Source organism: Schistocerca gregaria, chromosome 5 (assembly GCF_023897955.1).
Source record: "Schistocerca gregaria isolate iqSchGreg1 chromosome 5, iqSchGreg1.2, whole genome shotgun sequence".
Taxonomy (NCBI): Eukaryota; Metazoa; Arthropoda; class Insecta; order Orthoptera; family Acrididae; genus Schistocerca; species Schistocerca gregaria.
In genome coordinates this window covers 37,158,666-37,423,142 of record NC_064924.1, presented here as the reverse complement: position 1 = coordinate 37,423,142, position 264,477 = coordinate 37,158,666, and the positions used below count along the sequence as shown (strand labels likewise).

Genomic DNA, 264,477 nt, shown 5'->3' with positions numbered 1-264,477 from the left:
GCATTAACTGTATGGGTGAACACGCTGTTTCGTCTAGAGATTGCCCCATTTTCAAAGACGATCAGCTTATTCAGGAAATCAGAGTGAAGAAAAAGGTGTCAACCTTTGCTGCTCGAAAGTTATTCGCCAGTCGAAAGCCCACTGTGCCTCACGCAGGAAATACAACACTGTCCTTGCCTCTCCTCGGCCTACAAAGGAGGCAGCCACGCAGACATGTGATCTCACCTTTAGTGCCACGGTCGTCAGATTGGCCAGCACAAAGATTGCCCATTCAACCTCCCCACTGTCACCTGCTCACTCTATGGCTCACCTTTCATTAGGGTCTGCTAAAATCAAGAGCCCCAAAATCAGACTCGGACTTACAAAAAGAGCCTACTCGTGAAGATTTTTTATGCACCCTGACTTCACAACCATCGATTCCTCCCTCATCTCAGTGTCCTATTTCCAAGAAGACTAATAAGAAATCCAGTTTCCTCTCCTTCTCTGCCACGGCGTGTCTCATCTACGGCACCACCTGGCGGTAGCCGCACTCGGCCGTCTTCTGTGTCGCCGAGGCACACTGCTGGCGGCCGATCACTGGTAGCAGGAGCTGCTCCCGAACAACCTATGGATCAGGATCTTCTGCCTTCATCTGAATGCCGTTCCATGCTGTCGGCCGCCGGCTCTGAGCAGTAGTTGAGTTGAGGGCAAACTTGTTCACATTCTTCCCTTTTCTGTCCACCCTATGTCCATTATCCATTGGAATATCCGCGGCATTCGAGCCAATCGGAATGAATTGTCGATCCTCTTACGATCCTGCTAGCCAGTCGTCTTCTGTCTTTAGGGAACAAAGCTGCATCCCCACGATCGCTTTGTTTTCCCTCATTTTCAGTCAGTCCGATTTAATCTCCCCTCTGTTGATGGCACTCCAGCACATGGAGGACTCATGATTCTTCTCCATGATACTGTCTATTATCACCCAATCCCCTTAAACAGTTCCTTTCAAGGTGTTGCTGTCTGTCTTTCCCTTTCTGGATACACCTTCTCTTTTTGTACTGTATACATTCCATTATCAACACCAATGGCAAGAGCTAATCTCCTTCATCTTCTTGGTCAGCTTCCGCCCCCTATTTGCTGGTTGGGGACTTCAATGCCCACCACCCGCTTTGGGGATCTCCTTGTCCTTGTCCGCACGGCTCACTATTGCTAGACGTCTTCCACCAAGCAGATCTTGTTTGCCTCAACACTGGGGACTGTTCTTTTTTTGTGTGCCTCCATGACAAATTTCTCTCATTTGGACCTTTCAGTCGATACTGTTTCGCTAGCTCGGCGCTTTGAATAGTTCGCTCTTGCTGATACACACTCGAGTGACCATTTCCCATGTGTCCTTAGATTGCAACCACAACTGCCATATATGCGCCTGAGACGCTGGAAGTTTGCCCAAGCCGATTGGACACTTTTTTCATCTCCAGCGACATTCAATGACAGTCACTTTCCTAGTGTCGACGATGAGGTCACTGATACTACAGAAGTTATTCTTACAGCTGCGGAATATTCAATACCTCGCACCTCAGATTTGCCCCAGTGCCCCCAGTTCCTTGGAGGAACGAGGCATGCCATAACGCAATACGTGAGCGGTGACGTGCTCTCCGCGTTTTCTGCCACCATCCTACTTTGGCCAACTGTATCCGCTATAAGCACTTCCGTGCGCGATGCCGTTGCGTCATCCGCTATACCAAGAAGGCAAGCTGGGACTTCTTTACTAGCTCATTTAACACCTTCACTTCCTCCTCGGAAGTTTGGAGTCAGATTCAATGGTTATTTGGAGCGCCTAGTTTCTCCCCGATCTCTGGGCTCACTGTCACGCATGATACCTTAGTGGACCCCGTTGCAATTTCTAACTCATTGGGTCAACACTTTGCTGAGATTTCGAGCTCTTCAAATTCCCCACCAGCTTTTCTCCCGAAGAAACATGCAGTCGAAGTGCGACCTCTTGCTTTCTCCTGTCAAAATTTCGAAAGCTATAATACATATATAAAACAAAGATGCTGTAACTTACCAAACGAGAAAGCGCTGGTATGTTGATACACAATAAAAACCACACAAACACACACACACAAATTTCAAGCTTTCGCAACTCAAGGTTGCTTCGTCAGGAAAGAGGAAGGAGAGGGAAAGACGAAAGGATGTGGGTTTTAAGAGAGAGGGTAAGGAGTCATTCCAATGCCGGGAGTGGAAAGACTTACCTTAGGGGGCAAAAGGACAGGTATACATTTGCGCACCCACACACACACACACACACACACACACACACACACACACACACACACACACACACACATCCATCCATCTGCACATATACAGACACAGGCAGCTATAATACTGTTTTCTCCATGCGGGAACTCCAACACGCAGTGTCTTCTTCTCGCTCTTCCGTCCCAGGACCGGATGGTATCCACATCCAAATGTTGCTGCATATATCATACCATAGTCTGCGCTCACCTTTATAACTGAATTTGGACCGACAGTACTTTTCCCAGAAGATGGCTGGAAGCTATCATCGTTCCTGTTTCGAAACCTGGAAAAGACATGCATCTCCCTTGTAGCTATCGCCCCATTTCTCTCACAAGTAGTGTATGTAAGATTTTGGAGCGTATTGCCATTTAACCTGGTGGCTGGAGTCCCGAAGTCTTTTAACACCTGCCCAATGCGGTTTCCGTAAGCATCGTTCTGCCGTTAACCATCTTGTTCTCTCCACTTATATCATGGACAATTTTCTCAGGAAACGCCAAACAGTAGCAATATTTTTTGATCTGGAGAGAGCATACAATACCTGTTGGAGGACAGGCATCCTCTGACACTGTTCTCTTGGGGCTTTCAAGGTCGGCTGCCCCTTTTTCTTCATGAATTTATGGCAGAGCGCACATTTAAAGTGCGGGTGAACACTACTTTCTCCTGTACCTTCTCCCAAGAAAACGGGGTACCCCAGGGCTCCATGCTAAGCGTTGTACTGTTTGCCATTGCCATAAATCCAATTATGGATTGTCTCATTCGCAATGCCTTGGGCTCCCTCTTTGTGGATGATTTTGCGACCTACTGCAGCTCTCAACGGACCAACCTTCTTGAACGACGTCTTCAAGGATGTCTCGATCGCCTCCACTCCTGGAGCATCGAAACTGGCTTCCACTTTTCTCCCAGTAAGACCGTTTGTGTCAGTTTTTGGCGTCGTACGGAGTTTCTTCTGCCTTCCTTACATCTAGGCCCTGTCAACCTTCCGTTGGGGGATGTCACTAAATTCTTGGGTCTTATGTTTGACAGAAAACTGTGCTGGTCCTCCCACATTTCCTATCTTTCGGCTCACTGTGTGCGATCTCTTAACACCCTCCATGTCCTGAATGGTACCTCCTGGGGAGCAGACCGAGTGGTCCTTCTCTGCCTCTATTGCACCTTAGTGCACTCGAAATTGGACTATGGAAGCATAGTTTACTCCTCTGCTCGGCCGTCTGTTCTTCGGCGTCTCGACTCTCTTCACCACTGTGGATTACGTTTAGCGTCTGGCACTTTTTACACCAGCGCTGTGGAAAGCCTTTATGCTGAGACTGCTGAACCTCCGCTGTCCAATCGGCGAACTGTCCTTCTGAGTCGTTATGCTAGCCATCTGTCTTCCATGCCCGCTAATCCGGCCCATGAGATTTTTTTCGGCGCCTCCTTGGATTTAGGGTATGCAGGCCACCCTTCCTCTCTACTACCACCGGGAGTCCGCTTCCGTCAACTGCTACATTCTCTTTCCTTCCACTGTCCTAAAACTTTCTTGACAACTTGGGGTACAGCACCACCTTGGCTCCGGCTGCGGACCTGCCTGCTCCATGACCTTTGTCAGTTTCCCAAGGATGGAACCCCTTCTCTTGTTTATCGTTGGGCATTTGCTGCTCTATGCACACAAATGAAAGATGCCACATTTATTTACACTGATGGCTCAATACCATCATTTGGTGTTGGGAGTGCATACATTGTTGGTGACACCCCTAATCGATTTTGGCTTCCTGACCAGTGTTTGGTTTTTACTGCGCAGCTTTACGCTGTTCTCCAGGCTGTCCAATACATCTGTCGCCATCAGCGGATATATTATATTATATGCTCAGATTCGCTCAGCTCTCTCCTCAGTCTCCAAGCTCTCTACCCTGAACATCCTCTGGTGCACCGGATTGAGGACTGCCTCCACTTGCTCCACTTAGTGGCGTCACTGTGGCATTCCTCTGGATCCCAGGACATGTTGGTATCTGTGGAAACGAGGCGGCCGATATAGCGACCAAGGCTGCAGTCTCTCTTCTTCAGCCTGTTGTTGGCATGGTTCCCTTCGCTATCTACGGAGTGTTTTATGTCATCGTATTGCTCTTTTATGGCACGCACATTGGCCGACAATTCCCAATAATAAATTGCGGGACGTGAAAGCTCTTCCCTGTGCTTGGACCTCTTCCTCCCGTCCTTGTTGTCGGGAGGAGGTAATTTTAACTAGACTCCGGATAAGGCACTGTCTTTTTAGCCATCAGCATCTTTTAAGTGGCGATGATCCCCCGCTTTGTCCCCACTGCTCTCAACTGTGGACGGTGAGACACTTTTTACTTGAGTGCCCCTATTTTACTCCGTTATGCGCCCATCTACAGCTGTCTCTTGATATATCTTCCATTTTAGCAGATGACACTCGCTCAGCCGATTGCGTTCTCGAGTTTATTAGTGTCAGTGAGATGACATCAGTCATTTGAAGTTCTTTTTGGGGACAAACAACCCCCCTTGTATAATGGTTTCTTAAGCTTTTTTCTGTTTTTAGTTTCCCCACTTTTTTGAGTTTCACTCCCATTGCTGCTTGTTTCCAGTTTGTTTTTTTACCTTTTCCTAAGTCACAGACCGGGCGCTAATAACTGTAGCAGTTTTGTGCCCTAAAAACATAACATAAAAAAAAAACCACTCCAGACCATTATGGAAGTGGAATGCTTCACACATTGCTGCACACACTTAGCTTTGAACTGTTCTCCAGGCCTGCAACGAACATACTGGCTGCTTTCTTCCATCACAGTGAATACTGATTCATCAGTGAAGCATACCTGAAGCATGTGCACAAAATTGCAGGTTAGAAAAGCTGTAAATTGTAGCACAGGAGACCTCAGCAGTCCCAAAATTCAAGTGACATTTCTTCAGTATCAATAAAACATCACTGTTTCAAGCCAAAACTCCTAACCTTAAGAGATCAGACCCACTTAATTTACCATATCACCATGTTTACCTTAGCCCAGTCCTCACTTATCCACTCCTGAAGTTGTTTAGCTCACTGCAGTCTTTTGGTTTTCATGGCAGGTGTGATTTTCTGTTCTTTCCTTGGTCGACATGCGTTTAAACCACATTCAAACAGCCTCCTCCTCACTGTCTCAGGTGAAACTTCAACACTCAAACCTCACAGATGTTGGTTCATGTCTGTAGAAGTAAGTTTACAGTTCATTGTTGCCATGTTTTTAAGTCTTCTCATTGTTCTAGGACTGATTTTTCTTTTATGTCTGCATTTTCCTTCCCTGTTTGGCTTGTATTCACCACTTTCCTGCACTGAAAGTTTTATTCTGCTGTCAGTTTTCTGTGATATTCTCATTCTGTAAGTAATTTCTTGCTGTGTGTAATGATTTTCAGCAAGAAGTGCTACCACAGGGGAAACTTTCTGAGATGAAATGTCTTTTGTCTTCCCAATGATCCCAATTTGTTTGGAAACTCCACGATTTGGTCCTATAGCTAAAATCATGCAAGTCCACAAGCTATATAATGTATTGTTAATGTAGCAAGAAGTTGATAGAATAAATAACAAGTTGAAGTACACCACAGAAACATAAACCTTTACGAAAACTTCAGTGATCTGCAAGTTGCTTGGAAGGGAAATTTCGTGGAATCAATCAAACTATTAAAACAAATCAGTTATTACACTTTTCTCTCCTGTTTTTACACCAGAAAACTTTCGAGTATCAAAAGTAATCGTTTAGTCTAATAATTTGAACACATCTGTATTATTACTATATACAGATTATAAACAGTATATCGTGTAATAGTTAACTTCTTTTTAAATTTAGGTACTCCATTACCTTGTAAAAAGTTTTATTTTGTAAATAATCTTTCAGTTTAATTTTTAAAGAGTAGATATTATCTTTATCTTCCATGTGTTGTGGTAATTTATTATGTAACATGATGGCATTGTACAATAAATTCTGCTGAGTTTTAACTTTATTTTTTCCATCCGGATACAAATTGTAGCAGTTTCTGGTTTTATAATCGTGTACTAAACAGTATTTAACATAGTGGTCAATATACAGGGTGTTTAAAAAATGACCGGTATATTTAAAACGGCAATAAAAACTAAACGAGCAGCGATAGAAATACACCATTTGTTACAATATGCTTGGGACAACAGTACATTTTCAGGCGGACAAACTTTCGAAATTACAGTAGTTACAATTTTCAATAACAGATGGCGCTGCAAGTGATGTGAAACATATAGAAGACAACGCAGTCTGTGAGGGCGCCATTTTGTACGTCGTCTTTCTGCTGTAAGCGTGTGCTGTTCATAACATGCAAGTGTGCTGTGGACAACATGGTTTATTCCTTAGAACTGAGGATTTTTCTGGTGTTGGAATTCCACCGCCTAGAACACAGTGTTGTTGCAACAAGACGAAGTTTTCAACGGAGGTTTAATGTAACCAAAGGGCTGAAAAGCGATACAATAAAGGATCTGTTTGAAAAATTTCAACGGACTGGGAACGTGACGGATGAATGTTCTGGAAAGGTAGGGCGACTGCATACGGCAACCACAGAGGGGAACGTGCAGCTAGTGCAGCCGGTGATCCAACAGCGGCTTCGGGTTTCCATTCGCCGTGTTGCAGCTGCGGTCCAAATGACGCCAACGTCCACGTATCGTCTCATGCGACAGAGTTTACACCTCTGTCCATACAAAATTCAAACGTGGCAACCCCTCAGCGCCGCTACAATTGCTGCATGAGAGACATTCGCTAACGATATAGTGCACAGGATTGATGACGGCGATATGCATCTGGGCAGCATTTGGTTTACTGACGAAGCTTATTCTTACCTGGACGGCTTCCTCAATAAACAGAACTGGCGCATATGGGGAACCGAAAAGCCCCATGTTGCAGTCCCATCGTCCCTGCATTCCCAAAAAGTACTGGTCTGGGCCGCCATTTCTTCCAAAGGAATCATTGGCCCACTTTTCAGATCCGAAACGATTACTGCATCACGCTATCTGGACATTCTTCGTGAACTTGTGGCGGTACAAACTGCCTTAGACGACACTGCGAACACCTCGTGGTTTATGCAAGATGGTGCCCGGCCACATCGCACGGCCGACGTCTTTAATTTCCTGAATGAATATTTCGATGATCGTGTGATTGCTTTGGGCTAACCGAAACATACAGGAGGCGGCATGGATTGGCCTCCCTATTCGCCAGACATGAACCCCTGTGACTTCTGGGGACACTTGAAAGACCAGGTGTACCGCCAGAATCCATAAACAGTTGAACAGCTGAAGCAGTACATCTCATCTGCATGTGAAGCCATTCCGCCAGACACGTTGTCAAAGGTTTCGGGTAATTTCATTCAGAGACTACGCCATATTATTGCTACGCATGGTGGATATGTGGAAAATATCGTACTATAGTGTTTCCCAGACGCAGCGCCATCTGTTGTTGACAATTGTAACTACTGTAATTTCGAAAGTTTGTCTGCCTGAAGATGTACTGTTGTCCCAAGCATATTGCAACAAACGGTGTATTTCTATCGCTGCTCGTTTAGTTTGTATTGCCGTTTCAAATATACCGGTCATTTTTCAAACACCCTGTATGTATTTTTTAAAGATATATAACACCCCAAAAAATATACTCATAAGATACAGTTAATATTTCTAGCGTTTTAAAAAGTGAGGAATTTAGCTGTTTTTCCACTTTTAGTCATTATACTTTTACTTCTCTCTCTCTCTCTCTCTCTCTCTCTCTCTCTCTCTCTCTCTCTCTCTCTCTCTCTGTCTCTCTCTTTTTTTTCAGTCTGAATACAGCTTGAATGTTTTTCTTATTCACTCCCCACAAATTTATGCCATAGGTAATAACAGAATGAATATAAACAAAATACACTGATCTGATACATGAAATATCACATACTGATGTAAGAGTACAGAGTACAGAGGGCATAGCATGCTGTAGAGATTATATTACTAAATATTTTTACAGGCTCTCTCCATGCTAACTGGTAGGCAACATGCATGCCCAGAAAGTTTTTGTTTTCTGCACATTGTAGAACTTAATTATTTATTTTCAGATTGTTGTAGTCTGGCGTTTTGTTTACGTACAAGTTCATAGCGATTGTTTTCTTTAGATTGCGAGTGACTTTATTGTCCGTTCATATACACTGCTAAGTGTTTCTTCAGCTTTCTCTCTTAGTACTTCTAGTGATTTGTCAGTGATCATTACATTAATCATCTGCAGACATATCAAAAGTCGTCTGCAAATACATTTAACAGTATTTTGTGGTCAGCTGTGTTGAAAGGTTTAGTTAGATTGAGGAAGATACCTTTTATATACGAAATTCCTTTAACCAATGTATGTAGGACATATTTTGTTAAATATTTGGTTGCCGATTCAGTACTTTTCCCTGATTTGAAACTGAATTGATAATAGGAAACGAGGTTGTAATTATTTAAATAGTTCATAAGTCTATCTTTTACCACAGTTCTGTTATTTTCCTAAAGCAAGAGATCAGTGAGAGTGTCCTATAATTTTCTATGTTTCCAGTTTCACCTTTTTTTGAAGGGAAGCAGTAATTTTGTGTATCTTAAGTAGTAAGGAAAGCAACCCTGTTTGAATGATTGATTTATAATGTCAACTAATGGTGATGTTCAGCTCTCTATACAGTCCTTAATCAGGCAAGTTGGTACTTCATCCAGACCTGCTGAAATTTTGTTTTTAAGTTTGCAAATTGCTTTATAGAGTTTCACCTCTGTTGAAGGCATTAATACCATTGAAAGTGGTACACATTTGTTTAGCTTTTTGACATAAGGGGCTGTTTGAATTTTTGCCTATAATTTTGTTCCTATAATGCTAAAGTAGTTATTTATGCTATGTGATCAAAAGTATCCAGACACCTGACTGAAAATGACTTAAAAGTTCGAGGTGCCCTCCATCGGTAATGTCGGAATTCAGTACGGTGTTGCCCACCCTTACTCTTGATGACAGTTTCCACTCTTGCAGGCATACATTCAATCAGGTGCTGGAAGGTTTCTTGGGGAATGGCAGACCATTCTTCAGAGTGCTGCACTAGGGAGAGGTATCAATGTTGGTTGGTGGGGCTTGCCAGGAAGTTGGTGTTCCAAAAGGTGTTCTGTGGGATCCAGGTCAGGGCTCTGTGCAGACCAGTCCATTATAGGGAAGTTGTTGTCCTGAAACCACTCTGCTACAGGCTGTGCATTATGAACAAGTGCTTGATCGTGCTAAAAGATGCAGTCGCCATCCCCAAATTTCTCTTCAACAGTGGGAAGCAAGACGGTGCTTAAAACATCAATGTAGACCTGTGCTGTGGTAGTGCGTTACAAAACAACAAGGAGTGCAAGCCCCCTCCATGAAAAACGCGGCTACACCATGACACCACAGCCTCCGAATTTTACTTTTGGCACCAAAGACGCTGGCAGATGATCACCAGGCATTCGCCATACCCATGCCCTGCCATTGGATCACCATATTATGCACCGTGACTCATCACACCACACAATGTTTTTCCACTGTTCAATTTTCCAGTGTTTACACTCTTTACACCAAGCGAGGCATCTTTTGGCATTTATTGACGTGATGTGTGGCTTATGAGCAGCCGCTTGACCAGGAAATCCAAATTTTCTCACCTCCTGCGTAACTGTCGTAGTACTTGCAGTGGATCCTGAAGCAGTTTGGAATCCCTGTGTGATGGTCTGGATAGATGTCTGCCTATTACACATTACGACCTTCTTGAACTGTTGGCGGTCTCTGTCAGTTGGCCTGTTTGCTTTTGTGCTGTACATGTCCCTTTATGTTTCCACTTCAGTGTCACATTAGAAACAGTGGACCTAGGGATGTTTAGGAGTGTGTATGACACAAGTGACACACAAACACCTGACCACGTTCGAAGTCTGCAAGTCTCATGATGTCTAATGACTACTGATATGGAGTACCTGGCAGTAAGTTGCAGCACAATGCACCTAATATGAAAAATGTATGTTTTTGGTGGTGTCCGGATACTTTTGATCACATAGTGTATATAGTGTGCCAAATCTTTTGGATGCTTTATTAGAGTCCTTTTCTCTTTGATTTTAATGGGGTCTACAACTTTGCTTTCACCATTATGCAATAGACAGCAGTAGCGATAAGTGAGATTCAGGTGGTTGGTCATAGGGGTAATACAATAAGCTTAGGCATCTTTAAACATAATGCTATAAAAATATTAGTCAATTTGTGATTGTATCATAAGGTTATTCTTGATTAAATACATCAACTTACATACCCATTTCTCACCATTTGCAGGAAGTTTTAATTTTCTACTTTAACACAAAGAAATCTGTGGCTGTATCTCTTAAAATTCTGGGTAAGACCAATGGTGAGGGAACTCTTAGTGGAAGAATGTGCAGAGAATGTTTTCACTGCCTTAAGAATAGTGATTTTGGTGTCGAAGACCATTGTGACGGTGGAAGACAGAATGTTTTCGTAGCTACTGAAACAAACAAAGATAGTCACAGGACATCATTTTTTCACAATAAAGCCCTGAATTTCAAGAAAAAACGGCGAAAGCAAAGTTGTAGATCTAGTATGTTTGCTTTATTCATCATCGTGGTACCTGTTTCCTGCTTTACAATCCTTCATATTGCTTTTTGTTTTCAGTAGTGAGTATCAGCCTTTTTTTGCTACAAGTAGCACTTTCTTGTTATGTTTGCTTATGCTGTTGTCTTCAGTCCAGAGACTGGTTTGATGCAGCTCTCCATGCTACTCTGTCCTGTGCAAGCTTCTTCATCTCCCAGTACCTACTGCAACCTATGTCCTGAATCTGCTTAGTGTATTCATCTCTTGGTCTTCCTCTATGATTTTCCCCCTCCCCGCTGCCTTCCAATGCTAAATTGGTGGGCCTTCTTCTAGTCAAGCTGTGCCACAAGCTTCTCTTCTCCCCAATTCTATTCATTACCTCCTCATTAGTTATGTGGTCTATCCATCTAATCTTCAGCATTCTTCTGTAGCACCACACTTCGAAAGCTTCTATTCTCTTCTTGTCCAAACTATTTATAGTCCATTTTTCACTTCCATACATGGCTACACTCCATACAGATACGTTCAGAAACGTCTTCCTGACACTTAAATCTATACTCGATGTTAACAAATTTCTCTTCTTAGGAAACTCTTTCCTTGCCATTGCCAGTCTAAATTTTATATCCTCTCTACTTTGACCATCATCAGTTATTTTGCTCCCCAAATAGCAAAACTCCTTTATTACTTCAAGTGTCTCATTTCCTAATCTATTTCCATCAGCATCACCTAATTCGACTACATTCAGCTGCTCTTCCAGGTCCTTTGCTGTCTGTGACAGAATTACAATTTCGTCGGTGAATCTCAAAGTTTTTATTTCTTCTCCATGGATTTTAATTCCTAGTCTGAATTTTTCTTTTGTTTTCTTTACTGCTTGCTCTATACACAGATTGAACAACATCGGGGATACGCTATAACCCTGTCTCACTCCCTTCCCAACCACTGCTTCCCTTTCATGTCCCTCGACTCTTATAACTGCCATCTGGTTTCTGTACAAATTGTAAATAGCCTTTTGCTCCCTGTATTTTACCCCTGTCATCTTCAGAATTTGAAAGAGAGTATTCCAGTTAACATTGTCAAAAGCTTTCTCTAGGTCTACGAATGCTAGAAATGTGGGTTTGCCTTTCCTTAATCTATCTTCTAAGATAAGTCGTAGTGTCAGTATTGCCTCACATGTTCCAATATTTCTATGGAATTCAAACTGAGGGAGAGCAGGTAGGTTGGATAAGGTTGAAAAGGGCAGATCACTCAGTCCATGGTGAAAAGGTACCACCTGTGGTGAGGATGAGGCTATGCAGTGTGTCAGCACCTTAGGAAACCAATGAAATTGCTAAAAGTGAGGAAACCTCTAGGGCCTGATGTGATCTGAATCCCTACAGACTCTATATATAAATTGTGGATGAGTAAGCCCATATTTAAACTATAATATTCTACAGCTGCCTGAAACAAAAAGCTGCTCTGAGTCGTTGGAGGAAGGCACAAGTCACAACAATCTACAAGAAGGTTTGCACAAAAACTATTGCAAAAAATCTTTCACAGTAGAACCTTGGAAAATATTGTGAGCCGAAATGTAATGAGGTACAATGATCTCCCCTGCACCAAGGAGCACAGTTTTTGGTAACATGGATTGTGCAAAACCTGGCTTGTACTTTACCCACATTACATCATGAAAGCCATGGATCAAGGCAGTTAGAAGTAAAATGTAAAAGGTTATTCATCCAGCATAGTGTTAAGTTGAAATGGGCAGCTGTGTTGGCATATCTGAATTACCATCTCTGAATTGATACAATTTTTTGAACACCCAGCAGGGTTCTTCTTCTTCTTCTTCTTCTTCTTCTTCTCCATCAGTGTGTGATGATCTGTGTCCATTACTTGCTTGAAATTTATTCCAGCACTCAAATTAAGTTTGGTACTCACTGATGAATTAATTGCAAATGCCGCAGTATGTTTTCCTGTGACTGTGCCCCTTCTTCGATGTATTTTCTTCACTTTATGGACTAAAATTCTATCTGCAGTGTGATATTCTGTCAAACCTTGGTTTGCAGTGTATGTTAAATCATGCTCCTTATACACATCATTAAGTAGATTAATCCCCTTACACTTTCTCAGCTTCGTTCCACGTGCACAGAAATAGTGCCTGGGATGGGGAAGTAAAACTGGCAGTTTATGGAGAATGGTACCACCACACCACTTCCTGGCACTCATTTATGCTACTATACTGACTGTGGTTTGTGTATCCTGTTGTGCAGCAAATCACTAGCACTCACACAGTTGTTTTGTGATGCTGGAAGGCCAAGTCATTTCACAGAAGCCCTGATCTTTCAAAACCTCATGACATGCTATACAAGAAACACATCCAGTTCAGAAGTTTTCTGTAATTCCTCTGTTTTTAAACTCCTTGCGAGTTCTTCACCATTGCCTTTAAGATGTAAGTTCTCGGGTTTGTCCTCTGTACTTTAGCCACCATAAATATCTCAGTTGACCCGTTAGGAAGGTAAGACTTCTCAAACACAATTCTCCTACTTTGTACTTCTGTTTTGTGGCTCCACCATTTTAATGCAATTTCATGCTGTATTCTGACTCCCATTGTTACATACATCAATCAATCTCATCTTAATTCTGTGACGATAAGTTTGATTATACTTACCAATTTTATCTTGGAGAATGTCTAGGTATTGTGAGTACCATGTAGATTAAATTGCATGTACATACGAATTTTAACGGTTCTGTTCAGATGTTCCACAATACTTGCTTTCATGTGGGATAGTGTCGAGTTGTGGTTTCTTATGTATGGCTCCATTACTGACAAAATATTAAGTGTAAAATTTGCCTCAGTGGTCAGTCTGCAGGTTGTCAGGACATTGATTTGTACCAGTCTGCAACAGTTGTTCAGACACCTGTGCCAGATATCTCTCAGTCTTTGCCTTCACATGAAGGACCCAGACAAATTTGGAGTATATATCTAGGATCATTAAAATGTACTTGAATCCTTTATTTGATCATGATTATTCTCTCATACCCACAAGACTGGCATGTCATAAATAATTCAAACATGTATTATGACTTGTCTGCTCTGGAACATTTAATGAGGAGTTCACAGACCCCTGTCTTCATTATTATTCAGGAATGCACTCTTTTGAAGCTTCGAGAAGACTGATATAATTTCTTTTGTGTAGCGGACTCCTGTGATGATATAAGTGAGGTATCGGACTATGACGAAATTAATCGAATGATTATTAATGTGGGAGTAGAATCTTTTGCCGAGTCAGACAAAGCTAATGTTCCTAATGTATCTGACTATGGAACAGAAAGTAAGGAAAACATATCTAATGATACGACTTCCGATAATAAGGGTAAAGTCGACAATGAATGCATGATGAATGTTAAACCAATGAGGTCAGGAAATATAGATGTCCTTAGTGCCATTTTGGAAAAATTGAAGATGTTGGGTGATTTAAATGTTAAGTTCTCTGACATCGACAGTAAGTTCATTGAACAGCAAGTGACTTTAAATGTTAAGTTCTCTGAACAGCAGGTGACATTGGAGAATAGATTCTCTGGTATAGATGCAAGGTTAACCAAACAGCAAGCTAAATTCGTTGATCAACAACAGGCTTTAGAAATTAAGTTTGCTGAACAACAGGTCAGTTTAACAGCAATTTGGGAGGCCAAGCTAGCCGAACAACAGGCTAAAGTTGATGTTAAGTTTGACAATATAGAGTCTAAATTAGCAGACTGAGAAAAAGATGGTGTTAAGGTTATTGATGGTGTGAATAAAATTGATGAAAAGGTCAATACATTGTCAGAACAATTAGGGGGTATATCTTAAAAGGTAGGTGCCTTATTTGAATATAATATTTGTCACAGAAAAAGTAGAGGAATTGTCATATCATATAAATAATTCGGAGAAAAATTCATTGCGTAAAGTGAATACGTATATGTTAGATCAGACTAAGAAGCTGGAGGAATATTTATACGGTTCCCTGGTCAAAAGGAGAAGCCATGGCCAGAGAAATAAAAAAGATGAAAGATTGGAGAATAATTGAAACTTCAACTTCTGAATACTCAAGTCCATTATTAGCAGTAACTAAACCGAACAGTGATATTTGGATAGTTCTGGATGATTGTGACAGTAATAAAATTATAAAACCTGCAAGAACTCGCCCTAAAAACTTAGAGGAACTGTTTCTAAAATTTCATGGGATGAAATTTTTGACCTCCCTCGAACTCCAAAGTTCCTGCTGGCGAACTAAATTATCAAAAGAATCGAGAAAATATACGGTATTCATTTTCATGGGACGGAGTTACCATTTCAAATTAATGCCTTTTGGTCTCAATATTAGTGGGGTGTTTTAACTGCTTTGGATACAGTGCTAGCACCCGATTTGTTAGAGCATTTCACTGTATATGTAGATGATCTCCTGATTGCCACTGAGAACTGTTAATTCATTGAGTGTTTTGTAAATTTCTTGAATATGGAGTCACAGTCAGTTTAGCAGTATCTAAATTTGGTAGGAATCTGATACAATTTTTAGGACATATCGTGACGCCAGAAGGGATTGTGCCAAACCCTAAAAAGTTGGATACCATTAAAAATTGTCCATATCCACAAAATAAAATACAATTAGTCATTTTTGGGGCTCGCTTCTTACTTTAGAAAGTTTGTCACACAGCAGTTGTTAAATAAAGACTGTCCGTTACTTTCGTTATGGAAAAAACATTACATGGCACTGGACGGAAGCGTGTAGCAAAGCTTTCGATGATATTCGAAATGCTTTGATAAATACTCCATTATTACATCATCCCCAAATGAATAAAGACTTCTATGTAGCGATGGTTGCAGTTGAAACAGGATTAGGTGGTACACTATTCCAAATGAAAGATGGGAGTAATATAGAACTAAGCCTGCCCGGTTGGCCGTGCGGTCTAACGCACGGCTTTCTGGGCGGGAAGGAGTGCCTGGTCCCCAGCACGAATGCGCCCGGCGGATTCGTGTCGAGGTCCGGTGAACCAGCCAGTCTGTGGATGGTTTATAGGTGGTTTTCCATCTGCCTCAGCAAATGTGGGCTGGTTCCCCTTATTCCGCCTCAATTACACTATGTCGGTGATTGCTGCTCAAACAAGTTCTCCATGTATGCGTACATTACCATTACTCTACCACACTCTACACAGGGGTTACACTCATCTGGTGTAAGACGTTCCCTGGGTAGGGGGGGGGGGGGGGTGGGTAATTCGCACAATAACCCTGGGTTCGGTGTGGGGCAATGGAGGGGTGAAGTGGACTGTGGTAGCCGTCATGGGGTTGTGGGCCACTGCGGCTGTGGTGGGGACGGAGCCTTTCCGTCGTTTTTAGGTCCCCGGTTAACATACGATACAATATAGAACTAATAAAAATCATCGCTTTTCCTAGCAGAACCTTATCCGGCTGCGAGAGATCGTACAGCACGACTGAGCTGGAAATGCTGACAATTATTTGGGTGCTTGAAAAGTTTCGGTATTTTGTGTGTGCGAAACAAACTACAGTTTATTGTGGCCATAGAGCAGCAACCTTTCTAATGACCAGTAGGATGCTGCATGGCTGATTAACACGTTGGGCATTGTTGCTACAGGTGTATAATATAACCATTAAGCATGTCAGGGGAAGGGATTATGTTGTCGCAGCCACCTTGTCAAGACTGCCAACTGAAAAAGTAGATGAGATCAAAGAAGGAAGGGTAACTGACTTTAAAGTAATAAATGTTTGAAACACTTCCGTATAGGAAAGAATTTAAGGAAATGTGTTCGCGAATAAGTGCAAAAATTTGATGCTAAATGGAGAAAAATTAGAAGCAAATTAGGAGGAGGACATCATTGTAATGTTAGTGACCATTACCAGTTACAATCAGATGTACTATTTTATTGAAAGAATGAGGGTGATGATTGGAAGATATGCATTTCCTCACAATGTATTGAGACATTACTGTTCGTCATGCATGCTAAGTGGGGGCATTTTGGAGCCCACAAATGCGTGATGAAATTACAGCAACAATGTTTTATGTGGGTTTATTAAGAAGAGCTCAGGAGATAATTAGAAGATGTAAAATTTGTCAAAAAGCAAAGCCTGTTAATTATTATATTAAGGGTGTATTGCATCCCATTATACCGACAAAACCACTGAGTATAGTCTTGTGTGATACGTGTGGACCATTTCCCATAGCCAAAGGAAATTTTAAATGAATATTCATGATGTATGACCTATTATCGAAATATGTGAAAATTTATGCTTTGTGAATGACCAATGTGAAACCATTGTTGAGAAAGATTACCGATGATTATTTGGTTAATGTAGGGAAACCAGGAATGTTTGTTTCAGATAACGCCTCATGTTTTCAGAGTAAAGTATGGAAAGAAACAATGAAGGCACATGGACTTCCTCATGTATTCATTGCATGCTTTAATCTGTCAGGAAACCCAATAGAAAGAGTATTTTGAGAAGTAAATAGATTTGTAAGAACTTATATACCGAATCAACACCATAGGTGGATCGAATTAATTGTAGATTTTGAAAAGATTTACAACGATTTACCCCATCCGTCTACTGGGTATCCGCCCAATGAAATTCTATTTAATAAGCAGGACAGTGACAATTGGCTTGGTAATTTACCATGTACGCAAAATGACCCAAAGGATCGTGATGAAATTATAAAGAAGGTATACCTGGATGTACAACATAAAGCAAGGATTCGTAAATGTCAATTTGATAAAAAGATAGGCTTAGGAATCACTTATAAGGTTGGTGATTGAAGAATCATCCCAAGCCTCCAAAGATAAGAAAAATCAATCAAAAATCAAACAATCTTTATAAAGGACTGTATAAAATCATTAAGATACCACATGAAGGAAGCTACCTATTAGAAGATCAAGAAACCAAGAGGATAAAAGGGGTGTACCGTCATACTGAGTTAAAGAGATATTTTAGTTAATTGAAGATTTAGCTTTTAATTATGCAAAGTAGGAGGAGATATGCAAACATATGTTACAATAATGTCTGTGAATTTTATTTTATATGTGGAATTAGTGGACAGTGTATTATTTTTAAGTAGTTTTTGCTACGAAAAGGGTTATATCTAATTAATTTCATTAAGATATCTAAAAACAAAGATGATGTGACTTACCAAGCAAAAGCGCTGGCAGGTCGATAGACACACAAACATACACACAAAATTCGAGCTTTCGCAACCGGCGGTTGCTTCATCAGGAAAGAGGGAAGGAGAGGGAAAGATGAAAGGATGTGGGTTTTAAGGGAGAGGGTAAGGAGTCATTCCAATCTCGGGAGCGGAAAGACTTACCTTACCTTGGTCTTTACAAATGTCTGCTTGTGTCTGTGTATGTGCGGATGGACATGTGTGTGTGAATGGTTAACCATCATTTGATCTGGTTGGTAGAAACCAAGCAACTTCTCAGCTGCTCTCAGTGTGGATTCTGGATATTTTGGTCCACTGTCAACAACCTGTTCCTGCTAGAGGCAGCTATTTAACGGTCTTCGCATTTTGAGTTGACTTTACTGCACACTACCAACAGGAAGACACTGCAAGGCAACTTCTTTCTGATTTGATGGAGATGCATTTAAAAAGAAAATCTGACAAAGACAATTCATTTTCCTTAGCTCACCAGCTTTTAGAAAGTGCTAGGTTTGAATAATTCACTGTGGTCTGGCAAGAATTACAATGATAGTTTCGTAAGGGTTTTGAGGACATCGTTAGTGTTATATCTGTTTTTGAGCTGTTTTGGAGACTATTAGACATTTCAGTTGAAAGTGCTCGTGCGCATGAGCAGGTTGGTTTGGTTTGGTTGGTTGCACGGAGGGGACCAAACGGCAAGGTCACTGGTCCAATCGGATGAGGGAAGGATGGGGAAGGAGATGGGCCATGGCCTTTCAAAGGATCCATCGCGCCATTTGTCTGAAGTGATTCCGGTTACATTGCTTTTCTCAGGTAGATTTTCCCAGGTCTCCATAATGAGACTGTGAAGTGCTACAATATTTTGATCGACATACTTGTATGAAAGACACTTTTTTGATTATGAAACTAAATAAGTCACAATTATGTGGCGCCTTGTGTTGAAAACTCTCTTAAATTGTCTTTGTCAGTATGCCGATAGTTTGTACCAGATAAAATTTATATTTTGTCTTCAGCACACCAAAAACAATAATTGATACTGAAAACTTAATTTGTTTGTAATCTATGTTGCTGAGAAATGCAAAATACAAAACCCAGTCATATGCAATACGACTGTACTGCCACATAAATGTGATGTGTTCGCTGTTTTCCCCTCTTTCGTCTTCTCGCAATCAATCAATCAGACAGCGCAGCGTGGTAGTGGACGAAGTGTGAAATGTGGCTGAGCATTTTGACACTCAGGCCCGGACATGGCCCGATTCTTTCTTGTGCCTGGGGCACTGGCTGGTCCCTGCAGTTACTGGCACTATGAAGATCAGATCTCGAACAAGGGGGGACTTGAACTGCAAGATTCATAACATAATGAAGGGGGGGGGGGGTGGAAGAGCTCGATTTCTATTAATCCATTGACTTTCTAGCCATTTTATTGTGCTCCCATTGGCTGAGGGGAAGTGGTTTCCTGTCATTTCTATCTCATGTGATGACTGTCACAAAATTTGTGAAGGATTGTGGGGATTCCCCTGTGTGACCTTGATGAATTTTCGATGGTTCCCTAGGGTGGAGGGAGTGGAGGGTGGCTTTGAATATAAGTTGGGCAAGTGAGTAACCTGAAACTGGATTTGAAGCTGGCTGACTATACAGCGAGACAAGAAGATATACCAATCTCTTCAACTCTCTGCCTTGACAAAATCGTTAGCGATAGCACTCAGAAAAATACCGACAGAACAAGTACTTTCAGGCAGACGCCAGTGACATGTCTAACGACAAAACAGCCATTTTGCTAGCGGGCCTGCAGGAACGTAGTTCTGGATGAGTCTGCTGCTGCCATGAGACCAGCTCTGGTGCTCAGCAAGGCTTTCGCATCTTACCTGAATTTAACTCAATATCATAAAATCTGAAGGATAAAACGAAACGAAACCTCAAAAAACATAATCGGGACAAGCAGACCATAAAATATATCATAATTTAGATATGAAGATTCAATACATTGAGGTGAGCTTGAATGAATGCTAGAGTCCTCTCAGCTTCTCCTCTTTCGAGATGCATTCTCCAACAAGCAGAAGAGAAAGTGAGAGACTAGAACCTCACTGATAAGTGACTCCTGTACTGCAGTGGAATTTGTTCAGAATGCATGTGGAGGAATTGAACCTGTTAGCACAGGGAAGACCCCTGTGACTGTGTCTACAAGAGACGCACTATAGACCTGCAAACACCCCTGAGCTCCGAGGGTACAACCTCCGTCAAGATGATGACCCTAGTGGGAACAGGACTAAAGGTGGTGTAGCCATCTGTGTGGCTGACATGAGCCACTCCACTTACGTCACTTTCTAAACAGCAGTTCAGCTAGGTGCTACAAAAATGCATATTCCATACAAAGTTACACTGCGTAACTTATGGTATGTGGCGGTGGGTACTTTTGGTTCCAGTCTTGTATCCATTGTGTAAACTAGCACATTAATATGGAAGCTAGCTTTCTCCCCCCCTCAGATATAATTTCAGTGTTCCACAGCCATGCCACGCTGCATTATGATATTGAATTATCAAGCCCAAATTTTTAATTTAAAGTCAAGATATTTATTGATCATTATTCTTTAACATAGAATTATACACATTATACAAATAAGACAGGAACTTTGAAGAAACACTATTTTCCAGTTGTCCTTAACGTCTTCACAACCCAGCTTCATTACTTCTCTCTTAAAGCCTCCTGATTCATACCATGACAACACCTTAGCACAGAAAGTGTGGAAAGTCAAAGGTCGTGCCTAAATTTATCGACCACTCACAGAGATTATACCAAACCCTCAGCATAGTTACTACATACAAAGATCGTTAATGGAGGCAGCTGCCTGCAGTGTTTCAGTGCAGACTCGGAATTTCAACAGTAAACCTCTGTGTAATGCGCAATACTCTCTTGTAGCACCTGCTGCTGGAGTTTGTCCAGCCTCTTAATGCTCTCAAGCTGATAAAACGATCTAGTGGCAAAACTCTTCTTTGCATCTTGTCCATCTCTTCTATTAATCCAGCCTGGTAAGGATGACAGACCCATGAGCAATACCCAAGATCAGTCGAAGCTGTGATTTGTAAGCCACTTCTTTCACTGGTGAACATTTTCTTAAGATACATCCATAGAATGTCAACCTGGCATCTGTTTTTACTACAATCACTTTTCTGTGGTCATTCCCCTTTAGGCCAGTTACTACTCGGTATTTTATCGCTGTTGCTGTTTCCATTGATTTGTCAGCAATAGCAAACTCTAACAGTACTGGGGGTCATCGCCTATTTACGTGCAACACATTATATTTATTGCCATTTAGGGCCACCCACCTGCCCCTGCAGCAATAAACGATCCTGCACAAGACTTGGTTCATGCCACTGCACACTCCTGGCCTTGTAGCCTCCCTATGAGCAGCTGTTGATTTCTATCTGTTAAGATGTACTGAACACAGTCACAAACCTATCTCGACTATTCCTAATCTGGTATTCTATTTGGAGGCTACACCAGATGCCTTAGGGAATTCAAGGAACAAGGTATCAACCTGGGTACCTTTGCTTCTGCACTATGGATCTTGTGGACAAACAGAGCAAGTTATGTTTTGCAATATCTCTGTTTAAGAATACATGTTCATGTGGGTCAACATGTCAGTTAGAGCAGTCTCTGAAACGAGGCATTCACAATCCTCTGATCATTTCTCCTTTTAGGAGGTTTCAATACACATAATCAGCTATGGGGATATACAACGGGCTGAATCACTGACATAAGAGCTATATCTTATAAACACTGGTAATAGCTGGCACTTTAGCCCTGCAGCAGAGTCATCCTCCACAATGGCCCCCACGGTCTAGTCTCCTGCCCTCACAGAGCCTCAATGGGAAGTAGTTGATGAGCTACACTCAAGCAACCACTTCCCCAGTCTGGATCCGCCTCTCAGTCAGGGTGGTCCCCAAACAGGATATTATCAAAGCAAACTGGACACAGTGCAGCCAACTGGCTGATTTTGAATACCAAGACTGCATCGAGAACTAGGCGGATTACATTACAAGCATGATCTATGATGCCGTTGATGGGACTAGCCAAAGAACTCAGGCTGACTTCAGATGCAACATGTCCCAAGGTGAAACTATGACTGTCGCTCCACAATTAGGGTCAGAGAGGTGGCTTTGACATTGCACAAATATCATCAATATACTGAGAATTTCACTGCTTGCTGGTCGCAGGGGCAGAGGTATGAACACCAGTCAAAGAGAGCAAGAGGAGATCATTGTAGCTGTTTATGGACTCGATAAAACTTTCCGTTGTGACTTCAAAAATATGTAAAGGAATAACGATGGTATCTTACAAAGTTTGCAGATCGCCCAAAACTGCTGTAGTGACGTAGGTGTACCCAATCTTCACTTGGGGGCATCATATATATTATGACAGAGTACTGGAGTTTGATCACTACCACTGAAAATCAGGATCTAACTTTCCGCTGTCATTAGACATTAATGGAGTGAGAAAGACAGAATTCCCATTCCAACAGCACCAAGGACTACAAGCGATACTTTTGTACGTGGAACATGGTTTGTGTATCATCTCAGACCAAGGAGACTGTATCAGGCTATGTTCATGCCCATTACAGCACATTATGTAAACCAAAAAAGAATGCAAAGGAAGTTATCCGATGTCATCTTAATAAAATCTGGTTCATTGGATGCTTTCGTGACTCGTGATTGGAGGCAATTTCGGTACCATTCCTCCAATATCGAAGAAGCACTACAACTTTCCCAGTTGTTATAGTTTATCTGTCACTAGTTGTGTATGAATCATGCAGGAATGCATGGTGATAAAGTTACAGTACAAAGGTCGCATTACCACACCAAACTTGCTGGCGCAAGATATTAGGGAGAGCTACTGCAGTCGGGAACAACATTTGGGAGCTGCTCCTGAAGACCGTGCCTCTCTTCTCAGCCTAGCAGAGGCCACACACTGAGGGCATCATGGATCATTTTGCATGCTTGATCATGATGTGGAATGAGTCATTTTACATTCACATTGTAAATTAGTTTATATGTATGGCTACATTGTGAATATGTCAAAGGACTTTTTCTTACAGAAAGAAAATAGATATACAGATGTGAGTTAGTAATTTCTACCCACCACCTTTTACACTTTACAGTAGTAGAAATTCTTTGATGCAATAAAAGGATTTGTCCAGGAGAAACTTTCTCCGTTTATTATCAAATTTTGCTATCTGTCAGATATTTTATATCATTGAGTAAGTGATCAAATTTTTTTTTTTTGCTGAACTGTGCAGCCATTTTTGTGCTAAAGGCAATCGTAATGTGTTGTTCCGTCTGCTATTGTAGTTATGTACCTCATTGTTTCTTTTGAACTGTAGTGGTTTATTTACAACAAACTTCATGAGGGAATAAATATACTATAAAGCAGTAGTCAGAATGCCCAACTCCTTAAACAGATCTCTACAAGATGATCATGAGTAAGCACCACATTTTATTTGTACAGCTCGTTTTTATGCAATGAATACTTTCTTTCTTAAAGATGAGCTATCCCAGAATATTATTCCATATGATATTATTGAATGAAAATATGCTGGGTTAATTATTTGTCTCTCCCCAAGATTTGTAATAATTCTAAGTGCAAATGTGGCTGAAATAAGTTGTTTTAGGAGTTCCAAAATATATTTTTTTTTCAGTTTAAATTTTCATCAATATGGACCCCCTAAGAACTTTGAAGTTTCCACCTTATTTACTATTTCTTCACAATGTATTGTACCTGTCATTGGTGTAGTTCCTCTAGACGTGCAGAACTGAATATGTTGTGCCTTTTTAAAATTAAGGGTGATGCTATTCGCAGAAAACCAGTCAATGATACTTTTAAGAACTTTGTTTACCATTTATTCTAGTTCCGTGTATATGCTTGGAAGAATTACAATTCCGCTTGTTGCATGCTAGATGAAAGATTGTTTACTAGTATGAGAAACAGTAGTGTATCTAAGATTGAACCTTGGGGAACCCCATACATGATTTCTCCCCAGTCAGAATTATGTCCCTGGACTATATTCCTTGGATTACTAAGTGCAACTTTGTGCATTTTCTGGCTAGCTATGGCATTCTGAATTGGTTGACTACATCTAAAACGTCAATTTATGTAGGAGAACAATGAAAATTACACAGTCAAATGCCTTAGAGAGATTGCAGAAAATATCAGTCTATGCTATTTTATTATTTAATGTTCATAAAATGTGGTGAGTGAACGAGTAAATGGCATTCTCAGTAGAGCAACGTTTCTGAAAACTGTGATTTGCAAAGGATACTATTGTTGTTAAGGCGAGATACTATTCTGGAATACATGACCTCAAAAATTTTGGAAAACGATGTCAGCAGTGAAACAAGTCAGTAGTTATTGACATCTCTAACTACCTTTCTTAAAGAGGAGTTTAGCAATGACATATTTTTGATTCTCTGTAAAAATGCTTTGAGTCAGTGATGCATTACATATTTCAGATAAGACTTGACATGTTACATGGTAAGAAATTTTTTAGTACTCTATTGGAAACATCATCAAAACCAGATGAGCTTTTATTTTTGAGAAAATGCATGATGTTTTCAATTTAGGGGGGAGAAGTTGGTTATACATTCATATGCCTGAATTTTGTGAAACTTACATTTTCAGCATACTGCCATGATTTTTCTCTTGAAATGTTTTGTTCCTATGATTTTTACTGTAGTTAATAAATGATTATTAAATGTATTTGCTGCCTGTGATTCATCAATTATAGCCCTTACATTCAGTTCAATAGTGATGCTGTCTTGTTTTGTGGCTGGTTGTGCTTTCATTTCACTACATTCCATAAAGCTCTAAGTCTGTTGCTGAAAGTAGTGATTTCTGACATCATGTGCATGTTCCTTGATATTTTAATAATCTTTCTTGGTAACTTTGAGTAGTTTTTGTAGTGCGCAACTTCTGCAGGGTCTCTACTTGTCCTGGCCGAAAGATACATTTCCCTTTTCCTTTCACAAATACTTTAATCCCTGTAGTTATACATGGATTTTACAAAGTTGATTAGTGTTCTTTCTGATTAACTTATATGGAAAGCTATTTTCAAATAATGATATGAATTTATTATGGAATAGGTTAAATTTTATATTAGCATTTAGTTCATTATAAATTACATCTCATGTCATCTCCTGTAAACTATTCTTAAAAACGTTTGTCCTGGAGATCTTAATTATCCTAAATGATTTCCATTGAGTAGTACCCTTACTGTAAGGCACTTCGTTATTTATTCTAATGAACTGTGCATCATGATCAGAGAGAGCGTCTGTTACTGGATAAACAATTATTCATCAAAGAAAACATCATCAATTATGATATGAACGTCTTTACACACACACACACACACACACACACACACACACACACACACACACACACACACACACACACCAAAAGTAGTTTTGTGTCTCCTCAGTTCTGAGAGTTCCGGAACCTGTACAGAAAATTGTAATAGAGTTCAACATAAACATCGTTTCCGCCCCCTCGTATTGCTTATGAAAACCACACATTGCATGCTGTACCACCATACAGCGAGACCTTCAGAGGTGGTGGTCCAGATTGCTGTACACATTGGTACATCTAATATCCAGTAGCATGTCCTCTTGCATTGTTGCATGCTTGTATTCGTCATGGCATACTATCCACAAGTTCATCAAGGCACTGTTGGTCCAGATTGTCCCACTCCTCAATGGCGATTCGGCATTGATCCCTTAGATGGTTGGTGGGTCACATCGTCCATAAACAGCCCTCTTCAATCTATCTCAGGCATGTTTTGTAAGGTTCATGTCTGGAGAACATTATGGCTAGTCTAGTCGAGTCATTTCATTATCCTGAAGGAAGTCATTCACAAGATGTGCACGATGGGGTCGCGAATTGTCGTCTATGAAGACGAATGCCTCACCAATATGCTGCTGATATGGTTGCTCTATCGGTCGGAGGATAGCATTCACGTATCGTACAGCCATTACAGCGCTTTCCATGACCACCAGCGGCATACGTCGATCCCACAAAATGCGACCCCAAACCAGCAGGGAACGTCCACCTTGCTGCACTCGCTGGACAGAGTCTCTTCTGCTACTTCTTTCAAACTGGGGTGCCTGAATCCTAACCTAACCTAAAAATGGGATCTTGCTATGTGTGTGCTGGTGGCCCCCATATATTATATGCAAGAAGCTCAGGCAACCTACCTTTCCCTCTCCTATTCAGGTGTAAGCCATGATGTCTAGCGCTGCACTCATATGAGATTTTCATTTCAGCAGTGTGTTCAAATCAGTGTTCACATGGCTCATAGCCGTGTTAACCCACGGCTGGTTGTGACGCTGCAGGATCTCCAGGAAACTCAAATTTGTGTGTGTAGTTTCTACTCCAGTTTCATCCAGGTCACCCAAAATGCTATAATTACTGTAACAGCTAGGCTGTTCCCTGCTCCACCAACTATAATAACCTGATCCTCTTTTCGAAAATCTTTCCATATATTCCCTGTGTTCTCTGTTACCTGACTAAGGCTAGCATTTAGTTTCACAATACTAGTGACCTGGTACAAAGTCTCTAATTTATCCTGTATCATCTGGCGTACAACTCTTACATAATTACTACCTACCAGCAACACTCTTTTCTTCCTGCCCTCTTTTGATACCGACCTACACTGAATTTCTTTGCTAGAAGCCCTGCTGCACCTTTCTGTCACCTACAGAATGAGGCTCTTTCCCTCCTACTTCAGGTAACAAGTAAAATTTATTTGACACTCTTAGCTGAAATATAGTTGAAGTTAAAGAGCTGTTCTCGTTTCGCCTATTACTTGTTACCTTTACCCAGTTCCCAAGATCCTTTTCCTCGTTCAACCTGTCTAGTTCAAATTTCACCTCCAGGGGGCTCGCTGCTCTGTGGTGGGTTCATGCTTTGCCACCAAGGGGCCTCAGCTTTTGCATCATGTTTTCCCTTCTGTGCTGTATGTGTATCCTCTTGCTATTCTTTCTTCCCTTCACTGGGGAGCATGTGTGAAATGTGGTTGGAAATTTATTCTGCATATTCAGATGCCGATATCAGAACATCCTCTCCACGGTTTTTTGTTCATTTTTTTTCTTTTTTCGTTCCTATTCTCCTATCCTTCCTCTGCTTCGGCATTTAAGATTCCTCTTCTTCTTCCTCCATGCGCACTTATGAAAGCCAGCCCATGCATCTGACACTTAACAGATGACTGGCTAATGTGTAATTCCAGCCTTTGGTTGACAGGTAGGGTTTGCATATATCCCCTGGTAAAGGCCAGCTCATGGAGGGGTGATTGCCTGAGCCACTACCTTACACAATTGCTGATTGGTCCCTCTGTCAGATGTTAGGGTCATGTGGCAATAAGTGTGAACAGTACTCTAGGACGGGTGTGTCCCCTTCTAAGGGGGCCTCCAGTTGGAAGGGGCGAGCATCAGAGATGCTAGCAATCATGGGGGATTTTCTCATAATGAGTCAAACATCTTCTTCTCAGTCTATGTCTACTAAACGTAAACGGAATGAGGCTAATGATTCAAAGACCCTCCCAGCTGCACCACGATCCTCATTTATTCACGTACTGAAGATCATCAGTCCTCTGCTACAGTAAATCCGTTCATTATTTAGAGAGGTGTTGATGAAGTTGCTGGCCCTGTGAAATCCTGCTCTCATGTACGAAATGGCTTATGGAGACTACTTTTGATTCAAAGCACAACAACTACTTCAGCTTCACACCTCCATGGCTATCCTGTTCGTGTCGAGGCCCATCCCACGCTGAATTCTTTCTGTGGTGTTATTTACACTAGGCTGCTCGATGGTTTGACTGAGGCAGAAATCCAAATGTACCTCTCTGGTCAGGATTTCATTGCTGTCCATCAGATGATGAAAAAAGTAGATGCCTCCTTAGTGTCCACATGCACTCTGTTTCTCACTTTTGATAGAGTGATGCTTCTGTCAAAGACCAAAGCAGCCTTTGAAGTTATAACAGTCCGACCATTCATTCTGAATCTGATGCACTGCTACCAGTATCATCTTTACAATCACACTCGAATTTCCTGTCGACAACCAGCCAAATGTGTAACCTGTGATACAGATGCTCATGAGGCCGATTGTCTGCTTCCTTTTCTCCACTGCATCTACTGCAACCTTGACCATGCCACCCTCTCCCGAGATTGTCCTGTGTATCTCATACCCCATTCCATTAAGGAATTCTTAAAACGCCATGTTTTCAAGGTGTGTGTGGGTTCTGCTTTGTCGGACATCTTTGTGCATGAAAAAGATGTGCAGCAGCTTTCTGTTCTGAGGGCCGTCCTCTTTGTATCACCATTATACCTATTATGGCCTGTCTCCTACTGGGCATTTCCAGCTGCCCTTTTTGTTGATGATTTTGATGTCTATTGCAGTTCTCCATGGATTTGTCTCCTTGAGCAGTGTTCGAGTCCTCCCTCGGGCATGGGTGTGTGTGTTTGTCCTTAGGATAATTTAGGTTAAGTAGGGTGTAAGCTTAAGGACTGATGACCTTAGCAGTTAAGTCCCATTATATTTCACACAATTTTGAACAAATGTAGAAACACGCGAGGCCACACTGACCCTACGATTCATTTTAGAAGATAGGTTAAGGAAAAGCAAACCTACGTTTCTAGCATTTGTAGACTTAGAGGAAGTTTTTGACAGTGTTGACTAGAATACTCTCTTTCAAATTCTGAAGGTGGCAGGGGTCAAATACAAGGAGCGAAAGGCTATTTACGGTTTGTAGAGAAACCAGCTGGCAGTTGTAAGAGTCGAGGGGCACAAAATGGATGCATTGGTTGAGAATGGACTGAGACAGGTTTGTAGCCTATCCCCGATATTATTCAATCTGTATATTGAGCAAGTAGTAAAAATTTTGAGTAGGAATTGAAATCCAGGGAGAAGAAATAAAAATCTTGAGGTTTTCGAATGACATTGTAATTCTGTCCGAGACAGCAAAGGACTTGGAACAGCAACTGAACGGGATGGACAGTATCTTGAAATGAAGATGTAAGATGAATATCAACAAAAGCAAAATGACGATAATAGAATGTAATCGAATTAAATCAGGTGATGCTGAGGGAATTAAATTAGGAAATGAGACACTAAAGTTGTAGATGAGTTTTCCTGCTTGGGCAGCAAAATAACTGACGATGGTGATCGAAGTAGAGAGCATATAAAATGTAGACTGGCGATAGCAAAGAAAGCGTTTCTGAAGAAGAGAAGTTTGTTAACATGGAGTATAGCTTTTAGTGTCAGGAAGCCTGCTTAGAATGTATTTTCATGTAGTTTGACCATGTATGGAAGTGAAACATGAACGATAAACTGTTTAGTCAAAGAGAGTGCAGAAGCTTTTGAAATAAGGTGCTGCAGAAGAATACTGAAGATTAGGTGGAGGAGATACCGAATAGAACTGGGGAGAAGAGATATTTGTGGCACAACTTGACTAGAAGAAGGGATCAGTTGGTAGGACACGTTCCGAGGCATCAAGGGATCACTAATTTAATATTGGAGGGTGGAGGGTGAAAATGACAAAGGAAGACCAAGAGATGAATACAGTAACCAGATTGAGAAAGATGTAGGTTGCAGTCTTTATTTGCAGATGAAAAGGCTTGCCCAGGACAGAGTAGCGTGGAGAGCTGGAGACCGCAAGAACAGCTTTAAAAATACTCTAATATACTTCAATAATGATTTATTTACAAAAAAATCTTTCACTCACCCCCTTAGGGGTTAAATTTCCAAAAATTCTGAAACGCGCATATCTTTACTGCTGACCGAGAAACCAAATACCAATCTTCGTAGATCTGGCTTCAAAATTGCCTCAATAGCGACATATTTTCAGAACCCATTACACCCACTATTTCAACCCATTAGTGGTCGAATTTTCACTCACCCCCTTAGGGGTTAAATTTCCAAAAATTCTGAAACGCGCATATCTTTACTGCTGACCGAGAAACCAAATACCAATCTTCGTAGATCTGGCTTCAAAATTGCCTCAATAGCGACATATTTTCAGAACCCATTACACCCACTATTTCAACCCATTAGTGGTCGAATTTCGAAAAACCCCTCCTTAAACGACTCCTGCAATATAATCAACACCCTCTGCAAATATCGGCTTCCTGTCGTTAGTGGTTTGTTCTAAGTGACGATGAGTCAGTTGGGACTCTGCCTTTTACACACAGAGATTAAAACTTTTAGTTTGGCTACTATAATTTTCTGATATCTACAGTCATGCTCAGAAGTATCCGAACGACCTGAATTGCATTTCGCCTGATTAGCATGTAACCCGCATCACGCAGCTGTCTAGCAGGACTAATCGCTCTTCGGTACAGTCATTTGACTATTGAAAATGGTTTCAACAACTCACCACTAGGAAACACTGCTCTGTATCCCGTTAACTCAAGATGTAAAGTAATACAACGATACTACAAATATCAGGTAACACCTTATCACATATAATACTGTCCTTAAGGCTTGTAAGCTCACATTTATTACCATGGGCGTACCTAGCGAGGGGCAGGGGGATCAGCTGCGCCCCCTCCCCGCCCCCCCCTCCTCTAGAAAATATTCGAACTCGTTCGCGCAGATCCGGGAGTAATTTTTTTTGTCTTCGGCACGTTACTGTCGCCAGGGAAGTTTATAGAAATAATAAATTTAGGGATAAGCAATCAGCTGTATTATTCGCAGGCATGTTACGTCGCCAAGGAACAGCGTATTCGCTAGTTGGCAGTAAAGGAACATGACTATATGAAGTTTCTAACGAACAACATCGTTTCTCTTATCATATTTAAATGTGAAATGCTTTTCTGCTCCTAACCTATTAATGACGCTAACTGTAGATTAATAGCAGTTGACGTGCAGCTTATGACAAGCAGTAGATGGCGAGGCATTTAGTGCAAGTGATGGTGTACAAGGTAATTAGGAATACTGTTGCCACTGTGAAAGACACTATAAACATTTTTTAGAGAATCGAGTACACGTCGGAAATACGCTCCCAATTTAACATGAATGTTTGAGACGAGATGGTCTGAAAAATATAAATCCATCAGACTATTTTCTCAAAATTTCCCAGAGGTTGTGAGAGCTCTAGAAAAAAATTGTCCACTGAGAGAAATTAAGCAACGAGGAAATCTGCGTATCAGTTGCATTCAGCCATTACCAAACCAGTGTTCATCTTATCTTTACAAAAAAAATGGTTCAAATGTCTCTGAGCACTATGGGACTTAACATCTGTGGTCATCAGTCCCCTAGAACTTATAACTACTAAAATCTAACCAACCTAAGGACATCACACACATCCATGCCCGAGGCAGGATTCGAACCTGCGACCGTAGCGGTCACGCAGTTCTAGACTGAAGCGCCTAGAGCTGCACGGGCACACCGGCCGGCTTCATCTTTCCAAACAATAGCCAAATACTCAGCAGTTTTTGAACTAGTAGCTGATGTCCTGCAGTCCAAGTCTGTAGATATGATCGCTGTGAGGGAACAAACGAGGAATCCTTGACGTGCTCAGTAATGATTGAAAGGAAGCAGACGGAGTAACTAGCGAATTACTTGCAAAAGCACAAGTTATAGCAAAGGAACTGGAAATCGAAATTACTGCTCCACATTTTGCTTGCAATCAAAAATTCAGAAACAATCCACCATCCCAAAATGACACCGAATACTGGCGACGTTAGCTGGTAATACCATACATCGAATCATTCATGTCATTAAATATACGATTTTCACCAGAAAATACACCAGCTGTTGCTCTAAGTAAGCTACCTCCCTTGAATATGAGCAAATCTAGTGTAACAGACTTCCTTAAAAGCGCAGAATTGTTTAAAACATTTTATGGATTGGACAATATTGCCGGAGAACTGGAACTATGGTACAATTTGTGGAGGAAAAATAATATAGCTGAAGCTATATTAAATGATATGGAAGTCGTTGACCTGTTTAACGAAAATTTTTTTCCCTAGCATGAAAAAAGCACTAAAAATTTTGAGCACTATTCCATGCACAAGAGCGACCGTGGAAAGATCCTTCAGACCACTTCGAAGAGTGAAGACGTGGCTCAGAACCACCATGGAAGAAGAAAGGCTCACAGGATTGTGCCTGATGTGCGTACACCGCAATTATGTAAAAGAAAACTGCGATGTTAGAGAAGAAAGTAATTGAGAAATTTTCGGCAAATCCTAGAAGATTATTACTGAATTAAAAAGTTGTATTTTTGAACAAGTGCATTCTTATATTTAAAATGTTTATTGAAAGCAGTTTTTCACTAGTTTACTGTTTTATTTAATAAGAAATGCTGTATGTTGTCTCGAGTCCTTGTTTCATGAGATGTGTACCACCCCCCCCCCCCCCAGTTCAGATCCTGGGTACCCCCTTGTTTATTACAATAAACGATATACCTGAAATGTTACCACTCTCATTATTACGTCAGATAGGTTAATGCACGTATTAATTTCGTCATATTCATGATTTCCTCTTCAAAGTGACATACCGTACTTATTATTTAACACAAAATGACATTAAAAATTTAAGTTATTCACGGGAAACAAGATGAGAATATGTATGAACTTCAAATGACACGACGAACCCTCTCGTTCTGCATATGGATTCAAACGCAGATCATGCAGTTAAGCAAATATTTCGTGACTGACAGAAAGTAACAGTCATTCCTGACTAGGCATACAGAGAGTGATATACCTCGATTTTAGACAGTATTAGTTAGCAAATATCAACTTTAAACAACATAACGTAAACATTTTTGACGAACGCGAATTCCTACCCAGCATCTATTGTCCCTGTTAACGAACTACGAGAGATGTTAAATATTGCTTCTTCACAAGTACCTCTCTTGAAATGCCGTGAGGTAAGGCTTTGTGTTGGTCAGGGATTCGAACCCAGAACCTAATTGGATTGTTATGGAAGCACAATCAATGTGACATATCGGATTTTCTCTGCAGTAACTAGATGTTTTAACTGAAATGACGAGACGAAACATTAATTTCTTCCTTCCCAGGACTTCAACCCGGCACCTATCGCTGTTATATCCTAGAGAAAACGAACTTTAAATATGGGTTTGTTACACCAGCAGCGACATGTGAGCATGTTTGAATTAGAAATAATATGATGAAGAGTTCAGTGCTGACTGGGAATCGAACCTCACTCATATCGTTGTTCACTACACACAAAAAGACTTCAGCTAGCGAATTTTTCTCCACCAACAGCGGGCCAGGATTCGAACCCATTCATGCGTAATATGTCGAGATGTTGAGGAACTGCAATTTTGAACAAACAACAAATTGTAATGGAGCTGTATTTTCACGAAGGGATCAAATTCCGCATTATGGGCGGTCTGAGTTGCATTCCCAGTTCAGAACGAATTTTATCGACATACAGAAGCCCAAATAAAAGATGAAATAAGTGTCCTGTGACCCTACATAGCGATTGTTTCGCCACTAGAAATAAATAACTAGTATAAGAAAGGTTACTGGTGATAGTGTCCCTACATGTCGCCAGTGCTATCTCTATTGTGGTTCAACCTAATGTCTACGTGGTAGAGAAGGAATATCATGTTTAATGTGATTTTCCGACCATAATGCCATTGTACCTTCTTCACTTGGTGTAGCCCGAATAGAATAGAATCTCTCTCTCCCTATCACACCATACGTATATCAACCTATCATCTATCCAACAGACCAACAAAACCTCTTCTCTGTGACTCATTTTTCTATCGTAACGCCATCGTGCCACACTGGGTGAGAAATCTGAGAAAGTGGCTCCCTGTAGTGTTTTGCAGCATGTTCAGTACATTCATTTACTTGGTTGACCAAATCGCCATGCCATAGGTGCCTCAGCTACCCAGTGCATACATTCGACTCTATTTCGTAATCACCGAAATAAAATCACGTAACTGCCACCTACACAGAACTGCCAACAGTGTAGGATGCAGAAATTTAAATAGAAAGTGTTCCTTTCCACTTGAGCTACTGTTTTGCGCTATCTGTTTGTTGAAAACGTCGTGCAGTGCAAAAGAAAAGCTGTAATTGTCTGTCTCTCAGAAGTCTAAATCCGGCCATATGCAATATCTCACAGCACAGTGGAATGCGGAAGTTCTGGAGGAATTGTTGTTGACTTGTGGAGCTACGTGTGAGCTAGTCACATTTAGAAAAATGGCTAACTTCTGCGACATTTTGTAGTTTTCAGGTTTAATAGACGGCCAGGCAGCAGCTGCATCTCGAAACTTTTGTATTATGTATGGGGAGAGCGATTCGTGCCAAAATACGTCAGAAAAGTAGTTTCTACATTATCTGTCATGTGGTAGTGGCATTTTATTCTTCTTAAAACCTTGTAGTTTCGCCTTCCCTTCAGCCTTTCCCAGTATGAGCACAGCAATGCTGTTTCGGTTGATGTTGAAAGGCTAGTTGAATCAATCACCCAGATTGTGGCCCCTGAAACTACTGAAATGGCTGCTACATCTATGAAAATTGGTATGTGACTTCTCGGTTACAAATAAAAAAATACCTATTGGAGGGCATTTGGAAAATGAATAGGGAGGAATAGGAGACAAAATGTCTTCTGAAATATTTCATTATAAACGCGTTTCAAAGATAAATCTATGAAAATTTCCATTTGGTTTTTAGGCCTAAGTAAAAAACGTGTGCCATTGGTTTTGGAAATTCAGTATCTGTGGGGGTGAAATAGGGAATGAAATTCTTTGTGGAAATTTTTCATTATGCAAGTATTTTTGAGGCTAAATCTAGGAAAATTTGTACCTGGCTTCTTTGTTAGAAACAAAAAAAATGTTCTTTTTGGAAATTCAGCCCCCCCCATATGGCCCAATTCGATCCTCATCAGGAACACTGCTGACAATTCCATCATTTTAACTGAGAATGAAAAATTCTTAGAACGTGTACCCCAGTACATCCTTAACTCTTTTTACACTCATCCTCTTAATTTGGGAAATTCAAGGAGTATCTGATGGCTTTAAGAATGCTACTATCATAACCGTCTTCAAGAAAGCGACAGTAGTGTATGTGGGGAATTACCATGATATTTTACTGTTGTCGGTTACAGATAAAATTCTCACAAGGATTCTATTAAATTGGATCCAAATTATTTTAGAGAAGATTTTGCCTGAATCTCAGTGCGGTTTCCAAACCTCCAGAAGCTCAACAGACAAAAAAATGGTTCAAATGGCGCTGAGCACTATGCGACTTAACTTCTGAGGTCATCAGTCCCCTAGAACTTAGAACTACTTAAACCTAACTAACCTAAGGACATCACACACATCCATGTCCGAGGCAGGATTCGAACCTGCGACCGTAGCAGTCGTGCGGTTCCAGACTGTAGCGCCTAGAACCGCTCGGCCACTCAGACAACTGCAGAGAAAGTGCAGAAAGCAGCAGAGTCCTTTATAATTAGTTTTCTGTGACCTGGAAAAAAACATTTGATTAAATACCTTAATCTGCCACTTTGGATATCCTAAACACTATGTGGATGTGGTGCAAGTTTTGCATAATGGCATGTTTCAGTAGGTTCTTCATGATGACTCTGCATCAGGTTCGTTTCCACACAGACAGCTACGTGCTTGCTCACTGTACTTGTACTGTACATGGCTACCATGTCGTAGGAATCATCGACAAACAGCCAAGGCATGGAGCTCAAATTTCGTTGTGATGAAGCTCTCTTCAATCTAGCAAGACTGCATCGCAAAACCGTACCCAGGTTACCCGAATGACAGAACTACAGTATGCCGAAGACACTGCATCTCCTGCTCCAACACAGGCAGAGGTACAACTGTCAGTCACCTGCTTGAAAATTACTTGTGATCGCTTTGGTCTTACCATCAGTGTGGGAAAAACGAAGGTACTCCCACAACCTTTCCCAGGTTAAACACTCACTGAGTTGAATATCTCTGTCCTAAACACAACACTGGAGCACGTTGATGACTTTTCGCATCTCGTAAGCATCTCGTCTAAACGGTGTACCTGCAAACAAAATGTTGATAAAAGAATTGGGGTGCCCTTGCAGCATTTGGACGATTAATACAGTCTTCATGACCTAAAGCTACACACCAAACTCATAGTGTACAGAGCTGTTGTCATTTCTATACTCCTGTATGGCTGTGAAACTTGGACACTCAATTCCCGGGATATCAAGAAACTTGAACGCTACTATCAACAAAAAGTCGGGTAAATCTTCAACATTAAGTGTCCAGGACCATGTGCCTAGTAGGGTGTGGGGGCTCTGACACCCCAGTTCTTATATAAAATTGATTTGCAAATTAATTTAATTGATCAGTTACTCCATCCCGAATGATGTTGTGTGTTTCCCCCAGTCAACACGTGGCTTCCCTCCTCCCCAACAATCCCCCTCCCCCTCCTCCTCTCCGCACCTTCCCAACCACCACCTACTATATTGGTGGGAATTTCGAATTTTGGCGGGAAATAAAAAATATGGGAATTTAAAAAATGACAAGAATTTTTCTGTCCAAAGGCTTTGCTGACGTCCCACCCAACCTCCTGTCTCCGTCCCACCTGGAAATTCACAGCACATTTAAAATGGTGTGGTACCCTTTCTGGGACCTGAGCCTCAGACCGTCTGGGCAGAAAGCCCAAGTGGACCCCCCAACACATAGAAACTGTCCACATGCAGGAGAGAAAGGATAGTTTTGCCTTTTTTGTTTATTTTGGTTGGGAAGCCGAAGTAAAGGTCAGCCCTAATTCCGTAATTAATCTTAAAGGTTTGTCGCGAAATTTCCTGGCAGATTAAAACTGTCTGCCGGACCGAGACTCGAACTTGGGACCTTTGCCTTCCGCGGGAAAGTGCTCTACCAACTGAGCTACCCAAGCACGACTCACGACCCGTCCTAATAGTTTTATTTCTGCCAGTACCTCGTCTCCTACCTTCCAAACTTAACAGAAGCTCTCCTGCGAACCATGCAGAACTAGCACTCCTGTAAGAACGGATATTACGGAGACATGGCTTAGCCACAGCCTAGGAGATGTTTCCAGTATGATATTTTCACTCTGCAGCGGAGTGTGCGCTGATATGAAACTTCCTGGCCGATTAAATCTGTGTGCCGGACCGAGACTCGATCTCGGGACCTTTGCGTTACGCGGGCAACTGCTGTACCAACTGAGCTACCCAAGCACGACTCACGACCCGTTCCCCATGCAAAGGTCCCGAGTTTGAGTCTCGATCTGGCACACAGTTTTAATCCGCCAGGAAGTTTCATATCAGCGCACACTCCGCTGCTGAGTGAAAATCTCATTCAAGATTAGTCCTAATTACACATCTATATGCATAACGCTACACAAGGAGCACCTAAAATCGCAATATAGCTAAAAAATTGATAATTTCATACAACTGGTGTTTGTCATCTTGCTAGGAAAAAATTTCACAGTACCACTGGAAACTAGTGGCAGATACTCAAGCTCTACATAGGGCGATAGCTCCCCCTAGAAGCTGGCGTGGAAAACGCTGGAATGAAAGCTACCATCTTTATTGGTGGTGGGAATTATTTTCAGGTGACGAGATGCTGTTGTTGGATAGAGAGGAGTTTAATATTACATGTAAGATTGTATGTATCACAGTTCGCTACCTTGCCAGACAATCATCCTGCAGCCTCTCGACCTCATTCTAGTTGGTTTACAAGCAGCTCAAGTGGCAGATATACACCGACATGCCTTGTTAGTGAGGAGCAGCTCGGGTACTTCTTACGTCACCAGATTATTGTAGAAGGCAGTAGTTTTATCATTTTAAAGTTTATCACTGTAGTGATTGGGGTAGAAAACTTGCAGGGTGGTTGTACATCAGATGTTGGACACATGTGTCCTGCATTATAGTAGTAAGAGCGTTGCGTTCTGCGCGATTAATACTTTAGAAATCATATGGCTTTAATACTGTAGTGCTTTTAGGTGCAGAACCTTGTAGCCGTAGGCATGTGTGTTTATGCTCAATGATGATTTCTCTCGTGCCAGTATCTTCTTGGTACTGGCTCCAGACACTGGAATAATGCTCCAGAATTGATAGCGTGGTTAATTTACGTAAAATGTTTCAAACTCCATCTGTCTCGAGTTCCATCAAGTGTAAACCACAAGTTTCTTCTTAACCGTGTGTTATAGCACCAGAACACTGTCATGTCTACTATACACTGATAAGTGATGCTAACCTCCTCGACGTGCTCGCATCTGGAGAGATCTTGTGCACTTGGGCAGATACTGAACAGCAGTTATGGTCACAGCTTGCTCTGATCCTTCTTGACACATGGAATGTAACGTTTATAGTACTCTCCTACTTCTGGCCAGTTGTAGATTAAATTGGCGACCGTGTGGCAAGGAGAGTTGGTCACAGACAGTGTTGGAGGATCTGTCAATCTCTGACTTTACCCCATCAATGTGAGAATACTCTGTGACTTCCCTTTACGCAGGGATTGATGGCCAGTCGTTATCTTAAAATCCACACTATGATCAATGTGCTAGAAATACGTAGATAACCTGACTGCATCAGTATAGGACACTGTGTAGTAAACTTTGATGTAGATGACTGTATGGAAATACTGTTAAGTCATCTGTCTGGATTTGCAGTCTAGTATATAGTACTTGCAGAGTATTGGAGGGGTGGTTTAGCGATGATACAGAAATGGGAAGTATTCTGCCGTGTCATTGGATGTTGCCAGATAATGAGTGACTTACACCCCTTGTTTGAGACAGAGAGGACCTTGGCGAAATACTCGACACCTGCTACTTGTCACTGTGGGACATGGGATTAAATGTGGAGGTCGTCACTTTCAGACAGTTGTTTGGAAGCAATTCCTCAATGCTGCAGACTCGTATTATTTCCATATGCTGCCATGCACCTCACTTTTTTTGTTTTACCAATAAGATAACAGTATTTCTTTTTATTTCTATTATCCTGTGCATGTTGTAAACAGCACTGTCTGGCGATGATCAAGGCAAGAACCGTGATTATGTAAATGACTCCAAACTAAGGAAACAATGCTCTTTGAAACGGAACACGGAGACATATGCTGCCCGCTATCCTGTCACTGTGAAAGATGAGGTTACTTGTGTAGGTCATCACTTTTGGACAACTGTCTGGTAACGCTCTACTCTTCCAGTTTCCATACATTGCGATGTGTTCCACATTTTTGTCAATAAGCAACATCGCCTTTGTGTTTTATTTCTACCACCCTGTATGTTGTGGGAGCAGCATAGTTTACACTATGCAATGTCCAGAGTCGGAAAAGTGTTAAGGTTTGTTTCGCACCTGGCACGGACCTCGAAGTCGTGGTAGAAAAACAAAATGTCTGTAGGTGTACAAAGCTGTAGTCTTCCAGTACAGGCGACAAAACTTTACACAAGTTTGTGCAATGCAACTTCTATCTCTGGGCACCTGCTCCAGTGGAGCAGTATGTGTATGTATAATACGCTCGATGTCAAAACGCAGACAGTATTTGTTTTTCAATATACTCGGAAAGAGAGATGCGGTAAAATCTTATTGGTGGTGCTATTACAAGGAGTGGTATGGCTGATTAAAGTTTGGAAACAGATAGTTCATAGTTTTTTACAAAATAATGATGAGCACTCTCGAATATACTAAATGACTGTATAGATGGTGAGCTGTGTTGGTATTTCATATGTCTGAAATGAATGTAATGCCATTGTGCATGACCATTTTTTATCTGAACGTGCGGAACGCTCTCAAACTACACCGATTTCGCTTATAAATCTAATAGAAATCGACTGTATCTATTTTTGTGGAATCATGAAAGGTATTATTATTACTTCGTAACCTCTAATTACAAAGTAGTCAACAGTAATTATAACTCGTTGACGCACCTAGAAATGAGTGTTCTTACCGACATGAGTGGATTGCGTGAAATAGGGTGTTCTGTAATGACCAAATTGTTTACGAAACTACGATACAAGAATCTGCTAGTATTGCGAATGATTGCTGGGTGACAGAAACTTTACACACAGGTCGCTAGAGGTGAGCTATGGAGCAAAAAATTTCGGATTTCAGCATGCATGCGGTATATGGTTCGATGTAGGGTAGAATCTTATAGTGTCCTCTACTAGGTCACATTACGAGTTTCTGTTAGAAGGCATGCTCTCACGTTTTGTTCTTTCATGTTCCGTAAACGCCAGTGCGATGTATCAATGCAATGGTAAAACGGGACCTGCCGTAGTGTACCGAACACCAACGTCCTCTTGTATTATAGCTTGTGGTTGTAGAACATAAAGCGATTGTTTTTTTCCGACATGTGAGCAAATGACGTGAAAGGCTGTATTCCGTGATGTTATTGCACCTCTCTGAAATGTTTGTAGTACACATGTCCATGATATTTATTTATAGATACTGATTTGAACGTGAGGGACACTTTTGAGCCATGTAATTTTGTCCATCAAGCTGAAACAGGTCGGTCGCTTAATGTAGATGATTTTTCTTCAGTATTTAAATTATCGCTTTTTCTTTACTCCACTGACAGTTCTGAAATCATGTGGACATTCTAAAGTGGTTGGTAGTTTTCGCGACAAAATGGTGGAAGTTTTCTCGATTCGCTGCGAAGTGGGCATATACAGATGTGAGATAAGTTAATACATCTGTGACATGTATGGGACTGACCTCTGCAGTTAGGTCATCTGTAATCGGCCGCAGAACTGGAGGTTTTCTTTTTTTCACTTGGTTGGATGTCGTAAAATAACGGGCGATGGGGGGAAAGAGAGATTCGAGTTGTACCCTGCAGTCAAATGAGAAGAATGGCTGTATAGATGCCGACATACATTGGTAATTCGACTGTCTCAAAAGAGTGTAATGCCCTTGTGCAAGACAATTTATGATTAGAACATAATGAAGTTCCATGTCTCAACCATTGGTTTGACTAGAGATTGAGCGACACGGTTCGTAACCACAGATTAGCTAGTTGGCCGTAGTGAGAGGGGTATTTTGACCTAGCGAAGAAGTTAGAATCTCTGGTGCGAAGGTAGAAAAAAGCTGACAGATGAATTAAGTACTCTCCAGAAATGTTCAACTATCTCAAGAATGAATTCCTTACTGCTCTGGCTGAGACGCTTCGAAAGAGCGGCCAGGTCTGGTACAGAGGTGGCGTAAGGCAACCGCCGCTCCGCCTGCTCTTCGAATGCGACCCACACGCCTAGCTGAGTCCCACAACCGCTGCCTGTCTGGCCATTAGCTTCGGCTGCTAACTCCGTAACGAGCCCTGGCTCTCCACGCAGCGTCCCGCGTCAGACTTACTGCCTGCTTACTTACTGCCTACACTCTTCTGTCTGCCCTCGGAGTGTCTTGCTGCCGAGTTTTGAACACTTTTTCCCTTCGACCCCGCCGGCTCTTGCCATGACGTAATGTCGAGGGCTACTTGCGTCCTTGTTGTCTGTTATTGAGCACTGCCCTTCAGTGGTTCTTCAGAGGCTGTGTGGAGGGGTAGAGACGCCTCTCTTAATATGGTCACACACTGCGTCTTAAGCCCTTTATTGGCTTCTCATGAGGTCTCAGTTTGGTCTTTTCCACACCTTTCATAAATCACCACATCTTCAGTCTCTCTATTGAGTTGTCTCCTAGTCAAACTGGTTTCTGGATACTGGTTCACAGTAGTATTTCGTATACATACATTGACAGAATACAGAATAATCGTTGTCTTCAAAATATTTCCATATACTTTTAAAAGAGTCTTTACAACATCTACGTTATTTGCAACAACATGTTAGTATAATTAGGCTTTTTAATACTACAGTTACATACATAATTACTGAATAATGTGTAGGATACCGGGAATTTTGCAGCCTTTCCTCCTGTATCTCTGCCATTCTCTGGACATCGTCCAATCGTTTTCCTGCGAAGTACATGATCTAAAGTTAAAACTGAAATGTTTCTTTTTTCTTCATTCACAACACAACAATCAAATTCTAAATTTATCTATGGTATTATATCTTTTCTTGTTATGTTACTATGGTTTACTCGTTCCATAGCCATTGCACTTGCTGTAAATTTTTTTATACATATGCCTTTCATTATTAGGTCCTTAGGAATTTCCTCTCGCATAAAACTTTTAGTCCTTCCTCTGTTGCAGCTACGTATAACCATTCATTACTAGTTAGATGTACCCAAATACTTTGATTCAGTGCGACTATTCATCGCACGCAATCTTCCGGAATTTCTCTCACTGGTTGCGACAATTTGGCTTCACACTCTTCGTGATCAAATGTTGACAACAGTGCAAATGAGTGTCTGCACAGCCGTCTATTCTTACTTAGTTGTTTGCAGGTTAGCTGCTCCACGGAAAGTTTCGCATATTGCCTTTTGGACTCATCTATTAGCAACAATTCCTTATCTGGCTGTATAAACGTATACTTTTCTTTCATTTCCACGCTCTCTTTCGGTCGTAGAAGTACTGTATACAAATCAAAATCATTGTTATCTATCAAAGGGATGTTAATTACATATCCAAACGTACTACCCGAAATGAAGATATCCAAGTCAATTACTCCTGTAGCAAATAACCTGAGAATTTAATGAGAGGAACAGGAAACTTAACAACCTTTAGCTTATCACGTATTAAGCTTAAACACTTTACGATTTGGTCAGGGTTGATAATGTGAGGCTGCAGTATTCCTTTTTCTGCAGTCACAATAGCATTGACCATCTGCTCGTATTCTTCTTCAGGCTGGCCAAATACTGCTGATAACTGTAATACCTGTTCTGTTATTGCGGCGAAGGACGCTACACGTTTAAATTCCATGTTAGTTTATTTCACATACTCTTTCATGAAACGTTCTGATCTTTGCATGCCTGTCTTCAAAACATGCTCATTTGACTCTGATGTATGAACAGTCCTATTCACTCCTGCTAACGTGGCCGTTGCCACTGCCACTTGTTTTCTTGTCTATCTTAGTAGCTCTTCTTAGTTCCTTTCCATAACATCTATTCTTCTGTGTAATATGTTGCGTCAGCGTCATGTAATGTGCCGAACGGTGTTTCACTCACCTGGACTACAAAGTTAAAGACTCCTCTTTTCCTTCTGGTCTCATGTTTTGTCAGCTGCTGTACTAGTCGCTGCAGACCTGTGATTTTCTCTACCTGATGTGTCACCTGTTGATCTAGGAAACGGCACTCTGTTAACCCTACATTTAGTTGTTGTTGTGTGTCTCGGCGCTGCTTTACCATATCTTTCTGCCTTTTGAAATCTTTCTGTTAGAGCATCTAAATTGACATAAGCAACAGTTCTCGAAGTAGTGCTGTATATTTTTACTTGTCCTACATTATCATAATACAATCCTGAAGAACTCGGAAACTGTCACGAGAAAGTCATTCGATGCATACTCTGACGCAGTTGTGTTGTATGTTGCTATCACTATGAGGAGTTGGACAATTCTCCACTTGAGTGCCATGCCTGAAATTTAAAAGAACTGTTTCAGTCTGTTTGCATGTACCTTTATTTCTTTTAATCTTTATGACTTCGTTTGGAGTATCCACTTTTACTACTTCATATGGCCCTCGCCATTGTGAATCTAGTTTTCTAGATCTACCCTGTCTTACTGATTCATCGTGTAACAACACTTTATCTCCCACCTTGAATTCTTTTACAATTTATTTCCTATCATACTGTTCCTTGCTAGCTTTCTTATGTGTCGCTATTGACTCTCTCTGGCTATTCTGTGAGCTTCTTGAATTCTCACTTTTAACATGTTAACATACGATTCGTAATCACAGCTTACCTGCGTTGATTCCTGTTGCAGTACTCCTGGTGTATTTAAGTTCAGTAATCCAGATGGAGTGTACTGCTGTGTGATGTGCTGTTAAATACGAAAATTACGTATGGTATCCATTGACTCATGAACTTCGATCTCCTGTTACGAAGTGTCTTCAGCATTCAACAAGTGTTCTGTGACTTCTTTCCAGCGCACCGTTAGATTCTGATTGGTGAGCTGTAGTCTACATCCGTTTAATCCTCAACAATATCCACACTCTCTCAAACACATCACTTAAGAAATTTGATCTTTGGTCAGTTAAAAGGAATGATGGAATTCAACATCACAATATTAATATGTTCCAAAAATGCTTCAGCTACTGTTTCGGCGTCTCGGCTTTCAATTGGAATTGCTAGTGTAAACTTACGTAAATCGCCTTGGAAGGTGTACGTCTTACCTGTACTTGATACATCTAGAGGACCTACAATGTCCATAGACAATTTCTTAAATACTGTCTCCACTGTGTGTGTGATTTCTAAAGGCATTCTTGTTTTCAGTTGTGTGTGTTTATTTTCCTGACATGACGGACACTTCCGAAAGTAATCTTCAATATCACGCTTCATTCCGCGTCACCGCTTGTACGCCTGTATTCTTTCTAATGTCCCATGCATTCCTCGGTGTCCTCCCCAAGGGTTATAATGCATTTCCTTCAGTATGTTCTCCTTCTCCTCAAGATTGACTTCCTCTTCGCTATCTGTTTCCTATTCTATTTCTGGTGACACTTATACTTGTCGTACATTTACAGGATACGTTTCACACTCGCTTCTGCTCCAGAGATATCCTCTGTCTCCACATTCTATTTCGCATCCATCTCTTCCTTCTCTTCAGGCCGTATTCTGCTCAGAGCATCTGCGTTACTGTTTAACTTCCCTGGTTTGTATACGATCTCGTAATAGTATTATTCGAGTTTCAACCTCCATTTCAGGAGTCTCGATCTCGGGTTCTTGACACTAAATATCCACGTTAATGGCTTATGGTTTGTTACCAGTGTAAATCTTCGGCCATACACGTACGGTCAGAACTGCTTCTCCGCATACACTATAGCTAACAATTCCTTTCCCGTTGTGCTATAGTTAAGTTCCGCCTTATTCAGTGCCCTGGATGCATACGCAATGGGCAAGTCTTCGCCAACCTTCGTTCCTTGGGACAACACAACACCTAATGCTGCATTGCTAGCATCAGTTGTGATAATAAACGGTTTCGTGAAATCCGGGTACTGAAGCAGCGGGTAATTTACAATTTCTCCTTCGTCTCTTCGAATGCATTGTTCTGTCGTTCGCCCCATTGGCACTCCACTCCTTTCTTTAATACCTCATGCAGCGGCTTCGCAATTTTCCTAAAGTTTGCAATAAATCTTCGGCAGTACCCTATAAACCTTAGAAATTCTTTCAGCTGTTTCGTTGTTCTTGGCTGTGGGAAGAACTTTACCGCCGGCCGGTGTGGCCGAGCGGTTCTAGACGCTTCATTCTGGAACCGCGCGACCGCTACGGTCGCAGGTTCAAATCCTGCCTCGGGTATGTATGTGTGTGATGTCCTTAGGTTAGTTAGGTTTAAGTAATTCTAAGTTCTAGGGGACTGATGACCTCAGATTCTATGTCCCATAGTGCTCAGAGCCATTTGAACCATTTTGAATAACTTTACCTTCTCCATATTTGCCATGTCTGGTGAGATACACTTGTCAGTAATACAATGACGTAGGAAAATGACTTCCTTCCTCAGATAGACACTTATCTGGTTGCAGTCTCAAGTTATGCTCTCGCAATCTGTCAAAGATTTCATGGAACTTCTCATTATGCTCCTGCAGATTTCTTCCATAGCACACTATGTCGTCTAGGTAGAAAAGCATTTTACGCCTTGCAAATCTGCTAAGACTGTATGCATCTGTCGCTGGAAAAATCCTGGGGCTCTCTTCGGTCCTATCGGCATTCTCGTATCCGTAATGCTGATAATTCGAGCTGAACGACGTTTTTTCTTTGTCCTTTTCATCCGTCAACATTTGATGGTATCTGTTTGTAAGATCAAGCGTCGAGAAGTATTGTGCTTGTCCTAATTGATCCAAAGTGTCTGAGATACTCGGTAGTGGAAATGCATCGCGTATAGTAATATATAACTGTCTGTAGTCCACTACTTCTATCCATTTTTGTCTCCCGTTGACGTCTACCTTTTTCGGAATTAACAGCAATATTGCATTCAACGGATTCTTACCCCCGACAGTTATGTCATCCTTCAGCATTTGTTCAATTTGCTCTTTTAAAACTTCTTTTTGAGCTTCAGGGACTCAATACGGTCTTGCATTCACGATCTACCTTTCGTGTTCCGGCGCTATCGGAATATTGTGCTGCACTGCGGTTGTATATGTCCCCTGGTAGATGGAACACGTCTCCACACTCAGTACACCCTTCCACTAATGCGCTTCTTTCCTCAGCATTTAAATGCACTAATCTCAGCTGTTTCCATAAGGTTCTCTCACGACTTTCGATTTTGCTCGTGGCTTCCTTGCTGCTTTTTACCTCGCGTATTTTTACTAATGATTCCAGTTTCTTTGTCAGTAATCTGACATCTGCAGCTGATCTCTGTTTTCTGACGCATTCAACGCTCTCACTATGCATTTACCCTTTTTAACCATCACTACCTATTCTGGTACATGCACTCCGTGTGCAATTTCCTGTCTTGGGATAACCATTTCCTTTTCACTCTGTCCTGGCACCTTGCCTTCCACTCTTAACAACATTACTTTTCCCCATCGAATTCTTGATCCGTTTCGAACTTGTAACATTCCGGTTCTTCCCCTACTATTAGGGGTATGTCTTGCCCCTGTATTCTTACAACGTCCCCCGCATAGTCTAACTTGACCTGCTCCGTTAGGAAATTTCTACGTATTGATCCATCGTAGGGAATGCCTAGTCCTCTCCCAAACACATGGAATTTCTGTCCAACTTTTCCTGCGCCGTCCACACTTAAGGGGAGTTGGAACGCCCTATCCCGATAAAGTTAAATTTGTTGAATTGTCTTCCCTGTATTTCAGGAACCACTGTAGCCATTGACATGAGACTTTTGCGGGACATTAAACTGTATGTTCTGAGTCTACTGAACTTATTCTCGAATCAGAAACATACAAATTTACAGTAGCCATACACATCAATAAATATGTACATATATATACACAAATTGTATTTATATTACATGTGCCCAGTACTTTGCAACCTCCAAGGCGCTTGGAGTGTCTTGCAGGAGATCAATCTTCGTGCAGGATGTAGGGCACAAAAGGCACTAGAGCATGTGGCTCGTGGTTTGTTTTTGTCCACAACCACAAGATGTATCTTCTGTTATGAAGCCCCATCTCTTCAGGTTGTCTCTGGATCGTCCAACTTCTGATCGTAATCTGTTCAAAGATTTCCACACCAGCCAGCTCTCGTTGTGTCCAGGTGGCAGTTCTTCAGCTTCTGGCGTCTGCAGGTGAGGCGTCGACTTCTTCCATAACTCCAGCCTTGCCTTCTCTGGTGAAATGGTGAGATTCTCGGATGTTCTCAGGAAGCTCTTTCGCATTCTCAGCCGTTGCTGTGGTGGACTATGTCCGTGCAGTGGATGGGCACTGTCCTGTTCCACTTTCAGTCTCTCCGTGTTGGCAGACACTATTCTGCGTATCCATGGTGGCGCTATTCCAGCCAGGCAGTAGAGCTTATCAGCTGGGGTAGGTCTTAAGCAACCTGTGATCAACCTGCAGGTTTCGTTGAGAGCAATGTCTACTTGTCTGGCATGAGATGACCTGTACCAGACTGGAGAAGCATATTCAGCAGGAGAAAAGCGCAGTGCCATTGCAGAACAGGGAATAGATTGTGGATGTGATCCCCACTGTGTCCCCGCTAGTTTGCGAATTAGGTTGTTTCGAGCGGAGATTTTCATTTTGGTGTTCTTGCAGTGAGTGTTGAATGTCAGAGTTCTATCGAGAGTGACTCCCAAGTATTTAGGTGCGTGATGATGCTGGAGTTGGATGCCAGACCATGCAATATGTAGTTCACGATTAGCTTCCCTGTTCCTTAAATGAAAGGCACACACTTGTGTCTTCGAATGGTTTGATCTGAGTTGGTTCCGATTGTAGTAGCTTGAGAGTGTTCTAAGTGCTGTTGTCAGGTTTCTTTCCACTCTTTCAAAGCATGAGCTCTGCGTAGCAAGGGCTAGGTCATCTGCATATAAGAATCTCCTTGTGCCTGGGGTCAATGGCTGGTCGTTGGTATAGATGTTGACGAGAAGTCGAGCCAAGACGCTTCCCTGAGGTGGACCATTTTTCTGCGCTCTCCAGCGGCTGCGTTGTCCTTGAAATTCAACAAAAAACCTGCGGTTTTGGAGGAAGGTGCTGAGTAGTCTAACGAGGTGGGCGTTGTTGATCATATTGTATAGTTTTGCATGGAGTAACCGATGATGGACAGTATCATACGCTGCTGTGAGATCCACGAAGACCACGCCCGTTACTCGACGAGTTTCAAAACCATCCTCTATAAACTGAGTGAGATTCAAAAGTTGCCCTGTACTGCTTCTGTTTGGTCGAAATCCTGCTTTGTTCGGGTATGAGGAGAAGGTCTATTACTGGTAGGATTCTATTCAGAATCATACGTTCGAACAGTTTATAAAGGTGACTCAAAAGGCTAACTGGTCTGAAATTCTTGGGATGATTTGCTTCCTTTCCAGGTTTAAGAAGAGCTATCACCCTGCTCTTTCACCAGATCTTTGGTATTTGGCATTGATTCATGCAGTTGTTGAAAAGCTGCAGAATCCACTTTCTTGTTTCTGGGCCGAAATTCTTGATTTGCTCCACACGGATGTCATCTAGACTGGATTCTTTACCAGTTTTGCTCTCCTTAATATCCTTGTTTAATTCGGATATCACGAATGGGAGAGTCAGATCCCTCGTTTGTTCTTGGGGCTCTTGCTGTACTTTCGGAACTTTTATTCTATGTCTTCGTTTCCCATTCATGAGCAGTTGGTGTGCTATCTGATCCGCAGTAATGTTGGAGTGTGCTGTGGATCTGGTTGGGTCATTATTGAGACGTCTCAGTAATCTCCACGCTTTATGACTGTTTCGGACGAGATCAAGTTCTTCCATAGTTTTAACCAAAGAATTCCTTTTGGATTCTTTCAGAAACGCAGTAAGTTTAATCCCAGCCGATAGCGTTGTCTCTCTCTTCTTCGAATAGTACCTTATACTCTGTAAATTGAGCACTGAGTTCTGAAGTTAGACCAGGAATGTATGATGTTCGACAGCCCCGAGGAATTGCAATTCTGGAGCACCTCTTTACAGCCCTCACAAAAGTATCATACGAGCCAGGTGAAGGTTCAATATTGGGAACTGCAGCATCCAGCGTTTCTGTAAACTTCGGCCAGTTGGCTTTCCTGAAGTTAAATCTCCTTCTGAACGGAACTGTCTGTGGTCTAACTGCTGCGTAAATTTCGCACATGATCGGTCTGCGCTGTGTATTTGGAATAGGGTTGCAGACAGTTTTTATGCACTGTTGTGAGATGTTCTCGTTGCAAAATATCAAATCGGGGTTGTATCCGCGTTTCCATCTGCCACTGTTGAAAGATGCAGGTTGCTTAGGGTCATGTATAAGGCTCAGATGGTTGCCTTCCGCCCATTCTTGTAATGCTGTACCATTCTCATCATGCTCACAGCCCCACGTGGTGCTGTGACAGTTGAAGTCACCAGTCACTATCTGTGTGTGTTGACTATAAAAGTTATCAGGTAGGTCGATTTTGAAATCAAAGTCCGGTGGTTTGTATACGGATGTGACTGTACAGCCTTTGATTTCCAAAGTTAAGATTTAAATATCATTTGCTTCAGTAAAGGCTGATGATATCTGTATATCTGGTTGGACAAATATGGCACTTCCGTATTTTGGGTGGGGCCTTTCCGTAGCCAGTCGCATTACGTTTATTTTTGGTCTGCGCATTTCACAGCTCCTGTGGATCTCCTGTATGCAGAGTACATCGCACTTGGTTTGTCTGCACAGCTCTTGAAACAGTTCTTCTTTTGGTGATGACGTACCTTCTATATTCATCGATATAATGGTCAACTGTGGTCCTGAAAAGGACCAAGATGACGTTTCTGGTGTGAAAGGATCAGCCGCCAGAGAAACCTGACGCCCAGGGTACGCCAGATTGCAAGTCTTATCTTGGTCGGAAATCGTTGCAATCTTCGTGGAGGCTCCTTTCGTGTATCCCAGTCTACTGAACTGCAGTAATTGTATTTCAGCCTTTGCTTTCGGAAATACAATTTTTTAATTACACTGTTAAAATTTTGTATACTTTTTTGTACGTTATCCTAAATAATTTTAATTATACATAACATTATGTTCTTCTTTTAGTTCAGTAGACTCAGGATATGTATGTTATTACTCCCTGAAAATTTGAATACTCTACTCGAAGTGGTTTCTGAGATTTAGAGAAAAATGCAACAGAGATGTGAATTTTCAGGAAACGCTTCTGAAGTTTCAAAAATATTGTAATTCACTTAATATATGCTTAATTCTTTTGTTTTTAGTCACTCAGAAGCACCCTGCACCGTACTGTATATCATCCTCTTGATCTTTTTCCAAGGTTTTTCTTCTTATTTCTGGACTCTTCACTGGCAGCTATGCTGCACACTCTGCTTTATCAATGCGAATCTTGTCCATCCGCTCAAGTTCTCTGATGCAGTTTACTTACTGCTGCGTTGGCCACACAAACTGCAGTCAGTCTTTGGCCTCACCAGTCAGCCTCCTCCAGCATCCTCGGTCCATGTGTTCTTCTTCAGACAGCCCCAGCGTACTCATATCCTCTCTAGCCTGATCAGTCCAGAGGAGTCTTGGTCTTCCCCGCGGTCTTTTGCCTCTAATATCTTCCTCCACTACCTGCCTGATGATCTGGCCCTCTCGTCGCATTACGTGCCCATACCACTTCAGTCTTCTTTCTTTGATCACTGCCACGAAGTCCATTGACTTGTACAGCCCCTGCAATTCACAGATCTTTCTTTACCTCTATTCATCTCCATCCCTCACTGGCCCAAAAATCTGAGGATGGCATTTTTCTTTCCACATTTTGATTGATGGTCCAGGTCTGTACTCAATATAAGGCTACAGGTTATATTATTGTCTTGTAGATCTTGGTCTTTGAGGATCTCGATGGAAGCCGGGACTTTAACAGTTTTCCCAGAGCAAACCTTGACCTGTTTCCTGCTTGTATTCGTGCGGTAATTTCCTCGTCTATCTCGTTCCTTTCTTTGAGTATAGACCCAAGATATTTAAAGTATTTTACCGTTTCAAAGACTTTGTCCTCCACCTTCAGGGGCCTGTCATCATTTTCTCTGCTAACTACGAGGTATTTTGTCTTGTTCATATTCAACTTCAGGCCTGATCTCATTGCCTTTTCCATTAATGTCCTTGTCACCTGAACGAGATCTTGCTCTTTGTCTGCTATTAAAACTACATCATACGCATAGGCCAGGGTGTTGATCCTTCTTGCCAGCTGTATTCCTGTATCTAAGCTTGCTACCTTTCTCAGGGCTCTCTCCGGTACCAGGTTAAACAGGAGAGGAGAAAAGCAGTCTCCTTGTCGCACTCCAGTCCTCACCTTGAATTTCTTTGATATGTTTCCATTTACTTTCAACATGCATGTTGTCTCCTGGGTGCATATCTGTGTCAGTTTTATGAGTTTTCTGGGAACTTGAGCCCTTTCGAGTTCTTGCCATATTGCTTGTCTATTCACACTATCATATGCTTTTTGGAAGTCCACAAAAAGGCAGTGAACATTTTTGTGGAATTCCCAGCTCTTTGCTAGCACTTGTTGTATGGTATGTAAATGGTCTACAATTGACTTCCCTTTCTGAAACCTACTTGTGGGAATCCCAGTACTTTCTCGACATGTGGTGTTAGTCGCTTCAGTCAAAACATGCTCAGGATCTTATAAGCTGTACATAATAGTGTGATTGCTCTATATTTGCTACATTTCATTCGGTCTCCTTTCTTTAGTATATTGCAAATGACAGACTCCTTCCATTCTTCTGGGATACTTTCCTTCTTCCAAATTAAGCAGATTAAGTGGTATAGTCTTGCTTGTAGAGTAGCTCTTCCCTCTTTCAGCATCTCTGCGAGGATTCCATCTATCCCTGGTGCCTTCCTCCTCTTCAGATGTTTTATGGTCGCTCTTACTTCTTCCACGCTTGGTAGTTCATACTCCCCCAGTGGTACAGTATCTCTGTTTTCTATGTGATTCTTCTTCTTCTTCATTTTCTGTTGTAGCGCTCATGGTGTTTACATCCACTTTCAGAAGGTTTTCGAAGTAGTTTTTCCATTCCTCCATAGCTTTCATTTCATGTGTGATTATATGTCCTTCTAGACCTCTGATCACGTCAATCCTTGAATTGTATCCCTTCTTGAAGAACCGGACTGTCCTGTAAAAGTCTCTTGTATTTCCTACTGTCCAGTCGTCTTCTGTCAGTTTTATTTTACTGAACTCTCGCTTTTCTGTTTGAAGGACTTGTCTTCCTTCTTTAGCCTCTTCCATGTATCCCAACCTTGTTCTTCCATCCTGTTCGTTTGTCAGCCATAACAGTTTCGCTGCTTTTCTCTTGGTGACTGCGTCTCTACACCTATCATTAAACCATCCTCTGCTCTTCCTCCTTTTCTCATTGTTTCAGCACCTCACTTGTAGCATCTATTAAACCTGTCTTGATTTTCGACCATAACTTTTCAGTATCATCTTCATCTTCTATGGCAGCAAACCTGTTTCCAATTTGAAGTGCATATCTTTCCTTAATGTGGTCCTCTTTTAATAAGTCTGCATTTAATTTCTGGTCTGCTTCTCTTCTCCCGCCTTTCTGTCCTCTCCTGTATGGTTGTCACCACAAGGTAATCGTCTGATCCTATTTCTGCACCTCTTTGAGATAGCACTTCTGTGTCTGTCATCCACAACTATGCGGTCTATTTGGTTCTGAGTCTCTTGTTCAGGTGACTTCCATGTTATCTTGTGGATGTCTTTGCGATAGATGTAGGTATTCATAATTCTTAAGTTTTTTGAAGCTGCCAGATTGCCTAATCTCATTCCGTTGTTGTTAGAGGAATCGTGCAGACCGTGAAGGCCATCGCAAGGTCTCAAAATATCTTCTCTTCCTACTTTAGTATTGGCATCACCAAGGAAAACCTTCACATCGTATGATGGTGCATCTTCATACACTGATTCTAGGTCTTCGTAGAAACTGTCTTTTTCACTGTCATATTTATCTTCTGTACGTGTATGGAATGAAACCAGAGTTACGTTGTAGAATTTTCCTTTTATTCTTATCCAGCATATTCTTTCATTAACAGCCATGAAGTCCATGATATTTCTCCCTACTCTGTTGGCTACTGCAAAGTCCACTCCGGACTGATGTTTACCTTCTTTATTTCCACTGTAGAACTAGCTATATTACTTTTCTTTATGCATTCCTTCTCCAGGTCACCTCATTTCTTGCAGTGCCACTATGTCTGTCCTGTACCTATTCAGTTCTTCATCAAGGACCTTCACCTTTCTAGGTGAGAATAGTAATGTAATGAGAGTTTTCACTCTGTTGCGAAAAGTGCGCTGATATGAAACTTCCTGGTAGATTAAAACTGTGTGCCGGACCGAGACTCGAACTTGGGGCCTTTGCCTTTCGCGGGCAAATGCGCTACCAACTGAGCTACCCAAGCATGACTCTCGACCCGTCCTCACAGCTTTACTTCTGCCAGTACCTAGTCTCCTACCTTCCAAACTTAACAGAAGCTCTCCTGCGAACCTGCAGAACTATCACTCCTGAAAGAAAAGATATTGCGGAGACATGGCTTAGCCACATGAGAGCTTCATTCCAACAAAAACATTTTTTGGTAAGCGAGTCCATATAAGATTATTGAAGGGCTCATTGGGATTTTGAGTCTGGCCATGCAGGCACTTCTTCAGTAATTCAGGATTTGCCCGGTCTCTATAAATATGTTTTATGGTATCCATGACTGCTGCTGGGGTTTATGGCTGTACGAACTGTTGCGGTAACTACACCATGAATCAGGTCCAGGAGGGCATAGGTGGTGTACCGGTTTTTCATCAGTTGATAGTCTCTGGAAGAATGCAGCCCGTACTGCCTGCTTCATTTGCAACAAATCCTCAGTATTATTTCTAATGGCTATCCCATAATACTGCTGTAGTTCATCAATCATGTTGTCTGTCTGTCGTGCCTCTTACGGTTTTACCAACAGAAAGTTTCAACTTCCTCAACCTGATGCCCATCCTCTTCTGGCCATGAACTTTATATAACACAGCAATCCACAGCCTTGTATATAAAAATTACAGATTTTATTAGATCTTGAAATAATTCACGTAAAAATTTTAACATTTTCAACCAGTGTAGATTACATTAAAAAAATACTTCCCTTGTGAGTTTATAAGTGATATAATTGTAAAATTTAAAAAGAGATAAAAATCCGAAAATTTGAAAAAAAATCCGTTCTAACTCCCCTTAAGTGTATTTCTACGGTACCTATTGTACTTACTACTTTGGTGCTTGTTATGCCTTTCAATCGAAGCTTTTCTGCTTCATTTATTCTAATTGCACTCTTCATCGGGGTACGTGTTCTCCTGAGTAAGCACAACTGTACTCCTGTATCTATTAATAACTGTAAGTACCCTTTTAATTATATACAATATAACATCATTGTCCGTTGCACAGTCGATTTTGCTAGTTGCGGGCTTACCTACTGCGATAATGCCCGACTGTTTGGCCTTGCCACCGCTTATTTTTCCTGTACTACTTTGCCCGTTTTACTCGATACTGCACCCTGTCCTTTCCCCGGGCGTGCCAGGGCCCTTCGTGACAATCCTTAGCGTAATGGCCCTGCTGCTGACACTTAAGCAGACTACGTCTTTTACTCTTGTACACGGGACGCCACAGTTACCTGGTAGGTTGCATTGTGGACATCTCAATTCCCGTAAACCTTCATCGTTTTGTCTCTGATTCCCTGACATCTATAGGATGTACTTTCCTTAGTCTTACACAACATTTGGCATCGGTGTGAACCGGCTTGTCACAACCGTAACAAAAGTTAGAGAGCTCTTTACTGGCCATTGACCGTACTGTGTCCGCTAGCTTGTTCTTTCTGCATTTGCGTGCAGTATGATCTCTCAGGCCGTATGTAAAACATTTTAAATCCTTAATCCCTTTTGCGCTCTTCGTCGTTTCCCTTCCACAGTTAAATGTGGCCAGTCCTCGCTCTTTCATGGATAATATCGGTCTTTCCTCTTATAGTGCTATCTCTACTGCTGCTGCCAAGCCGATATCATCACCTCGACTTCTGACAATCGTCTGAATCCTGTCGTTGCTTAAACCATGAATGAAACAAGGTATCGACCAATTCTATGGCACCTTTTACGTTTTCCCGACTTGTGACTCGACTTACGGCTTCCCAGCAATCTCTCTGTATTTCGTCGATTCTGCTTGGCCACAACGAGATAGGCTCACTTTGTCCTTTCCTTGCCTGAAATATTCTGCGCGCGTAGTAGTCTGAAGTGCGTTTGCTCGCTTAATTTTCTTCTAGAGCGCGCTTCACTTCTTCCCATGTAGCCATCCGTTCGCATACTTGCAGTGCCGACCTGGCCTCACCCGTTATTTTAGCTTTCGCGTTTCGTGTTCCTCTGACTTGACTTATTCGAATGCCGCATCGATAAACTCTCTGAGATGTCTTTTGTTCCCTTCAAACACTTTTGCAACACTACACAACGCTTTCTTAACAGATATTCTGCTACTACTGAAGGACCATGGAACTTTGTTAGTTTGGGGCAGCTTACCAGTTTTAACACTGTTAACACTCTGAGGATACAATGTACTCAAAAGAAGCTCTACAAGTAACGCTTCTTGTGGTGCGTCCTCTGTAGCTTGCGTGCCGCCCGTGTGTCTACGCTGTCGCGACCCCTGGGCTGCTTAGGCTCCCCTTGCTGCTCTGCACCGTGCTGTCGTAGCCCTACGTTGTCCCGCACGCGCTCGGACTCTGCTGTCGTGGGACGATTGCCAACTTGCGCTGAACGTTGCGAGTCGCCACAACTGTCTGCAGGTTGCAACACTCGCTGTAGCAACGGCTACTGGCTGCCATCACTACTCTGGCTGAAACGTTTCCAGTGCGGTGGTACAGGGTGGCGTAAGACAACCGCCGCTCCGCCTGCTCTTCGAATGCGGCCCACCCGCCCAGCTCAGAGTGCCACAGCCGCCGCCTGTCTGATCTTCAGCTCCGGCTGCTGACTCCGCTGGCTCTCCACGCAGCGTCCCTCGTCAGACTTTCTGCCTGCTTACTTACCGCCTACCCGACTGCCCTGGACTCTCCTGGGAACGTCTTGTTGCCGAGTTTTGAACACTTTTTCCGACCCCGCCGGCTTTTGCCATGACGTAATGTCGAGGGCAACTTGCCTCCTTGTTGTCTGTCGTTGTGCACTGTCCTTCAGTGGTTCTTCAGAGGCTGCGTGGAGGGGTAGAGACGCCTCTCTTAATATGGTCACACACTGCGTCCTAAGCCCTGTATTGGCTTCTCATGGGGTAGTGCTGTCCCCAGCACAAGTCCATCTCTCTTTCTCCTTCTCGTCCCACACTCTGACCAGTAGTGCTGTTTGCCTATTAACTTAAATTCCAATCCTTATCAAGCACCCCGTTGTCAAAAGCTCGCATAGCCCTCCTTGTGCTTTACGGCTTATAGCTTTTAGCTCGTTACCAGACACGGCTGCCCATCGGCCTGGCGTCGACCAGCTAGTCCGCTTCTGTGTCTGCGGCTCCTCTCGCCACGCCTGAATACCTTACTGTTGCTTCTTTATAGTTTCCCATTTTGTTATTAACAATGCCTTAACAATTCCCCGTTTTGTTATTAATAATGAAATTCACACTTGGTTTTACTCTTGGATATAACAGAATGCTCTGAAACTATAGGGATTTTGCTCTAAAACTAAAAGAAAACGGACTACGCCTATATCTCGGAAACAAGACATTTATTAAAATCGCGGATATTTTTTTTTCTTTTTAATAGATGCTTGCTTATAAGAGCTCCAATACAATTGTTACAGTGAAGTGTTTTCTTTCGTATAATGGAAGACACTTGCGGCGGAGGTATGCTGGAGTCATGGCGGTGTGTTCCATAGGAGGTCGCAGTTTAGACAAAAAGCTCACAGTCGAAGTAGCTGTCATTTATCTCGCTTTGTTCTGCGACCTAACTGACCACCTGCACCACACAGCCACATGCTCTGCTGGGGGCGGACTGAACTGAAGACTCTGCTCCTGGGTATGACGGGGGCTGTGTAGCAGTAACTGCCTGTTCCGCAAGGAGCGGACGTTTTTTCCTGTCTCTCCGAGAACTATGTTTAACAGATTGCAGGAAACATCCATCTTTGACTGACTTCTGCTTTCCGGAGGCAGTACATCACTGCCACCAGATGGATATCTTTGTGGACCAGGACTGACAAGATAGAACAAGGGAGAGGGAATAATGAGGGGTGGTAGGGGGAGGTAAGACCGGCTCCTAGTTGGTTAGTCCGTGACCGAACATCGAGGAGACTACTCTTGCAACTGCCGCCCCTCTCTCCTGGCGCAATATTTTTGGGTCGGTTTTTTGCGGTAGTTGTGTTATTACGCCGATTTTCCCCAATTCACACCACAGCTGTTGCATTATGACCTATTGATTACGAGTGCCGGTTTTTTTGACGACAATTTTCATGTGTAATTAGAACAGTGAAGCAGTTGTGGTAGCGTGTATTGGGATTCTTGAATTTCGATTACGTGGGTTGCAGGGTGATTGTTGGGCAAGGTAGCGAACTCTGATGTCAAACTGCGATGGATACAATCGTCAGCTGTATGCTTACATGTAATACTTGTTAAACTCCTCTCCATCCAGCAACAGAATCTCGTCAGCTGTACATAATTCCCACCACCAATAAAGGTGGTACCTTTCACTCCAGAATTTTCCCCGCCAGCTTTTACGGGGATCTACCGTCCTATGTAGATTTTGAGTACATCTGCCACTAGTTTCCAGTGATACTGTGAAATTTTTTCGTGGCAAGATAACACCAGTTGTATGAGATCGTCAATTTATGAGCTGTATTGCGATTTTAGGTGCATATAAATGTATAATTAGGGGTAATCTTTATGATTAACTACGGAATTTGGACTGATTTTTACTTCAGTTTCCCAACCAAAGTAAACAAAGTACCCTAACCGAACATTTCTCCATTTCTCTCCTGCATCTGGACAGTTTCTATGTATTGGGGGTTGCAATTGGCTTTTTTGCGCCAAATGACCATTGTTCCTGCCCCAGAAAGGAATAATCGAAGGAAGTGGAGAAGCCTTCCACATATTTTACCAATCCATTCTACTGGTCACCACGCTACTTCTGAGATGTCTTTGAGTGCCAACCATGGCTTAACATCATCCTGAATATGTCATCAGTTCTGTCAAAATGTTTTATGATCAACGTTTGAGATATTTCAGTCAGACATTATGTTCGAAAGTAAGCGAGTGGCATGCAGACAAAGCAAAGTGGGCGTGTGTGAGCTGAACAGACCACGAAAGCAGTGTGTAGCCGATCGCTGAACGGGACAGTACTCACTGAGATAAAACTTGCACAGATGTGAGCATTAAGTGTGTGTGTGTGTGTGTGTGTGTGTGTGTGTGTGTGTGTGTGTGTGTGTGCGTGTGCGCGCGTGTGTGTGCGTGTGCGTGTGGCTGTGTGAGTGTGTGTTTAAGATTTATAAGCGCTCAACAACGAGATTATCAGCGCCCTTACAATCAATAGAGAGCTCATAATGCGAAGGACATTTCATAAATAGTGCACAGATGTGTGGATTGTTTGATGCAACAACAATGAAAATTACGTCAAATGTAGCTGGGAGCTCGAGGAGGAAGGGCGTGTTTTTGTTTTCTCACCGTATACTCTAACATAAAACTGGCGAGAGACAGAAGTGAACCTTGCGGGAGTCCCGGGTACTGTGACTGTTGAAGACCAGCGGCCGTACACCGAGATCGAATCCTTACGCGGCAAAAGCCCGACAGATGTCCACAGTGCGTTAAGTGAAGTTTGTGGTGTGTTTGAAGTGGACAGCAGTACAGTTTCACGATGCGTTAATCGTTTTTGTCGTGGTCGAATGAGCATAGATGTTTATCAAAGATCGAGAAGGCAAAAAACATATGAACTCAGTGTGAAACTTGTGGCAGATGCTCTTGGAGAATATACAGTGCAATTTGTGAGGAACTATCTGAAGCAACGGGAATTCCTCCAAGATCAGTGTTCCGTATTCTGTCAAATGATCTGCAGAAGAGAAAAAATTCTACGAGATTGGTCTCTCACTCTTTGAGTGCTGAAGAGAAGAAGAGACGAGTGGACATTGCAACCTTGCTCAAACAATGGTGACCGTGAAGATCTAGGATTCTTACGTCTATGATAATATATGGATTGCAGACGTAAATCGGAGTTGAAATCACAGTCTAATGAGTGCATAGCTTCAGAGTCTTCACGTCCAAAAAAGTTTCAACACCCAAAATCAAAGCGCAAGCAAACGATGATCTCTGCGTACGATCATCAAGAAATCATCATGTAAGGTAGAATCTCATGTGGGGCAAGTGTCACAGGATTGCACTATCGTAAATTCATGCAAAACCTGCGCAGAAAAATGCACAAAACCCGACTTCAGTTGTTCGAGGCTGGGCGACTCCTTGTCAACGACAATGCTCGCCCGCGCGTCAACAGTGGTGTGACCCACAAACTGCGCGAATACGGATGTGAAGTGTTGCCGCATCCTCCCTATAGCCCGGATGTGAGTCCACCAGATTTAGGCTTGTTGCCAAAGTTGAAAAAACCTACCCTCGGACGTCGTTATCCTTCTCTAGAAGAGTTTTGTACCACCTTTACCCGAACCTTTCGACAGATGAACAGAAGTGCTGTCGTGGATGGAGTAACAAAAATCCGAGCCGTTAGGATTCAGTCACAGAGAAGCAGGGAGACTATATTGAAGGACTGTGAAAATATACCAGAAAAAAGCACACGTAAGCAAAAAAAAAAAGTGTGCACTACTTTTAAATGTCCGTCGTAAGGCTGCTAGATAGAAAGGGCGGCTTTCAGCGACATTCAGATGCAACGATTGTGATTTGAATACGAAACTTCCTGGCAGATTAAAACTGTGTGCCGGACAGAGACTCGAACTCGGGACCTTTGCCTTTCGCGGGCAAGCGCTCTACCAAGTCTGCCAGGAAGTTTCATATCAGCGCACACTCCGCTGCAGAGTGAAAATCTCATTCTGTGATTTGAATATGACAGTCATTGTAGTTATGGGACAGTTTGTGTATGACAATCTACATGTTGATGCAAAAAAAGATGAGATTGTTGTAACATTTATTAACAAAACTTCGAGCCCATATTACATTCAATGTGGACACTACGCTGGCAGCTGACCGCGGGCGCCTAGCGCCTCTTCTCGAAGCGCAGCTGTATGCCGGTGGTGGGCAGCAGCAGCACGCCGCGGCCGTTGAAGGCGAGCCGGCGCGGCGTGGCGGCGGTGGGGCGGACGCTGAAGCGCGACAGCACGCTCGCCAGGCCCACCTTGGACTGCAGCTGGCCCAGCCGCATCCCTGCAACACGCCGACAAGCACCACGTACTCGGTTCCTAGTTCTAAGCAGACAGTATGCTAGTGGCCCAGTGAATCTCACACTGATCAGTCAGAACATTATTACTGCCGATACAAACCCGTCCAGGCGACAGCAGCGTCGTCTGGCGAGGCGTGACTGCTAGTCAGGTAGTACCAGTGGGCGTGTAGGATGTGGAAGGCACGTGAGCTATCTCAGATAGTGATGGTCCGCAAGCTCGGCACGAGCGTTTCGGAAATAGCGCGACTTGTCGGGTGTTATAGCATTGCTGTCGTAAGTGTCTTGAACACATTAGTTAGTTAGTTAGTTTGTTGCATGTTCCATTGATCAATCGCACGGTACGGTAACCGTTATCATGTGGAAAGTGTCAAGTGCACAAGAAATGCACACACACACACACACACACACGCACACACACACGCACACACACACACACACACACACACACACACACACACACACACACACACACACACACACATAGGGTTGTTACAAAAAGGAACGGCCAAACTTTCAGGAAACATTTCTTACATACAAATAAAGAAAAGATGTTATGTCGACATGTGTCCGGAAACGCTTAATTCCCATCTTACAGCTCATTTTAGTCTTAGGGAGCACGGAACATTCCAGCCTATGACTCGCGACTGGGGAAGACCTAGAACGACGACGACACCTGCAATGGACGAGGCAATTCTTTGCTCAGTTGACGATAACCCTAATGTCAGCGTCAGAGAACTTGCTGCTGCACAAGGTAACGAAGTGTTCGTATGCTTCTCGACAACAGATTCGGTGACCGATGGATTGGTAGAGGCGGACCAATTCCATGGCCTCCCCCTTGACTTTCATTAATGGGGGCATTTGAAATCTCTTGTCTACGCAACCCCGGTACCAAATGTAGAGACTCTTCGTGCTCGTATTCTGGACGGCTGTGATGCAATACGCCATTCTCCAGAGCTGCCTGAGCGCATCAGGGATTCCATGCGACGGAGGGCATGTATCCTCGCTAACTGAGGACATTTGGAACATTTCCCGTAACAAAGTGTTTGAAGTCACGCTGGTACGTTCTGTTGCTGTGTGTTTCCATTCCATGATTAATGTGATTTGAAGAGAAGTAATAAAATGAACTCTAACATGGAAAGTAAGCGTTTCTGGACACATGTCCACATAACATATTTTCTTTCTTTGTGTGTGAGGAATGTTTTCTGAAAGTTTGGCCGTACCTTTTTGTAACACCCCTACAATACAGAGTTAAGCAATAATATTTCTGTTATTTATCCCATTACCTTAATTGGCACAATATGTATATACTATATTTATAGATTTATTCATTCCTATTCAAGACTTCATCTATGGTCTAGAAGGAGTTGTCAAGGAGATATGATTTCAATTTATTTTTGAAGCTATATGGTAATTTGTCGAAAATTTTTATAGCAGCATATTTTACCCCTTTCTGTGCCAAAGATAGGTTGAGTAAAGGATAGTGTAAGTATTTCTTTTTTATGGTATTATAATAATGAATGTCACTGTTGTTTTTAAATTGGTCTGTGTTTTTGAGAACAAATTTCATTAGTGAGTAAATGTAGGCCTATTGTGAGGCTGTTAAAGAATTCCCAATCTTTTAAAAAGATGCCTACAAGATGTGCGACTATGAACCCCACACATTATTCTAAGCAGTTTCATTTGAGCACTGAATATTTTTTGTCTAAATGTTGACGTACCCCAAATAATTATTCCGTATGACATCAGAGAGTGAAAGTATGCAAAGCATTTTCTATATCCTCTATTTTCATCTATGTGTACACCCAAAAACTTAGTATGCTCTGCCCTGTCTATAGACTGACTTCTGTTGATGTGTTATATTTATTGAAGGATCTGTACTTTTTGTAGCAGAAAATTGGATATACTGTGGTTTTTCAAAGTTTAGAGCAAGCCCATTTGCAGAAAACCAATTACTCACTTTTTCAAAGACCTTATTTGTATCTATTTCAATTGGAGTTTCTCTTACCGGGTTAATAATGATGCTGTATCATCAGCAAACAGTGTCAGTTCAGCTTCCTGTTTCAGATAGGAAGGGAGGTCGTTCACATATATCAAGAACAGAAGGGGACCTATGACTGATCCCTGTGGAAGACCTAATGTAATTTCACCCCTGTTAGATTAATTGGCAAACTTATTTAAATCACTTGGCCCATATAAGGAAACTTTTTGCTTCCTGTTCTGTAGGTACGACTTAAACCACTCATATGCTATTCCATTTATACCACAGAACTGTAATTTCTGTAACATAATGTCATGGTTCACACAGTCAAATGCTTTGGACAAGTCACAGAAAATTCCTAGTGGTGACATTTTACTATTAAAAGACACTGTTACGTGGACGCTGAAATTGTATATTGTTGTCTCAGTGGAACATCATTTTTGAAATCCGAACTGTGATTTCCTAAGTATCCCATTACTGTTGAGATGGTTAACCACTCTTGAGTACATTACTTTCTCAAAGATTTCTGAAAATACTGTAAGCAAGGGTACTGGCCGATGATTATTAACATCTGTGGCGTCCGCCTTTTCGTAGAGCGGCCTGACAATGGCATATTTTAACCTGTCTGGGAAAATACCTTGAGTTAATGATGCATTATATATGTGACTCAAAACATCAGCTGTAATTGCTCCACATTGTTTTAACATCTTATTAGAGATGTTATCTGCTCCAACAGAACATTTATTTTTAAAAGATTTAATAATTTTACTTTATATATATATATATATATATATATATATATATATATATATATATATATATATTACAATACAGAGTTAAACAATAATATTTCTATTATTTGCCCCATTACCTTAATTGGCACAATATGCATATACTATATTTATAGATTTATTCATTCCTATTCAAGACATCATGCCGATCATGCATGTGCTAATGTTAATACATGACATGCGCAACTACTACTGAAATGGCCTAGAACCACTCGGCCACCCCGGCCGGCCTCATGACGATAGGAGTGGCATTTTTCGACTCCGTGTCACGAGGCCAGGAGTATGATCGAGTAGTTCGAGGAACACAGTGGCGAGTCAGAACTGATGTGCTGGTCCCCAGCTCGCCAGATCTGAACCCGATCGGACACATCTGGCATGTCACTGAAAGTGGCGTTAGAGGTCATCGCCCCCTCCCCGGAATTCACGGGAATTAGGTGACTTGTGTCTGCAGATGTGGTGCCTATTCCCTCCATTAACCTACCAAGGCCTCATTACCTTCATGCCACTTCACATCGCCGCTGTTATCTGCGCCCAACGTGGACATACCAGCTGTTAGTTGGGCGGTCATGATGGTCTGGTAAATCAGTCTATGCGTATTTAAGGCCAGTTTGTAATTATGTGCAATGAAGTGAGCGTGTTAGCACGTTTGAACTTTAATGACAGCTTTATCATCCACAAAAATTTCAATATATACACTAATGGCCATTAAAATTGCTAGACCAAGAAGAAATGCAGATGATAAACAGGTATTCATTGGACAAATATAATACACTAGAACTGACATGTGATTACATTTTCACGCAATTTTGGTGCATAGATCCTGAGAAATCAGTACCCAGAACAACGGCCTTGATACACCTGGGCATTGAGTTAAACAGAGCTTGGATGGCGTGTACAGGTACACCTGCCCATGCAGCTTCAACACGATACCACAATTCATCAAGAGTAGTGACTGGCGTATTGTGATGAGCCAGTTGCTCGGCCACCATTGACGAGACGTTTTCAGTTGGTGAGACATCTGGAGAATGTGCTGGCCAGGGCAACAGTCGAACATTTTCTGTATCCAGAAAGGCCCGTACAGGACCTGGTCGTGCATTATCCTGTGGAAAGTAGGGTTTCGCAGGGATGGAATGAACGGTGGAGCCACGGATCGTAACACATCTGAAATGTAACGTCCGCTGTTCAAAGTGCCGTCACTGCGAACAAGAGGTGACCGAGACGCGTAACCAATGCCATCCCATACCGTCACGCCAGGTGATACGCCAGTATGGCGATGTCGAATACACACTTCCAAAGTGCGTTCACCGCGATGTCGGCAAACACAGATGCGACCGTCATGATGCTGTAAACAGGACGTAGATTCATCCGCAAAAATGGCGTTTTGCCATTCGTGCACCCAGGTTCGTCGTTGAGTACACCATAGCAGGCGCTCCTATCTGTGATGCAGTATCAAGGATAAGCGCAGCCATGGTCGCCGAGCTGATAGTCCATGCTGCTGCAAACATCGTCGAACTGTTCGTGCACATGGTTGCTGTCTTGCAAGCGTCCCCATCTCTTGACTCAGGGATCGAGACGTGGCTGCACGATCCGTTACAGCCTTGCGAATAAGAGGCCTATCATCTCGACTACTCATGATTCGAGGCCGTTGGGATGCAGCACGGCGTTCCGTATTACCCTCCTGAACCCACTGATTCCATATTCTGCTAACAGTCATCGGATCTCGACCAGCGCGAGCAGCAATGTCGCGATACGATAAACCGCAATCACGATAGGCTACAATCAGATCTTTATCAAAGTCGGAAACGTGATGGTACGCATTTCTCCTCCTTACACGAGACATCACAACAACGTTTCATCAGGCAACGCCGGTCAACTGCTGTTTGTGTATGAGAAATCGGTTGGAAACTTTCCTCATGTCAGCACGTTATAGGTGTCACCAACCTTGTGAGAATGCTCTGGAAAGCAAATCATTTGCATATCACAGCATCTTCTTCCTGTCGGTTAAATTTCGCGTCTGTAGCACATAATCTTCGTGGTGTAGCAATTTTAATGGCCATTAGTGTAGTTATTCTTTTGCTCTGTCGAAACATTATTGCGATTAGTAGATTATCTGATCGTTTGCGTTGGTATTTGAATTGCAAGATAGGATGCTTTCGTGTCTTATAGAGGAAAAATTATTAGAATAAAGCAGTAACTAGGACATTTCTTGCCAATAAAGTATATCTCTCAGGTTTACAAAATTTCAGATGAGCACTTTATGACATATAAGTCAGTTTGTTCGAGAAAACAGTATAAGATTCAGATATCGATTCCCTTTTAGAAAAACCGTAATTGCTTTCATACACTAGGGTGCAGCAGTTAAACATAGTTAAAATATATAATCATGTTTTCGAAACACCACGACGGAAGATTTCAGAATGCGGTACGGTAATGCCAGAACGTTTGGCGTACAAGAGAGCAATATGTAAGATGTGCATCTGAAGAAAAGTGACAAAATGGAAAAATAGTTGAGGCGCGATATTGTTACAGGTTCCATATTTGCTAACGAAGCAGATGACGTGTCAACAGTCGGTTCAAGAACTATAATGGAAGACATTACCGACAAATAACGAGGTAGAAGCACCAGGGAATAAACGTCCCAGTGAGTAAGGATCCCTCGTTCACACATCATTGCGAAGAGTACAAGATATGAATCAAGGATGGCGCTGTCAACTAAAGAGAACCTAGTCACATAAACGGTGAACACTTGGCAAGTATGCAGCAGACGATAACTTCAGGATCATCGTTTCTTTTTGGGTCATCACCCATCTGAGAAAGTAGTTTTGCGGCACTATTCGTGAATAAAAGCTTCACTGGTTTTTCGCAACGTCAGGTTTGTATGTTATCTCTAAGTTTCGAAGACTTCTTCTGTCCTATCCGTCAGGAGTTTTACGCAAGTCGTGTGGTGCATTCTTTCATTGGCCGAATTACACGATCCTGTCATATTAATGTGACCTCCGGCTATGTTCAGTGTCAGTGTGCAACAATCACACACACGCGATGGGTGTTGGCGCTAGGAGTGGAGGGCACACACAGGCGAAGCGTGTCCGGTGGACGCAGATAAAAGTCAGTCGTTGTCGTAATACGGAAAGCGAGCGATTTATCTAACTTCCAAATGGGCATGGTTGTTAGCTTCCGGGCCACGGGTGGAAGCATTTTCGAAACGGGTGAAGTGCTGCTACGGTTACAGTAGTACACCGCGCATGGCAATGACGCTATCCAAACCAGCGCTTAGGCAACTATGGCACACAACGGGCCGGTGGTGAACGACGGCTGTTTGGGTGAGAACGTTGTTGCATACGGGCCTCCGCAGCAGGTACCTGGTTCACGCACACACACACTGACTGCTGTTAGTCGCAGTGAAGGTTGGAATTTGGACGTCCACTGAGTAGCGAAGGGAAGTCTTATCAGATGAACAACCATAACTTAAGTAACGTATTATCAACTTTTCGTTTCACCACATAACTATTTTAATCTCCACTTGTTTTCTAATTCTGTTATTATTTGGATCAACTTCTTGTTTCTCCACATAACTATTTTTATCTCTACTTATTTTCTCATGTAATTTTGTTAATTATTTCATAATTTAGTCGCACTTCCATTTTTAATTAGCAACCCACTATCATACTTTAGTTGTTATCCTCATGAGTACCATTAATATTGTCAAGTAGAAGAAGGTGAAATTAGATGAATGCCGAACACCAACTTCACTTAACGAAGGTTTATTCAGCACTTGTACATACAAGAGCGCGGAGCGAACTGCCTCCAACTAGAACACATACGGTATATATACAGTTACAGAACATTCCACTACAATGATTCTTGGCATTTGTGGATACTTCTAGAATGTATGCGAACCGAATATAGAAATTAAAATTTTACAGTTCAGGTGTGTTTTGAACTCATGAACCTCCATGCAACAGCTTAGCAGCATAACCGCAACACAACGGTGAGTGTGCTTCGCAGCTTCTTCTGCGACATTGCTCATTCCTTAAATGAACAGCGTCTCGGTGTTACGTCCTAGTCCGGGAACGAGTCATCAGTCCAGCATACTCTGGCTCCCAATGACTGATGTTGGCCCTGGCGGTGATCATCTTAGAACTTCCTTTGCCGCTACGCTCTACGTCACCTTTCCGCTTGTTGCCTGTCGCTGGAGCTCCGAATTTACCCTGGGTTGCAGGATCCTTATAGGGCTTCATTCGAAGGACGTGGACCGTATCTCTGATCTTTCGTGGTCTTGTGTCGGGGTAGAAATCTTCAACTTCGTAAGTAACATCAGACAACTGTCTTACAACCTTATAATGTCCAAAGTAGCGCCTGAGAAGCTTCTGAGAGAGACTAACTTTCCGAACAGGAGTGAAGATCCAGACGAGGTCACTGGGCTGGTAGACACCAGGGCGGTGGATCGCGCCATACCTTCGGCGATCGTTTTCTTGAGCCTGCAGCGTGAGGAGTCGAGCTAACTGGTTAACACCTGGCCGATGTGGTTGTCGTCCACGTCATCAGGACGTAACGGAAACACCGTGTCCATCGTCGTAGTCGCCTCACGCCCATGCACCAGGAAAAATGGCGTAAATCCTGCGGTGTCTTGTTTGGCGGTGTTGTAGGCAAACGTCATGAAAGGTAGCACCTCAGCCCAATTGCTCTGCTCAAAATTGACGAACATTGATAGCATGTAGGCCAAGGTCTTATTACGGCGTTCAGTAAGCCCGTTAGTTTGCGGACTGTAGGCAGTCGTCATGTGATGAGTAATGTTCCACCGACAGTTTATCTATGTCACAAGATTCGATTGAAAAACTTTCCCGCGAGCCGTAATCAACGACTTTGGGGCACCGTGTTTTAATACAATGTCTTCCACGACGAATTTGGCTACCTCGATTGCTTCGGTTGTTTCCACGGCTTTTGTAATGGTATAGCGTGTCAGATAATCAGTGCAAACAATAATCCATCTATTGCCACTAACAGACGTCGCAAATCGTCTGAGGAGGTCAATTCCGACACGCTGGAAAGGCGTTTCAGCTGGTGGAATTGGCATGAATCGGCCAGGTGGTTTCTGAGGAACTACCTTTCTCCTCCGGCACTCTCGACAGTGCGACACTCCTAAATAAACCTCGCCAGAAAAATCTCTTGCGGATCCTATTGTATGTCTTAAGAAATCCTTAATGTCCGGTCTCAAGTGTGTCAAGGAATTTCTGTAGAACATCTAAGCGCGTGCGTATAGGAATCGCTGGTAGCCACCTCATTCCAAACGGATCAAAGTTTTTCTTGCAAAGCAATCCATTAACTACCTTAAATTGTCCATCCACATCCTCTGACCGATTTAAGGTAAACATAATTTTAGATATCTTGGTGTCGTTCTGTTTATCAGAGAGATCCTGGAGTGCAGCGAGACAGTCACTATCTTCATCGCCGGTCGGAGTGGCCGAGCGGTTCTAGGCGCTACAGTCTGGAGCCGAGCGACCGCTACGATCGCAGGTTAGAATCCTGCCTCGGTCATGAATGTGTGTGATGTCCTGAGGTTAGTTAGGTTTAAGTAGTTCTAAGTCCTAGACGACTGATGACCTCAGAAGTTAAGTCCCATAGCGGTCAGAGCCACTATCTTCATCCTGGTCATGCAATGTGCAGACATGCCTGTGGAGTGTGCCTTTTGCACAAAATGGTCAGCACTGCGTCTGTGTGACTAACAACCCTAACGCAGGTAATGCATACGGACAGAATATACGTAAATTTCAGCAAACTGTTCTGTACAGCTAGACGGGAAAATTGATTCTCAGTCATCCGGGAAAGGTAACTTCCCCCACCATAAGCGCTTCTCGACTTTCAGTTTACAGACAGACAATACCTGTTTTGTCCAGTTCTGTTATGTGAGTGGAAAACATAACTTCACTGAGCTCGTGTTTATATGGCGCGATTATTTTCAGTTTATTGAATGACTACCTATATGCTTTTGTAAGTGAGATATTATGTGAGAAAGCTCAACAACCGGAGCTGTCAGCTGCCCACCACAGTGAACAGCCCTTCCCACGTGTAAAACGCTGTCAGTATGTGTTCGACAATGCTGGTCCACTGGCTTTTCGCAGCATGAGGCATAGCAAACGCATCACCCCAGCCTCAGCACTCCCAAAATCTGAAGAGGACCAGTAGCTTCAATCGTCTCTCTCTGCAGAACAATTAGGTCACGACAATGTCATAGAACTTCATACACAGGATGACAATTATTGAACTGTATGAATAAAATGTAAACTACGGCGTGCACACTCTTTGTTCAACATACAAACATCACTACAGGTATTCGCATTTAGGTTATGACATGTTCGATATGCCTGCCATCATTGGCGATGATGTGGCGCAGACGAATAGCGAAATTCTGGATGACCAGCGGAAGTGTAGGAACACTGATGCTATCGATGACCTCCTGAATGGATGTTTTCTACTCAGCAATGGTTTTGGGGTTATTGCAGTCGCCTGTGATCAGATCCGGAGAATGTGGCCTCAGGGTACCCCAGAGCCAGAATGCGGCCCCCAAAGTGCTCCTCCAGGACATCAAACACTTTCCTGCTTCGACAGGGTCGTGCACCGTCTTGCATGAAACACACCTTGTCGAAATCAGGGTCACTTTGGGTAATGGGGATGAAATCATCTTCCAAAACGTTCACGTACCGTTCGGTAGTTACCGTGTCATCAAGGAATTTCGTGACTGGACATTGCACACCATGCACTTACCCGTAGAGGGCGAAGAGACTTCTCGATTGCGAAATGCAGATTCTCGGTCGCCCAAATGTAGAAATTTTGCTTATTGACGAACCCATCCAAATGAAAGCGGGCTTCGCCGCTAAAACCAAATCAAAACGCGCATACTAACTCCCATCATGGCCCGCTGCCAACCGTGCAGTTTGAACGTCTAACGCAAACCACTTAGAAGTTATGATGAGTTTATTTCATATAGTCAATAACTGGCACCCTGTTTTTAACATAAGTCAAGCAACGCATTACAGCAGATTACTGTTCCAGACTTGAATGTGACCAGTCCCATTCCATCAGAAATGTTGACACCCCCTAGCAACTCACTATATAAGCTCCAGCATTTCTTGAGTGGAAAAGATTTATGCAGTCCACAATTAATAGTAAAAGAAGTACTGTAGCTTTGTGCTCATTCATTAACTCACCAACAATGACTAAAACACAGTTACATGGCTTTACAATACCCTGACAACAATAGACAGTAGCAAGGTGCCAAATACTTCAATCCCATCTCTTTGAGCAGACATTCAATAAACTGAAAATAGCTACACTATATAAGCTCGTGACCAGTGAAGTTATACCGTCTATTTACATAAGACAAATGGAGGAAATGCTGGAGAGGAATAGTTTATCTGCAAACTGAAAATCGAGAAGACTTCGTGGTAGTGAAGTCAACTTTCCCAGACGAACGCCACAGCTATCGTACCGGGTGACTAAGAATCAATTTACCCTCAAGGAGTATAGAACAGTGTGCAGGTATTTACACGGATTCTGTGCACATGCGATAGTATTATTGCTAACTCATATTTGATTTCCTTGTACCTTTAACGCACCGCCTGGGCATGTCTGCAGACTGTGCCGCCAATTTTTCATAAGGGGGGACCACTTGCTCGACCTTCAGTTTGCAGGCCTGTGAAGAACGGAAGCGCAATGCGGCGACCTTACTTCCCCCGCACTTCTAGCCCACAGATCCTCACTCCCCACCAACCAGTTTCACCCACGGAACACGATCTGTCCCTTAATACAACTCTACTACACTTAGATGTGGTACACATATTTGATATTTGTTTTTAATCCACTTCATTTAAAGATTAGGAAATGTTTTTAATAATCTCCGATTTTTTCGTCCCCAGTAATTTGGAAATTGTTGGTCCTAGGAAAAAAATAAGACCGTATTTTAAGAAATTTATTGCAGTTTAATTTTGTATTGGAAAATATTTTCGGTAAAAGCCGCGGTTTCAGAGTTATTCAAGAAAAACATAAAAAATGACCTTCAAACGCCTCCCACTCCAATGCTTACGCCCCACTGGTCAGGACTTTTAGTGTGTTATTCATGACTCTCCCTCCTAGCAATGAGCAAAATTTTGCGACTACTCATTTTTACCCCTAATGGATCTTTTTTGGGCTTCGTTGACTTGGCTGTGGTTATTTTTGTTGATATCAAGGAAGTTTTTCTAATTAGTTATGTTTTTGTGTTACAGACTAGCCAACTACCAGGCGTTCAGCAGGTATGTATTTATTCTAATCGTATGCGTCTCTCAGTCCACCTCAACCATCCAATCTTCTCCTACCACTCTCTCTATCCACCTGTTGCTCCTCCCTCTCTGTCCATTTGCTGCTCAGCACCGTGTCCGTCTGCTCCTTCGCTTCTGTCCATCTCCCCCCCCCCCCCTCCCTCTAAATCCATCTCCTCCTGTCCCCCACATCTCCTCCTGAGCCTCTCTATCTCCTCCTCCCCCCATGTCAATCCCCTCCTCCCTCTGTCCACGTCGTTCTCCTCCTCCCTTCTGTCCATCTTCTGCTCTCCATCTCCTCTTTTTCCGCCCATTTCTTTCTCTCCATCTCTCTGCCCACCTACTCCTCCCCTCTATTTCTCTGTCTCCCTCTTCACCTATATCTGTGTCTATTTCCTCCTTCCCTCTCCTATCTGTCCATCTCTCCTCACTCCATTGTCTCTCCGCGATATCATCCCCACCTCAAGAGGAGGTTGCTGCCTCTTAGCACCACAACATTTCTTTCCACTTAGTAAGTAGCGTGAATATCAAGTTTGGATGAAATTGATCCAGGAGTTTAGAAGGAGTTTTATATCCTCCGCTTTGCTTGCTTTCGCGCATCTCATATACATTTTACATATATTTAACATATTTCGCACATATTTGTACCAAAATTTCTCTTGTATCTTTACGAATTGCGCCTTGCAGTTTCGTTTTAACGTAGCTGAATGTTTATGGCGTCACATTTCCTGAACTTCGTGCCATACAGTGATATAAATTTCCAGATATATTCAGCGGCATATATAGATACTATCTTCGAAATTTTGTTCCGAATAGAGTCAGTAGCAGAGAAGTAATAAATTTTAACGCCATCCCTGATGCAGTTGTTTTTCACACATCCCAGTGTTTATGACGTCATAACTCCTGAACTATGAGTCGTACAATGTTGTACTTTATGTGGTACATTCTTTGATATATGTAAATAATGTCTGTAGAGCTCGTCTTGAATACAGTTTGTAGTAAACAAGTAATAAATGGAAACGTCATGCCTGATGCCGCAGTTTTATCGTATGAACAGCGAAAATGCATTAAGTGATAAACGTTTTTCCCTTTCACCATTTTTTGGGGTTCGTTAGCGACAAAAAGTTTCTTTAGGGTTTGAAATTATATGAAAAGTTTGTTGCAAGTAACTGAGTGCTCTCATTCCCAAGTACTGTTTGAATAGCATCTGACAATTCGCGTGTCGTGAGCGCACTCCGTTTTCACCTCCCATCCCTTTGATAGGCAGGTCGTTCCCATCCCAACAGCGATTCTTTCCAGACCATAAATGATACGTGTACCAAGTTTCGCTTAAATCTGTCCAGTGGTTTAGAAGGAGATGTAAAACACAGGCATATACATACATGCGTACATCCATTTTTTTAAATGTATAGGTTTTTAATTTGGAATATAGTACATTTTAGGGAATATTTTGTATCAACATTTCATAATCCATCGGTTACGCTGGGTACGATCATATGACGATATTATTTCAGACTGTTGAATAAAAAAGATAGCATTCATATTGATACGAAAAGATTGCTTACGGTAACGAGATACACATAAGAGTTAGGCATCAAAGTAATCTGCCTCAAACGTACGAACCATATACAATTATTTTTGTATGCTTCCCCTCAAAATTAGTGCTTGGGGCGCTACACGCTTTCAAACTCATACTGTCAGTTGTATAATAAATGGCAATTTTAGAATTTCATCCCGCTTGGGTAAAATTTCCGTGGACGACCAGGCAAGTGACTGATTACTTACGAAACGGTTACGTACAGGATGTGTCAGTCCGGTTCTCGAAAATACCACAGCACAAGCATCACTACAGTCACTGACCATGATCGCTTGTAGGCGTCACATCTGCTGCGACAAATGTCTATTTGGTCACGTCCGTGTTTCATACGATCAAGGTTGCTCGAAGACAAATTACGTGACCACCATATGGCTATGTCTACTTTATCGGCTCTTCAGTGTGCATGTGATCTTGTAAGTTGCGTCAGGAATCGTGCCCTTGCTACCTAATCATAATCACAACTCATCTCCTCGAATTCCTAGTAGCTTAGCAGTGTCCATTCATCAAAGAGACGCATCCGTGCATTACTTTTCTGTTGCTGCTATCCGCGTCTGCAACAAGCTTCTGTGCAGTCTGGACACAGTTCAGTGGTCTGTTATATATTTAAGAAAACCTAAAGCACTTCCCTTTGTCACTTCACAACGTTTCCCTACTAGACTGCCCGTCTGACCGCTCCTGCTGCCCCCCCCCCCCCCCCCCCCCCCCGCCCCATGCGACTGGACTAGTCCACACCACAAGGGGCCTTCTGTCCCCTTCCTCTGGCTGCTCTCCCTCGCCTTCTCTCACCTCCAGTGCTGCCATTGGCTGCCTGTAATTTGTCTTTGTTGTTCTACTTTTTGTAAATGAAAATTAAGTTGTTTTTTGCTGTGGCTACTACTGTTTTAAATACACTGTGTAAAAGAACTAAAGGATCTTCCTGTTTGGCTCAAAGGTACCTGCAACCCTCCTCTGTCAAGGTGAAGAGCAAACAGCAAAGTGACGACGCGTGTGAAACAACAGCCAGGGCTCAGGAGCTTATGTGACGCGTTAGGCGGGCCAGTTGACGTCACTCTGGGACGAAATTTCGTCACAATTCTGACTGCCGGCACTGTGGACGTGCTGTCGTCCTGTCCGCATCTCACTCTCTTGCACTAATAAAGTGACAGAGGGTGCCGCTAACTTTCCGCACTTTGGCAACATCCTCGGTGTCACCTGCACACTTTTGTTGAGCACTTTAAAAATGTGCCTGCACAGGGATAAACCTACGCACCTGTGGGCAGGAAAATCCTTGGACACCCCTGAAATTCTGCGTACCCGCAATCAGGCATGAGAACAGCAGTGTAGTGCCACTCAGCTGAAGGGTCGCCCGCACGCTGTCGCCTAAGAATCGGTCGAGGGTTCTCCCTCTACAGCTACATTTTTAAAGAGCTCAGCAGAGATGTGTGAGTGGCACTGAGGCTGTTGGCGAACTGGGTGATCTTAGACAGACCCTATTCCGTTTCGTCCGTGCATTTCTCAATGTCTCACCTACCCGCGATCAAGCCACAAGAGGGTGCAAAGCAGAAGGACTGAAACAGCATAAAGACCCTTTGCTGCTTCGGATCGTGGTCAAATTTCGTCGAATCTTTTTGAATGGTCCCTTGCACCTTGCAGTTTCACCTGGTATACCAGAGCAAAACTGCAGTCGAACTACACTGCAAAGAGGTAAAATCACGTTTAATAATATTGCAGCCTCACGATACCCTTAGAGAAGGGTTGAATCTTCCCAAAGCGCGCGCAGAGTCAAAGGCTGTCAAGAACGTCGTTCTCTTGCACATCGTACGGCCAGCTGTCATTTAGAATGCGAAATATGTGCAAATGAACACCTGAAGGGAAGAGGTGGTTTCATTGACGGCCTTTACGCTACCACCTGAGGCCATGTCGTGTCTATTCTGCGGGAGGGGGGAGGGGGGGGGGGCGTATGTCTGACGTAGTTTCCTCGGCTACCCGTGAGAAAACATCTGGGTGTCGTGATTCTGACATATCACAGAAGCATCAGGAGAAAGGGTGAGATGTGGGCAAGATAGGTGTGACGACTTTGCATCGTGTAACACGCCCACAGTAGCGTCGGGGAGAACTGTCGAGAAATTTGGTACCAATGTGACATCATTAATCCACGATACAAATGAATATCTGAGCTCCGCCCTTTTTTTGCATTTGCCGACTCCTCGCTGTTTGAATGGAGTCTGCGACAGAGAGTGACGCTGAAGGGCGACACGCTTTTCCACAGTTACAGAGAAAGACTGTAGTCACGTTTGAGCCGAATTTCTAACTTCTACATCTAGATCTATACTCCGCAAGCCACCCAATGGTGTGTGGCGGAGGGCAATTTACGTGCCACTGTCATTACCTCCCTTACCTGTTCCAATCGCGTATGGTTCGCGGGAAGAACGACTGCCGGAAAGCCTCCGTGCGCGCTCGAATCTCGCTAATTTTACATCTCCTCTGGAGATATAAATAGGGGGAAGCAATATATTCGATACCTCATTCAGAAACGCATCCTCTCGAAACCTGGACAGCAAGCTACGCCGCGATGCAGAGTGCCTGTCTTGCAGAGTCTGCCACTTCAGTTTGCTGAACATCTCCGTAACGCTATCACGCTTACCAAATAACCCTGCGACGAAACGCACCGCTCTTCTTTGGATCTTCTCTGTCTCCTCTGTCAACCCGACCTGGTACGGATGCCACACTGATGAGCAATACTCAAGTATAGGTCGAACGAGTGTTTTGTAAGCCACCTCCTTTTTACCAGTGTTTTTTCCACCATCATATAATCATACAATAAAGGATCCTTCTTTCTATGTATTCGCAATACATTACATTTGTCTATGTTAAGGGTCAGTTGCCACTCCCTGCACCAAGTGCCTATCCGCTGCAGATCTTCCTGCATTTCGCTGCACACTACTGCATCATCCCCGAAAAGCCGCATGGAACTTCCGACACTATCTACTAGGTCATTTATATATATTGTCAAAACCAATGGTCCCATAACACTCCCCTGTGGCACGCCAGAGGTTACTTTAACGTCTGTAGACGTCTCTCCATTGAGAACAACATGCTGTGTTCTGTTTGCTAAAAACTCTTCAATCCAGCCACACAGCTGGTCTGATATTCCGCAGGCTCTTACTTTGTTTATCAGGCGACAGTGCGGAACTGTATCGAACGCCTTCCGTCGCGTTGGGGCACTGACGGGATTTCGAGTAAGTGATCCTCAAATTCTTTTGCGTGCTGCATTTACGATTTGTGCCGCCGTTATTCCCAGTGTTGGATCCCAAATGAGGTGCAATGCTTATCGTAACATGAGCGTTGCAGTGAATTTATTGGAAAGCATGTAGAATCCGTTTTTAGTAGTTGTAAAGTGCCTATGGCACTCACCTTCCTTGAAAAAAATACAAAATGCAATAAATAGGCGAATCGCGCACAAAAAAACCTGAGGAATGTATTCTGTGGATGATCCTCGCTAGAAGAAAGGACACATAGTGAAACATGTGCTACAACTTTCAGGACTAGTTTATTTCATGTTGGAAGGAGCAGTATAGGAAAAAAAAAACTAGTAAGGACACACGAAAATTATATGCAAATTAGATTACAGTACAGTAGTTACGTATAGATGAAAAGGTTAGCACAATGTAGGAAAGAATGGAAGCTAGTTTTGTAGTAGTCCGAAGTCTGATGGCATAAAGAAAACACAGCTGCAACATATGGTGAAAGACATGAACGTAGTTGGAGGCGCAGCAGACTAGATACAGTCAGAGGAGTTGCGGCCTAAATATAGTGAAAGAGAGAGTGGCATGGATATAGTAGAGGAGCAGTAGCTCTGCTATAGTGAGAGCAGTAGCAGCCTTGCTATAGTGGGAGGAGCTGTGGACTGGATATAGTAAGAGGAGCAGTGGTCTGGATATAGTGAGAGCAGCAGCGGTTAGAATATAGTGAGAAGAGCAGAGAATATGATATAGTGACAGAAGTAGGGGCCTGGCTATAGTGGTAGGAGCAGTGGTATGGATGTAGAGAGAGTGGCAGTGAACTGGATATAGTGAGATGAGCACTGGCTGGGATACAGTGAGAAGACAAGAGAACTTAACATAGCGGCAGCCTGGATATGTGTAGTGAGAGGAGCAGCGGCTTGGATATAGGGAGAGAAGCAGTGTCCTGGATAGAGTGAGAGGATCAGTAGCCTGGATGGAATGAGGGGAGCAGCAACACAAATTTTGTGAAATGAATAGCAGTCTGGAGCAACCGAGCTCTGAACAGTCAGACTGATTGATTACTGCTTGATTGATTGACCAATTGATATCCTTCTTGGCTATGAATCAGCTGCTGCTAGATGTAACATTGTCAGCGAGTTATTACTATTATGGCGCAGCACCTTGACAGTGAAAAGAATGTTGAACAAGAGAAAAATACGATACCAAAACATATTTGCACTAACACCAGCAAACTACCAACCTATGCAGATGCGAGGGCCGTCTCCAAACGGCAGGTAGACGTAGGGGTGCCTCTTGGCTTTCTCCTCCTCCGAAAACCTCTCGGGGTCGAAGCGCTCAGGATCTGGGAACACCTCTGGGTCATAGTGGAGCCCCAGTAGACTGATGATGATTCCCGTTCCTTTCTCGATGACGACGTCGCTGTCTGGTATCTTGTAATCTTCCATGCAGTCACGGTTCAGAATGGGCAATGGTGGGTACTTCCTCAGCGTCTCTGTTAAGAAGCATAATAGTAGAAATATAGAACGAAAATTTAACAAGAAGATGTTGGACAACTTTGTATGTAATATGTTAGCTTAGCGTAAATACTTACTTGTGTGGATTAATATATAATAGGCAACACACAACACGTGTTAAATATTTGTTCACGCAATGGGGACTGGTTGTGGCAAAATGCACAGCCTATGGAAACCCAGGAAAAGACCCTTTTCTGTATATCCTCGATACTCCAGTCTTCCTGTAAGTGTACCTGACATAGTGAGTCGTCACATTGACTCAGAAAGGTTAATCATGGGCTGTAGCTGAACAGAAGAGGTCCTACCACAATCGCAGAATTTGATAGAGCCCAAATTTAATTCAAGAACCGAAACGTGTTGGGTACTTTTACTTAATCAAATAAATTTTGGTACTTAAATCAGCAGAAAAGGATATTCATGAGCAGTGTTCACGTAATGAGAAAGATATTAATCAAGAAAATGTAACGGAACTGAGCCGTGTCACGGCTCAGCATTTTGATTTACCCGCGAGATTATTTCACTTGTTTTCACCGCAGTGATAGGAGGCTTGATCGCTGAGCGCTGGTGCGCGAAACAAGAGTTTTTTGGAGGACGGCTCGGTCGGTGTATGGCGACAGGACGGAAGCGGCGGGGAGTCAACTGTGCCTGCCGATTAAGGACTGCGATGAGTGCGGCTGTTTGCGAGCATGTGGGGAGGACGGAATGCTCGCTTTCTTAGCGTGGTTCTCCATGACCAGCTGTTGTTTGTTGGGCCTAGCACTCGAGTGTAACAGGAAACTGCACTGGTGTGGTTCTAGTCACCTGGCTAAGGCCGAAATTTTTATATACTTTTACTATATTTCATGATCATTACTTTATTATGGGGTGGTACTTGTAGCCAACATTTTGTGATTTGAAACACTTCAGACAATATCATGTACCAGGTGTCTACTGTGAATAATTCTTAATTTGTTTCATAGTGTATGGAACGGTATCCACTATCATCGATCATTTTGTGAAAGACCTGACTAAATTATTATTAAATTAGACTTTGTTAAAATTGGTGCGTTTAAATTTCAAATTTCCTAATTCTACTAATATTGCTTGGGATAAACCCATCTATTTCTTGACATTGCCGTATTTGTGTACTAAGTTGTGTTTCTTCTCGAGACTGAATTTATTTTGGTGAAAATTTGCTAGGTAACACAACCGTCGTGAAATTGAAAACTTGACAGCGTTTACTTATGTCACCAGTCGTTAATGTTATTTCTGTCTTGTAGCTTACTTAACTGATATAAAATAATTTAGACATTTTGTGTATTTGTCACGAAAGGTGAACGGATGTCACATGACGTTGACATTTGTGTCATGGCCACATTTTTTTTTAGCAAGCAGTAGGGAATTTGTTGCACTCTTGCCAAATTGGATCATAAGTTCAATATTTTTCTGGTGTAATAGTTAATCTTTGTACATGTTGCACTGTTGTACGATATAATATATTTTTTACTAACAGTACCTTTATGTAATGTTTCATAATGGGGCTGCATGTTAGTCTAAAGAATATTTAAAAAAAAATTATTGCTAAAATTTCCTTTTACACTGTTAATTTATTAACTTGGATTTATAACCAATTATTGTTAAATAAATTTGTGTCAACAAGTCTTGGACCAAATGAATGTCCCTAAACCTTCCCCATCCTGGCTCTGCTACCGTCTGTACATAACAGGAATAATGTCCTTCTGTTGTTGAGAAAGGATCAATATGGTTGACAGAACCAAAAGACAGGGATATATATATATATATATATATATATATATATATATATATATATATATATATATATATATATATATATATATAGAGAGAGAGAGAGAGGGGGGGGGGTGGAGAGAGAGTGGGCAACACCTCGACTTGTTGCTGCAGACTGAGTCTGGCTCTTCTTGACACGATCGCGTAAATTGTGAGAGAAATGTACACCTTGCGAACTGTAGGGGTCATGAGCTGTCAGAGCAGTGTGTGAGGTCTCCCTGCCTTCCAACAAACTGGTGCCCAGGTGCCCTCCCTGCCATAAGAGGCCTACTGCGCTGGGCACTGACTACGCGACGTGGACGCCACTTGTTGGCATCCGTCTGCTGGAATCCCGCAGCAGGTCGCACGCCCTGTGTCGAGGCTGCTCCGGGAGCCTGTCCACGTTGGCCCTGAGCTGAGGCCATGTTGCCCTCCGGCTGCCCATCACCCACGGCTCCACTAAAGCCCCTCGCGGTCGCTGTCATCAACACTTTGGCGACTGTCTGCACTGCTCAACGCCACTTACCATCATCCACTACATTTACATCTACATCACTACTCTGCAGTTCACAACTGAGTGCCTGGCAGAGGGTTCATCCAACCACTTTCACACTGTCTCCCTGCCGTTCCACTCTCCAACAGCAAGGGGGAAAATCGAACACTTAAATCCTTCCTTGCGAAGTCTGTTTCTCTTATTTTATTACAATATTCATTTCTCCCTTTGCAGATAGGTACCAACAAAATATTTCCGCATTCGGAGGAGAACGTTGGAGGGTGAAAATTCGCGAAAAGATCTCTCTCAAATGAAAAAAAACGTCTTTCTTTTAACAATACCCAACATCACTCGAATATTATATCCGTGACACTGTGTCCTGTTTCGTGATAATACAAAACAAACTACTCTTCTTTGAACTTTTCGGATATCCTTTGTCAATCCAATCTGGTAAGGATCCCATACAGCACAACAGGACTCTAGCAGAGAAAGGATAAGCGTAATGTAGGCAGCCTCTTTAGTAGACCTGTTACATTTTTTAGCTTTCTGTCAATAAAACATAGTCTTTGGTTTGCCTTCCCCACAACAGTATCTATATGATGGTTCCAATTTAAGTTGCTAGCAATTTAAGCTCCTAGGTATTTAGTTGAATTGACAGCGTTTTGATTTGAGTGATATGTCACCTAAATCGTTATGCAATTTGTTTTTATCCATTGATGGCTTTACTAGATGGTAAACGGCAGCATCATCTGCAAGCAGTCTAAGATTGCTCAGAGTGCCTCATAATCGTTTATACAGGGTGAGTCAGGAGGAAAGGTACATGCTTTAAGATGTGATAGTATTAGTGATTCTGAACAAAACACTTCATGTGGACATGTGCCCGTTTATCACTTTTGAGCGTTCTTCTTTAATAGCTCGAAACCCGCACACTCTAGCGAAAAAGTGTCTCAGTATACAATCAAACTAAATTCGCTACAAAAAAGGTCCTATTTATTTTCTGTCTAGGACTAACAATTTCCCCGGAAAGGTCGCGAGAATATTGAAAACCTCGCGCGACGCGCGTGCGCTGTAGCTGAGGTGTTTCTTGTAGGCCAGTTTGAGGTAGTTTTCCGGCTCGATAGACCACAAACATCCCCTATCAAAATGTTCGTCTCAACTTCCTCTGTATGTTAATGTGGTACGTTGTAAACAATGTAATGAATAATGCAGAAAATAAATAGAAATGTACATTAAAAGTGTTGTATCTCGGAAACAATTCGGAATAGGTCATATATCGACATCAAGTTTTTTATTCATAATCACTAATGCTATTAACCGCCAAAACATGTACCTTTCCTCCTGCCTCACCCTGTATAAATCAGGAGCTGCAGAAGGCCTCTATTACTTCCTTGAAGTATCATATCTATTTTACACGATGACTTTCTGTTAGTTACCACGAACTGTTTATCTTTTCAACAGGAAATCTCGAATCCACTTGCACAGCTGAGACGATACTCCAAAGCCATGCAACTTGATTACAAGTGCCTTGTGAGGGACGGTATAAAAAATCCGCCTGGAAGTCTACATATATGGAATCAATTTGATATCCTTTGTCGGTAGCACTTATTACTTCCACATTGCCTAAAATTCCGCCGGTCGGGTGGCCTAGCGGTTCTAGGCGCTACAGTCTGGAACCGTCGCAGGTTCGAATCCTGCCTCGGGCGTGGACGTATGTGATGTCGTTAGGTTAGTTAGGTTTAAGTACTTCTAAGTTCTAGGGTGTTCATGGTGTGGGTTCCTGTAGTCATGTCCTAGTTCATGAACCAAGGGCAACGTATGAATGGCCAAGTAAGTGGTCCCGACAGTCGGGATACCAGTTACTTTGGAATAAGGCTGGGCATCTCGGACATACTCTGAGTCGTGGTCACCTCTGTGCTCATACGGCAAAGACTACCAAATACACCGGTTAGTCCCTCAACTGTTAGGGGTGAAACTCAATGGGACTCGGGGCAAGTAATGCTAGCAACCTGCTTCCCTAGTACTTTAAATATGATGCTGGCAACAATCAGAGCAAAATGCCTCGGACCTTTGGTGACGGAGTCCCACCTCTAACTGACAAACCAGGGACTCCTAAGATACGACTTGGCAAACAAATGGTAATGAGATGGGGAGCTATTAATATCAATGGGGGCTACTCTGGGAAGACGGTAGAGCTGAACAGGCTGCAAGTAAGATGGGGCTGGACGTTTTAGCTGTTAGTGACACTCGGGTAAGGCGTGAGAAAGAAGAGGAAGTGGGAGAATACAAGGTCTACCTGTCAGGAGTCAAAGCAGGAATAGCACAATGGGGTGTAGGGCTTTACATCAGGAAAGAAATGGAACCCAGCGTAGTTGCAATAAGGTATGTAAACGAACGACTGGTGTGGATAGATTTGACAGTGTCTAGCAAGAAAATTAGGATTGTGTCAGTATATTCGCATTGTGAAAGGACAGATCAAGATAAGATGGATAGTTTTTATGATGCACTCAGTGATGTAGTTGCTAGAGTAAAGGACAAGGACAGTGTTGTGCTCATGGGTGATTTTAATGCCAGGATTGGAAATCGAACATAAGGTTAAATTTGGTGATGATATGGAGCCAACATGAAAGGGAAACAACTCTTGGATTTCTGTGCCAGTATGGGCTTAGTAATCACAAACTCCTTTTTTAAACATTAGAACATTCACAGGTATACTTGGGAAGGCAGGGGAACCAGATCTGTCATTGACTATATAATAACAGATCAGGAATTCAGAAAGGCTGTGAAGGACACACGTGTATTCAGGGGTTTCTTTAATGAAACTGATCATTATTTAATCTGCAGTGAAACTGGTACTGTGAGGCCGAAAGTGCAGGAGATCAAGTCCATATGTAGGAGGATAAGAGTGGAGAAACTTCAGGATAAGGAAATCAGGCACAAGTACAAAACAGTGATCTCAGAAAGGTACCAGTTAGTTGAATGTAGTCAAATACAGTCATTGGAAAAGGAATAGACAAGGTACAGGAACACAGTACTAGAAGTGGCTAAAGAATGTCTTGGAACAGAAGCGTGAAAAGGTAGGATGAAGCAAACAGCTTGGTGGAATGACACAGTCAAGGCAGCATGTAAAAGGAAAAAGGAGGCGTATCAAAAATGGCTACATACTCAGGTAGACAGAGAATGTTATGTTGAAGAAAGAAACAAAGCCAAACAGATAGTTGCAGCATCCAAGAAGAAATATTGGGAAGACTTTGGAAACTGCTGGTGAATCCTGTGGATGCCTTGGGCAGATGGAGGGAATATTTTGAAGAGTTGCTCAATGTAGAAGAAAATACGATCAGTAATTTGTCAGATTTCGATGTACAATGGGATAGGAATGATGATGGAAATAGGATCACATTTGAGGGAGTGGAGAAAATGGTCAATAGATTGCAGAGCAATAAAGCAGCTGGAGTGGATGAAATTAAGTCGGAACTCATCAAATACAGTGGAATGGCAGGTCTTAAATGGCTACACAGGATAATTGAAATGGCCTGGGAGTCGGGACAGGTTCCTTCAAGACTGGACAAAAGCAGTAATCACACCAATCCTTAAACATGGAAACAGAAAGGTTGTAACAACTACAGAGGTATCTCTTTAATCAGCGTTGTGGGTATAATCTTCTCAGGTATTGTTGAATGGAATGTGCGAGTATTAGTTGAGGACCAGTTCGATGAAAATCAGTGTGGATTTAGGCCTCTTAGAGGATGTCAGGACCAGATCTTTAGCTTATGGCAAATAATGGAGAAGTGTTATGATTGCAACACGGAACTGTATCTATGCTTTATAGATCTAGAAACCTGGGAATGAACTCTATAGATGTAGCAGTCAGGGCGAATAGGCTTAGATGGTGGGGTCATGTTACATGCATGGGATAACCAAGGTTACCCAAGAGACTCATGGGTTCAGCAGTAGAGGGTAGGAGGAGTCGGGGCAGACCAAGAAGAAGGTACCTGGATTCGGTTAAGAATGATTTTGAAGTAATAGGCTTAACATCAGAAGAGGCACCAATGTTAGCACTGAATAGGGGATCATGGAGGAATTTTATAAGGGGGACTATGCTCCAGACTGAACGCTGAAAGGCATAATTAGTCTTAAATGATAATGATGATCAGTTCTAGGGGACTGATGACCTCAGAAGTTAAGTCCCATAGTGCTCAGAGCCATTTGAACCATTTTGAACCCAAAATTCCCTCTCCAACCAGAACAACAATTAATATATATCCACCCCTTCCAACATCGTCCTACCAGTTTTCTTTCTGCCATCGATCGCCAGCCACAAAATCAAACATTGCACCAAGAACTACAACTGTCCAAGCAATAGTAGAAATTTCCCAATATCCCATCAACAAGCTACAGCGTCATGATCCAGACATGCCAAGCTGAAGGGTTAGCACCAACCACTCCCTTTCCCAACGACATCATTTTCAAATGGTTCAAATGGCTCTGAGCACTATGGGACTTAACATCTGAGGTCATCAGTCGATTAGAACTTAGAACTACTTAAACCTTACTAACCTAAGGACATACAAACATCCATGCCTGAGGCCGGATTGGAACCTGCGACCGCAGTAGTCGCAATGTCATTTTCCACAACCGCCCAACCCACAATCATATTTCCATCCAGTAGTGAATATGAAACCACCAAAACATCAAAACCCTGAAACTGCAGTCAATTCTGTATCCAAACAATCTCAAAATCAGACAGACAAAACTGTGTACATGAGCAGAACTTCTCTCTGTACAAAATCCTCCACTGTCATTAACAACTTTGCCCTCTCTTATGCAGACACAAAATTTCTAAAACCTTAAAACTTCCAAAATACTTCCCAACCATCCTAAATAAGCTGTAGGAGAAACTCAGTCCTAGTAATAGCCCAAAACCCAACTAGCACTTGGGCCAGACAACCCCACCCTCCCCACCATTCTCCCAACCTCCCTGCTGTGAGCATGAAGTTCGACCCCAAGATCACAGATTGGTAAGTGGAATCCCAATTTTGCTCCCACCCCAGTGTAGAAATTCGAAATCCCTTCCACATCAACAACGATGACATCCCCACTTAGCACACCGTATATCTATCGACTCTGCCTCCACACTATACCATTTATTCAACAAGGGAGCCATGATATATCACTGATACCCAACAGATCAACATTTACATCTCATCCCTTGTCAAAAGTGTGTCCACTATAGTGATCATCTCACAGCTGATTACTTCCCCTCCCACCTGCAACACCTGCAACAGCTCCAATCCCATCTAATGCGCCAAATGGAATGCAAAGACTCCATTTATCCCAAGACCAGTTGATAACCTAGCAACAACCTCCCTCTACCAACCTAGTACAGCTGTGTTGTTATAAGATTCATGAGGATCATATTCCAAGATATCCATCCTTTCCAACGAGTAAACACTGTCTAACAAATCCTCCTAGCTTTCTCTGCCATATTCCACCTACACTACGAAGTTCATTGTTCCCATAACCAACTTTACTTCGTCTTTGGTCGATTTGACACTTGTCCTCTCTAGTCCTCACCCACACAAACCAATTCCAAAATCTCATCATGGTGCGACAGCAATACAATGTCATATTCAACGACATATGCTATCTTTCAACAAATAAACCATTATTTATGCATATCAGGCCTCAACACAATACCCATACCTCCACTTTAAACGAGACCTTCCTCCAAACCTGTCACAGTATTCAAGCTTCCCCCTCTATTCTAAGCTGTACAGATAATCCCGCTTCCCATTGCTAGAGATAGAGATGGAGTAACAATCAGCCACGAGAGGAACCTCTCAGTTGGCCACAATACATGTGTGATACTCCTACTGGACACCTTATCTTCAGCCTGTATTTGCAACGCCGTAAACTTCACCTTTGCCATCACATAAAACAGACCCTGTTCCTTACGATTTCCTAACCCAGCAGACTGTATGTTTTCCACCTGTAAAATTCCCATTAAGCTAAACATCGGTAGTAGGTACCACTCAGAACTCCAGTGGTGCCCCTGTTCGCTCAGTCCTTACAAGATAAAATGGCCCCAATCCACAGCACCCATCCTAAAAGTAATATAATTATGAACATAGTTCTGGCATCTCTTAACCTTGTTTGATGCATCACTGCACCGACTTCTGGATCAAACTGGAAGTGACTACCTCTACTTCTCACCATCCCCACTCACTACCACAATCTTTGTATAGTATGTCCCAATATCTCCCTGAACCAACTGGAATGCCTTTTGGGCATCCATAGGCACTCATATTAGATGCGATTCACAAACTTGTCAGTACCATGATGATGTCCCTGAAGCAGAATACGTGCTTCATTGGGCTTTCCTTGGCTGCATATACGCCCACATCTTACCAAGTCCATTTATCCTAACCAGCCCAGCACCCTTACACAATATGTACTCCTACTACATAGTGAGTCGTGCCATTTACACCAATCATTGCTGCAGATTCGGAACTGGAATACACTCACATATGACCAGAAATTATATTGACATCCCAGAAACTTACTAAATGCTGAACTGGCAGGTTTGGCACAAAATCCTGCACACTTCCCATGGACTTTTCCAAGTATTGGAAAGCTTTCCACTCACACACAGGCAGAAAACCTATTTTTCTTCAGCTAAACCTCCCACCTGATGAGATGATCAATACTGATCACTTGGAATCCTATATCTTCGACATCCTCACAATTTCTGATGACCCTCATGTCGGCAACTCCTTCCCCTACAGTCCATGAACATATAGATTCCACTGTCCCATCACTTGATCCCAGCTCTTACTACTTGGTCAATCTACCACAGAAAAAGCTGAACTCACTCTTCACAGTACATGACAGAAAACGAGTATTATAACGAAAATTATCTACAGACACCTAACAGCTTGTTCTCATTCATGCCTAGTATCCTTTGCAACTTTTTATCATAAGATGATTTCCATAGGCTACTACCCTGAGATGTGGAATGCCTCGAAAAGCTTACTTTTCCTCACACTAACCATCTAGTGATATGATCATAGAATGAAGGCTTTCACGGCAGGTGTTGTGATCACTTAACATTTTCGGGCTGAGATGCCGTGGTCCATACATAAGCTCTCCCCTGACGTTTCGCCTTCAACTGCAGAAGGCATCCTCATCTAGTGATACTTCCTCGACCCATCAGCTTTATCTCAGTATTTAGCGAGGTCTTCAAATCCATCCTCTCCTAATACATTAATAAATACTTGAACCTGCACCTAGCTTTTCCTGTTAACCATTCTGGCTTTTGTCCCAACACCTCCCTTGATGAATAACTTCTGTATTCACACATCTTGTATCCCATCAGTTTAACAAAAGGAAATCCGTAATTTTCGTACACCTTGATCTACATACAGTTGGCCATGGGCTCTAAATTCGTTATGTACGCACTTCTAGTTAATCATGTCCATCTTATTGGTTCCACCATATCTAGTTGTTCATTTTTTGTTGCTATTAACGATACCAATCTCCGTATGTTTTATCCAGCTGTATGTGTATCTCCTGCATGTATATCTCCTGCACTGCCGATATGCCCAAAATACCTCCATCTGTCCATCTCCTTCAGTACACTCATAGCGATGTTTTACTAACTCTTTATCCTGCACTACAGAAATCTCAACACTCTTTGCTCTGTCTCTTAGTTTGATTAAGCCAATCTCCAGGCAGTAATTATAGGATGAATCACTGCCGCTGATGCCCCCATGACTTCAGTGTATATAGGGTGATCCTATACAACCAGCCAACACAATAAAATATCTGAAAGTAACACCCAACTTCACACAGCATGCACGCCCCTCATACTAATCATCTGACAGAGCGAAACCACTAACTGGCCAAACAATGGGGCTGTGCTTCTGCAATGTGCTCCACGCCTATAAAAACTTGATCAAACGTATTGTCTCTGTCATTTTTACATGGTTATCCGTTCTATCAGCCCTCAATATACTTTAACACCTGATTTTTTGCGTCAGTTTATCATTACGCTTATAGTTCCTTTCCGTCTCATCAAATTACCGACTCTGCCACACACACAAAACATCTCCACACATGTTACACCATTCACAAACACTACTTCAGCAATTGTATAGTTCTTCTCCCCAGCTTCCAATCCTGGTACACTGCCGTGCCTCTACCGGGCACATTCCACCGATTCCCTCTCCCAGATGACGAAATTCACCTCAGTATTTATGCATTCTCTTCACTATAACTCTTCAACTAACTATAGCTCTTCACCAAGTATCCCATCCCACATCAGGGATCCCCCTTCCCTCTTCCCCATATTTAGCTATCCTTGCCCTCTTCATACTCTACAGTCCTGGCCCCATACCATAACCCTTTTCCCTTTCTGTGTTTCCATCACCTGCCCCAACACCGAACTTCATAGATATTATCTAATGGACCCTTATGATAACTATCAATGCTCCAAAGCATCCAACGTTTCTCTTCCCTAAAAACATTTTCCTTAGTGCAAGTCCATCACCTTGTCAGTGAAAGGGCAGTTCTCCTTTCTAAGAAAATAACCGTTTTCTGCCATATGATCTACCAGCACATATTCAAAAAAATATCGTAGTTGTCAAACAGATGACTCATTATTAACACGTTTCTAGATTCTCAGAATACTTTTTACAGCATTTCTCATCAGCAGCTTCTAAAGAAATTGCGTGCCTACGGAATATCGCCTCAATTGAGGCACTTGATTCATGACTTCCGGAAGTCATTGGGTGAGACAGAGGTCATCCCTGGATTTTCCCCTAGCACAGTAATGTGCTGTTCCTGTTCTACACAGACGTTGTGGGAGACAAATGTAAGCAGTTATGTCAATTGACTACTGATGTTACTGTCTTTTTTTTAAGAATTGTATTGACCAACTAGAATCACGTTAACAACTTCATTTCCTCTTCTTCCTTTGTTGTTGTTTCCTATTTTTCCAGTATTCCCTCATTTTCTCCCCATGAAGTCTCTTCCTTTCTTCTATCCATGTTGTTCCCGATTTTTTATTTCTTCTGCTTTGAAAGCCTTCCAAATTTAGTATTTTGTTTTTAAAACGGTTTCTTTCTGCTATTTCTGATTCTTTGATGTTGTTTCTTTCAAGATCTTTTCTCACTTCTGTAATCCATGGAATTATCGATTTCTTCTTCCAGAAATATAGAAATATTTGTTTTGTTAGTCTATTTCTAACCATTCGGTAGAGATGTCCAAAAAAGGCTAATCTTCGTTTGGCCATTTCTTCAGACATTTTCTCTATATTTTTGTAGACCTCCTCATTACTTCTTATTTTCCAACCATCTGCAGTTTTCATTGCACCCATTATTTTTCTAATAATCCTTCTTTCCAGTACCTTTAGTTTGTCCATCTTATAGTTCATCGTTAGGCATTCAGATCGATATAAACATTCTGGTCGTACCACTGTGGTGTAGTGTTTTAGTTTTGTTTTTCTAGATATACATTTCTTGTTGTAAATATTTTTGGTCAAACCACATGCTCTCTCCATTTTGTTAATTATTACATCATACTTTCGTTTACTATATACCCTCTAATAAATCATTAGAAAATCAAAACAAATTACATCATGATTTGGAAACGATATCTTTATGGTGTAAAAGTAGCCATTTACTCTGATGTCCTTGAAAGGGACTTGTATGGACGTCGTGGTCTGATGATGTGGGGTGTGATTATAACTGGTGCGCGTACACCCCTTGACAGAGGAACTAACAGGTCAGGTGTATCGGGACGTCATTTTGCACCAGTATGTTCACCTTTTTAGGGGTGCAGTGGGTCCCACCTTCCTCCTGATGGATGATAACGCACGGTCCCACCGAGGTGCCATCGTAGAGGAGTACCTTGTGTGGAGTGGCCTGCCTGTTCTGCAGACCTAAACCCATCGAGCATGTCCGGGATGCTCTCGGTTGACGTATCGCTGCACGTCTTCACACCCCTAGGTCACTTCAGAAGCTCCGACAGACACTGGTGCAAGAATGAGAGGCTCTACCCCAGCAGTTGCTCGACCACCTGATCCAGAGTATGCCAACCCGTTGTGCGGCCTGTGTACGTGTGCACGGTGATCATTTCCCATATTGATGTCGGGGTACATGCGCAAGAAACAGTGGTATCCAAGTTCAGATCCCTGCTGTTTGTAGTACATGTGTTTCGGGACGGTTTTCGCAACTTATCATCAATACTGTGGACTTACAAAACTGTGTGGTGTGTGGTCCCTTTGTGCCTGTGATATTAGCCCCAGTTTTGTGTAGTGCCACGTTGTGTGGCACAACATTCTGCAATTGCCCTTAATTTATGAGCATGAGTGTGGTAACCACGTCGTTGTAAGTGTTTTATGTGGTAAGTTGCGGTACAGCTTCACCGCTTGAAGCGGTCTAACTGTCTTGGTGGAGAAGTAAGATCTTCCTACATTACAATGACATCAATTTAATAACATCATTGCACTGCATGTTGAAAGTGTGGCAGTGGGACACAACTACATTGATAGTTCTAGTGATGACCGTTACAAGGATTGCACAGAATGAGCGGCTGTATCAAAATTGTCACATTATAAGTGGTTGTACCAGGGTTATCGTTAGCCAAGGTCTGAATCCGGAGCATCGAGGATGGTAAGAGGAAGAAGGTGGCGGTGCCAGTGCTGGGGAGTCTTGGTGCCACTGACTGTGTCACTCAGGGTATCCACTTTCTCTCGAATGGTCGTTTTTAGAGGGACTATGTTTGTCTCCTGATGCAAGGTAACAATAATCGTGAGTGGAGGTACCTTATGTTGCAGGCATGGAGGGTCTACATCCTGGAGGCTCTAGTCGTGGCCCACACTGTGGAACCATAGGTGAGGAGGGGTGGAATCCCATACAGTACAGTCGGCGGGTGGTATCCAAGTTCAGATCCCTGCTGTTGAAGGGTAAGTACAATGCTTTTATTAGCTTCAGTTCCTTTTCGGTGACGTACTCCGCATGTCGGTGGACGAGCAGTTTGTTATCCATCCAGACTCCTAGATGTTTGGTATCTTGGGAGAATGTGATCTGCGTGCCTCCGATAGTGATGTTGTGGCGGAGGATAGGTTGTGGTTTGGTGAAGTACTGCACCGTAGTTTTGGCGGCATTGAGGACAACCTTGTTGAACGAGACTGGGTGACTGTTGCGTCCACCTGCCCATGCGGACGAGGAACGAGACGGTCGGTGTTGGGGCTGGTCGTATAGAGCGCAATGGCGTCGGCGTACTGCGCCAGGTGGCAGTGTGGGCTGACTGGCGTATTGCTAACATAAGAGTTAAAGAGGATGGGAGGCAGCACATGAGCATGTGTCATATGCTGCAGCGTTTTCTTTGACGAGTAACCAGGAAGGACCTGTCTTGGAGGAAATCATCCCTGATCTTAACATAGATATCGTCTTTATCAGCATTTTGTGCACGAGATTGTCCTGCCAAATCCTGTCGCAAGCGTTTTGCAGGTCCAAGAAAACCGCTTCCGTCGACATGGTGGAGTTAAAGCCCTTGATGGAGTGTTCTTTGGCACTGAGAATTTCCTAGAAATGAATATTGATTCTCAGCTGAACATAGAAACATACTTGCAAGCAGAATGTCACCAGCATTTTGTGACCTTCGAGTAATCTCGTCAGTGTGTAACAACCAGAGTCTTTGAGTTACATACTTCTCATATTTAACATCAATTATTAGCTACAGAGTTCTTCCCTGGGAAACAAATATGAAACGACAGAAAACGGCCTTAAATTTATATGCAAGGCTAGTAAAAATCTATTGAAAACATTGGGAATATTATATGCAACATAGGAGAACATTTATCAGTTATTCTCGTCAAATATTACGTCGGTAATTACTGCACGAACGCATTCTCCACGTTCTTGGATCAACATACAGGATGAATTGACGTTTTCGAGAAAGATTGAACATAAAACTGTAAGCATTATTTTTTGGTAAGGAATAAAATTGTGGAATAACTTTCCCAGGAAGGTTAAGCAGACGAGTAAAACAAACTACTTAAAAATGTACAGCTAAAAAGTACCTGTTAAACAGTGCATTGTATACAGGGAAGGATTATTAGATAAAAGAAAAGATTTTTTTAATCTAGCGCATATAAGCAATAATAGTAAAATCCCTCTTTCTCCTCGCACAACACTTCCGTACAACGATTTTCTTTTTTCTTTTCTGGAAAACCTGACCCCTAAAGTTCTGGAATCTATCATACTTAAATTTTATCGTCTTTCTGAGCTCAAGATCTCACTCACTATGGGAAGATCCTGATTAAATATTTCAGGCAAGTAGATGGGAAGTTGCGGTGCACAAAATGGCAACCAATCACTGTCGCTATGTTCGTGATGTCAACTGATAGTGCGTGTTGAATTACATTACGAAATAAAGTTTCTGTAATGTGTCTTGTGTGAAGAGACTGGTAGTGAGAGTTGAATAGGCAGTATATCACTGGCTTTTTACATTATTAAATAACTTATCAACAAGACAGTATTGCACACCAGGAATAAACAGAGTGAGGTTGCGTTGTTGTCAGACGGCCTCCTGTTGTAGTAGAGAAAGGAGGCTTCACTCCGCCACGCAGGCATTCTGACTTAGGTTTTCCGTGGTCTCCTTAAATCACTTGACGCAAATGCAGGGACAGTTCCTACTGTTATTCCACGGCCGACTATGTGTCCCATACTTGTCAAACTAGGCCTGTAAGTGTGTAATGCCTAGTTGTATGAAATACACGGACGAGCCAAAACATTATAACCTCCTGCTTAATAGCTTCTTTGTAATGAAGTGTATAACCGATACTGTGTATCATCGATTCTACAGTTCGTTGCTAGGTTTGTGGAGAAATTTGGCAAAAGGTGTCTACCGACAAGTCATGTAATTTCCGTAAATAACCGTGTTCTGATTTGTGTACGCGGTGACTGCGCTCGATAGCAACCAAAATTGGTATCATCAGATTCACATCAGGTGATTTTGGTGGCCAAGACATTAACGTGATTTCACGGCCATGTTCCTCGAACAAATGTAGCACGATTATGGCTTCAAGACACGGACAATTATAGTACTGCAGGATGACACTGCCGTCAGGGAAGACATCAAGCATGACGGATTGCAAGCGGTCCGCAGCTGGTCTTGTGTCTTCGATTACTACCACAGGTCGCATGTGAACACACAGGAGTGTGGAGCACTTTGTTCAGTCTGCAGTGAATGGTGTGCTCCGAAACACATGTGCGTCCACCAGCATCGTCATCTTTCGCCAGAGGTGCCACTACTTTACATAGCAGACAACAAAGTCCACGTTCTGTGAAGAGTCGTGGACGTCCAACCACTTAGCGCCCAGCTGTAGTTCCACTGTCCTTCTACCACTTTCCGTAGATGCCCACGACAGTGGCACGTGAACATTCGACTAGCTTTGCCGTTTTCGAGATACTCGTTCACAGGCTCTGCGTATTCATAATCTGCCCTTTGGCAAAGTCGCTTGTAGTGGACAGTGGTCATCGTGTTTTGGCTTATTAGTGTATGTTCACTCTGTTTGTAATACCGTGACATGTCCGACATCCTTGTATGAGCGATTCACCGATGAATAAATCTACTGCTGCCACCACCACTAGCCCCATTCTGCAATTGTACTTGGTACAACATCGCCTGGGAATTAAAGAACAGGAGACATTATGGCACTGAAGACACGGGCAGTTGCACCGGGCCTGCACTCACCAGCGAGCACCTGGTCGAGGTAGGGCATCTGGGCGATGGCGTCGTACGAGGCGTCGCCACCGTGGCGCTCCAGCACGGCGTCGATCTCGCTCTGGAGCCGCTGCTGGACGTCGGGGTTGAGGGCGAGCTCCAGCAGGGCGCAGCTCATCGTCGTCGTCGACGTCTCGAAGCCTGCGATGAAGAAGGCGAACGACTCCGCCGCCAGGTCGTCCATCGTCAGCTCTGTGGAGGAGAGTGTCAGATAGTCCGAGTGCGAGGTTTGGGAAGTGATTCCATTACAGTGGTGACACTGGTGACGACTTGTCGCCTTTCTTTAATTGCAGCAACTCGAACATTCTTCCGTTGCAACCCACGCAGCGAATAGCACACAGGCACATTGTTATAAACGTAAATTGATTGACAGAGAAGGAGGCAAGGTGAGACATCGGCTGCCAGCCGGTCAGCACGCGACGTAGTGCTCCTGGTCTGCTCCTCGCAGCCACCGAGGCTCAAATCGCGCTGCATAACTTACAGCAATATCAAACACATATATCGTGACGCTCTAACATCTGAGTGCTGGGAAAGGTCGTGGTATCAGGTAATCAGAGATCCCATAATTCGTGGCAAAATCCGTGAACTTACTAGTAAACTCACTGCCCTCTATGACAGACACGCTCTTATACTTACAATCCATGTCAGTAAGAAAACCTATGCTCTGGCTCATAAATGAATTACACTGGACAGCCAGAACATTTTGACCACTTACCTTGTAACTGAGCTCTTTAGGTTTTTATGTTGGTAACGGCACATAGCGTTCTGTATGATAATCACTGGCTGTGCTGTGTGCAGTCTGTGGCTGGTTGGCATTGTTGGAATATGCACTAGTATAGTGTTGGGCAGTTGGATGGGAACAGCGCGTAGCGTTACGCAGTTGGAGGTGAGCCGCCAGCAGTGGTGGATGTGGGGAGAGAGATGGCAGAGTTTTGAGAGCGGACGATCTGGATGTGTTTCCGTCAGAAAAAGGAAGTTTGTAAGACTGGATGTCATGAACTGATATATATATATATATATATATATATATATATATATATATATATATATATATATATATATATATATATTATGACTTCTGAACACTATTAATGTAGATACAGTGTTTGTTCTCTATCAAAATCTTTCAATTGCTAACTATGCCTATCAGTAGTTAGTGCCCTCAGTAGTTAGAATCTTTCATTTAGCTGGCAGTGTTGGCTCTCGCTGTATTGCAGTAGTTCGGGTAACGAAGATTTTTGTGAAGTAAGTGATTCATGGAAGATACAGGTTATTGTTAGTCAGGGCCATTCGTTTGTAGGGATTATTGAAACTCAGATTACGTTAAGCTAAAAAAAATTGTGTATCAGTCTAGTATTGATCAGAATAAGCAAAGAGAGAAATGTTTGGGTACATTCAGTTTTGCTCAGGTATTTGAAAATCAAATAAAGTAAGAGGTTTACAAGCAGAGTAATTTATAATTTTCCAAAGGGGACATTTCAACCTAATACCTGGCGAGGCGCCCTGCTAAACCCGCAGGACACGACAGGTAGTTTAAATTGTGGAAAGGGGCCAAAATAATCGACTGTCAGTTACACTCGAACATACAACTTTATTTATTTGACCAAACATTACAAAGGTAGTACAAGGTTCGAATATCGATACACACCGCTGCTGCCACTCACGGAGAGAGAGGATAACAGCTTTATCGGGATAACCGCGGGAGACTAACACAGAATAGCAGCCAAGGTTTAATACAATGCATAACATGAGCCATCCACGGCTCACCTGGTATGTTCGCCTTTGGCACGGATAACAGAGGCGTTGTATCGTGGCATGGAAGCAGTAAGGCCCCGGTAGCTCACTGGAGGGGTGTCGCACCACATTTGCACGTACATGTCACCTAATACCCGTAAATTTCCGAGAGGGGTGGGCAATGAGCTCTGACGACACTTTCAGTCACCTCCCCGATGTGTTTGATTGGTTTCAGATTTGGCACATCATATGGAACTCGCCACACTGTTCCTCGAACTACTCCATCTCACTCCTGGCCTTGTGACATGGAGCTGAAAAATGCCACTGCTGTCCGGGACATGATCGCAATGAATGGGTGTTCGTGGTCTTCAACTAGTTTACGATACTCTTTGGCCGTCGTCGTGCTTTGCACGAACTCCACTGGACCTATGGATGCCCACGTGGATATTCCTCACAGTATAATGGAGCCGTTGCCAGCTTGTTTACGTCCCTCACTACAGGCGTCAAGGGGTTGGTCCCCTGGAAGATGACAGATTCGCGCCCTCCCATCGGAATGATGAAGAAGGTGTTGGGTTTCATCAGACCATGCAACGCTCCGCCACTGCGCAAACGTCCACTTCCGATGTTCACGTGCCCATGTAAGTCATAGTCATTGATGTTGTAATGTTTTAACAGATTCATCGCGTGCCTTCCCCATTCTACACACGGACAGCAACGCTCACTGATGCTACATGCACTGTGTGTGTGTGTGTCCAAATACCAGTCATTCCTCTCCAGGTGAGGCTGCTAGCTCCTGGACAGGTCGGTGGCCATTATGTTCTGGCTAATCAGAGTACAATCGTGACACTCTAACGGCTGAATGCTGAAAAAAACCCGTGATATCATATAATCAGAGATCCCACAGTTTTTGGCAAAATCCGTGAAGTTACTAAGAAACTCAATGCCCTCTACGACAAACACGTTCTTATACGTAGAGACCGTGTAAGAAAACCTCTGCTGTTTGGGAGTTGGCGCTGCACTCTGCTGGAGACAGCGGTGGAGTATTTCGTATTAAAATCTGATATGCAAGTAAAAAATGTCGTTGTTTCCAATAACATATATTTGCAGCTTTTTAATAGCTCTAGGTAGGGGTAGTGTCTTTGATTCATAATCAAAAACGTCTTCGGTCCCGGGTTCGATCCCCGCCACTGCCTAAATTTTGATAAATAATCAGCATTGGCGGTCGAAGATTTCCGGCATAAGAAGTCAGCCTCATTCTGCCAACGGCCTTGTCAAAGAGGGCGGAGGAGCGGATAGAGGTTCGGTGAACTCTCTTGTCCTAGGGGCGGGAAATTACCCCTAAAGGCGGAAGAATCAGCAATGATCAACTACATGAGGATGCAGAAGGCAATGGAAACCACTGCATTAAAGACACGTAACGTGTACCCACAGGACATGTGGCCTGTAGTTGAAGAAATGTCATGCTGATCTCTCCATTGGCAAAAGATTCCGGAATAGTTCCCCATTCGGATCTCTGGGAGGGGACTGCCAAGGGAGAGGTTACCATGAGAAAAAGATTGAATAATCAACGAAAGGATAATGTTCTACGAGTCGGGACGTGGAATGTCAGAAGCTTGAACGTGGGAGGGGAACAAGAAAATCTGAAAAGAGAAATGTAAAGGCTCGATCTAGATATAGTAGGGGTCAGTGAAGTGAAGTGGAAGGAAGACAAGGATTTCTGGTCAGATGAGTATCGGTTAATATCAACAGCAGCAGAAAATGGTGTAACAGCTGTAGGATTCGTTATGAATAGGAAGGGAGGGCAGAGGGTTTGTTACTGTGAACAGTTCAGTGACCGGGTTGTTCTAATCAGAATCGACAGCAGACCATCAGATGAACAGATAGAGAAAGTGTATGAGGATATTGAAAGGGTAATGCAGTATGTAAAGGGAGACGAAAATCTAATAGTCATGGGCGACTGGAATGCAGTTGTAGGGGAAGGAGTAGAAGAAAAGGTTACAGGAGAATATGGGCTTGGGACAAGGAATGAAAGAGGAGAAAGACTAATTGAGTTCTGTAACAAGTTTCAGCTAGTAATAGCGAATACTCTGTTCAAGAGTTACAAGAGGAGGATGTATACTTGGAAAAGGCCGGGAGATACGGGAAGAAGAATTAAATGATCTGCTGAACGGAATGAACAGTTTAATGAGTACATAGTATGGTTTGAGAGTAAATCGGAGAAAGACAAAGGTAATGAGAAGTAGTAGAAATGAGAACAGCGAGAAACTTAACATCAGGATTGATGGTCACGAAGTCAATGAAGTTAAGGAATTCTGCTACCTAGGCAGTAAAATAACCAATGACGGACGGAGCAAGGAGGACATCAAAAGCAGACTCGCTTTGGCAAAAAAGGCATTTCTGGCCAAGAGAAATCTACTAATATCAAACACCGGCCTTAATTTTAGGAAGAAATTTCTGAGGATGTACGACTGGAGTACAGCATTGTATGGTAGTGAAACATGGACTGTGGGAAAACCGGAACAGAAGAGAATCGAAGCATTTGAGATGTGGTGCTATAGACGAATGTTGAAAATTAGGTGGACTGATAAGGTAAGGAATGAGGAGGTTCTACGCAGAATCGGAGAGGAAAGGAATATGTGGAAAACACTGATAAGGAGAAGGGACAGGATGATAGGACATCTGCTAAGACATGAGGGAATGACTTCCATGGTACTAGAGGGAGCTGTAGAGTGCAAAAACTGTAGAGGAAGACAGAGATTGGAATACGTCAAGCAAATAATTGAGGGCGTAGGTTGCAAGTGCTACTCTGAGATGAAGAGGTTAGCACAGGAAAGGAATTCGTGGCGGGCCGCATCAAACCAGTCAGTAGACTGATGACAAATAAAAAAAAATCGACGTGTAAATAAGTATACGAGTGTTTTAATCTCAAATTAATCTCAAATGTTGCTGCTGCAGGCCTAGTAAATACAAATTCGTTAGTTTGATATCTGTGTGATGGTTGGTTATGTTACTATCAGTAAATAGGTACCATCCACCCCCACACAAATTTTTTGATGAATTTTGAAACTTGGTTCCTGAAGCAATTTATTTTTGGCTTCTGATCAACTGCAAATGTGTCCATTGATATGAGGACGAATGTATCTCCTTAGATTTTCAGTTTCCTGCGTAGTATATTTATTGGCCGTAGACTACTTTAGTGCTTCTTGCATTCATGTTTGTCGTCATTTCAGCTCGAGTCATGCAGAGTGTTACTGCAGTGGTGTCAAAGCAGCATTCTAGTATTGGGATCTGGAGCTACTACGCTCCGTTGCACGTTAGATTATCGAATAAGTTGTATGCATTTGGCGTCTCTGTGTCCGAAGCTGTCACTTACGTATGGCTGGCTGACTACCAGCTGCCGGGCTCTTTCGTCCTGCACAAAACGGCGACCCCGGCTGCGTTCAGCTCTGCCCAACCTTCTGAGTGTGGTAGTGCTGTGTGGTGGACGAGTTCTTGGCCGCGGAGAAGGAGCTCTGTCTGCAAAGGTATTTGTTTCAGTAGAGATGCAAAGGTTGCTACTACGCAGCATACAGTTTGGACTTTAACTGAGGGGAATAAGTCGGCTTGGTAGGATGAGGTGTGTCTGGATGGCCTTTTACTTCCTGCTGTTCGTTTAAATAAAGACACAGTGCACTGATCCAACTTAGGAGAAGAGGTATGCAGTGACCTCTGATTGAATAATAGCTTCAAAGGGATCATGTCACACAGGTCATCAGACCGGCCTGGAGCTGCACAAACATCCTTTGTCACTGACATCATAGTGCCAGCATTCCAGAACTTGGATTCAGACTCATAGAGCCTGTCCCAGTTTCTTAAGTCTAGGCCAGTATGCCAGAATTACACACCGTTATAAATATCCCAACAGGTCTGAGCTGGACTGTGACGTCATAGAGACAGTGCCAGTATTCCAGCTCTGGGAAATACGGCAGAATTCCACACTGCTATAAACAGCCCGATGGATCTGAGGCGGACTGTGACTTCACAGAGTCACTTTCCTGTGCTCCAACCCTGCAAGAGTGTACCAGAATTCTACACTGTTGTAAATAGACCAGCAGGTTTGAACTGGATCATAAAGTTCGTGTCAGTATTCCAAACCTTGGATTCTGACGTCACAGGGCTGTACCAGTATGTCCCAGTCACCATTTTCGATCAACATTCCAGGTCAGTCATCTTGGATTCCGATGTCATGGTTAGGCTGGAGCTCATATTCCAAGTCTTGGATTGTGACGACATAGAGCCAGGGCCAGTATTGAAAGTCAGTGACCGAGACAATGCGACATCTTGAATTTCCCAGCAATTTATACTTAGGTCAATAGCCCTACTTCCATAGGAAACACAAAAGCGCAATTGGCGTATTCTTTGAGTTTCCGGCCAAAAACTCAATTTCCAACCATTTTATATGTATGGCTCTAGGTCATTGTCAGACGGTGGCAAGAGGGGGGGGGGGGGGAGAGGGAAATGGTTGGGAAATCCCATAACTTCTCGATGACCTCATCGATGAAGGCGCTAGCGACACTTGTGTGCCTGATGTCTGCTTACGCTGATACTCTTAAGCTGCGTACTGACAACTTCTCTGGTGACTCGAAACATGGCAAATAGATTTACCACGAGAGAAACTTCATTTCTCTAATCCCATAATCGGATGGTATTTCGGCGGATGAGGGCTCACTCTGAAGATGGTAAGATGTTTATAACCGAAAATTATACGATTCTTCAGACGATATTTCCGCTACGTACCAACAGACGGATGGCTCACTTGGAACATGGCCAACAGATTTATGGCCACAGGCACTTGATTTCCTTAACCGAAATTTCGGCCATGTACCGACAGTTTATTGTCTCATTCAAAAGGCGGGCGCTAGTTTTACAGCCACTGATATTTCGTTTATTAAGCCGATATTTTTACCACGTACTGACAGACTTTCAGCTGGTCCAATGAATGGTCTGTAATAGGTTTACGATCTCAGAAACTCAATTTTTCAATTGATATCTCTGCCGTACGCTGACTGAGGAGATGTTCTACAGGTTTACGGCTGCAGAAACTTTATTTCTTCAACCGATATTCCCGTCATATACACTCCTGGATATTGAAATAAGAACACCGTGAATTCATTGTCCCAGGAGGGGGAAACTTTATTGACACATTCCTGGGGTCAGATACATCACATGATTACACTGACAGAACCACAGGCACATAGACACAGGCAACAGAGCATGCACAATGTCGGCACTAGTACAGTGTATATCCACCTTTCGCAGCAATGCAGGCTGCTATTCTCCCATGGAGACGATCGTAGAGATGCTGGATGTAGTCCTGTGGAACGGCTTGCCATGCCATTTCCACCTGGTGCCTCAGTTGGACCAACGTTCGTGCTGGACGTGAAGACCGCGTGAGACGACGCTTCATCCAGTCCCAAACATGCTCAATAGGGGACAGATCCGGAGATCTTGCTGGCCAGGGTAGTTGACTTACACCTTCTAGACCGCGTTGGGTGGCACGGGATACATGCAGACGTGCATTGTTCTGTTGGAACAGCAAGTTCCCTTGCCGGTCTAGGAATGGTAGAACGATGGGTTCGATGACGGTTTGGATGTACCGTGCACTATTCAGTGTCCCCTCGACGATCACCAGAGGTGTACGGCCAGTGTAGGAGATCGCTCCCCACACCATGATGCCGGGTGTTGGCCCTGTGTGCCTCGGTCATATGCAGTCCTGATTGTGGCGCTCACCTGCACGGCGCCAAACACGCATACGACCATCATTGGCACCAAGGCAGAAGCGACTCTCATCGCTGAAGACGACACGTCTCCATTCGTCCCTCCATTCACGCCTGTCGCGACACCACTGGAAGCGGGCTGCACGATGTTTGGGCGTGAGCGGAAGACGGCCTAACGGTGTGCGGGACCGTAGCCCAGCTTCATGGAGACGGTTGCGAATGGTCCTCGCCGATACCCCAGGAGCAACAGTGTCCCTAATTTGCTGGGAAGTGGCGGTGCGGTCCCCTACGGCACTGCGTAGGATCCTACGGTCTTGGCGTGCATCCGTGCGTCTCTGCGGTTCGGTCCCAGGTCGACGGGCACGTGCACCTTCCGCCGACCACTGGCGACAACATCGATGTACTGTGGAGACCTCACGCCCCACGTGTTGAGCAATTCGGCGGTACGTGCACCCGGCCTCCCGCATGCCCACTATACGTCCTCGCTCAAAGTCCGTCAACTGCACATACGGTTCACGTCCACGCTGTCGCGGCATGCTACCAGTGTTAAAGACTGCGATGGAGCTTCGTATGCCACGGCAAACTGGCTGACACTGACGGCGGCGGTGCACAAATGCTGCGCAGCTAGCGCCATTCGACGGCCAACACCGCGGTTCCTGGTGTGTCCGCTGTGCCGTGCGTGTGATCATTGCTTGTACAGCCCTCTCGCAGTGTCTGGAGCAAGTATGGTGGGTCTGACACACCGGTGTCAATGTGTTCTTTTTTCCATTTCCAGGAGTGTATATTGACTGACTACACACCGGTGTCAATGTGTTCTTTTTTCCATTTCCAGGAGTGTATATTGACTGACTACAAAAACTGCTTTTATTCGATAGACATTTCGGCCGTATATTGCCACACTTTTGACTCACTCAGAAACACAATTTCTTCACCAGAAATCGTAGAGTCATGAATCTCTAGGTTACATGCGCTATCTTTACACCTGTAGTCGCTGACCCAATGTAAACAGACTCAGTTTAACAAGTTGCGTTAAATGTTAAGATATGTGTTTCTTACATGACTATAGAATTAGTACATCTCTCTTTTCATGTAGTGTCTAGCCGCTGGGAAGGTAAGGAACGATTTTGAAAGGGTCCGCACAAGTCTTAATGCGCCCATCGCAGAATGTCTCTTTTTTCTGTGAGATTTTTATTGTAATATTTGCATGTCTATTAATAGAATTGTATCATTTTAATTGAGTTATTATGGAAATTATCTCTATATTTTGTCAGCTTGAATTTTAAGGGAATAAAAGTTAACCTGAGAAAACAGAAGAGGTTGTGGAAGAATGTTTTAAACAGAAAAAGTGGTTTTTGGATGAGTTTAACTACATTTTAGGTGAGAGAAGAATTTGTTTTTTTGCTATTGATGACTGAAACATTAAAAAGTTCTCGTAGTCGTTGGCCCTGTTTTGCGTATCCTGTTACCTCTTCCTTCTCATGCTACAGTAAACGAAACCAGTAAACCTATATAAGAAATTGAAATTATTATCGTTAGTCAATGAAGTATTTTGATACTCAATAGATAGCATAGAACCTGGAAGGGAACCTTTATTGCCTCAGTTGCTACATAACGTTCGACGAACTTGGAGGACGTAAAACATTATCAGTTGAGAGCGAAGCAATAAATAATGTTTTGGCCATACACCGAGCTAGCGTCGGCTCACTCGGAAGATGTCGGACATATTTTTGGCAACAGAAAGTCTGTATCCTCGTCCGCATGTGGAGAGGCAGTCGATCCACAAGGGAAACTGCCGAGAGGGTTATTGGTATAGGAACTACTTATTTGTTGAAGCGTATCTGCGGGAGAGCTGGCTCGCTACGACGTTCGCCGGAATGTCTACGCGACTGGACGCTCGAAATCTAATGGACTGCATACAGACAACTTTTTATGTGATGTGGGACTTCAGACAATTTAGTTAATGTCCCTAGTAAAATGATCATACAAAGTCCAAATGGGGCGAGAGGGAGGACGTCGTTTCAAATCTGTGTCTGATCATCCAGATTTCGGTTACCGTGATTTCCCTAAATCGTCCCAGACAAATGTAGGACGGTTCCTTTGAAAAGGGCACGACCCATTTTCTTCCCAATATCCGAAACCACCTGAGCGTGGACCCTGTCCCTAGTGACTTCCATATCGAAGGGACGTTAAACCACAATCTTCCTCCATATTTCAGCATCCAAAAAATCAGGTTCAATCTATGTTAAACATTTAATTCTCATTCTTATAGAATGGACATTCTTTGCGGCCTTCTATTCTCTTTTCTCTAAATCTGTATTTGGACCAGTTTGGCCCTCAGCGTGAAATAAAATTAATGCAAGTATCGATTGTTCAGATCGACTGAAATTCATATGAGGTGTGATGCCCGTTACCTCGTGAACAAGACGGAAATCTACTGGGAGCAACAGGCGAGCAAGGCGTGTGTTATCTTTGCTCCCTACGGCCGTTGGATAAGCAGCTGCAGCAGCAAGTCGTATACCCTTAGCTTATTTATTTGTTACATAGTTTAATTCTTAATTTTTTGCGTGTTTTTGGTACTTGCATTGTTTAATTCATAAATTTCGGGAGTATTTTAGTATTCGAGAGTTGTAGCATCGCGCCTTAGTACCTGTATAGTGTAAATTCGCGTAGTCGTCTGTCTTCTGATTTTGTTTTGAACGGCCAGTGTGGGTTGGTCACAGCCAGTTTGCTCCCTACCGCCGTTGGATAAGCAGCTGCAGCAGCAAGTCGTATACCGCTAGCTTACTTATTTGTTACATAGTTTAATTCTTAATTTCTTTGCGTGTTTTTGGTACTTGCATTGTTTAATTCATAAATTTCGGGCGTATTTTAGTATTTGAGAGTTGTAGCATCGCGCGTTAGTGTTTACTTCGTAGATTCTTACTTCAATTGCGTGTGAGTTTCGTATAGGAGGTGTAATTTCGAGTTTTAGTTACTGTAATCGTAAATTCAAGCAGATCGTAGCGCAGTCGTTAGGCATTTGTACAGGTTAATTAATACATTCTTTGCGTGTTTCGCTTGCGTTATCTAGGCACAGACTCGTGTTTCAGGAACTGTTGTTCAACATCGATTAGAATGAAGAGGGAGTGCGATTGCTGTGTTCGGATAAGGGCTGAGTTGGCATCCCTTCGCTCACAGCTGCAAGCGGCGCTGACTTCGGTTGCGCAGCTGGAGGCTGTTGCCAATGGGCACCACTGTGGGGAGCTGGACTTGGGTATCACGGGGATGTCAACCTCGTCCCGTCTGTCCCCAGACCGGTCTGCCGCTGTGGTTGCCCCGGTTGCTGCCCGCAGTGGGGCTGAGCCCTCGCCTGTGGTTGATTGGGAGGTCGTTCCAAGGCGAGGCAGGCAGCGAAAGACGTCCCCGGAGGCTGATCAGAAAGCCTCCCCGGTGCGTCTGACAAACAGGTTTCAGGCACTGTCTCTGGCTGAGCCAGATGCAACTGCCTGCCCTGTTTCAGAGGATCATTCTCGGCCTTCAAGGTCCGGGCAATCGCAGAGCGTGGGCTTATAGGTAGTTGGGAGCTCCAATGTTAAGCGCGTAATGGGGCCCCTTAGGGATACGGCGGCTAAGGAGGGGAAGAAATCCAGTGTGCACTGTGTGTGCATTCCAGGAGGAGTCATTCCTGATGTGGAAAGGGTCCTTCCGGATGCCATGAAGAGCACAGGGTGCAGCCAGCTGCAGGTGGTGGCACATATCGGCACTAATGACGTGTGTCGCTTTGGATCTGAGGAAATTCTCTCTGGATTCCAGCGGCTATCTGATTTGGTGAACGCTGCCGGTCTTGCTTACGAGATGAAGGCAGAGCTCACCATCTGCAGCATCGTCGACAGAACTGATGGGCGGACCTTTGGTGCAGAGCCGGGTGGAGGGTCTGAATCAGAGGCTCAGACGGTTTTGCGACCGTATTGGCTGCAGATTCCTTGACTTGCACCACAGGGTGGTGGGGTTTCGGGTTCCGCTGAATAGATCAGGAGTTCACTACACTCAGCTGGCGGCTACACGGGTAGCGGAGGCTGTGTGGCGTGGACTGGGCGGTTTTTTAGGTTAGAAGGCCTCGGGAAAGTACGGTGTGGGCTGCAATCTCAAAGTGTGCATGGTAAATACAGGACGTGCTTGGATCAAGGAACAGTCGGAATTGTAGTTGTAAATTGTTGTAGTTGTGCTGGGAAAGTCCCTGAGCTTCAAGCGCTAATAGAAAGCACAGAAGCTGAAATCGTTATAGGTACAGAAAGCTGGCTAAAGCCTGAAATAAGTTCTGCAGAAATTTTTACGAAGTCTCAGACGGGGTTCAGGAAAGATAGATTAGGCATAATTGGTGGTGGAGTGTTTGTGTCTGTCAGTAGTGGTTTATCTTGTAGTGAAGTAGAAGTAGATACTCCATGCGAATTGGTATGGGTGGTTATACTTAACAGCCGAACTATGTTAATAATTGGCTCCTTCTACCGACCGCCAGACTCCGATGATATAGTTGCGGAACAGTTCAGCGAAAATTTGAGTCTCGTAACAAATAAATACCCCACTCATACGGTTATAGTTGGTGGGGACTTCAACCTTCCCTCGATATGTTGGCAAAAATACTTGTTCATAACCGGTGGTAGGCAGAAAACATCTTCCGAGATTGTCCTAAATGCTTTCTCCGAAAATTATTTCGAGCAGTTAGTCCACGAACCCACGCGAATTGTAAATGGTTGCGAAAACATACTTGACCTCTTAGCCACAAACAATCCAGAGCTGATAGAGAGCATCATGACTGATACAGGGATTAGTGATCACAAGGTCGTTGTAGCTAGGCTCAATACCGTTTCTTCCAAATCCACCAGAAACAAACGCAAAATAATTTTATTTAAAAAAAAAAGCGGATAAAGTGTCACTAGAAGCCTTCCTAAGAGACAATCTCCATTCCTTCCGAACTGACTATGCAAATGTAGACGAGATGTGGCTCAAATTCAAAGATATAGTAGCAACAGCAATTGAGAGATTCATGCCTCATAAATTGGTAAGAAATGGACACAAAAGAGGCAACGGAAAAAGCATGCGAAGTTCAGAAGAACGCGAAATCCCGAAGATTGGCTAAAATTTACAGACGCGCGAAATTTGGCACGGACTTCAATGCGAGATGCCTTTAATAGGTTCCACAACGAAACATTGTCTCGAAATTTGGTAGAAAATCCGAAGAAATTCTGGTCGTATGTAAAGTACACAAGCGGCAAGATGCAGTCAATACCTTCGCTGCGCAGTGCCGATGGTACTGTTACCGACGGCTGTGCCGCGGAAGCGGAGTTATTGAACGCAGTTTTCCGAAATTCCTTCACCAAGGAAGACGAATGGAATATTCCAGAATTTGAAACACGAACATCTGCTAGCATGAGTTTCTTAGAAGTAGATACCTTAGGGGTTGCGAAGCAACTCAAATTGCTTGATACGGGCAAGTCTTCAGGTCCAGATTGTATACCGATTAGGTTCCTTTCAGATTACGCTCACTGATAGATCTGTACCTACAGACTGGAAAATTGCGCATGTCGCACCAGTGTTTAAGAAGGGTAGGAGGAGTAATCCATCTAACTACAGACCTACATCATTGACGTCGGTTTGCAGTAGGGTTTTGGAGCATATACTGTATTCAAACATTATGAATCACCTCGAAGGAAACAATCTATTGATACGTAATCAGCATGGTTTCAGAAAACATCGCTCTTGTGCAACGCAGCTAGCTCTTTATTCGCATGAAGTAATGGCTGCTATCAACAGGGGATCTCAAGTTGATTCCGTATTTCTAGATTTCCGGAAAGCTTTTGACACGGTTCGTCACAAGCGACTTCTAATCAAGCTGCGGGCCTATGGGGTATCGTCTCAGTTGTGCGACTGGATTCGTGATTTCCTGTCGGGAAGGTCGCAGTTCGTAGTAATAGACGGCAAATCATCGAGTAAAACTGAAGTGATATCAGGTGTTCCCCATGGAAGCGTCCTGGGACCTCTGCTGTTCCTGATCTATATAAATGACATGGGTGACAATCTGAGCAGTCCTCTTAGGTTGTTCGCAGATGATGCTGTAATTTACCGTGTAGTAAGGTCATCCCAAGACCAGTATCAGTTGCAAACCGATTTAGAAAAGATTGCTGTATGGTGTGACAGGTGGCAGTTGACGCTAAATAACGAAAAGTGTGAGGTGATCCACATGAGTTCCAAAAGAAATCCGTTGGAATTCGATTACTCGATAAATAGTACAATTCTCAAGGCTGTCAATTCAACTAAGTACCTGGGTGTTAAAATTACGAACAACTTCAGTTGGAAGGACCACATAGATAATATTGTCGGGAAGGCGAGCCAAAGGTTGCGTTTCATTGGCAGGACACTTAGAAGATGCAACGAGTCCACTAAAGAGACAGCTTACCCTATACTCGTTCGTCCTCTTTTAGAATATTGCTGCGCGGTGTGGGATCCTTACCAGGTGGGATTGACGGAGGACATCGAAAGGGTGCAAAAAATGGCAGCTCGTTTTGTATTATCACGTAATAGGGGAGACAGTGTGGCAGATATGATACGCGAATTGGGATGAAAGTCATTACAGCAAAGACGTTTTTCGTCGCGGCGAGATCTTTTTACGAAATTTCAGTCACCAACTTTCTCTTCCGAATGCGAAAATATTTTGTTGAGCCCAACCTACATAGGTAGGAATGATCATCAAAATAAAATACGAGAAATTAGAGCTCGAACAGAAAGGTTTAGATGTTCGTTTTTCCTGCGCGCTGTTAGGGAGTGGAATGGTAGAGAGATAGTATGATTGTGGTTCGACGAAACCTCTGCCAAGCACTTAAATGTGAATTGCAGAGTAGTCATGCAGATGTAGATGTAGATAAAAACACAGACAAAATTATAATCGTTACGAGCAAGTAGAAACAGCATATTTTGTGTCTCATGAGGTAGCTGATATCGAATATAGTACAACAACTCGAATCGAAATGATATTGTTCTGTGATTCCAATCTAGAACATATTCTAAAATAGCGTAATACAAGTAGAATCAATGATCAAATTCAACGCTAGACGTTGATACTACCAGTCATTGCTTTGTCTGATCAGAACAGTCGTTTAACCAACCTCAATAATCTTAAATAATTTACTGGTAGACTCCCGATCATCCCGTACATCAAAATAAAAAGTTTACTTTGTAGGGAGCACATACCAGCTGTTGACATTAATCTCAATTTTTGATAATAATATCAGCTGATGTGATACTGCCGAGGTGTGTATTTCTTAATGTACACAAGCCCTTTGTATCCGACAGCGTTACTGGTTGGAAAACACATGAATCAACAGAAAAGTTAAATCAGTAGAAATAATCAGTTCCTCACGTTCCATAGCGTACACTGTCTATAATTTAGAGGTAATGTGTGACAGTGGAGAGACCGCAACGAATACTCTGTAAAACTGTAGGTGAAAGAATCCAAAGCACTCACTTATGTTTTCCACTTTGTTCCCGTTCTGCTGAACCTTGTCCCCATCAAGGAACCCTTTGTTCTTGAGCTGTATCAGAAGCTGCATGTAATCCTTCCTCATGACGCCGTTCTCCTCTCTGTAGGCCACAGTATCCGCAATCATCTTCCGAAAAAAGCTGCTGACGTCACTGAAGCCACACTTGACCCTGAAATGTTGAAGGCACCAGTAATATTCATCTTATTATTTTTATCTGTTTTCCTAAGATTTAACTGAAATTGGTGTAGTTAGTTAGCACACAATTGTAGATGAGACGAATGTTATCCCGGACCTTTCGTTAGTCAACCATATTCGGCGAATAGGATCATAATAATTAACACTAATTGGACATCCTAAACCGAGTTTAACATTAATTCAGTGTGTGGGTAATAGGAGACATGAGTATACAAAAGAGAAATGTACACACATTTAATGAACTAAATGCTGTGTGTAAATCGTATGCAAAGCCTGTATAGCAACCTCTCATATTATGTTAATTGTATCTTCAGAGCGCAAATGAAGAAGTGAGTGATAATTACCCAGCAGTGTACTCAGCATCTATTATATCTATAATCTACCATTGAACAGAACTACTATAGCATTTCCGATAAACGGCACCGTTTCCTAGAGATTTTAAAAAAATAAACCAAATACGAGCAAGGAAACCAGAGAGACACGTGACGTCACATGAGAAACAGAACAACGGCAGTAACCGTAGAACTGAAGGATTGTAGGCAGCGAGCGACAGTAATTGAACCATAGGCGAAGACAGGATTTGATTTTTGTGGTGATTTTCAACAAATAGACATCGTTATAATGTGGATTTGCAATAAAACACATGGCACAACGCCGTGTATGTATTTCTATATAAAATTTAAATTATTGTGGGTCATTTAGCTATTAAATTATCACGTTCATCATCAAGCAGACATCAGTCAGTAAAATTCTTTTCTTGATGGTATCTACATGGACATATGTTTTTTTATGCCAATAAGTGTCATTTAGAGATTATAGTGAACATCTGTGCATTCATGTCGACAATACACGTCTTTCCAACAACTGGTATAGTTTAAAACAATAACGAGACAGAAGCAGCACTGTGACCGCCATGGAAACGAATTTCCATGCTGCTTAATACCGACAACACATGTTCGGTGTCCGCTTCGTAGGCCCATTGATCGTCTGCTGCGGTAGAATTATGGAAGTAAGTGAAGTGGTTTACGCCGTGTGAACAGCTAAAGTCATTAGAGACGGAGTGTTACTCGGATTTTTTATATCAGAGTGGAAGGAAACGGCGTAGCCTTCTCAAAGAACCATCTCGGCATTCGCCTAGAGTGAACAGAGAAACCACGGAATCCCAAATCTGGATGGTTGGCTCTGAGGATGAATTCCTGTCTCCCCAATGCGAGACTAGTGCATCAGCTGCTACGCCGTCTCGCCATACCATGGTGGGAACGCACGAAAATTATAAACTTTCGTGAAAGCAAAGTTTGTGTTGAAATGTGGTAACTATTGTAATGAACATGAAGTTAAATGAAGCAGTGTTACATCTTAAAGGTTGGCAATGGTCGGCTACTGCAGGAAGTCCACAGACTTTTGTCGACACATTGTAGCGATGCAAGGGGTACCAGATTCGTCATAAAAGTACGTAAATTACTCAACTGATAGTATTTTTCAGTACAGGTATTTCGCCCATTCCAAGGAAGTATCAGTTCGTGACGTCATCGTCAGACACGAGTTGACAGTAATCTCAATCAGTTTTAGCAGGCTAATAGTTTCTTTCATGGGATAAAATTTTATTGATTATGAAATACAAGTTCTTGAAGTTTATTTAGAGTAGGAAATGTTTAATTAGTAGTTGCGTGACATAATTTATCTGTTTAATATAAAGGGTTTTGATTTTTGTATGCATGTAAAAAATGTGAATTTATGTGCGGCTTTTAGACGAGTTACCATTTAGAGTGCTAAAAGTGCGCGTGTACGGTTCGCTGGCCTGTACGGTGAATTTCATTTTGTGATTTTGGGTCAAATAGAGACAAACGCAGGTTCATTTGGACTTTACGTGAGTTAGACACATCACGTCATTACAAAAAGCCGTTTAGTCCATCAACGAAAATTGAAACCTGGGCGCTCAATTTGAAACATGGTACACGCTAGCGCGTGATTGAACTTTCCAGTAAATCTCAAATAATAACTGCATACCTGCTTCGATTTAACGCACTAAGTTTAAAATTACTTTTTGAGACAAATAATGATTTTTGATGAAAACGAACCGGAAATTTATTCAAAATATCGAGGTTCCGTTTTAATTAGGACACATATCACCTTATTGATCAGGTCGCTTAGCAACAATTTAATGCAAATCAGTTCATTCATTAGAATGATTTACGACGTAATAAGTCCAATTGCATATACAAACGGTTACATTGAATTTGCTGATCGAATGAGAGGATAAGAGTGTTCTTTTCCAGAAATGCCAATAAACCAGCGGTTTCAACAGTTAAATTACCAACTATTGTGTAACTTCATTGCTATTGCATTTCAATGACGAACATTATTCTTATTGATAAATGAAAATTAAATGGAAGTAGATTTTGAATACTCACCAATACTGCCAAGAAGCAGTTCACATCACAACCAGTAATAAATACCAATATAATTGAAAGGGCATTACTTGATTAAAACAGAGCAATCAGCTTCCAATTCTAGGATAAGCTGTACCAGGTGGAATTATTGAAATGTTGAGGAAGTGTAATAAGGTTTATCTGAACTATCATACATTATTATTGTGACGCTTCACAAGAGATCTCAAGAAGCTGGGGTCAAGAAACATGTAAAGAAGAAACACCGGTATAACATAAGCTTACTGATGCCAATTATTGCTTACAAAAATTTTCTTTTCAGTTTCGCCCCCTTTTTGTGATTTGTACTTGTTGATAGAAGTGTGAAACAGACTGTTTTATTTGAGGTCCTGTTAACCTTGGCAAGAGTAATCGTTACTTACACGCCTTCCAAGTATGAAACGTCCCCTTAGAAAAATTATTACAAGACTGTGCTTAAACTGAAACACAATATTTTTTAGCGCAACGCAATCTGACTTTCAAAAATCCCTACGAAAGAATGGCCCTGACTAACAATAACCTACACGTTTCGCAAACCACTTACCTCACAAAAATCTTCGTTACTCAAGCTACTGCAATACAGCGAGCGCCACTACTGCCAGCTAAATAAAAGATTCAAACTACTGAAGGCACTAACTACTGATAGGCATAGTTAGCAAATGAAAGATTTTAATAGAGAACAAACAATGTATTTACCTCACTAGTCATAATATATATAGCAGTTCATGACACCAATTCTTACAAATTTCAAAACTCCGCCATCTCTCTCCCCACGTCCACCACTGCTGGCGGCTCACCTCCAACTGCTACGCGCTGTTAGCATCCAGCTGCCGCTGCTCAACACTACAAAGGCAGACAACAATGGAAACTAAACACAGACTGCGCACAGCACAGCCAGTGATTTTTCATACCGAGCGCTAAGCGGCGTTACCAATAAGAAAGCCTAAACAGCCTACTTACACAAGCTACAACAAAAAACGCTAGTTTTTCACGTTTCGATGATTATCTGTTTGGGCGCCATAAAGTGTGCAATATCTGAGAACTGGCCAATTTGACGAAAACTTTTCTCTGAGAAAAGTTCTAGAGCAATGAAATACGTTTTCAAAAAGATGAAGATAGTGCCCAAAAATATAGTTTTTTAATACAACGATAATACAGCGATTTATCAGTTTTATGGAAATCACTTGGTTAACGACGCCTTTTTTTTGTTGCAATATTCTCTTTTCTTGCTTCGTGTATTTATCAGTACAATCATTCTCTGTATTTCTATGCTACGATGACGAAAACGTGTGCTTTCAGCAAGGTCCTTTACTGACCACTGTTAGATATGTCAGTGGAGAAGGCGTCAGTAATTAGTGACCTATGTTTAGTCACGTTCGTCAGTGGGTTAATATACTAGCGTGACCTTTGACTTTGTAGCGAGAGACCTACGAACAGAGTACATCGGATACAGTGAAGGAAAAATACATACAAACGTTTTTGAGAAAGTATAAGAGGAGAAAAAATGGTAAAAATGTTGTTATGGTGAACTGTACCGCTGTTTATGAGAACGAACTCTTTCACGATGGCACTTATATGTAAAACATTCTCGGTTTTCAGGATAAAATCTCAAGCTTTCGTCGATAGCCTCCATCGCCGTAGTCAGGCGCAACTGACTGTCTTCGCTGCTAACTCTCTCTATGTCTCTCTCTGTCTCTCTCTCTCTCTCTCTCTCTCTCTCTCTCTCTCTCTCTCTCTCTCACACACACACACACACACACACCTTTTACTTTCCCCTCCTTGAGGAAGTGTATGGAGGAGTTTATTGCCTGTTGGCTTTTAGTCCACAATGTATGTTTCGTGTGTGTGTGATCATCTATGATTGTTTTGGCTGTCTGTGTATTGTGGTTATGTTCTGGTGGTGTACTTGCCTGAGTTTGGCAAGATGTTGGGTATTATAAGGATTAAGGATTGGTAATAGGACTTGGAGATTTTGGGATTTTTCTCTTCGACTTAGTCGTCGAAGATCGTCATAGGAAGTTTGTTCTTATCACGGGGCATGTCATACCGACCTAGGAAGTGGATCATGTTATTTCCAGAAATGGAAGAGCTCTCGTAGAAAGCCCTTGCCAGATTTTGGAATCTTTCTTTAGGAGGGGGATTTCGGCTGCGTGCAGGTCGTCGCTGGGGAATCCCATGGGTAGTTGCAGTGCGCTCCCGAGGGCGCGGTTCTGCAGCCTCTGGAGCCTGTCCAGGTGGTGCTTCGCCGCGTATCCCCAGACAAGGCAGGTATACTCCATTACTAGCCTCCTACAGAGCAGGGAAGGGAGCTGGTTGTGTTGAGGACTGGGTGTAGGATGGACATTCTGACACAGACATTTCTGTGGACCTCGTCTTTGTGGGGTTTCCACGTTAGTCTCGAGTCCACGGTTACAACGAGATACTTGGCGGATCTGCGCATCTTTTGTTATCTACTGTTCTCTCGCCGTTTGACTGGGAGTGGGTGGACGGCTGCACATCAAAGAGCACATCTTAGCTATACATCGGATAAACAAGGAAAGAAATTTGAGCGTCTTGCAGTCATCACGTGAAACAGCACGCACTGTCGCCAACCTATCGGAGAAGAACCTGGACAAAGGAGCCATCTCGGCCCCGGCCCTTAATAAGGGTTTGAATGTTTCTCCTACACCACGTACTATACCCGTCGTGGATCTTATCAGTGCAGTGCACAGGACGACGCCGACGAAGTGCGATTACTACGTCGCTTTTTGGCCTCAGCTAAGCCTCCGAGACGTAATATTAGTAGAGAGGAGAGGAGGAGGGGCTACGTTTACTTCGGAGAGATGAAGATCTTGTCGTATTACCAGATGACAAAGGAAATTCCAGCGTCGTTCTTAACACTACCGAATATCATAGCAAAATGACATCACTGATGGAGGACAGTACGTACAAATGTCTTACACGGGACCCAACTTTGACGTACAGCAGAAAAACTATGGAGCTACTGAAGAATTCCGGTCTGCCAGATGATGTTACGAAAAATCTCAGAGTCCGAACTCCTAGACCTCCCAGGTTGTACGGAATACCGAAGACCCACAAGGATAATGTTCCTTTGAGACCTATTGTCAGTGCAATTGGTTCTCCTACATACAAGCTGTCCACAAAGGTTCCTGTGGAGGACACTTCGAAACTGCTGGCGGATCTTTTTCCTCCTCAAACTGTAAAGTTGATCCGGCTTGTGATGACGACCACCTACTTCTTGTGTGGTAATACATTTTATGAAAAGACGGATAGTATGGTGGTGGGCTCTCCGTTGTCTCCATGAGTGGCTAACTTTTTTATGGAGAATTTTGAGGAATGTGCATTAAATTCGGCTCCCTTCCGTCCGTCCTTATTATATCATTATGTTGAAGATACATTTATGATCTGACCACGGCGCAGGAGCTCTCGAACAATTCATGGAACACATGAACAGTATATATCCGAACATCCGGTTCACTGTCGAAATGGATAAGGAAGGAAGGCTTCCATTCTTAGACGTTTTAGTGCGACGGCAGTCGGCCGGGCGTTTCGGCCACTCTGTGTACCGTAAGCCGATCCATACCGATTTATACCTTAATGCACAGAGTTTCCATCTCCCTGTTCAGAAGAGAGACGTTGGTATACAGACCAAAAACTGTTTCTGACGAGGACCACTTGAAGTCCGAAATTAACCATCTGAAGGACGTGTTCCGAAAAAATGGCTATGGCGCACTCACTTTAGAGGCAGCGTTCTCCAAGAAAAGGAAACGTGAAAATGCTGCACACACAGAGGATAAAACACCGATTGCGGTTCTTCCTTTTGGTGGCGCTATATTCAGCAAAATAGGGAGAGTTCTTCTAAGAAAATTAAGGAGATGATGTGCCCTGTTAAGAACAGTCTTGGCGTCAGGGTCCCTGGAATTTATATTATCCCCTGTGAGTGTGGAAGCAAATACATAGGTCAGACCACTCGTACTGTTTCCGACCTCTGCCCAAGAACACCAACGGCATATTAAAAATAGAGAACTGGAGAAATCGGCAATTGCGGAGCACAGCCTCACGAACAAACATAAAATACTATTCGATGAAACTCTGTACCAGCAGACAGCGCCAGCCGCCGAGCAGCACAACGCACAACGCCAAGGTATCGACAAGCATGATACCGACCACTAACAAAGCCTATCCTTGCACAACCTATCGCAGGCAGCAAGAAAACCCCTACTGCTCTTACCACCCGACCTAACTATCGCAGAGGTTTTTTCCCTTGGCACTTTTTTTCCTCTGCCCTTAAAACGGCTACTCTTCGTCAGATTTCGACCAATCTATCTCCAGATGAGCGCGTATTAATGGTTAATCTTAACCAGACGTACGCAAACATCGCAGTACCCACATCCTGCGACACCTCACTTTAGTGAATACTAACCCTTATGCAGAGATTGCAGTAGACCTTTTGTGTTAGCCATCATGCCGGTGTGGGCGTGGAGGGGCTCCACCTCTGGAGCGAAGACACTCAGTTGGCTCCTGACGATTACGATGGAGGCTATCGCTGAAAGCTTAAAATTTTTCCTGAATTGACGCTGCAAGAAAACCGAGAATGTTTTACATACAAGTACCGCTGTTGTTGTTCTTAAAAGTGCAATAAATGTTATTGGAAGGATCATAATCCTAAAATGGGAAGGGTGAGAAATCAGTCCTACATTTATCGATCATTGTCTCAGAAATTTTACCTTAAAAGAAACTGTTTATTTTGTGGGGTAGAGGCATCACAGGATTACATAAAAACCGAATTTTTTTATGTCGGTCGTGAAGGACACGCTTTCAAAATCTATAACGGAAATGGTGACAAAACGCAATAATTACCCCGACACGCTAGAAAAATTTCGTGTAAGGCGCATCGAAGACCATTTTGCTGTTGAAGGTAGATACTATTGTAATTGTAGAAAAGGTTTTTCAAATCTGATATTTAACTTGAGAATAGCATTGTATGACGTTTATGAGGTATCTGCCTGGCACGATTTCATTGGTGGGCGTTTGGAAGCCGATTAAGATGAATTGTAATGGACTCTTCCCAAACAGAGAGACGGTACAAAACCGCCTGTTCTAAAATATGTATGAAGAATTTTTATTTTTGAAAAAATAAATCAGCACAAGAAAACCATGATATGCTTTAGAAACACAAGCCATTCCATCTCATCTGACATGAGATATGAGGCGAGGAGCAAAGAGCAATAACAGGACAGCACCTGAATTGTTGAAACTGCTGCTGTGGACCCGGAGGACATTAGTTCACGAGCTTACGAAGTGGAGATGTATCTCGCTTCAGACATGTTCTTGGATAAAGTTGCAAATGACATCCCGAACCACTGAAATTACTTGTTAGAATGATGATTTTCCCGAAAAAGAAAAGAGACCGTTGAAAGCTGAAGTCGACAATTAACGGCGTTTCACATTGTGTTACTTCAGCTGCAAGATCGAGATTCTTCGTTTCTAATACACAGGTAGGTTCTGAGAAAATGGTACGTAAAAATATTGATCAAGAGATCTATAGTGGTATCAGACAGTTTGATTTACCGACGACGCAACAAAAGCAGAATCCTCTTAAAACAATTATTTTATCCAGTTTGTGTTCAAAAATGTGGACGTCCACATTGAACAAATTAATTACAAACATAACTAATACCCATGGAAACAAACGTTATATCCAGTGCTGATTTTCTGGGGGAACGCTGAGGGATGCGTACCCCTAAACATTTTCGTCAACAAAGTAATTTTTTACGATGTTGAGAACTTGGAAGAGTGCCAAAGATTTATTTCACGGACCTATATTTTTTATTTCATTTTTTCGTCTTGGTAATTGTAATACAAACAATACCAGTGCAGTTTTTATTGGGAAAAAGTTAAAATATGTGTTCGGTAATATTTCCTTGTATTGGTTTGTATGTCGGAGGCTTGATTGGACTCACCTGTTTCATTTAAAGTGTATTATAGGCCAACTGAAGTGCACGATACCATTTTCTTTTATTGATAAGGAGTTGATGGGAATCGCATACTTCATTTGAATTGATGTAAACTAAAGTATTCGATACCACATTCTCTTGTATGTTTGTGTGTTTCTCGGTATCGCCTGCTTCACTTGAGCTGTAAATCAACTGAAGAGTCCTATACCATACTTTTTGTAGTTCGATATGTTGATGATGTCATGACTAAAAGCAGGCGGGTGGTATTCCATGCTTCAGTTATAAGTAATTTTCGCTGCATTATATCTAATGTCGGAGTACCCTCAAACTTTTCTTTAGAAAAAAAGCTCTGGTTCTATCCTTTATTCAATATTATTCTGTTAGTATTTTTGTTTCCAAAACAAAACGTAAAGACGAAAGTAACTTTGGCGTGTAACGTAGCTCCAAGAAATTTGTACCATACAGAGAAAGGACTGCTAGAGGACAGTAAAGAATGTAACCGGAAGAAATACCCTCTGAGGCCAGCAGAAGTGATCTTTTTATTCAGAGACAATAATTACAAATAGGTCACTGCGGTTGATGATGGTCCCCTTAACATTACGAAACACGGGCCACGATTCTTGATACAGGTGAGTGATCGCCGAGGGCGGCAATACGTGCTGCTACGCTAGCCACAAGGCAGCTGAGGAGTTCTTGTGATAGTTCGTCCCATCCATCATTTTAACACCAACTCTTCCGCACGGGCGTCGATTTATGGGTGAGCACGCGTCAGCACATCGAACAGCACGGGTTGAGAAGCTCTTGGAACGACAAGATATTCAGTGACAGCTCTGGACTGTCCGTTTCCCGTTGAGCACCTGCGGGACGCGTTGCGCAGCCACACCGCAGCGTGTCCACGTGCGGTAGCGACCGCCCTGCACTTGAGGAGGAGTGGAAAGCCCCGCCTGCCGCAAGAACTCGTACCGACCTCGTGGCGAGCACGGAAGCACGGTGCGGAAAATGCATCGCCATCCACGGTGATCGCTCACCCTGTTAAGAATAATGTTTTCGCCTTTTGTAAACTCCATGGTCCATCACGAATCGCAGTAACTTCAGTGCAATAATTGTATCTGAATAAAAGCGTCATTTCTGATCGTATCTTTCAGTTACCTTCTGTACCACACTAAGAATGTCCACGTTTCATCTGTCTATGTTACTTGTCAGTGACACAAGAGGTTCAAATGGCTGTGAGCACTATGGGACTTAACTTCTGAGATCATCAGCCCCTAGAACTTAGAACTACTTAAACCTAACTAACCTAAGGGCATCACACACATCCATGTCCGAGGCAGGATTCGAACATGCGACCGTAGCGGTAGCGCGGTTTCCAGACTGTAGCGCCTAGAACCGCTCTGTCACTCCGGCTGGCGACACAAGAGGAGAAAATTACTTTCGTCCTTACGTTTTTCTCCCCCCCCCCCCTCCCCCATGAACCATGGACCTTGCCGTTGGTGGGGCAAGACAGACACGAAGCCCACGGCTACTAAAGTGGTACAAGTTTATATGACGAAGAAATTGAAGAAATGTATGATGAAATAAAAGAAATTATGCAGATAGTGAAGAGAGATGAAAATTTAATAGTCATGAGTGACTGAAATTCGGTAGTAGGAAAAGGGAGAGAAGGAAACGTCGTAGGTGGATATGGATTGGGGCTAAGAAATGAAAGAGGAAGCCGCCTGGTAGAATTTTGCACAGAGAATAACTTAATCATAGCTAACACTTGGTTCAACAATCATAAAAGAAGGTTGTATACATGGAAGAAGCCTGGAGATACTGACAGATTTCGGATGGATTATATAATGGTAAGACAGAGATTCAGGAACTAGGTTTTAAATTGTAAGACATTTCCAGGGGCAGATGTGGTCTCTAACCACAATCTATTAGTTTTGAACTGTAGATTAAAACTGAAGAAACTGCAAAAAGGTGGGAATTTAAGGAGATGGGACCTGGATAAACTGACTAAACCAGAGGTTGTACAGAGTTTCAGGGAGAGCGTAAGGGAACAAATGGCAGGAATGGGGGAAAGAAATACAGTACAAGAAGAATGGGTAGCTTTCAGGGATGAAGTAGTGAAGGCAGCAGAGGATCAAATAGGTAAAAAGACGAGGGCTAGTAGAAATCCTTGGGTAACAGAAGAAATATTGAATTTAATTGATGAAAAGAGAAAATATAAAAATGCAGGCAAATGAAGCAGGCAAAAAGGAATACAAAAGTCTCAAAAATGAAATCGACAGGAAGTGCAAAATGGTTAAGCAGGGATGGATGGAGGATAAATGTAAGGATTCAGAGGCTTATCTCACCAGGGGTAAGATGGATACTGCGTATAGGAAAATTAAAGAGACCTTTGGAGAAAAGAGAACCACTTGCATGAATATCAAGTGCTCAGATCGAAACCCAGTTCTAAGCAAAGAAGGGAAAGCAGAAAGGTGGAAGGAGTATATAGAGGGTCTATACAAGGGCGATGTACCTGAGGACAATACTATGGAAATGGAAGATTTTTGTAGATGAAGATGAAATGGGAGATAAGATAACTGCGTGAAGAGTTTGACAGAGCACTGAAAGACCTGAATCGAAACAAGGCCCCCGGAATAGACAACATTCCATTAGGACTACTACCGGCTTTGGGAGAGCCAGTCCTGACAAAACTCTACCATCTGGTGAGCAAGATGTATGAGACAGGCAAAATACCCTCAGACTTCAAGAAGAATATAATAATTCCAATCCCAAAGAAAGCTGGTGTTGACAGATGTGAAAATTACCGAACTATCAGTTTAATAAGTCACAGTTGCAAAATACTAACGCGAATTCTTTACAGACGAAAGGAAAAACTGGAAGAAACCGACCTTGGGGAAGATCAGTTTGGATTCCGTAGAAATGCTCGAACACGTGAGGCAATACTGACCCTACGATTTATCTTAGAAGCTAGATTAAGGAAAGGCAAACCTACGCTTCTAGCGTTTGTGCACTTAGAGGAAGCTTTCGACAATGTTGACTGGAATAGTCTCTTTCAAATTCTGAAGGTGGCAGGGGTAAAATATAGGGAACGAAAGACTATTTACAATTTGTATAGAAACCAAATGGCATTTATAAGAGTTGAGGGACATGAAAGGGAAGCTGTGGTTGGGAAGGGAGTGAGACAAGGTTGTAGCCTCTCCCCGATATTCAATCTGTATACTGAGCAAGCAGTGAAGGAAACAAAAGAAAAATTCGGAGTAGGTATTAAAATTCATAGAGAAGAAATAAAAACTTTGGGGTTTGCCGATGACATTGTAATTCTGTCAGAGACAGCAAAGGACTTGGAAGAGCAGTTGAACGGAATGAATAGTGTCTTGAAAAATGGTTCAAATGGCTCTGAGCACTATGGGACTCAACTGCTGTGGTCATTAGTCCCCTAGAACTTAGAACTACTTAAACCTAACTAACCTAAGGACATCACACACATCCATGCCCGAGGCAGGATTCGAACCTGCGACCGTAGCAGTCGCACGGTTCCGGACTGCGCGCCTAGAACTGCGAGACCACCGCGGCCGGCTGAATAGTGTCTTGAAAGGAGGGTATAAGATGAACATCAACAAAAGCAAAACGAGGATAATGGAATGTGGTCGAAATAAGTCGGGTGATGCTCAGGGTATTAGATTAGGAAATGAGACACATAAAGTAGTAAAGGAGTTTTGCTATCTGGGGAGCAAAATAACTGATGATGGTCGAAGTAGAGAGGATATAAAATGTAGACTGGCAATGGGAAGGAAAGCGTTTCTGAAGAAGAGGAATTTGTTAACATCGAGTAGAGATTTATGTGTCAGGAAGTCGTTTCTGAAAGTATTTGTATGGAGTGTAGCCATGTATGGAAGTGAAACATGGACGATAAATAGTTTAGACAAGTAGAGAATAGTCCACAGCTCGTGGTCGTGCGGTAGTGTTCTCGCTTCCCGCGCCCGGGTTCCCGAGCTCGATTCCCGGCGGGGTCAGGGATTTTCTCTGCCTCGTGATGACTGGGTGTTGTGTGATGTCCGTAGGTTAGTTAGGTTTAAGTAGTTCTAAGTTGTAGGTGACTGATGACCATAGATGTTAAGTCCCATAATGCTTAGAGCCATTTGAACCATTTTGAAGAAGAGAATAGAAGCTTTCGAAATGTGGTGCTACAGAAGAATGCTGACGATTAGATGGGTAGATCACATGAGGAGGTGTTGAATAGGATTGACTAGAAGAAGGGATCGATCGGTTGGTAGGACATGTTCTGAGGCATCAAGGGATCAGCAATTTAGTTTTGGAGGGCTGCGTGGAGAGAATATTTTTCAAAAAAGTTTTCGATCAAAGCAATTATACCCCCATAAGTGCTCGTATTCGGTGCTGTTGTCAATAACTAATCCTTCAGCTTAGGACTGAAAGTCTCACTCAACTAGAATTTCTTAAAAACTTTCACCATAGTAAGTTAAACAGCCGAAACATGAATAAAATCTTTTAGCTTTGTTAGGTAAGCAATTGTTCCTTTCATTTTATTTTCAAATACACACATGCGTAAAATTTAAATCATAAACGCATAGATAAAAGTTACTGAATTGGTGAATTCTGTATTCGCATCATAGTTGCCTCTTCACGGCTTCTTCTGCTCATACAGAAATCTCGCTCCCAAGTAACCGGTGATCGATTCCATGTATGTCTTAGGCCTCCTTTCGATGGTCGACTGAGCATCTGACTACTTTTCTCAGCAGTGATGATGGTTGGCACATGTTGCTATATTCTGCCCTCAGATGTATTTTCGGTTATGTTTCGATGATCCCTCTCAATAATTTTGTAGTTCTCTTTATCGTTGATAGAAAGTTTCCATTATGCAGTTTCTCAGCTCTTTTGTTGGAATGAGTACATTTTTATAATAAGTCATCTGTTCTCATACAACTAGTGTATCACTTTATGCACATTTAATTTACACATCCGCAAACTGTAAACGTTTGTTTAATAAATGTAAAATTACTTCTACCTATTTCGTTCAAGTAATACCCAAGTTACAACAAGCTGATCATCAATAAAAGTAAAAGAATTGGAAAGGAACGTAATTGATTTAAATCAAACGCTGCTTCAGGAATTACATTAGGAAATAAACTTAAAAAGGTAGTATGTACGATTTGCTATTTGAGCAACTGGGCAGCTGACAGCTGAAGTAGAAAAAGTTTAAATGCCGACTGGCAATATAAAAAAAAGTATTCGTGAAAATTTGTACTTTCTTAACATTTAATACAAATTTGAGTACAGAAGTGAAACATGGGCGAAAATAAGTTCAGACCATAAGAGAGAAAGAAGTTTTTGAAATGTGCTATAGAACTATGCTGAATGGGTCGAACTAATAAGGGATCAGTAGATAGGATACATCCTGACCTACCAAAGAATAGTTAGTAAGGTATTGGAAGCAATAGTGGGGGCATGGCGGAAGGGGGGTTAAAATTATGGAAAAAGATCAAGGCTTGAATACAGTAAACTGATTCAAGTGGATGTAGTGTTCAGTGGTTATGGTCAGGATAGGTTGGCGTGGACAGTTTTTTCCAAATCTTCCTTCGGACTTAATACCGCAACAGCACAACAATACCCAAATCAGTAAGTCATTTCCTGTAAGCTAACTAAGGAAATACTATATTTGTTACGATAGCTATCTCTCATAAGTTATTTCCTGTAAGCTAACTAAGGAAATACTATATTTGTTACAATAGCTATCTCTCATAAGTTATTTCCTGTAAACTAACTAAGGAAATACTATATTTGTTACGATAGCTATCTCTCATAAGTTATTTCCTGTAAGCTAACTAAGGAAATACTATATTTGTTACAATAGCTATCTCTCATAAGTTATTTCCTGTAAACTAACTAAGGAAATACTATATTTGTTACGATAGCTATCTCTCATAAGTTATTTCCTGTAAGCTAACTAAGGAAATACTATATTTGTTACAATAGCTATCTCTCCTCAAAAGAGAAAGATTTCTGAGGTGGACGGCATTGGTTCACACAAAGCAAGGGCGTGGTACACTCTGCCGCTCTCCCTCTAACTGTAGAACTGTTACTTGTACCAGAACTAATCCATCCCGCAGAGGGAAATCCTCTGCTGATAAACCTTGCTCTCGTTGCAGGTGATGGGGATAGTAGCAGTTGTGACGCAGTATACACATATAACCGTACTTTTCCTTGCACCACGTCGGTGGGCCACTTGTCAGTACTAGGGTTCGTCTCGATATCATGTAGAACCCGGTGCTCCAAATTTGGTGCACGCACATGCGTCGCCTTCCTGCATGTTCGTTTGTCTGGAAGGACCCATGATCACACAAGCAACAAAAAGGGGCTTGAAATGGTTCAAATGGCTCTGAGCACTATGGGACTTAATATCTTGGGTCATCAGTCCTTGCCGGCCGTAGTGGCCGTGCGGTTCTAGGCGCTGCAGACTGGAACTTCGTGACCGCTACGGTCGCAGGTTCGAATCCTGCCTCGGGCATGGATGTTTGTGATGTCCTTAGGTTAGTTAGGTTTATGTAGTTCTGAGTTCTAGGGGACTGATGACCTCAGACGTGCTCAGAGCCATTTGAACCATTTGAAACGTTGTGTGATGTGGTTGGTGTCTGTGAGGGTGCTTGTTATGGTAGCAGTGCTGCCTCTCGATCGTTTTCTTCTGCTTGGTCGTACACAAACACCACCTCGGCTTGTTCCCTATGTGAATACGGGCCATTCCGCTGCTTACTATACGCTGCTTCAGTCACACAGCCTGCAACACACGAGGAACCCTCGGTACGTGGTCAGAGGAATCGTCATTCGTCAGCGTCATCTACCGCGGCAACGATGCACTTCCCGACACATGTTCACGGGTCCACTTTTTCCCATTTTCAGTCTGGAATCCGTCCTTGCAGTGTGTCGGTTTTATTAATGTTCACCCTGCGTAATCTTACATTGCTCTCAGCACAGTCGATTGCACCAACTGTTCAACATACAGGGACGGTACTTGATTCACTGTTTTCCGGATGAGGTGCACGGTGCTTTCATTTTAGTTTCAGTTACGGCAACAAACTTTTAAGGTGGTACGTGGAAAGTTTACGGAACTTCATTCACTGATGGCGGCAGCTAAATTCTGGTGAGTGGGAAAACAGTTTGTCATTGGGTTCAGCTGAAAACATCATTCCATAGCAGTATTAAAATTCATCGAATTTTCAAATGTTCTTAACTGTAACTCTGTCAGAGACTTATAGCGCGAGATAACGTGAGTGAAATGTGAGGCGCGATGCTGCGCTCGCGCGTCAGTAGCTGTCGTCGCCTATTCAGGTACACTGTGAGAAACATTCAGTGTTTGTTAGTATCCTCATACGACATTTTATGCTCAAAAGTTCTATTAATTTCGGACATAACAAAAATTATGTCCGCTAATGAAAGTGAAGAATCTTAGCTCATCGATTTGCAAGAATCATTAATAATTTAATTTTTTTAAAAATTGTGCTAAGATGTTATGGGACCAAACTGCTTAGGTCATCGGTCACTAAGCTTATACACTACTTACTCTAACTTAAACTAACTTACGCTATGGACAACACACCCATGCCCGAGGCATGACTCGAACCTCCGACGGGGAGAGCTGCTCGGACCGTGACACTAATAGTGATACAAAATACAGACCTCAGTGTTCCACCAGGTTATGTTGCAAACGGTAAGAGGTGTTTCTATAGTGTGGCAAATCATGAGGTCTCAGATAAATTTCATTTGCACTCTGTTACTAATAGTTAAAATGCCCAAAAATAGTTTTGCTAGGCAGGTACTTAAACCACCACTACAAACTGAATCTGTCTGTGATTTTCTTTGTAGTGACAAATATCCCTTACGCTGACGGGTGTTTGGAATGACTATTAGCGTTGTTATTCAGTGAAATGATCATTTCCTGCAGAGAATTTTCTACAACTACTTTATTTTTCAGTATTTACTTGTTAGGCACTGCATATTCTCATTTCGTTTCTTCATTTTCCAAGGATACTTTTCGTAACAGCTTCGTTGGTGAGTGCTTCGACTGTGTACAAGTATATTTTTTCCTTACTATTCCTCGTTTGATTTTAGCAGAAATTAATTCGCAAAGATTTTGTATAAAATGCATGGAAGAGACTTTGATATTAATATTAACTGAAACAAAGAGATTGTTTCAAATTGAAAGACATTTCCAGGGGCAGATGTGCACTCTGTGGTTCTGATGTGCAAATTAAAACTGAAGAAATTCCAAAACATTGAAAATTAAGAAGACAGGAAATGGACGTGTTGAAGAAACCAGAGGCTGCTGGTAATTTCAAAGGGAACATTAAGCAACGGTTGAGTGAAAAGGAAGAAAGGAATACAGTAGTTAAGAATGGGTGGCTTTAACAGAAGAAATAGTGAAATAAATGGTTCTGAGCACTATGTGACTTAACTTTTGAGGTCATCAGTCGCCTAGAACTTAGAACTAATTAAATCTAACTAACCTAAGGACATAACACACATCCATGCCTGAGGCAGGATTCGAACCTGCGACCGTAGCTGTCGCTCGGGTCCAGACTGCAGCACCTAGAACCGCACGGCCATTCCGGCCGGCAAGAAGAAATAGTGAAGGGAGGAAATAGGTAAAAAGACTGGGCCCAGCAGAAATCTTTGGATATCACATGAGATATTGAATTTAATGAATGAAAGGACAAGCTTTGTAAAAAAAGTAGGGAGTGAAGCGGGCTAAAGAGAACACATACACCTAAAAATGAAATTCACAGTAAGTGAAAATAGCTAAGCAGAGATGGATAGAGGACAATGTCTCCATTATCATCAAAAGGGGTCTGGTGAACTCACGTTGCTCATGCAAAATTTTTGTACACGTAAAATCCGGTGTGAACTATAAAATTAGTTTTTCGTTGTTTCGATTTCACAGAAGCGAGTATCAAAATTTTACTGACTTCTAAATGTCTTTTGATATGAAGACATGCCCTGCTGTAACAGGGAAAAGAAGGGAACCAGGGCAAGAATGATCCTATTAGAGAACAAAAAAGGTAATTAAGCTTCCGTTTAAAAGACTCTCATTGAAAAGTTGGGCACCCGCTGCCCTATTCTCCTTCCTCAATATCTTTAAAAATATCTACAAAAATTTTGTTACGCGAATATATCCGTGCCCTTTCATGCTGAAAGAGCAGGAGACAGTACCAATGAAAAAGAGATGGAAAAGTAATAAATAGTGGACGATAGTAGACAGTGGTTGTGGTATAGAAAGGGAGGAGGGGACAATGGCAGTGTGAGAGAAAGAGTGGCGGTGGAACACAGCTGATAGTGAGAGTACAGTGGAGGAGACAGTGTAAGTGCGAGGGAGCCAGCGGTAATGAGAGACAGAGTGTATGGCAGAGAAAACGAGGAAGAGAGCCACGTTGTCGTTGTTTCCAGCCCTGGAAGCAGCGCTGAAAGGCTTCAACAGGCTGAGCCTTTAAACATTTCGGTCACATTTTTTTCAAATGCTCTCTAGAGTTCCAGAATGACGTCCTTTTAAGATATTCTTCAATGTCGAGAAAACAAAAAAGACACACGGACTCGTATCAGATGAATATGGGTGCTGTGGGACAACAGGAAAGCCTTTTGAGGCCAAAAATTCCATGCTGGAAGTCGCCACGTGCAGCATTCTCTTGTCTGTAATGTTCCATCTCATTCGATTCACACTTTTCATGAGTCTTTCGAGGATATGTTTGTAAAATACTTGGTTGACAATTTGTCACCCAACATCCTCACAGTTAAACATGGGTCTGATCTGACAAGATGTTTTCGTCGGTTTTTGAAGTTGAAGGGCTCCATGTGCATCTTTCATCTTCAACGTGTTCTCGGCCTTCCAAAAATGATTTGTGCCAGCGAAAAACCTCAGACCTTGATAAGGAATATTCCCAACGCCTGTTTGAACTTTTCAAAGGTCACACTCAGATTCCCCACTCTTAACACGAAACATCATTGAATAACTTTGTTCTAAATTTTATTGTTACATTTTCGTACCACACAATAAAATACAACTTCACTGATGGCGCTTTGCAGTCTACACAAGTAGAACAGATCGCTCACAGTGTCGTCAGTCTCATAAGTTTTGTCACACACCTCGTACTTGTAACTTGAATCTCTCCACATCTGTTTCTGCAACGAGTAAGCGAGTGATTGCAGGTAAATCTACGCTATCTTCTGCAGTTATTTTTAGTATTGACACGTTTGAACTGTGCTTTATTCCTTCTTACTTTTACTAATCTTTTATCTATTTACACCACAGCACATTTCTCAGAAAACCGTCATTTCTTCTAGTAATTTTTCCATAAAATTTTTCCTCAACTTTTTTTCCAGTACGCCCTATACTTTATGCATCAGTCCTCTTCACTCTTAGTATCCTTTATGCTTCTGCATTCTAAATGCGTCCACGTTCTTTTCCTCTGAACAATAGCCCACGTTTCAGTTGCATTTAGTGCAATGGTCATGGCGTAAAGTTTCCAAAACGTGTGAGAGTGATAGGTAAGTTGCATGTTAGAAAGGGCGTGAATATGTTTCTGACATGTCCCCGCCGTTTGGCTAAAGGAATCGGCGTCACGTGAGACACCCAGAAACTGAAACGTGAGCCTGTGTGCACGGTGTCGCCTCCCCGGACTGCGTCGATCATGACGTGGGGGGCGCACGACGCGGCGAGCGTCACCCTAGTGGGTGCCCCGTGCTACGGACCTGCTTCCTCCGCCTCTTCTCAGTTCACGTCAGTTCGGAGGATTGCGTGTCAACGAGAATGAAATGGCGATGAAGGCAACGCAACACACAATCCCAGAGCGGAGAAAATCTTCGACCTCACTGGAATTCGACCTCGGGCCTCTCTCATAATGTTCTGCCGAGCTGAACACTCAACTATGGAGGCTGACGTTTCTCCGAAATCAAAACTGATCTTCTCCTGAGAAGGCTTCTCTTTATCCATAGTTATGTAAATAATCAGTGTTAGTACGAGGATTGCCCAGAAAGTAATGTACCGCATTTTTTTTCTCAGCCGGAAACAATGCTGCGAATGCGAAACGTTATGTATGTATTATCTGAAGTCTTCTGAGCGCACCAAGTTTCCGTCACTTCCGAGACAGATAGCGTAGCTGCAGGAAAGTTTCGAAATGGCTTCTGTAGGTGACGTAAGTTACAAGCAATGTGACGTCATTGAATTTCTACTGCAGAGAAAGAAACTGTGGGGAATTTTCACAAACGCTTGTGCAAAGTCTCTGGAGCATGTGCTGTCGACACAAGTACAGTTAGTCGCTGGGCACGGAGGCCGTCAGAAGGCGGGTCGGCGTAGCTCCACGATTTGCAGCGGTCGGGGAGACCATCCACGGCTGTGACACCTAACATGTTGCAGCGAGCTGATGTTGTCATTCGCGAGGACAGACGCATTAAATTCGACAGTGGCGCTGCGTCTGTCAGTCAGCAAAGGAAGTTTGGAGGCAATTATCCGCACTCTTGGATATTCAAACGTGTGTGCAAGATGGGTCCCGGGGTGTCTAGCGGTGGATCACAAATCGCACAAAAATAACATTAGTCTTGATTTGTTGCAACGTTTGCAAGCTGTTGGGGAGGCTCTCTTGTGCCGGATTGTCACACGTGATGAAACCTGTGTTCACCACTTTGAACCCGAAACAAAACGACAGTCGATGGAACGGCGCTAGTACCATTATCCAGAGAAGAAAAAATTCAGAGCATTTGCTTCCGCCGGTAAGGTCATGATCACCATGTTCTGGGTCTGTAAAGATGTGATTCTCATTGGTGTGATGCCAAGAGGCGGTACCATTAATTCAGAAGCATGTGTCAACACATTAACAAAACTCAAGGCTCGCTTTCGGCGGCTTCTGCGCCACAGCAAGCCAGGAGACGTTTTGCTGCAACACGATAACGCTCGGCCCCACACTAGTCTGAGGACTGCTGAACACATCGAAAAACAGGATTAGCCAGTGTGACCTCATCCATCCTACAGCGCTGACCTAGCCCCCTCGGACTTGCGCTTGTTTGGACCATTAAAGGATGCCATTCGTGGAACACATTTTGAGGACGATGAGGAGCTGGCTGAAGCACCGGCTGAGCCCCCAGGACAGGAACTGGTGCCGACAGGGCGCGCGCGCGCACACACACACACACACACACACACACACACACACACACACACACCTCTTGTTTCGCGCTGGAGGAAGGCGATGCAACGGGGTGGAGATTACGTGGAAACATGTGGTTTGTAGATAAAACACCATTATTTTGTGTGTGTAGTTCTCATTACGTTCAGTAAGGAGTTGAAGAAAAAATGCAACCCTTGTATTTCACAATCATGACATACCAGTAGAAAAATGCTCCTGTTGGAGCACAAAAAAGGTGATTACGCTCCTTTTAAAAAGACTGACTGAAAAGTCTGTTACCAACTGCCTCATTATATATTACTCAGCACCTTTAAAATTTCTCCCAAAAATTTTGGTATGCGAACTGCTATATCTCACACGGGAGGATGCCCGATAACAAATAATGACGGACAGGTAAAGAAGAACAAAGGTTTTCTACGACATAACCGTGGTTAAACTTGAACTTTGTTTCATATAACGTAGCTAGTTATCTGAATACCTTAATTATCGTTGGTACAGCTATTATTATTGTGAATGATGTGTCAACAGCTATTCCTACTGTAAATATATGGTGTTTTAGCAACAAAGGAAAACTATTCTCAATAAAAGTAATACAACCTTCCAGACACACGCAGCTATGCGCCGGAACACAGAGTGAATAAACGTAGTGGGACGTGAAAACTATGACACTAATAATTCCTAACGACGGAGATTAGGCGTTCGGCGTATTTGGACGACAGGTAGGTCTAGGGATGTGTCTGGAAATTCATAGGGGTCCCTGCGGTGGCTTCCGACCGGACTCTGAGTGATGGGCTGCTAAGAGAATTGGCCCAGAGCTTCGGTGGAGCGAACTGCCGTAGTACTGGCTTGCGCCGCCCTATACAGAAACTCGTGTCGATCCAGTTCTGCAGATGTGATACGGCGGAGGCAATAAGTCCGTGGACGGAGGACCTCTGGTGGCGCTTGTTCTGCCGTCTGACGTCTTTGTGATAGACGCAGTCCGGGGAGGCAACACCTCGTACATATGCAAACCCTTGATACCTCAGTGTCTGAGGGTTTGCCGACCTGTTAAGGCGAACGGCTGATAACATGGCACCGAGGCCAAAAGAGGGACGTCGAAAGTTTTGACTGAATAAGGTTTGACGAACTAGGTTCTTGACGTTGTTCACTATCATACAAAACACAGTAATGGTAACAGATAAAGTATTAGCCCGACAACTGAGGGAAATGAAAATAAACAGAATCGGAGCGAGCACTGGCACAGTGAGGTGGCTAAGGGCCTAGAGGCCTGCAGCTCTCGTGGGGTTCGGGTCTCTCTTTAGCCTAACCCTTCCTTAGTAGCTCTCAGTGTCAAAGAAATTTCGAACAAAGCATTTTGCCAGAAAGTCCAAATATGAATACTATGCCGTGTTTATTGGTATCTGACATTCGTGAAATAATCATTAACTTAAGTTAGATATCCAAAATAGTGATGTGCGTGTACAAGGGCAAAGAAACATCAAAAGTTTACGTTAGCTTGAAGTATAATCAACACAAGAACTCCATAATAACTGTCAACTGTCGCAGCGGTTGCTCAAACAGATACAGTCGTATTTGGTATTCACTTTGTCATACGTTTCAAAGAAAATAAATTAATAAAAACAGCACTAGTTAAACTTGGAGTCTGATGCAGCGAGCAGAGAGCTCCTCAAAAACCATTCCATCGAGGAATCTAGGTACTGAACATAGATTAACGATTTGTTCTTCTATAGAGTAAAGAAATTCGTTGGGCTGAATCAAAGGTAACTGATTTTGAAACTCAGTCCCAAAGCTTCCATTACAGTGTGTACGGATAGAGATAAATTAAAAACTGAAGGAATAACTGCAGAACGAGCTTCCCTCGAACCAAATCTATTCTCAGAAGTCTGAAAAGACGTTCTTAGATCCTTAAAGGAGGATGAAGACTCATACCTGAATCAGGTTCGGTTTGCGGAAGCGTCCACAACGAATGAGAAAAAAAAAATTGTCAACTGTTTGCTTTTGTCTCGGCTTCTATAGTCGACGGCCTGTTTAATAATTTTTCAGATGTTTCGTCAGCACGAGATCTGGCATTATGAAAGATTAACCATAGTGGCGGTTGCAGGTTGAAGCTTCTGTTTCTGGCAAGATGTCAGAAAAATCGTTAACTAAACGTCGGCCTGAGATCCTGAGGCTGAAGCCAACAAGCGATGCGCCAAGAAGTGGCCAGGAAAACAGTTTTAACACACTTACAAAAAGTCTAGGGTTGTATACAAGCGACAGATGGAAACTCAGTAGTAAAAATAAGGAAGTATTCCAAAGAACCAGTTGACGAGTTTTTACGTTAACAGTATATCAATGGGGGCCACTCTGGGAAGATGGTAGAACTGGCAGAGGCTGCAAGTAAGATGGGGCTGGACGTTTTAGCTATTAGTGACATTCGGGTAAGGGATAAGAAATAAGAGGAAGTGGGAGAATACAAGGTCTACCTGTCAGGAGTCAAAGCAGGAATAGCACAATGGGGTGTAGGGCTTTACATTAGGGAAGAAATGGAACCCAGCGTAGTTGCAATAAGGTATGTACACGAACGGCTGATGTGGATAGATTTGACAGTGTCTAGCAAGAAAATTAGGATTGTGTTAGTATATTCGCATTGTGAAGGGACGGATCAAGATGAGATGCATAGGTTTTATGATGCACTCAGTGATGTAGTTGTTAGAGTAAAGGACAAGGACAGTGTTCTGCTCATGGGTGATTTTACTGCCAGGATTGGAAATCGAACAGAAGGGTAAATTTGGAGATGATATGGAGGCCAACAGGAACGGGAAACAACTATTGGATTTCTGTGCCAGTATGGGCTTAGTAACCACTAACTCCTTTTATAAACATTAGAACATTCACCGGTATACTTGGGAAGGCAGAGGAACCAGATCTGTCATTGACTATATAATAACAGATCAGGAATTCAGAAAAGCTGTGAGGGACACACGTGTATTCAGGGATTTCTTTGATGAAACTGATCATCATTTAATCTGCAGTGAAACTGGTATTGTGTGGCCGAAAGTGCAGGAGGTCAGGTCCATATGTAGGAGGATAAGAGTGGAGAAACTTCAGGATAAGAAAATCAGGCACAAGTACATAACAGTGATCTCAGAAAGGTACCAGTTAGTTGAATGTAGTCAATTACAGTCATTGGAAAAGGAATGGACAAGGTACAGGGACACAGTACTAGAAGTGGCTAAAGAATGTCTTGGAACAGTAGTGTGTAAAGGTAGGATGAAGCCAACAGCTTGGTGGAATGACACAGTCAAGGCAGCCTGTTAAACGAAAAAGAAGGTGTATCAAAAATGGCTACATACTAGAACTCAGGTAGACAGAGAAAGTTATGTTGCAGAAAGAAACAAAGCCAAACAGATAATTGCAGCATCTAAGAAGAAATCTTGGGAAGACTTTGAAAACAGGTTGAAGACTTTGGGTCAAGCTGCTGGAAACCATTCTGGAGTGTAATTAGCAGTCTTCGAAAGGGAGGTAAGAAGGAAATGACAAGTTGGCTCTGAGCACTATGGGACTTAACATCTATGGTCATCAGACCCCTAGAACTTAGAACTACTTAAACCTAACTAACCTAAGGACAGCACACAACACCCAGCCATCACGAGGCAGAGAAAATCCCTGACCCCGCCGGGAATCGAACCCGGGAACCCGGGAACCCGGGAACCCGGGCGTGAAAAGCGAGAACGCTATCGCACGACCACGAGATACGGACGAAATGACAAGTGTTTTGTACAGGTCACGAAAACTGCTGGTGAATCCTTTGGATTACTTGGGCAGATGGAGGGAATATTTTGAAGAGTTGCTCAATGTAGGTGAAAATACGATCAGTAATGTGTCAGATTTCGATGTATAATGGGATAGGAATGATAAATGGAAATAGGATCACATTTGAGGAAGGGGAGAAAGTGGTCAATGGATTGCAGTGCAATAAAGCAGCTGGGGTGGATGAAATTATGTAGGAACTTATCAAATACAGTAGAATGTCAGGTCTTAAATGGTTACACAGGATAACTGAAATGGCCTGGGAGTCGGGACAGGTTCCTTCAGACTGGAAAAAAGCAGTAATCACACCAATCTTTAAACATGGAAACAGAAAAGATTGTAACAACTACAGAGGTATCTCTTTAATCAGCGTTGTGGGTAAAATCTTCTCAGGTATTGTTGAAAGGATAGTGCGATTATTAATTGAGGACCAATTGGATCAAAATCGGTGTGGGTTTAGGCCTCTTAGAGGATTTCAGGACCAGATCTTTAGCTTACGGCAAATAATGGAGAAGTGTTATGAGTATAACAGGGAATTGTATCTATGCTTTATAGATCTAGAAAAGGCATATGACCGGGTTCCTAGGAGGAAGTTATTGTCTGTTATACGAGATTATGGAATAGGAGGCAACCTTTTGCAAGCAATTCAAGGTCTTTACATGGATAGTCAGGCAGCAGTTAGAGTTGACGGTAAATTGAGTTCATGGTTCAGAGTAGTTTCAGGGGTATGACAAGGCTGCAACCTGTCTCCACTGTTGTTCATATTATTTATGGATCATATGTTGAAAACAATAGACTGGCTGGGTGAGATTAAGATATGTGAACACAAAATAAGCAGTCTTGCATATGCGGATGACTTAGTTGTGATGGCAGATTCGATTGAAAGTTTGCAAAGTAATATTTCAGAGCTAGATCAGAAATTAGCATCTCCAAAACGAAAGTAATGTCAGTGGGAAAGAGATATAAACGGATTGAGTGCCAAATAGGAGGAACAAAGTTAGAACAGGTGTACGGTTTCAAGTACTTAGGATGCATATTCTCACAGGATGGCAACATAGTGAAAGAACTGGAAGCGAGGTGTAGCAAAGCTAATGTAGTGAGTGCTCAGCTACGATCTACTCTCTTCTGCAAGAAGAAAGTCAGTACCAAGACTAAGTTGTCTGTGCACCGTTCAATCTTTCGACCAACTTTGTTGTATGGGAGCGAAAGCTGGGTGGATTCAGGTTACCTTATCAATAAGGTTGAGATTACGGATATGAAAGTAGCTAGGATGATTGCATATACTAATAGGCTGGAGGGTGTCTACAATGAGGAAACCAAAGAAAAAAAGGGAATGAACTCTATAGATGTAGCAGTCAGGGCGAACAGGCTTAGATGGTGGGGTCATGTTACACGCATGAGAGAAAAAAATGGCTCTGAGCACTATGGGACTTAACATCTTAGGTCATCAGTCCCCTAGAACTTAGAACTACTTAAGCCTAACTAACCTAAGAACATCACACACATCCATGCCCGAGGCAGGATTCGAACCTGCGACCGTAGCAGTCCCGCGGTTCCGGACTGCAGCGCCTAGAACCGCACGGCCACCGCAGCCGGCGCATGAGAGAAGCAAGGTTACCCAAGAGACTCATGGGTTCAGCAGTAGGGGGTAGGAGGAGTCGGGGAAGACCAAGGAGTAGGTTCCTGGATTCGGTTAAGAATGATTTTGAAGTAATAGGTTTAACATCTGAAGAGGCACCAATGTTAGCACTGAATAGGGGATCATGGAGGAATTTTATGCTCCAGACTAACGGTGAAAAGCATAATCAGTCAAATGATGATGATGAGTAGTTAAAGACACTGACTGGATGGACAACAGAAAAGTAAGGATGACTAAAAGCGCTGCCAGTAAACCAAAGAGGGCCTCCAAAAGCAAGCCCCGTGACGCGCCTGGAACTGGAGGTCGGCGGTCAGCGTGTGCCACCAGTTTCGACCGCGAATCGTGGACCCTTAATGGGGAAACTTTTTAGAAGCAGAGCTTCTCAACGGGCAGTGGAGAGATGCATGCTGACAATTTACTACAGACACAGGAAAACCAAGGGACTAAGGAGGAGGGCAGAGTGGAAGACGTCATGCCAGAGAGCAGAAAGCGAACGTGTACTGCTGCCGACTTGAAAAACCAACATAAACATTCTGGCTTCTGTTGAATGCAATGGACAATATTTATAAGGTGCAATAGGCAATTGTTTCTTGGCAGGGGACACTATGCCAAGACAAAAATGATCATTAGTAGGCGAATGACAGCATGTTTCAAATCAGATCTGCAGCAAACGAAATATTTTGAGTACTGAAATGAATTACTGTATGAAGCAATGCTACAAATCATCGTCAAGCAAAGTGTGTTGTCATCAGTAGGTGTTTACAGGAGAAGAGAAGTATGTGCATACAAGAATTTTTCTGGGAGACTATTAAACACTCACATGGAGTAGAGGAATATTTTGGTAACTGTATACCATGACAATTGCATTATGTGTGACTGAAAATTGTGTTATCGTTCACAGCAAAACAACCTAGAACCATTTAGAACGCCGCAGCATAAAGGGTATTAAGAGTGAAGGGGACTGATGCATAAAGTAGAGGCGTACGGGAAAAATAGACGAGGAAAAAAATTTTGGATACCTTAGCGGAAGAAATGACTGCTTAGGCATCAGCTGTGGTGTAAACAGATAAGGGATTAGTAAAGGTAGAAAGGAATAAAGCACAGTATCAAACTAGTCAGTTATAAAAATTATTACAGAAGATAGCGTAGACTTACCAGCAGTCACTGGCTTACTCGTTGTGGTAACAGATTTAGAAAGGTTCAAGTTATAAGTACGAGGTGCGTGAGAAAAAGCTGAAATCAATGAGAGCGATTTGCCAACACTGTGTTGTCCTACTAGTGCACACGTGTGTGTTCATTACTTCCAAATGTTCAGGCCGAGTTTCAGCTCAATGCAGCCGTCTGGTGACTTTCGACAGCGCCATCCGTGAAATTGTGTTTCTGCAGTGTGGTACGAAAATGGAACAGTGGAATTTAGAGCAAGTTTCGCGTCCAACTCGGGAAAAATGCGATGTGACCTTTGAAAAGTTGAAACATGCATTTAGGAAAGATTGCTTATCAAGGGCACAAGGTTTTCACTGGCACAGATCGTTCCTGGAAGGCCGAGAGGACGTTGAACATGAACCTCGCTCATGGAGATCTTCAACATCTTGTGAGATCACATCCGCGTTTAACGAGGAGGATGATGGGTGACAAAAAGTCAACGAAATGTTTTACAAAGATGTCCACGAAAGGCTCAGGAAAAGGCTAACTAGTGAGATCGGATATTGCACACAAGTGGATGCTGCATTATGACAACGTCCCATGTCACATGGCTACTTCCATGAAGGAGTTTTTAACCTCAAAAGGCATTCCTATTGCCCACAGACCCCCTATTCAGCTGATCTGAGTATGACTTTTTTGAACCTTGGCATTGAAAAATGTCTTAAAACAGCGTCATTGTGGGACTCTGGAGGATATTCAAAATAATCTGACCAAAATTCGTAAAGGCTGTGCCAGCTGAAGTCTTTGAGCGCTGCTAGTAAGACTGGGAACAAGGGCTGCGCTGGTGTGTAGGCGCCGAGGGGAACTGCTTTGAAGGAGACAATATTGTCGTTTGAAAAAAATAAAGACTTTGGTAGATAAAAAATAAGTCTCACATACTACATGTAACTGATGCGTTTTTAAAAAACCGTGAAGACTTTTAGTCACAGTGCCTACTGAGGAAACTAATGAGACGGATTATTGACAAACCACACTGACCAGTGAAAACATTGTGACCACCTATCTATTCCGACTTAGGAACGGGTAAGAGTGGCTACGCGTCGTATCATGGAAGCAATGTCTTGGTAGTTCACTGGAGGGAGTTGGCACTACATCACACAAGTCGCCTAATTCCCGAAAAATTCCGGGGAGGGGAGCGATGAACTCTGACTCCACGTTCAGTCTGCCGAGTTGGGGTGCCAGAACATCAATTGTACCCAGCGCGTTATTAGCCGAGCGGTCTGGGGCGCTGCAGTCATGGATTCTGCGGCTGATTCCGGAGGAGGTTCGAGTCCTCCCTCGGGCATGGGTGTGTGTGTTTCCCTTAGGGTAATTTAGGCTAAGAAGTGTGTAAGCTTAGGGACTGATGATCTTAGCAGTTAAGTCCCATAACATATCACACACATTTTTTTGAACATCGCCCCTGTGTTCAGCGAACGACTCCATCACAGTCCTAGGCTTGTGACATGGCGCATTGTCTTGCCGAAAAATACCGCTGCCATTGTGAAACATGAAGGACTGTACGTGGTCTGCGACCTGCATACTCCATGGCCATCGTGGTGCCTACCACGCGTTTCACTGGACGCACGGATGCCCACTTGAACGTTCGCCAGGTCACAATGGAGCCGCCGCCAGCTTGTCTCCATTCCATAGTACAGGTGTCAAGGAGCTGTTGCCCTGGAAGACGAAGGATTCGGGCCCTCCCGTCCACATGATGAAGAGGGCATCGGGATTTATCTGACAAAATGACGCTCTGCCACTGCAGCAATGTCCATTACCGATGGCAACGCGCGCATTTCACTCGTAGTTGCCGATGTCGTGGTCTTGGCATTAGGACACGCACGGTTCGTCGGCTACACAGACCCATCGTTAGGAGTGTTGAGCGCACTGTGTGTTTAGACACAATTGTACTCTAATGCTGGCCAGAGACTTTAATGCACAATGCTGTGCCACAGTTCGCCGCCTGTTCTATTTTACTAGTCTGTGTAGCCTGCGACGTGCGACATGTGTTATGAGGTGTAACTGCCCAACTCGACGACGTCTGGACGTGGTTTGACCTCGGTTTCGTCACGTGTTGAAGACACTCACCGCAGCAATCCTCGAACACCCGACAAGGCATGCAGTTTCCGAAATGCTTGTGCCGAACCTCTAGGCCAGGGGTCTCCAAACTACGGCCCGCGGTACGAAACCGGCCCGTGAGGGCCGGCAAACCGGCCTGCGTTAGCTGGCCGGACATACCCGGTATCCAGCCCGCCAAATATTTGAGATGGTACCTATACTGCCAACAATTGAGTTTCGAGGCCTATCGCGACCAATACGCCACGACATTGTCGGAGCTCTATCTTTACAAAGCGGAAGGTCATGGATAAACTTGTGGCTATCCACGATAAACAGACAGACCATTCTCCGTGCGATAGTGAAAAAAAAAGAACGGTTAAGGAGTTTGGCGGAAACATATTAAATAAAAAAATTCTTTGCATTTTATTCTACTCACGAGTCTGGTGCAAGTCTTTCAAATGGACGCCACTTCGGTGGCTAGCCTTATTAATCAATCATTATGGAAGATGCTTCTAATTAATCGAGGTTTCACTTTCTTTTAATTACGTTGTAAAATACACATAGCAAGTAAATAGTATAAAATATTTTTATTTAAAGGCAATTTAAAGAAAATGCAATACCTGGTGTACATAGTGATACTGGATATTTTCGTTGTAACTGATGTATAAAAATAACTATAATGAATTTATATCTTGAAAACTCACTGTGTTAGAGTATCCACGAAAAAAAAAATTAACATCTTAGTGATAAGTTGTGACTTTTATGTAGCTGTAACTTTCCTTTCATAATTACCTCCAGTTGTGGATCAAGTTTACCTGTAGAGATTATCATCAGCGACTTTAAATGCTCATCACTTAATTTTGATCTGTAAATACTTTTTGCATGTTTCATTTGGGAGAAAGTTTTTTCACGCAAATAAGTAGAGCCAAAATCGGGAAAAAAGCCTCGGGCAAATTTACATAAATTGGGAAACTGTGTGGATGGAAGACACTAATAAAATTCCAGTAATGTTGACTTTGAATGTTTTTCTTCAAAAAAGTCGCTACGTTGCAAATCAATAATTTCAAACTGACGTTCTGCGGGTAACGCTTCTATATCGACGTCAAAGGGATTTTGAAATATCTTGATATCGTTTGAATTTGCTTCGATATCTGAAATCAATCAAATCTGAAACCAATCAAAATTATACTAGGGTTATCCACAAAGTACATTGCGTTTTGGAATTAAAAATAAATAAAGTATTGCATTTTTTTATTATATACAGATGAAAGCCACACTCAAATACTACTTTTCTACATAGTTGCCATTTAAATTAAGGCACTTATCGTAGCGATGGACGAGCTTGGAGATTCCTTCGTCGTAAAATTCGGCCGCCTGCGCCTTCAACCACGTGGTTACCTCTTCTTTTGGGACAGAAAAGGTGTGATTTTTGTGGATTTCCTGGAAAGAGGCACTACAATAAACTCTGAAAGGTATTGCCAAACTCTGCACAACTTCAGAAGAGCAATACCAAACAAGCGCAGGGGAAAGTTGGGTTCAAAGATCTTGCTGATTCACGACAACGCCCGGGCCCACACGGCAAATGCCACTCGTGAAGTTCTCGAATCTTTTAAGTGGGAATTGTTTCCTCATCCGCCGTACAGTCCCGACCTGGCACCGAGCGACTTCCACTTATTCCCAGCAATCAAGAAGTGGTTAGCTGTGCAGCGTTTTGATGACGACGCACAGCTTCAAGAAGAGGTAACCACGTGTTTGAAGGCGCAGGCGGCCGAATTTACGACGAAGGAATTTCCAAGCTCGTCCATCGCTACGATAAGTGCCTTAATTTAAATGGCAACTATGTATAAAAGTAGTATTTGAGTGTGGCTTTCATCTGTATATAATAAAAAATTCCAATACTTTATTTATTTTTAATTCCAAAACGTAATGTACTTTGTGGATAGCCCTCGTATAATTAAATAAAAATTGTAGTCAGTTTCAGTGCTAGCTATTCCCACAACTTTCATCTTTCCGATTTCATCTTTCCTTTAGCCTTACATTACGGTGATCATGGAGTGCTAGGGTGATCTAATCCCACTAGGTACATTTTGGCCCTAATGACTTCGTGGAGGACTCAATGGGGCCCGCGGACTAAAAAGTTTGGAGACCGCTGCTCTAGGCTATCATAATCTGTCCTCGGTCAGTCTTGCCCATCCTACACGCGGACATCAAGCTCACTGACTCTACGTGCATCTCTCCAGGTGACAGCTTTATTCCGATAGTAGGTCGGTAGTCTTAATGATTCGTAACGTACCTCAGGAACTCTGACATCTTGGGACTGAGGAAGAGCAGACGGAAGCCGAAGCTGGTCTTGAGCCCCGGCGCGAACACCTGCTTGCCCCAGTTGCGGAAGACGGCGTCCGGGTTGCGCTGGCTGTCCGACTCGACGCCGAAGCCGACGGAGACGATGACGTCGGTGGTGAAGCGCGCCACCAGGTCGCGCACCTCCGTGGGGCCGCCGCCCGCCGCCAGCTGCTCCACCACCGCCGACAGCTCGCGGCCGCAGTCCGCGATCGTCTGCGCAGGGGCGGCGCCCGTTAGCCAGCCTTCTTGGCGTCAAAAACACAGAGGCGGGGAGCGATGTACGAGGCGTGGTTTTTAATGAAGTAGCGTTTTTAAATTTAAAAAAAAGACGTGCTATGATATCTCAATAATTTTATTTTTACATGAAAGCCTGTACCTTAATCTAAGCACTGACGACATTACAGTCTAATTCTTCCTTCTTTACGTTGTGTACTGAGTGTTTAAGATGCCTCCTATAATCGCGAGTCCTGCTGACTGTGAAGTACCGGCTATTATAAGATTTTTTAGTGCTAAAGGCCTAAAAGTGATCGATATTCATCGTGAGATCTGTGTAGTTTACGGAGGAAACATTATGAGTGATGGAATGGTAAGAAAGTGGGTGAGAGCATTTAAACATGGTCGCACAAATGTGCACGATGAACAACGGAGTTGGCGTCCTTCGGTCGTTAATGACAGTTTGGTGCAGGGAGTGGACAATAAGGTGAGAGAAAACAGACGCTTTACGATTTCCTCCTTGCGGGATGACTTTACTAATGTTTCTCGCAGTGTTTTGTATGGCACTGTGAACGAGCAATTGAATTACCGAAAATTGTGCGCACGTTGGGTACCGAAAATGTTGACGGATGTGCGCAAATCCAAACGTTTAGACACTGCATTGACTTTCCTTGAGCGGTACTACAACGAAGGTGATGATTTATTAAGCCAAATCTTTGTGGGCGATGAAACATGGGTGGCCTACGTCACACCAGAATCGAAGCAACAGTCCATGGAAGTTGAGCAAGACAATGCCCGTCCGCATGTGGCGAATCAGACCAAAGATCTCATCACATCTTGGAAACTCTAGATCATCCTCCGTACAGCCCCGATCTTGTGCCCAGTGACTACCATCTGTTCCTGCACTTGAAGAAACACCTGGGCGGTCAGCGTCTTCAAGACCATGACGAAGTCAAAACAGCTGTGGTTAACAAGTCAGGCGGCAGACTTGTATGAGGAGGGTATTCAAAAACTGGTACAACGCTATGACAGGTGCCTCAATACTGGCGGAAATTATGTAGAAAAGTAGATTAAGGTTCAGGCTTTCATGTAAAAATAAAATTATTGAGATATCTTAGCACGTATTTTTTTAAATTTCAGAGCGGTACTTACTTAAAAAACACGCCTCGTAAAATTAACCCAGAAAATGCATTTAGACATTCGTTTTGCTGAGGAGATAGCGAGCTTATTGGCTCCTTAAACAGACCTACCAATTCTGCAATGAAAAAGATCTCTAATAAATCAATCGACTACAGGAACTAACTTTCTTCCACCAGTAAGTACCGACAATGCCACGATCGCTTGCTGGAAGATGAATTGGAGGGGGCTCACAGTTTTCCTTTTCATCATTCAGCGAACATGAAAATCTCACAAGACGATGAGTTGCCTTAAAATTGGAGCCGTTACTTTTAAACGTGCCCTGGGAGCACCCTGGCATGTGGGTTCTCAGATTGCCGGGATGCTCGAAGAACTGGCGCCAGAGAAGACCTGCAGCTTAAACTGGAAGCGCCTCCTCGCCCGTCCTGTCTCGGCACCACGCCGCCTACTGAGGGCTGCCACAGGGAGAGCCGCTGCCCTCAGCTGTACGCAGTCGCTCGGAGGTGTCGGAAGCGTTGCTTCGTGTGTAGCCGAAACGTGGTCATTATTACCTTAACACAGGGTGGCGCAAATAAAAGCCACCCAGACGAGTGGATACGATTGGACCTGAATGTGTGACGCGCACACCTCTGTGCGCCCGCCACATCCACACCCGTAGTAAGTGAGTGAAGCAGTACAGAGGGGACGACGGTACTCGCAGTTTAGCAGCGGGTGTTCATTGTGCAAAATTACGTGTCAACAAAGCCGTGAAGACGGTGTAGTGACCGTCTCTAATGACCTCGTTGTCGACGGGACGTTAAACACTAACCACCACCACCACGGTGTAGTGAATTTTTAGCTGAGAAGTTTAATGGTGTCAAGCTGCCACGCAACGCGGAGTTGCCGGCCGCGATGGTCTCGCGGTTCTAGGCGCTCAGTCCGGAGCCGCGCGACTGCTACGTTCGCAGGTTCGAATCCTGCCTCGAGCATGGATGTGTGTGATGTCCTTAGGTTAGTTAGGTTTAAGTAGTTCTAAGTTCTAGGGGACTGATGACCACAGATGTTAAGTCCCATAGTGCTCAGAGCCATTTGAACCATTTTTGCAACGCGGAGTCCGAAAATGGGGTCACACAGGATCTGTTTTGAACAACTCAAAAAAAAAAAACATTCCGAACTCGTCCGCACACTAAAAAATGTGGCTCCAGTTCACCAGAAAATGTTTCAGAGTCCCAACAGATCAAGCCTACGCCTGTCGCAAGAGAGCAGCGTATCACGTCTATCGTGCGAACGAATACTTCACTTGCACCTGCTCGTGCATCCCTACCGACTGTCTGTTGTTCTTGTATTAAAACCGGCACATGCTCCTCAGCGCCTGCGGTTTTTTGTGTGGCCGTTCACTGAGGTGACAATGAATGACTTGGCCTGGTTTCACCTAAACGGTTATGTCAGCTCACAGATTCATAGTTTCTCGACAGCGGTTCATCCACATAACTTCCTCGAAAGCTGGGGCTTGATGTGCAGTGTCTTCATGTCACATTATTGGTTCCACGTTCTTTTATCAGACACTGCCTTTGGAGTGTTACATTGTCAACATTTTGAAACAACTTGTGGCAACAGTAATGGAGAAGGAAAAGACCTACTGCTACTTCTAACAGGATGGAGCAACTGCCGATACAGCCGACCGAACCTCGGAGCACTTTTACACAACCTTCACGCCTGACAGAGTTGTTAGCAGAGGTTAGTCTGACCGCGGCCCCATCTAATACTTTTGAGCTAGAAGAAATTTCAAAGAATGATTCAATACAAGTATGTGAGAATGTTTGTGAGTGCTCAGGCGAGAGGGAACATACCCATTACTGGAGAAACTGGAAAGGATCAGTTGCTAACAGGGGACAGACAATATGGACGCCAATCTGATTTTTATACTGAACAATACGGCGAGTTACTAAGTTTCAAATCTACCTACATTTTGTATGAAAAGAATGCGCCAGAATAATAATCTAATCTTGGACAGTACATGGAACTATCGCTACACGTTAACAAACAATTTCATGATCAGTTGCTACTGAAGTCTTTCAAATACTAACTAAGATGTCTCATATGTATATTCAGGGGGGGGGGGGGGTATGTCTGCTGTTCCAACTATTAATTGCATGAGTCAGTTACCAAATCCATCAATTATAACAGGTATTACTACAAAGAAAATTATTACAAATGTTTGGGCTATAATAATACCATTAAAGATTTGGTCATCTCTGATTAAAAATCTGGGTTGTCGTAATTTGGCACACATAGTATTCTTATCGATGTTCCTACTTTTCCTGCTCATGCTAGAAATAGAAAGTATGAAGCACCATTGGCCCTATGGTTTGTTCAGAATAACCATTATTGTAGTAAAATGACTGACGTTATAGTTGGTGGATTATTAAACTATTCTTGAGATTTTTCTCTCTTATCATTAATGGTGTTATATTCAATTATGTTTCCAGACTGAAGTTTTAGAGGTGTAAAGATTTACTAAGTCCTAAAACATTGTTCTTTTAATTATAACATTGAAGGCTGTTAGTTCATTTACCTTAAGTTGTTTGATAATGAACTGAAGTTTAATTTTAAAATCTGTCCCATTGTTGAAATCACTATTGTTATAGGAAGAACGAATATTGATTTTTAAGACTTAATTTTTATTGATAATGAGTTTTTCTATGCATGATATAATGAGTGTTGAAAATCTAATGTGTGTGCGATAATAAAGTGTAATGGTAGTTAATACTACTGTAACTGTTATAGGAGTTGTTGTGTTATTTTCCATAAGCGATTATCCAGGTTAATGGGGCTAGTCTGAATGTTTAATAAAAAAAGATACATTTGTTCTGGAATTCAAGAGTTAAAAATCGAAGGAAGGGAGGGAGGGGGTGTAACCAAGTGGTAGTACTGATAGGAATGTTGTACGAGATGTGTTCAAGCTCTGAGGCCTCCGATTTTTTTTGCTCCAGACTGGAAAGAGATAGAAACGTGCGCATTGTTTTAAAATGAGGCCACGTTCATTGTCAATACGTCCCACAGATGGCAGCAACGTACGGCAGATGGAATTTTACGGCCAGCGGCGAGAATGAGAACTGTTTTAAATACTTAAAATGGCGACGTTTTCTGAATTTGCGTGGTGTGAAACCAATTGAAATTCATCGACAGTTGGAGACATGTGATGATGAAGTTATGGATGTGTCGAAAGTGCGTTCGTGGGTGCGGCAGTTTAATGAAGGCAGAACATCGTGTGACAACAAACCGAAACAACCTCGGGCTCGCACAAGCCGGTCTGACGACATGATAGAGAAAGTGGAGAGAATTGTTTTGGGGGATCGCCGAATGACTGTTGAACAGATCGCCTCCAGAGTTGGCATTTCTGTGGGTTCTGTGCACACAATCCTGCATGGCGACCTAAAAATGCGAAAAGTGTCATCCATGTGGGTGCCACGAATGCTGACGGACGACCACATGGCTGCCTGTGTGGCATGTTGCCAAGCGATGTTGACGTGCAACGACAGCATGAATGGGACTTTCTTTTCGTCGGTTGTGACAATAGATGAGACGTGGATGCCATTTTTCAATCCAGAAACAAAGCGCCAGTCAGCTCAATGGGAGCACATAGATTCACCGCCACCAAAAAAAATTTCGGGTAACCGCCAGTGCTGAAAAAATGATGGTGTCCATGTTCTGGGAGAGCGAGGGCGTAATCCTTACTCATTGCGTTCCAAAGGGCACTACGGAAACAGGTGCATCCTACGAAAATGATTTGAAGAACAAATTCCTTCCTGCACTGCAACAAAAACGTCCGGGAAGGGCTGCACCTGTGCTGTTTCACCAAGACAACGCACCCGCACATCGAGCTAACGTTACGCAACAGTTTCTTCGTGATAACAACTTTGAAGTGACTCCTCATGCTCCCTTCTCACCTCACCTGGCTCCTAGTGACTTTTGGCTTTTTCCAACAATGAAAGACACTCTCCGTGGCTGCACATTCACCAGCCGTGCTGCTATTGCCTCAGTGATTTTCCAGTGATCAAAACAGACTCCTAAAGAAGCCTTCGCTGCTGCCATGGAATCATGACGTCAGCGTCGTGAAAAATGTGTACGTCTGCAGGGCGATTACGTCGAGAAGTAACGCCAGTTTCATCGATTTCAGGTGAGTTGTTAATTAGAAAAAAAATCGGAGGCCTTAGAACTTGAATGCACCTCGTAAATTTAATGTTTTCACATTTCTTGCCAAATGAATATGATTTACGAAGAACAAATTTGTTAGCTTAAATAACAAAACTGCAATGAATCTTAGTAGGGAGTAGAAATGAAATATAGTTCGTAAGTACTTTCTCTGACAGGGCACCATCTAATTATTCATCCCAGATTGTTGACTGACGAATATGCCAGAAGCTACCTTATTGACATTTGATTTAATTCCCTATGACTCCAATAATAATTCTTAGAATTATAATTATTCAAATAGCTGTTTGTACTTGAATGCCCTATCAGAGTACTATTATTGGAGCAATTTTTTGTCATGTTATTACTGTTAGGCAATTATTTCAACTTGATGCACCTGCAACTTCTGGAAATCAAAAGTGAAATGGTAAACCCCCAATCTTTAATAGTAATCTAGATCTGATTATTATTGATGGATAAATTCTATTTCCCATCCTATTGAGGGTTTATTTCAATCATCAAAATTGGAAGTAATAATATTGTTGATACTATTGCTTGGATAGTAAAATATTTAATTAATGATTCATGCATTATTTAATTTTTATTTCTTGTTAACAGAGGGATAAATGAAAGAAGGTTGATCTCTAACCCTATTCAATCTTCAAGTCTGGAGTTTGATGAGATACGACAGGATCGTTCCTATCATTAATTCTGAAAGGATGAGAAGTTTTGTAGAGTAATTGGTCATTAAAAAGGGGGGATAATACCTCTATAAATAGAATATGAACCCATTACCTTAATGTCCTTATCTTTTTATATTACATTAAAGTGTATGATCCACTTTAGTTTTTGATATTAAGGGAGGTAGTTTAATTCTTTCTTTTGTAATTTTTATTTACATATTTTACCCTTTAATCAGGCACTTCATATTGTTATTTAATATGTAAATTAGAAGTATTTTTAAATATGTATATCTATGGTTTTCTTTGTTTTTTGTTAATTTTATTTTTCCCTATGGCACTCCTTGTTTTTAAAGTTCTTATTATCAATAATTTATTTTAATATATTAAAGTTAACTGAATATATACTTTATTAATATCACTTGCTTATTTTAAGTCATATATGTTAATTAAAAATTATAGCTAGTGTGTTTTTTAGAGAGGAAGAAATTATTGCATGATAAGATGATTTAAATGAAATTAAATGTTTTAAAATAGTCATAGTATAAATATTGATATCTTAATATAATAAATTACCTTAATTACAATAGTATGCTTAGTAGTTATAACACTTATAACAGCTCAAATAAAAATATTTAAATTAACTTAACACAAAAGTAAGCTTCTTCATCTCCCAGTACCTACTGCAACCTACATCCTTCTGAATCTGCTTAGTGTATTCATCTCTTGGTCTCCCTCTACAATTTTTACCCTCCACACTTTCCTCCAGCACTGAATTGGTGATCGCTTGATGCCTCAGAACATGTGCTACCAGCCAGTCCCTTCTTCTAGTCAAGTTGCGCCACAAACTCCTCCCCAATTCTATTCAATACTTCCTCGTTAGTTATGTGATCAACCCACCTAATCTTCAGCATTCTTCTGTAGCACCACATTTCGAAAGCTTCTATTCTTTTCTTGTTAAAACTATTTATCGTCCATGTTTCACTTTCATACATGGCTACACTCTCTACAAATACTTTCAGAAACGTCTTTCTGACACTTAAATCTATACTCGATGTTATCAAAATTCTCTTCTTCAGAAAAGCTTTCCTTGCCATTCTACATTTTATATGCTCTCTACTTCGACGATCGTGAGTTATTTTACTCCCCAAATAGCAAAACTCAATTACTACTTGAAGTGTCTCATTTCCTAATCTAATTTCGTCAGCATAACAATGGAATTTGTATGGGTTCACCATATCTCCAGGCCAAAAATGTTAGTAATTTGTTTGTAGAACGTTATGCACAGTTCGAGTGAATGATTACGCCATCCAAAACGCCCGACTGAAACCCGTCTAACATTTGTGGGATGTAATTGAGAGGTCGATTTGTGCACAAAATGCTGCACTGGCAATACTTTCGCTGATTTGCACTGCTATAGAGGCATCTCTTCTCAGTATTTCTCTACGGGGCTTCCGACAAGTCGTCGGGCGCGCGGGTCTGACGTGATATTACGCGGTATGCCACGGCCTTTGCCACCTCGGTGTGCTGCGATTCGGTCGCGGGCGCGCATAGCGGAGGGCTGGCGGCGGCGTCACCTGGAACATGAAGCGCAGCTTGCCGGACGTGAAGGCGGGCGTCAGCTTGGCTCGGCGCGCGCGCCACTCGGCGCCGCGCAGGAAGAACAGCTGCCGGTTGACCGGCTCCTCGTCGTCCAGGTAGACGCCGCGGTCGCGGAAGGCGCCGAAGTCGCGCACCAGCACCCGGCGCACCAGCTCCGGGTCGCGGACCAGCAGCACCGGTCGCCCCACCGAGTACAGCCCCACGAAGCGCTCACCTGGCGGCAGGCGGCAGGGCGGCGGCCGTGTAGTCTGCAGTCTCCAGCCAGCTCCCCACGCCGACTGGCTACAATTCTCTACGTTACATTCTACTTTCTCTTAATTACAACAGACATACTTTCCCGCAGTGGAAACTTCATGTCCACATTTGTGGTGTTCGATGCTTTTATCGTGTACAACAGTTGCCAACTGATGGGCATCGCTATAAAAAAGTCTACCAATCATTGTAGCAGTGTACAGCAACTTGTGACCACCACAATACGCTACAGTTGTCGGTTTTTTATACTCAACTGTGTAAATGAGTGTCAATGAATGTTAATTATTGTGTGACCAGCTTATTTATTATAAAAGTGACCATTTCAAAATTAGTTATTTTAGTCCACAAAAAAAGCCAAGGGTACAAAGTATATTTTGGAAACAGGTACATACTTCTGTATAAATCTTGCGCCTAAAATCTTAAATATCATCTTAGAGCACTGAAGCACAAAAGAAAATTTTTCATCCTCTAGAAAAAAATACAGATCAGAAAGACGTTTTCAAAACACACACACACACACACACACACACACACACACACACACACACACACACCTCCCATACCGAAGCTGCGTTCGTGAAAGAAAGAAAAACTTCACTAACTTTCGTAGATTTAACTGCTGCTGTTAATGGGACAGGAAGCAATAACATGTGAATGGGACAGGAAACAATAACATGTGAATGGGCCAGGACGCAATAACATTTGAATGGGACAGGAAGCAATAACATGTGAATGGAACAGGATGCAATAACATGTGAATGAGACAGGATGCAATAACATGTGAATGGGACAGGAAGCAATAACATGTGAATGGGACAGGAAGGAATAATATGTGAATGGGACAGGATGCAATAACATGTGAATGGGATAGGACAGAATAACATGTGTATGGGACAGGAAACAATAACATGTGAATGGGACAGGAAGCAATAACATGTGAATGGGACAGGAAGCAATAACATGTGAATGGGCCAGGACGCAATAACATTTGAATGGGACAGGAAGCAATAACATGTGAATGGAACAGGATGCAATAACATGTGAATGAGACAGGATGCAATAACATGTGAATGGGACAGGAAGCAATAACATGTGAATGGGACAGGAAGCAAAAACATGTGAATGGGATAGGAAGCAATAACATGTGAATAGGACAGGAAGCAATAACATGTGAATGGGACAGGAAGCAATAAGATGTGAATGGGACAGGAAGCAATGACATGTGAATGGGACAGGAAGCAATAACATGTGAATGGGACAGGACGCAATAAAATATGAATGGGACAGGATGAAATAACATGTGAATGGGACAGGATGCAATAACATGTGAATGAGACAGGATGCAATATCATGTGAATAGGACAGGAAGCAATAACATGTGAATGGGACAGGAAGCAATAAGATGTGAATAGGACAGGAAGCAATGACATGTGAATGGGACAGGAAGCAATAACATGTGAATGGGACAGGACGCAATAAAATATGAATGGGACAGGATGAAATAACATGTGAATGGGACATGATGCAATAACATGTGAATGGGAGAGGATGCAATAACATGTGAATAGCACAGGATGCAATAACATGTGAATGAGACAGGATGCAATAACATGTGAATGGGACAGGAAGGAATAATATGTGAATGGGACAGGATGCAATAACATGTGAATGGGATAGGAAGCAATAACATGTGTATGGGACAGGAAACAATAACATGTGAATGGGAATGGAAGCAATAACATGTGAATGGGACAGGAAGCAATAACAGGTGAATGGGACAGGAAGCAATAACATGTGAATGGGACAGGAAGCAATAAGATGTGAATGGGACAGAAAGCAATGACATGTGAATGGGACTGGAAGCAATAACATGTGAATGGGACAGGAAGCAATAAAATGTGAATGGGGAAGGACGCAATATCATGTGAATGGGACAGGAAGCAATGACATGTGAATGGGACAGGAAGCAATAACATGTGAATGGGACAGGATGCAATAACATGTGAATGGGACAGGAAGCAATAACATGTGAATGGGACAGGAAGCAATAACATGTGAATGGGACAGGACGCAATAAAATGTGAATGGGACAGGAAGCAATACCATGTGAATAGGACAGGAAGCAATAACATGTGAATGGGACAGGAAGCAATAACATGTGAATGAGACAGGATGCAATAACATGTGAATGGGACAGGAAGCAATAACATGCGAATGGGACAGGAAGCAATAACATGTGAATGGGACAGGACGCAATAACATGTGAATGTGATAGGACACAAGAACATGTGTATGGGACAGGAAGCAATAAGATGTGAATGGGACAGGAAGCAATAACATGTGAATGGGACAGGAAGCAATAACACGTGAATGGGACAGGAAGCAATAACATGTGAATGTGACAGGAAGCAATAAGATGTGAATGGGACAGAAAGCAATGACATGTGAATGGGACAGGAAGCAATAACATCTGAATGGGACAGGACGCAATAAAATGAGAATGGGACAGGATGCAATTACATGTGAATGGGACAGGATGCAATATCGTGTGAATGGGACAGCATGCATTAACATGTGAATGGGACAATATGCAATAACATGTCAATGGGACAGAACACAATAACATGTGAATGGGACAGGACGGAATAACATGTGTATGGGACAGGAAAGCAATGACATGTGAATGGGACAGGAAGCAATGACATGTGAATGGGACAGGAAGCAATAACATGTGAATGGGACAGGACGCAATAAAACGTGAATGGGAGAGGAAGCAATACCATGTGAATAGGACAGGAAGCAATAATATGTGAATGGGACAGGAAGCAATAACATGTGAATGAGACAGGATGGAATAACATGTGTATGGGACAGGAAAGCAATGACATATGAATGGGACAGGAAGCAATGACATGTGAATGGGACAGGAAGCAATAACATGTGAATGGGACAGGAAGCAATAACATGTGAATGGGACAGGAAGCAATAACATGTGAATGGGACAGGACGCAATAAAATGTGAATGGGACAGGAAGCAATAACATGTGAATGGGACAGGAAGCAATAACATGTGAATGAGACAGGATGCAATAACATGTGAATGGGACAGGAAGCAATAACATGCGAATGGGACAGGAAGCAATAACATGTGAATGGGACAGGACGCAATAACATGTGAATGGGACAGGAAGTAATAAGATGTGAATGGGAGAGGATGCAATTACATGTGAATGGGACAGGAAGCAATAACATGTGAATGGGACAGGAAGCAATAACATGTGAATGGGACAGGAAGCAATAACACGTGAATGGGACAGGAAGCAATAACATGTGAATGTGACAGGAAGCAATAAGATGTGAATGGGACAGGAAGCAATGACATGTGAATGGGACAGGAAGCAATAACATGTGAATGGGACAGGACGCAATAAAATGAGAATGGGACAGGATGCAATTACATGTGAATGGGACAGGATGCAATAACATGTGAATGGGACAGGATGCATTAACATGTGAATGGGACAATATGCAATAACATGTCAATGGGACAGAACACAATAACATGTGAATGGGACAGGACGGAATAACATGTGTATGGGACAGGAAAGCAATGACATGTGAATGGGACAGGAAGCAATGACATGTGAATGGGACAGGAAGCAATAACATGTGAATGGGACAGGACGCAATAAAACGTGAATGGGACAGGAAGCAATAACATGCGAATGGGACAGGAAGCAATGACATGTGAATGGGACAGGAAGCAATACCATGTGAATGGGACAGGAAGCAATAACATGTGAATGGGACAGGATGCAATAACATGTGAATGTGATAGGACACAATAACATGTGTATGGGACAGGAAGCAATAAGATGTGAATGGGACAGGATGCAATAACATGTGAATGGGACAGGAAGCAATAACATGTGAATGGGACAGGAAGCAATAACATGTGAATGGGACAGGACGCAATAAAATGTGAATGGGACAGGAAGCAATACCATGTGAATAGGACAGGAAGCAATAACATGTGAATGGGACAGGAAGCAATAACATGTGAATGAGACAGGATGCAATAACATGTGAATGGGACAGGAAGCAATAACATGCGAATGGGACAGGAAGCAATAACATGTGAATGGGACAGGACGCAATAACATGTGAATGTGATAGGACACAAGAACATGTGTATGGGACAGGAAGCAATAAGATGTGAATGGGACAGGAAGCAATAACATGTGAATGGGACAGGAAGCAATAACACGTGAATGGGACAGGAAGCAATAACATGTGAATGTGACAGGAAGCAATAAGATGTGAATGGGACAGAAAGCAATGACATGTGAATGGGACAGGAAGCAATAACATCTGAATGGGACAGGACGCAATAAAATGAGAATGGGACAGGATGCAATTACATGTGAATGGGACAGGATGCAATATCGTGTGAATGGGACAGCATGCATTAACATGTGAATGGGACAATATGCAATAACATGTCAATGGGACAGAACACAATAACATGTGAATGGGACAGGACGGAATAACATGTGTATGGGACAGGAAAGCAATGACATGTGAATGGGACAGGAAGCAATGACATGTGAATGGGACAGGAAGCAATAACATGTGAATGGGACAGGACGCAATAAAACGTGAATGGGAGAGGAAGCAATACCATGTGAATAGGACAGGAAGCAATAATATGTGAATGGGACAGGAAGCAATAACATGTGAATGAGACAGGATGGAATAACATGTGTATGGGACAGGAAAGCAATGACATATGAATGGGACAGGAAGCAATGACATGTGAATGGGACAGGAAGCAATAACATGTGAATGGGACAGGAAGCAATAACATGTGAATGGGACAGGAAGCAATAACATGTGAATGGGACAGGACGCAATAAAATGTGAATGGGACAGGAAGCAATAACATGTGAATGGGACAGGAAGCAATAACATGTGAATGAGACAGGATGCAATAACATGTGAATGGGACAGGAAGCAATAACATGCGAATGGGACAGGAAGCAATAACATGTGAATGGGACAGGACGCAATAACATGTGAATGGGACAGGAAGTAATAAGATGTGAATGGGAGAGGATGCAATTACATGTGAATGGGACAGGAAGCAATAACATGTGAATGGGACAGGAAGCAATAACATGTGAATGGGACAGGAAGCAATAACACGTGAATGGGACAGGAAGCAATAACATGTGAATGTGACAGGAAGCAATAAGATGTGAATGGGACAGGAAGCAATGACATGTGAATGGGACAGGAAGCAATAACATGTGAATGGGACAGGACGCAATAAAATGAGAATGGGACAGGATGCAATTACATGTGAATGGGACAGGATGCAATAACATGTGAATGGGACAGGATGCATTAACATGTGAATGGGACAATATGCAATAACATGTCAATGGGACAGAACACAATAACATGTGAATGGGACAGGACGGAATAACATGTGTATGGGACAGGAAAGCAATGACATGTGAATGGGACAGGAAGCAATGACATGTGAATGGGACAGGAAGCAATAACATGTGAATGGGACAGGACGCAATAAAACGTGAATGGGACAGGAAGCAATAACATGCGAATGGGACAGGAAGCAATGACATGTGAATGGGACAGGAAGCAATACCATGTGAATGGGACAGGAAGCAATAACATGTGAATGGGACAGGATGCAATAACATGTGAATGTGATAGGACACAATAACATGTGTATGGGACAGGAAGCAATAAGATGTGAATGGGACAGGAAGCAATAACATGTAAATGGGACAGGATGCAATAACATGTGAATGGGACTGGAAGCAATACCATGTGAATGGGACAGGAAGCAATAAGATGTGAATGGGACAGGATGCAATAACATGTGAATGTGATAGGACACAATAACATGTGTATGGGACAGGAAGCAATAACATGTGAATGGGACAGGAAGCAATAACATGTGAATGGGACAGGAAGCAATAACATGTGAATGGGACAGGAAGCAATAACATGTGAATGTGACAGGAAGCAATAACATGTGAATGAGACAGGATGCAATAACATGTGAATGGGACAGGAAGCAATAACATGCGAATGGGAAAGGAAGCAATAACATGTGAATGGGACAGGACGCAATAACATGTGAATGTGATAGGACACAAGAACATGTGTATGGGACAGGAAGCAATAAGATGTGAATGGGACAGGAAGCAATAACATGTGAATGGGACAGGAAGCAATAACACGTGAATGGGACAGGAAGCAATAACATGTGAATGTGACAGGAAGCAATAAGATGTGAATGGGACAGGAAGCAATGACATGTGAATGGGACAGGAAGCAATAACATCTGAATGGGACAGGACGCAATAAAATGAGAATGGGACAGGATGCAATTACATGTGAATGGGACAGGATGCAATATCGTGTGAATGGGACAGCATGCATTAACATGTGAATGGGACAATATGCAATAACATGTCAATGGGACAGAACACAATAACATGTGAATGGGACAGGACGGAATAACATGTGTATGGGACAGGAAAGCAATGACATGTGAATGGGACAGGAAGCAATGACATGTGAATGGGACAGGAAGCAATAACATGTGAATGGGACAGGACGCAATAAAACGTGAATGGGAGAGGAAGCAATACCATGTGAATAGGACAGGAAGCAATAATATGTGAATGGGACAGGAAGCAATAACATATGAATGAGACAGGACGGAATAACATGTGTATGGGACAGGAAAGCAATGACATATGAATGGGACAGGAAGCAATGACATGTGAATGGGACAGGAAGCAATAACATGTGAATGGGACAGGAAGCAATAACATGTGAATGGGACAGGAAGCAATAACATGTGAATGGGACAGGAAGCAATAACATGTGAATGGGACAGGACGCAATAAAATGTGAATGGGACAGGAAGCAATAACATGTGAATGGGACAGGAAGCAATAACATGTGAATGAGACAGGATGCAATAACATGTGAATGGGACAGGAAGCAATAACATGCGAATGGGACAGGAAGCAATAACATGTGAATGGGACAGGACGCAATAACATGTGAATGGGACAGGAAGTAATAAGATGTGAATGGGAGAGGATGCAATTACATGTGAATGGGACAGGAAGCAATAACATGTGAATGGGACAGGAAGCAATAACATGTGAATGGGACAGGAAGCAATAACACGTGAATGGGACAGGAAGCAATAACATGTGAATGTGACAGGAAGCAATAAGATGTGAATGGGACAGGAAGCAATGACATGTGAATGGGACAGGAAGCAATAACATGTGAATGGGACAGGACGCAATAAAATGAGAATGGGACAGGATGCAATTACATGTGAATGGGACAGGATGCAATAACATGTGAATGGGACAGGATGCATTAACATGTGAATGGGACAATATGCAATAACATGTCAATGGGACAGAACACAATAACATGTGAATGGGACAGGACGGAATAACATGTGTATGGGACAGGAAAGCAATGACATGTGAATGGGACAGGAAGCAATGACATGTGAATGGGACAGGAAGCAATAACATGTGAATGGGACAGGACGCAATAAAACGTGAATGGGACAGGAAGCAATAACATGCGAATGGGACAGGAAGCAATGACATGTGAATGGGACAGGAAGCAATACCATGTGAATGGGACAGGAAGCAATAACATGTGAATGGGACAGGATGCAATAACATGTGAATGTGATAGGACACAATAACATGTGTATGGGACAGGAAGCAATAAGATGTGAATGGGACAGGAAGCAATAACATGTAAATGGGACAGGATGCAATAACATGTGAATGGGACAGGAAGCAATACCATGTGAATGGGACAGGAAGCAATAAGATGTGAATGGGACAGGATGCAATAACATGTGAATGTGATAGGACACAATTACATGTGTATGGGACAGGAAGCAATAACATGTGAATGGGACAGGAAGCAATAACATGTGAATGGGACAGGAAGCAATAACACGTGAATGGGACAGGAAGCAATAACATGTGAATGTGACAGGAAGCAATAAGATGTGAATGGGACAGGAAGCAATGACATGTGAATGGGACAGGAAGCAATAACATGTGAATGGGACAGGACGCAATAAAATGAGAATGGGACAGGATGCAATTACATGTAAATGGGACAGGATGCAATAACATGTGAATGGGACAGGATGCATTAACATGTGAATGGGACGATATGCAATAACATGTCAATGGGACAGAACACATTAACATGTGAATGGGACAGGACGGAATAACATGTGTATGGGACAGGAAAGCAATGACATATGAATGGGACAGGAAGCAATGACATGTGAATGGGACAGGAAGCAATGACATGTGAATGGGACAGGACGCAATAAAACGTGAATGGGAGAGGAAGCAATACCATGTGAATGGGACAGGAAGCAATAACATGTGAATGGGACAGGAAGCAATAACATGTGAATGAGACAGGATGCAATAACATGTGAATGGGACAGGAAGCAATAACATGCGAATGGTACAGGAAGCAATAAGATGTGAATGGGACAGGAAGCGATGCATGTGAATGGGTCAGGAAGCAATAACATGTGAATGGGACAGGACGCAATAAAATGTGAATGGGACAGGATGCAATAACATGTGAATGGGACAGGATGCAATAACATGTGAATGGGACAGGATGCAATAACATGTGAATGAGACAGGAAGCAATAAAATGTGAATGGGACAGGACGCAATAACATGTGAATGGGACAGGACGGAATAACATGTGTATGGGACAGGAAAGCAATGACATGTGAATGGGCCAGGAAGCAATGACATGTGAATGGGACAGGATACAATAACATGTGAATGAGACAGGATGCAATAACATGTCAATGGGACAGGACGCAATAACATGTGCATGGGACAGGACGGAATAACGTGTGTATTGGACAGGAAAGCAATGACATGTGAATAGGACAGGAAGCAATGACATGAGAATGGGACAGGAAGCAATAACATGTGAATGGGACAGGACGCAATAAAACGTGAATGGGACAGGATGCAATAACATGTGAATGGGACAGGATGCAATAATATGTGAATGGGACAGGATGCAATAATATGTGAATGGGACAGGATGCAATAACATGTGAATGAGACAGGAAGCAATAACATGTGAATGAGACAGGATGCAATAACATGTGAATGGGACAGGACGGAATAACATGTGTATGGGACAGGAAAGCAATGACATGTGAATGGGCCAGAAAGCAATAAGATGTGAATGGGACAGGAAGCAATGACATGTGAATGGGACAGGATGCAATAACATGTGAATGGGACAGGATGCAATAACATGTGCATGGGACAGGACGGAATAACGTGTGTATTGGACAGGAAAGCAATGACATGTGAATAGGACAGGAAGCAATGACATGAGAATGGGACAGGAAGCAATAACATGTGAATGGGACAGGACGCAATAAAACGTGAATGGGACAGGATGCAATAACATGTGAATGGGACAGGATGCAACAATATGTGAATGGGACAGGATGCAATAACATGTGAATGAGACAGGAAGCAATAACATGTGAATGAGACAGGATGCAATAACATGTGAATGGGACAGGACGGAATAACATGTGTATGGGACAGGAAAGCAATGACATGTGAATGGGCCAGAAAGCAATGACATGTGAATGGGACAGGATACAATAACATGTGAATGACACAGGATGCAATAACATGTCAATGGGACAGGGCGCAATAACATGTGAATGGGACAGGACGGAATAACATGTGTATGGGACAGGAAAGCAATGACATGTGAATAGGACAGGAAGCAATGACATGTGAATGGGACAGGAAGCAATAACATGTGAATGGGACAGGACGCAATAAAACGTGAATGGGACAGGATGCAATAACATGTGAATGGGACAGGATGCAATAACATGCGAATGGCACAGGAAGCAATAAGATGTGAATGGGACAGGAAGCAATGACATGTGAATGGGACAGGATGCAATAACATGTGAATGGGACAGGATGCAATAACATGCGAATGGCACAGGAAGCAATAAGATGTGAATGGGACAGGAAGCAATGACATGTGAATGGGACAGGATGCAATAACATGTGAATGGGACAGGATGCAATAACAAGTGAATGGGACAGAAAGCAATAACATGTGAATGGGACAGGACGCAATAACATGTGAATGGGATAGGACACATTAACGTGTGTATGGGACAGGAAGCAATAACATGTGAATGGGACAGGAAGCAATAACATGTGAATGGGACAGGAAGCAATGACATGTGAATGGGACAGGAAGCAATATGATGTGAATGGGACGGCAAGCAATGACAAGTGAATGGGACAGGAAACAATAACATGTGAATGGGACAGAACGCAATAAAATGAGAATGGGACAGGATGCAATAACATGAGAAAGAGACAGGATGCAATAACATGTCAATGGGACAGGACGCAATAACATGTGAATGGGACAGGAAGCAATAACATGTGAATGAGACAGGATGCAATAACATGTGAATGGGAAAGGAAGCAATAACATGCGATTGGGACAGGAAGCAATAAGATGTGAATGGGACAGGAAGCAATGACATGTGAATGGGACAGGAAGCAATAACATGTGAATGGGACGGGGCGCAATAAAATGTGAATGGGACAGAACGCAATAAAATGAGAATGGGACAGGAAGCAATAAGATGTGAATGGGACAGGAAGCAATGACATGTGAATGGGACAGGAAGCAATAACATGTGAATGGGACAAAACGCAATAAAATGAGAATGGGACAGGAAGCAATAACATGTGAATGGGACAGGAAGCAATGACATGTGAATGGGACAGGAAGCAATAACATGTAAATGGGACAGGACGAAATAAAATGTGAATGGGACAGGAAGCAATAACATGCGAATGGGATAGGAAGCAATAAGATGTGAATGGGACAGGATGCAATAACATGTGAATGGGACAGGATGCAATAATATGTGAATGAGACAGGATGCAATAACATGTCAATGGGACAGGACGCAATAACATGTGAATGAAACAGGATGCAATAAAATGTGAATGGGAATGGATGCAATCACATGCGAATGAGACAGGAAGCAATAACATGTGAATGGGACATGAAGCATTAACATGTGAATGAGACAGGACGCAATAACATGTGAATGGGACAGGAAGCAATAACATGCGATTGGGACAGGATGGAATAAGATGTGAATGGAACAGGAAGCAATGACACGTGAATGGGACAGGAAGCAATAACATGTGAATGGGACAGGATGCAATAAAATGTGAATGGGACAGGATGCAATAACATGTGAATGGGACAGGAAGCAATAACATGTGAATGGGACAGCAAGCAATAAGATGTGAATGGGACAGGAAGCAATGACATGTGAATGGGGCAGGAAGCAATAACGTGGGAATGGGACAGGACGCAATAGAATGAGAATGGGACAGGATGCAATAACATGTGAATGGGACAGGATGCAATTACATGTGAATGGGACAGGATGCAGTAACATGTGAATGAGACAGGAAGCAATAACATGTCAATGGGACAGGACGCAATAACATGTGAATGGGACAGGACGGAATAACATGTGTATGGGACAGGAAAGCAATGACATGTGAATGGGACAGGAGGCAATGACATCTGAATGGGACAGGAAGCAATAAGATGTGAATAGGACAGGAAGCAATGACATGTGAATGGGACAGGAAGCAATAACATGTGAATGGGACAGGACGCAATAAAATGAGAATGGGACAGGATGCAATAACATGTGAATGGGACAGCAAGCAATAAGATGTGAATGGGACAGGAAGCAATGACATGTGAATGGGACAGGAAGCAATAACATTTGAATGGGACAGGACGCAATAAAATGAGAATGGGACAGGATGCAATAACATGTGAAAGGGACAGGATGCAATAACATGTGAATGGGACAGGACGCAATAAAATGAGAATGGGACAGGATGCAATAACATGTGAATGGGACAGGATGCAATAACATGTGAATGGAACAGGAAGCAATAAGATGTGAATGGGACAGGAAGCAATGACATGTGAATGGGACAGGAAGCAATGTCATGTGAATGGGACAGGACGCAATAAAATGAGAATGGGACAGGACGCAATAACATGTGAATGAGACAGGATGCAATAACATGTCAATGGGACAGAACGCAATAACATGTGAATGAGACAGGATGCAATAATATGTGAATGGGACAGGATGCAATAACATGTGAATGAGACAGGAAGCAATAACATGTGAATGGGACAGGAAGCAATAACATGTGAATGAGACAGGATGCAATAACATGTGAATGGGAAAGGAAGCAATAACATGCGATTGGGACAGGAAGCAATAAGATGTGAATGGGACAGGAAGCAATGACATGTGAATGGGACAGGAAGCAATAACATGTGAATGGGACGGGCCGCAATAAAATGTGAATGGGACAGGATGGAATAACATGTGAATGGGACAGGAAGCAATAACATGTGAATGGGACAGGAAGCAATAAGTTGTGAATGGGACAGGAAGCAATGACATGTGAATGGGACAGGAAGCAATAATATGTGAATGGGACAGGACGCAATAAAATGAGGATGGGACAGGATGCAATAACATGTGAATGGGACAGGATGCAATAAAATGTGAATGGGACAGGATGCAATAACATGTGAATGGGACAGGATGCAATAACATGTGAATGAGACAGGATGCAATAACATGTCAATGTGACAGGACGCAATAACATGTGAATGGGACAGGACGGAATAACATGTGTATGGGACAGGAAAGCAATGACATGTGAATGGGACAGGTAGCAATGACATGTGAATGGGACAGAAAGCAATAACATGTGAATGGGACAGGAAGTAATACCATGTGAATGGGACAGGAAGCAATTAGATGTGAATGGGACAGGAAGCAATGACATGTGAATTGGACAGGAAGCAATAACATGTGAATGGGACAGGAAGCAATAACATGTGAATGGGACAGGAAGCAATGACATGTGAATGGGACAGGAAGCAATAACATGTGAATGGGACAGGAAGCAATAAGTTGTGAATGGGACAGGAAGCAATGACATGTGAATGGGACAGGAAGCAATAATATGTGAATGGGACAGGACGCAATAAAATGAGAATGGGACAGGATGCAATAACATGTGAATGGGACAGGGTGCAATAACATGTGAATGGGACAGGATGCAATAACCTGTGAATGAGACAGGATGCAATAACATGTCAATGGGGCAGGACGCAATAACATGTAAATGGGACAGGACGGAATAACATGTGTATGGGACAGGAAAGCAATGACATGTGAATGGGACAGGTAGCAATGACATGTGAATGGGACAGGAAGCAATAACATGTGAATGGGACAGGACGCAATAAAATGTGAATGGGACAGGAAGTAATACCATGTGAATGGGACAGGAAGCAATAAGATGGGAATGGGACAGGAAGCAATGACATGTGAATTGGACAGGAAGCAATAAAATGTGAATGGGACAGGAAGCAGTAACATGTGAATGGGACAGGAAGCAATAACATGTGAATGGGACAGGAAGCAATAACATGTGAATGGGACAGGAAGCAATAACATGTGAATGGGACAGGAAGCAATGACATGTGAATGGGACAGGAAGCAATAACATGTGAATGGGACAGGATGCAATAAAATGAGAATGGGACAGGATGCAATAACATGTGAATGGGACAGGATGCAATAACATGTGAATGGGACAGGATGCAATAACATGTGAATGAGACAGGATGCAATAACATGTCAATGGGACAGGACGCAATAACATGTGAATGGGACAGGACGAAATAACATGTGTATGGGACAGGAAAGCAATGACATGTGAATGGGACAGGAAGCAATGACATGTGAATGGGACAGGAAGCAATTAGATGTGAATAGGACAGGATGCAATAACATGTGAATGGGACAGGAAGCAATAACATGAGAATGGGACAGGATGCAATAACATGTGAATGGGACAGCAAGCAATAAGATGTGAATGGGACAGGAAGCAATGACATGTGAATGGGACAGGAAGCAATAACATGTGAATGGTACAGGACGCAATAAAATGAGAATGGGACAGGATGCAATAACATGTGAATGGGACAGGATGCAATAACATGTTAATGGGACAGGATGCAGTAACATGTGAATGAGACAGGAAGCAATAACATGTCAATGGGACAGGACGCAATAACATGTGAATGGGACAGGTCGGAATAACATGTGTATGGGACAGGAAAGCAATGACATGTGAATGGGACAGGAAGCAATGACATGTGAATTTGACAGGAAGCAATAACATGTGAACGGGACAGGATGCAATAAAATGTGAATGGGACAGGAAGCAATACCATGTGAATGGGACAGGAAACAAAACAGGTGAATGGGACAGGAAGCAATAACGTGTCAATGAGAGAGGCTGCAGTAACATGTGAATGGGACAGGAAGCAATAACATGTGAATGGGACAGGAAGCAATAAGATGTGAATGGGACAGGAAGCAATGACATGTGAATGGGACAGGAAGCAATAACATGTGAATGGAACAGGACGCAATAAAATGTGAATGGGACAGGATGCAATAACATGTGAATGGGACAGGATGCAATAACATTTGAATGGGACAGGATTCAATAACATGTGAATGGGACAGGGAACAATAACAAGTGAATTGGACAAGACGCAATAAAATGTGAATGGGACAGGAAGCAATACCATGTGATTGGGACAGGAAGCAATAACATGTGAATGGGACAGGAAGCAATAACATGTGAATGAGACAGGATGCAATAACATGTGAATGGGACAGGAAATAAGAACATGTGAATGGGACAGAACGCAATAAAATGAGAATGGGACAGGAAGCAATAACATGTGAATTTGACAGGAAGCAATGACATGTGAATGGGACAGGAAGCAATAAAATGTAAATGGGACAGGACGCAATAAAATGTGAATGGGACAGTATGCAATAACATGTGAATGGTACAGGATGCAATAACATGTGAATGGGACAGGATGCAATAACATGTGAATGGGACAGGATGCAATAAGATGAGAATGGGACAGGAAGCTATGACATGTGAATGGGACAGGAAGCAATAACATGTGAATGGGACAGGACGCAATAAAATGTGAATTGGACAGGATGCAATAACATGTGAATGGGTCAGGAAGCAATAACATGTGAATGGGACAGGAATTAATAAGGTGTGAATGGGACAGGAAGCAATGACATGTGAATGGGACAGGAAGCAATGACATGTGAATGGGACAGGACGCAATAAAATGAGAATGGGACAGGACGCAATAACATGTAAATGAGACAGGATGCAATAACATGTCAATGGGACAGGACGCAATAACATGTGAATGAGACAGGATGCAATAATATGTGAATGGGACAGGATGCAATAACATGTGAATGAGACAGGAAGCAATAACATGTGAATGGGACAGGAAGCAATAACATGTGAATGAGACAGGATGCAATAACATGTGAATGGGACAGGAAGCAATAACATGCGATTGGGACAGGAAGCAATAAGATGTGAATGGGACATGAAGCAATGACATGTGAATGGGACAGGAAGCAATAACATGTGAATGGGACGGGGCGCAATAAAATGTGAATGGGACAGGATGGGATAACATGTGAATGGGACAGGAAGCAATAACATGTGAATGGGACAGGAAGCAATAAGTTCTGAATGGGACAGGAAGCAATGACATGTGAATGGGTACAGGAACCAATAATATGTGAATGGGACAGGACGCAATAAAATGAGAATGGGACAGGATGCAATAGCATGTGAATGGGACAGGATGCAATAACATGTGAATGGGACAGGATGCAATAACATGTGAATGAGACAGGATGCAATAACATGTCAATGGGACAGGACGCAATAACATGTCAATGGGACAGGACGGAATAACATGTGTATGGGACAGGAAAGCAATGACATGTGAATGGGACAGGTAGCAATGACATGTGAATGGGACAGGAAGCAATAACATGTGAATGGGACAGGACGCAATAAAATGTGAATGGGACAGGAAGTAATACCATGTGAATGGGACAGGAAGCAATAAGATGTGAATGGGACAGGAAGCAATAACATGTGAATGGGACAGGAAGCAATAACATGTGAATGGGACAGGAAGCAATAACATGTGAATGGGACAGGAAGCAATAACATGTGAATGGGACAGGAAGCAATAACATGTGAATGGGACAGGAAGCAATGACATGTGAATGGGACAGGAAGCAATAACATGTGAATGGTCAGGAAGCAATGACATGTGAATGGGACAGGAAGCAATAACATGTGAATGGGACAGGATGCAATAAAATGAGAATGGGACAGGATGCAATAACATGTGAATGGGAAAGGATGTAATAACATGTGAATGGGACAGGATGTAATAACATGTGAATGAGACAGGATGCAATAACATGTCAATGGGACAGGACGCAATAACATGTGAATGGGACAGGACGGAATAACATGTGTATGGGACATGAAATCAATGACATGTGAATGGGACAGGAAGCAATAACATGTGAATGGGACAGGACGCAATAAAATGTGAATGGGACAGGAAGCAATACCATGTGAATGGGACAGGAAGCAATAACTTGTGAATGGGACAGGAAGCAATAACATGTGAATGGGACAGGATGCAATAACATGTGAATGGGACAGGAAGCAATAACATGCGAATGGGACAGGAAGCAATAAGATGTGAATGGGACAAGAAGCAATGACATGTGAAAGGGACAGGAAGCAATAACATGTGAATGGGATAGGACGCAATAATATGTGAATGGGATACGACACAATAACATGTGTATGGTACAGGAAGCAATAACATGTGAATGGGACAGGACAGAATAACATGTGTATGGGACAGGAAAGCAATGACATGTGAATGGGACAGGAAGCAATAACATGTGAATGGTACAGGAAGCAATAATATGTGAATGGGACAGGAAGCAATAACATGTGAATGGGACAGGAAGTAATAACATGTGAATGGGACAGGACGCAAAAAAATGTGAATTGGACAGGATGCAATAACATGTGAATGGGTCAGGAAGCAATAACATGTGAATGGGACAGGATACAATAACATGTGAAAGGGACAGGATGCAATGACATGTGAATGGGACAGGATGCAATAACATGTGAATGGGACAGGATACAATAACATGTGAAAGGGACAGGATGCAATAACATGTGAATGAGACAGGATGCAATAACATGTGAATGGGACAGGATGCAATAACATGTGAATGAGACAGGATGCAATAACATGTGGATGGGACAGGAAGCAATCACATGTGAATGGGACAGGACGCAATAACATGTGAATGGGATAGGATACAAGAACATGTGTATGGGACAGGAAGCAATAACATGTGAATGGGACAGGAAGCAATAACATGCGAATGGGACACGAAGCAATAACATGTGAATGGGACAGGAAGCAATAAGATGTGAAAGGGACAGGAAGCAATGACATGTGAATGGGACAGGAAGCAATAACATGTGAATGGGACAGGACGCAATAAAATGAGAATGGGACAGGATGCAATAACAGGTGAATGGGACAGGATGCAATAACATGCGAATGGGGCAGGAAGCAATAACATGCGAATGGGACAGAACACAATAACATGTGAATGGGACAGGACGGAATAACATGTGTATGGGACAGGAAAGCAATGACATATGAATGGGACAGGAAGCAATGACATATGAATGGGACAGTAAGGAATAACATGTGAATGGGACAGGACGCAATAAAATGTGAATGGGACAGGAAGCAATACCATGTGAATGGGACAGGAAGCAATAACATGTGAATGGGACAGGAAGCAATAACTTTTGAATGAGACAGGATGCAACAACATGTGAATGGGACAGGAAGCAATAACATGTGAATGGGGCAGGAAGCAATAACAAGTGAATGGGACAGGGAGCAATAAGATGTGAATGGGACAGTAAGCAATGACATGTGAATGGGACAGGAAGCAATAACATGTGAATGGGACAGGATGCAATAAAATGAGAATGGGACAGGATGCAATAACATGTGAATGGGACAGGAAGCAATGACATGTGAATGGGGCAGGAAGCAATAACATGTAAATGGGACAGGATGCAATAACATGTGAATGGGACGGGATGCAATAACATGTGAATGAGACAGGATGCAAAACATGTGAATGGGACAGGATGCAATAACATGTGAATGAGACAGGATGCAATAACATGTGAATGGGACAGGAAGCAATAACATGTGAATGGGACAGGACGCAATAACATGTGAATGGGATAGGACACAATAACATATGTATGGGACAGAAAGCAATAACATGTGAATGGGACAGGAAGCAATAACATGTGAATGGGACAGGAAGCAATAACATGTGAATGGGACAGGAAGCAATAACATGTGAATGGGACAGGATGCAATATCATGTCAATGGGACAGGACGCAATAACATGTGAATGGGACAGGACGGAATAACATGTGTATGGGACAGGAAAGCAATGACATGTGAATGGGACAGGACACAATAAAATGTGAATTGGACAGGATGCAATAACAAGTGAATGGGTCAGGAAGCAATAACATGTGAATGGGACAGGAAGCAATAAGATGTGAATGGGACAGGAAGCAATGACATGTGAATGGGACAGGAAGCAATGACATGTGAATGGGACAGGTCGCAATAAAATGAGACTGGGACAGGACGCAATAACATGTAAATGAGACAGGATGCAATAACATGTCAATGGGACAGGACGCAATAACATGTGAATGAGACAGGATCCAATAATATGTGAATGGGACAGTATGCAATAACATGTGAATGAGACAGGAAGCAATGACATGTGAATGGGACAGGTAGCAATGACATGTGAATGGGACAGGAAGCAATAACATGTGAATGGGACAGGACGCAATAAAATGTGAATGGGACAGGAAGTAATACCATGTGAATGGGACAGGAAGCAATAAGATGTGAATGGGACAGGAAGCAATAACATGTGAATGGGACAGGAAGCAATAACATGTGAATGGGACAGGAAGCAATAACATGTGAATGGGACAGGAAGCAATAACATGTGAATGGGACAGGAAGCAATAACATGTGAATGGGACAGGAAGCAATGACATCTGAATGGGACAGGAAGCAATAACATGTGAATGGGACAGGAAGCAATGACATGTGAGTGGGACAGGAAGCAATAACATGTGAATGGGACAGGATGCAATAAAATGAGAATGGGACAGGATGCAATAACATGTGAATGGGACAGGATGCAATAACATGTGAATGGGACAGGATGCAATAACATGTGAATGAGACAGGATGCAATAACATGTCAATGGGACAGGACGCAATTACATGTGAATGGGACAGGAAGCAATAACATGTGAATGAGACAGGAAAGCAATGACATGTGAATGGGACAGGAAGCAATAACATGTGAATGGGACAGGACGCAATAAAATGTGAATGGGACAGGAAGCAATACCATGTGAATGGGACAGGAAGCAATAACTTGTGAATGGGACAGGAAGCAATAACATGTGAATGGGACAGGATGCAATAACATGTGAATGGGACAGGAAGCAATAACATGCGAATGGGACAGGAAGCAATAAGATGTGAATGGGACAAGAAGCAATGATATGTGAAAGGGACAGGAAGCAATAACATGTGAATGGGACAGGACGCAATAATATGTGAATGGGATACGACACAATAACATGTGTATGGTACAGGAAGCAATAACATGTGAATGGGACAGGACAGAATAACATGTGTATGGGACAGGAAAGCAATGACATGTGAATGGGACAGGAAGCAATAACATGTGAATGGGACAGGAAGCAATAACATGTGAATGGTACAGGAAGCAATAATATGTGAATGGGACAGGAAGCAATAACATGTGAATGGGACAGGAAGTAATAACATGTGAATGGGACAGGACGCAATAAAATGTGAACTGGACAGAATGCAATAACATGTGAATGGGTCAGGAAGCAATAACATGTGAATGGGACAGGAAGCAATAAGATGTGAATGGGACAGGAAGCAATGACATGTGAATGGGACAGGATGCAATAACATGTGAATGGGACAGGATACAATAACATGTGAATGGGACAGGATGCAATAACATGTGAATGAGACAGGATGCAATAACATGTGAATGGGACAGGATGCAATAACATGTGAATGAGACAGGATGCAATAACATGTGGATGGGACAGGAAGCAATCACATGTGAATGGGACAGGACGCAATAACATGTGAATGGGATAGGATACAATAACATGTGTATGGGACAGGAAGCAATAACATGTGAATGGGACAGGAAGCAATAACATGTGAATGGGACAGGAAGCAATAACATGTGAATGGGACAGGAAGCAATAAGATGTGAATGGGACAGGAAGCAATGACATGTGAATGGGACAGGAAGCAATAACATGTGAATGGGACAGGACGCAATAAAATGAGAATGGGACAGGATGCAATAACATTTGAATGGGACAGGATGCAATAACATGTTAATGGGACAGGATGCAATAACAGGTGAATGGGACAGGATGCAATAACATGCGAATGGGGCAGGAAGCAATAACATGCGAATGGGACAGAACACAATAACATGTGAATGGGACAGGACGGAATAACATGTGTATGGGACAGGAAAGCAATGACATATGAATGGGACAGGAAGCAATGAGATTTGAATTGGACAGTAAGCAATAACATGTGAATGGGACAGGACGCAATCAAATGTGAATGGGACAGGAAGCAATACCATGTGAATGGGACAGGAAGCAATAACATGTGAATGGGACAGGAAGCAATAACTTTTGAATGAGACAGGATGCAATAACATGTGAATGGGACAGGAAGCAATAACATGTGAATGGGGCAGGAAGCAATAACAAGTGAATGGGACAGGGAGCAATAAGATGTGAATGGGACAGTAAGCAATGACATGTGAATGGGACAGGAAGCAATAACATGTGAATGGGACAGGATGCAATAAAATGAGAATGGGACAGGATGCAATAACATGTGAATGGGACAGGAAGCAATGACATGTGAATGGGACAGGAAGCAATAACATGTAAATGGGACAGGACGCAATAACATGTGAATGGGACAGGATGCAATAACATGTGAATGGGACAGGATGCAATAACATGTGAATGGGACAGGATGCAATAACATGTGAATGAGACAGGATGCAAAACATGTGAATGGGACAGGATGCAATAACATGTGAATGAGACAGGATGCAATAACATGTGAATGGGACAGGAAGCAATAACATGTGAATGGGACAGGACGCAATAACATGTGAATGGGATAGGACACAATAACATATGTATGGGACAGAAAGCAATAACATGTGAATGGGACAGGAAGCAATAACATGTGAATGGGACTGGAAGCAATAACATGTGAATGGGACAGGAAGCAATAACATCTGAATGGGACAGGATGCAATAACATGTCAATGGGACAGGACGCAATAACATGTGAATGGGACAGGACGGAATAACATGTGTATGGGACAGGAAAGCAATGACATGTGAATGGGACAGGACGCAATAAAATGTGAATGGGACAGGAAGCAATACCATGTGAATGGGACAGGAAGCAATAACATGTGAATAGGACAGGAAGCAATAACATTTGAATGGGACAGGAAGCAATAACATGTGAATGGGACAGGAAGCAATAACATGCGAATGGGACAGGAAGCAATAAGATGTGAATGGGACAGGAAGCAATGACATGTGAATTTGACAGGAAGCAATAACATGTGAATGGGACAGGACTCAATAAAATGTGAATGGGACAGGATGCAATAACATGTGAATGTGACAGGATACAATAACATGTGAATGGGACAGGATGCAATAACATGTGAATGAGACAGGGTGCAATAACATGTGAATGGGCAGGATGCAATAACATGTGAATGAGACAGGATGCAATAACATGTGAATGGGTCACTAAGCAATAACATGTGAATCGGGTTAGAGTAATGACTTGGAGATTTCCTCGAAATTCTGCTCAGTCCATCCAGTATGGATCTTAGTCAAGTAAGATTGTTGTGGAAATACTGGCGTGAAATATCCGTACGATGAATAATAAGTACACTTTGCCGTCATGTATCTCAGGCGTGGCAGCCAGGTAAGTAAAGTAGGCCCAGGAACGGCAAGCGTCTTTAAAATTTGAAAAGCTGTTCCTCTTTCTCCGTAGAGACAAATCAAAAGAAAAGCTGTAACGGTTAAAAAAAGGACAACAGAAATTTGCAGCAATGCTTCAGGACTAAAACAAGACAAGCTGTCCACTAATATGGGGCGCTGAGTTACTTCGTTGCTTGCGGCCGTCATAATAGAGTTAACAGTAATTGCAAATATATGGACATTACCATTTTAAAACCATTGGTGAAAATATTACCAATGCTGCATTTAAAATTTTAAAATAATGTGTGGAAGGGAACGACACTGAGAATACTGCTAAAAGTCCTCATAGAGGAATATGAGCATATTATGCCTCCAACAATTATCTTAACATTTCTTCACGCAAAATAAAGTATTAGCTGAAGCGTGCTCAGAAAATCCTATTTCATATCCGTGCGCAGGAAGGTCAACTTATCGATGGTCAATCAGTATCTCGCAAACCCATACAGGAAGTGAATAAGGAACTGTATGGATTCTAAAATGCTGGCTAAGCGGGACTTGACCATCCGCTCAAGGGCAAGACAATGGCCGCTACTCGGGCAATTGTGATGCCTCCCTGGTTTGAGGAAGGCATTAAAATGGCCTCTCTTCACTAGTCGGAAAATTATCCAGATGCCCAGATGAGTCAAAAAAAAAAAAGAGATTTTCTGTGCTCGTCCCTGTCAGGTTCGCAACATGTTGTAACCGAGCCTATCGAGATCAGGTGATGTTCCATGAATCGGGACAACTCGAATCTAATTACGAAACCGAGAAGCGGCAGTTATACTCTCCATCACTGGTGGGACCCAAGTCCCAGCCACCCGTCTCAGTAACAATACTGGCGCTGAATGGTTGATGGCTGGATTGGTGAAATGTTCTGCTATTGCTAACCTGAGTTGAAAGTTGCACTTCACAGGATTCAACATATAAATAATAAAAAAAACTGTTGAAAAGCTGGGTAATGTACATCGTACCGATCAGGAGATGCCTGAAAGGAACTAATCCTGATAGCAGGCTACCAGTTCAAAGCAAACCTCTCACACAGTTCTGCATGTACACTGAGCTGACAAGTCGTGGGATGTGCACATTGGCAAATGGCGGTAGTATCGCTTACACAAGATATAAAAGGACAGTGCACTAGCCGAATTATCCTCTGTACTCAGCTGATTCATGTAAAAAGTTTTCTGAAAGGATTATAGCCGCAAGACAGGAATCGTCAGACTCTAAACGCGGAATGGTGGTTGGTGGTAGACACATGGGACATTCCATTTAGGAAATCGTTAGGGAGTTCAATATTCCGAGGTACACAGTGTCGAGAGTGTGCCAACAGTACCAGATTTCAGGCTTTACCTCTCACCACAGACAAAGCGGCGGCTGACGGTCTTTAGTTAACGATCGAGAGCAGCGTCGTTTGCATAGCGTTGTCAGTGCTAGCAGACAAGCAACACTGCGTGAAATAACCGCAGAAATCGATGTGAGATGTACGGCGAACGTTTCCGGTAGGTCAGTGCCGCGAAACTACGCGGTAATGGGCTATGGGAGCAGACGACCGATGCGACTGCTTTTGCTAACAGCACGACGTGGCTTGCATCGCCTCTCCTGGGCTCGCGACCGTATTGGTTGGAGCGTAGACGACTGAAGAACTGTGGCCTGGTCAGATGAGTCGCGACTGCAGTTGATAAGAGCTGATGGTAGGGTCCAAGTGTAGTACAGACATCAAGAATCCGTCGACCTAGGTTGTCAAGAAGGCATCGTCCACGCCGGTAGTGGCCCCGCAATGGTTTGGCCTGTGTTTACGTGGAGTCTGCTGGGGCGTCTGGTTCTGCTGAATCGATCCCTGACTGGAAATGGTTATGTTCGACTACCTGGACACAATCTGCAACCATTCATGGCCTTCACGGTACGAAACAAGGGTGTCATGTCACAAGGCCACAACTGTTCGTGACTAGTTTGAAGAACATTCTGGACAAATGGAACTAATGATATGGCCACCCAAGTCGCCCGACAGCAGGACGCGGGGAAAGAGGGCCGACACGATATTAGCAGGAATCGCCTCAGTATAGATAATGACGGGTCTCATTGGGTTAAATGAAACACGCTGGTGAAGAGCAGGCCGCTCTGTTGCATATTGTACGGAAACACGCGAGACATGAATTATTTATTTCTCAAAGCGTCATGTATCTGCCGCATTTTACCAGATAGCCTCACTTATGTTTGTGTCACCTACCGTAACGTGTCTCGGTCAAAAAAAAAAAAAAAATGGTTCAAATGGCTCTGAGCACTATGGGACTCAACATCTTAGGTCATAAGTCCACTAGAACTTAGAACTACTTAAACCTAACTAACCTAAGGACATCACACACACCCATGCCCTAGGCAGGATTCGAACCTGCGACCGTAGCAGTCCCGCGGTTCCGGACTGCAGCGCCAGAACCGCACGGCCACCGCGGCCGGCTGTCTCGGTCACTATCGAACTTTGACCTGTGGGAACCAAGTTCAGTGGGACCAACTTGCTCTGAAACAGGCATTAGTGTGACGTAGTTGATTCCGGCGCTTTCTCTTGCGTTTTGTGATCGACAGTGGCTGATCTGGTGTCCCAGGAAGCTGCTTCATACAACTGCGTGAGTTGTTACCTACTCTACCCTTTATAAGAGCTTTTGATCTGCGATGCAATTCCGTTTCTTGCATTTCATGTACATTTTTAAGTCACGGTTACGAAGTATACTTCTTTATGAGGCATGTTTGCTCTGTTTGCAGTTTCCATTCTCTTTTATGAGCTGTTCAAATCCACGAGCACATATCGTGGCAGTATCCGGTTATAATTACATAGTCTGTGTATATCAGTGTGTTGCAACATCTCTCTCTCTCTCTCTCTTTCGTTCTGTCCCTCCTGTACGCCCCCCCCCTCTCTCTCTTAAAAGTAAGGGAAACTTTTTATAGCTTTCATTTTGGGTCTTGTGCAAATGATCATGTAATTTTCCATCCACGTGTGACACTTATACTGACGAATTACATTTGTCCATCTGAGACTACCTACTGCGTACAAATGTTTTGAATATTATAATATTAATTTACCATACCTTGCATATACAAACGCATTGCATTAGAAATTTCCCTTTATCTGTACGTACAACCATGTGGCTTTGTCTATTCACATTAAAGCTAGGTTACATCGTGGGATCTGCTCCAAATCTCTGTTGTTTGCTTCGGAAGAAAATTTCGTTTCAAAATTTGTACTGGGTCAACTTGTTAGCATTTTTCAGGTAAAGCGACGTCCTGAGATACAGCTTGGAATAGTGGTTAGACTAATTCCACATGCATCTTCACGGCTCATTGTTTAACAATTTTTCAAGTACAAATAGAACAGACGGCACGCACATGTCCTCTGCACGAGCTCGGCCTGCAACACAAAGTTTGTCACACACTTAGTCGTTAGTTGAGTAGTGAGTGTGCTTGACATGTCACCTGTGCCCCTCAAAAATGTCTCACAACAGTTCCTGTTGCGCTTGCGAAGAATGTAACGTCACAGTAAAGATCTTTGCTAGTCAATTACGTCACCAGGGATCAGTTTTAGAACATTTGGAGTATAAATCAGGATAAAGCTCGTTCGGAAGATCTTTTGAACATTTACTCGGAAGTTTCCAAGGTGTAGGAGACTGTCAGTGTGTCTCAGCTTAGTTCTGTAACGTACCTTTGGCATTACTAGTAATAGCCATACCCTCGGAAATCTTCCCACACAACTATGACGTTGATGGATCGGATGGTAGTGTTCAGTAACTTTTCTCCTGATCTTTCCTTTACAGTTCGATGGCATTTGGTCGGCTGTGAGGGTGATCGATACCTGAGGTTTCCATCCTCCTGTCCCTGACAGGGTGGCATCCACCATTGACCAGGCAGCACGTTATCCCCTCTGACGACTGTCGAGTGACTGCTTCAGCTGCCCCAACGATCGTCTTTGTGATTTCGTTTACACATACCTAGAAACTGTCAGGATGTACTAACACAGCGAGTTAGCTACATAGCGTCCGCTTCACCTTATTGATACCCCCATCGAGGTGACTCACTTTTCGACACTGCTCTGTATGGCGGGTGAATCGAGATAAGGGAATGCTCACTAAAATGTTGTGGATGACTACCTCACGTGCTGTGTGCAAGAGCGCTGGAGAGCACGTCTAGAGAGTGGTGTTAGAGAATGCCGCGGTAGCAGCGCTGAAGGGTGGACTCTGGATCGTACGCAGAAGAACAAGAAAACTTACAGGCTCCTGCTTGCGGAGTAGGCAGCACCGGAGGAACGTCGCACACCGTGCGTGCTTAATTCCCCACGTGTGACTGACTGGTCAGCTGGCTGGGTCATCGGCACTGAGCCGTGGTAAAATTCGCTGCCTTGAAGAGAACGCCGCAGCGCGTAGTGTGAAGCAGTCGCCCTCCGTTTCTGGCGGTGGCGCCGCTGTGGCAGTCGCAGCTTTTTTGTCTCCCTCTGGTGGAAAAGGGGAAAGGTTGCCTGTTCACGTGCATTTTAGGGGCGCTATGAGATCGCCAGGGGGAGTCTGTCAGTCTCGGCGAGTCTAGAAGGTAGGTCAGTCGAAGTGAGGCTGGGTCAGTCTCGCGTCACCAGTTGCTGCTCTGTCTCTCGTTTGCGTTTGTGCGGCAGTTAGTGTCTGTCGGTCGTCGGAGTGCTAGTATGTCTCTTAAAGCCAGAAAATGAGAGTCTTGCACTCCGCCCGTAACAGAACTCAGCTAGTAGTCGCCCGGTCGGGGCTGAGTTCCTGCATCTGAGTCTGCGCGTTAGGCCGCCAGTCTGCTCGAGTTGCTCGGGCAACGGTCATTGGCGGTTGGATTGTTCGTTGGTCGGTCGCACACTGGGACACAAGATGACTTGTCCGCCTGGAGCGTCGGCGCATGTGAGGTAGCCACCTGAGTCCAGTGGCCGCGCCGTATAGCGAGGCGTAGTGGCTTCGCGGCCGACACGAGAGCAACAGGAGTCAACCCACGACATCGGTCTGGCCGGGGCAAGCTGCGAAGCCCTGAGACGGGAGATCGGCACGCCTTCATGCATCCGTTGAAGCGGCTGGCAGCGGACGGTTAGGGAGAGCGATTTGGGGGTGCTGCGGCAGGTCTTCTCGAGAAATCGCAGTTATTTGAAGCTGAGTGATTAGTGATATGTTGTTTCAGTTACTTGTTAAATTCTACTTGTGTCGTTGGTCCGTCTCTCGTCCACAGCTTGCTTGTTTGTCTGTCGTCCGCATTTGTTGGGCAGTTAGTGCCGGTCTGTCTGTCTGTCGGTCTGCCATACGTCAATAGCTGCCGCTGTCATGCTTGTCAGATTCGGTGTTAACGAATTTATAGAACTAAGGTAAAGGCCGAATTCCTGTAATATGTTTTTATCTTGCCTGTCATCTTGCGAGGCGGTATATGTGTAATGTAGAGCATGTTGTACACTTTATGTAAGTCTGAATTTCATGTTTTTTTTTTTAAATAGTCATTTTTATAAAGTTGCAATCCTTCCACCGTAAGAATCCTTTTAAAACAAATTGCACTTTTGGTGGAAAATTATTTCTTAGTGTGAGTGTTTGTATCATTTCCATCCCTCTTACGGGGTGCATAGTTAATGTGTTTTTGTGCTGAAAGGGAGTGGAAGCTTCTCAGTCCGAAGACTCCTACTGTAATAAAATAAATAAATAAATAAATAAAAATTTTATTCTGCCTCCGAATAATTGTAACTTGATATTTCGAGGGAGCTTTTCTGCTTATAATTTTAAATCTGTTTTGAAAAAGCTTTTAGGAATAAAATTCACATTTCTTAAATAGTAACTTGATATTGCGAGGATGCTTTTCTGCTTATAAATTTTAAATCTGTTTTTGAAAAGGCTTTTATGAATAAAGTTTCTATTGTTTGAAATTTAATTTGTTTCCATCAGTTACTCCTTGGCAACTACTTCCACGCTCACATAGTGTGTTAATGTTCTTGATGAATCGCTAGAAAATAAATTCTTTAAGAAAAGATTTTGAAAGTAATAAATTTACAGTTCAGGCACCTTCTTCCTGAATGATCAAAGGCTGAACGAATTCTGGAAAAGGACTAATAGCCAATTTACTCTGGTATACTGTCATTACAGGCATAAAACCAGGTACGGCTAAGGTAAAACAGCTGCAGGACAGTAATTGACTACACTGAGCTGGGGGTGGCGACCTCCTCTGGCCTCTTGTGTAGTGGGCTCGGCTCGGCCACCACAGCCGCCCTGCAGCCCTGTCACTCTGCCCCTCGCTGTCGAAGACTGGAAAAAATATTCTTACCAGAGAATGCTAAATCCTGGTGACGAGATCACGGTGAAAAACTACCAGTGAACCTCAGTTAACTATTCACGAATGAAACATAAAAACCACATACGCCACGTGGACATCGTCATCTAACAACAGAAGCCACATACTCTGTCGACCTCCTGTATGAAAGTGACGAAAAACAGAAAATGGTATTGTTGAGTCCGTGCTCGCCGCAATGCTACAGATCATTCACATAGCTCACCGCACGCGCCTTTTTGGCCTCAGAAGTGGCCACCTTGCAACACTAACACTGCTCCACACAGCGCGTGCTGCAACTTTGTGTAACTCAGAGCTTTAAAGTTACGGAGCCTAACAGTACACGCTGCATCGATGTGCGCCACAATGAAGTTGGGAAGTAGGATCTGTCCTTTTGCCTCAGGATGTGGGAAAGAGTCCTTCGGGTGTGGCATAAATGGATTCAGCAAAGGATAGCAGATTCTCTGTGGAACAGTCGAGGAGCAGACCGCTCTATCGTCGTGGTTTTTTTACTGCTCTTACTTTGCTCATAGAAAAGTACAGAGAAACACTTTGCCTTTAAAATGTTGCTTATCCTGTTTAACGTTTTCCCTACAAATGAAAATCTGCACCATTTCTTCTCCAGTTCGACAGTGTTTTTCAAAAATGTTCAAATGTGTATGAAATCTTATGGGACTTAACTGCTAAGGTCATCAGTCCCTAAGCTTACACACTACTTAACCTAAATTATCCTAAGGACAAACACACACACCCATGCCCGAGGGGACTCGAACCTCCGCCGGGACCAGCCGCACAGTCCATGAGTGCAGCGCCCCTGACCGCTGGGCTAGTACCGCCCGGCGTCAGTGTTTTTCATTGGGGACAGTAGGAACGTGTCTTGCTTGCTCCCTCCTTCCAGAGTAGAGCTAACGGCGCACAGTGACAGCGGTGCTAACAGTGGTAACAGGAGTCGCCTCCAGAACAGTGTGAGAATGGCTGCAAGCTCCATTTTGCTCTCTGATGGGAACACCGACTCCTGAATATGTAAATGACCAATGTAAAGCATTGTTCGCCCACTACACTGACAGCCACACAGCTGAGGGATCGTTCTCCATCCCTTAGAAGTGAATAGTGTGGAGGGCGGAAAGCACACTAAGAAGGAGCTGACACTTTGGGGCGGCGGTATTAGCGTCCCCATACTTTAGCTCACTGCAGCTGATGGCTGTATTGTCCGTAGGCAATCTTTCACTAACTTCAAATATTCGTGCATTCACCACCAGCTATTGTGAGTGAAGTTTGAGTCCAAAGTACACTACAGACTATACCCTAATTTATTTTGACAATATTTTCCATAGGTGCACACCCAGTCCACTTACGTGGAGTGAATGTCATTCCGTGATGTAAAACTGGACCTAGCAGATAACACAACAGCTCTGGTCACCCTTACAACACTTTCTCTCAAGTGGTGCGAACCAGCTTGTTTCAGACCTTACACATATATTTCGAGGGGGAGACGGGCAGTACGTAAGTGTATCGATACCGGTGATAATCGCAGATGACTGAAGCAGGACAGCTGCTGAGGGAGTTAACGAAAAGCGCAGGTCCTGCTAGCCAATCTTTGTGGATACTATGAACTAGAAAGGTAATAAGACTGTACCGACAGCCGTTACTTTTGTTACGCAACTATTTTTGACGTTGCAGTCACGTCATTTTCAGACCTTTGGCATGAATGACACCAAGTACCACTCGTGTATGTAGAACAAGGCGCCATTATTTCTACCTGGTTCCGTAGGTGTCCGAACTTCATGAGAATGTGTGCTACAAGAAACACGAATGCACTGCAAATCATTGACGCAGCTACCGCCTACAACTACTTATGAAGGTCGGACATTGATGAACCAGATACGAGTATTGCTGCCTTGTCCTATACATGCACGAGTGGTAATTGATGTCATTAATGCCACAGATCTGAAATGACGTGATTGGAACGTGTAACTGGTTGAGTAGTAAAACAATGTCAAAATAACAACTGTTGGTATAGTAATATTACATTCATCGACAAGCCGCGTTGCCACACTCCTCAGCTCAAGATGGAGTTGAATTTACTATGAACTTCGTACACGTCCTTGTTCGCATCACGGCACTTGTATGCCACACCCTACCATACATTTGCCTTGCTGAATTTTGAAATCTTCCCACATCTTGAAAAATATTAGTGCAAGTTCAGATAAATTTTGCACAGTTTCACCCTGAATTTTATATGAGTTTTCAAACATGTAACGCTCGTTAACGAAGTCTGACTTAGGTAATGACGCGGCAGAAACATCGCAAGTGCATTTAGAACTAGTTTGAATATTACACAAACCCGCAGCACGGACACAAAACGTGTAGTGAATCCTTATGTTATAGTTTCGATATGTGTGGTGCTAACGAGCTTGCATCTGTTGTAAATACCACATCATAATTATTAAACAGTGACCTGCGGTGGACCTGAAAATAATCAAACTGCTATTCCGTGCTAATTCTCAGGATGTGCGTCACGGTATCTTTACCCCGTTGCTAGAAAATCTTCTAGAAGATAACAGTTGCGTGGATTGCAAAGTTAACAGAGTTAGCTGCTTCAAAGCGAATCTTGATAGGGCAACTGGGTCACGTACCGTGAGGCCATGTCATGCCAGTGCGAGTGACTGCATTGCGCCATAAACGAAAATTCTCTGCTTCAATACTCATGCCAACGATAATCTCAGAAAATTAATACAGCCCTGTAATGTCTGAACATAAATCGTATAGAAATACTAGTTCCAGTTGTCAATATAGATCACTAATGCAACCGATGCATAAGTTCACAAACAACTTTAATCACCGGAGAGTACCCATACCGGTAATGAAAGCTACAAAGTAGATACCCTTTATGATAGAGGTATAGTAAGCCACTTCTGCCCACCGGTGGAAAAGTTAGGTAGATGTGGATTCAAAATTGTTGAGGCTTTCGTGGCCACTTGTTGACAAACTGCCTATTGGCTTCTGTATCGGGTTCTTGCCACGCGAACAGTTTCAACAAGAAAGAGGAAAGCCTTAAGGTAAACAGATCCTGGCTTCCCGTACTGCACCGAACGACTGTCGCAGGTAGCAAGAGGAGAACCGCACCGGAGAAGCCCTCGGGCGTCAGCGCGAGCTCGGCTCCAGTTCACCACCGGCAATGAAGGCTGAAGTTTTAACAATGCCAGCCACTCGTTCTGGCGAAATGTCAGTAAAATCATTAGATGAACGTCGGCCGAAGAACCCGATACAGAAGCCAATACGCAGTTTGTCTACATGTGGATTCTAAATGCTCGCAAAGAAGTAATGAAGTCCCATAGCAAATTGTGAAAGACACTATTCAAGAAATAACTTTGAATGAACACTATTCGATACACGCTGATCAGACAGAGCGTTATGACCACCGACCTGCCATCGATCTAAACCCGTCCAGACGTTAGCAGCGCCACCTGGCGAGAAATGACTGCTTGTCAGACACACGCACGGTGCATGCAGTGTCAGTAGGTGTGATGTCCGTGTCTGGAATGGGGAAGACGAGCGATCGCTCTGAATTTGACCGAAGGCAGATTGTGATGGCGGGGAATGCTGTGGTGAGTGTTATGTACACACGACGAAACCATGGTGGAACCGGCGGCGACCCCCTATTACGAACGACGGACGTCGTAGGTTGCGCAGACTGGTAAAAGAACAGGGACCGAACTGTGGCAGATATCACACTTTAGTGCTGGACGGAGTACAAGTGTGTCTGAACACACAGTGCACCAAACACTCCTAAACATGGGCCTCCGCAGCCGATGCTCTGCATGTGCCAGTGTTACGACCACGACATCGGCAACTACGACTGCAATGGGGACGTGACCATCGGCACCGGATGTTGGTGAAGTGGCAGTGCGTTGTACGGTCTGATGAATCCCGACATCCTCTTCAGGCTGCGAATCCAGAGAAACACCTCTTTGACACTTGTACTGCGGGACGGAGACAAGCTGGCACCGGCTCCATTGTGCTCTGGGGAACATACGTCATACCATCCACGCTTTCACTGAAGTTCGTGCAAGACACCATGACAGCCAAGGAGCATCGTACACTGGTTTCAGAACGCATGCACTTCTTCATGACCATCATGTTCTCCGACGTCAGTGGGATTTTTCAACAAGATAATGCCCCATGTCACAAGGCCAGGAGAGAAATGGAGTGGTTCTTGGAACACAGTGGCGAGTTACAGTTGACGTGCTGGTTCCACAACTCTCATGATCTGAAGCCTATCGAGCTCATCTGGCAAGTGCTTGAACGTGACGTCAGAGGGCATCGCCCCCCTCTCCTAAATTCTCGGAAATTAGGAGACTTGGGTGTGCAGAAGTGATCCCAACTCCACGCAGCCGTGTACCAAGGCGTCATAGGTTCCATGCCACGACACGTCGCCGCTGTTATCCGTGCAGAAGGTGGACAACCAGCTACTGGGTAGGTGACGTAATGTTCTGGCTGATCAGTGTGTATGTTTTAAATACAAGAACCGCGAAAGCGCTGCACATGAACGGCGCGGCTGGCACCCATCACAAGCAACAGAGTTATCCAGCTGTATTTATTCATTTATTTACACGTCAAGTTCCATAGGACCAAATTGAGGAGCAAATCTCTAAGGCATGGAACGTATCAGTACATGAAATTACAATATAAAAGTAATAACAGATAAAAATGAAATGTTTATGAACCCCAAAACAGTCAAGCCATAAGTTTAACTAAACGGAATCAACAATACATTAAGAATCAGCTTAATTTTTCAGGAAACTCCTCGACAGAATAGAAGGAGTGGCCCATGAGGAAACTCTTCAGTTTCGATTTGAAAGTCCGTAGACTACTGCTAAGATTTTTGAATTCTAGTGGTAGCTTATTGAAAATGGATGCAGTAGTATACTGCACACCTTTCTGAACAAGTCCGATCCATATTCAGGTTTGATTTCTACCGAGTATTAACTGAGTGAAAGCTGCTTATTCTTGGGGACAAGCTAATATTGTTAACAAGAAATGACAGTAAGGAATATATATTTTGAGATTCGTGAACATGGGTCGACAGGAGGTTCGTGAACTTACACCATTTATTGACCGAACCGCCAGTTTCTGAGCCAAAAATATCCTTTTATAATGGGAAGAGTTACCCCAAAATATAATACCATACGACATAAAGGAATGAAAGTAAGCATGGTAGACTAATTTTAGTGTCGAACGATCACTCACTTCAGATACCATTCGAATAGTAAAAATGGCAGCAATTAAGTACTTGAACATGATCCTGAACGTGGACTTTCCACGACAGCTTACTGTCTATCTGAACACCTAGAAATTTGAACTGTTCAGTTTCGCTAATTATATGCCGATTCTGTGGAATTATAACGTCAAGTTTTGTTGAATTGTGTGTTAGAAACTGTAAAAACTGAGTCTTACTGTGACTTAGCGTTAGTTTATTTTCTACAAGCCATGAACTTACGTCATGAACTGCACCATCTAAAACCGAGCCAATGTTGCACACAACATCCTTTGCTACCAGACTAGTGTCATCAGCAAACAGAAATATTTTACAGTTACCCGTGATACTAGTGGGCATGTAATTTATATAAATAATTTATATAATTTTATATTTATATATATTATCTATATTTATATAAATGAATAAATAATTATATAAATAAACAGGATCCCTGGAGCACTTCCCCCCCCCCCTCCCCCCCACTTGACCGTACCCCTGTCAGGCTCCACATCACAGCCATTCTGAACACTGTGAATAATGACCATTTGCTGTCTGTTGCTAAAGTAAGAGGTCAACCAGCTGTAAACTACTCCACATATTCGGTAATGGTCCAACTTCTGGAGCAATATTTTGTGATCAACATAGTCAAACGCCTTAGTTAAATGAAAAAAAAATATGCCTAGCCTTCGAAACCTTTTGTTTAACCCTCTATCAGAAAAGAGAATATATCATTTTCAGTTGTTAAACGACTTCTAAAGCCGAACTGTACATTTGATAGCAAGTCGTGTGATATAAAATGATCAATTATGCTTACATACACGGCAAACAAACATGGCAAAGAAATATGTCTAAAACTGTCCACGTTATCACTTTCTCCCTTTTTATAAAGCTGCTTTACTATTGAGTTCTTTAATCGTTCAGGAAACTGACCATTCCTAAAGGAAAAATTATAAATATTGCTAAATGCAGGGCTATCATGTGCAGCACAGTACTTTAATATACATGAGAGTCCTTATTATTCAGTGATTTCATTATTGACTCAGTCCCCTTGTCTGTATCACAGAGGAGTATTTCAGGCATCAATCTCGGAAAGGCATTTTCCAGGAGAGTTATATTATCCTCTGTAGAAGCTAATTTTTTTTTTAATTTACTAGCAACGCTCAGAAAATGATTGTTAAATACTATACATGTATGTGATTTATCGTTACAGAAATATTTTTACTACGAACTGACTTTATATCGTCGACCTTGTGCTGCTGGCCACACACTTCCCTCACAACTGACCATATGGTTTTAATTTTATCCTGTACTCTTTGCCTTCCTAATAACATTTTAATCATCTTACAGTACTGTTTGTATTGGATTACTGTAGTTTGATTGTGACTACTTCTAACGTTTTGATATAATTCCCACTTTGTTCTACAAGATATCCTTATCCCACTAGTCAGCCATCCGGTCTGCCCATTACTGCCAGAACCCCGTTTAGAACGTTCTAATGGCACGCAACTCTCAAAGAGCATGAGAAATGTGTTAAGGAAAGCATTATATTTGTCATCTATGTTATCGGTACTATAAACATCGTGCACTCTTGTTCCTTGAAGAGGTTTCAAAAATTCTCTATTGCTGTTCTATTAACTTTCCTACATAGTTTGTAATTATATGTGACATTTGTTTGAGTACAAAATCCTTTTAATGTTAAAATTTGTGCATCATAGTCTAAAAGGCCATTCATCCTTTTAGTGACACAATGCCCATCTAGTAATGAAGAAAGAATTAAAAGTATTGTCCATATCTTCCTATAAAGTGAATCAAGAACTCTCTCTAGCTTGAGCAGAAACAGATTCCCTGAAACACCGAAACCACTTTCCTCCAAAACGTCTGCTCTGCACGAAAGCAGGCCCAACTAGGAGATGAACTGTGTAACTTACTCCCTTCGGACCACGTCAGTACGGCTGGATGTGGCGGTCTGCCTCACTGACTCATGTGGATTAAAGACCTTCGACTGACTGACAAGGGAATCGGCGGGCCTGGCATGTTGTAACCTACCCTGAAAATGTTCACAGAAGCTGAATACACCGATAGAAAGGCACTGTCAAAATTTAAGCTGTTAAGGGTCACTGTAAGCATCTTTTTAAAAAGTTAATGTAGGACAGCTTTGCCGCACACAGGACCGCTTATAACAGCGGCTTCTAGAGCCCTTTCTGCCCAGCAAGATACGGCAACTAAGTAGACGCAGCCGTAACAAGACAACGCAGCGCCAAGGCCAAGGTGCACACACGTGAATTTTAAGCAATTAAATCATACCAAAAGTGTCGCAAATCATTAATTTTTTGATTAACTTGCAGTTCATATCGACATATAAACTGTTGCAGACGTAATTGTTACACAAGTAACTGGCAGACGTAATATGAGGGCATTGTATGTCGGAACATTGCAGGCGACTTGCATCATCAGGACTTTTTATACTGGAACCAAATATCATACAACAATTCCTTGTGATAATATTTCAATAATGTATATTTTACTAACAATGAAACAGTTCCTTGTGTATCCAACAAATTCGTCACAAAAATGCGAGGTATGTATTGGATGATGAAAACAAACATTTTTCTAGCACAAGGCACACCTGATAAAAGAAAGATTAATGAATTCAGGCACTTCATATTAACTACTAGCTTTGTTTAGATAATTTGGATGGAGTAAGAAACTGTCGTGACTGGGTTTTTTTTTTTTTTTTTTTTTTTTTTTTTTTGCATATTGCGCTGCTTACCAGATCTCCTTGATTAAATTCATAATACGTGACGATTCATACTGACAATGGGCAGATCACTGAAATATAACAACACTGTTACGATGATAAAGCAGACATGACAAAGAGCCACTTTCTGAAAAATGTTTTACACTATCGCACAATTCCTCTATTGAGGGCTTGAATCACACTATTAGTTCCAGGTGGAATTCGAATTATATTAATAGTCTTTTCGTCCTCATTCTAAAGACATAGATGTCGTTATGGTGAAACCAAGAGTCCAGCAGAAGCAAGTAATTATTTCCTGCAACTGGTAAGAAGGCATTTTGGATATAGTATTTCATATAATTCTCTCCAGTTTTTCCAGATTTTGATAAATCGATTGCAAGAGTTTTACAACTAAACTGTACTTTTTTTAATATTTGGTCTTAATTTGCCTTGAGGCTCTGAAGACATGTAAATCTGCAGAAACTGTAATCGATTGACACTTGTCTATGGCACTGTTGTATATGAATGTGTCACAGCAGTCATCAACTGTCTTTTTTTCGCTCGAAATGATAAAGTGCAGTTTGCATGTAGTTCTTACAGGAAACCTGAATGATTGGCTTCATACGCAACATTTTAAGGGATAATAAGAAAGTAATATATCCTCCATCATACGTCCTACTAATGAAAGCTCCTCTACGCATTTACTTGAAGTAAACTTAGGAATTTTGTGACTTCGTTTTCCGTATAACGTTATGAATCTGTTTAGTCCACTCGAAGGAGCCTGAAATCAACAATTTTCATTTCACTTTGAATTCACAGGACCTAGTTTCGTAGGTCTCCTGATAACAGTGCATTGACTCTTATAAGCAGCTCTAAATTTTTCGAATAGTTTTTCTTTTACTCTTTTATGAGATTCAGTTTGTCACGTGTTTCGTATTGCGTGTAGATCTTTCTTCCATGTATACAATTCACGTTCATGTTTCACGAAGCGAAACTAGGTTTGCAGACATCTTAACTTTAAAGTATTTTCTCCCTCCTTTGTTTAACCAAAATGCCGTTGATCTCCATGTTTTCTTCGGGCTAGCAAGGTACTGTGTTTATGCTGAGACTGAAATTAGCATAACCATCATTGCTCGAACCAAAATCCACAGAATCGTCACAATTAATTCCCCTTTCTTCTAATGCTTCCGCAATTTCTAACTAAATGTCGACGTCATTCCAACTAATGTCTAATAAATTAATTAATAAATAGCGCACATGTATGTCTCCAAGGGAAGTAGGTCATTTCGATTGCATATCACGTTCATCTTATTTTATCTTTGCGATGTTGAAACCATTAACCAGATACCACATTTCTGTGACAATCTGGAACCTGCACAAAGAGGCTGTTAGCAAGCATATACGAAGAAAATAAAAAAAAAACTAATTCGGTTTTACCTCCATTGTTAGCACTTTACAAATTATGATCTCGTTGTGCTCTGTTATCTTTTTGCCAATGTTAAGTGAATCAAAAATATGTGCCTGCCGTGTTGTAGATGTGATGTCTGCTGCAGCTACAGTGCTGCCTAGCAAGGTATAGATTTGGCAATTTTCAACATTTTTTGAAAATATTTGCGATTTGTGTTAGCAACTAAAATTTTGAGTTTGTGTTTTTTGCGTGTGTTCCTTCTGTATAATAAACTTCACGTCGGGTTTCGAAATGTCGTATTGGACATTCTCTTTTGAGACATAACACAACATGTGGCACAGACATCTTAGCAGCTCACCTATCGACTGGTATTGTCGTTGCGGTCTTCTGTTTGAAGACCGATTGGCTTCAGCTCTCCGTACTAATTTGTTCTTTGAAGGCCTTTTTGTCTCTGTTTAGCTACTGTAACCTACAAACGTGTGAACCTCCTTATTGTGTTCAAGCTTTGGCCTCCCTCTCCAATTTCTACTCCCCACACCTCCCTCCATTACCAAACTGACAATACTCTTGTGCCTCAGAATGTGTCCTGTCAATCGATCGCTTGATGTAGTCAAGTTATGCCATTTATTTTTTCCGTATTTCTGTTCTGTACCCCTTCATTCGTTAATCGATCTAACCATCTAGTTTTCAGCATTTCAATACAGCACGACATGTCAAAAGCTTATATTCTCTTCTAGCCTGTGTTAATTATCATCCACATTTCTCTTTTGTATATGGCAACACTCCTAGCTCTCAAATTAAATTTAAAAATTCCATTTTTTGAGAAATATCTTTTGTGCTACTGCCAATCTGCTTTTTAAATCCCCTACACTTCGTTTATAATCTGTTATTTCGTTGCTTAAAAATAAATAAAACTCATCTATCTCTTTTATTACCTCATTTAAAAATGTAATACCCTCAGCACCACCAATTCGACTACTTTCCATTACCCTTGCTTCACCTTTGCTGTTCTTCATCTTAAATCTCATCTCAAGATATATTCCACTCTTTTGAGCTGTTATTTTAAGTTTTGTACTGCCTGTGATGAAGTTACAATATCATCGACAAACCTCAAAGTTCTTATTTCTTATTCCTGAACTTTAGTTCAGTTTCCGTATTTCTCCTTGCTTTCCCTCATATACTGCTGAATATACAGATTTAATAACATGGGAGAGAGACTACAACCCTGTCTCATTACCTTTGCTACTATTGCTTCCCTTTAATTTTCCTCGACTGTTACAACTGCAGTGTGGTTTCCTTCCGAGTTGTAAATAATCTTCTGGTCCCAGTGTTTTATCCCTGATACGTTCAAAATTTCGAGGAGTGTAGGACAATTATCAGTGTGAAAAACTTTCTCTAAATATACAAATCATACAAATGCAATTTTCCTTTCTTATTCTAGGACAAGTCGTAAGATCAGTATTACGTCCCATGTTCGTACATTTCTCCAGAACCCTAACTCATCTTCCCTGAGGTTGCTTTCTACTCATTTCTGCAATCTTCTGTAAATAATTTCTGTCAATATTTTGGAGCCATGACTTTTTAAACTGATAGTTCGGTGGTATTCACACCTGTCAGTACCTTTCTTCTTTGGAGTTGGAAATATTATATTCGTGGCGAAATGTGAGGGTGTTCCGTCCGTCTCGTCCATCCTCGACAACTAGTGAAATAATTTTGCTACTACATCTGGTTCTCATAAAGGCAAAGAACAGATCTGGATAACTAATGGAATCAGAAAATCATTTAGGAGAAAACTGGAGCTGTGTTATAATATAAAGGACAGTCAAAAGCCTGCAACAAAATTTTGTCTACCGTCAATAATATTGAAAATTGCTGATGAGTGAAATCAGATAGCCCAAAACAATGTTTCTGTCGTATATCAAGAGACCAGATACATCTCAGAACGAAATCAAAATTACCTGACAATTATGAATGAGGCGTCAGGGCAGAATGTGGGTGCTAAATATATCACACATGTATTGCTGGAGACGCAAACTGTAAGTCATCCACCTGATGACTTACAGCTTCACTGTCCCACAATAACTCGCCGGAAATTTTTGATAATCGCTTCTTGTCAACAGTCAGCAAGTTAAATCAAAATCTTAATGGTACAGGTCGAAACGTCCAACTCTTGAAAATTGCTGTTCTCAGAGAACTGCATCACATGAAGCTAGAGGAAACAAAGAAAGATGAAACTGAATCAATTATTAAATGATCAAAGAGTAAAGACTTGCGTGGGTATGATATAATTTCAAGTTGGATTATGAAGAGCAGTCCGCTATACTTCTCTTCTTAGTCGCCTATGCAGTGAATCTTTAGACGTGGTCAATTTGCAGACATATTGAAATATTCGTTTGTGAAACCACTTTGTAGAAGGGTTGAAAGAGATAAAGGTAACAGTTACTGGCTACAGGGGCTGTGCTAGGACGGTAACCTTCCTTAATTCAAAACAAAGGTCTGCTGCTAAACGTGACAGATGACACATATATTGTTCTCTATGCAGGTGACACAAGTGTTATTATGAAAGATGATGTACTACAAATGATGTAGTTAATATGGTAGTGAGTAAAATCAGAAAGCTGTTTTCACAGAACAAATTAATACTTAATTATAACAAAAGGCAACTTAGAAGTCCTTTATTGGCCGAAGGTGGTCAGTCATTTATGTCGACCATTTTATATTCTTAGGAGTGAGTATAGAGGGAAGTCTTTCTTGGAAGTATTCTGTTCAAGATCTAGTGCAGAAAATGAATAGTGCTATCTTTAATTTAAGACTGATTTGCACTGAAACGTGAGGCCTCATTTAGTTTTCTTGCTTTCACTCTGTTGTCTCGTGTGGCGTTACATTCCCTGATAACATTCATCAAGAACATTCTTACACAGGAACAGGCAGTCGGACTGATCTGTAGTGTCAGTTCAGAAAACTCGCGTAGACCGTTGGTTACCCTGATCCTGCCGTCCCTGTACACAGACTCCATCATGAGACTTGTTGCTGACAATATTGACTTATTCAGAAGAAATCGCAACATTCATCCAGTGAGTAGAAGACGGAAAAACGATATACATTTCCATAACACTCCTTAATCGCTGTGATGTGCACAATACAGCACGTTTCATTTCCTATAGGCTCCCAGCAGAAAAGAAAAAAATTGATAAACGCAATCGAATATGAAATGTTCCCTTGTGGCACACTACTTCTGTTCTGTACACGAGTTCCTGGCAGTAATTGAGAACTTCGTGTTTAATTAATTAAGTATTTGTTTATAAATTCTGCAAGCAGCGTATTCTTAAAAAATAAATAAAAACATGAAAACATTTCAGCGAGATCAATATATTGTTGAATTTACAGTTCTTGCATTCAGTAAACCTCATCCGAATCCTCACAAATTGACATAATCTGTAACGTATGTGGTTAGCAAAGCACGGTTTAGTAAATGTTGCAACTTACTGCTGTGTACATACAGAATGCCTTACGAATCGTATGAAAATATCAGTCTTGTACTAAAAATGAAAGTATCGCCCTAAGATTACCTTTAGTTTCGTTATACATATCTTGCGCCACATGTCCGTAGCTCTTCTGACCAAGGACGGCCTGGGCAAAGTTGCCGAAGGGGAAGGTCGGCTGGAGGTAGCGGACGCCCTTCCTTCTCCAGTGGCGGTAGCCCCTCTGGAACCACACGTAGACCGCCAGCGTCGCCGCCGACAGCGCCACCACCAGCTCCGCCAGCCACCACGACAGCACGAGCGCCATGCTGGGTCTGCGGGGCGGAGAGCATACGGTGCAGGGGGCGGCGGGCTTTTCAAACAGGTGGGAGGGGCGGGGGGGATGCAGTGCGTTCAGATTTCGAGGTCCTGGCTTCAGAACTGGGTGACGTCGCAGTCAAAGATTAAGGTGGCGGTAAATTTAAAAATTCATGATGGTGTTGCTAAGAAATTTGAGATGGAACAAGGCATAAAAAAAGAAAGCAAGTTGTCATTGTTATGAAATTGTTGTTGTTGTAGTTGTTGTTGTGGTCTTCAGCCCTGAGACTGGTTTGATGCAGCTCTCCATGCTACTCTATCCTGTGCAAGCTTCTTCATCTCCCAGTACCTACTGCAGCCTACATCCTTCTGAATCTGCTTAGTGTATTCATCTCTTGGTCTCCCTCTACGATTTTTACCCTCCACGCTGTCCTCCAATACTAAATTGGTGGTCACTCCATGTCTCAGAACATGTCCTACCAACCGATACCATCGTCTAGTCAAGTTGTGCAACAAGCTCCTCTTCTCCCCAATTCTGTTCAGTACCTCCTCATTAGTCATGTGATCTACCCATCTAATCTTCAGCATTCTTCTGTAGCACTACATTTCGAAACCTTCTATTCTCTTCTCGTCTAAACTATTTATCGCCCTCGTTTCACTTCCATACATGGCTACACTCCATACAAATACTTTGAGAAACAACTTCCTGACATTTCAATCTATACTCGATAATAACAAATTTTTCTTCTTCAGAAATGCTTTCCTTGCCATTGCCAGTCTCCATTTTATATCCTCTCTACTTCGACCATCATCAGTTATTTTGCTCCCCAAATAGCAAAACGTATTTACTACATTAAGTGTCTCATTTCTTAATCTAATACCCTCAACATTACCCGACTTAATTAGACTACATTCCATTATCCTCGTTTTGCTTTTGTTGATGTTCATCTTATACCTTCCTTTCAAGACACTGTCCATTCCTTTTAACTGCTCTTCCAAGTCCTTTTCTGTCTCTGACAGAATTACAATGTCATCGGTGAACCTCAAAGTTTTTATTTCTTTTCCATGGATTTTAATATCTACTCCGAACTTTTCTTTTGTTTCCTTTATTGTTTGCTCAATATACAGATTGAATAACATCAGGGAGAGGCTACATCCCTGTCTCACTCCCTTCCCAACCACTGTTCCCTTTCATAACCCTCGACTCTTATAACTGCCATCTGGTTTCTGTACAAATTATAAATAGCCTTTCGCTCTCTGTATTTTACCCCTGCCACCTTCAGAATTTGAAAGAGAGTATTCCAGTCAACATGGTCAAAAGCTTTCTCTAGGTCTACGAATGCTAGAAACGTAGGTTTGCCTTTCCTTAATCTAGCTTCTAAGATAAGTCGTAGAGTCAGTATTGCCTCACGTGTTCCAACATTTCTTTATGAAGCTATGAAACAATTTTTTTTTTTTTTAGCATGCATTAACATGAAATGGTAAATCACAGCACAATACTTTACAGAGCCGATCAAAACGAAGCAGCCAACCAAAATTTTGCCCATCATGTTAAGCAGTATCTATTTATTTATCAAAAATTCTCATGAAAAACAAGGAAAAAATAATTATGTAGCTTCATCTGAATTGCATAAATTGGCGCCATGTTCAAAAGTGAGGAGAAAGGGTCTAAATTTTGTTTTTAAAAATTAAGTAAGCATCTGCATGGACACACACACACACACACACACACACACACACATATATATATATATATATATATATATATATATATATATATATATATATATATATAACAAGGGAATCATGGATTCGGGAGTAACCAAGTATCACATCAAAGAATACTTTTGCAGTCAGTCAAACGTCAGTCTATTGTCATACCTCCATTAATGATTAAGTAATACGCTATATTTCATCCTTTCATTTGTGCCCCTCTTAATAATTTTACCTATAATTTCATCAAACTTCCAACAATTACAACTGTTTACTTTATCTCTTTTCTTCTTTCTGTTATACATTTCATACATCCTTATAAGCGCACATTATTTAGTTCCATATACCTACCCAACCATATATTATCTTTGTCCTACCTAATCACATTTCATCCGATATTTATCCTACCTGACAAACCTGATTATTTCATCACAAATTCTTCTTCGTCACCATTTCTTTGCTGATGTTTATGTTGAACGATTCCTCTCTTACCTTTTTCTCTTTGTTTCCTCCTTAACGTCGTTCATGAATTCTTACACATCGTTCACGTCTTATGAGCGCTCACTACAGTACTACACTCAACATAACTGTTGTACTAATGGCGCCACATCCTATGGTAACAATTTATACAGAGAGTATACATTATAAAGAAATTCAACAAATACATAAGTCTAAGAGGCAAATTCAACCTGAAAATTCCTTAAGTTAAAGCAATACATATGGTTATGTGAGATGATATGTAAATACAAGAAGACATAGAGTATGAAATGTCAAACATGTTAGTAGAAAAATACATAAAAAGAATATTATCTTATGCCATGGCAAAAAAAAATAAAGCTCAGATGTCTCCCACATCCTTCCTGCACCTCACTTTTCTTATTGCTTTTTTTTCCTCTTTCTAAATAGACTGTCATCCATGTCATAGCTCGCGAGTCATGAATTACATCTTCACTTCCAAAAATTCCCAAACACGTAGTCTGATGGACAATATAGTTATGCTGTCGTTTCATATATACGTAAAGTTTATGTTAAGACAATAAAAAGGAAAATTAGTTCTACAGAATTAAGTAGAAATTTAATTTTGCGTTCATATAGCTATATACAAATCAGAAAAATAGCTAAATACACTTTAAGAGAAAAAAAAAGCCGACGCACCACGGTGGAATTGTCCGAATGGGACGGAAATCTGTAGATGTGATGCATATGTACAAACAGATAAATGATGAAAATTTCAGAAAAATTGGACGATTTATACAAGAGAAACAGCCTCTCGAATGGAGAAAGTTAGTGATCTTTGGCTCTTGTGCAAGCAGTGATTGGTCTTGACATTGGATGACAGAGTTGTTGGATGTCCTCGTAAGGGACATCGTGCCAAATTCGGTCCAATTGGCGCGTTAGATCGTCTGTGGGAGGCGCTGCCCATAATGGTCTGCCATCAACAGCACCAGGCATCATTCTCTCTCTCTCTCTCTCTCTCTCTCTCTCTCTCTCTCTCTCTCTCTCTCTCTCTCTCTCTCACACACACACACACACACACACACACTATGCACCCACATCATCATTAGTGGTAGATACGTGGGATGCCGTGGCTAATATAGAATATATGGCCTTACCTCCATACAGCATACCAGCGGTTCTATGAATGTTGCAGGTGTACTAAGAGAAAGAGTATGAGGAATACTTACGTCTGGTCTCTCGCTCTTCGAATAAGTATCAACGAAACCAGATGAAATAACAGTCAATAATTATCGAAAGAAAAAGTTAGACGTATAGTCTCATATAAAATAATTTCTACCTGTGTGCAAATTCCACGTAGCTTCCAGTAATTCCGCATATAATCCATCATCAAGAGGGGATGGTGGTGGATTCCTATCCTCCTCAAAGTGAGGAGCCTGTGCAGGACAGTTTTCATACATAGATATTTACAACAAATAGATATATCAAATTCTGCTTTGCTCAGTGCAAATTTCTCGCAACTTTGTCTTGGAATTGTTCTATTTGGTCCGAGGTTTGCCTAGAAAAACAACAGTATGGGAATTGTGAGTCGGCTTTCATGCAAAACACTTTGTCATTTGTTTACTTGTTTTTTCCCCCTAACTAGTTTCAGCGACAAATATCGCCATCATCAGTGGGTTCTTTAAATCTTATTTATTGTACGTTAAGAACTGTTGTCGCTGTTTGCGTCATCTTTACTGCGCTTCTTCTGTTGCCGTTTCCCTCAGCGTACGTCATGTCGTATGCACGTTCGTCGGGCGGCGTGCAGCCAATTCTACACACACACAACAAGACTTCCGCACCTCGTTAGTGATCCAGAACATTACACCACCTTTCTATTGGCGATCAGCCTACCCCACACTCCACGTGTGGCACCGTCAGGGCTTGTCGGCTCTCACCACTGTACGAATACCTCACACAACTACAGAAGTGGCATACAGTACAAACCAGTCATATACCATTCTCCAACTCATCTCACAGGGAAGCAGATTGACAGATGTCATCCAGATGCATGAAGATCCATGCCTTGAGTTACAACTCCTCTACTTCTATGTGAAAAATCCGACACGCTATCAGTCGATCTTGGATATCAATTACTTTTCGTGTGGTCTGAATGTTGTGAATGCAGGAGACTTCATTAATGTGATGCTCATGCAAAACAACGTGAAACAAAGCTAACCAAAGGATATCAGGAGTGTCTCTTGTGTACAAACCATTTTGGAACTCTAATTTTGGTACACACATGGTTTACAGAGACAATCTGTTCCATCTACTTTGATGAACACTGCAGTTTACAACTCAATTTGCTACTAAGGATAACCATTGATACATAGTTCGTGACAGCATTTTATTAATCGATGAAAGACATTTCCATGCATCATTGCTATATGAACATTGGTACTACAATTCTGAACGTAAACGGTATTGTACTGTACACTGAGAAGAGTGGTGCGCAACCGTAATAACTAACTTTTGTTAACCAAACATGGACGTCTGGGAAAGTCACATGCATAAACTTTAAATTAAAGCTCACAAATCGTATCCCACTTCCACTAGGTTTTCTCTTACAAGTCAACAAACATTAACTTTATCATTTCATGTCGTTTTTCGTGCTGACCAAAAGGTGAAACAATTCTGGTAATAAACAGTCTGGGTTTTCCGAAATAATGAAACAGTATTTGTGGTTTCAGCATTGTATTACCTGGGAATATATACACACGGTCCCAGATAATGCTGCGCATAGAGTGAATCACCTAAAACTTGCAGAGACGCCCGGTAAACCTGCTGGGCAGAACAGGTAATAGGATTGTGGGAAGGGCCAAAGGTTGAGGTCAGTTTCTCCTTCTAATTGTCATTTATCGTAACTTAATAACCTTTACAACGAAAGCGGCACATAGCATGACCTTTACCGAATGCAACTCTTTCACGATCGAAGGCCTCCAAACAGAAATCTTAAAAATCAACGCCATAAAAATCCAATTAAGATAGCAATAAAATAATTTAAAAAAAAAGAAAACATATGCCAAGTGCAATAGCAATGGCTGAGGGCCACAGTCAAATTTTAAAATTTTAGAACATATTACCATAGACTTTTAAAGGCAGAAGGGCAGAATGTTTAACAATAAATCTTAAAAATCAACAAGATTAAAATGCAATTAAAGAGGCAAATGAAATAAATTTGAAAAAACGTATCACGGCTACGTGGAAAGCCCTAAGGTTAAGCAGATAGAACATACATATGCAACGTGCAATACTAATGGCTGAAGGCCACAATTAAGTTTCAAAATTTTAAAATATATTACCATAATCTTTTAAAGACAGAAAGCCGCAATGTTTAAGCTTGAAAGATAAATTTAAAAATTAATTTTGACAAATTTTTAAGAATATTTAAAAATATAACCATAAGCCTTGAATTTAAAGTATATGACAATAGATTATTAAACACCGGTGGCACTCAGGAGCCTCCAGGGAGGTCGGTCTGCCCTCGTTCAATTAAGCGAGAAGTTGGTGAGCCGTCGGAACCCAACCAGGGGACAGCCACGGACCGACCAACACAACGACTTGCTTCCCTTCAATCAGTACATGAGAACTCAAACCGGAAAGGTTACAAACGTGATAATCCACAATGGAGTATGTATTAAGCTGTCAAAACTACTCACTATGTCGGACAGCGACAACAGGCGAGGAAAGGACGCTGCCTGAAATTACGTTAGTGTCCATTGCAGGTAACCGGAATACTGACGGCCACGAGGCAGAAAATTCCGCTGGTGCACTTGAACTTGAAACACGGTAATACAGTTGCCTTCACTCAAAAGAACACAGCCTGAACGTACATCAGTGGGCAGGGCACTGCTCCGCTGCAGAGTGAAAATCTCATTCTGGAAACATCCCCCAGGCTGTGGCTAAGCCATGTCTCCGCAATATCCTTTCTTTCAGGAGTGCTTGTTCTGCTAGGTTCGCAAGAGAGCTTCTGTTAAGTTTGGAAGGTAGGAGACGAGGTGCTGGCAGAAGTAAAGCTGTGAGGACGGGGCGTGAGTCATGCTTGGGTAGCTCAGATGCTAGAGCACTTGCCCTCGAAAGGCAAAGGTCCCGAGCTCGAGTCTCGGTCCGGCACATCGAGACAAGCCAGGAAGTTTCACAGAAGCACCCTGTAACAACATCGTACGTAGCAACTACGCAAACTCAATGGCGCAGAAAAGCGTCGGTGTGTAAAATTTGCATACTGCGATACCTCGCAAACGGCTCTCATTACTCCTGCAACAAACACCACATTGTATTTTGCCTTATTTTTAGTCTGTTAACGTCCATCGGCATTGTTCCATTTAAAAAGTGTATGTATGCACAAAAATACTCTTCCTGTGTGTTATTATAATCTGTGTATTGGCTAACAGTACCAGTCCCTGACTATTAATCCATACTATGGAAACCACACATCAATAGCACTTTCCATTTCCGCAATATTAGCGGCCAAAGTTTTAAATGAATCACGCTGTATATAGACTGTGTGGTCAAACGTACCCGGACACCCCCAAAACATATGTTTTTCTATTAGGTGCATTGTACTACTATCTACTGCCAGATACTCCATATCAGCGACCTCAGTAGTCATTGTACGTCGTGAGAGAGCAGAACGGGACGCTCCGAGGAACTCACGGACTTCGAACGTGGCCAGGTGATTGGGTGTCACTTGTCCTAAACATACCTAGGTCGACTGTTTCCGATGTGATAGTGAAGTGGAAACGTGAAGGGACACGTACAGCACAAAAGCGTACAGGCCGACCTCGTCTGTTATTATTATTGTCGTGTCAGAAACATATGGGTACAGTCGTGGACAAAACGAGCGAGACCCCTCGCCTTTTCGTTATGCTCATCCGCACCGCTTTAAAGTCTGCTACACAGCATAACAGGCAAGGCGACGAAGTTCTACCAACATACTATGCAAGTTCGCTCAACTGATTTGCTGAGATAGCGAGCACTGGAGAAACTCGCTCTTCCAAGATGCCACAGCATCGTCTGCCACCACTTCGTGGGAAACGAAATACTTCAAGTATAAGCCAATGTGTCGTATTGGCATATCTGTAACTATGACTTGGATCTAAATAGTGGTTATGGATAATACGTATGCTGACATTGAGAATCTAACATCATGAATAAAGGCAATGGGAAATGAATTAGGCGTCCTTCCTCTTCTGTAACATCATATATATTTTAGTTATTCTTTCTTAAATGAACTGCACAAAAAATCATTCACCAGAAGTGAATAACTTTTTAGTAACACCAGATGATATTAACCGCTTGCCGACGCGGGTTAGCTGTGCGTTCAACGGCGTCATATAGCGTTCCGCATGGCTGCTTGCGCCGTCAGTTCGAATCCTTCCCTGGGCATGGATGTGTGTTAGGTTAGGTAGGTTGACGTAGTTCTAGATCTAGGGGGCTGATGACCTAAGCAATTTGGTACCATAGTTCTTAGAGCCATTTTTGGACCTTTCGCGTAAGTTTTCTTGACATAAAAGGCCTTATCTTTAGATTGCGTTGACATAGACACTCACTTTTTTTACACCACCAAGGGACCGTATACCGCAGGAAGTGCGATACATTTTCGCTTATTATGTCCACCCGTGCTCGAGGTGAACGGGTTTCAAGGGTTGGGTAAACAGATAGACGGTGAAGAAAGTGAGACTAGCAGGGTTCCATTTTTACCGATTTACGTGACGAAATCCTAACAACGATAATAGCTACCACTGTTACTGAAGATGAGGGCCGCATAATAATTTCCCCTATTCTTTATTCGAAATGTTCCAGTTGCAGTCAGTACATCAGCATATCAATCGTAGCTACGCTTTCGATCCAAATCACGTTTACAGAAATGCAAATAAAATCCATATACACGTGGTAACTCAGATACCACTATTAATGCCACCGAGTTTTAGATATGCGAGCATTCCCATTGCTATCCAGCCGGCCAGAGTGTGGAGCAACACCATATTGAATTCCAGCATTACCGATGGAGGGCGCCACGAACTTGTAAGTCATTTTCAGCCAGGTGTCCGGATACCTTCGATGACATACTGTATAATGTAGTATATGTGTCTCAACATTCCAGTTTCAGAGAAAATACAATTTTATGCAATATGCGTAGTTTGTTCTCAGTGTACCTGTAGGGTGTGACCCGTGGAGCAATTTTAATGTACAGCGTGGTTATAATTAAACTTTCGCTGCATAAGCAAGTGCAGACCCAAAAATATTTACTGTGTGTGTACCCAACTTCAAAGGAATAGTGTTGAGACTGTCCGCTACCGAATTTGCGTTGTTAGTAAGGTGCAAGTACTGGTACGGCGACGTAGGCTTGAAAAACGACTATCAGAGTGCACTACAGTCACAGACACCAGCATGGGTCTGGAAAAGGGGAGCAGGGCTTTACTCGCAACGTTATCAAAAGAACAGCAATAATGCTGCTGCTCTTCGCAAGTATCAACGCTTTAAAGGAATACGGAGAGGCCCTCTTTTTGCACTGAGGCTGAAGTACATGATTCGGAAGCTCGAATTAACTGGAGAATTGGGAATTGCTCCTTGGAGGAATTGCGCATCAAGTTTTTGAAGAAGCTACTGTTGTCATGAGTGAAGATGCTGGGCGTAGCGTGTGATCTCCAAGCAGTGCACGAGCTGTGTCACGTCGGCTGAACGTCCCGAGGTCCACCACTCGAAAAGTTATGCTAGTAGTCCTCAAACGGTACCAAACTATCGTTGATGCAGAGTGTTATGACGTTTAGAGCGTAGCGTAAAAATGGTACACAATTAAAAACGTCACCCTCTCTTGTGGGAAATAAAACGTATTTGTTTCAATGGATTATTCGTTATTTCTCTTACACATTTTCTTAAAAAAAGTTTCCACAAAGTTTCGTTGATCTACGATTACTGTCAAGTGACGGAAGTTTAATTATAACTGCCGTCTACAATTTTTTGCTCTTGTTCAAGATTTCTATTTAATGATGAATCTTTCAAGCATTGCTAAGGGATACTGACAGGTTTCAGATAGATTATATAATAGTAAGACAGAGATTTAAGAAAAAGGTTTTAAATTGTAAGACATTTCCAGGGGCAGATGTGGACTCTGACCACAATGTATTGGTTATGAACTGTAGATTAAAACTGAAGAAACTGCAAAAAGGTGGGAATTTAAGGAGATGGGACCTGGATAAACTGAAAGAACCAGAGGTTGTACAGAGTTTCAGGGAGAGCATAAGGCAACAATTGAAAGGAATGGAGGAAAGAAATACAGTAGAAGAAGAATGGGTAGCTTTGAGGGATGAAGTAGTGAAGGTAGCAGAGGATCAGTTAGGTAAAAAGACGAGGGCTAGTAGAAATCTTTGGTTAACAGAAGAAATATTGAATTTAATTGATGAAAGGAGAAAATATAAAAATGCAGTAAATGAAGCACGCAAAAAGGAATACATACGTCTCAAAAATGAGATCGACAGGAAGTGCAAAATGGTTAAGCAGGGATGGCTAGAGGACAAATTTAAGGATGTAGAGGCTTATCTTACTAGAGGTAAGATAGATACTGCCTACAGGATAATTAAAGAGACCCTCAGAGAAAGGAGAACCACTTGTATGAATATCAAAAGCTCAGATGGGAACCCAGTTCTAATCAAAGAAAAGAAAGCAGAAAGGTGGAAGGAGTATATAGAGGGTCTATACAAGGGCGATGAACTTGAGGACAATATTATGGAAATGGAAGAGGATGTAGATGAAGATGAAATGGGAGATACGATACTGCGTGAAGAGTTTGACAGAGAACTGAAAGACCTGAGTCGAAACAAGGCCCCCAGAGTAGACAACATTCCATTGGAACTACTGACAGCCTTGGGAGAACCAGTCCTGACAAAACTCTACCATCTGGTGAGCAAGATGTATGAAACGGACGAAATACCCTCAGACTTCAAGAAGAATATAATAATTCCAATCCCAAAGAAAGCAGGTGTTGACAGATGTGAAAATTACCGAACTATCAGTTTAATAAGTCACAGCTGTAAAATACTAACGCGAGTTTTTTACAGACGAATGGAAAAAATAGTAAAAGCCGACCTCGGGGAAGATCAGTTTGGATTCCGTAGAAATGTTGGGACACGTGAGGCAATACTGACTCTACGACTTATCTTAGAAGCTAGATTAAGGAAAGACAAACCTACGTTTGTAGACTTAGAGAAAGCTTTTGACAATGTTGACTGGAATACGTTCTTTCAGATTCTGAAGGTGGCAGGGGTAAAATATAGGGAGCGAAGGGCTATTTACAATTTGTACAGAACCCAGATGGCACTTATAAGAGTCGAGGGACATGAAAGGGAAGCAGTGGTTGGGAAGGGAATGAGACAGGATGGTAGTCTCTCCCCGATGTTATTCAATCTGTATATTGAGCAAGCAGTGAAGGAAATAAAAGAAAAATTCGGAGTAAGTATTAAAATCCATGGAGAAGAAATAAAAACTTTGAGGTTCGCCGATGACATTGTAATTCTGTCAGAGACAGCAAAGGACTTGGAAGAGCAGTTGAATGGAATGGATAGTGTCTTGAAAGGAAGGTAAAAGATGAACATCAACAAAAGCAGAAAGAGGATAATGGAATGTAGTCGAATTAAGTAGGGTGATGCTGACGGAATTAGATTAGGAAATGAGACACTTAAAGTAGTAAAGGCGTTTTGCTATTTCGGGAGCAAAATAACTGATGATGGTCGAAGTAGAGAGGATATAAAATGTAGGCTGGCAATGGCAAGGAAAGCGTTTCTGAAGAAGAGAAATTTGTTAACATCGAGTATATATTTGTCAGGAAGTCATGTCTGAAAGTATTTGTATGGAGTGTAGTCATGTATAGAAGTGAAACATGGACGATAAATAGTTTCGATAAGGAGAGAATAGAAGCTTTTTAAATGTGGCGCTACAGAAGAATGCTGAAGATTAGATGGGTAGATCACATAACTAATGAGGAAGTATTGAATAGGATTGGGGAGAAGAGAAGTTTGTGGCACAACTTGACTAGAAGAAGGTATCGGTTGGTAGGGCATGTTCTGAGGCATCAAGGGATCACCAGTTTAGTATTGGAGGGCAGCGTGGAGGGTAAAAATCGTAGAGGGAGACCAAGAGATGAATACACTATACAGATTCGGCAGGATGTAGGGTGCAGTAGGTACTGAGAGATGAGGAAGCTTGCACAGGATAGAGGTGCATAGAGAGCTGCATCAAACCAGTCTCATGACTGAAGACCACAACAACAACAAGGGACCAAACTGCTGAGGTCATCGGTCCTCTAGACTTACACACTAATTAACATAACTTACCCTAAGAACAACACGCACTCACACCCATGCCCGAGGGAGGACACGTCCGCTGGGGCAGGGGGGGGGGGGGGCGTGGTCCGCGTCAAACCACGCTGCCACTCCGCGTGGCAATGTTGTGTATTCATGTGAATGTTTGTGTCAACATCTGCAGTTTTCTATGAAATGTTGATGTTCAAATGTGTGTGAAATCTTATGGGCCTTAATTGCTAAGATCATCAGTCCCTAAGGTTACACGCTATTTAACCTAAATTATGCTAAGGACAAACACACACACCCATGCCCGAGGGAGGACTCAACCCTCTGCCGGGACCAGCCGATGACATGTTGGTGTATGTCGGTGTATTCTGTTTTTTATTGTTGGTGTCATGATTTAATGTGCGAACGATTAATCATTGGAAATAGGGAGAATGAATGTGTATTGAATATGTATTTGTAAACTGATGGATGTAACTAACTTTTGATGTATAAACTATCCATAGATTGAGAATTTGAAGGAAATGCCATGTTTAGTAATTGTAAAATTATGATGTAGGTGCAAACGGAATTTTGTGAGCTGGTACTCCCTTATTTACGAGCGAGTACTGAAAACGAATGTCTCTGATTTTTTTTTTCTGTTGTTGATATCCCTTGAGGTATACAATTTCATGCATATGATTCAGTCGAATTTCCCTCTTTCGTGACGCAAGACAGAACTACAGGAATACGTTTTGGAAACCCCGTAGCAGTCTTCCATTGCAGCCCACAAGTTGGAAATATGGCTCAAAGGTGGCGGCAGCTTTTCCCTGAAACGATGCGAAAGCGTGGCGCCGTGCGACTTCATCCGCGGTCTCGACGGCGCTTCCGTCAGCAAGGTGTCAATGCGAGCGGGAAACAGACCTGACGTGTGAAGTTGGGTTAATAAGGTCCCATGGACACCAAATTCCACAATAATTCAGCATAATACCGCCATAATGGGAAGGCTGTCACACCGCCTTTTACCCATGTTTCACTCAAAGCAGGCACCGAGCTGTATCAAGGGGTTGCCTACCTGCAAGCCCCTAGCACTACTTCGAAAGTTTTGTCCTGTGAATGATCGCGCCACAGGAAGACGTCAATCAGAAACGATGAAAAAGCATAAAATCCCTTTGTTTCTTCTGATCACTTTCATATTTCGCAGAATCGCTTTGAACGGCACATAATGGTTCCATCCTGTACACAGCAGCAATAGTTGAGGCGGCATTGCACTCCAAAGAGATGAGATCACATTCGATGGGGTTGCTAGCACGTTATTTCCTTGGATGAGCTGAAGCTTCAGGAAGGTGTCAGCGGTATCAAAGATTGTCGAGAAAATCTTCTTGTTGTTCATAGCGCTCAAAATGTCGTCTCCGAACGCGAAATGCGTGAGAATAGATTTTCCGAGGGATGGAGTGGTTTCATTGACGCCTTTTATGGTACTCTCTGAGGCTTTTTGTGTCGATTCTGAGCGGCGGTCTGTCTGAAATCTTTTCGTCGGCAACTCGTCAGAAAACTGGGTAATTTCAACTCTGGGTGTCGCGGTTCTGAAATGTGGGCAAGAGGCGATGTGGTGACCGTCCCAACGTGTCACACGTCCACGGCGGCGGGGAGCAGAATGGTGGTGAAATTTGGTACCACTGGGACACCATTAACGCACTTTACACGCCACACGGAGTTGTGAGTTGTTGCGGTTTTTTGTACGTGTCGACACCTTGGTATCTAAAACGTTGCCTAGACGGAGGATCAGGTCACACGGTAGCAAGCTTTTGTGCTATTACAGAGGAAGGTTTTAGGCCTCTTTGGGCTGTATTTCAAACTTATGCGTCGCAGAGGAAGACAGTTCCGAGTTTCGAAAAAGTGATCCTTTAATTCTGCAGCATAGGTATGCCGGTGCCTGAGAATCACATTCTGTAACGGGCTTTCTATTTGCAGAAGAGATCGTACACACAGGAAGCCCTCTGTTTTCACCATGACACCGCCGCATCACACGCGAGCTTCGCGACATCTCCAACAATCCGACACCTTGGGTTCACCGTCATCGATCATCCTCCATGCAGCCCCGAATTGGCCCCATCTGATCTTAATCGTTTTTCAAATCTTAAAGAACATCTTGGAGGACTTCACTTTGATGGAGGTGCAGTGGTGCGAACAGAGTTGAGGTTGTGCTTTTATGAACCAAGTCAAACATTTTATAGTAACGCTATCAAGAAACGGATCTCTCGTTGGGAGAATTGCGTTCCTTGCCAGCCTCACTATATTGAGAAATAATTATGTAGACACGAAGAACAAAGACGTAGTATACTAATAAATTCTTCAGGGTAGCTTTGTTCTTTTTGTTTTTAACAAGACGCGTTTCGCTTCATTGAGCATCATCAGTGTTCTGTAATTAAGTTTCCACTTTTTGATTTGCTGTAATATCGAAAAACAGTTCGTTAACAACGTGTGATTTTCGCTTGATTTCTCTCTTACAAAGGGAAATACCGTCTGCTGACACATCGTTGGTGTTTTTCTTGTTTAGACCCTAGTAGTTGGGGTCTAATTTTTGGATGTTCTGCAGCGCTATGCATTTCTTGTTTTTTTTTTTCACATCACAGTTTTTCTCATATCACTATTTGCTGTTTGTTTCTATACTCCTAAACACAAACCTACCACTATGGAATTACATGTTGTATATAAATGCTATGTTATTTTCCTCAGTACAGAACCTTGTTAAAGCGATACAACATACATCAAATTGTTACATTGGTATGGATTATACTCTTCTGTATTACATTCCAAACATGATTGGAGGTTTGAGCATGAAAGACGTGGTTGATCGACTTGCTATCACGGAAGTAGTAGCATCAAGGCTTCATAGAATCTGTACATAAAAAGGCAAGGTTACGACGTCATTCATATTCGCTTCTCCAAACACCACGCATAATCATAAATGTAAATAAGTCTACTTAAGCAAAAGTGGGAATTGAGTTGTAACTTGTTCCAAACAGTATGGGTGATCGTCACCAGTCGTGGATCAACCGGAGACGTTTCTTTCGTGATCAGGTTGATCGGTGTGAGAGCTTTTGACAGAAATTATATAACCTTAACGGTAACGGAAACCAAAATGGTTCAAATGGCTCTAAGCACTATGGGACTTAACATCTGAGGTCATCAGTCCTTTACACTTAGAAGTACTTAAGCCATGATGTGAAAAAAAACAAGAAATGCATAGCGCTGCAGAACATCCAAAAAATTAGATGGATATTACACACATCCAAGCCCGAGGCAGGATTCGAACCTGCGACCGTAGCAGCAGCGCGGTTCCGGACTGAAGTACCTACAACCGCTCGGCCGCAGAGGCCGGGAAAACGGTAACCGGAGAAAGGATAGGGTATATTACTACTGTACTTTCTATCTCGTAAAATGCAGATGAAAGTAGATAACGAAGGGGTAGATCGACGAAGCGATTTAAAACAAAGAGGAAGGCTTCACAGGTGTAGGAGAGCGAGCTAGAAAAGGAAATCATCACAAGTAAGGTTTACGGCGACCAGCTAGATGAGAAATGGTACATTCACCATCTTATAAGAAGACGAAAAAAGATGTGGATGTATATATATTATTGGTAACGTACTGTTTGCGGGCGTGAACGAATATGCCGCCTTGGAAGGGGAAAGATCATTTCCAAGGACCGCATGGAGCACAGCCATCTGTGGTATACAGACACCACAGTTGACTGGTCTTTGTACGTATATCTATCGCACTAAAAGCATCATTGCTTTTTAGAAGACATATTCCACGAAGGAACAGAAGGCGTAATAATAAAAATCATCCCACACTGCAAGAGCCCAGGATTAGATGGCATCACCTAAAGTTTTCTAAATGTTTTTTATTCTGTCGTCAAGAAAGAGCTCATCAAAGTAATGACAGAGGATAATGTCACCGGCACTTAAACTCTAGTAAACAACACGGATAACGATACTTGCTCCAAAGGAAAAGAATTACAGGCTGATTTCGCTGCTACGTGTATGCTCGAAAATAATACCTCGTGTCACAGTGGCAAGATAAGAACAAACCCATCCGTCATCCTCTGGCTTGAATTGAGGTGTAGCGCATCCAACAACTGCATCTTAAATGAAAATGTTTCTGAGAGCCAGCGTAAGGTATAAACATCAGAGGTACTTAGCATCAATTAAGAGAAAACTTTCGTCATTCAGCCATAGGCACCTAAGTAGTGTGTTACAACATTTCAGATTTCCACAAGCAACAACAGAGTTACTGCTACCAAACGAGTACCGAGTACTTTCCACCAACAAAACGGTAGGGAAATGAGGGAATGCTGTGGTAGCAAATAACAGAAGGATATTAAATATAATTCAGAGGATTTAACACGACAGCACACTGGCTATGTACAGAATGTTGTTTGTTGCACAAGTCATGTCACAGACAGATAATACCAGTATATAGCATAGACATTACATAGCTAACGAAGTTACCTTCAGAAGAAAACCTAGGAATGACAAATTATGAGACTAAATGTTCATCCATTATAATGATAATATAACGAATAGACTGAAGCTCTCTGCAAGTTGGTTCGATTTTTCTAAAGACTGCATGGGGTATTGTGGGAGGCGATCTAAGTTGGGGACAGATGCTGGGGACTGTACTTCAACCCTCACGAACCGCAATGTATGTATTAGAACAGAGGCGCAATGAAAGATATTACACGAAAAGGACAGTAGCTTGAAACATTCAAAGGAAACCTCTACGTGCCACTGTGTGCCAAGTAAAATACAGGGACTTAAAACGGAAGACGCTATGGACAAGTCTCGCCGACCAATCCGTCAGTTCATAGGCGTTTATAAATAATCTCATTCCGACAGCATTGCATAACCACACGTTAAACTGACAAGTCATCCACACTACCAGTACAGCGGAATGGATGACTCATTCGTACACCGAACAGCAGCTGTTACAAAATTACAGGGCTGTGGAATTGGATGAATTTTAAATCAGCTGGACTGTTACCAACACGTGTTAACGACATAAACGTCAGGAAAGTAACATACATAGATGTTACCGCGTTAACCAACATCCTAGACATGACATAAGGATGATTACATAATGTAAATGAACAAAGTGAGAAATTACGTAAGTTTACCAACAGGCATTCTTTCTGCACCAGTTGATTGAAAACGACGTAAAAATGGAACGGGTACATAGGGCCGATTACAGGAACAGCGGTGGTCTACTTTGGTTTATTGAGAGAATTCTAGAAAAGTGTAGATGACCACTAAGGGAGAAATCTTACAGGACACTTATACGACTTGCGTACTGCTCAAATGTTTCGAACCCCCACTACGTCTGTTTAAAGGAAGATATCGAAGCAAATCAGAGATGTGTTGCTACATTTATTGTCGGTAGTTCGGATCGGCACGCGGGTATCATTGGATGCTCCGTTAGTGCTTGGAGAGCTCAAACAGGAGTCCTTGGAGGGAAGACGACGTTATTTTGTGGTCACACTGCCGAGAAAGTTTGGAGAACCAGCACTTGCGACAGGCTGGAGGCCGCCCCTATTGCATCCGGCGTACGTCTCACGCAAGGACAACGTGAGGAAGGTCGGAAATTGTACAGAGAGAAAGAGTACACATTAGTGACTGGGTCAGGGACGGATTTTAAATGATAGTTTCAGAAGTTCCGATTTCGGAACGGAGTCTAAGTAACCGGTCTTTCCTAAATTAATTGTTTTTCCTACCACCAGTCATGATGTTTCTTTTTTATGTGTTTCGACAGGAAGACAAACACGGTCTTGGTATCCAGAAGTACGCCTCTGGACACGTTCATCAGGCAGCGTGAAAGAATGTCTTATACGCTTCTTTTCTGAGGCCTACCGCTGAGTGAAGAGTTACCTGCCTCACAGGGCACGTCATGATTAGCGGTACTGTGGTGCTGGCTTACGCTGGTCGTTGCGAATGTTTTCTGTTATAAAAAATGCGTCGCCACTGCTCTCGTTCTGACTCTGTAGTGGTGATATCAAGACAAGTGTGGGTAATTAGGTACAGTGTTACTTAGCAAATGTGTACATACTCTACTGGCCATTAAAATTGCTATACCACGAAGATGACGTGCTACAGACGCGAAATTTAACCGACAGGAAGATGATGTGATATGCAAATGATTAGGTTTACAGACCATTCACACAAAGTAGCGACACCTACAACGTGCTGACATGAGGAAAGTTTCCAACCGATTTCTCATGCATCAAGCAATTTACCGGCGTTGCCTAGTGAAACATTGTTCTGATGCCTCGTGTAACGAGGAGAAATGCGTACCATCACGTTTCTGGCTTTGATAAACGTCGGATTGTAGCCTATCGCGATCGCGTTGGTCGAGATACAGTGACTGTTAGCAGAATATGGAATCGGTGGGTTCAGGAGGGTAATACGGAACGCCGTGCTGCATCCCAACGGCCTCGTATCACTAGCAGTCCAGATGACAGGCATCTTATCCGCATGACTATAACGGATCGTGCAGCCAAGCCACGCATCGAACCCTCAGTCAACAGATGGGGACGTTTGCAAGACAACAACAATCTGTACGAACAGTTCGACGACGTTTGCAGCAGCATGGACTATCAGCTCGGAGACCATGGCTGCGGTTACCCTTGACGTTGTATCAGAGACAGGAGCGCTTGCGATGGTGTACTCAACAACAAACCTGTGTGCACGAATTGCAAAACGTAATTTTTTCGGATGAATCCAGTTTCTGTTTACAGCATCATGATGGTCGCATCCGTGTTTGGCGACATCGCGGTGGATGCACATTGGAGGGATGTATTCGTCATCGCCATACCGGCGCATCACCCGGCGTGATGGAATGGGGTGCCATTGGTTACACATCTCGGTCACCTCTTGTTCGCACTGACAGCACTTTGAACATTGGACGTTACATTTCACACGTGTTACGACGTGGCTCTACCCTTCATTCGATCCTTGCGAAACCCTACATTTCAGCAGGATAATGCACGACCGCATGTTGCAGGTCCTGTACAGGCCTTTCTGGATACAGAAAATATTCGACTGCTGCCCTGGACAGCACATTCTCCAAATCTCCCACCAACTGAAAACTTCTGGTCACCGGTGGCCGAGCAACTGGCTCGTCACAATACGCCAGTCACTACTCTTGATGAAATGCGGTATCGTGTTGAAGCTGCATGGGCAGCTGTACTGTACACGCCATCCAAGCTCTGTTTGACTCAGTGCTCAGGCGTATCAAGGCTATTATTACTGCCAGAGGTGGTAGTTCTGGGTACTGATTTCTCAGGATCTATGCACCCAAATTGCGTGAAAATGTAATCACATGTCAGTTCTAGTACAATATATTTGTCCAGTGAATAACGGTTTATCAAATGGTTCAAATGGCTCTGAGCAGTATGGGACGTAACTGCTGTGGTCATCAGTCCTAGAACTTAGAACTACTTAAACCTAACTAACCTAAGGACATCACACACCGCCATTCCCGAGGCAGGATTCGAACCTGCGACCGTAGCAATAGCGCGGTTCCGGACCGAAGCGCCTAGAACGGTTCGGCCACAACGGCCGGCCGCTCTACCGGTCACTTCACCTGCGCGCCTCGCGTTTGCACAACTCGCTGGTGAAACTAGACACTTTCAGGTTGTTCCAACTTTGGCGACACTAGTCACATGAGTTTCGATGTTAAGTGTCTTCTTAGAGTGTGAACAAACTGAAATATGAAATGGAGAACGGAGGATAATCTTCGCTTTTTTGATGTCTGTGTTTTGCATAGTGGTTTTCGGGATTTCAATGATGCCGATTGCAAAAACAAGCGGCGACATGTTGCTGCCCTCGAGGTCGTCGTATACGGTCGGAACACAGCTGAGTTGATAATATATGAACTGCAGGGCAAAATTCATTAAATTTGGAGTACATATACAAATGAATTAAGAAAAATAGAGGTACATGTAAATCTGGCTGTGTAACTGCTGTCGTCTACAAGACTTAAATTCCGAGGTTTGAATTGGCCGATTCTTTTTTAGGAATATGGTTTGCAAACCATTCTGTTCTTAATGCTGCCTCCTTCAAATAATTATTGGTGTTAATGTTAATAATTATTGGTGTTAGTGGAAAAGCGTCATCACCAACTAAAACTGTATCTTCTAGCAGGGCGAGAGTTCTGGACTGTAATGCACGCATCTGATTTATAATTTCAGTCTTGGCGGCAGTGCTTAGTGCATTACAGTATCTTTATTCCTTATTGGGTTGTTACCTCTACTTAGAAGAAACGTCAACAGCTATGATGACATTCTAGGAGAATTAAAAGGACTTCTTGGGTCTTCCAATATAAATTCTTTCAGTAATGTCGCTGAGCACCCGAGCTGACGTCTGGCCTTTACCCAGTCACGAATCGAAACATGTTTCTTATATTTTTGTTATGCAGCGATTCCACGCAAACAAGCGTTAACACAGCCGCAACTTGTGCAACTGCGAAAACCTTCAGTTCAGACACGATTCAGACACCCGCGAAACGATGAAACTGAAGTGTATACTGGTGTCGCCGTGTCTACTGTCACAGATGAAACCATTTGCGTGCAACTCGTTCCACGCAACGAGTGGCGCAAAATATTTTTTTTCTTTTCTTTGTTGTTATTCCATCCGCCCGCAGCTCATAGGTGCGGAGCGATGGGCTGTGAGCGGTAAAGGCAACCCGCTCTTCAGCCAATGGACAATAAAATAGTAAAGTAGATGAAAATGAGATATAAACAGCGAGCTGTGGTAAAAGTTGCCGTTTTGAAGAGCGCGCCGCAGCGAGTAGTGTGAAGCAGTAGCCCTCCGTTTCTGGCGGTGGCGCCGCTGTGGCAATCGCAGCTTTGGTGTCTCCCTCTGGTGGGAAAGGGGAAAGGTTGCGTGTTCACGCTCATTTAAGGGGCGCTATGAGCTCACCAGTCGGTCAGTCTCTCGTCCCCAGCTTGCTAGTCTGTCTCTCGTCCGCATTTGTTAGGCAGTTAGTGTCTGTCTGTCGTTTGGAGTGCTAGTATGTCTGTCGTTCGCATCAACCTTTAAAGCCGGCAAAATGACTTTCCACTCCGCCAGTAAGAGAACTCAGCGAGTTGTCGCCCGGTCGGGGCTGAGTTCCTGCATCTGAGTCTGCGCGTTAGGCCGCCAGTCTGCTCGAGTTTGCTCAGGCAGTAGTTATTGGCAGTTGGATCGATCGCTTGGTCGGTCGCGCACTGAGACACGAGATGACTTGTCCGCCTTGGGCGTCGGCGCATGTGAGGTCGCCACGTGAGTCCAGTGGGCCGCGCCGTATAGCGAGGGGTAGCGACTTCGCGGTCGACACGGGAGCAACAGGAGTCAACCCACGACATCAGTCTGGCCGGTGCGAGATGCGACGCCGTGAGACGGGAGATCGGCGCGCCTTCCTGCGCCCGTTGAAGCGGCTGGCAGCGGACGGTTCGAGAGAGCGATTTGGGGGTGCTGCGCCAGGTCTTCTCAAGAAATCGCACTTTATTGGAAGTTAAGTGATTGGTGATATGTTGTTTGATTTACTCTTGTTAAATTCTACTTGTTTTCTTGGTGAGGTCACCAGCGTTTTGCTTTGGGGTCGTCCCGCCATTCTTCTCCGTTTGCCCACCCGCGGGAAGGTGGCTCTTCATAAATTGGGTGGACCGGTTTTCCCTTGTGGATTAGGGGCGGGTCAGAGCAACCTGCGGTTCGGGTTGTTCGGTAATCTCCCTATCAATCTACCATACGTTAGTAGCTGCCTCTGTCATGTTTATCGGATTTTGTGTGTTAACGAATTTATTGCTTCTAGTGTAACGGCCTAATACCTTAAATATGTTTTGATGTTTGAAAACTTCGATATTGTTTGCCTATGATCTTGAGAGGCAGTATCTGTCTACTGTAGAGCATCTTAACTATTGTTTGACCAACCTTGCAGAATTTTATATAAGATTGCATTTCATGGGCTTTTATTTAAATGATCATTGTAGTGTATAAAGTTGCCACCCTTTCACCCTAAGACTTTCTTAGAAGTTAAAATCAAGTTGGACCTTCGGTGGCAAGGTTAATGTTTTAATTGTTAGTGTTTTGTACCATTTCCATCCCTCCTACGGGGGCTGCATAGTTTGTTTTCTGTAAATTGTTAAAATGGGCCGCGCGGGATTAGGCGAGCGGTCTGGGGCGCTGCAGTCATGGACTGTGCGGCTGATCCCGGCGGAGGTTCGAGTCCTCCCTCGGGCATGGGTGTGTGTGTATGTCTTAGGATAATTTAGGTTACGTAGTGTGTAAGCTTAGGGACTAATGACCTTAGCAGTTAAGTCCCATAGGATTTCACACACATTTGAACATATTTTGTTAAAATGGTTCAAATGGCTCTGAGCAAACATCTGAGGTCATCAGTCCCGTAGAACTTAGAACTACTTAAACCTAACTAACCTAAGGACATCACAAACATCCATTCCTGAGGCAGGATTCGAACCTGCGACCGTAGCGGTCGCGGTGTTCTAGACTGAAACGTCTACAACCACTCGACCACTCCCGCCGGCTAAATTGTTAAAAGTTTTAGTTTAAAGTTATCTGGTGTGTTGGAGATTTGCACCAGTGTAGTCTTTCAGAGGCTGTTGTGAGCGGTCGTAACTACGGCCGTGTCAAAAGGGAGCTGCAAGGTTCTCTGCCCGAAAGCTCATACAGTCAGAACTTGTTTCTTTCTCCCTCTGAATAAATTGTAATTTTGATATTTAGAGGGTGCTCTCTGATTATAATTTTAAATATGTTTGTTTTAAAAAATGCCTTTGGGCACTATTAAAGTGAATATAATTCCCATTTGTTAAAAGGAGTTTGGTTATGATTTCATCAGTTACTCCCTGGCAACTACTTCCATGCTTACATAGTGTGATTAAATGTGTTAATGTTCTTGATGAATTAATTAAAATACATTCTTAAGAATATTCTTTGAAAATAAATCACGGCTCAAACAGTAAATTTAAAACTTTTTAAAGGTGAAAAATAAAATGGAAGTTTTGAGATATACGATGGATATCTTTTTGCACCGGTAATTAAAAACAGTATTAATAAAAGGTGAAATGAAATACAGTAAGCACCGTTTAAAACATATTGCCGATATTCTGATATTTAAAAGAAGCACTTTGCTGTCACTAGACACTGGAAGGACCTCACACGGGATATGGAATCACTTGCTGAAGGGGAACAGGTAGGCAAGTAAAGAGAGTAGGATTGTGGGGGTATAGGCATGGAGGACTGGTGCACTGCAGCGGTGGGTTAGGTGTGCTTATTGCGACAGAAGAGGCGGAGTAGAGGAGGGGGGGAATTGATGACAATAATAGTAGTTGGGAAAAGGGGGTGGGAAAAGAAAGGCAGAAGCGAAAAAGGGGTACAAACGTGTGAGGAGGGGAGGGAGGGAAAGCCCTGATCAGGTGCATTGGGTCGAGTGGACGTATAGATGATCGGGGGGGGTAAATGTCGGGGAGGGGAAGATGGCTGAAGTTTCGTTGGAAGAGTATGTGGAGTGTGTGTAAGTGGAGGGTTGGTGGAATGTGTTGGCAAAGGCGTCGCAGCATATGAGGATTGGGAAGTAGAGGGGAAACGATAGGAGTCGAGGTTGCGGGTGGTGTCGATTGCTCGGAGGTGTTCGGTGTGAGTGAGGAGACGCGGGAATTTGGTGAGTTGGCAAAGGATCCTCGTGGGGGAAGGAAATCGGATGCAGGAAGCGAGCGGGAGGGCAACCCTACGTCGTCGTGTAAACTAGGCGCATACGTCGAGCGTTTCTTTCTGAGAGTGCGTCGCAGTGACCTCCGAAACCAGTTTGTAGAACAGCCCAGTCACGGTTGCCCTCGCGTGACAGGGAATTTCGCAGCCTGGACTGGTAGCTGCAGGTTTTGCGAAAAACGATAATGATGCAGAGCGTTTCCCCGCTTTGCAAATGAGGGCTGCCCCCGCCCCCCGCCCCCAGCGGCCTGGGTCGCCGCGTCGCCTCGCGTGTCGGCCACGCTGGCACGGCTGACTGGCTGGCCGGAGCGCCGGCTCGTCCTGCCCCGGGCGGAGCACGCGCGATCGCAGCTCGCCGCCGCCTCGCGTCTGCTTTTTATTCCAGAGACCACTTAGCTTGTTCGTGTCGAGCAGTGCCACAGCCCGACACGCGCAGCGTCGCTCAGTTCTAGAGTTCCGCATCTGAGTCGGTGAAAACGGAACCCTTACACGATGACATTGTTGTCCTTCCGTCCGCCTGCCTTTCTGTCTGTGCAACACTGAAGATCCGTTTTTCTCAGAAACTGGTACAGCTATCAACTTGAAATCAATGTCAAATACTAAGGTGTACAGTCCGCTGGTGGTGTAAAACAGTTAGGCAGAGAGTGCAGTCAAAAGGTACGGCCATGGGTGTGACATATACTGACAGAAAAAAAACCAACACAAAAAGAAAATAATGTAGCATACTGAAATTTGGGAAATACAGTTGACTAGGAAACATACACTACTGGCCATTAAAATTGCTACACCACGAAGATGACGTGTTACAGACGCGAAATTTAACCGACAGGAAGAAGATGCTGTAATATGCAAATAATTAGCTTTTCAGAGCATTCACGTAAGGTTGGCGCCGGTTGCGACACCTAAACCGAGCTGACATGAGGAAAGTTTCCAACAGATTTCTCATACACAAACAGCAGTTGACTGGCGTTTCCTGGTGAAACGTTGTTGAGATGCCTCTTGTAAGGAGGAGAAATGAGTACCATAACGTTTCCGGCTTTATAAAGGTCGCATTGTAGCCTATCGCGGATATGGAATCGGTGGGTTCAGGAGAGTAATACGGAACGCCGTTCTGGATCCCAACGGCCTCGTATCAGTAGCAGTCGAGATGAGGCATCTTATCCGCATGACTATAACGGATCGTGCAGCCACGTCTCGATCCCTGAATCAACAGATAGGGACGTTTGCGAGACAACAACCATCTGCACGAACAGTTCGACGACGTTTGCAGCAGCATGGACTATCAGCTGGCAGCGGTCATCCTTGACGCTGTATCACAGACAGGAGCGCCTACGATGGTGTAATCAACGACGAACCTGTGTGCACGAATGACAAAACGACATATTTTCGGATGAATCCAGATTCTGTTTACAGCATCATGACGATCGCATCCGTGTTTGGCTACATCGCGGTGAACGCACATTGGAAGCGTGTATTCGTCATCGCTATACTGGCATATCACCCAGCGTTATGGTATAGGGTGCCACTGGTTATACGTCTCGGTCACCTCTTGTTCGCACTTTCAACAGTGGACGTTACATCTCAGATGTGTTACGACCCGTGGCTCTACCCTTCATTCCATCCCTGTGAAACCCTACATTTCAGCAGGATAATGGACGACCGCATGTTGCAGAAAATGTTCGACTGCTGCCCTGGCCAGGACATTCTCCAGATCTCTCACCAACTGAAAACGTCTGGACAATGGTGACCGAGCAACTGACTCGTCACAATACACCAGTCACTACTCTTCATGAACTGTGGTATCGTGTTGAAGCTGCATGGATAGCTGTACCTGTACACGCTATCGAAGCTCTGTTTGACAATGCCCAGGCGTATTATGGTCGTTATAACGGCCAGAGGTGATTGTTCTGGGTACCGATTTCTCACGATCTATGCACCCAAATTGCGTGAAAATGTAATCACATGTCAGTTCTAATATAATATATTTGTCCAATGAATACCCTTTTATTATCTGCATTTCTTCTTGGTGTAGCAATTTTAATTGCCAGTAGTGAATTTAAGTGATTAACATTGCACGATCACAGGTTAATCTAAACGCGAGATAAGGCATTGAAAATATGAAACGCTGGTACATCAATAACTGGTATAACCGTCAGAGTATTGAATGCAATCGTGCAGACGTGCGTGCATTGCGGTCTGAAGGTGCCGGACGTCAGTTTGTGAGGCGGAGTTCCATGCGTGTTGCACTTCGTCGGTCGACGCACGGACGGTTGATGTTGGTCGTCGAGGACGCTGGAGTTGTTTCACGAAGATGTCCCATAACTGCTCGATTAGAGACAGATCCGCTGATCCTGTAAGCCAACACAAAACCACTGAACTCCCAAATAACAGTCGTTTCGGGTCAGCAGAATGTACGCTACGGGGCGTCTGGCTCGGACCTTTCCTCCAACTGTCCGACTAGTAAAAGTCAATGTGTCACTGGGTTGCCAACTACTGCTGCTGATGCACTACGACGCACCAGAGGCATACTCCCAACACGACGGTCTTCCGTGTCGGTAGCGCCACGCAGCCGTCCAGAGGCTGCTCTTCTCGCGACCGCACGTTCACGTCACCACCGCTGTCAGCAGTCACGTGCAGTGGCTACATTTCTGGAAAGTCTTTCTGCAATATCGCAGAAGGGAGGTCCTCTTCTCGTAGCCCTATTACACGACCGCGTTCGAGTCCAGTGACGTGCTGATAATGGCGTCATTGTCGCCTCAAAGGTATTCTTGACTGGCGCCGACTCACAGCGTGCAATCTCGAGGGTGAGTAACGCCCACGAGCGTCACAGCCCGTACTTAAATCCAACCTGACGTTCATCCTCAGAGCGGCCCTCGTAGCGCGACTCTTACGCGACTGGCGCGTAATTTGGACAGACTACATCTTCCAGATGCAGAAACTCGCCTACCAACTCTCGTTTATGTCGCACAACTCTTTCTCGACTTGCAATTTTTACATCAGTTTATTTTGATACTAGCAAACTTACTCGTGAAGTTTCCTGTACCGATGTCGGGCCTGATGGTGTAGCGCTAAAGCGCGTGTCAGAAGACTGTGTGGTTTCGGACCAGGGATTTTTCAGTCTTCCTTTCTACGTACCCTTCATCTGTCACCTGTGTGAAGTATGACCAGAAACGACGCTTGGTTCGATTTCCACGTTAAACTGTGGCGTGTTAGGGACACCCAGATATCCGAAGTGGGATCCAATTGGAAGATTTACACCAGGCCACTGACCAACGACAAATTATTCTTGTTAACCATATACATAATTGAGTTTTTACGATTCTTTCATATCGAGACTTTGTTTCGCACTTGTCCGGTTTTTGTCATTCACAGCAACAGCAGCACTTCAGGTTAATCTTTTTAATGCAATACAAGATGAGTGCGAACAGTGTAGTTTTTACAAAAGAGAGTATATATAGTGCATAAATAGCGGCAGTAACGAAAAAATTGCTCCACTTTTGCCTTTCTTTACTTTCCTAATGACCGCAACAGATATGAAACGGCAAATAACAGGACAAACCATTTACGATTGTCTTCTGACGTACAAACACTTACTGAACAGTGTCGCTTCTTTTAATAACGAAAAATGGCTGGTAAACAGCACAAGGTCTGACTTTTTGCAGAAAAGGGGCATTTATCTACACAACAAAGTTAAATTTTGTTTGCAGATTTCCAGCCAGTTCAATGAACGTAGATAGTACTAAACTCATATGTAATGCAGCACCTACATTACTTAATGTACTAAATAAGCGACAACAACGGTAGCTGCTGCGAAAACCACCGAAATGTGACGGTGAAACGTGAAAACAACAAAACTGCTTCGAAACGCGCCATTTTTGCTAGATCTTAGTCACAAAGGGCATGTCTTCGACACAGTCATATTTTGAATGTAAAGTAATTAAATTTACAGAAAGATAAATATACTGAAAAGTTAATTGAAGAGTACGAGTGCAATAATTACACTCCTTGAAAAATTGTCTTCCTTGGAAGAGCCCTTCATAACAAAAAGTGAGGAAGGGAGAGTAGTGTTTAACATTCCGTCAACTTCGAGGACATTAGAGACGGTGCACAAGTTCGGATTCTTTCAATGATGGGAAAAGAAATACGCCCTGCTTTTTCTAAACAACATTATCGGCTTTGGCTGAGAAATTGCGACAAACTTAAATATGGTTGGCCGGGCGTGTATCTGAACCGTCGTCCTCCCGAATACGAGTCCCTCGATAGCCATAATAAGAACATGTAACAACAGGTGTATATGCTGCTGAAGCGGATATGCTACAAGCATACACCGATCAGCCAGAACGTTATGACCATCTACACAATAGCCGGTACGTCCACCTTCGGCACAGATAAAAGCGACGAGGCGTCGTGGCATGGAAGCAATGAGTCCTTGGTAGGTCTCTGGAGGGAGTTGGCACCACATCTGCACACACGAGTCACCTAATACCCGGAAATTTCGGGGAGGGAGAAGCTGAGCTCTGACGCCACGTTCAATCAGATAACATATATGCACGATGGAGTTCAGATCTGGCGAGTTGGGGGCCAGCACATCGACTAGAACTCGCCACTGTGTTCCTCCAATCGCTTCATCACACATCTGGCCTTATAACATGGCGCATATCTTGCCAATGTCGTGGCGAAACATGATCGTCATGAAGGGGTGTATGTGGTCTGCAACCAGTGTACAATACTCCTTGGCCGACGTGGTGCCTTGCATGAGCTCCACTGGACCGTTGAATGCCAACGTGAATGTTCCCCAGACCATAACAGAGCCGCGGCTAGCATGTCTCCGCCCTGCAGTAAAGGTGCTAAGGAGTTGTCACCCTGGAAGACGGCGGATTCTCGCCCTCCCACGGGCATTACGAAGGAGATGTCGGGGTTCGTCAGACCCTGCAACGCTCTGCCGCTGCGCCAACGTCCAGTGGCGACGGTTACGTGCCCACCGCAGTCGTAGTTGCTGATGTGGTGTTAACATTGGCACGAGCGTGGGTTGTGCGCTACAGGGGCCCGTCGTTAGGACCGCTGTGCTCTGCCCAGCATTAAAGTATGAACTTATTTCTGGTGCAGTTCGGCGCCTGCCCTTTTTTCATCTACATCTACATACATTCTCCGCATCCACCATACGCTGCGTGGTGGAGGGTACCTCGTACCACAACTAGCATCTTCTCTCCCTGTTCCACTCCCAAACAGAACGAGGGAAAAATGGCTGCCTATATGCCTCGATACGAGCCCTAATCTCTCTCATCTTATCTTTGTGCTCTTTCCGTGAAATATAAGTTGGCGGCAGTAAAATTGTACTACAGTCAGCCTCAAATGCTGGTTCTCTAAATTTTCTCGGTAACGATTCACGAAAAGAACGCCTCCTTTCCTCTAGAGACTCCCACCCGAGTTCCTGAAGCATTCCCGTAACAATGGCGTGATGGTCAGACCTACCAGTAACAAATTTAGCAGCCCGTCTCTGAATTGCTTCTTTGTCCTCCCTTCAACCGACCTGATAGGAATCCAAAATGCTCGAGCAGTACTCAAGAATAGGTCGTATTAGTGTTTTATAAGCGGTTTCCTTTACAGATGAACCACATCTTCCCAAAATTCTACCAATGAACCGAAGACGACTATCCGCCTTCTCCACAAACTGCCATTACATGCTTGTCCCACTTCATATCGCTCTGCAATGTTACGACCAAATATTTAATCGACGTGACTGTATCAAGCGTTAAACTACTAATGAAGTATTCAAACATTACGGGGTTCCTTTTCCTATTGATCTGCACTAATTTACATTTATCTATATTTAGAGTTAGCTGCCACTCTTTACACCAATCACAAATCCTGTCCAAGTCATCTTGTATCCTCCTACAGTCACTCAATGACGACACCTTCCCGTAAGTATTCAAACATTACGGGGTTCCTTTTCCTATTCATCTGCATTAATTTACATTTATCTATATTTATAGTTAGCTGCCATTCTTTACACCAGTCACAAATCCTGTCCAAGTCATCTTGTATCCTCAATGACGACACCTTCCCGTGCACGACAGCATCATCAGCAAACAGCCGCGCATTGATATCCACCCTATCCAAAAGATCATTTATGTAGATAGAAAACAACAGCGGACATACCGCACTTCCCTGGTGCCCTCTAGATGGTACCCTCACCACCGACGGACACTCACCATCGGGAACAACGTACTGAGTTCTATTACTTAAAAAGTCTTCGAACCACTCACATATTTGGGAACCAATCGCATATGCTCGTACCTTAGTTAGGAATCTGCAGTGGGGTACCGAGTCAAACGCTTTCCGGAAGTCAAGGAATATGGCATCCGTCTGATACCTTTCATCCATGGTTCGCAAGATACCATGTGAAAAAAGGGCGAGTTGCGTTTAGCAGGAGCGATGCTTTCTAAATCGGTGCTGATGCATGGACAGCAACTTCTCTGTCTCAAGGAAATTCGTTATATTCGAACTGAGAGTATGTTCGAGAATCCTGCAACAAACCGATGCTAAGGATATTGGTCTGTAATTTTGAGGATCCGTCCTTCTACCCTTCTTATATACAGGCGTCACCTGCGCTTTCTTCCAGTCGCTCGGGACTTTACGTTGGGCAAGAGATTCGCGATAGATGCAAGCTAAGTAAGGAGCCAATGCAGTAGAGTACTCTCCGTAAAACCGAATTGGAAACCCATTAGGACCTGGCGATTTATTTATTTTCAACCCATTCAGCTGCTTCACAACCCCAGGGATGTCTATCACTATGTCCTCCATACCAGTCTGCCCAGCCTGCGGCTTCCGACATGTGTAAGGAGGAGTGGTCGCGCAGCGCCATGATGAGTGAACGTGGTTTCACTCTGGTCTCTCCAGTTGTGAAGACACTCATCAAAGCACTCCTCGGACACCCGCCGGACAGTTCGGGCAGTTTCCGCAGTGCTCATCCCGAGCCTTTGGGCCTTCACAGTCTGCCCTCGGTCGTGGGTAGATGGCGTGCCCTCGCCGTTCCACACTCGCACAGCACGCCTACTGGTAGTGCATGCACCGCACGCCAGTCTGACTAGCAGTCATTCCTTGCCAGGTGACACTACTGTGGGACGGACGGTTGTATATCGATAGCAGGTCGGTGGTCATAATGTTATGGCTCTTTAGTGTATAGAAAATTCGAAGGAATTTTTTCACGAATACGTATACCTTATGTGATTGAATCAATGAGATTCGGTTCTTTTTGTATTTATGTCAAGATCATTCATGTCATACCTGTATACACTCCTGGAAATGGAAAACAGAACACATTGACACCGGTGTGTCACACCCACCATACTTGCTCCGGACAATGCGAGAGAGCTGTACAAGCAATGATCACACGCACGGCACAGCGGACACACCAGGAACCGCGGTGTTGGCCGTCGAATGGCGCTAGCTGCGCAGCATTTGTGCACCGCCGCCGTCAGTGTCAGCCAGTTTGCCGTGGCATACGGAGCTCCATCGCAGTCTTTAACACTGGTAGCATGCCGCGACAGCGTGGACGTGAACCGTATGTGCAGTTGACGGACTTTGAGCGAGGGCGTATAGTGGGCATGCGGGAGGCCGGGTGGACGTACCGCCGAATTGCTCAACACGTGGGGCGTGAGGTCTCCACAGTACATCGATGTTGTCGCCAGTGGTCGGCGGAAGATGCACGTGCCCGTCGACCTGGGACCGGACCGCAGCGACGCACGGATGCACGCCAAGACCGTAGGATCCTACGCAGTGCCGTAGGGGACCGCACCGCCACTTCCCAGCAAATTAGGGACACTGTTGCTCCTGGGCTATCGGCGAGGACCATTCGCAACCGTCTCCATGAAGCTGGGCTACGGTCCCGCACATCGTTAGGCCATCATCCGCTCACGCCCCAACATCGTGCAGCCCGCCTCCAGTGGTGTCGCGACAAGCGTGAATGGAGGGACGAATGGAGACGTGTCGTCTTCAGCGATGAGAGTCGCTTCTGCCTTGGTGCCAATGATGGTCGTATGCATGTTTGGCGCCGTGAGGGGAGCGCCACAATCAGGACTGCATACAACCGAGGCACATAGGGCCAACACCCGGCATCATGGTGTGGGGAGCGATCTCCTACACTGGCCGTACACCTCTGGTGATCGTCGAGGGGACACTGAATAGTGCACTGTACATCCAAACCGTCATCGAACCCATCGTTCTACCATTCCTAGACCGGCAAGGGAACTTGCTGTTCCAACAGGACAATGCACGTCCGCATGTATCCCGTGCCACCCAACGTGCTCTAGAAGGTGTAAGTCAACTACCCTGGCCAGCAAGATCTCCGGATCTGTCTCCCATTGAGCATGTTTGGGACTGGATGACGCGTCGTCTCACGCGGTGTGCACGTCCAGCACTGAGGCGCCAGGTGAAAATCGCACGGTAAGCCGTTCCACAGGACTACATCCAGCATCTCTACGATCGTCTCCATGGGAGAATAGCAGCCTGCATTGCTGCGTAAGGTGGATATACACTGTACTAGTGCCGACATTGTGCATGCTCTGTTGCCTGTGTCTATGTGCCTGTGGTTATGTCAGTGTGATCATGTGATGTATCTGACCCTAGGAATCTGTCAATAAAGTTTCCCCTTCCTGGGACAATGAATTCACGGTGTTCTTATTTCAATTTCCAGGAGTGTAGTAATGTTTGGTTGCGATGTAAAAATATAGTATACTGTATGTTTCGTAAATCGAGTAGAAAAATAACTGAACATTAATGTTAGGGCTGTGTTTCTATAAACTAGGGGCACTATTGTAGGTCCAAGTGTGTGACGGTAGCAGCTTTGTCAGCAGTGGCTGTGTCGGCTGTGTACAGTATATGCCAGACTGTGACTCGACGCGGGCGCAGCAGGTCGGAAATCAGGCGGCAGTCACAAAGAAGAGGCAGAGGGCGAGGAGAAGAGGTCATGGTTGTCAGGAGCGCGCCCACCACCAAGAAAAGAAAATTATATTTACACTTTCTAGTATTGTCATTTCGTAGTTAATCTTCGTGGAAACTAAAGTTCTCGAAAATGGTGAAGAATTCTAAGGTTTCTATGGCTCCCAGTAGGAACATTACACCAGCACCCTCACGCCCACAGACTGACACACAAACCGTGGTATCACGGCGTCGGGCGAAGGATCCATCCGCTCTCTCGATGAAGCTACAGGTCGACTGTCGAGCGTCGTAGGCGAAGTAACGGGCGACCACCACACGCCTAAGCCGGCTGTGTCGTTCGTCGGAGATACGCGACTGCAGGCAAATGGGCTGCTCTGTTTCGTGTGGTGCGTCGCGCGACAACAGACAGTCTCCTTTCTCGCATGGACGTTGTCCTGCTGGACAGTAGGATGCCTCGCCTCTTGTAACACCCAACGTACACGCACGTCTCCACCTACACTATGTGATCAAAAGCACGCATCTTAAATGCATCGTGCTGCTACCCACTGGCAGGTACTCCATATCAACTACGTCAGCAGTAATTAGACATCGTCAGAGAGCACAAAGGGACGCTCCGCGGAACTCCGATGGGTGTCACTTCTGTCATACGTCTGTACGCAAGCGTACAGGCAATTGCATCTTTCAACACGATCGAGCACCTGTTCATAATCCACGACCTGTTGCGGAGTTGTTACACGACAATAACATTCCTGTAATGGACTGGCCAGCACAGAGTCCTGGCCTGAATCCTATAGAACATCTCTGGGATGCCGACTTCGTGGCAGGCGTCACCGACCGATACCGATACGTCTCCTCAGTCGAGCACTCCGCGCCATTCGCTAAGAAGCCTTGCAGCACCTGACTCAAAGTATGCCTGCGAGAGTGGAAGCTGTCATCAGGGCTAAGAGTGGGCCAAAAACCATACTGAATTCCAGCATTACCGATGCAGGGCGCCACGAACTTGTACTCATTTTCAGCTAGGTGTCCGGATACTTTTGATCAGATAGTATATATTCGACATGCCATCGTATTCTCAGTGTAAGTAATGTAAAAACTGAAATTAAAAAAGTTTGCGAATGTGGACTCGACCCCACGACCCTCGGATTACCGGTCCTACTACCATTTCAGCTGCGCCAACTGGTGTCTGAAACTGCAGCAACATACACCGGGGAGACCAGAGTAGCGGCGCAGCGACAGGCTCCTGTACACACGGCGGTAGCGTCGCTTACACAGGTTGTAAGAAAGAGCCGGCATTTGTACACTGGCGGTTCACGTCAAACGGTTTCGGACGTGATTACGGCGGCACGTCGGGTCACCGGGCCACAACTATTCGCGACTGGTTTGAAGAAATTTCTGGACAGTTCGAGCGAATGGTTTGGTCAACCAGATCGCCCAACATGAATCCCATCGAATATTCGTGGGAAAATTATCGAGAGGATAGTCCGTGTACAAAAATGGTTCAAATGGCTCTGAGCATCATGGAATTTAACGTCTGAAGCCGTCAGTCCCCTAGAACTTAGAACTACTTAAATCTAACTAACGAACGCCATCACACACATCCATGCCCGAGGCAGGATTCGAACCTGCGACCGTAGTACCGGTCGTGTACAAAACCCTGCACCGCAACACTTGGCAATTATGGACAGCTATAGAGGCAGCATGGCTCAGTGTTTCTGCAGGGACTTCCGGAGACTTGTTGAGTCCTCGCCCCGCCGAGTTGCTGCATTTCGCCGTGCATAGAAGGCCCGACACGATATGAGGAGCTGTCGCATGACCTTCTCCACATCAGTACAAACGGCTCACGCCTATACCGACCCGCGCGAGAAAGCTATTTTTTCTAAACTCTCGGCCAACCGGAGCTCCCACTTCCGTCACTTTTGTTTCTGGCGAGGCCCTGCGTACACCGTAAATTTTGACGAATTCGGTGGCGTCGAGTTGGCGCGGTCCCCCTGTGAGTAGAAAATGAAGTTTGTCCACATTCGGATCCTTTTTTAATTTCAGTTTTTACGTTACTTACACTGAAAAAAAACTGAAACTTGTCTGTTTGCAACAACTTTATATGGGTGTGTGAAGCACTGATATGCCAAGCCGACGAGTGTTTGCAAATGTGGCGCACACCAACATTTAAAGTTAGTTATAGTGTCCTCCCTGCTTGGGCCGTGTCGGAGGTTCTAGGATACCTTCGAGAAATTGTTCGCGGAATACAACACTGATTTTCTGATGGGATAGTACAATTAACATATTCATATTTAGTTTCATGGTCATTCATCTGGATGATGACTACTGATATCTTCAGGTCTAATCGTTGTCAAGCAAATGATGTTTGCCGCATGACTGAGCTGCCGATCTGTCACTGACATGAAAGGAGATCAATTCTGGGCGCAGGACTTGCACCTGAATACTCTCACAGGATGACTTCTCACCCCACCGGCAGTAGCTGGTACCTTTCGGTCAGCTTGTGCACACTATCTGAGTATTTTAACTCTCGACAATATTACGATTATATGAAACAGTATTGGGCAGTCAGAGAGAGTGGTCATGTATGTGTGAGTTGCATTTGCTTGCATGTGTTTGTGTGTGTGTGTGTGTGTGTGTGTGTGTGTTATGCAGAAGAAGGCCTATTCGCCGAGAGCTTACTTGTTCATCAGTCTTTTTGTAGCACCTGTCTTCGACTCTTCATCTCCACTATATGGTGAGTAACGAAAATCCTTTCATAATATTCTCATTATTCTATCTTTAATTTTCCATTCTTTAATCTTAACTCTTGCATTTTCTGCCAGTATATTAAGTCTGACGGCATCAAATGTTTCACTTGGGTCTGACAGTGTCGGTATTGTGGGTAACGGTGTCCACGTCTAACTGCAGATCATCGAGTACCATAACTGGCAGAATGTTTACGAAGCTCAGACTGATATGACTCATATAAAACTAATTTGCGCAACCATTCGACAATTTAACTGTGGAAAGTCTTTCCCATTACACTAAACAACACAAGAGGCCAGGTTCTGACAGGCCGGTGCTCACGGGGTGACTGAGGGCTTCCGTTCTCAGGATGAGGTCCAACAAGGAGCAGCACGTATCCTGTCCACGACAGTGTGGAGACTGTTACCAAGCTGGCCGCAGCACTTCTGATCCTGCTTCGCATCAGAATACACTCTCATTATTTCTGTTCTTGCTATGCACATCGTAATCCGTGTTAAGTAGAAGCAATCAGGGTTAGGTACGTAACCTGGCAGTTCTTCCAGTATAAAATAGGCATGATAAACAATTTTCAACTCTCAGTACGTTTACGGGGAGTCTATTCGTGTGACTTTATTACTTGCATTAATTTCATACCGGCATTCAGTCAGCTTAAATAGTTATTTTGGGATATGTTCAAGAGTCTGTTTTCTGTGTACGCTTTTGTGGGCAAAGGGAATGACAAATGTCTGAACACGTCACCATTTTGTTAGAACTTAATATTCTCCTATTATCCTACGTATGTTGATCGAAAAGAATTGAAAATGACTTGTACAAAATTATTTTGTTCCAGATCCAATAGGACGCTTCGGGAACTTCCGCCGATTACCGATGTACCGGCTGCAAGGTGCCTTCCATTTGGTGCAGCCGTTACAGTGAGCGTCCGACGTGGACACAAAAACCATTTATTAAAGACAGTGGTGTGAAGAATAAAATTATATAATCAGATGTAGCATTCGAAGACGGCACCCCCCCCCCCCCCTCACTAACCAACGGGACGGAAGCACGAATTGAGTTGGCTTATGTTCGGCTGTCATGCTTCGTGGGCGTCTGTGTGTGTGTGTGTGTGTGTGTGTGTGTGAGAGAGAGAGAGAGAGAGAGAGAGAGAGAGGGGAAGGGAGGGGGGTGGTCGGCGCTCGCTCCACATGAGTGTGGTGACTGCCGTGAGCTCGTGTGGTGCGCGGACATCGCCGGACTTGCTCCGAACTGGGATTGGAGGTCGAATTTGTCGACTAACTCGACCTCTGCTAAAGCTCGCGGAACTTCAGTGTCTCCGTTAGTGCAACACTTTGTGTAGTAATTTACAATCTGTTACAGCGATTCAAAACTTCCGTGAACGTTCAATATTAGACAAGTTACATTTGTGTATGTGTGTCTCTGAGAAACTGGACGTGTGAAGTGATCCGTTCGATCGTGTAAAATCCAATTTCGTAAGGACCTCTTTAGAGACGCTGATGAGCAAAAACATTAGCATCTGCCGACTGACCCTGGATGCCTCCTGGTGGCTGTGCGGGCACGACACGGATGGGGGATCACCCTAGCGAAGATATGGGCTGAAAATGGGCAACTCCGTTGAGACAAGCGCCTTTGACAAAGGGCAGATTATTATTATGCAGAGCCTATGAAAGAATATCTCGAAAACGGCGAAGCTGGTCGAATGCTGACGTGCTAGTGTCGGAATAGGTATAAGAATAGTGAAACTTCCACTAGGCGCTAAATGGTTGCACGTGCACCACTCTTCACGGAACGCAGGATTTAGAGGCTTGTCTGCTCTGTAAACCAGGATAGCGAAAACATTATGACCACCTGTCTATCCGTCTGTGGAACCCAATACGTCACCGATTCTGCGTATCATGGATGTGACAGGTTGTTGGTTGGTTTGCGGAGGTATGTTGCACCAAATGTCCACGCACAGGTCATGTAATTTGCTAAAGCAGCGGGCCGCTAATTTGTGTACGCGCTGATTGCACCCAATGGCGACCTAAATGTATTCCACTGGACTCACATCAAGAGAATTTCGTGGCAGAGAGATCATGCTCTTCAGACTCCTGTAGCACGGTTCTGGCTTTGAGACACGGAAGATTATGCTGCCGGAAGACGACGCCCCCGCAGAGGAAGACATCAAGCACGAAAGGATGAAGCTGGCTCACAGCTGTCAGCTTCGGTTACTACCATAGGTCGCGCGCAGACGCAGGAGAATGTCTCTCAAAGCATAACGCTGCTACCATCAGCTTGCATTCGGTGTGCGCGGCACGATACGAGTCGCCGTTCACCTCGATGACGGCGTCTGTGGAGACGACCATCGCCCTAGCTAGCGAAAATGTGATTCACCCGAAGAGCCGACACGTCCCTATTGATCGACGGTCGAATCCTGATGGTCCCGTGCGCACTGCAGTGGTAATTGACAGTATCGTTGTGAAAACGTAGGGGTGGTCTGCTGCGCAGCTCCATGTTCAACAGTGTGCGACGAATCGTGTGCTATGGGACGCTTGCGCTTACACAAGCATGTTCTCTTTTCGGCAGAAACGCCACACATCACCATCCATCCTGTGTTATAGAGGAGACAGGCCTCTAAATGCCACTTTCTCTGAAGAATTGTGGACGTCCAACCTATTAGCGCCTAGTGGTAGTTTCACTGTTCTTGTACCTCCTTCGACAGTAGCACGTGAGCATTCGACCAGCTTCACCGTTTGCCGGCCGGTGTGACCGAGCGGTTCTAGGCGCTTCAGTCTCGAACCGCGCGACGGCTACGTCGCCGGTTCGAATCCTGCCTCGGGCATGGATGTGTGTGATGTCCTTAGGTTAGTTACGTTTAAGTAGTTCTAAGTTCTAGGGGACTGATGATCTCAGATGTTAAGTCCCATAGTGCTCAGATGCATTGAATTTGAAGCTTCGCCGTTTCCGTGTTACTCGTTCACACGTTCAGCATAATAACAATCTGCCCTTTGTCAAAGTCGCTTGTCTCAATGTATTTCCCCATTTGCAGCCCATATCTTTGCTAGGGTGATCCTCCGTCAGCGTCTGCTCTGCTTACATACTTTTGTTAGCGCGTCACGTGACCGCAACACGGCTACGTGGCATCCAACATCGCGGTGAGCAGTGGCCATAATGTTTTGGTTGATCATATCCTTAGATTTTACACGATCCAATGGATTGCTCCAAACGTTCAGTTTCTCAGAGACACACATACAGTTAGAGTTGCGCAAAAAATGTGAGTTTTCAGCTAATCCTCAACGTTCACGTTGGCTGCAGATAGCTTAATGCCTCCTTACTTCAGCTAATCTACACTAATGTGACAAACATCTTGGGACACCCATACACACAAACACAGATGGCGGCAGTATCGTTTTAAGATAACGTCTAAAACGACTTTGCATTGGCGGAACTGTCATTTTTAATCAGGTGATTTATGTGAAAACGTTTCCGACGTGATTGTGGACTCACTACGGGAATAAACAGAATTTGTAGGCAGAATGGCAGTCGGAGCTGGACGCTTGGGATATTCCATTTCGAAACTCGTTGGGAAATTCACTATTCCGATATCCATAGTGTCAAGAGTCTGCCGAGAATACCAAATTTCAGACATTACCTACCACCACGGAATGCAGTGGCTCACGGCCTTCATTTAACGACCGAGAGCAGCGGTGTTTACGTTTAGTTGTCAGTGGTAACAGAAAGGCAACACTTCGTGAAATAAACGCAGAAATTAATGTTTCACATACGACAAACGTATCTGCTCGGAGAGTGTGGTGAAATCTGGCGTCAGTGGGCTATGGCGTCAGACGACCGACACGAGTGCGTTCTCTGATAGCACGACATCGCATGCAGCGTCTCTGCTGGGCTCGTGATCGTGTCGGTTGGACCCTATAGTGGCCTAGTCAGATGTGTCACGGTGACAGTTGGTTAATGCTGATGGTAGCGTTCGAGCTTCGCGCAAACCCCAGGAAGCCATCAACCCGAGTCGTCCACAAGGCACTGTGCAAGCCAGGCGGTGGTGGCTTCGTATCGGAGTGGGGTGTGTTTACGTCGAGAGGACTGGGTCCTCTGGTCAAGTTGAACCGATCGTTGACTGGAAATGGTTATGTTCAGCCACTTGGAGGCCATCTGCAGTAATTCATGGACTTCATGTTCGGAAACAAGGACTGAATATTTATGGATGACCATGTGCAGCGGGGTCAGGTATTTTCTCTGCCTCGTGATGGCTGGGTGTTGTGTGATGTCCTTAGGTTAGTTAGGTTTGAGTGGTTCTAAGTTCTAGGGGACTGATGACCTCAGATGTTAAGTCCCACAGTGGTCAGAGCCATTTGAACCATTTTGGAACCATGCGCATTTTGGTGGGCTACAGTTCTTCGCGACTGGTTTGAAGATCAGTGTGGAAAATTCGAGCGGATCAGTTGACTACCGAGATCGCCCGACATTAATCCCACTGAATGTTTATGGGACACCATCGAGAGGACAGTCGTCACAAAAACCTGCACCGGCAACACTTTCGCAATTATGGATGGCTATATAGGCAACACGGTTCAATATTTCTGCAGGGGACTTCCAACGATTTGTTGAGTGCACGTCATGTCGAGCTGCTGCACTTCGCCGGGCAGAAGGATGTGTGGGGGGTGCGGTGTTGGAAGCTGTCGCACGACTTCTCTCACCTGTGTACTGGGTGCTCGTAACAGTACTCTATGTAAGTTACCAGTTACCAATAAGACCGATACATAGGCTGTAGGAGGTGCCGTCCTGCAATGGCGCAATTGACTCGTGGGCAAAAAAAGTTTGACGACTAAAGGTGTAGATAACTGGAAATGAGGAGAAGGAAACTCGAGGTATGACGTACTCGAAGAATTTTAAAAATTCATTGAACAATGAAAAAATTCTCTACGGGACATTTCGTTTTTAGATTTGTAAGTTATCAATGTGCACGTCAGAGACAGAGAGAGTAAGTTATGTTACTGGTAAACAACTTCTGGTCTTGTTCTAGCGCAGACCTCGCCCTTGCGTAGTCCGACACACACGAGTATTTTAGGTGAAGTGTGGTAGGTGATGGACGTATTCAGCTGTGCCGTCTTCGCTTCTGATTGTATCTGTTAGGTGAAGAAAAATTTATTGTGAAGGACAGCAAGGATGCATATCATGTACATTTTGAAAGGCAAAAGAAATATAAATTTTGAATAATCTTTTATTTAAAAAAAAAAAAAAAGAATATAGAAGTAATTTGAGGTAAGACTGCAGCAGTGCGCAGCTAGTTTGACGGAATGATTGTTGTCAGCTGGTTAACTTTGTTCATCTGCGCAGAGCTGAGAGAAAGATCGCTCCACTTCCCTGAGTCATGCATTAACATATCAACTGATTAAGCTGTTTAATATTTATTGGCATTATCTATTGACATTGTAACCTTTTCAAATCATTGTTCAGATCAATGTTATGTGTGAAGATCATGCAAAGATCTGCTCCGTCATTCTGAATACATACTTCATTCCAAAATCATAGTCTTGGAATATTATTTCACAGTAATAGTTATTCACCCAATCTACTGTTTAAAGAAGGTTTAACATAACGCATTACCACTTTGCACCATATGGTGTGCAACAGTTCGAATTTTGTTTGTAAATTTTATTAATCTAGCTTAACAACTGTCTGCTTGATGTCTGCTGTAGTGCTTTCGAGAAATATGCAACAATGTTGCAAGACGCGAGGTAAGCGACAATTTTGGTTAAGGTCAGATAATTGTTTTACATCCGTTGCGCATTTAATATAAAGATAAAACGTATTCCAATCATTTACAGTTCAATTTACGTTGAATAACAGTTTGTGGGTCTATAGCTTTGGCAATACGTAGAGTGGGAGGTAAATGTGGGCTAAATTTCATACAGAAACTTACGTATGTCGACCTCTTCTGCAAGGATAGTTTGTTGGTAATACATAGTCAGATAGTGTTACATTTCTAGCAAGGAAAAATTTTTTGCTAATGTTGCACAGAAAACATTATGAAAATACGTCGTAATACAAGACAGCAGACAGTGTTACAAAACAAGGAGCCGGTACAGGATAAATAACCCACCTGGAGCAATTAGCAACTACCACTACGTTACGAAATTGCACAGATCCACAATTACTAACCAGTATTACATCATGTTTGTCGCAACAGAAAACATTATGAAAATACGTCGTAATACAAGGCAGCAGACAGTGATACAAAACAAGGAGTCGGTACAGGATAAATAACCCACCTGGAGAAATTAGCAACTACCACTAGGTTAGGAAATTGCACGAATCCACAATTATTAACCAATTCATGAACAATAATTAAACAGAACAAATGATGGGCAATGAACACGCAAATCCTGGAGCTGAGTAGGTCGGCGATAAGTCGCTGCAGTTTAGCGAAAGTCACAAAAGTCGCCACAGTGGTGTAAAATTTTACAGTAACTAGTAGAAGATCCGTCAGAATCAGGTTTTGCGTCAATTTCTTATGAACAGGTGGGACACACAACTTCAGCGAGTAATAATGCTCTATCGCAAGACGTGAGTCTCGCAAATTTAATGGAATCAGTTTGTCAGAGGTATGAAAAAGGACGGAATGAAATAGTTAAAAGATTCGAAAAATGTCAGGAAGAAAATAGTAAATCAGTTAGCTAAAATAAAATAATTAGAAAATGAAAACAGGAAATAATAGAAAGAGAACAGAATAGCGGTTAGAGAAGAAATTAAAAATGACCTTCAACCATTTCTTAATAGTTTTGATGACAGGCACGCAACCAGAGAATTGAACGCGAAAACAGGAAAACAAATCAGAAAAATAGAACAAAAGGAACAGTTAAGTACGGTTGAAGAAAGGATGGATGGCTTGACTCAAAACTCGCAACCAGTGCAGTCAAATGACAAAACGCCAGTACAGTTTTCAGGCACAGCACAATATCGGTCATTACCAAATTTTAAATACAACCAGGAGATAAATCAATAGGGAAAATACGTATTATAGGAACACTATGAATGAAAAAGACGAGCGTATTCAAATAAGCTTAACCGCGAAGACGAAAAGGACAAATATGACTGTTTACATTCATACTCAGAAAACTCTGTTGGCCATACACATTTATGGCGTCTAGGCGATTTTCCACGAGAGCAGTAGCACACATCCAGATGCGACAATGAATTGGGTAACACATAGCGTTATAATCTACATCTACATCTACACCCATACTCCGCAAGCAACCTGACGGTGTGTGGTGGAGGGTATTCTGAGTTCCTCTATCGGTTCTCCCTTCTATTCCAGTCTCGTATCGTTCATGGAAAGAAGGATTGTCGGTATGCTTCTGTGTGGGCTCTAATCTCTCTGATTTTATCCTCATGGTCTTTTCGCGAGATATACGTAGGAGGGAGCAATATACTGCTTGACTTCGAGGTGAAGGTATGTTCTCGAAACTTTAACAAAAGCCCGTACCGAGCTACTGAGAACCTCTCTTGCAAAGTCTTCCACTGGAGTTATCTATCATCTCCGTAACGCTTCCCCGATTACTAAATGATCCTGTAAAGAAGCGCGCTGCTCTCCGTTGTATCTTAAGCAGTGGGTGAACAAGCGTACTGTAAGCTAATTCCTTTGTTTTCGGATTGCATTTCCTTAGGATTCTTCCAATGAATCTGCTTTACCGACGATTTACTTTATATGATCATTCCATTTTAAATCACTCCTGATGCGTACTCCCAGATAATTTATCGAATTAACTGCTTACAGTTTCTGACCTGCTATATTGTAGCTAAATGTTAAGGGATCTTTCTTTCTATGTATTTGCAGCACATTACACTTGTCTGCACTGAGATTCAATTGCCATTCCCTGCACCATGCGTCAATTCGCTGCAGATCCTCCTGCATTTCAGTACAATTTTTCATTGTTACAACCTCTCGATACACCAAAGCATCATCTGCAAAAAGCCCCAGTGAACTTCAGATGTCACCCACAAGGTCATTTATGTATATTGTGAATAGCAACGGTCCTATGACACTCCCCTGCGGCACACCTAAAATCACTCTTACTTCGGAAAACTTCTCTCCATTGAGAATGACATGCTGCGTTCTGTTATCTAGGAACTCTTCAATCCAATCACACAATTGGTCTGATAGTCCATATGCTCTTACTTTGTTCATTAAACGACTGTGGGGAACTGTATCGAACGCCTTGCGGAAGCCAAGAAACACGGCATCTACCTGTGAACCCGTGTCTATGGCCCTCTGAGTCTCGTGGACGAATAGCGCGAGCTGGGTTTCACACGACCATCTTTTTCGAAACCCATGCTGATTCCTACAGAGTAGATTTCTAGTCCCCAGAAAAGTCATTATACTCGAACATAATACGTGTTCCAAAATTCTACAACTGTTCGACGTTAAAGATATAGGTCTGTACTTCTGCACATCTGTTAGACGTCCCTTCTTGAAAACGGGGATGACCTGTGCCCTTTTCCAATCCTTTGGAACACTACGCTCTTCTAGGGACCCACGGTACACCGCTGCAAGAAGGGGGACAAGTTCCTTCGTGTACTCTGTGTAAAATCGAACTGGTATCCCATCAGGTCCAGCGGCCTTTCCTCTTCTGAACGATTTTAATTGTTTCTCTATCCCTCTGACGTCTATTTCGATATCTACCATTTTGTCATCTGTACGACAATCTAGAGAAGGAACTACAGTGCAGTCTTCCTCTGTGAAACAGCTTTGGAAAAAGACATTCAGTATTTCGGCCTTTGGTCTCTCATCCTCTGTTTCAGTACCATTTTGGTCCCTGAGTGTCTGGACATTTTGTTTTGATCCACCTACCGCTTTGACATAAGACCAAAATTTCTTAGGATTTTCTGCCAAGTCAGTACATAGAACTTTACTTTCGAATTCATTGAACGCCTCTCGCATAGCCCTCCTCACACTACATTTCGCTTCGCGTAATTTTTGTTTGTCTGCAAGGCTTTGGCTATGTTTATGTTTGCTGTGAAGTTCCCTTTGCTTCCACAGCAGTTTTCTAACTCGGTTGTTGTACCACGGTGGCTCTTTTTCATCTCTTACGATCTTGTTTGGCACATACTCATCTAACGCATATTGTACCATGGTTTTGAACTTTGTCCACTGATCCTCAGCACTGTCTGCACTTGAGACAAAACTTTTGTGTTGAGCCGTGAGGTACTCTGTAATCTCCCTTTTGTCACTTTCGCTAAACAGAAAAATCTTCCTACCTTTTTTGATATTTCTATTTACGGCTGAAATAATCGATGCCGTAACCGCTTTATGATCGCTGATTCCCTGTTCTGCGTTAACTGTTTCTAATAGTTCGGGTCTGTTGGTCACCAGAAGGTCTAATACGTTATCGCCACGAGTCGGTCCTCTGTTTAAATGCTCAAGGTAGTTTTTAGATAAAGCACTTTAAAAAATTTCACTGAATTCTTTGTCACTGCCACCCGTTATGAACTTTTGAGTCTCCCAGTCTATATCCGGCAAATTAAAATCTCCACCCAGAACTATAACTGGGGAAATCTACTCGAAATATTTTCCAAATTATTCTTCAGGTGCTGAGCCACAACAGCTGCTGAGCCCGGGGGCCTATAGAGACATCCAATTACCATGTCTGAGCCTGCTTTAACCGTGACATTCACCCAAATCATGTCACTAAATTTTGACTTCTCTAGCCCAGCAAAATACTTTGAAGACATGGTTCGCAGAAATCAGTAGCTATCAAATCCGTAAAACCGAAGAGCTAATTCGCATCTGTGTAACAAAGTTACCTACAATTTTGAGAGACGTAATTTTGGCTGGCAGATGTAACGATGATTTAGAAGAATTTCAAACGTTATTTCAAGAATTTGAGTTATAAGGTGACAGTAGCTTAACGAGAGAAAACATCAAAAATCACAACAGAAACTAAGACACCTCTGTGCCCCGTGAAAACAAGAACTATGGAAACTTCCATAATAGACATGTCCACAGAAACACTTACAGACGGGATAACCGACATCGTCCATATGACGTAACAAATCAGACAGTGGAATAATGATTATTGTCACGGAAGTAATTTCCGGACCTCTGACTATGAACATGATAGCAGACATCACACGAATTGCGGTAATGAGAACAGGTGTAATCAAAATTATCATAACAACCAAAATTACCACTAACACTACTCTGATTCATATGGTAATCATGTAAATACTCATGGGCACGATTCAGGCAGATCAAATCTGCAAAATACTCCTCACGGCAACAATTATGCAAATAGCGACAAATATAGTCAAAACCAGCATTGTCACAGCAATCAATATCACAATACACGGTGGCAAAATTGTGGAAGGCAAGCGCAGTGTGACAGATAGAAATACTTGAAGTCACGTCACCAAACCCGAGTGAAATCAACGGCGAGGAGGCAATACAGGACAGTGACTCGTGAAAGTTGTACCCAGATAATAGAACTACATGTTAACTGTTTCTAAAATATTTCTTGCATTACAGCACACAGCAACTGTTGGCGATGCTATTGCACCACATGCCAGAGCGACTCCCGTCGGTTGCAGGCGACTTTTGACAAGAATCGGATGCTTTTTGTCGCTTAGCAGACTTCATTCATCGTGCAACAAATCGAGCGATTTGTTGCTACGATGCTAACACTAAACAAGTTGCTGCGAACTTGGCAGTATCATCTAGAATCCGTGTAGCTGCAAATAATTTCTGATACAAAGAACATTGGCGGTATTTTTTAAACCAGTTCCGAGAGCATACATAGGTTACCAGCAATGAGTTGTTCGCCAGAGAAATATTTTTTGGCTTTACACAATGATAACAATACAAAGATATATAACATTTTCTACCACTTTTCATGAGGTATAAAGGCTGTTCCGATGGTAACTGTGTTGTCTGGAAAGAAGAGTAATAGGTATTTTGATGTAATAAGTTTTTCAGGATCTATTGTGGGGTAATGAAGTTGTGTTTCCTGAAGTGAAGTACTTGCAATTATAGCTATGAAGTGTTGTTTATGTGGAAATAAGTGAAAGAAAACAGAGCAGTGAATTGTTTTTTGAAGTGTGTGTTGGAACAAAGACAACGAATATGATTAATGTTGTAATAGGATAATGAGATTTATGTTAGGTACACAAGATGGCAGTTATGAGATGTATGATGCATACTACAGTAGAATGAGGCAATAATTACAGTGATTAATGTGGGGAGAGAGTAAGTGAGTAATAATTAGGGCACAGGTAGCCTGTTTCTCGATATAAAAATTTGTATGCCATGTGGATGCATTTCATGTTTGTAAGCATATAAGGTAAGTCTTTTTGAAAAGATATGATTAGATGGCAAGAGTGAATGAAGGTAACACACTTACTTCTTTGATGTGGGTCTTTATGATTATCTCATGCAAATTATTTAACTTTTAACTAAAAATACAGTGTCTTTTTCCATGGGAAAAACGTAGCATTTGAAAGTTACGCAAATTTTACAGTAATTCGAGAACTGTATGTTTTTGTCTCCATTTGCGCATTAAAAATGTTTTGCAAAGATCTGGACCAGCACTAACGCTGCTCTGTACCGTGACACGCTGTCTCAGCATTGTTTGTGGCTTTTCCTTGTGGTGGCTCCTATTTTCTTGCTTATACTGATGAATAACATTTTTTTCTGATTTGTATATAGTTATTTGCACTCAAAATCTAGCTTCTACTGAATTCTGTAGAATGAATTATCCTTTTCTTTGTCTAACAGATAAACTTTACATATGTATGAAACGATAGCATAACAATGTTGTCCATTACTCTACGTATTTGCGAATTTTTGGAATTGAAGATGAAATTCATGACTCGTGAGACAGGCAGTCTACTTAGAATGAGGGGGGAAAAACAATAAGAGAAATTAGGTGCAGGAAGTGTGTGGGACACTTTTCAACTTTATTCTTTTTGTCATGGCATAAGATAATATTCTTTTTTATATATTTTTCTACGAACATGTTTGACATTTCAGACTATACGTCTATTTACATATGATCTCACATAATAATATGCATGGCTTTAACTTAAGGAATTTTCAGGTTGGATTTGCCTCTTACACTTTTGTATTTGTTGAGTTTCTTTATAATGTATACTGTCTGTATAAGTTGTTACCATAGGATGTGGCACCATTAGTACAACAATTATGTTGAGTTTAGTACTGTAGCGAGCCCTCATAAGACATGAAAGATTTGTAAGAAGTCATGAAAGACGTTAAGGAGAAAGCAAAAGAAAAAGGTAAGAGAGGAAATCGTACAACATAAACATGAGCAAAGAAATGGTAACGAAGAAGAATTTGTGATGAAATAATCTGGTTAATCAGGTAGGGTAAATATCGGATGAATGTGATTAGGTAGGCCTCCTTAAGGAGGGCTGTGGAGCTAAATAGCGTGGACTTATAAGAATGTATGAAATATATGGCAGAAAGAAGCAGAGAGATAAACAGTTGTATTTTTTGGAAGTTTGATGAAATTATAGGTAAAATGATTAAGAGGTGCACAAACTAAAGGATGAAATATAACTAGACATCGTATTACTTAAGAGACTTGCCAGAGCAGAAGAAATACGTCTGTATATAATGGAACATTCTCTGCCAAATGTTGGTGTATTTCACCTATACAAGCTGCAGCTGAATTTTATTAGGAAATCTTCGACACTGCAAGATGGCTTTGGAATTATCAATGGATCTACAGCCTGCTTACAGTTGGTACTACTGCTTATTTTACTGTTTCTGCATGTTCGGGGTTGACAGCTGAGATCTGTGCTTAGCCTCACTGCTGAAACGTAATTTCCCACAACAGTGACAAATTGCAATTAGATCGAGAAAATTTGGTCGTTTGAGACAAGAACACTCTTCTATCTACTCTCATTGTGCAGATTACTGCTGCCGTATGTACTATCATTCAGAAATGTGTGTCTTGTGTGATATAGACATTCTCTAACCTACTTCCTGTGTGCTACGAAAACAGAGTAGATCACCAATACTACTTACTACGATACAAAATGTGATATATAAACTTTCAAAATAGCCCTGTACAGAACGTTTTCATAGACAGCATACAAAACGATAGCGTATTTGTGGTTAAATTCTATTAATTACTTCACTTCCATGTTCTTGATTTTTGTAAATAATTTTTACTCATAGTTCTTTCTTTTTGTGCAGCTATTTGTCTCTCTGTTTTTGTAACATGTTTTGCATGGTCCTATCCATAACGTTTAGAATTTTGTCATGGACTCATTCCTATCCGAAATGACTTTCATACTAAATTCTTCTCGGAGAAGTTGGAGGATATGTAAGGTGGACCCGCATTTTGATTTTTGTAAGTTATCGGAGTTCACCTCAGAGAGAGAGAGAGAGAGAGAGAGAGAGAGAGAGAGAGAGAGAGAGAGAGCAAGTTGCATTAAACAATTTTTGGTTTTGTTGTGGCACAGTCCTTGCCCTTGCATAGTCTGATATATTTTTGGTTATATTGTGGTAGGTGGTGGACGTATTCATCAGTGCGACGTTGACTTGTGATTTTATCTGTTAGATGAAGGAAATAGTTAATAAAGAATTTTTTTTTGTAGAGAACAGCAAGGATGGATATGATGTATATATGGAAAGGCAAAACGCAATATAAATTTTGAATAACCTTATTGTTTAAAAAACAGAGAAGGAGATTTAGGTAAGACTGCAGCACAGCGCAGCTAGTTAGAAGGAATGATTATTGTCAGATACTTAACTTCGTTCACTTGCTCAGAACTGAGAGATAAACCATCCCACTTTCCTGCGTCATGCATTAACATATCAAGTGATTAATCTATTTTTTTGATATTATGTGTTGACATTGTACCTTTTTTAAATCATTGTTCACTTTGTTAGGTTCGTATTGTTCAGACCAGTGTTATATGCGAAAATCGCGCGAAGATCTACTCTGTCTTTTTGAATACATACTTCATTCTAAAATCGTTGTCTCGGAATATTATTTCATACTCATAGTTACTGTTCCCATCTCGCTGTTTAAAGGAGGGTTATCGTAATACACTGCCACTTTGTACTCTGTGGTATGCAACAGATCGAATTTTGTTTGGAAATTTTATTTGAAAATAGAAATCTAGCTTAGCCGCTGCTTGCTTACTGTTTGCTGTTGTGCTTTCGAGAAATCTGCTGAAATGTTGTCAAGGCGCGAGGAAAGTGAAAATTTTGATTACGACAAGATAATGGTTTTACTTCTGTTGCACATTTGATATAGAGACAAGTTGTATTGAGAGCGGTTACAGCGGAATTCAAATGAGGTTCTGTTTAGTCAAAGGATAGCATGCGAGTTTAAGTTGGATAACAACTTGTTGGTACATAGTGTTGGCAATACGTAGCCTTTTATAGAGTAGGAAGGAAATTTGGTCTAAATGTCGTACAGAAATACGTAATGGGGAAATTACAGTGTTATGAAGAATAGGTGATTATAGATGTTCGTGGGAAACACTTATTACAGCACGGGACAAGTCAGACGTATGTCTGCGGCGGCATCTAGCTGCAGTCCACTTGTTTCTGGGAGCATACGCAGCGTGTCGAGACAGGCAGCCCGAGTGGTAGAATGCGCTAAACAGTATACAGAACGCTGTGTCGTCCGAACAAGACGTAGCCAGGGCAAAAGCACAGCAGGCGCAAAGATGAGAGCTCGTGGCAGTGCCGTAGAGACTGGACAGTCGCGCGAGTTCCACCAGCACCACGGGCGGCGCTGACGGTGAAGATACTGACTTGGCCTCGGCCAGTTGCCGACGGAATACAATCCGCCAATGACCGGACGACAACGGACAGAAGAGTCCTCGGAAGACAGAAGAGAGTTCTCTCCACACTTGGTTACAGATCATAGTCTAGGGATGACTTAGAGACAGGGAACGTCGTTTAGTGAACCCTTAGAAGTGAACGGACAGTTGTAAATTGCATTTGCTATGTACCGTGAAGTTAACCTACGATTATTTGCACATAGCCACCGAGTGCTCTTTTTTGTGTTATATTACCGGGTGATCAAAAAGTCAGTATAAATTTGAAAACTTAATAAACCACGGAATAATGTGGACAGAGAGGTAAAAATTGACACACGTGCTTGGAATGACATGGGGTTTTATTAGAACAAAGGAAAAAAAGTATTGCTAGACGCATGAAAGATCTCTTGTGCCCGTCGTTTGTTGTTGATCCTGTGCTCAGCCGCCACTTTCGTCATGCCTGGCCTCCCAGGTCCCCAGACTTCAGTCCGTGCTTTGGGGTCACCTGAAGTCGCAAGTGAATCGTGATCGATCGACATCTCTAGGGATGTTGAAAGACAACATCCGACGCCAATGCCTCACCATAACTCCGGGCATCCTTTACAGTGCTGTTCATAACATTATTCCTCGTCTACAGCTATTGTTGAGAAATGATGATGGACATATTGAGCATTTCCTGTAAAGAACATCGTCTTTGCTTTGTTATGCTAATTATTGCTATTCTGATGAGATGAAGCGCCGTCTGTCGGACAAGTTTGGAACGTTTGTATTTTTTTGATTCTAATAAAACCCCATGTCATTCCAAGCACGTGTGTCAATTTGTACCTCTCTAGCTACATTTTTCCGTGATTTATTCAGTTTTCAAGTTTATACTGACTGTTTGATCACGCGGTACATGCAGTGTTGCAGACTTCGTTTTTCAACTATTCACAAAGATAAGGAAAACTTTTAACTCATTTCTGTGACTTTGTTACTAACTTATTGGAGTGTTGTAGAGCCCTCGTTCTCCTATCCTGTTGCCTGACTCTGGGGCATAGCTGTGTAATAGTGGCAGGGAGAAATCGTCTTAGCGTTGTATCGCACCAGAAGTCGTTTGAAGAACTCACAAACTCGGCCTACCATAACGACAGTGGCATCTCGGCCCCCACGGCAGTAGCGACGAGGCCGTTACAAGACTGGCGAAGAAGATTTACAAAACAGGTTTCGTGTGTAAATAGATACGTAGAAATGAGAAAGAGGATAGCGAAAGACGGAGGCAGCATCGAAACGACCGAAAGACTTAGCACCTACAAAGAGCTGTTGACAGAGTAGTCGCGGCTCTTCTTACGACAGCTCTGCCCCGAGACGCACGGCAGCAGAGCGCAGGCGCGCAGCGGCGGCCGGCGCGCCCAGCACGGCACAGCACCGTACAGACCTTCTCCTTCTCCGGCAGGACTCGCGGACACAACAGACGCCGAACGACGCTCGCCGACTCCCAGCAGCGCCGCCCGCCTGGAGCTTAAGTACCGGCGCCCCGGCGACGCGGCGGCAGCGGGCGGTGGAGGCGGCGGCGGGAGTCGGCGCCGCTGGCTGGTCGCACTCCTGCTCTACCAGGGACGTCCCTGACAGCAATTACAGTTTTGCAACCGGAGGGACTGTTTGTTAAGAAACAACAAACAGTCCCCCCGGTTGCAAAACTGAAATGTTTATCTCATTTATCCTCCATTGACAAGTGTCGCCTTATACGAGGCATCAGACTGGCTGGAAAAATACGGTGTTGAAACTAACAGGTTGCTGCCCATACATATGTCCATTAGGAAACCACCGTGGTCACAATTAAGAATAACTTTGTGCGGTGTACGACGTACAAATCGTCAAATACGACGGAAATCCCGTCCAAACCATGTGAAAGCCCCAGCAGGTAGTCGGTTGTGGACGGCGCCGCTTGTCTCGCCGCGCGAGAAACTTTTAAAAATTCTTTCGAGTGATCTACGCGTGGCTTCCCGTGTATTTAACAACTTCTATGTCAGACACCACACAATGGTTTTTTTTTTCAAGTTCAGAGCACGATGGTTTGCTGCTGGGACATTTGTATGCGCAGTGTCCTGCGTGCTTAACAGCATATTTTGCCAGTAAATTTGTAGATCCCTTGTATAAAGAGAAACTTGTGATTGCAGGTTCAAATGGGACTTACCTTCTGAGGTCATCAGTCCCCTAGAACTTAGAACTACTTAAACCTAACTAACCTAAGGACGTCACACACATCCATGCCCGAGGCAGGATTCGAACCTGCGACCGTAGCGGTCGCGCGGTTCCAGACTGTAGCGCCTAGAACCGCTCGGCCACTCCGGCTCGCTGTAACTGGAAGATAAATGAAATAAAAATGCAGTTTTGCAACCGAGACTGTCTGGTCTTTCATATTGTTACCACTGGTTACTGTACCACAACGCCGTGCATTGGAAAAAGTTGTATTGTTCTGTAATTCCTTCTGTCCGCACGTTTAACACACTCTCACGAGAATGAATCACCAAATCCTCTCATTTCAATAGCCACACATGAAATTTTGGCTAGAATCAAAAATCATAAAACACAAAACATTAGAAAATTATAAAACACGAGAATAGAACATTGTCTACAAGCCAACTGTATGTCGTATGCACGTAAACAGCAAAACGAATCGGAAATACTATTCCAATTTAAACGGCCATGTATGCAATTTTACCAAATGACGAACACTACGACATACGATGATAAAACGTTGTGCGGCTGTCAAATATAGTGGAGCGTGTACGGCAGACTCAGCAGCAAAGAACCGCAGCCACTGTAGCAAAAAAAAAAAAAAAAAAAAAAAAAAAAAAAAACCTACCATTTGAGATTAACAGCAGGAAAACCTGAGCAAGTTGTGTCAGACGGAGAGCGTAGGTCACCGGTTCAGGAGATGCGAACTACCTGACGCTGACTGCCCCGTCTGCTACGGGATGCTCAATTTATGACACACATTATGGATCTAACCGAACGTTCGAATCACAGCGACAGCATCTGGATACCAACAAATAAGAGGCACAGACGCTATAAAACTTTTGAGAATGCACTTGTAAGGGCTCGTTATCATCTATTCAGGCTTAAGTGAGAATGAAAGACCACTTTTACAAAAAGCTTACGTTTTTATAAAAACTGCTATGGCCAAATAAGGGCTGAACATCATTCGTATGAATATTTTTCCTGACACGTGTCAGCAAAATAACAATCTTACTTAACCCAACAGGCCCTTGGCATATCGAGACTAAACTGTTAAATGAAATAAAATTACTTAAGAACAGTCACTGCTAATCGAACGAAAAAGTTAGCACCAAATTTTACATTTACAATGTTATTCTCTTTCCAAAAATATATAAATCTTGTTTGCCACTGTCTACTATTGTTGAAATATTTACAGCAAATTTTAATAAAAGAAGCAACGTAATGTTTCACCAATTAAAGTTACACCACAATCTCTTCGAAGCTTTGGAGAAAACAATATTAAAATAGGTAAACCACAAACATTTTTAGAACGTGTTCTGTGAAAATAAAACATATTATTGAGGTTTACGTAAGGAGGAGTTCATTGAAAGGAAACAAAGAACGTTAGAGCTGCTAGATATGAAACCACCACACTTTGGGCAATGTGGTCCCGATGAACGGTCCTGAAATTACTTAGGGCACTCCGGTTACACTGCTCACCACACCCCTCCTTCCCTAAGCAATCGGTGGGTACAAGCCCCAAGGCACTAACGTACAGTGATAGCCTGATGAACAGAGAAGCAGTTTTTAAGTAGAACGGGTAACCCGTATCAGATTACATGCTAATACCGTAGAGAAATATTCGTGAAAAATCGCTAGAAGATAACAAGCTAACTGGCCAAGGCAACCATACCCACTTACACTTGATAGTAAAGAAGTTCAGCGGACAACTGAGCTTCAGCTTTGAATCGCGCCACGAGGGGGAAATTGGAAATGTGAGCACTGTCGCGTGAGTCGGAAAACACAGGTGGGAGGAACACTCGAACGGTTTGCTGGTGAACCTCACCTACGTAAACAGAAATTTGGTTGGAAGTGTGACTTACAAAAACACGAGCAATAAGACCTGTCCCGGTGAGGCGTATAAACTTGCGGGCTTGAAATAACCAAAGAAAACAACTTGATTTAGCACAAAAGTTATTAGGCCAGAAAAATGCCCTGTACGTCACATTTCATGATAATGAACATACAAGAAAATTACAAAACCCAATAATTTAAAGCACACAATGAAATTATGACTGTATGACAATTACCAAACGTTAGCGATTACGTTTCGATACTAGCGACGCCTGGCCAGATACAGCAACAGGCTACAACTGCTACAGGAGTCCGATACAGAAGTGGCTGGAAGCGAACCAGTCACAATCACCACACTCAAAGCGGGTACAAAAGGTCAGTGTTTACGAATGCCGCGTGGTCTCGGCACGAAGCAACTAACTAAAAATAGCTCACCGAGCATAGAAAACCGCTGCGGGACAGCCAACAGTGAAAAATTTGGAGCCGCCAGAAGGTGTATGGATGACGATGACCCATCTCTCGCCTCAAGACCTGGACGGCCAAAGTAGTAATGTGTCCACTCCAGTTTCCGTCGCTCAGCCAGACCAGCTCGGCAGCCACGCGGGCGGCAGAACAGACAGCCGCCCGATGCCCCGCGGGTCAGACCTGTGGTGTCCACCTGCTTTACTGGCAGACTGTGCCCCGGAAGAAGGCCTCCACAACACTCACAGCAAACCTGCCACGCTCCCTGCACGCCAAGGATCGCGTTCCAGCAGACGTGGAGCGAGCTAGCGATCTCGCAAATAGAAATCATAACTTGCACGTTTTGGAAAGAAACTGAAGCCACAAAATTATCCTCCGAAAAAAAGAAAAACGCAGATTCGTGTGTTCAAGTAGAGTAACGTACTATCGTCCTCGAAAGTATCCCAACGTCCTGCACTGCGTTTCGCCTGATTTGTATGCAACACACATAACGTTACTGTCTTGCAGGTCCTCTGCTCTCTTTTCGGTACAATCGTTTGACTATACAAAATGGTTACTTCAAAAGGCCACAACACATAACTACTCCCTACGGATACCATTGCAGATAAAAATTAATATCACGTTAATGCAAATTTCGGAAAACATATTAGTGGATGTGACACAATCATTATGCTTGAAAACTCAAATTTATTACAGTGAATCACATTCAGAAAACCAAGTTTCAACTTAAAACTATTTTACCAGAATTTTTGAAGTGACTGCACCGTGCACGCGGCATTCTTAAACATTCACCTTCGTACCCAGTGTGGGCGTGATGGTTGTGATTGGTGCGCTTCCCGCCGCTTCTGTGTCGGACTCCTGTTGCAGTTGTTGCCTGTTGCTGTACGTCGCCAGTAACTGTTTTTTTTCTGTTAACTAACTACGAAACTCTTAAATATAGTTTCAGTTGCAAGTAACAAAGTGTGCTCATGTTTAAATTTCAAATGACACGGCATAAAGTTTTTTGATGGATGCGGATGCGAACCTAACATCTAACTGGACTGTTAACTAAACACAGTTAAATGTTAGAAACCGTAATTTTTCACCAATAGCGAACAGGCTGAAACTGGAATGATAACATGAAATTTTTTTAACCTATCAGGATTTCAACCCAGTACCTATCGCCGTCCGTTGACTTCTAGTCACGAGTAGACGTTAAAAATCGCTTTATTTCACCAGTAGTGTGGTGTGCACATGTCTGAAAAAAAAAAAAAAAACATGACTTACAGTTCTGTTCTGAGTGGGAATCGAACCCTCGAATCGTCGAACCTTGGGAATCGTCGCTTACCACGCACGAAGAGACTTTGACTCTCGAATTCGTTTCAACTGTGACTAATAGTGATATGTTTCAACCAGAAATGATACGACGAAAAGTTCTGTGTCTGATTGAGAGTCGAAACGATGCCAACGTTGTTGTTGAAAACACTCTGAGAGGTGTTAAAAATCATAACCATTTGTCACTTGTAATTTGGTGTGAGCATGCTACAGGTTGAAATGACACAATGGAAACTTTTGTGTCAGATCAGGATTCGAACCGAAACACTACCTCCTTGTGGAGATCTCGAGGAGTTGGGGATCTTGGGGAAACAGTGAAACGATGGAAATACATCGTCGCAAAGGCGTCAAACCCAGAGAAAAGAGAGATCTGAGTTCGAACCCAATTCCAGCATCAATATTTTCAATATTTCAAGTCCTGATACAATAAGAAATAAGTGACCGTTGACCCTACACGACAATTCGCTCATTAACAAGAATAAAAACAACCTCGTGTAAGAAAGCAAACTCGCGATATAGTTGCTGCTTAGTGTGATTACCGTCTTTGTCGTGCTCCAGTCTTCACTGACTCCCTAAAGTAGGTAGTGAAGAGACATGTTTAATGCAGTTTCAGAACCACAGTACAACCCTACATTGTTCTGCGTTATGAACCAACCAGGACCTCTGGCACACTTAGCTATAGTCATCCTGCACATGATCGCTTCGTAAAGAAGGATATTCCACGTTCTCAAAAGGTTGGCTGCAACCTGCTCGATGCATTCATTTCTTGTTTGTCCACATCGATATTCACTGCCTTTTAGTATTGGGGCAAGGGGGAATTCTGGCACACTCTGCATTGTTTCCAGATGTATCCAAGATAGTGGCGATGACATCATCCAAGATGGTGGCTGTGACATCATCCAAGATGGCGGATTTTGCTGGGAAGATAGGTCAATTGGGATACCTCCACTAATCTAACCCCCTCCCCCAGAAAAATGGCGGGAACCATAAAATTTCGGGCGTGCAGCCGCATAAATTTGACTTCTTCTAATATTTCGGTTGAATATCGTCCAGCCCTCTTCAGAGTGAGTCACCTCGGCTCACTCCGAAGATGGCTAGACGGCATTCAACCTAAATATTAGAAGAAGAAGTCAAATTTATGCGGCTGCACGCCCGTAATTTTATAGATCAGTATTTGCACTGTGAAAATCAATGGCAGAAAGTTCAAATTCCAGCAGGATAATGAATCATACCATGGTTATCTCTACTAAACTAACTCTCAGGAAGATAGGTCACTTGGGCTATCTCCACTAACCTAAGTCATCCGACCGTCACCTCTTACTAGGAACTGGCGCCAAGTTTGAACTTTGGTGGTAAAGAAAGGTCAATCCGTGTGTCTCTACTAAGCTAAGGAAATGGAACGAAAGAAAGAACTACCTCCACTAACCTAAGTCACCCAACCGCCACCTCCTCCTGGGGGTTTGTGGTAAAAGGACTCGACTAGTGCTGGGCATAAGTCCTTACCAATTTGCATGCACCAGTCTTTATTTAAGCAATTTCATGCAGTACAGCCATCCAGCGTGTTCACCATGAGGTCCGGACTCCAACTGAGCTAATACAGACTACCACCAGCAGAGGGCACTAACGTTCATGATGACAGACATGATGTCAGCTGATGACGCAAGTACTGTTATCCAAGATATCGGGAGACAGTGTGTTCACCGCGAGGCCCAACGGATCTAGTATACACTACAACCACCAGAGAGCGCTGTCATCCGTTCCATGTTGCAATCCAAGATGGCGTTCTGGGGTGGGGGAAATGGCAAGAACCAATAGGAACCCTTAAACCAGTCACATGTTAGATTGCAGTATTTTAGTATTTGGTAGTATCTGGCGACATCATTGTAGGAGATATAAGCAAGGCTCTGGGACCCCAGTCTTGTCCAGTCGGCAACAGCAGCAGAAGAAGAACAATGAAGCACCAATAGCAGTTGCACTCCAGCACAGTCATGCAGAACAGAATTTAACGGAAAAGTAAGTATCCCATATCATATCTTTCTCTGTTCTAAGCACTTTTATTGTTACTATTATTATTCAATGTTTTCGCATCTTGGTCCAAGTCGAATGCTTCCTCATCTTTGTTCAACAGGGTCGAGCCAAGCTCTGCTGCCACGTCCGGACCTGTAGCAACCTGGGCTGCCATCTTGCCGAGACCTGCAGCAAAAGCCTCCAGCGCATCTGAACCAGCAGTGGCCACGTGCGATCTGGTAGCACACATAGCCTACTCGATGGAGCAGGACAAGGAGTTGCTGTTGTCCATCCCCCTCACCGATTCGTGTGATGAGGACACGCGATCTGCCCACGACACATCGAATGCGATGTTAAACAACAAGATAGAGGTCAGTACTGGACACCAACATATGACCCATTCCAGCACAACACACCTGTGAAGGCGCCACCACAGAGTGCAGACAGTGAGGGTAAGAAGGCGCCAAGAGCACCTACGTACGCTTTTCACCTCCACATACAAGTTTACTCCCAGTGGATTGAAACGTGTGAACATTGCTATAGAAGTGCATCATGTCTAGGGGCTGCATTCGAGAATGGAGATTGAAAATGTATCCAAATGTGTTAAAGTGCCAATTTCAGAGTTCGACTGGGATGAAATATGTCGTGCAGAGCGCTACATCAATCAGCATATGACTACAGAGTATTATCCAACTCGTTCGCCTTACTGGTGTAACACTTCCTATAACAAAGGTGCACTATGTGTGAAATGGGGTGACAACTCTGTTTATCTAAGACATGCGTCAGTTATGAAGTTATATGATCTGGACACTACCATACGTCTTGCACTGGACAGACTGAACCATTGGTTTCCTAGCTTGACTCTGCATACAATGATGTTGTAAACTCCCTATGTGTGTGTAGTGTACATGTTGACGATCTTAAGCAGCACCTTTGTTCACATGTGAACGCTAAACCTAAAGAGAAACAGATAAAACGTGTGTGTGAAAAACCTGAGTACTGTGAGTCATCTAGTGGCCTGAGTGACATACACGCTGAATTTATGGCATGCCAAAAAACATTATTTGGTAAATACTATACAGGTGTGAAGAAGAAGAAGATACATACAGATTGTAATGATATTCCTGGAATACTACACTCCATGTATGATATTTAAACAAATAATTTATGAATACATAATCTCAAACCATGTTTGTGTTTTATTTCATACCTCTCTCATTATAGCCAATGTATTACAATGATTATTTTTCATCATTTTTATACAAGTCATTGAGATGATGATTGATCAAGTTACTATTAATTGGTAAAATATATAGCTGTTTTCTCTGTTTAGTCAATATAGCTCAGTAGCTTAAGTGATGGAACTACAGTGGCTACACATACTATTATTATCCTTTCCAATGTATTTTTCTATATATGTCAACTACTTGTCTGTACCTGGCGTAGTTAGTATCATGACAGGGTGGGTAAAACAACCTCATCACAAGGACTTTGTCGTCAGTGACTGGTCCTGTGAAGATGCAACAGAAGACCTGAAGAAGAACAAGAAGAACGGAATTCTCCTTCGTGACAATATACGAGCAATTATTTCAGGTCCATCCAATTGTGGGAAGACTGAAGCTAACTCTCTAAGACTCTGCTAATACATGTAGATGGAGTCCGATTTGAACATGTTTGTGTATTCTCAGAAACATTGTTCCAACCCAAGTATCAGCTATTGCAGGAGATTTTGAACGGCGTAGATGGAGTTACATACACAACACTCAGTGAAAGCGGTGATATTCGTCCACCTGAAAACTCAAAGCCAAACACCGTCTTGATATTTGACTATGTTGCTGTGGAAAACCAAGACCAAATTCGAAAATACTTCTGTTTCGGCCATCATATGGTTGCTGATGTATTTATCTAAGTCAAGCACATTCCAGAATCGCCAGACAGTTGGTTAGGGATAACGCAAACCTCATTATAGCCTTCAAACAAGACAATCTAAATTTAAAACACATTTACCAGGCACATGTCGGAAATGACATGTCGTTCAATGATTTTGTAAAGATATGTGCCGATTTCTGGAATCATTCACAGCATGGGTTTCTCGTCATTGATAAAACAAGAAAATTGAGTGATGGTAGGTTCAGGCGAAACTTTGAACAGTTTTTGCATATACAGCACGGTAAGAGAGGTTGGTACACCTGTCTACGCTACACCATGGGCAAATTCGAGCGTATGTTCACCTCTCAACCCAAGAGGATGGGTCTACACAGACAGAACATTTGCCTATACATGGATGCGAAAACTCAGGCTATGGTGCATAAAGCTGCAGGTATGCGCAAGGAACCACAGACGTATTACCAGACTCTTCTGAGACTGGTGAATTCATTAAATGAGTTAGTTAATGAAGTCGGTAAGAAAGTAGCCGACTTAACTGAAATGGTCGAGGCTATTCAAGGGAAAATAGGTGTAGACTTCCTTGTTGTTGGGAAGGGCGGTGAAGATCACAGTAAGAAGAAGAAGAAAAAGACCGGATATATAAAGCAACACGTTGCGGAGGTGTCTGATTACCATACACCGAGATGCAGAAAGTGATTCATCCGCGGAAAGCAGTTAGTGAGAAATTACAGCTGCTGAGGTTAGGGTGTATGGATCGACAGCAAACACTAAAAGAGACCATTAAGCTGGTTACTGAATCTCTCCGACAGCTCTGAGCAAAAAAAAAACGGTAACGAGGGTGTTACCAGTTACGAATTCATTATTCGTCACACCTCTGGTCACATAGATTCGGCGTTATCAGGGGAAGACCATACATGTTGGGTACGCATCCTACAACTGTAACTGATGACACAATACAGATTGGTGTTAGACGGTCTGAGAGAACACCCGGCTTAATGAATCTTATTTTCCTAAAACCTACCAAAAACCCTATAAATTGTTCAGTTAACGATAGAGAAACATACCGTGAAATACTTCACATGACTGGTGAACACAAGATCACGAAACGGCTGGGCAACAATAAATATGGCGGCGAAAACAACAACAGCGGCAGCGGTGATGGTATTGGTATTAAACATAAAGCAGTGAACAATCTAATCCCGCAGTATACAGGGTAGTCCATTGATAGTGAGCGGACCAAATATCTCACGAAATAAGCATCAAACGAAAAAATTACAAAGAACAAAACTCGTCTAGCTTGAAGGGGGAAACCAGATGGCGCTATGGTTGGCCCGCTAGATGCCGCTGCCATAGGTCAAACGAATATCAACTGTGGTTTTTTTTAAATAGGAACCCCCATTTTTATTCCATATTCGTGTAGTACGTAAAGAAATATAAATGTTTTAGTTGGACCACTTTTTTCTCTTTGTGACAGATGACGCTGTAATAGTCACAAAGTATAACTACGTGGTCTCATGTAACATTCCGCCAGTGCGGATGGTATCTGCTTCGTGATACGTAATCCGTGTTAAAATGGACCGTTTACCAGTTGCGGAAAAGGTCGACATCGTGTTGATGTATAGCTATTGTGATCAAAATGCCCAACAGGCGTGTGCTATGTATGCTGCTTGATACCCTGGACGACATCATCCAAGTGTCCGGACCTTTCGCCGGATATTTAAGGGAACATAAGTGTTTAGCCACATGTGAAACGTCAACCACGACCTGCAACAAATGATGATGCCCAAGTAGGTGTTTTAGCTGCTGTCGCGGCTAATCCGCACATCAGTAGCAGACAAATTGCACGAGGATCGGGAATCTCAAAAACGTCGGTGTTGAGAATGCTAAATCAACATCGATTGCACCCGTAACATATTTCTATGCACCGGGAATTGTATGGCGACGACTTTGAACGCCGTGTACAGTTCTGCCACTGGGTACAATAGAAATTACGAGTCGATGACAGAATTTTTGCACGCGTTCTATTTAGCGACGTAGCGTCATTCACCAAAAGCGGTTAAACGTAAACCGGCATAATATGCTGTATTGGGCAACGGAAAATCCACAACGGCTGCGACAAATGGAACATCAGCGACCTTGGCGGGTTAATGTATGTGCAGCATTGTGGGAGGAAGGATAATTGGCCCCAATTTTATCGATGGCAATCTAAATGGTGCAATGTATGCTGATTTCGTGCGTAGTGTTCTACCGATGTTACTACAAGATGTTTCACTGCATGACAGAATGGCGATGTACTTGAAACATAATAGATGTCCGGCACATATCTCTCGTGCGGTTGAAGCGGTACTGGACAGCATATTTCATGACAGGTGGATTGGTCGTCGAAGCACCATACCGTGGCCCGCACGTTCACCGGATTCGACGTCTCAGAATTTCTTTCTGTAGGGAAAGTTGAAGGATATTTGCTATCGTGATCCACCGACAACACCTGACAACATGCGTCAGCGCATTGCCAAAGCATGTGCGGACATTACGGAAGGCGAACTACTCGCTGTTCAGAGGAATGTCGTTACACGTATTGCCGAATGCATTGAGGTTGGCGCACATAATTTTGAGCAATTATTGCATTAATGTGGTATTTACAGGTAATCACGCTGTAACAGCATGCGTTCTCAGAAATGATATGTTCACAAAGGTACATGTATCACATTGGAACAACCGAAATAAAATGTTCAAACGACCTACGTTCTGTATTTTAATTTAAAAACCTACCTGTCACCAACTGTTCGTCTAAAATTGTGAGCCATTTGTTTATGACTATTACAGCGCCATCTCTCACAAAGCGAAAAAAGTGGTCCAACTAAAACATTCATATTTCTTTACGTACTACACGAATATGTAATAAAAAATGGGGGTTCGTATTTAAAAAAAGAACGCAGTTAATATCCGCAGTTGATATCCTATGGCAGCGCCATCTAGCGGGCCAACCATAGCGCCACCTGGTTTGCCCCTTTAAGCTAAACAAGTTTCGTTCTTTGTAGTTTTTTCGTTTGAGGGTTATCTCGTGAGATATTTTGTCCTGTGACGATCAATGGACCACCGTGTATGTATTATGACCACCCAAACGAGCTAATAGATCGACTGCGGCTGCTCATGGCATCAGCTGCTGCAGGTAACACAGCTCAATCGAATGAGGAAGTTTCAATAATCTCAGAGCTTAGAGAGAGAGGTCCATCGAATAAGTATGGAGACAGAAGTTCGAGAACCAGTACGCAAAACATACCTCCGCAGGCAAGTTATGATTAAAGGTTTGGATGACCTGTGGCAAGCTGATCTTGTAGATATGAGGGAATATTCACATGAGATTATGGACTGAAAAATATATTAATTGTTATTGATACATACTCCATTTACCTGGGCATTACCTGTAAAAAAAAAGAAAGAAAAGAAAAAAACGGGTAGAAATGTAGCGGATGTTTTTGAGCGTTTGCTACAGACAGGAACGAATCGATGCCCAGACAACCTCCAAACCGGTCGCGATGGGGAATTGTACAGTAGGTATTTCAAGACCGTGAAGCAGCGATACAGAATACATCGCTACTCGACATTCACTCCCCTGAAGGCGAGTGTCGTGGAGGGTCTGAATAGAACAATAAAAGGTCGAATGTGGATGCGTTTTAGCCTTCGTGGCTCACACAAATGAACAGATGTCCTCCCAGAAATAATTGCTGAGTATAATCGAACCAAACGTAACACAATAAAAATGATACCAATCGATGTTCGTGATAATGGACTCATGGATACTGTGTACTATCGCATTAAGATGCTGGATCCACGCAAACAGAAATTTAATGTAGGTGATTTGGTGAGTATCTCATTTGAGAAATCATACCTACCGAACTGGTCAACTGAGATATTTACAGTTTCAAAGGTGCAACGAACGAATCCTAGAACTTATATATTGAAGGATAGTAAAGGTGAAGAAATTTCAGGCTGCTTCTATACCGAGGGAAATAAAGCACTACTCAAATGGCTTGGTTTTCCTACTACGCAAAACAGCTGGATTGATGCCGAAGATTTGCTATATAACGGGCGTGCATAGTCCACAATCACCACAGTAGCGTAACATACGTGCTAGGAGACGCATTAGAGAAGGTGGTGATATTCTAGACAAACTGCCAGTTGGAATTACACATCCCTGGGTATAACTACTGTGGACCTGGGACAAAGCTTCAGAAACGCTTGGCGCGAAGTGATAAGGGGGTTAATCCGCAAGCGTGTATGGAAGACGACATTGCAAACGCTGCAAATAAAGATTTATCAAGTCGTCACATCGCAGATAGGATTTTAGCTGATAAGGGTAAGGCGATACGGAGAAGAAAGGATATTGGTCATCGCAGTATTTTCAGTCGATAAAACCATGCGTGGAAAAATTAAGTTGCGTTTAGGAGTGATGAATTTCAAGCGAGTTATGAATGCTGCACGTTGTGCACTAAACAAGGAGAAGAAGGACATGGGCAGGAAGCAGGGTTGTTTGAAGAGCTGTATCCTGACAGCGGTGTATGCAGCTAAAAACGGATTGAAGAAGAAATATGTGGGAAGAAGAAGGAAAAGAAGAAGAGGATCGGTTAAAGCAACTAGAGTTCTAGCAATACTCAAGACACCCGGCGGTTTTATTCCATTTCTTATGCCGGCCCTCTCCGCGCTTTCGGTTGTAGGCTCCCTCGCTGGTGGTGCTGCAGACATCGCTCGAACGGTCAAGAACGAGCAAAACTCCCAAGCGCATTTAGAAGAGATGAGAAGACATAACCGCATGATGGAAGTCGCAGCCATCGGAGAAGGACATACTTGAAACCGTACAGAATAGGGTCCATCAATAAATAAAAAGACGCCCATATATTTATTTATTTGTTTTTATTTATTTATGCATTTATTTTACCTGGCAAGATTAGGGCCTTCAGGCCCTCTCTTACACCTAACCAGGCATACTCAGATTGAACGAGTTACAGTTTCTACAGAACATTAAGGACATATAACGTATTATGCAATATTGATGTTAAAGAAAAAATTAGAGATTATAACAGTAGTACAGTGATAACTATCACAATAAAAAAAACAATTATAACAATCAAGAATAATAATGATGATAATAATAAGAAGAAGAATAGTAATGACTATGTACATGAAAGTAAACATATAGCGGTCCTACCAGATCGACCACTCACAAATACAGATCTTCTTAAGTTTGTTAGAAATAAATTCAAGGTACCAAGATTCCGTGGTGTGTTTATTAGGGATACATTACCGAAGACTGTGTAGAAAACAGATGGATGCGGTATTGTGAATTTAGATGTTGCTGGAGCCACTGCCACCCACTAGGTATCATATGTTATGAATAATGCAGATACCGTCTACTATTTCGACTCATTTGGTGACCTGCAACCACCAGAAGAATTACAACGATACTTCACTCACATAAGACGTGTGCTCTACAGTTATCGACGCTATCAGGATTTTAATACACACCTCTGTGGACATCTATGCATCATGTTTCTATTGACGTTCACGAAGAAGTAGAACAAGCATTCTATATAAGGAGGAGGTTTAAACGTTGGTTCACCAGTTGAGGTTCAGATGCAATGCCGTACACTTTGAGATTAAAAGAACGATCATCTCTATCGCATGCAAATTACTTCCAATTTGAGCGTTGGTGAATGGAGTATGGCGTTCACTGTACTGGAGATGTGCAACAGCATCCCAAATATCACTGAGACTAACAGTAAACAGCATCTGGATATTAATGGTGAAAAAGATATTGTGGAAATAGAACCGGGTGCACATGATATCTACGATTTAAACGAAGTCTTAAAACACTCTAGGCAGCGGCCTTGGCGCAGTGGATACACCGATTCCCGTCAGATGACCGAAGTTAAGCGCTGTCGGGGGTGGCCGGCACTTCGATGGGTGACCATCCGGGCCGCCATGCGCTGTTGCCATTTTTCGGGGTGCAATCAGTATCGTGATGCAAACTGAGGAGCTCTGGTCAAAGGAAATCATCATCACGACCGGAAGAGCGGTGTGCTGAGCACATGCTCCTCCTATCCACATCCTCAGTGAGGATGACACGGCGGTCGGACGGTCACGGTGGGCCACTTGTGGCCTGAAGACGGAGTGCTTTAAAACAGTGTGGAAAAGATATCGAACTAATTGCGGACATCAATCCACTTAAATCTGAAATAAGGTCTGTAAATGCAACGATTGACTTTAACCAGAAAGGTTCAATAGGGCGCCTGCTGGGTTTTTTGAAGAAGGATCCAAGTAAATTTTACAAGTCAGATCAGACAGTGGACATACTCCCCATCAGCATTATCCATGTCGAGTGTAACACTGCAACGAAAGTTTTCATTGAAGATGGTGGCGCACTTTCTCAAGCCATAATGCCCTTCCCATGCGGTTCTAATCAAAATATATCGTTCATTTCTTACGTTCTGCATAGTTTTCCAGAAAATGGAATTGTTCATCAGTTTATAAAAATCTTATTCAAAATCATTACTCGAGACCACCCTCTTTTCGGTATTCAGCTCAATATACTTCTTCAACCAGGGGGATCGCTTGAAATAGATAGGCTGGGTGATTCTAAAAAACTTCAGCCCTAAGCTGAGGCACTGCTGGAGATTACAATAATGAATAACATACCTCTGCTTATCTCCAACAGTAGCCAACAGTTTAGGGATGGTGCTTCCTCGCAGAATTTGTTGCTCTGGACATAATGGCAAGTCGCTTGTCTCTTCATGCGAATTATTAGGATATGCGAAGTGTGCCTCAAGCACATACCCTACATCAGAATCGGCCGCAAGACCCATTATTTTTTCACCTAATCCCTTCAATTCGGTTTCAAGCACCTATTGAAACCCACCAACTGGCAGTGGCTGCCTCATTGCGTGCCCTTATATATTATTCACATCTAAGTGCGTGATGTAATTCGAATCAGGGGGTCTGCCGCTTGTGGTCTAGCAGTCGCGTTCTCGCTTCCCGAGCGCGGGATCCCGGTTTCGATTCCCGGTGGGGTCAGGGATTTTCACCTGCCTAAAGATGACTGGGTGTTTGTATTGTTCTCATAATTTCATCGTCATTCATGACAGTGACGAGATTGAGCTGAGCAAAGTTTGGGAATTTGTATGGGCGCTGATGACCGCACAGTTGAGTGCCCCACAAAACCACACATCATCATCATCATCATCGAATCAAGGGATGCATTTAACCCGACAGCCATCCATGGATTATTTGCCTTGGCGTGCCTGTGAACGCATTGAGAAATTCCCCAACGGATCCCGCGCTCTAAAAATAGAAGCATTGCAGCATCAGTCAAAAGTTCGATGCTGCACCTCGTTTTGTTGAGCATAGCGTTCCAGGACAACCAGGTGCCATGTGATAAAAGGCGGGGTCAAGAGAGTACATGGCTATACATACACTCCGGAACTTTTTGCAAACATTTGCAAGCAAACTCACATCTGTGTCCAGCATATTCTCCCAAACTGGGGATGTTGAATTCCCGCCAGACGTTCACAGCATGCTCATAATCTGCTGTAGATACGGCATCGCCTGTGAGAACAAGGAAAATGCAGATATGTCGGGAAGCCTGGTTTCACTGAGTTTTGCGATACTGTCAACATACTCGTATGGGAAAACTCCTTTCCTAGTCGCAAGTTGGAACTTTTCCTCATCAGGAAGTGCAGATCGAGCGATATGCATGTCATTCTGAGGTAAAGCTTCAACGAGTTTCTAGAGTGAAGTCTGCATAAAGCGCAAAGAGTCAAGGAAGTGGAGCGTAATTTTTGGCGTCATTCGTTTTGAGAAAGAAACGTACTTCTCAACACTTTCAGGCAGGAGACTGACCTGATTATTCTTCATACCGAAATTAGCTAAGTGCTCAACTAGAAAATGAGTGTCATATACACTGAAATTATGAAAAAAGACAGATATGTGCTGTGGTAACTTATACTTCAAATTGCATGCGTTATGAGCTGCATCACGGAACTTTCCCGTAAGGTGGCAATGATCTCTGCGGGGAGTTTCCGCTTTTCTATCTAACGGTAGCCCACAAATATGACAGTTAACCGCAATTCCCGCATTCCAACTTGCGACTAGGAAAGGAGTTTTCCCATGCGAGTATGTTGATAGTATGGTAAAACTCAGTGAAACCAGGCTTCCCGACGTATCTGCGTTTACCAGTGTTCTCACAGGCGATGCCGTAACTACAGCAGATCATGAGCATGCTGTGAACGTCTGGCGAGAATTCATCGTCTTCCTTTAATTTGGTCATGGGAATGTTGGTGCTGTAGAGCTTATCAACTTCTCATGAAAGTTTTTGAAGCTCAGTGAGAAGCCAAACCGCAGGATTGTCCGTGACACAAGACTTGTAGTGCTTAAATTTAGAATCATATCCACATACAACTTGGAACGCTGCCGCATAAGGCATCTGTTTTGTGTGAAGGTTGTAAGTGGGGCTAAGGGGTTCCCTTAACAAAGAGTAATAGGAGCCAACATTCATTCAAAGTCAGCGGACACAACAGAAGTTCATCGCTGCTGGTGGTGAGGATTTTGAAATTTTATGAAGTTATTTTCCTCTGTGTGCATAATGAAATGTACCGGGTCCTTGGACCATAAACAAATATGCTTTTTGCACGGTTCATTACTTAACGAGAAACAAAGGAGGTGGGACATTTCTTTGATCCAAACATAGTGATAATTATCACCTTCAGAGAAGAGCAGCAAGTTTACAGGTTCTCGATCAGCTGCAAATTTTGAGAAATGGAGGGGTCGACGACGGTGGACTCGTCTTGCTCATCTCACTTATCGTTATTCTTCTCCAGGCCAGAAACCTGAACTGATATTCCGGTATTGTGCGCCTTAAATTTATGTATGTCCTGAATCTTGACGGGGAACTCTACTCCATCGAAGTTATAATATCTCTTAGTATCACGGACTTTGTAACTGTTTGGACGCTGCGGATTTTTCATGTAATTTCTCTCACAAGCCAGGATTGCCCATGCAAAACAAGCTTCATCCTTTCGATTTTCTACATTAATGTATGCCTTCTTGTTAGCTATATCCTTAGGGAACTGGATTTAGCTAGACCTTCCATTTACCAGGTCATAGACATGTATATGGATGTCAAGGTGTGGCATATGGCTGAGCGCTTTAGAGGATCCGTGTACTTCCATGTCAGAAAATCGGGCCATAATTTGCTTAGGGTGGATTCATGATACCTTTCAGCAATTGATGTGCCCCGAGAAATAACGCCATTATCACCCTAGATATAGTGCAGAGTTGTAGCCTCTCCATCACCTGGATGTTTAGGCGGGTGATTCAACTCGCAAAATAGTACTGCATTGAATTTAATGGCGTTAAATGTCGATCTTGTAAGACTTTGAGGAGCTCAGTCTCCAACAGGCACACTTCCAAAATCCCGACAGGGTCGACATACCTCCCTCCCGAATTCTCAGTCCTTGTGAATGAGATGCGACCCTCAAAAGCTCTAGCAACTGCTGAGTAATCTAGAGGGGCCATTATACCGTTATTCTGATGTCCATCAGTATCAATAGGACGGGGAAGAGCGCTACCACTAGCCATAGGGTAATCAATATTACTGTCACTACTACTATCAGAGCTAGGAGTCCATCCTGTCGATGACGGGGTTGGTGAGGGTGCGTCAGCTGTAGGAGGGGTATGTGCCTTGATACACACACCTTTCATTGACGGCAAGGGCGAAGTGTCTGAGGAGGCGGATGTGTTGATGGTCGGTGGGAGCAACCAGGCTGCAGAGATGGTTGCCAGGGTCTGATGACCCCATTACCGACTGGTGAGGAGCGAGATAGATGCCTTTGTCCTTCTTCTTCTGGCAGCTGAGTTGCCCATGAGCGCCAGAGAGCTTGCGGAGGTGCGGGGGCAGGGCTGCTGCCGCCTCTCGCGCAGCTGTGATCTGCGCGTCTCTGTGGCGTGTGGCCAGTTCCTGAGTTCCTGTCGCTACAACCGCCGCTCTAGATACACGATGTACTTCGTGTGATATGCCTGTAACATAAATAAGGAAAAATAAGTTTAATGATCTAGATTTAAAACAATAAATAATAAGACTAAATAATGGTAATTATTTGCTCTAATGATAAAGTTCAAAAATATTCACCTTACAACCTGGCACCATGGCTTGAGGAACTCATCAGCACATTCAGTGAGGTCTCTCACCCACTCAGGTATATCTTCTGCCTCATCTAAAAGGGCCATACGCTTGCGCCTCTCGGATTCTTCTTCTTCATCTGCAGCAGCCGCCATCTCATGAACCCAATCAGGGATTTCACCCCCTCCTTGCTCTGTTTGTATGACACCTTCGGCGGCTCCCTCCCTATCCATAGAATCACCCAGAAAGAAAAAAGAATATGTCTCAGACAGCTCAGTCTAGGCACTTTGGAAATCAATATATATTACACAGAAACATTTTATCTGAGAAATATGTTTTACAAATGTACTTACATCTGTGCCTTGCTCCAGCCCTCTCGACCTCTAGCTGATGGGCTAGCTCAGGCAACATGCGAGGGATGAATTCTACAAAGACGGAAAGACTGGGTATAATATCCATATGGGAAAAAATCTCTGTGACACCCTCATACACACACACATACACACAATATGTTAAAGTACGCAGCAGTCTGTGGACTGTGGCCCAAACAGATATTTGACAAACACAGAAAACACATAACACAGACACAAAACCCGTTAAAGGGCGCAGCAGTATGTAGACTACGGTCCAAAACAGATTTAATACACACAACCCGTTAAAGGACGCAGCAGTGTGTGTCGACTGTTCTCCAAACAGGTATCACACACACAATCCATTAAAGTACGCAGCAGTCTGTGGACTGTGACTCAAAGGGATATTTGAACACCAAAGAAGTACTTACCAGGTTATTGATCTTCATCTCCTCTCCAGCGCTTGCTGCTGCTGCTGAAGTCGCTGCTGCTGCTGTTACTATGCTTCATGATCATGATGAGAGTACAAACGAATGAGCTCTGAAAAACTCAAGGAGGCACAGAAGCAGACTGAGGGCTAGTTCGGTTGTGGCTTGGCTTTTATAGCTTCTATGACGTCGAATCACGTCACTGATGCAGTAGCGCGCCATTCTAGGGGTGAAGGGGTGCTACGTCATAAAATAATGAATGGTGACTGCGCTGCTAGTGGGAAGACCTCGAACTCCTCATTTAATCATTGAATCTCCAAGTGATATAGTCAGTTATCAAATATCATTAAAATTGGATTGGAATTAAGTACTTAGGTGATTCATACGTCAGATGTGTGATGTGTCACATGTGTTCTGTTAGAATGACTGCTAGCATATTTCTAGAAGACGATCTGTGTGTCATTCTGCGCATGAGGGATAGAGGCCATGTCAGCCGGGGTGGCCGAGCGGTTCTAGGGGCTACAGTCTGTAACCGCACGACCGCTACGGTCACAGGTTCGAATCCTGCCTCGGGCATGGATGTGTGTGATGTCCTTAGGTTAGTTAGGTTTAAGTAGTTCTAAGTTCTAGGGGACTGATGACCTCAGCAGTTAAGTCTCATAGTGCTCAGAGCCATTTGAACGATAGAGGCCATAACATCAGCATTTGCATGGTCGCGGCCTATACACTTGGCGCACGCCCCATTAGAATCGCACAAGAGAGAAAGCACACTCAAGCACTTGTTGCAGGTAGGGAGGGGGTGACGGGACTTTCACATACTGCTAATGACGGTCTCGGATTACATAATGGGAGCGCGGTCTAGTGACAGAACAGTTACTGGTCACTTGGACCTCATGGGGAACACACTGTTTCCCACCATCTTGGGTAACAGTACTTGTGTCATCAGCTGACGTCAAGTACATCATCTTTGAAGACAGTGCCCTCTGCTGGTGGTAGTGTGTACTAGGTCAGTTGCAGTCCGGACCTCATGGTGAACACACTGGATGGCTGTATTGCATGAAATTGTTTGAGTAAAGACTGGTGCATGCAAAATAATAAAGACTTATGTGCAGCAATGGTTGAGTCCTTTTTCCACGAATCTCTAGGAGGGGGTGGTGGTCGGGTGACTTCGGTTAGTGGAGGTAGCTCAAGTGACCTATCTTTCCACGATTTTTTTTAGTTTAATGGAGATAACCGTGGTGTGACGCTTTATCCTGCTGGAATTTGAAGTTTCCGCCATTTTTCTAGGGGAGGGGATGGGAGGGCGTAGCCCAATTGACCTATCTTCCTACCAAAATCCGCCATATTGGATGACGTCACAGCCGCCATCTTGGCTGATGTCATGCCAAGTCTACATGCCACCATCTTGGATGACGTGAACGCCGCCATCTTGGATACATCTGGCAACAATGCAGAGTGTGCCAGAATCCTTCTGTCTACTGAATGCATGTTTCTTGCTTGATGTTTTAATCACTGAAATGAAATCTCGTAACAGACAGCTGCACTAACTGGCAACACAGTAAATTTATGTTTTGCTTTCCACTTTTGTTTCTGTGTTGATGTTGGTTTCGTGTGGATCTCTGCCCTGGTGCATGTATTGTACTGGGCGCCACTCTTTTGTTAATTTCATTTTTGCTTTCTGTTTGTTTGTTTATGGGCCTCTTTGCCGCCGTTGAGCCCTTCCTTCCAGACGCCGTTCTCGGCGTTGTTTCGTCGCCATTGTTATTCCTATTTTCGTAGCAGAAGTGTTTCAAATACAGCAAGTAGATGATCTCTTCTTGACACACAAAATATTGTCTTCCTTGCAGAGAAGAAAAAATAAACGCCAACTACATGAGGAAGGTAATGATAAAGCAAATAAAAATCTCTGTTGCTTGATATTAAAAGGCGGTGTCTTCATAAAACAAAATAATATTTCTTGAAAACGTAAGTATACTTTTCCAACATCATTTCGGCGACTTGCGTGTCGCTAACGTATGCCAGTTATACAGCCGGGCAGAGGTGAGCCTCGGCTTAACGTAGACTCCTTACGCCGCTGAGGCGTGAAGGCTGCGCTAAAACGTACTGCGTCAAAAAGGGCTCATCCGACCGAGCCGAGAATCGAATCCACGACCTCTGGGATTGCACGTACGCGCTTTCCGCAACTCCACGTTTTTTTATGGGGGGGGGGGGGGCGGCTCAAGCTTGCCACTCCACCATTTTTTCCTTACTCCGGTTTCTTTTTTTTATGTTAAGAAAACAACCTATTTACATTACTGAAATAACTATGGGCAAATTTATAATAGTTACATGTACACAACCTTTACAGTCTTTCAGTTTGCATAAAAGAGTCCTCACAAAAGAAACAATAAAACGAAAGGCCTCTCCCAGCCTATAAGATATGTGGTTCCCTTCCTGGCTACAGTTCAGATGGTGGAGACAAAATGTGTGGAGACTTCCCGACTGTCGGCAGCCTCAGCCGTCTTCTCGATGCTCATTTAGTACCGGCGAATTCAGGTAGACTTTAAAGTTTTTAATTTCATATATATACTGGTTATGTTCGTCGTGAAGCGATCACCAGAAAGTCCTCAAACACCCTCACTGCAAAGTTTGCATACTTTTTGTGGTAGGTTGGAGTTCGGTTCTCCAGGAATGTTTATAAGAAATCGCATGCGGCGTGGTACGTTGGATGAAGGCCAATAGGCGGCAGACAGCTGCCACACTTCCTCTGCCGCCCCGCAAACCAGTCGCTGGACGTGTGCCACGTGCTTTGGGAGGTCTTGCACAACGGCGTTGCCACGAGGTGGACGTTGTGCAGACGCGACTGTGTCGGGTATTTATCATGCACCTGGCATTGCCACGTAGTCGGCGCCGCCGTCGATGAGTTGGAGGCGGGGGGAGGGGGGGGGCTGTATATTACACCACCAGACCGTATTCGAGTCAACGTCGGATGTTTGCTTTCGACCACGTTCCATCGCTGTCGCAACACGACCGTGTCGCAGGCCCTGCAGACAGCGGCCGGATCGTCAATAAGCGGCGTCCTCCTCAGGTAACTGTGGCCTACCAGAAAAGTACGGCAGCGGGACAGTGCTGGAGGGATGTGGTGACACCTGTCGATGGGCCCAGGTTAGTTGGCAAAATTTCCGTAAGGAGGGCGGCTGTGGTCGCGTTTCTGTTGCCCTAATGTCAGTCGCACGAATAACGCTAAAGCCTCGAAGGACACACTGGTGAGTCATAGGCCGCTACCCGTCACAGAGACAGTGAGCGCTGCGTAACTTACTTTGAAGAGGTGCCCTCGGTTCACGTCCGGAGTCAGTCCGCTGCCGCTTGCGGCATGGGAAAGACCGTTGCCAAATATGTAATCTTCGATATCGAGAAGGCGTTAACGAATTCGATCTTTTACAGAGCATCTAAGAAATTGTAA

At 43.0% G+C, this 264,477-nt stretch overlaps 1 protein-coding gene across 2 annotated transcripts; it reads right to left on the bottom strand.

Annotated features, from left to right (window-relative positions):
• Positions 1-60,110: 60,110 nt before the first annotated feature.
• LOC126272017 (cytochrome P450 6k1-like) lies at positions 60,111-242,025 on the bottom strand. Of its 2 annotated transcripts, none has more exons than XM_049974511.1 (8): positions 241,775-242,025; positions 190,434-190,660; positions 148,458-148,696; positions 140,628-140,890; positions 108,894-109,078; positions 93,876-94,097; positions 77,584-77,835; positions 60,111-60,443 (listed from the first exon to the last, which is right to left on the bottom strand). In XM_049974511.1, exons 2-8 carry the CDS (start codon positions 190,651-190,653, stop codon positions 60,277-60,279), a joined length of 1,548 nt encoding a protein of 515 aa, XP_049830468.1. In that variant the 5' UTR covers positions 190,654-190,660; positions 241,775-242,025; the 3' UTR covers positions 60,111-60,276. The 2 variants fall into 2 exon arrangements, with proteins under 2 accessions (XP_049830468.1, XP_049830469.1); XM_049974512.1 differs by having other exon boundaries at positions 60,175-60,443; positions 241,651-241,830.
• Positions 242,026-264,477: the final 22,452 nt, after the last annotated feature.

What these genes read in the sequence shown, in the direction of transcription:
- LOC126272017 (XM_049974511.1), bottom strand. Translation starts at nt 190,653, where the DNA reads ATGGCGCTCGTGCTGTCGTGGTGGCTGGCGGAGCTGGTGGTGGCGCTG. An exon ending in TATGTATAACGAAACTAAAG is followed by an intron (nt 148,697 to 190,433) that starts GTAATCTTAGGG and finishes GCCTGCCGCCAG; the next exon opens with GTGAGCGCTTCGTGGGGCTG. An exon ending in CCTCGACCAGGTGCTCGCTG is followed by an intron (nt 77,836 to 93,875) that starts GTGAGTGCAGGC and finishes GCTTCTTAACAG; the next exon opens with AGACGCTGAGGAAGTACCCA.